General features: G+C 40.1%; 6 protein-coding genes across 12 annotated transcripts; 2 read left to right on the top strand and 4 right to left on the bottom strand.

The window, feature by feature from the left end:
• Positions 1-9,164: 9,164 nt before the first annotated feature.
• LOC129712052 (outer dense fiber protein 2-like) lies at positions 9,165-36,783 on the bottom strand. Of its 5 annotated transcripts, none has more exons than XM_055660204.1 (20): positions 36,665-36,783; positions 31,547-31,660; positions 30,406-30,525; positions 29,224-29,394; positions 28,630-28,811; positions 27,903-28,029; positions 26,898-27,029; positions 26,651-26,725; positions 25,322-25,393; positions 22,897-23,013; positions 21,943-22,128; positions 21,472-21,581; positions 20,326-20,461; positions 18,209-18,319; positions 17,692-17,796; positions 16,916-17,074; positions 15,710-15,801; positions 14,255-14,417; positions 13,261-13,386; positions 9,165-12,505 (listed from the first exon to the last, which is right to left on the bottom strand). In XM_055660204.1, exons 2-20 carry the CDS (start codon positions 31,646-31,648, stop codon positions 12,350-12,352), a joined length of 2,442 nt encoding a protein of 813 aa, XP_055516179.1. In that variant the 5' UTR covers positions 31,649-31,660; positions 36,665-36,783; the 3' UTR covers positions 9,165-12,349. The 5 variants fall into 5 exon arrangements, with proteins under 5 accessions (XP_055516179.1, XP_055516181.1, XP_055516180.1 ...); XM_055660206.1 differs by having other exon boundaries at positions 30,406-30,522; XM_055660205.1 differs by having other exon boundaries at positions 36,582-36,680.
• A 2,347-nt stretch (positions 36,784-39,130) lies between these two features.
• On the bottom strand, positions 39,131-47,098 carry ptgesl (prostaglandin E synthase 2-like). Its single transcript, XM_055660209.1, has 7 exons — positions 46,807-47,098; positions 44,635-44,829; positions 43,863-43,918; positions 42,045-42,197; positions 41,017-41,217; positions 40,744-40,861; positions 39,131-39,473 (listed from the first exon to the last, which is right to left on the bottom strand). Exons 1-7 carry the CDS (start codon positions 47,068-47,070, stop codon positions 39,318-39,320), a joined length of 1,143 nt encoding a protein of 380 aa, XP_055516184.1. The 5' UTR covers positions 47,071-47,098; the 3' UTR covers positions 39,131-39,317.
• A 2,652-nt stretch (positions 47,099-49,750) lies between these two features.
• On the top strand, positions 49,751-54,900 carry bbln (bublin coiled coil protein). Its single transcript, XM_055660211.1, has 2 exons — positions 49,751-50,043; positions 53,760-54,900. Exons 1-2 carry the CDS (start codon positions 49,977-49,979, stop codon positions 53,948-53,950), a joined length of 258 nt encoding a protein of 85 aa, XP_055516186.1. The 5' UTR covers positions 49,751-49,976; the 3' UTR covers positions 53,951-54,900.
• Positions 54,901-56,501: 1,601 nt separating this feature from the next.
• LOC129712051 (cip1-interacting zinc finger protein-like) lies at positions 56,502-90,940 on the bottom strand. The gene is made up of 15 exons (XM_055660203.1): positions 90,679-90,940; positions 84,399-84,577; positions 82,473-82,627; positions 80,336-80,444; positions 79,499-79,604; positions 76,561-76,634; positions 75,688-75,752; positions 72,862-73,041; positions 71,281-71,405; positions 70,864-70,951; positions 69,103-69,216; positions 66,132-66,296; positions 64,767-64,818; positions 61,760-61,881; positions 56,502-60,146 (listed from the first exon to the last, which is right to left on the bottom strand). Exons 1-15 carry the CDS (start codon positions 90,801-90,803, stop codon positions 59,160-59,162), a joined length of 2,646 nt encoding a protein of 881 aa, XP_055516178.1. The 5' UTR covers positions 90,804-90,940; the 3' UTR covers positions 56,502-59,159.
• A 3,042-nt stretch (positions 90,941-93,982) lies between these two features.
• On the top strand, positions 93,983-103,960 carry exosc2 (exosome component 2). 2 transcript variants are annotated; one of them, XM_055660201.1, is made up of 9 exons: positions 93,984-94,142; positions 95,606-95,707; positions 97,719-97,764; positions 98,806-98,895; positions 99,258-99,323; positions 101,051-101,119; positions 101,705-101,881; positions 102,681-102,809; positions 103,820-103,960. In XM_055660201.1, the coding sequence occupies exons 1-9, from the start codon at positions 94,027-94,029 to the stop codon at positions 103,898-103,900; spliced, it is 876 nt and encodes a 291-aa protein (XP_055516176.1). In that variant the 5' UTR covers positions 93,984-94,026; the 3' UTR covers positions 103,901-103,960. The 2 variants fall into 2 exon arrangements, with proteins under 2 accessions (XP_055516177.1, XP_055516176.1); XM_055660202.1 differs by lacking the exon at positions 102,681-102,809 and having other exon boundaries at positions 93,983-94,142.
• Positions 103,961-106,022: 2,062 nt separating this feature from the next.
• abl1 (c-abl oncogene 1, non-receptor tyrosine kinase) lies at positions 106,023-216,138 on the bottom strand. Of its 2 annotated transcripts, none has more exons than XM_055660199.1 (11): positions 215,393-216,138; positions 153,492-153,656; positions 151,626-151,921; positions 136,824-137,096; positions 127,436-127,520; positions 125,706-125,883; positions 122,376-122,560; positions 121,576-121,728; positions 118,947-119,036; positions 116,965-117,135; positions 106,023-115,952 (listed from the first exon to the last, which is right to left on the bottom strand). In XM_055660199.1, the coding sequence occupies exons 1-11, from the start codon at positions 215,523-215,525 to the stop codon at positions 114,202-114,204; spliced, it is 3,480 nt and encodes a 1,159-aa protein (XP_055516174.1). In that variant the 5' UTR covers positions 215,526-216,138; the 3' UTR covers positions 106,023-114,201. The 2 variants fall into 2 exon arrangements, with proteins under 2 accessions (XP_055516174.1, XP_055516175.1); XM_055660200.1 differs by lacking the exon at positions 215,393-216,138 and adding an exon at positions 177,851-178,427.
• Between the last annotated feature and the right edge of the window lie 11,747 nt (positions 216,139-227,885).

Here is a 227,885-nt window from a genome sequence, read left to right as displayed (position 1 = left end):
AACCTGCTTTAATTTAAAATATTGAACAAAATCTTAGTTGGAGCAACATTGCTCGTGGCAAAGTAAGTGAAATGCAAGCATAGAAACAGGGAGAATCAATAAGAAAAATCTCATCCAGAGAGAGGGATGTAATACAAGGAAGAAGAATAAAATCAGTTTCATGCACACTTATTTAACAGCCCTAACTTTCTAATGCAAGTTTAATAGCACTTAAGATGCAAATCCAGCAAGTTGGCAAACAGTTGGAGGTTTAGGGTATGGTATTATTAGCACAAGGCTAATATTGGAGTGAGTCTGGAGTGATACGAGTCAACCAACAAATCTTGCTTATCTACCCCCCACAACATAATATTTATGAACTCCAGAGCCTGTTAGCTGATTATTAATAAGTGGTGCATTGTTAATGTGTCATGAATCAAGTTCAGGTCAAATGATTTTGTGTTTTAGAAGTTGGTAGTTTCTGAATTTTATCCTTTTTTTGTTCACATCAGTTTGGACAGTTTGGGGTTTGGCTCATGAGTAGTGAGCAGTATATGGGAAGTCCACACAGAGTCCAGTGTTTCTCGTAGCTTAGCCCACACAGTTTGAGAGCAGCCAAAATACTAATTGTATTTCTTTTCTCCCCCCGACTTCATTGTTCAATCTAAAGGGCCTGTTCCATGCTGTACAGCACAATGACTACATGACTTACTCAGCTCAGAAAAAAGTTTGATCAGTTGAATAGAATATCTCTCCCACTCACTTTCTTTGTGTCTGTGCCTTTCCACATCTCCCCCTGTCCCTACTCCCCCCTGCTAAGCAGTCTGAAGAAGGGTCTCGACCTGAAACATCACCTATTTCTTTTCTCCAGAGATGCTGCCTGACCCACTGAGTTACTCCAGCATTTTGTAACTATTTTCGGTGTAAACCAGCATCTGCAGTTCCTTCCTGCATAAATAAATCTTATTTTTTCAGTCTTCAGCTCTAACAAAGGGCTACCAGCCTTGCACGTAAAGTGACTGCTCTCTCCGACAGCATTTCCTGCCTTTCTTTCACAGATCTTGCATTTGATTTCCCACTCAAATCCCTGACCTGCTTCCAAAAATATGGGGTAAGCTACCATCTAGTGGCATAACCAAACATTACCACAATCAACAATTGAAGAACCTTACATTTACATAACATCTTTAACATAGTAAAATATGCCAATTGATTCACAGGTTTGTAAACAGCCAAAATCCAATAGATTAACAATTCTGTGATTCAATTACGAGCTTCTGATAATTTCAAAAATTCACATTCAAAAATCCTGCTCCCCAACAAGTATAAAGTTAATTCATAAAATTTCTACCATGTGAATAAAAAGCACAATGCTGTTGCTGCTTTATGCTTATTCAATCTCGACATATCCTCATCTGTTCCATTGTATCTTCTTTTCATTTGCAACCTGTAATCTCCTCTCCTCAACCTGTTGGCCCTCAAGGACTAATCTTTGAAACCATTTAAATTTCATCAAAATTGGTTTCTTTTTCCAGAAATACATTAGAATTACCCTAATGGGCAGCTATTCTTCTCCACCAACAGTCCACATCTCACTATTTTCTGTTTACTATACCGTTTGTATCACACTGTCTATAATATTTAATGCTCAACATCACTATCACAAGTCAAAGCCATGAGTCTTGCCTCAAAAGCTATTCCCTTGTCACTAACTCTACAAGGTAGCCTCAGGTTAAATGTACACAGTGATCCATTACTGTAATTGTCAACTCACCTCAAACATATCAAACATGGATACATTACTGTCCTTTGCTGTGCAGTTCATGAGGGGCACAGCTGCACTTGAGACCACAGAGATGGTGAAAGCAGCCACGATGTAAAGGGTCAACATCTTGAACCTCATCTCAAGCGTGCACGGAACAAGGTTTCCTTATTCAGATTCTTCACTTCACTAGACTGGGAAACGTCACCTGAAAGGCTAGAATGCTGGTTTGCAAGAAACCAAAGCCTTTTAAAGGGCATCAGCATGATGCAAGAGGTGGGGTTTGAAAATTGGGTTATTTAACCCTTGGTAGATTACCAAAGTTTGCAGCAATGTTTTAAATTGATACAGGAAGACTGCAGTATACATTAGGATGCTCCCAATATCAATAACCAGGTACTGGCACAGTTGTACTAAAACAAATAGTAATATAAATTGCTGCAGACCCTCAGTAAATACCACCCCTGCTCCAAAGGTAAGGTGAATATTGGCATTGTCCTGAGAACTCTAAGAAAACATTGGCACAATCCCAATAAGCCATATTCAACAATACAATCCTAGGAACTCATATTGCAGAACTTAATATCTAATTTGCAAAAAAAAACATTTTAAGGCACCAACACCCAATAGGAAAATTGTATCAAAACCAAAATGCTGAAAACATTCATATCGAGTAACATCTGTGGAAAGAGAAAATTAATATTTCTGCTTAAGGGCCATTTGTCAAGAAAAGTAGTTCATCTACAATTAACAAAATTAGTTAAGGATAGAATGAGATCAAATCAACAATTTGAGAGGGAGAAGGGAACTGTATCAGTATTACAGTTGAACAAAGGGGACAATGGAGCCATGAGGGAGGAGCTGGCCAAAGTTAACTGGAAAGATACCCTAGCAGGGATGACAGTGGAACAACAATGGCAGGTATTTCTGGGAATAATACAGAAGGTACAGGATCAGTTCATTCCAAAGTGGAAGAAAGATTCCAAGAGGAGTAAGGGGTGACCGTGGCTGACAAAGGAAGTTAAGAACAGTATAAAAATAAAAGAGAAGAAGTATAACATAGCAAAGATGAGCGGGAAGCCAGAGGATTGGGATTTAAAGAGCAACAGAAGATAACTGAAAAGGCAATACGGGGAGAAAAGATCAGGTACGAAGGTAAACTACCCAAGAATATAAAGGAGGATAGTAAAAGCTTCTCTAGGTATGTGAAGAGAAAAAAAAATAGTTAAGACCAAAGTTGGACCCTCGAAGACTGAAACAGGTGAATTTATTATGGGGAACAAGGAAATGGCAGACAAGTTGAACAGGTACTTTGCATCCGTCTTCATTAAGGAAGTCACAAACAATTTCCCTGATGTACTGGTGGCCGGAGGATCTAGGGTGATGGAGGAACTGAAGGAAATTCACAATCGGCAGGAAATGGTGTTGGGGAGACTGATGCGACTGAAGGCTGATAAATCCCCAGGGCCTGATGGTCTGCATCGCAGTGTACTTAAGGAAGTGGCTCTAGAAATCGTGGACGCATTGGTGACCATTTCAAGTTCAAGTTTACATTTGTCACTGTACCAATTGGTACAGCGAGATTTGGGTTGCCAATTTTCCAGGATCAGTTCCTGTCGTTTGGAGGGTAGTTAATGTTATTCCATTTTTTAAGAAAGGCAGGAGAGAAAAAAACAGAATTATAGACCAGTTAGCCTGACATCGGTGGTGGGGAAGATGCTGCAGTCAATTATAAAATAATGAAATAGTGACACATTTGGATAGCAGTAACAGGATCGGTCCGAGTCAGCATGAATTTACGAAGGGGAAATCATGCTTGACTAATTTTCTGATATTTTTTGAGGATGTAACTAGGAAAATGGACAAGGGAGAGCCAGTGGATGTAGTGTACCTGGACTTTCAGGAAGCATTTGAAAAGGTCCCACATAGTAGATTAGTGTGCAAAATTAGAGCACATGGTATTGGGGGTAAGGTACTGACATGGGTAGTAAATTGGTTGGGAGACAGGAAACAAAGAGTAGGGATTAACGGGTCCCTTTCAGAGTGGCAGGCAGCAACTAGTGGGGTATGGTGCTGGGGCCGCAGCTATTTACAATATACATTAATGATTTAGGTGAAAGGATTCAAAGTAACATTAGCAAATTTGCAGATGACACAAAGCTGGGTGGCAGTATGAACTGTGAGGACGATGCTATGAGGATGCAGGGTGACTTGGACAGGTTTGGTGAGTGGGCAGATGCATGGCAGATGCAATTTAATGTGGATAAATGAGGTTATCCACTTTGGTGGCAAAAACAGGAAGGCAGATTATCTGAATGGTGTCAAGTTGGGAAAAGAGGAAGTACAAAGAGATCTGGGGATCCTTGTTCATTACTCACTGAAAGTAAGCATGCAGGTACAGCAGGCAGTGAAGAAGGCTAATGGCATGTTGGCCTTCATAACAAGAGGAGTTGAATATAGGAGCAAAGAGGTCAATAGACAATAGGTGCAGGAGTAGGCCATTCCGCCCTTCGAGCCAGCACCGCCATTCAACGTGATCATTGCTGATCATCCCCAATCAGTACCCAGTCCCTGCCTGCTCCCCATATCCCCTGACTCCGCTATCTTAAAAAGCCCTATTTAGCTCTGTCTTGAAAGTATCCAGAGAACCGGCCACCACCACCCTCTGAAGCAGAGAATTCCACAGACTCACAACTCTCTGTGTGGAAAAAGTGTTTCCTCGTCTTCGTTCTAAATGGCTTACCCCTTATTCTTAAATTGTGGCCCCTGGTTCTGGACTCCCCCAACATCGGGAACAAATTTCCTGCCTCTAGCGTATCCAAACCCTTAATAATCTTATATGTTTCAATAAGATCCCCTCTCATCCTTCTGAACTCCAGAGTGTACAAGCCCAGCCGCTCCATTCTCTCAGTATATGACAGTCCCGCCATCCTGGGAATTAACCTTGTAAACCTACGCTGCACTCCCTCAATCGCAAGAATGTCCTTCCTCAAATTAGGGGACCAAAATTGCACAGAATACTCCAGGTGTGGTCTCACTAGGGCCCTGTACAACTGCAGAAGGACCTCTTTGCTCCAATACTCGACTGCTCTAGTTATAAAGGCCAACATGCCATCCGCTTTCTTCACTGCCTGCTGTACCTGCATGCTTACTTTCATAGCCTGATGAACAAGGACTCCCAGATCCCATTGTACTTCCCCTTTTCCCAACTTGACGCCATATAGATAGTAATCTGCCTTCTTGTTTTTGATACCAAAGTGGATAACCTCACATTTATCTACATTAAACTTCATCTGCTATGCATCAGCCATGATCAAAGTGAATGGCGGTGATGGCTCTAAGGGCCGAATGGCCTACTCCTGCACCTATTGTCTATTGTCAAAGGAAAATGTTTATAAAGTTGCCGAGGAAGAACAGTAGGCCTAAGAAAAGGGTAATTTTGGGAAGACCACCAAAACACTGATAGTGAGGAAAAGTAGAGAACATAAGTAATCTAGGAAGAAACAAGAGGACCAACTCTACCTGTATTTGTGAATATGTGAAAAGGAAATAAATCAGCAAAAATTAGTGAGGGACCCCTCTGTGGGACATTATAATCAGGGAGAAATTATATCAGGGATATAGAGATATTAAACAAGTATTTTGAGTCTTCCTTCATGGAAAACAACGAAAACCTCTTGGAGAACAACAGATCTGGAGTGAATGAAAAGCTGAAAGAAGTTCCAGGTCCACCCGCGATTTTCTGTCAACTGGTGGTCCAGCACTTCCTTTAAACTGGACAAAATTATGAGAGTGCACTTGAAATCCCCCACGCACCCGGAAGTCCAAAAAAGTGGCGTCTAAGCCAGGATGGACGGCCAATCTCAACCACAAAACATTTGCGGCCGATCTGCGGGTCAAATTTGGACCCTATGGATGGGGCTCTGGAACTCGGGCCTGACCGGCAGATCCGTTCCTGTAGCCAACTTCTGAGGCTGTCCTTGGGGGTCAGTATATCAGCTCCCTGGCAGCCTAGGCGGACCATTTCAATACCATTCAACTCTTCTCTGGGGCTGTAACGGTGGCCGTGGTCCAGCAAAATGGATAATCCATCAAAGCTCTGGAACCAAGGATGCTGGAAAATCAGTGGTGGACCTGTACATCAATTTTTTTTAAAGGTCTGGAAAAATAATAAGATTGAAAACCAATACATATCGCGGCACAATGGTGCAATGATAGAGTTGCTACCAGAATCCCGGGTTCGATCCTGACTGAGTGTGCTGTCTGTATAGTTTGTACATTCTCTGTGACCACGTGGGTTTTCTCCAGATGCTCTGGCTTCCTCCCACATTCCAAAGACGTGAAAGTTTGTAGGTTAATTGGCTTCTGTAAATTGTCCCCAGTGTGTAGGATAGAACTAGTTCGCTAGGATAGAACTGGTCAGCATGGACTTGGTGGGCTGAAGGGCCCGTTTCCATGCTCTATTTCTAAACTGAACTTTTCCAAGAGCTGATGTCCTTCAGCTCGAGGTTTTGGAAATAGGTGATGCACTGGTTGCTAGGTTTCAAAGTTACATAGATTCTAAATAGTTCCCATAGACTGGAAGTTTACAGATGTAACCCTAATGTTTAAGAGGGGAAACAGAAAAAAGGTCAATTGACCTGACGTAAATAGTAAAGAAAGTATAACGAAGTGCAAGGCAACAAGGCACTTATGATCGTAGGATTGGAGTCACCATTTATTTATGAAAAGGAAATTATGCTTGATAAATCTGTTAGAATTTTCTGAGATTATAGGTTGTAGAATAGATGAGAACAAATGAATGCATTTGGACTTCCAGAAGGCCTTTGGGTCAGGTGCCAAATTAGAGCACATAGAATTGGGTAATGTTTGGCAAGAACTGAGGATTGGTTAGCTGACAGAGAAATTAGTAAGAATAAATGTCAATTACATTGAAGGCTGTAAGTAATGAGGCACTGCAGGGATCAATATGGGGTCTCCAGGCACTGACAATTTGTATATCTCCTATCTGGGAACATCATTTCAGGTAGAAATGGCAAGCAAATTAGTTTTTTTTTCCAATTCGGTGAGATATAACCTTTTTTTTGCAAGCTTGTTGAACAGCTGATAAAAATATAGAGCAAGGATGGATTCACTGCAATCCTTTAAAAAAACTGGACATGTTCCTGGTTGTCAAGCATATCTGCAGGTAAAAATTAGGTTTGATTGTGATCATTCATATAAGAGCACATTCTAACTGGGGTGGAGGGGTGTTGGGTTGGGTGGAAGGGGGGCAGCTGTCTGGCTCAGTACCCCTGAACCAACTATTAAAAAAAGGCTTTTCAACATGTTTCGCCCTTTTCCCTTCATGTAAACATACAAATTAGAAGCTAGAGAAAGCTATTGGCCTCTAAAGCCTGCACCACTGCAACTTCATCCGCACATTCCCATTTACCTTTCTAGCATCTATTTCACTCTGACATGAAAATATTTAAGGATTTCATTTCCACTGCCGTTTGAGGGGGAGACTTCCAAATAATTCTGAATTTATCTTAAATTGATAACCCTTTATATTTAAACAGTGACCCATTGTTCTAGACTCTCCCAATTGAGAAAACATCCTCTCCACATTTACCCTGCCAAAATCCTCTCAGAATCGTATTTGTTTCAATCAAGTCATTACTCATTCTTCTAAACAAGCCTAGTCCGTCCAACCTTTCCTCATAAGACAACTAGCCCATTATTAATCTGGTAAACTTCCAAAACCGAACATGCTTTAATTTGATTTTATGAAACGATACTTGGATGTTAAATAGAAGGTGAAGTATTATTTATTCTCAAATTCCAATCCCTTGAAGAATCTCAGATGTAAATGTGGGTCAACATGTGGTTTACAATGTAGGAGCACTGAGAGATTATCATCACATCACATAATGAAATCTTATTTTAACTTGAATAAAGCAAGGATTCCAAGAATATTTTGTAACTGAGCACCAAAGTTTTTTGAGTACAAATGTGATATTTGACATCTAGACTTACAACTGCAAAGAAACTTTGGTGGCTTGATCTGAGAATAAAAGGATTCACTTGTTCTAGACACAAAGCCACTTTGTCTCATGTGGGTTACATGCAAGTCATGTCCGATGGCAAGATAATGAAAAGGTAACATATAACAATACACTGTCAATAATCTGGCACTGTCATTCTTGCACTTATATTGCAGAAGCATCCCAAGTCACAAAGTCTCGCACCAAGTCATATAACAAAATATTCAAATGTGAAAGGTATACCTTATTTTACAAGAGATATATGGGTTCAGGGACTTGAAGGCAATATTGTAGCAATGAAAACCGGAGACGCACAAGGTCACAATTAAAGAAACAATTATATCATGGACATTTTACAGCTGGAAGGAAGGGAGCGATCATGGAGAGATTTGAGAACGAGGATGAGGATTTTAAACTGTATGCAGTTTAAAACATAGGAGTGATTGGTGAATGGGAATTGACACAAACTAGGATAGTTTTGCATTATCAAAAATATAATTCAGTTAATTTCTATGACATTAACAATCTTCAAATTGTCAATTTGTTTGATCCAAATTACTACAGAACAGTTAATGAGCAGGACTTTGGGGAGGTCAGACAGGAGAAAGATCTGATCCTACACAAAGACAGTTTTAAATATGTAAAAGACACAACCAGCTGTATCTAGAAATCTGAAGTGTAGATTTAACTGATGAAGGATTTGGCACCATTGTTGGGGTGAGCTTGAGCTAGATGAACAATAAGGCAAATTTAGAAATAGTATGGAAGCTGACTTGTAGACTAGTGCATTTTGTGGAGGATGCATGCATAGAGACATTGGCGAGGTATGAAAAGAAGCAATTATTCATATTCTTTGTGCAGTGTGGTGGATCCAGGGGAGGCAGCATCTAAACAGAAAACGCCGAGACAAACAGAAATCCCATAGAGAAGAGCAGACATTCAATGTGGGCATTGCCTGAAAATGTTTTGATGAAAAGGTCATAGATTTTTTTTTAAATTACCGTTTTACTCTCCACAGATGCTGCATGGCCTGCTGAGCATATCCAGGCTTTTCTGATTTTAAGATTTACAACTTACGTATTTTTTTGATTGAACTATATCAGCCAAATGCGAGTCTTTTGCAATGCTTTATCATGCAAGATACCTACACGTGTTGGGAAGTTTTTATTTTCATTGTGGCGACATTGCATATACAAATTTAGGGCTACTGCCAACTCTTTTCCTAGCATTCCATCATTGGTAAGTGATTTTTCTTCCTCAAAGATGAAATCAAGAACTAGTGAATCATGAAGGCAAACCCAACATTGGAGTTTGGAACTAGCCCTTTTCCAGCCAGAAAACGTGTTGTACAAAGTAGGTGACAAATGCATTAATTATTGTGAAAGACACTATCTGACGTCTTTCAAACAAATGGGCATTTTTATTAATATGTTCATATAAAAATAAGATACTGATTATAAACATTTGTAAATATTTAAAAACATACAAGTATAAAAACATTATTTACAACTAATGAACAACATCACATCCTGAAAATTATTAATTTTTATTTCATTATGTGATTCACAAAATGTTTAGCTGAAGCACCAGAGTACAATGGGACCAAAAATGGTTAAATCCCTCATAATTTAATAGTGACAATGAGTGAATGGTCAACTGTTGTGGCTGCATATATAAAATGAATATGAAACCAGAGGAACAGGCCACAATTTATTAACAATTACTTAGCCTTTAACATGTTACAGTAGATTTCAGGATGAGATGAATGTGGGATGATAGCTCAAGGAGAGCATGAACAAAGGCACATGTTTATTGTTGGGTGAATAGTTTGCTTTCATGCTGAATTCACAAAATTCTGTCTTACATTGTAATATGTTGTAAAGTGGTATGAATTATGAACAAACAGACTTTGCAAGCTGTGGAAATCTGAAAAGTTATCTTGATGAATTATAAACTGAAAGGGTAGGTTACTTAAAACTAACATATACAATCGTCCAGACATGGAAAACCAGTCAACCCAAGCTATACAGTTAACTCTTTAAAAGAAAAATTGGAATAATTATCCATGTCTCAAGATTTTATATGTGAGAGGATGAGGACAATGAACTAGAATGAATTACAGTTCTTAGTTTGCCAATTTTAGAGATGGTACTCTGTTTCATAATAATGTAATATATCTTATACTAGACAAGGAAATATTACTATGGGGAATTTTGCCTTTGAAAACACAGTGCGAAGCCATACCTCAATAATGTGTAGGGAGAATTTGGGAACTGCTCCCAGACATTCATCTATCAAAAGAATAGAGTGTCAGACTGATTCTTGTTAAGTACTTATGGAACACAAAGCACTGAGAAATAGTGAATACAAAAATATGCAAGCGTAGTTATAAAAATCTATTACTGAGCCACAACTACTTCTAAAATACACATTCGTATTTAATATTTAAAATTAAGATGAAAATATGTCTTAAGCACAGAATGGAGTAATGTCACATAATATCCAAGTTATTAGACAAACGAGTTCCCTGATAATAAGTAAAAAATTCATTCTTCACTTCAATTATTTTAATGGCACACATTAACAATCCACTAAATGTAATCAAGGCTTAAATATACACCAATAAGACATTTAAAAAAAGAAAACCACAGCATTTCCTAAGCAGCTCTACACAGCTAAAAGAGAGACTTTTTTTTAGCTAAATTGGCTTTTAAAAAACTTCAGACTTTGGCATGGAAAACTTGCAACATTATTAAAGGGGTAGTTCTCACGCAGATTACACAGGCGACAATCTTTCAGCTAAATTCCACTTAAGATCTTAGGATAACACCAAGCCCCGGGCTTTGAGAGATAAATCGCAAAAATTGGAGAAAGAGCAAAAGAGAATACTGTATGTTAGTGAGATAGACAGATAGGAAGAGACTTTAGTTTTGAACCAACGGAGATGATATGATCAGGTATTTTTTAGGTGCTGTTTCAGCCCTGACAATTGGATCCAAAAAATTGGTATCAAGAGCCTTAAAAGTTACTTAATACCAGAACTTGTTTTAAAGTCAGAGTGTTTGTAGTTTACTTTTAACAAAATGAGATATGTTGGCATTGACAAATAGAGAACACATTGTGCAGCCTCTACACCAACTGATCATGGGCCAAATATAATACAAATCAATCTTGATCAATCAATACAGAGTAATCTTGTTCACTGCTTTATCAATTGTAAATTAAAAAATGCATACCATTTTTGTCCGAGGGAAACTTAAATTCCAATAGTTGGCCTAAAAATAATGAAAGCTCATGTTGCACTGACTGAATTTTGATCTCCATATTGTGGTATTACATGGACATAAGAATTTTGAAGCCAGAAATTATTTGTAAATTTTAAGAAATGATGGGCATATTTTAAATTGCAGTAATTTCAGTTTTTCAATGCTGGTCCCATCTTCTGCAAAAATATCCTAGAGAACTGCTTCAGTTCACATGATGTACATGAAGACTGCTTATGTAGCAGCGATTAAGTCAGAAGATATACCATCCAGGCGTATAGTGAGAGTAGAAGCACATTAATGTTTAAAATGACAGGGGAATGGATCCAAGAAACCAGGATAAGAAGATTTCAGAGCAGCATGTTAAAGAGTGAGGAAATGATATTGAACATGCCAAAGAATTAAGAAAAAAAAAGGAGAGCTGCTGGAGGAACTCAGCTGGTCAGAGGATATCTGTAGAGAGAAATAGATGGTCAACATTTCAGGTCAAGGTCCTTCATCTGGACTGAGAACATGGAGACACAAAGACCTACAGATACTGGAATTTTACTGACTGACACATTGGTGAGACCAAGCACAGACTCAGTAACCTTTTCGTCAAACACTTGCGCTCAGTCCACCAAGGCCTACTCGATTTCCTAGTGGCTAACCATTTTAACTCCTCTTCCCATTCTGGCCTCCTTGCCCTGGCCATCCACCATTGCCAGATTGAGGCCACAAGCCGACTGGAGGAATAGCACCTCATATTCCACTTGAGTAGCTTACAACTGAATGGTATAAACACTGAATTCTCCAAATTCAGCAATTTGCAACACTTCAATCCTTGTCTCATACCTTCAGTTTTAAGTTCTGGCCTTTGGTCTATCCACCTGCCTACCAACTGCACCCCCCCACCCCCCTTGCCATTGTCCTATTACCTGCCACGTTCTGCCCTGCCTCTCCTCTCTTCTAGCATTATTTCCCCTACATTCAGTCTGAAGGGGCCCCAACTCGAAATGTCACCTATCAATGTTCTCCAGAGATGCTGCTGGACCAGCTGAGTTACTCCAGCATATTATGTCCTTTTTTGACTGGTAATTCAGCCTAGTCAGAAATCTAGTTCCATACCAAGTCTGGGAATTTGTATTTAGGTAGTTCTTTAAGATCGATTTAAATATAGGGCTAACAGGGCCAGTTGTATTTCAGGGCAAAACAGCAGAGATTGCTATTTCATGCTGTACAGTGTCCTTTTAATATAGTTTTGAAACGAGTAGCTCAGAAAAAAAATAATTCAGCAAGATGATTTTTTTGATACCAGTCGTCCTCACAGGTTATCGTATTTAAACTGGAGAACTTGTTATTGCAGTTTCACCAAAGACGTTGGCATATGAGGATTTGAGGAACTGGACATAGTTATGCATGCTGCGGTTAGTGCATTCCGACTGCTCCAGGCGATCCTTCAAATCTTCTAAGCGACTCTGGAAACGCCTCTCAGCCTAAGAAATAATTGGATTTGACAAGTTACTTTCAACAGTAATAATTGAAAGCCTTTACCATATAAACAGCTTCACAGAAGTACCACAGTGATTTCTCCATGGTCAAGTAGCTCAAAATGCTCTCCTTTCACCAATTCCCTTGTTCCTCACCTGTATTTTCCAGGATGTCCCATTGCACCATACCCAAATGTTCATTATTTGAACCATTCCTTTGAACCATTAGCCGTAAGCTTTGATTAAGTCCCTGATAAAGCAATCCAGCCTTTAGGCTCTCCTTCCTTATCATGTTAATTTCCAATGACAATGAATGGATAATAAACAGTGGTAGCAAGCCTAATCATTTTCTCCTTCCTATCGTAGGGCAGAGTGTACTGATCAGAGATCTAGAAAGGATTGAGTCAGTCATATAGCATGAAAGCAGCCCTTAGGCACAACTCATCCTTGTCGATATGATGTCCCATCCAAGTTTATCCCATTTGCCCACGTTTGGTCCATTTCCCTCTGAACCACTCTGTTCCATGTATCTTCCCAAATCTCTTTTAAATGTTGTTATTGACCCCGTCTCAACTACCTCATCTGGCAAACCCATCACCATCTGTCTAAAGAAGTTGCCCCTAAGGTATCATGCGCTCTAATGATTAAAGTCCTAGCCTGTCCAACGTCTCCCTATTGCTCATGCCTTCAAGTCTTGACAACGTATAAATTAAATATTTATATGTTTAATCAGAACAGGAATTGTGTTACTTGCAACCTACATCATCTTTGCTCCGCCGTAGTTGAGTCAATTCTGTTTTTGTTCTGCTCAATTGAGCCTCAAGGTCCAGTATTTTGTTCTGTGATGTCCGCTCCTTTGAAGTAGCTCTCTCTCTGGATTGGTCCACCTACACAAACAAATGGATATGGTCATAACAGCTAAACTTTTCCTGTTTAGGATTTGTCTTGTATACCAGGAATTGTTTCATCTCATAGAAGGGCGAGTAGAACAGCTTCATGGTAATTGGCAAAGTAAAACAATGGAGTAAGGAAATTCAATGGATTTTTTTGCTAAGCATCTGTAATAATGCACTTAAAAAAAGTGGGATGGAAGCCAATGAAACAACTTTTAAATATAATTTAGTCACTTAGAAAAGCATCATTAATAGTTCTAAAATAAATTGGCAGTGGTGAGACTTAAAATGAATAGCAAGAATCTGACATTAAAATTATGGGCTCAGGGGTCTTCTGCACAATTGTAGAAGTCCACAACTTCACCTGCATCTCCAAAAACTCACATACACCACACCACTTCTCCCGCCCGAGTTGCTCAATGGCTCAGGGCAATGGAGGCACAGGAACATCCTCCCCATAATCACCATGTCATGATCCTGCAGGATGTTATATGTTTTAATAAGTCATTAATAAGTCATTAATGAGTCCTATACAATTAATGTTTAATAAGTCATTAATGAGTCCTATACAAGACTCGTCTGCCCAACCCATCCTTTAAGACTATCTATGCATTCCACATACCAGTCCAGAAAATCTTCTAAAAACAAAGAAAGTGCAGATGCTGGTTCATACCAAAGATAATTACAAAATGCTGGAGTAACTCATGGGATCAGGCAGCATTTCCGGAGAAAATGATATATTTAATCTTTCCTTAACTAAGGAGACCAATACTGTATTGCAGATCTCACCAATGCCCTACATACTGGGGCTAAATGACCTTACTGCTCTCTTCCTACTGTTAGTAAATCTCAACGAACTAACCTGGCGCCTGGCATCATCGATGGAAGTCTCCAGCTGACGAGCTAGGCTAGAACACTCATGGGATTTCTCCTCCAAACGCTGCTGATTATGATGAATTGTGTCCTCCCGTTGTGCCACCACCAGTGTTAGCTCTCGGTTATGTGTACAAACATCTTCCAGTTTCCTACAAAAGTGATCAATGCACTTTTAAGATGCAATATCCTTACAGTTCACAAATTGCTTTGTCTGTATTTGTAACAAGACATACCATTTAATTTTGATTATTCTATTCACACCCCCTTTAAAAAAAATGAGGCTTCTACCTCACTCCAGGGATTGAGCGCTTAATCAGGCAGGGCTAGTTATAATCTTTGAGATGTGATATTAAACTGTTGCCAATTTAGCTATTCTTATAGTTCAGGAGTATATTGACCATCCGATAGCATGATTAGGGTTACTTTCTCATTGTTAGGCTTAAATGGTGGAACTCTGTATCAACAGGGCCATCTGTAACATTAAAAATGTGAAAGTAGATGAGAAAACGACCTTTCCCAATATTCTGGTCATGTTTTCTACAAATACTAGAGACTGATTAACTTTTCATTCACCTCTTCACTGTTTGTGGCAGCGCACCAAGCACAAATAGCTGCCACCTTTGTCTTTGACATGGCAAGCCATGAGCATGTTGTGCAAATTATGTTAAGAAATTTACCCCAGGTGAGAACATTTATGTTATTGGAATATAAACATATCTCGTTCAACTCGCCAGACAAGTTCAGAATTTAACCAATACCACTATAAAATGAAATATTTTACATCTGGCAGTGTTGATTTGATTGCAAGAAAACATGGCCTCATGAATATGCACCCCCTTAATTCATGACCCATCCGTGTTCTATCAAATATTGTCATTTCACCTGTTTATTGGTTTTGTACTTATGATTGGTTGATAATTTTTGAACGTTTGCAAGAATGACACTTTTTAACAAGTGTGACAGTGCAATAATTTGATTTTAAAATTTGGTAGAAAGTTTATCAATTTTCAACCAAAGCTCAGATTAGGCTACATCATTGCATAATGATATTTGGATCTCCCCATCCCATCCCCTTAAAAACACATTCAATTGCAGAGATGCAAAAGATTCTTTTAGAATCTGCAGCAAATTAAATAAACTGATTTTATCATGAACTGGGTCGTTTCAAACAAAAATCTAGAATAGTTAGGAGTGATGAATCGGAAATTCCAATACCTGGCCAAACAAGCCAAGGAAACAATAGCCGTTTTAAGAGCAGGTCATTATGACAAGGGGGAATAACTTGTTAACAGGTAAGAAATCTCGCTGAGACACCAACCCCATAAAATGTACAATAAGGCTATATATATTTTATTTTAAATGTGAAGGAATAAATAAATTCCTCTTTCAGTATAACAAGAATTTCAGTGCAACCTACCTCCTTAAATTACACTCAACTAACCTTTCCAAAGTTTCCAATTTCAACTTTAAATTATGATTTTCTTCTTGCACACTGTGATACTTCTCTCTTGATCTTCCACCTAGTTCCTCTATCTGTGAAAATAAGGAATCAAACTGCAGAAAGTTAAAAATAACTAAATTTAATGAAGATAGACACAAAAAGCTGGAGTAACTCAGCGGGACAGGCAGCATCTCTGGAGAGAAGGAATGGGTTATGTTTTGGGTCAAGACCCTTCTTCAGACTGGTTAGGGATAAGGGAAATGAGAGATATAAATGGTGATGTGGAGAGATAAAGAACAATGAATGAAAGATAAACAAAAAAGTAACACAGATAAAGCAACAGGCCATTGTACGCTGTTTGTAGGGTGAAAATGAGAAGCTAATACGACTTGGGTGTGGGTGGGATAGAGGGAGAGGGATAATGTGTAAGTCAACATTTCAGGCAGAGATCACGCATCAGAACGGAAGACGAACAGGAAAGATTGTCAGCATATGGCAGGACAAAGGAGGATGGGTAGATACAAAATGTTGGAGTATCTCAGGCAGCATCACTGGAGAGAAGGTGTCGTTTCGGGTTGAGAACCTTCTTCAGACTGATCATGGGATTAGACAGAGGATGGGATAGAGGCAGGTGGGGGACAAGTGGAACCAGATGAGCAGATGTAACTAGGTGGTGGAAGGTAATGGGAGGGATGAACAAAGGAAGAAGAAAACTAGGTAGACATTTGAATGTTCGTAAGAGGAGAGAACCAGAAGCACGTGTTATTTTCCAACTGCTGTTTTTTGTTGAAAACACAAAAAATGAAAGCTAAAAAAAAAATGAAAACTGCCAAAAAAAGTTTAACCTCCACGGATTTATACTGGCTATCCCATTGGATGCTCCTCATCCACATACATTTAGTAAATACAATAGTCAATGAGACATGTGTCAAACTAGAGGCAAGGAATAAATTGAGACAACTGCTAGAGCTTTCTGGTTTTTGCAGTGAGATATTAATCACACACTTTAGTTGCTTTGTTTAAAACCTTGCATCCCACGTTTCACAAATGCCTTATGTAAGCAGACATAAAAGCTATTTTACAAACAGCAAACTCTCACATGATACAACATAAATGAGTTTAGAGTTGTTGACTGCCATTAATATAGAACCTTTTAGTTAATCGCTGTGTTTAACATAAAAAGCTACATAGACAGAATTTCCAAACCTCCATCCTGAGATCACATATAATGGAGGACTGATCCACATTTTTCTTCTCGTACATGGCCAGCTGTTGCTGGCAGTCCTGTAGTTTATGTTCAGTTAACTTCAACAACTCGGGAACAGGTTCAAGGTCACTCAGTTTTTTCTGCATTTGTCTACGCACCTGCAGCAGAAATACAGATATCAAAGAGACCGTCAAAAGTATATTAATTACTGTAAACCAAAATGTTAATACCATGAACATTTGAAAACAAATGTCCTATTGTTCCCCAGGTACATTCATCCAGTAATTAACCGAGTCATCCGACAAGAAGGATGTCGCCAGACCCCACTAAAGCTGCATACTAAACCTGCTGGACTAACATACAAAATAGTTCTCTGATCTAATGCAAGTCAGATTCAGGTTAGTTTGTCACATGCACCCCAGTGCAATGAAATTAATTGTTAACAAAGGGGAAAGAGAAAAGTGAAGGAGTTGAATCGATAAAATAAGCTTTTTGGTTATCAAATTAATGCCATGTAGATTTATCTTTAATAATATCAAATGACTTTTCACAAAACTTTAGTTCTAAAATGTATTATTTCCGTTAAACTCTAGCGAAATAGAACTGTAATTGAACTACTCAAGCTTTCAAAGCCCCATTTCAAAATAGCCGCAGTTATAGACACCATTCTGTTTCCCTTTCTGTCTCCATCTGAAGGGCTAGTGGAGAATTTTAAAATATAAATAATAGCCACTAGCATAAGGGAATTGTTTCCTACTTCACAACCAGTGGTCACCTGGTCAATTTCGATATTCACTTCATCTTTCAGTAACTTGTTCTCCCTCTCTGCCTTCTCCAGCTTTATATTGTAATCATCTGCCTCCAAACGTGTCTTTATCACCTAGATCCATTGACAAGAATTTTATTACATTGGAATTTTTAAATAGTGAAATGCAAAATTTGACAAACTATGAAAAAATTTGAAAAGATACCCACTTTACAATTATATTCAAAATCCCTATAATGAAGCTGTTGAATATTTTGTCAGCATTATCAATGTACACCTCCCTCAATGATTGTAAAGTAATTTAAATTCACATTTAATGTTCATTTTTACTATCGTCTTCTTATATTGTACAAAAGCCTTCTCACGCAACCACACAAAGAAAATTAACATTCCATCTGCATTGGAAGAACATCCAAAATCGTGAGTGCCAAAGATTGGATCATAGGCTAAAATTACAAAAAAATATTTGTGCCTACCAAATTGGTCAAACACATCCTCAGATGTTCCTAAATCCCCAACTATTTACCTGAGATTTGTAACTGTCCACCAGCCCTTCATAGTGTTTGATAGAGACTTTTAGTTGTTGCATCTCAGTCTGAGCAAACATGAACTTTTCCTCCAAAGCATTCATATTTGCCTAAATATGTTTGGAAAATAAAAAAAATATTCAATGTGGGGTTTGCTGTGATTGCAATAAAAATGTCAAATTAATCATTTTAACATTCTGGTCTGCTTTAAAATATCCTCTTGGGTACATTGCACAGAGATTGCACACTTACAGAACCATGCACAATATTGCCCAACATCTAATCTTACAGTAACTCAGGGGACTCATTATATCCCAAGAAGGTCTTTCAAATGCAAACTCAAAACACATCATTGAAACAAGATCAGATATGAATCATTAATCTAGTTTATTCTACACAAGTATAAATTAAGATAATAGATATGAATCATAAATAATATTCCCCGTCCTTTAGATGCAATTTTGTTGCAGAGTAGATTAGATTAGTCTATTATCAAGGACAAAGGAGGGAATCTATGCTTGGAGTCGGAGGATGTAGGCGGCATACTAAATGAGTACTTTGCATCTGTATTCACCGAGGAGGAATTGGACAGGAATTGGAGAATGATGTGAAGAATACAAATAAGCTGGGGCAGTTTAAGATCATGAAGGTGGTGTTGCAGAGGCTCTTGAAGAGCATGAAGGTGGATAAGACCCCAGGTGATGATAGGACCTATTCCGGGTTATTGAGGGAGGCATGGGAGGAGATTGCGGGGGTCCTGACGAGGATCTTTATTTTTTTTCTCTAGCCACAGGCAAGATCCTGGAATACCAGAGAGCGGCCAGTATTGTTCCTTTGTTTAAAAAGAGAAGTAGGATGAATCCAGGGAACTATACATAGGCCAGTGAGTCTCACGTCAATGGTAGGAAAACCATTGAAGAGAGTGCTTCGAGAAAGGATTTACTTCAGAAATCCTTTCTCGAAGCATTCTCTTAAGTTAGTTAATATACAACCTGCTGCTTGCAAAGCCGTGTTGTCTATACCTAATTAGCCCACTCTCTTCCAAATGGGAGTAGGCTAATTTGGGGCAGACATCACAGCTTTGTACACAGTAGGTTATGTATTAACTAACTTACTTGAGTTTTTTTAGGGAGGTGATGAATGAGATGAATAGAGGTAGGGTAGTGGATGTTGTACAGGGATTTTAATAAGGCTTTTAATAAGGTTCTTTATGGTTGACTGAGTTCTATGTATACTAGGATGCTATGACATTTTTCATCAAGCTTATAGAGTAGACAGTGTACGCTAATGATAGATATAGCAATAAATAAAACAAAAGCAAAACAGTAAAATAGTGCAAAGATTGTGGTTTAATCCGAAGTAGTGCAAAAAAGTGCAATAATGGAATAATCAATGAGAAAGAGCCAAGAGTAATTGCATGTGGCAGCATCTCCAGTATTGAGATGTGAAAGAGGTAATTAGTTCAGCAGCATGATAACGTGGGAAAGATGTTTTTTCATCTGGATGTTTGGGTTTTCAACCTTCTATATATTCTCCCGAAATGGAGAAGGGAAAAAAAGGGCTTTCTCTGGGTGACAGGTGTCTTTGACAATATTTCCAGCCTTACTGATGCAATGTACTACAAAGATAGTCCAGATGGAAGGAAGTGATAAGCTTGTGCAGGCATGGGCAGTGTTCATCAATCTCTATGGGTTCAGGCAATCAAAAACAGAGCAGTTGTCATACTAGTCCTCGTGGAAATGCCAAATCATCTCAGCTGTATAAAAATGTAAAAACTATGATGCACTCCTTGATCATTTAATCAATGCGAGGGGTCCAGGTAAGGTTTCTGGTGAAATGGAGGGTAACGAACTGTTCATCGACTCCATCCGGATTGATCGCTTTTCAAGAGTTTACCCTCTTGAAAGTAGATCTGCCACCGAGATGGAAGAGGACACCTTGGTAGAACTTTGTTGTTTATTTCAAAATGGGTGTAAAAGAAAGAATGCATTGTTGCAAGATATCACCCATGATTTTAACTTTAGCCCGGGATGGTATTTAGGTCCTTCCACATTTGCCTGGCCAGTTGACTTTTATATACCTGTTAATGGAGAATTTTGAGCAAGAAAATCTTTACCTTCATTGTCTCATTCTCTATTTTGATGGATGTGCTTTCTGAGGACATCTTGTGGAGTCTGTCCATGAGTGAATCCAGGTCTCCTCGAGCCTTATCCTCCACATTATGAGTTTGATCCAGTAGACCCGTAACACGGCTGCCAGAAGAAAACTTATTACCTTAAAGATCCTGTCCACATGCTCTCCTTTTGCATATACAACTCATTTCAGGTCATAATCTTTGTTCATTTGTTGGCAACATTAAAAAATGCCAATGTAATTAGTCAATTGAAATTCATTTTGCAAATAGATTTAGTTTATGCTTTAGCTACAGTTTGCAGCCACTAAGTGTATTGTTATCGCCTTATATAGCTTATTAGCTGTACTGCCAATTTGAAAAATTTGTAATGCCAAAGAAGATCATCTGGCTAAGGAAAGGGAGTTGTGTAACACATCAAATAAATTCAATGCCTCATAAACGAATATCAACAGCTGTGTTGCAAAGGTAATTTGCAAAGGTGAACCTCTGGAACTCTCTGCCACAGAGGGTAGTTGAGGCCAGTTCATTGGCTATATTTAAGAGGGAGTTAGATGTGGCCCTTGTGGCTAAGGGGATCAGAGGGTATGGAGAGAAGGCAGGTACGGGATACTGAGTTGGATGATCAGCCATGATCATATTGAATGGCGGTGCAGGCTCGAAGGGCCAAATGGCCTACTCCTGCACCCAATTTCTATGTTTCTAATTGTTGTTTCAGAAAATAAAACGGTCACAATATAAAACCAAGCTGCATCTCTACTTCACCACAGTTTTGCATCACATGGTTTTATAAGAATCGCATTTCAAAAATGTGTTTTAAAAATAGACTTTAAGGCAACTGTTTCCCATAATACTTCAATAAACTGAATATTAAGACAATCTGGTTTATTTGTTCAAAAATATTTAAACAGTGAAAAAGGAAGCTCTACTGAAGGTCACCAGGAAGTGGACCAACCCGGGGAAAGCCACGAGTAGATACCATAAACAATTGTTATCTTGCTAAAACGATCATTGCAAAGTCTCAGTGCAAATTCACAATTAAAAATACTATTCATGGTTAATGTGCGATCATACTAAATTATACCAAGTTTGTATTTTCTCCCAAATTGTTCAAGCTCTCAACTTTCTTACTTGTTCACGATTGAGATCTCAATCTCCAGTTGACTCTTTTCTTTCATCACCTTGTTATAACAATTTCTCCAAGTCTCAGCTGATGACAGCGCATCTGCCAACTGCGTCTCCTATAAACAAGCCAACCACACAAGGTTCACAGTGGAAGTGACATTTTATTACTGCTCGTTTTAAATAAGGAATATAAAGTTAAAGATACCACAGCAAAAATTACAATGTAGCCTATTTTCTAAAAAAAACTAAGAGATTTCTTCCTTGGCACAGTTATTTGGGTACATAGTTGACACGTCTAAAGACAGAGTTTTAGACAGCTCAGAGTTATCTTTCAGTGTGGAGGAAGTAAAGTACTGTCTTTCATCATTCGCTCCAGGCACATGGTATGATTAATCCAATTCAATATATACTTGTTATTCAATTTCAGTTTTAGCTGCCAACATTCCATGCCACTATTTCCCAATACTAATTGAATACCTTGCCAACAAGCTGGGAATTGAGCAGTTCGACTGCATCTTCACTACGTTCAGCTCGTTGTTTCTGAGCCTTTGTGGCTTTCTTTAAGGCCTCCTTGTCTCTGTCCCCTTTGTTATGAAACAACCTTAATTGCTCTGTTAAGTAGTCCGCTTGCCCTTTCTGCTGCGCAATGGTACGCTCAAAATTCTGAAGGAGTAATATTAGAACAAATTGAAAACTTCAGCTGGAGACCATAAAATATAAAACAGAACATGTAAAGGTAGCATTTAATTGATGTTGGTACAAATAGCAGCTATTTTGCATGAACATAAATTCTACAAGAGTAACAATGAGAACAATGATGATTTAAACCACTTTCAATTGTGTTCATTTGATGAGCAATATCGGGCAACACACTTGGAGAACATGCTGCTGTTCAAACACTGCCGTGAGACCTTAAACATCCATCTGACTTGAAAAACATATAATTATGGCAAGAGCTGATTATCTCACTAAGTGGTATCTCTAACCTCTCGGTCCTTCATTTAAGTTTAGTTGGACAGGAGTGCAACAGTGAAGAGTACATGCATGTATCTGCCATATAAGATTTTTCAGAGAATAAACCTTTCACTGAAAATGTATCAAAGGACTCACTGATTCCAGTGTTTTAATAAAAGAACCGTATTACTGGGACCATTAGATAGGCACAAAAAGCTGAAGTAACAGGTAGCTTCTCTGGAGAGAAGGAATGGGTGTTTTTTTCGGGCCGAGACCTTTCTTCAGACCATTAGAGATTTTCAAGCAACACAATATAGCAGCAATTAGACACAAAATGAATGTTAACATTGGGTCGTGTCATTGTGCCCATCTTAACAATTCATAAATTACTCTTGAGCAAATAAAAAAAAATTATATATATGTAATAGAAAGTCAAATCCATGGAAACTCATGGGGCAAGTAAGATTATTGAAATACCCTAATCTGCACAGCCATACGATTGTTTTCTGCCTCTTTACTGCGAAGCTGTCCCTGTAGATGGGCTCGAGTGCTTTCAAGTGATTTGGATAACTCTGCCGCTGCGTGAGCATTATCCTAAAGAGGAAGAAAAAAAGTGGCTCAGTAAACAGTTCATTGCTCTTTCCTGAGTAACAAATCAATTATAATGCCAGCTTACCAATGCAATGATTTAGTTTTAGTCTTTGGTGAAACAATAGGTTATATCTTATGATGAAGGAAAATGGCATAAATCTCAATGATATCTTGCTGATTGGTGGGAACACTAAGAAGTAATAATTTGGGGACAAAAAAGTTACAGAACATGACACTAATACAATCTCCAGTTAGCCTCAATAATCCATTATGAATTTGAAAGCTTCACTTGATAATATTACATTATTTCCCTCCGTGAAAACAAGGCATTTTGATTGAAACAGAACTGTGATGTAGCTGTAAAACTCCCATGCATGGTTCTAAAAAGGTATATTAAAGGAGCTACTTTGGAAATGTAATTTAATGCTGAATACACAAACACATAGAAGACCAGGAAATAATCAGTATTTATTGTACTTAATTTAGTTTTAAACCATACAATCCCAGAGTCAGGATATATAAAAACTAACTACATTAACATCCCCCATCGTTATTTTTGTGGTGATCTAAATATTTATTCTCATTAACCACAAATTCAACAATACTGCTTTCCTTGATGTATCTTTCAAAAATTTATCTTGATGTCAAACACCTTTAACACCTCAAACTTTATTCTACTCAAGAAAATACCATTCCTCTTCTGTCATCATAACAGTCTCTAATTTCATCTCTCCAATACATCCGGTGGGCGACGCGACTCTTGTCAGCAGCGGCCGTCCGCGTTTTATTATTTTCTGTCTATGTTTTTATGTAGTTTTTGTTATTTTTTTGGGGGGTGTGTGTGTGGGGGGGGGGGTGGGAGGGAGGGGGAAACGCTTTAAATCTCTCCCTGTACGGGAGACCCGACCTTTTCTCGTCGGGTCTACGTTATCGTTGGGGCTGCAATGAGGAGCGACCTCCAACAGGAGGAGACCGGGGACTCTGGTGCCGACGACTCACCTCACCGTCGCGGAGCTGGCCGATTCCAGAGCGGGTGTAGCGGTGGAGGAGCGTTGCTGCTGCGGCCCGACCGGAGAGTCGGAGGCTGCAACTGCGGGTCTGCGGACGTCGGCACCGGGAGCCCGCGGGTCCCTGGAGGGAAACCGCTTTTCAGGGCTCCTGCAACGGCGACTTCTCCCGCCCGAGTTGCGGGGTCGAAGAGCTCCTGGAGCGGGGCATAACATCACCGCCCCGCGCGGCTTGGAATGGCCGCGGGACTCTGCGAGCGCACGCCGGGGGCTCTAACAACTAGACCCGGTGTGCGACCTCGCACCACCCGGCGTGGCTTTAATGGCCGCGGGACAATTGCCATCGCCAGCCGGGGGCTTTGACTTTGACTCTGACATCGGGGGGGGGGGGGGGGAGAGTGCAAATGTTCAAGAGATAAGTTTATATGGCCTTCCATCACAGCGATGTGATGGATGTTTATGTAAATTATGTTGTGTCTTGGGTCTATTTGTTTGTAATGTATGGCTGCAGAAACGACATTTCGTTTGGACCTCAAGGGGTCCAAATGACAATTAAACGCATCTTGTATCTTGTATCAAATTACTTAATGGAGGAATTCCTATCAAGTCAAAAACACAATAATAATTAGACATAGACAAGTTTCTGCAAAATCTGGGATTCTACCAGCACATTATTAATGTAGGGTCATAACGCTTGAGGTTTATCCGTTGTACTACTGTCATTCAACTCAAAGCAATTTATTAAACCCAAGATCATAAAAAACTAACTAATCTGAATTGGTCTTCTTTTACCATTGAATCTGACAAGCTCACTGACAATGGCTGAGGGTTGTCTATTTTCAAAACCAGAAACTTAAAAATGGCCATTTGCCAGCTCAAGACCTCACGAAAAATGTGCTGATTAACAAAATTATCAAAATTGCAAAGAAAATCTTGTTCAAATAATTTGTTACTTTCATTTGATATAGAAATTGCATTGCATGTACATGTTTGGCAACATTTATTCAACAAATTCCGTGAGCTTTTATATCCAATAGAAAGCCTTACTCAATGGAAATGAAAGTAGGAAATGCTTCAACACAAATGTGAGTATATCAGTGGAAAGAACTATGTAAAAAACATCTGAGAGCTGTATATACGGAATATAAATGTAGCAAAAGGCAAGAGAACAAAACTGCATAAATTATTAACCATGCATAACCATTTTAACGCACAGGCCGGAATATAACAGTGTTTATATTAAATGGGGACAGTAAGTTCAATTTATTGCTTGTAATTTTTTTTTTCTTTTTATCTCTGCTTACTTTTTCTGCTTGATTCTGAGTAAGAAGCTGGTCTGTCCGGCGTTCAATCTCCTGTAGCTTCACTAACAGGTGCTGAAAAGGAATAATAAACAATTTAATAAAATTAGTAATTTTAAGAATCCAAAGAATTTCTGAATAATATACTTCTAGTTGGCACACAATAATCCTTCTAAAGGTATTTTGAATTCTCCTTCAGATTTCATTTAAACCTGGTGTCATTTCATTTTCACTTTATGCTGATAAAATTGTCTTTGATTGAAAAGACCACCTAATTTCACCAGCATTACTTCACTCAACTCTGTTCTTCTCTTAGTTCATCCAATGCTGAAATCTAGAGTAAACCAGAGTCAACTATGCTTCGTACACAAAAATGCTAGAGAAACCCAGCGGGTGCAGCAGCATCTATGGAGCGAAGGAAATAGGTAACGTTTCGGGCCAAAACCCCGCCTGATAGGCCTCTATCAAATATTTTTCATAAACCTGATCCCATAAGGTTTTGTTAGCACATACCAACCCACACTACATCTATCGGTGACTCCCTGCACACTGATCTAATTTGGCTCCTAGTCCAACAACCCCCTGTGTTTAAAATTCCCATATTTGTATTAAAAGGCCTCAGAGTTCATTTATGCCACATACCTGGCTTCTCCTCTGATCCTACTACCCCCCCCAAGAATTCTGCATTCTATCAACTCTAGCCTCGTTTACCTTCTCCACAACCCCCATCATGTCCACTACACCATATCAAATTTAACCTCTGGTATTCATTCCCTGAATATTTCTCGCTAATACTTCAAAAACAGTTTCACCAGGCTTGTTGATGCTGATTTTTTTGCCTCATGTCAATTTATGTGCCTCTGAATCATTTTGGGATTTTCTATAATATGAATTATAAATTAATGTTTATCATTTTACAAGCATGATTATTCATATTTTTCTTGCCAATCTTCACCATCTATCTCATCCATAGATATTGATCTTTCCTAAATAGTTATTACATCCCCAAGAAAAGCTACATGAGTGCAGAAGACAACACAACTGAACCGATTTCTCTCATATACAAGTACAGGTACTCGGAAAATTGTACAATAATGATGTTATGGAAAAACATTTTTTTACCCATTCCAGCCACCACTGAAAGCACAACTAAAACATAAACAGATGGTGATACCGGTCAAAGGTAGACACAAAATGCTGGAGTAACACAGTGGGACAGGCAGTATCTCTGGAGAGAAGGAATGGGTGATGTTTCGGGTTGAGACCCTTCTTCAGACCAGTCAAGATCTTTTGTCATAAACAATGTCACCAACTGCAATATGTTCTTCTCACCGCATTTTCTGCTTCTGACCGAGCCAGTTTTTCAAGGAGGGCTTCTTTTAGTTCGAATAGCCTCAAAGCATCAGCCTGGGTTAAAAAAAAAGTGGAGATTAGACCATGAAAAATCTACCTTGGACATTTATTATCAAATGTACAGAATGACCCAACTCCAACTAAAGTGAAACAGAAGAGAAAGCTTTTCTAATTGAGTACAACTACGGAAGAGAATTGGCAAATCCAAGCACAGACAAATTCTTACCTCCTGTGCATGTTGTTCTCTTAGTAGCTCCCGAACTGCTCTATTTGTTACGTCAAATGTCTCCAATTTCTGCAATAGCAATTCCTTCTGACGTGTCAAGAAGTTACATTCTGAAGTTGATATTTGCTTCTCCTTAATGCAGAGAAAAAAACAAGCTTTGAGGCACTGCAGTTGCACACTGCAAATTTGGAGAAGAATTTTAAGAAAAGGGACCATTGAGAAATTTGTACTCTACACTCTTTGGGATTACAAATCATTCCATTAATCAGTTTCTCTTTTTCCCTATCCACGTTGACACAGCATTCCACAGCTGCACTGAATAGTGACAAACTTTTCATTCTGTTTCCAACTGTTTCTTGACAAAGTCCAGTTGCACTTTTGCACCCAATATTTTTGCAAACTCTTACTGATATTTCAGTTCTCGAGGAAAAATAATTTGATACCATCTGTTACACACACCCCACCCCCTCCAACAACCAGGAGCCGCTTCGATCTGTACCATAGTTTTGGCTAAGATTCCTAAGTTATTTACAATATTATGCTCCCATACACATCTTCTGGTACCGTACCTCACAAACAGTAGCTATTTCTTCAGGCATCAATTTCCTAGTTTCAGGAAAACACATTAAAAAAACACTTATACCCAACTTCAAGTCTCCAAAAAAACTCTATTTGGATGTTCAGCCAAACACAAACTTCTGTTCCACCTTTCTTCTGCTGGAATTCCAGTATTTATTCCCTAAAATAATAATTATTTTATCAAATATGGAAAGAACAATTCAATTGGTGATGTCTTGTACAAATACTCCCATTTGAATGGAACATATCTACACATAATGTAGAACACCATGTAACAACAGATATTTCATGTAATTCAGCAAATCATTCCAGTATTTCTGTTTCAGCAGTTCTCCATTAGTAGAATGGCCCAATTACAAGGCAAAGGGAAAAATCTCCTCAGACAAAAAATGACATGGTTCAAGATTTAAAAAAAGTTATACTTACACTGCCCAGCTTACTGATAGTGCTGTGTAGAGCTGCAACCTGTTTTGCTGCAGCAGCTGCATCCATTTCAGCCTCGACCAGCTTTTTCAACACAGTGTCACCTTTTCGCCAATGCTTTTTTTCTGAGCTTTGAAAAACAACACGCACTTCAGTAATTCTCATTATGTGCAAGAAGATGTCTTGAAGCGAAGAGAACAAAGTAACAATTACTCAGCAGGAAGGGACAGATATTTAATTTGTTCATCAGACTGGGTATCAATAGCATGGTTGGTAAATTATTGCCCATTCGCAATCACCTCTGAATAAAGAAGAGAAGTAACACTTGTGGATTTGGAGATGCATATTGGCCAGACCCAGTTAGAAAAAGTCAAATGTGGCTCATTTAACTAGCTTTAGTATCTAGGAGATATAGTTTCACATATTCTCAGTCAGTCTCCTTTATAGAATTTTTTAATCGAGGTTATTCAAATTTTTCGTTAAAAGTGATTAAAAATGAATCCAGAACTCCAATTCATTTGGTTTTATCAACACTCTCAATAGACTCAATTTAATGCCATTCTTTGCTAATATTATCTACTAGGTTAAATAATATTTATTGTGCATCAGCCAATCCATACTGGTCCTTCTATGGTAATTGCCTAGATTGACTGTTCTCCCAATTGCAGAAAGTTGCATGGATGAGAAATTGTTGGTCAAAATCATACAGAAGAGAGGAAGCACTTTGTACCGGGAATGTTCTTGGTCCATCATTTCAATGCTCCTTTGTAGTAGTTCATTCTTATGCTCAGTAAGAACAAGCTCCTTGGTGACTTCAGCTAATTCCACCTCCTTCTCTTCAATCAACTGCTTGGATAGGTTTAGCTCCTCCTCTTGCTGTTCCAGCAAATGATTTTTCTTTCTCAATTCATCCTATAATTTACACATAAATCACCATTAGGATTCATCTGCCTCAGAGAGCTGTGTAAGCGCAGTAATTGCATGTATTCAAGGCCAAGATAGATTCCTGAATGCCAATAGAATTGATGGAATTGGACAGAATAAGAGACTTGCCATAATCATAATGTATAGACAGGCTTAATGTCAATGAGTCTGTAGATATGTAGCCGGCATTCTTCCCTCAAGCAATGCAATTCAAGACACCAGACTTACCAGTCTTGAATGTAGCCAACAGTTCATGTTTTAAGTGAAGTGTGTGATGATACAAAACTTACTGCACTTTATTTTGTGAAACCCATTGAAATCCCTAGAGGTGCGACAGTACAAGGATGCCATTAACAGCCTGTAAAATAACATCTTCCTTCGTGCTGCACTAGAATCTTACCTCGCTCTTTAATGATCCCACTTGCTTCATAAGACAGTTGATTTTTTTCTCATACTGATTCATCTTCCCATGTATAACTTCCTCATCATCAGTGGAGAGGTCACTCAGGTGAAGTGTTGAGTGGAATTTCTCAGTGTCAATAGGTGTTATATCCAGTCGATGTGTTGGACCCTGGAATAAAAATAGTATGACAGCAAATGTTACTAATAATCAACACCTTATCCAAACAAAATGTAGATTTGAAGTTATTACCATCTTGAGACAAATATTAAAAGCTGAAATACCCAGAAAAATAGAGTAGTCCTGATCAAGCATGATAGGCCCAACCTAAAGATCTTAAAAGGTGCGGAGCCGGCAAGCCGAAGGGCCTGTTTCCGCGCTGTATCTCCAAACTAAACTAAAAACTAAGCACTACAGCTAAATATCATCCCATCTTTATCAAAATTTGTTGATGTGCACTTGGGACTGACAGTTACTAATCCAATGATGGAATTATGGGCAGATTTTCCATCACATTTGGAATATGGAAGTTAACTCTTGTTATCTCAGCATAGACCAGAGAATTAAGATGATCCATCCCAGTCTTTATCTTTCAGCTACTTACCAGCCAAAATGATTAGATGTGTTGTATTGCAATTATCTATGGAATCAGTAATAAACATTTTGTAATAATGCTATGTAAACCATTAAATTAATTACAATTTCTGAAGAAAGCAACATCTCTATTGAGTGTTCCATTTGCACATTTACACCATCTAGTGGTATAAAAAAACTAGTCTGACTTTCACTGTATTCTCAAGAAATAGTTCTGTTCGCCATCATGTAAAATTAAGCATCCACTTTCAAAGCCACTGACAGCACAAGCTCACTGCTCAGTAAAATGCAAAAATGTACAGACGTACCATCACCTTGCTCCAGCCAGGTTTTTGGACTTACTGGAAAAAGTGGCTTTTTTTAAAGAATTCTGAGAAAATGTGAGACAATGAGAGCAGCAGAAAAATCTGTATAAGTAGCAGAGAAACACACTATAGTTCACCCTCAAATCTCCCTAATCTCTCTCCAAAATCATTATGACAACAGAACTTAAATATAAACTTTAACATTAATATAAACTACGACCCCCACTTTAACTATATTCTTAAATCAAAACCACAAGCATATCCAAGGAATTAGTATACAAACCTCCCATTTGTAGCCAAGTTCTCTTACTGACGTTTTGCCTGGTGGAATCCATGGTACTTTGGTCTTTACCTTGCTGCATGGTCGCAGATTGCCACATTCTAATGCTCCTTTCAGCTTCTGCTGTATATTGAAAGTAAAAAGGTTGTAACGCCATCAGGTGCAATGTATGTCAATGTTGTGAGAATTTCATGAAAGATCAAAAACGGTGCAGGGTTCACTTGAAACAAGCTAAGCAGTATGCTGGCACAACAACCATGGTAGCATTATGTTCTAACCTAAATAATATTTTGATGTGGAGACAATAAGTTAGAGAGAAAGGATTATATCTCCACCATGATCTTTTATTTCTGATTTCCTACAAAGGAAATCTTCTACTTGGTCAGGAGGGACAAGAAAACAGCAAAAGGGAGTGAAAAAATGGACGGAGCAAGTGGGAAAATGCTTTCATTGGGAAGAGTGTGCAATAGAGGATGGAGCAAAAATAGATGAGAGGCAAATTTTCTTGCAAAAAAATCCCCAAGCTGCATACGCAGCTACTGCCACAATGGTGAAAGCCAGCAGAATATATCTCCACCACTTCCATCTGAGGACAACAGGTCAGCGTGGAAGTTAAGCTTTGCTCAACATAATTTTCAAACTGTGATATTTGGGTGTCATTCTTACAAACTCTGCAATCTGTAAATTACAAATTCTGCAATCTCTCAAACATATGGGCTAAGAGAATTTGTGGAGATCATATGCGTTCCCAAACTGAAGTTCCCAAAAGCTGTCAAATGATGGGATGTCGGAAGAAATAACATACATCAGTGCAACTTGTGTCCTGATTTTACTGTAAATATCCCAGTTTAAAAGGACAATTGATGAAGGTACAATTATTGCAAGTACAGTTATTGGTGTGAATAAACTGTATCTTGGTGCTGACCTTAAAGAGCAATTTCCACTCAAAATAAGAGTAAGAATATGCAAGATTATTTTTTAAAAGAGCAAATCAAATTTATTCCAATTTAAAAGGCAATAAACATGGAAGATGAAAATATTTTAATAGTTGTAGAAAACATGCACAAATCAAGGAGAGGTGTGCGAGGTGGAAAGCGTGCAAGATTGACAGAGTATTTTTATATTGCTAGAACTATGTAATTACCTGGACCCTCTTTCCTTGTTTCGGACTTTTCTTGACATGAACGTGAACAGGAGTAGTTTCATCAACATGAACATGAAGTAGAGGAGAGGTTCTTGTTTTCATTTCTCTTCTCAGCTGAGCAAAGTAATGTAAAGAATCAGATTGGTTCTGCTGATCTTCAAAATATTCTGGTCACAGAATCATACAACGCAGAAGCAGGTTTGTCAGTTCATTCCAACAGTCAAATACTAATTTACACAAATTCCTAGATCTTGATCCTTAATCGTCTACACCGTGGCAATTTAAGTGCTCGTCCAGAAATTTATTTCAGGGATTGCATTTGATACTTCAAATACGTTCTCAATGAAAAACATTACTATTGTCTATCCAGGTGATACAAGATCGTTTATGTAGAAACATTTTATATATAAAGTATTCAAAATAACAAAATGAAATAGAACGTAGACAAAAAATGCTGGGGAAACTCATCGGGTGAGGCAGCATCTACGGAGAAAAGGACTAGGCGACGTTTTGGGTCAAGACCAATCTTCAGACTAAATTCAAATGAAATAGAACAATATTTTCACCTCAAGGAGTAAATATTCAGTCCATTCTTTCTAACAAAGTACATATCAATACACAATTGCAACACCTGTTTTTGTTATGAGTCAAGGATCAAGTAGGATGGGTAGCGAAAACATAGAATTAATTGTCTGGAGTGGATCATTTGGAACTCTTTGGTTCAATGCTGGCCATCAAGACATTTGACAAAGGTAACTAAATGACACAGAAAACGGCACAGCGGTAGAGCTGCTGTCTCACAGCACCAGAGATTTGAATTTGGGTTCAATCCTGACTTTGGGTACTGTCTGTGCAGACTTTGTACGTTCTCCTCGTGACTGGGTGGGTTTTCTCTGGGTGCTCGTTTCCTCCCACATTCCAAATATGTGCAGGCTTGGAGGTTAATTAGCTTCTGTATTTTCTCCCAGTTCGTAGGATACAAAAATAAGATAACATAGAACTAGTGTATGGGTGATCGATGGTCGGCAAGGATTTGGTGGGCCAAAACACTTGTTTCATGTTGAATCTTGTATTCACTGGAGTTTAGAAGGATGAGGGGAAGATCTTATAGAAACATATAAAATTATAAAAGGACTGGACAAGCTAGATGCAGGAAAAATGTTCTCAATGTTGGGCGAGTCTTAGAATAAAGGGGAGGTCATTTAAGACTGAGATGAGAAAAAACTTTTTCACCCAGAGAGTTGTGAATTTATGGAATTCCCTGCCACAGACGACAGTGGAGGCCAAGGCACTGGATGGATTTAAGAGAGAGTTGGATAGAGCTCTAAGGGCTAGTGGAGTCAAGGGATATGGGGAGAAGGGAGGCATGGGTTAGGGATAGGGGACGATCAGCCATGATCACAATGAATGGTAGTGCTGGTTCGAAGGGCCAAATGGCCTCCTCCTGCATCTATTTTCTATGTTTCTATCTCTAAATCTATGTTATGGGCAAGCACAGCACTTGCTGCCTCACATAGCAGACCCAAGTTTGACCCTGATTATGGACACTGTCTGTATGGAGTTTGTACATTCTCCCTGTGACCATGTGGCTTTTCCTCGGGTGCTCCAGTTTCCTCCCACACTCCAAAGATGTGCAGATTTGTAGTTTAATTGGCTTTTTTTCACAAAAATTGTAAATTATCCCTAGTGTGTAGGATAGTGCTAACATACGGGGATCGTTGGTGAGTGAAGACTCGGTGGGCCGAAAGGCCTGCTTCCGCCCTGTCTCTCTAAACTAAACCCAAGGATGCTCAAGAAGATGAACAGTATACTGCCATCGTAGTAGCAATGCAACTATTTTGAGAACCCAGACTATATGCAAACTAAACTACTGTGAATCAGTTAGTAATCAAAATCAAAAGACTCAACTTATTTAAAATATTGGGTAACAATTCTTCATCGGCATGAAAGAAAAAGAAAAGTTTCAACTGAGAATACTCATTCCCTCCCAAAATTTATCATGATTTAAATCAATTTTCTGTGGAATTGAACTCTATTTCCAGCACTGTTGTTTGCAAGTGGCATTCATTATAAAGCATATATCTGAACTGAATTAAAATGAAACAACACAATGCAGATTCAATTGAATTCCTTTATGCAATAAGATTAATAATGCAACCACTCATGATTATCACATCTGCAAAAAATGCAAACATAAAGATAGATTTGTGTTGAAACGTCATCGTGAAGCTCAAATATTGCAAACACCATGATTTATGTTGAAATTCTAAATGCTCTATCAAGGCAGCTGCTTTCAAACAAGTAAGTAACCTTAAGTAGAGCATTCAGTTAATTGGCTTCTCATGTATCCAATAGCAACATATCGCAGATGGTAGAAAACCAAGAAAAAAATAGAAAATGATGGAAATTCTCAGCAGATCCGATAGTACTTTTGGAGAGGGAATCAGAATGTATTTCAGGTTGATGAAATGTCAGTGAGCTGAAATATTAACTTTGTTTCACCAATGCCACCTGGCCAGCAAAATATTTCCTGCATTTTCTACTCTTTCAGATTCAATATCTGCAGTTTACAGAGACACAGATGTTGGAATCTTGAGCAAAAACCAAACTGCTGGAGAACTCAGTTGGCAGGGCAGCATCTGTGGAGGGAATGGACAGACGATGTTTGAGGTCGGGAACCTTCTTCAGATTGGACTTTTCAGATTCCCGGCCTGAAAAGTCACCTGTCTATTCCCTCCACATATACTGCCCGATTCTGAGTTCGGGGAGGTAGGGAATTGGAGCTGGAAACCATGAGGTACTAGATGGAGCACCTACTCCCACCCGCTGAGTTTCTCCAGCATTTTTGTCTACCTTTCACAGTGGTTACAGCTCAACTTAAACTATAGAGTAACAATGATGTTCCAGTGTCACAAAGCTAATCTATCATCGTTACAATGGGTCACACCCTACGTCTGCAAGACTTCCAGTATAATATGTACTTCAAATAAAGACCAACGCAAACCAGCTATGTGGTTTGCTCCAAATTCCGGCACCAGTGGTCTCTTATGCCTGCTGCCTTAGTATCGAGTTTCTTTCAAAATTTCCTACGGCAGCTTGGGCACACGCCCTTAACGTCAGTGTCGTTGTTTGTTAAAAGTATGTATGTCTGTTTCGACGTCCAGATTGTGAACAAGTGATTGTCGCAATCCTAGACTGAAATACCAGCAGACTAATGGGTCGATAACACTTAAACCTCGTCGCCGATGAGTTAAGTGGTTGTTGGCAGTCGTTCCATCCAAGGAAACGAAGGTAAACGTGGGATTGATTAAAGGGGCCGGTGAGATATGTAGAGAAGAGCACCTAATTTATAGGTGCACCTATAAGAACATCTCGCCACTGGTTAATGTCAACCCCCACCTCTCTTCAACAAGTGGCGCAGCTGGTGGACCGCCTGCCTCGCAGAACCAAAGATCGGGTACGACCCTGACGCCGGGTACTGTTGTCTGTGTGATGTTTGCATGTTCTCCCTATGATCAAGTGGGTTTCCTCTGGGTGCTTCGGTTTCCTCGCACACATTGACGTGCAAGGTTTGAATGCTAATTGACCCCTGTAAATTGTTCCCATTGTGTAGGGAGTGGATGCGAATGTGGGATAACATAGAACTGGTGTGAACGGGTGACCGGTGGTCGGCGTGGACTCGGTGGGCCGAAGGACCTGTTTCTATGCTGCATCTCTAAATTAACCTAACTATTCACCCAAAGAGTGTAGAGAAGCGGCTGCTCGCCTTCCAAAAGGCACGCTGCCTTTACACTTCACTGCACCATCGACAATCCTGTTGTTTCACCTCCTCTCCAACATCCCCAAGCAACCAGAGTGACGCGGTACGTTCATTGATTCAGTCTTTCCCTCAGAACTAGGAGGTAGACACAAAAGCTGGAGTAACAGCGGGTCAAACAGCATCTCTGGAGAAACGGAATAGGTGATGTTTCGGGTCGAGACCCAAAAGGGTCTTCTCGAAGGGTCACCTATTCCTTTTCTCAAGATATGGTGTCTGACCCGCTGAGTTACTCCAGCTTTTTGTGTCTATCTTCGGTTAAACCAGCATCTGCAGTTCCTTTCTACACATACTTGGCCCACCAATAGTGCGATCTTTCTGGGCACGTAAAATTGTGATCATTTTTGTCACCCAGCAGAAGTTACTGCCCCGTTTTGATTGTCTTCGCGGGTGATTCCCGTTTTGATTGTCTTCGCGGGTTGACAACACTTCTAAAAACGGAACTGATTAAACAGAAGGGATCCATGCTTTCACTAATGAATCCACCCATGCCACTGTTTGGTTAAATGACTGAAAGCGGCTCCATTGATAACCCTTAGTTACCATCCAGTACGAATATTGATTAATCGAACTTCAAGTAACCCTTGCTTTCCCCCGCTCTCTCTCTCTCTCTCTCTCTATAGTCAAGAGTGTTTTATTGTCATTTGTCCCAGATAGAACAGTGGAAGTCTGAAGAAGGGTCTCTCTAGAGATGCTGACGCCTGTGAATCTCTGGAACTCTCTGACAGAGGGTAGTTGACCAGTTCCATATTAAGAGGGAGTTAGATGTGGCCCTTGTGGCTAAGGGGATCAGGGGGTTGGAGAGAAGGCAGGTACGGGATACTGAGTTGGATGATCAGCCATGATCATATTGAATGGCGGTGCAGGCTCGAAGGGCCGAATGGCCTACTCCTGCACCTAATTTCTATGTTTCTACAAGTTACTCCAGCTTTTTGTGTCCATCTTCGATTTAAACCAACATCTGCAGTTCCTTCTTACACAATGAAAGTCTTACCCCGTCCCTCCCCCACCCTAGTTCTCCGACTAGTTTCACTGTCCTCCTGATTAATTGTACTGACTGTACGCCACCTTGTCATCTCCCCCTCAGCCATATTATCTGCATTTCCATGATCGGCATCTGTTTAGAACCATTTAGATCTGCCGTTTTCACACCTTACTACCCTTCCTTATCTCTAGTCTCCCTCTCCCCTGACTCTCAGTTTGAAGAAGGGTCTCGACCTGAAACCTCACGCATTCCTTCTCTCCAGAGCAGCCGCCTGTCCCGCTGAGTTAGCCCAGCATTTTGCGTCCATCTTCCTCACCTTGTGAAGCTCCGTCGCGAACGTCCACCTGAAGCGGTTGATTGAAGCTTGCAGCCACTTCCGACAGATGTGCAGCCGAACGTCACGTCCGGATGCGCTTTCACCGCCTCTGGTTGGTCCATTCAAATCGCCTCAACGGATCCTGTCGCGCTCCGATTGGTTGCTCCCCTGAACCTGGCCCCGCCCACTCAAAGCGGGCGTCTGGACTTCCGGGTTCTGCTTGCTGTTGATAACCATGGCAACCACTCCAAATATGAACAGCCCTTTGTTGGCCTTTGCAATCCTAGATATACAAGCTGATGATAGCCACACAATTATCTTCGATGTAAACCAGCATCTGCAGCCCCTTCTTACACATATATAAGCAAAAGATGAGTATACCTCCTAAATATCATGTTCGAATACTGTCTGTATAACTCGTTATTACCTACCGCACATTTTAATGGACCATTGCGGGCTCCACCTTTCCTTGATCATCGTTGCTTTTTGCATAACTTTCATTCATTTGTTCAAAGGTCACTGAGGAATATACAGGCACCACAGGCAATTGGGAAGGCAAATGGCACATTGGCTTTCATCGTGAAGGACTTGAGCAGAGAAGCACTACAATTTTGTTGAGCTTAGACAAGTCCACATCTGGAAGTTTGTGCACTGTTAGTCTTACCTATAAAAGTATATACCTTCCATTGATGAAGTCCAGTGAAGATTCATTAGCCTGATTCCAGGGTGAGGCACTTCCTCCAACCTCATCTACTGTATCCGCCGTTCCTGGGTCAACTTCTCTGCATTGGCGACACCAAGCACAGGCTCGGCAATCGTTTTGCTGAACACCTTCCCTCAGTCCGCCATAACCTACTGGATATCCCGGTTGCTCAGCACTTTAACACTCCCTCCCATTCCCAATCTGACCTTTCTGTCCTGGTCCTCCTCCATTATCAGTCAGGCCCAACGCAACTTGGAGGAACAGCACATCATATTTTGCTTGTGCAGCTTACACCCCACAGTATGAACATTGACTTCTAACTTCAAGTAACACTTGTTTCCCTTGATCTCCATCCCCTTTGATGTCGCATTCTCACACCTTACGCTTCCATATCTCTGTATCTCCCCCTCCCGACTTTCAGTCTGAAGATGGGTCTCGACCCGAAAAGTCACCCATTCGTTCTCAGTTATTAAGTGCTACATTGAAACACTACGACCCCCACTAGCTCACACCGGCCAACATGTCCCAGCTGCATGCATTTGGTCCATATCCCTCCAAACCTGGCTTATTCATGTACCTGTCTGTTTCTTAAATGTTGGGATAGTCTGTGCCTCAACTACCCCCTCTGGCAGCTTGTTCCATACACCCACCACCCTTTGTGTGAAAAAGGCATTTTGTGTCTATCCAGGGATGATGGGCTTGTTGTAGGAGGTGTGATTGAGTACACTAAGCTTACATAATCTAGAGTGTGGAATAAGAAATCACATCAAAATTTAACACTTAAGGACTTAACACAGGATAGTCTAGAACCAGAGATCGTCAGAACAAGGGGGTGGATTGTTGAACTAAATTAAGGCGCATGTTGCAATCAAAAGAGCTTGAACAATTGGTTGGGAAGAAAGCCAAACTGTAAGAAAGACGACACCTGGAGGTTTGTATTTATTAAATTGCCTTAGCTAAAAGAGGACAGTCTTTCTTGACCCTGCTAAACAAACCTGGTGTATCCTGGATTGTTAAACTACTGTCGATCTGAAAAGAGGTAGAATTGAATTATCTTGCAATTAAGCCAGGATGGAAAGTCATGAATCAAGGTGTATCTTATTGGAAAACCATGTATCAGGGTATTTGTATTTTCACAGCACCAAAGGAAATCGATTCAATATATTAAAAAAAAGGAAAAAAAGAGAACTTGCATCTTTACAGCGCCGTTCTTGACCTTGGGCTCTAAAATGATGCGATATGCCCAGTGAAACCGTGAGAATAGCAATTGTTGCCATGCCGAAAATATGGCAGCCAATTGCAATTAGAACAATTCAATGTGATGATGATTAGATAATATTGTTCCATTCTTGCAGAAATAAATATTGGCTCAAACCTTAGAGAATATTCTTCTGCTCTCTAATTTTTCAGGAAAAGGAAAACAGCACTCAAGTGAAACAAAGGGCCATGAAAGAGACGACATGTGCACGTAACAGTCTTCCTACCAATAATTCGATCTGTATATTTTGGTTCCTTTTTCTCTCCCGTTCCTTGTTCCTATTTAAAAGTAGACCACTGTTACTAGTTCTTAAGTATCACAGCAGAAACATTAACTTGTTCATTCCCTCCACAAATGCACTGGATTGGTGTGTGTTTAGGATAATTCAGTTGTTCATTTTATTTTTGCTTATTATTTTTGCCTGACCCATTGAGTTCCTCCAGCACTTTGTGTTTTGCTCAAGATTCCAGCACTTGAATGGAGTTAGGATCAAAACAGCACAAGATTACATTCATCAATTTTATTTTAATATTAAGCTTGCCCTGATGTTTGCTTTAGACCTGATTTAAGCTATGAATTGCACCAATTCACACTCTTTGTTAACAAAGGGTGAATGTTTTGTGAGCTTTTAAATAAATCCCATTCTTCTCTGCATAAAGATCCAGTTGTCTGTTCAAAATGAATGGAAATGTTTAATGTGATTCTCCTGGCAACAAATTATTGCTTAATCTCGATCCTTTCTGTACATTTTCCTCCATTCTCTGGTACCATGGCTTGATCTTGGTGTTTGCCATCATATCACCGAATGCCTCTAGATCTTCCATTACCCGGAGAACTCCATAGACAGCCTGCGAGGAAGGAAAAGAGAATGGAGACATTATAGAAGACCGACTTAAAGACCCAAGAGATTATTCCCAATGGGATAATTAGACAGTGTGGAGCTCTCATCTCTTCAAAAGAGCAGAATGAAAGATGCCCTGATTAATGCTGAAGATATTTAAAAAATAACTTGATTGGACGGAGGTGAAGAAGGCATTTCCATGGAGACACGAGGAACTGCAGATGCTGGGATTTTGAGCAAAACACCAAGTGCTAGGGGAACTCAGCAGATCATGCAGCACCAGGAGAAGGCATTGCCATTTGAGTCCAGAGTAGAGAAGAGCTTTGTTTTTGTGGGTAGCCATGATGATGAGTGGGAAATCTTTTTAATGAAAGAAAATGTAAGTGATTTAAATCAACTTGATTGCAGGAACAGGACTGTCTGCACAATTTATCCAGGCTGCTTCTGAAGATCCGCCCCCATCTAGGGGAAGACATTTCACTTTTAACTGGTGTCTGCTCCAAACATGTCTTCCCCCATGGGCCCATTTCCTCCTCAGATGCTGCCTGACCCACCAAATCCCTCCAGCATTTTGTGTTTTGCTCAAGATTCCAGCATCTGCAGTTCCCTGTGTGTTCAAGTCTTCTCCCATCTTCATTCATGCACTGTAAACATATCCTTTCACACCTCCTCATGTCCTTAGCCATCTTCATCTTAAAAGAGGAACACCATTTACCTCAATCAGCTACTAGAGAAGCGGGTTCCACTTTCTCACAACCATACGTCTATAGAAGTCTCTGTTAAACTCCCCTGTGGCTTTAATAGTAATACATTTTCTATTTCTGTTCCTCATCTACTTGTAGTAACATCTCAGCATCTAATCTACCAAATTCTCTGTATCATAAAGACTCCCTCTGGTTACTTGTTCAGCCACCTCTTTTCAAGGCCAGCACAGTGGCGCAGTGGAAGAGTTGCTGCCTTACAGCGCCAGAGACCCGGGTTCAATCCTGACCAAGGGTGCTGTTGGTATGGAGTTTGTACATTCTCCCTGTGACCGCGTGGGTTTCCTCCCACACTCCAAAGAAATACAGGTTTGTAGGCTAAACGGCTTGAAAAAAAATAAAAATTGTAAGTTGTCCCTAGTGCGTGTAGGATAGTGCTGGTGTGCAGGGATCGCTGGTCAGCATGGAGTCGGTGGGACAAAGACACATAACCTATTCAAACATTCCTGGAAGTTTTAACTCTTCAGCTGTGGGATCAAGGCACTCAAGTATAATCCAGAATTAATGTTCTCTCACCAAATCAGCGAGATTGGGCACGTTTCCACCCATAAATGGCCTGTGCTTGCCCACAGCAGCCATCCACTGATCAACTGCTTTGTACAGATCCTGCCGTACATCCTCATGAAGATTGTGTCTGAAAACCAGCAAACGTAGAGGTTATGACAAGGCACAGAAAGTCAAAAAGGAAGATTAGAACTTTATTTGAGATTAAACAACCAAAGAATGTGATGCAGCTTCTTCCTTGAGAGTTCAGGTTCCCGAATCCTCTAAATAATCTAATTCACATACCTGGACTTGAGCCTCTTGCTGACAAAAAACATGGCAGCTGCTCCAACATATTTTGCAAAAAATCCTTCAACCACACCAAATTTCCCCTCTCGCACAATGTAGTCGAAAGACTCCAGGGCTTCTCCAGGAGTGCGGTAGACATTGGGTGAAATGAGGTGAACAAGCCAGTCATCCACCCACCTGCGCCATTGTATTTCTTCCCTGGGCAAGATAAAGAACTGATATAAGTTATACGCAACATGTAATACCTTATGCTGAAATCAGTTACCATGGGCCATGGTCCAGATCAAGGGTTCCCAACCTGGGATAAATTTACCCCCAGGGGGTAAATTTGTCGATTCTGGAACTTAAAATAATAATGTTTAAAAACAGTATTTTTAAATTTCCCCTTTGTCAGTTGTTTTCTATTGGTAGAAGTGTAAACTCCAATTTCTGAACAAAACAGGGTGGGGGTAAATTTACTTTCGAAAAGTTGCCAGGGCTATATGGGACAAAAAAGTTGTGAACCTCTGGTCTAGATGTACAGGGGCATCTGTAGGCTGGAAAGGGGGCAAGCAACGGCGGGGGGGGGGGGGGGGGGGGGGGGGGGGGGGGGGGGGTGGGAAGAAGTTCACATTGACCAATCTCCCCTCAAATACTTCTGAATGGTATGGGGAAGTGAAGTGTGCATTTGATAAGTCCTAAAATACAGTCAAAAACAAATTCTTGCACATAGATTGGTCTTTCCCTTCGCAAGGCCATAGCACCACCATCAAATCACGCCCAGACTAACTGAGAAGTACAGAGACTCTGCCGTATTGAACCTGGCCCAAATGGTGGTGCGATGTGGCTCAGTGGCACAGTGGGAACTTTTTGTACACAAACTGTAGCATTTCAAAACAAAATGGACTGAGTATTTCGTAATACGTTGGTGGTGGAAAGAGTGAACACACTGGATGACACAGACATCTGTCCTTGTTAGAACAAATGATATACATGAAATATAAAAATTAAATGATAGATATTATTGATGCTTCAGTTCAACATACTTTCTAATCTCCTTATTGGGATAGAATTGCTGCTCATCCTGATCCTCCAGCATCACCCAATACTTGTTGCTGTATTCAGTGATCTCCTTCCCCTTCTCATTTTTTGATTTCAGCTCTGGGTAAAATGATATCACCTGATGTAGGTTTCTGTCCCTGAAATAGAATGAGAAAACAGTACGTTTTAAGTTGCATCGTAAATACACGTCAAGAGTTTGCAAGCAACAACATGTTTTAAGTTTAGGTTTATTATTGTCACATGTACCGAGTGAAAAGCTTTATTTTGCATGTTATCCACAGATACTACACATAAATACAATTGTCAAAAATCAAGGTAGAGCAAAGGGGAAGATGCAGAGTGCAGAATATAGTTCTAACATTGTAGTGCATCAGTCCCATGAACAAAACCCAATGTGCGCAACAAATTGGACAGTACACTAGTCTATGGAAGTACCATTCAGAAGCCTGATAACGGAGGGGAAGAAGCTGTTCCTGAGGCTGGTAGTGTGCACTTTCAAATTTGTAAAGGTGCTGTTGCAGAGATGGCCGCAGCTTCATGCTCCAAGGCATTCATATCACCAACTACCTAACCTGGTCCTTTCACATTGAAGTGGTGATCAAGAAAGTGCAGTAATGTATTTACTTTCTTAGACCAATGAGTTAGCATGTCTACGAGGACTCTCTCAAACCTATACAGGTATAAACTATACAGACAAACTATTCTGATATGATGCATCTCAGCTTGGTGTGGCAACTGCTCTGCTCTTGACCGTGTGAAACTGGCAGATAGTGGTGAATGTAACCCAGTCCATCAAGGTCTTGTCAATTCCTCCCATCCAATCCATCTTCACGGTGGGTTACATTAGAAATGCTGGAAGCATCATCAAGGACGTCTGCCACCTGGCCATTCACTTTTCTCCCTTCTACCTTCTGGGAGCCTGAACATGGTGGGTACATCAAAATGAGCTACCAGAGGAAGTAATTGAGGCACGTTCAATAACAGCACTTAAAAGACATTGGGACAGGTACAATGATCAGATTCAGATCAGATTCAATTTTAATTGTCATTGTCAGTGTACAGTACAGAGACACTGATAGGAACGTTTTAGAGGGATATGGACAAATGCGGGCAAATGAGACGGGCTCAGATGAGGCATTTTGGTCAGCATGGACAAGTTGGGCCAAATGACCTGTTTCTGTGCTGTATGAATCTATAACCTACTTCCAGGAGATGCTGCCATGTACTCTTAACTCTACCCCCATTTGATTATTCTGTTATTGCCTTTGGTCCTAGACTTTCCCACTAGTGGAAACATCCTCTCCACATCCACCCTGTCCAGGTCTTTCACTATTTGATAAGATCTAACATTTTAAAACAAAGACAATAGTAGCACAATACTGACTACCATATACAAATATTAGTGAATGGCTCCAGATGACTTTCTAGGTGAACCAACTATACAAATTTAAATGTTCATCTTTGTGATTGAACATTTTCAATTTTATTAATATTTCTAAATTTATCATGAAAATATTTAAAGCCAATATCATTTTACTGCCTCAAAACTCTTAACAACTGGAACATGGGAAGAGAAAGTGATGGTTTCAAATAAATCAACTTTGATTCATTGGTGTTCAAATAAAACATCAAAAGAAAACTAAATGTAAAGGACGAAAATAAAGAAAGCAAAACTAATAACCAGGGTCAGAAAAGTGTTTTGAGGGCAAAAGATTGAAACTGAGTAGGAGTGTAAACTTCACAAAGCCAAGAAACTTGGAAATAAAAAGTAATATGATTGACAGTGGCCACTTTTAGTTTACCTGGACACTAAATATGTTTTTATAGCACTGATGATAACCGAGGAATCGTTGATTTGCTGAAAATGAAAGAAATAACAATTGGTTACAAACTGTTTATTGCTTACAACTGCCAATTAACCAACTCTACACTCTAATGCCATAAACTACATTCATTTACTTGTTAGATTTCATTTTAAAAGAGTCTGAAACCTACATTAAACATGTTATGAAACTTGTAGAGAGAGAATAAAGAAAAGGGGTAGGGTGAAGAAAGAGTGGAAAAGAGAATCTCAGACATGAAAAAGAAAAAGAGAAACAAAGATGTGGGAAAGGAAAAGGATTTATGCAATCTCATACCAGGACCAACGCCAACGGAAATGTTGACTCTCTCGTTCCCTCCCCATGGTCTTTGTCTATTATGTCTCTTGCATTTTCTATTTATGTTTCTTAGATATTACAAATTGCTTTGTACCCTATTAATTACCTTTTAAAGTTAAAACCCACATTGGCAAGATACATTTCTACATTGTGATAAATTCTGTTGATTGATAACCCGGATTGTTTCTCCACAGATGCTGCCCAACCTTCAGATATTGAGACCATTTTCAGTTTCTATTTCAGATTTTAATATTCTTCAGTAGTTAATGACACTGACCATTATTACTTATCGTAAAGATCTTGCATCAACTCCCACATCCCAATCCAGAAAACTGCACCCCCACATACAACTTTTTTTAAATGCTCAGTATTTTGTATTTATGTTCATTTAACACACAGATATGTGCCAACTCACCACTTTTTCTCCATTCTCCCCAATCAAAATTGGAACCTTTCGGTAACTGGAAAATTTGATCTCTTTCCGTAAGATCGGGTTGACTTCCACAATTTCGTAGGGCAGTGAGTGGAAATCTAGGAACGCACGGACTTTACTGCAGAATGGACAGGTCTTATACTGATACAAAGTTAGAGACAGACCAGCCCTGGAGTCCTGCAACAAAACATAGATACAGGGAGTGAATGTTTTTTGGAAAAACATGCTACGACCTGCCCCCTCTACCCAACACCTCTTCAATTGTGCAGCTGCCAGAACTGCTGCCTCACTGCGCCAGAGACCCGGGTTCCATCCTGACATCAGGCGCTGTGCAGAATTTGTATGTTCTCCCTGTGATCATGTGGGCTTCCTCATAGTGCTCTGGTTTTTTCCTACATCCCAAGGATGTGCAGGTTTATAGGTTAATTGGCCTCTGTAAATTACTCCTGGTGTGTAGGGAGAGAGTGCAACAGCAGAATAGCACAGAACTAGTGTGAACGTATGATTGATGGTTGGCATGGACTTGGTGGGCCGAAGGGTCAATTTCCATGCTGTATCTTTAACTGATGTTTTGTCAGGGTCTGAAGAAGGGTCTACACCCAAAAAGTAGCCTATCCATGTTCTCCAGCGATGCTGCCTGACCCGCTGAGTTACTTTGTGTTGTTTTTAACCTTAGGGACAGATCCAGAGTCTGGTACATTGACAAACATGTAAAATACAGGTTGACAAGTTGTGGAACACCTAGCAGGGGTTATGGCTTCTGTCAGTAGAAATGTCAATACAGAAATATCTTGTACACCAAAAGTTACAGAATCAAAGGTGGCAAAAGGAGTTGGGCAACAGATAAACCATTATCTATTGGAAAGGTGCAGCACGTGCAAAAGGCAGAATTACATAATCCTGTTCCTGTGTTCCGTAGGAATGAAAGCAAACAATTTTGCAATAATAAATTTCAGAACTCAAAAAAGTTATACAGCACTTTTTCCAGATCTTGAAAATATCAAGTTACTTGGAAGTGTCTGCTACACTGACAAAACAAGTAAATATTGTGCCCTGTTCGTACAATAATTTGTTGTTTTATATAATACTGATAATGATGTGAATTTAAAACCATTGCTTTCATCAGAAGGTTGCAATATGGGATCTTGATTGAACTTTAACATTTAAGTGGAAAAAATGAAAATGTTTGAAACCAATAACCATTTTTCACGTGGATAAATAAAATTTGCAAACATTGTGACTTCATGATATCCAAAATTCATTAGAGCTAATGAAACACATTTTTGAATTATAGAAATTGGCAATGTAGGATACACAAGTCAATGTGATAATTACCAGATCTTTTTATAATGTTGAATGAGAGATGAATATTCTATAAGTCCTGCACTAAGCTGCCCAACAAAGGGAATTGAATGATGACACCCCTCTGGACTTCAACATATGTTAAATTAATTGGTTTGAACTCAAGTTCCCCCACCAAAAAAAAAATTCAGAATTACTCATATTTTCATAAAAACGGCACAATTTCATAGCACTGCTTCCTACATTTTTCAAACTAAAAAAGTTTAAAATTCTTTCAAGTATATTTGTCACAACAAAATAGCTCAATTTAACTGGACGGTGTTCTGATCTGAATTGTATTTAGGCTGCATCTGTGAAAACTAATACATTCCAAGCGTTGAAACCCCAATAGGCTACAATTACTGATATCATAACATTGAATAGTACTGCACTTAAAACATTGGCCCACAATGTCCGTGCCAAACAAGATGCCAAGTTAAACTAATCTCATCTGCTTGCACCTGATCCATCCCTCCATATCCATGTTACTATCTAAAATCCTCTTCAACGCCACAAGCAGAGCTATAAGATCTTTGAACGCCACTATCATGTCTGCCTCCACCCCAGGGAGTGTATTGCAGGCTCTTATCGTAGCTCTCAGTTTCATAATATTTTAAATAAAATGATCTGCCTCCTCTTAATAACAAGTATTTCGTTTCCACGACACTGTGGAATATGGAATTCCAGATGATCACCACCCTTCGTGGGAATAAATTCCGACCCACCTTAGTTTTAAATACATCTAGTTTGATCCAGTGCACAAGAGTTAACCATGATTTTACTTTCCTGCTGCTTAGTTTCTCCAGCGTTTACCTTTGTATGTTGCTGCTGGGCTTGATGCTGCCGTGCATAATGCCTGACTGTCTGATACAGACCCAGGGTGCCACCCAGCACAAACGCAAAGCCCAGCGCTGTGTTGCCAGCTATCAATCTCTCCGTTAGCTTCTTCTGCAAACCCTCGCCGTGACCATACAACCGACAGCCCGACTGCAGCGCCGGGAACTGCCATTTCCCGACCTTCCTGCAAGCTGCAAGACGGCTGCAATGCAACCCTGCACCAACACAGGAGGCTGCCATCTTTACGTCGCGGAAAGAGGTTCAGTCCTGGTATTTTTAAAGGCGCATTGCATTGCTCCAATGCCGTTTTTTGTTCTCCTTTCAGGTGCCTTCTTGGCATTTCAACTGTACAACAGAGTTCCTCGTCGATTGAGTTCCTGACCTATTACAGTGCTGATAAAATAATTTTGCTTGTGAAACGTAAAATGTAAGCTGACTCCAATCACTGCTCAAATCAAAAATCCAATAATCACGACCACATTTAGTCCTTTTAACCTTACCATGAGAATTGCCTCGGTGTCACCAGCCCCAAAACATAACAAGTGTGCCATTCTTTATAATAAGAGCACAACAATATATATGTTTTAATTTAACAAACAAAAATAAATAAAAACCTTTGAAAAACGAGATACCTCGATATTTTAATAGATAATCACTAGCTCTAATATCGCAAAGGCAAACAGTCTAATCAATTGACTCAGCCAGACCGACAACGGATTTTTTTTAATTGGCCTCTGTCTCTGGAGGGGATAAGCATTGGATTCCAACTCACAACCATCAAATCCCCTTCGCCTGTATCTACCTATCACTTGCTAGACTTTGTCCCACTACCTCTTTTCCAGCTTTCTCCCCCCTCCGACATTCAGTCAGAAGAGGGGTCCCAACCTAAACAACGTTTGTTCATTCCTCCCATAAATGTTGCCTGATGGGACTAGCATAGATCCTAGTCAGTATGAACAAGTTGGGCCAAATGGCCTATTTCCATACAGTATAACTCTATGACCTGCAGTGTTACTCCAGCACTGTGTATTTTGCTCAAGAATCCTACATTTGCACTTCCTTGTGTTTCCATCTAAATATGATAGTTTGTGAATCTGTATTTTCTGAAATATTTTAATTGGTTAAGAGTTGAAAATGTAAGGCAGAACTGGCATTTTTAGGGAAAAAAACCCCAAAGTGCTGTAGTAACTCAGTGGGTCAGGCAACATCTCTGGAGAACATGGAAAAGTGACTTTTTGAGTCCCACCCTTCTTCGCTCCTTGTGGTTTTACTGACATTTTTGGACCAACGTTCACAACTTGAAATTCCTGTGTGCATTTCAAGAACACCATAAAATAGCTGCCAGAATGGTCCCCTCGCCCCCTCAAGCCTGCCCACCATTCAATACAAACATGGCTGATCTGCCGAAGGTCTCATCTTTTCTTTTGCATCAATTCCCCAAAGCTCTCAGTTCTCTAATCTTTCAAAAATAATGAGCTACCTCCTCCTTAAATACCTCCAATTATCCCGCTTCCATAATCCTCTGGAGGAGATGCATTTCATTGTCTCTAATGCATTTCGTTGTCTCTGTACTGTACACTGACAATGACAATTAAAATTGAATCTGAATCTGAGAGAATTCCAAAGATTCACCATTCTCTGTGGGAAGAACTTCCTGCACTCTTCAGTTTTAAATGCCAACCATATTTCTTATGAATTCGTCCCCTCATTTGAGACTCTCACTCTCCAGGTCAGGCCTCCGTGAATCTTGAATAAGCTCACCCTTCATTCTTCTAAACGCCAAAGAATAGAAGTCCAACTTCTTTAGTTGTTTGTGACAAGAAAATCCTTCCATTAATTAACCTTGACAATCACTTGTGATATAATTTCTTAAATAAGGAGTCTAAATAATATATAGTACTCCAGACAACCTCTCCAGACATCCTCGTACAACCTGTACAATTTTAACCTTTTTTATTGTTAAACTTCAAATTCCCTTACAAAAAAAAAATGCTATTTGCTTTCCTACCATGCTGTACCCACCTGCTGTTTTTTTTCTGATTCAGGTAAGGGATCCCTCTATACCGCACTTATTTACAATCGCACTTTCTTTTTAGATAATAATCCGGCTTATGATATTTTTTACACAATTGCATTACTTCTTCTTTTCCCCTCATTTAGTTTCCACTTCCTTCACTCAAATCATCTGTAGACTTTTGCAGAGTCAAACATCGTCAGCACAACATGCCCATCCCAATTATTTTTGTATCTTCGGCAAAATTGACCCTGTCCCGTCCTCCGAGTCGGTCCTATAAAAAGGGAATAATTGAAATAAAAACTGATCCTTGGGGTACTCCTCCATTTGCATCTTTTCAGTCCAAGAAAGACGAATTTTGTGAAAACGGATCCATATTAACACATATCCCCCAATACTGTGTGCCCTACTTTCACTGAAAGACATTCAATGTGGAAATGGCATTATCAGTGTGCACTACTACATTTGAAAATGTGGGATTGAAAATTATGTGACCTCAGATCTGACTAAATGAATTATCTGCAACTCAACACTGAGTATGTACTGTCAGAGGTGGTCTCTTCAGCATCAATCCTGCCCCCCTAACTCTCCTCTCAGATCTAAACCCACACCATGTTGATACACAGCACGTGAATTCTTCAAAAATCTGATATACTTATTTATTAACAAACATGCGTTTCATTCTTCAATCAGTATTATGTTGTTTCTGGCCTCTTACATTATAGCTATGATAACGTTTTTTTTGGTTACAACGTTTCTCAGGGGTTCTTGGATGAGCTTTTCTTACTTTAACAAATGTCGTGGCCTGAAGTTAATGACTTTCTATCCTTTTCCTCCAGGGTTTTTAAGCGAACCCTTTCAACCAAGAGCAAACTGCTGACATTGCAACAAGATCGTCCTCGCAGCCGACTGTCTGCCTCGCTGCCGGAATCTATGATAATCCTCCGAATTATGTTCTTTTTTTGTACTTGAAATGATTTAGGAACAAAAATAATGGACGATTAATTAAGGGAGCGTTTCTCAGGCGGGTTAGGGACACCCCGCGTTAGGGCCCCTTGCAGCCGGTTGTTACATTGAGGTCAGAGGTGAAGCTCCAGTTGCTACAATCCCCGGGGAAGAGGATTTTGTTGCAATGTCGGGACCGAATGGAGAGCCGGCTGTTAATGTGGAGCATGAAGAGGACGATGTACCCGCTGAAGGTAAAAGCCAGTGGACGGAAACTCAAAACACAAAGTGCTGGAGGGACTCAACGGGTCAGGCAGCGTCCGTTGAAGGAATGGACAGGCAACGACGCCTTTTACTTTAGTGAGCCGCTGAGTTACTCCAGCATTTCGTGTTTTACTTCTTCAGATTGATCACGAGACAAGCCAAGAATGTTTTATTGTCACATGTCCTAGCTAGAACAATGACATTCTTACTTGCAGCAGCATAACAGAATATGTAAACAGTACTCTGTAAACGATATAATAAACGACAAAAACAAGTTCAGTGTGTGTATATATGTGTGATAGACACAAAATGCCGGAGTAACTCAGCGGGACAGGCAGCATCTCTGGAGAGAAGGAATGGGTGATGTTTCGGGTCGAGACCCTTCTTCAGACTTGACGTCAGGTGAGTGGGCGGGACAGATTAAATGTAGTCGGAGACAGGAAGACTGGTGGGAGAACTGGGAAACGGGAGGGGATGGAGAGAGAGGGAAAGCCAGGGCTATTTGAAGTTAGAGAAGTAAATGTTCATAACGCTGGGGTGTAAACTACCCAAGCGAAATATGAGATGCTATTCCTCCAGTTTACACTGGGCCTCACTCTGACAACGGAGGAGGCCCAGGACAGAAAGGTCATTTTGGGATGGGAGGGGGTGTTAAAGTGCTGAGCAACCGGGATATCAGGAAGTTTAAGGCAGACTGAGTGGAGGTGTTCAGTGAAACGATCGCCGAGCCTGCGCTTGGTCTCACCGATGTAGAGAAGTTGACACCAGGAACAGCAGATACAGTAGATTGGAGAAGGTGCAAGTGAACCTCTGCCTCACCTGAAAAGACTTGGTGTCCTTGGATGTAGTCGAGGGGGGGAGGTAAAGGGCCAGGTGTTGCATCTCCTGCGGCTCCAGGGGAAAGTACCAAGGGAAGGGTGGTGGTTTGGGTGGGAAGGGACGAGTTGACCAAGGAGTTGCGGAGGGAATGGGCTCTGCGGAAAGCAGAAAGGGGGTGCAGATGGGAGGATGTTGCCAGTAGTGGGATCCCGTTGGAGGCGGCAAAAGGACACAATATGCTGGAGTAACTCAGGTCAGGCAGCATCTTTGGAGAATATCGATAGATGATGTTTCGGGTAGAGGCCCTTCATCATACTGATTTTAGGAGGGGGCTGGATGGATGTTTGTAAGTTAATTATCTAAAATTGGAGAATGTAATGTTCATACCGTCAGGTCTACAGCGATTTAAACTTTAGGGATACAGCACGGTAACAGGCCCTTTGGCCCACTGAATCCATGCTGACCAGCGATCACCTCGTACCCTCACCTACACACTAGGGACAATTTTACAACTCACCAAAGTCAATTAACCTACAAATCTGGACATCCAAGATATCCTCATTCTTTAGGGAACAGGGATTCCCCATTCCCATCATAGATGAGACCCTCACTCGCGTCTCCTCGGTACCCTGCAGTTCTGCCTTTGCTCCCCTTCATTCTAATCCTTACCTTTCACCCCATCAGTTGTTGCACACAACACATAATCCTCCGAAATTTTCGCCACCTCCAACGGGATCCCAACGGTAGTCACATCTTCCCATCTCCACCCCTTTCCGCCTTTCCCTCTGCAACTCCCTGGTTAACTCATCCCTTCCCACCCAGGCCATCTCCTCCCCAGGTACCTTCCCCTGCAACCGCAGAAGATGCAACACCTGTCCCTATACTTCCGCCCTCGAGTCTGTCCAGGGACCCCGAGAGTCCTTTCAGGTTAGGCAGAGGTTCACATGCACCTCCTCCAACCTCATCTACTGTATCCGTTTATCAAGATGTGGACTCTTAGACATCGGCAAGACCAAGCGTAGACTAGGCGAGCGTATCACTTAACACCTTCGCTCAGTCCGCTTGAACCTACCAGATCTCCCAGTTGCTAAACACTTTAATTCCCTTTCCCATTCCCACACAGACCTTTCTGTCCTAGAACTCCTCCATTGTCAGAGTGAGGCTAAACGCAAATTGGAGGACCAGCATCTCATATTCCGCTTGGGCAACTTACAGTGGATAGTATGAATTGTGATTTCTCTAACTTCAGGTAGCCCCAGCATTCCCTCTCCCTCCCCCACTAGCTTCTCGTTTTCACCCAAGATTCAGATTCAGATTCAGATTCAGATTCAACAGCTAACAATGGCTTGTTTCCTTTATCATTGGTACTTTTTTTGCATATCTTTCATTCATTGTTCTTTTATCTATCATTGTCTATATCTCTCCTGTCCCTTATCTCTAATCAGTCTGAAGGGTCTCGACTCGAAACGTCACTCATTCCTTCTCTCCAGAAATGCTGCCTGCCCCGCTGAGTTACTTCAGCTTTTTGTCTATCTTCGGTTTACACCAGCATCTGCTGTTCCTTCCTACAAATCTGTACGTCTTTGGAATGTGAGAGGAAACTGAAGCACCTGGGGAAAACTCACACGGTTACCAGAACATACAAACTCCATATAGACGGCACCCGTGGTCAGGATTGAACTCGGGTCCCTGGCGCTGTAAGGCAGCAACTCTACCATTGTGTCACTGCGCCGTGCAAGATGTCACCATGTCTTCATTTGGTCTCGCCGATGTAAAGGCCACATTGAGAACACCAACTGCAGGAGATAAGATTAAAGGAGTTGCACATGAATATCCATTTCACCTGGAAGGACTGCTGGGGTCCCTGGATGGATGTGAGGAAGGAGGTACAAGGATAGGTGTTGCATCTACTGCAGTTGCAGGGGAAAGTACCAGGGGAGGGGGCAGTTTGGGTGGGAAGGTATGAGTGAACCAAGGAGTTTCGGAGGAAGCGGTCTTTGTGGAAGGCAGAAAGGGGTGGTGATAGGAGGATGTGACTAGTGGTGAGATCACATAGCAGGTGGCAGAAATGCAGAGAATGAGGTGTTGGATGCGGTGGGCATGATGGGGTAGAATGTAAGTTTCAGTGAAACCCTCCTTGCACGATCTGGGCAGAGTGGGCATGAGTGCAGAACAACAGGATACAGGTGAGGGATCCATCTATGCAAGAGGGGGTAGGGTTGCAAAGAGACCATGTTTATAAAGATCTTGGATGTCCTTGAATGGAAAGTTTCATCTTGTGAGCAGATGCAGAGGAGACAGAGAAATCGAGAGTAGAGGATAGCGTCTTTGCAAGAGGCAGGGTGGGAGGTGGTTTACTTCCGATAACTAGTTGATGAGTTTGTAATAGATGTTACGTGATACTCTCTCCTCTGTGATGGAGAGAGATCTAGAAAGAATAGTCCAAGTGAGTTTGATGGCAAGTTGTAAAGTTAATGAAATCAACATGTTCTGCACGAGTGCAGGAGGCAACCCCAATGCAGTCGACGCAGCAGAGAGTTGATGGATGGTACCAGAGTACGTTTGCAATAAGAACTGTTCCAAACAGGCATGTCTTCCCTCTACAGTGGATGTAATTTCTCATATTATTGAAAATGCGTGTATTCTTTCAGGTGTTTTAATCGGTCGTCCCCCAGCGAGTATCCCAAGAAAACACTTCATTGCAATCGTCCCCCAGTCATGTGAAAACCCTTATTACCTGTATTTGCAAATCTTATATTATAATGGACCGCCAAAAGTAATTAATTGTCTGCAAATGTGACTCAATGTTGTACTTTTGTTATTTCTGTTGTGTCTAATTCAGTCTGTAATTAGAGATGTATTCCTCACCTCTGTCCATCTTTGGCAGAATATGATACACTCAACTTGATGCTTGATCAGATTGACTCTTGCTTGGACAACCTTGAGGAGAAGAACGATGTACTAAATGCTAAATTTCAAGAACTGTTGGAGTCAAATCGCCAAGCAAGGATGGAATTTAGGCAGCAACAAATTGATGCAACAGTCCTTTCAATAGAATCCAAGAACCAGAAGGCTTGACACAGATCATTTTTCTATTAAGTTGTAATAACTCTGTTGATTGTAACTATTGCACAACTTTCCTGTGATGCTCGTTAACGATCTTCATCAGTCTTGCTCCAATGATATCTTTTGACAATGTAGCATCCTTTTTCTTAAGGGTCCCGACTCAAAACATCACCTGTGTCCTTCAGTGATGCTGCCTGACCTGCTGAGTTACTCCAGCGCTTAGTTGTTTTTTGGAAACCAACACCTGCAGTTCCTTATTTCTCCATCATTTTTTCTTGCCTGTTTTAATTGTGTAATTCCCCATTCATCTCTTCAGGGAACCAGTACTGCATCTTCTAATCATAACTTTTGCTGGATAAGAATACATTTATATTTCAAATGGAACACCTTGATGTTAGTTTTTTTATGCAACAGTGTACTTGGAGAGGACTGAAAGGCTACTACAGTTTTTTGTAAGCTTGCCCAGTTAATCTTCAAAGGAAACAAATCCCACAATCATTTTCATAATTTTGAATTCATGTTTTTCAAGACAATCCAATTTCCCCTTTAATTTACTGATGTTAGCCTTCTGCCAACTCCGTCGATTCGCCAGATTCTGCATTCACTCTAAAATGTCTAATCTTCCTTCTGATAAATCAAGAGTGGCACCCTTATTATGCTAATAATTTGTTTTATCTTTTAATTTCTTGATTATTTTCAAAGATAATTTGAAAGTTCTCTAACTCAAACATTCCCAGCTTCCACACTTCTCCCCCTCGTCTGCGTGTTTGCTGCCAGAAACAAATGTATTTGTTTTTTATTGTTTTTTTCAGTGCATCTGTTACTTAGGAATGGCTAGTATAGAGCTCTGTGCTTTTTTTGAAAATTAAATGGTTCTGTAATCCAGTTAAAGCCATACCATTCCACTGGCCGTCTTGTACGACACGGATGATGAAGGAAAATTAAAAGAACATCTTGCAAGGCTCTGCTTCAATTATTTAAATGGCATAAGCTGCTGATTTAAAACGCTAAAATCTTTTACACTGGCTCCAGAATTAGTTGAATGGAAATAAAATGTTATTAACTGCTTTGAAAGTTACATTTATCACAAAAATCAATAATTTAGTACTAACCGCATCAATAGTAATGAGTATTCAGTGTTTTTTCAGTTTCACTGAAGTGCAAGATTTCAAAATTAGGCGGGGAACAATCCAGGCAATTGGGTATGTTAGTTGGTACCCAAGTAATGGCAAAACATTTGTATAAAGTTTGGAAATGATTCCTACAGTAACCTGAAAATATAGGTATTGTATATCTAACATGCAGAATGACTGGGAACGATGAATGACCACTTCTCTAAATTAAGCAAGACACTTTATATAACATGTACATTCATTCTAAGTGTTATTTCACTGGTGTTTCCTGAGCAGGCTATTCAAATAAATACCATTGTGAGATTTGCAGATTACCAATCAGAAGAGATTGTTAAAAAATAACTTTGGCCACAGATGCCAATTTTAGCCTCTCACAAATATTCTCTTCTCTTGGAACCCAGGCAAGATGATTTTTAATTTTTGAGAAAATGATGTTAACAATATAATATTCTTTTTAATTAATTTAATTTTGCATTCAATTCTATTAAACAACTGCTTCACCGATGCTGAGCACACGGGGAGAATATTTAGGTGATGGGCGTGGAGCTAGAGCAACATGTCAGCACCTGATTGTAACTGTAAACTAAAAGAATATCTACCTTTTGGAGGATGGGAAATAAATTTGAAAGAAACTAGTCAAATGGCATAGGTTAAAAAGGACTAAGTGTTTGAAGTCTCCCCAAATTGGAAAAGGCACAATTTCCCTCTGTATTAAAACTGCTTTGAAATGAATTGAGTTTGAATCTGCAATAAACGAATTTGTTCTGAATTTCTTTATATTAATAATATCCATCTATTTGGGCATTTAGGAAATATGTATATTGGTGTGAATGGCTGTTCTAGTCATTGATATGACTTTATGACCGACAGATTTCCTTTACATAAATGCATGGCTAAAAGCAAACAAGGTTATTTTTCCCTCATTAATCCCAAAAATTCCATTTATAGCCATTTAATTTTGGACCATTATGCTCCTTTACTTATTTTTTAATACTTTAAAGAGGACCAACTTCCTTCGCCAGGAGAAAAAAAAAGGCTAATGACACAATATTGAATGCGCGATTGTACTTTAGTGTTTTCCTAGCATTCTGTTCAGAAAACAAAAGTTCCTGGTTCTTAATCAGAGGAGATTATGAAAGAAACCCTGGCCATAGTTATGCAAAAATTAGCTCCCTTTGAATCTGGATGAGGTGATTATATTTTGTGTAAGTGACCATTTGCTCAGACATCAAAACAATGTATATAATTCTAATAGACAATTATACATAAAGCTTCTGGCTAGGTATTGGTCGAAACACCAGATGAGAGTGATTAAAATCACATGAGGTTGGGGGGGGGGAGATGCTGCTGATGCGACTGTGTACTTGTACACTAAACCGTGCATTTTGGTGCAGATGCAATACAAATTTAAAAATCGACAAGTCAAGGACTTAAGTAGAAAAATCAAAGTTGCCATGTATTTATCATATCATTTGAAACAGGTATGGCTGAAACTTAGTTCCTGAAATTTTATTCCTGAAACCTAAGAGCAAGCTATTCAACCACCAACTTAAACATGGTTTTCAAACTACGCCAGAAACAGCATTTTCACTAAGAAAAATGACAGTACTCACAAACAGCAACGTTTATAACAAAAATTCAACGTTTAAAAGGGAAATCTACCTCCAAAAAAGTTACCTTTTTAATGCGCCATTACCCTAAATACATGACTGTCCATCCAAAATTAATTTGCTACATATCAAATGTCACATTTTTAGAGAATTAAAGAATAAAAAACACATGAATGTTGTATTTTACAGATCATTATCTTCATGGGTGTATATGAGACAGGGGATTTTCACCTCCTGGACTGCCGTATTTCACCCAAATAGATTAAATGAGACAGCAGTAAATGGGGAAACTCAATTCAGCAGAATTTCATTGAGATATGACGAAGGAACCAAACCCAGTTTTGGTATATTTACCATTTCACTTTTTTTTAATTTGTCTTCCGTTATATTATTCCACAAGTGGATCTCCAAGAACGAAGGACCTCAATCACCCAAGAAATGGAACAAAGATTTAATGGGAAAACTCTGGCTCATTTGAATAAATTCCCATCATAAATAGCTGGGTTTAAATGTTAATCTTGGTCCATCAAATTGGAAGAAAAATAAACCCACAGATTTATTAAATTTTTTTCAGACATTATTAAAGTCATCCTGGATTTTGGCCTTACAGAAAGTCAGATTTTTTCCCTTGTAAGTGGGGACAGCGCAATGCGTGTGGAGCAAGCAATATGATCATTAATTCTGAAATAACCAATATATAATATGAATGTCAAAAATATGCTCATATATGGCTATGCGATCTATCATGAAGATGATGCAGCAGACTAGTACTTGAATTGTAGGTTGAAAACAGCATCAATGACAGTCAAACACACTTTCCATTTCACCTGTTCAATTTGTCTGTCTTAGAATAACAATGTTGAAAATAGCTTTAAAGTAGGAGAAAAAACTTGGCAGGGTTCAGAAAATAAAGTAACACAATGGAAATTCTATGACCACGATGGTTGAAGAGAAACATATGGAGGAAGTTGCAAATTGAATGATTGGAGATCACACAAAATAAGATAGAATTTCCAGGGAAACCTAGGTTAAGCACGGATTTGACTACCGTTTCAAGATACTGATGAATTACACAGAGGTGCCATGGTGTGGGAGGGGGAGTAACAGAAGAGGGAAACTTTTTCCCCCACTGGTTAGGCTTGAAAAGTAGTGAATATTTCAAAAAACTATTATCAGTGATCATGTAAAAACTTCAACACTCAAGGGATGATAAAGATTTGAAGCCCTACTGCTAGATCAACTACCAACTTTGAATCCAAAAATGTAAGACTCTTTTCTTCGAAGGAGTTATAGAACATGGTATTAGTTAACAGATAATCCATATTTTCATTGATCAGCAGACATGCTGGAGGGGATAAATAACCTTGTACTGTTCCTTGCGTTACAGATGCTGCAACACACCTAGTCTCATTGCTTGTGTTTTTGTTTAAAAGTGAACATTTTATTTCAGTTGAATGATGTTATCAATTCTATATTGGCATCAATATCAAGAAGAGTCTTGTATGCTAACATGAGAACTAAACGCGACTTGATGAAATTGCTCATCATGAAACAGTGCTTTGAAAAGCAATTTGGAAGGTTTGTTGGGAATACATCAGAAATTATCCCCATACATGCTTGAATTTAATCTATTTGCATGTGCAAAGAACCTGAACTTGATAACTGAGGCTAAAAACAGCATCTATCAAGTTGCTCCATATTAACGACTGTAACTGGAATACTCTTTTCTGGATCATTGGCCAATAACCCTTCCCTCAAAGCTTCAAGAGGGTAGATTGTTAGAAATTGCATGACTACCTATGTGAGGTATGTCTGTGTATGTAAGTATGCAGTTCACACAACATGCAACGCACAGCATCTTGCATCGCACAGCAAGTTGTCTACTTTGTACCAAGTGAGGTGCACATACTGTTTAAAAGTAGATTTATCATGGTTCTGGGAATTGGTTTGATATTGTACTTTGCATTCAGTGATACAAGTTGCATATGATGATCACAAAGCAAAGGTATTCACAGTCGCTTGCCAATTTGAAAGGAAACATTTTTTTTAAGTAAGCAGGGGTCTCAAGCCTACAACTGATCATTCATTCCGTTTACCCAAGCTTGACTCATCAGCCATGAAGAGCAATGGTTGATCAAATGGTATAATCCAACCACAGTAAATAAAGTCTGTAACACCTTAAAATAAAAACACTGAAGACAAATATTCTTAAGATGCAATGGTAAAAATCTTTGGAGCACTGCGGTCATCTCTAATTCCATAACAGGATGGAAAATATTTCTGAATGGATACTGCATTGAGATTTTACAGTCACAACCAGCAATGGACTTACACATGATTCTTCCCTCACCGAGAAAGGGAAATATATAACCATTGATGGGTGACCGACCCACTGAATTTAAAATGGTGGCAGAAGTATCTTATACACTGCAGATGGTGAAATTTAGTGGTGTACAATTAACCCCCCACAAAAATAAATTACTTTTTCCGCCTCAAAGCAGGACGACGACCACGCACTGCCCTGCCAGATCTTGTTCTGGGAATTTTGCGTTCCACAGGCCTATCCTCCTCACCTAGCTCATTTTCTTCGCCTTTGACATTCGTCTTTTCGCCCTCCTTCTCTGCCAGGCAGCTATCAGTCAGGTGCTCGTCTTCACCATCCTCCGTCTCACTGGGCTCCTCGGTCTTGGACGAGCCCAGGTCACATTCCTCATTCCCATCCTGCTCTTCATCTGCCACCTCACTGCCCACAATAGAGCTCGACTCACATTTGTCAGAGCCGGGTTCCTGCTTCCCCTCCACTTTGCCACTTGGCATTTCGTTCTTTGTACACGGGCTGTCTGTTAAGTTGCAATCAAACTTTACATCCGGCATATTGCCAATGACTGTATCACCTTGATCACCACCATCCAGATTCTCAGCCTGGAGGTTCTGCAAAGGGGAACAACTGTCTATATTGTTACGATCGGCTGCATTTGGAATGGTACCGTCATCTGAAGGTGTAGCAGTTTCAGCTTCACAACTCGACTCACATTTGTCAGAGCCAGGTTCCTGCTCCCCCTCCACTTTGCCACATAGCATTTCGTTCTTTGTACACGGGATGTCTATTAAGTTGCTATCAAACTTCACATCAGACATATTGCCAATGACTGTATCACCTTGATCACTGCCATCTGGATTCTCAGGCTGGAGCTTCTGCAAAGGGGAACAACTGTCTATATTGTTACCATTGGCTGCATTGGGAATGATATCATCATCTGTAGGTGTAGCAGTTTCAGCTTCACAACTTGCCACTTCCATTTCAGGATCGTTGCCAGTGATGTTTGCAGATTTTAGGTCTTCCTCTGCTTGGTTGCCACTTGCTGGTATTTGATCATCTGTTGAACCAAGGCTGTCCACCACAGAAACCGCTGGTTCTTGATAAGATACTGATAAATAATCCTGGGCTCTTTGTGCTTTGTAACCCTGTATCAACAAAGAAATCAGGAAAAAACTGACAAAGGCTCAAATCACAGATTACTGCAAACAAATAGCATTAATACTTCCTCTTCAAGATCCATGCTTTGTTTTTTCCTGCTTAAGAATGTTGTGAAGTGACCAATTTTGAGCTGACTTCCTCCTTTAGTACCACGCTAGCACAAGCACAAAATGCGGGAACAACACCACATATTATTAGGGATTTGAATGTACCAGTCCCCACCCCCAACGCATAAGCATGTGATACACTTATGAGTTTAAGGAGAAGCAGCAAAAGATGTCGTCTTCACACATTTGACCATGCACCGTTTTTCCAATTATGCGACTTAATGTCATTGAATTTTTCAAAAAACTGTTAAGAAAATTTGCAGCTGTACAGCTTCGTACCTTTGTTGCATCTAATCCATTCCAAGCAAAAACAAATCCAATATAATTACATTTAGTTAGTCAGCTCGAAATTGAACGACAAAAGTGACAACGAAACTTTTTGCTCCATTACTTTCTATAGAACAATTAACACGTCAAGAAACATATGCTGCTATATTAAGATGGAAAAGAGAAATGCGAAACCCCAAGAATTAGTAGGTAAAGCAAGCAGCTTGCAGTCCAGCAAACAATAACTGCATGACGACAGATTACAAATTAGTGAAAAGGATTCAAATAAATGAGAAACATAAGATGACAATTGGACTGCCATTATACATTACTTTAAATGTAAAACAAATAGCACAGTAGCCATAATTTAAACCTTCAAAGCTCAATAGAAAATGAATGCTTAACAGGTCACAGACTTGCTCCAATTTTCCTTCGCGAGGATACATTATCAATACCTCTTCATTAGCATTTTGCATTGAGGGATCGGTAACAACATTAAATGCATCCAGATCTAGCAAAAGGATAGATGCAAAGCAAACCTAGTTTGCCAAACAATGTGCCCCAATGCCCGTGTCCTTTCCCACATTGATTCCACAGCATTTCTGGGTGGCAGTACCTCAATTATAAATTTTCAACTGTTTTATTTCTGGTGAATCATGTCTATAAAATTCTTTCATTTAAATCAATGGAACAAAGTTCGCAAACATGGTATTCCCATCTAGTTTGGAGCTATTAAAATGATTGATTTTCCAAATATAAACCACTTCATTCTCATTTTGACCAGTTAAAGAGAGGTACGCTGAATAGGACAAAACTTAAAACTGCATGGTACATTTTCACCAACACAACATGGATGATTAAATGCTTGATCAAACAGCACCCCAGGGAGATTAAATACTTCAGGTACATTTCCTTAAACTGGGAAAATTCTAGTTGCTTACTGAAGTACATTTGGTAGAAGTGAAGGGACTTTAAAGCAAGCCTGAGACTACGCTAAACACCATAATTGGAAAGCACAGAAAGAGAGAAGCCCTGGAGAAAGGGCCCAGGAAGGAAGGGGGTGTATTAGGGATGGGGGTGAGAAAGGGTGGTAGTAAGAAGAAAGGTGGATTAAAAAAGAAGATGGAAAAGAAAGGTAAAGAAACTAGGTGGGTTGAGAGATGATAAAGATAGCGAGGAGAGAAAGAAAATGAAATATTGGCCACTTAATGGAACAACCATCTCACCTGAAAGTTCTGAAAATGCATCAGTGACTTGCAGTGGGTAAATCTGGCAGTGGACTCAGAATGGTAGAATTTATGACACAGCTTGCAGAGGAAACCTGTCACAGGGACCACATATTGCTGGCCTGTGGAGGAGAGGGGAACCAAGACGATCACTAAGTTACATTGAATGTGCCCTAATCATAAAAGCACACAAACCAAAAGTAAACACGGAATTGCACACAATATTTACTTTAAAAAACAAAATTTAACTGTATAATAATTAACAGAAAATTGGCACAATCAGCATTATGAAGTAAGGCGATCCATAAAAGTAAATCGACTTCCAGATTCAGAGATAAATGGAGGTGCATAGTGAAAGGCTTTCATGGTAATATAATGGAAAGTCACAATTATTTTATGGATACATATTGTTTTAGTACAAGAACCAATTTAGTCATCTGCACTAGATATAACTAGGCACTTGGGGTAGGCTCAGCAACAGGTGAATAACAATCAGAACTGGAATATATTGTTTGTAATCAACCGTTTCTAAATAACTTAAAAAAGGCAATCTATATATTTTAAATTGAATGGAAAAGACTGAACTTTGGAAAAACATGGCCCATTTAAACTTGTTTTTAAAGGTTCTGCTGTTTGGTGTATGAACTCAATGTCCGAGGTGTCAAAAGCGATAATTAAAACAACGGTAGACAAAAATGCTGGAGAAACTCAGTGGGCGAGGCAGCATCTATGGAGCAAAGGAATAGGTCGGATTACTTTCTCTGGCCAGCTTTCCAATCTGAAATAGCATTTTATAAAAAACTAATTGGATAAATTTGGGATTCGAAGAAAAGGACTTGTAAAGGCAAAATACAAAGATGGAGCTTTGACGTTGTGCCTGAAATGATTAAAATATGAGGCTATGGACAAAGTTCATCTGTATTCTCGAGTTTAGAAAGTTGACGGGTAACATACTCAAGATATTTTTTAAAAATTAAGATGTGAGTAATTGCAGTGACTATTTCTTCTCGTGGAAATATCTTGAACAAAAGATCGTATTAATGCTATCAGGGAATTTCAATTCACTAGCATCTTCACATCTGGAATTTGTTCCCCCAGGGAAACGGTGGACAGTGGAGCTCCATTGAAATGTTCACATTCGGGACAGACAGGTTTTTTAAATCATGTATTGAAGGATAAAATAAAAGATGAAAAATGGAGTGAAACGCAAGTTCAATCACAATCCAGCTCAATGGCAGGGTACAGGCCCGAGGAATGAAGACTGATTATTTCTAAGTTGACAATATTTTCAGGGAGACATCACCCTTGTCATTTTCATGCAAAATAGTGAAGTTTGGAAAATGGCAGAGGAATAGTAATGTTTATCACAGAAAGAGATTTATCCGGACTGACATAAAGGCATTTAGGATAGGATGTCTCTGGTTCTATTTGCAGATTAGTCCAAACAATTACTGAAACAATTTAGAGGAATACAGTAATTGGAGAAGGCAGATGGGCATGTCTATCCTGTCAGTGGATGCTATCATAATCTAAACCAAGAAGCTCCGAAAAAAAGGATAAAAAGGATTTTAAAAAAATGGTTTCAATGTGTTGAAATGGGGATGAGACACCTAAGCCTTCACACTTTACTTTTAATTAAGTTTTCCTATTTTGCACGCTAACAATAATAAACCACCTATCAATCCATGCACACAAAATGCATCTCTTATTTATATCAAGACAGTATACCTATCTGCTCCCTTCTTTCCCCCCCCCCCCCCCCCCAAATTATGGCTCATTATAACACCAGTCCTTTTACAATCTATTATTCTACTATTCTTTAATTGCTAAATTAAATTAACAAATCTGAGGGCAGATGTGTGCAATGGATTTGTACATCTGAGATCAGAACAAACTCTTTATATGCAGAAAGTTTGAGTTATCATAATTGATGCCAAATCGTGTCCATAATTTAATAGATTAAAATCTTGTTAAAAATACAGCATGGGGGTAATCAGACTAACAGCAACCATTTAAAACCAGTGATGATAATCACAGTGCATAACAGCCTTCTAGAAACAAGTATAATATCACAACTCAATTTGAAAACACAAATAATCTATTTTGTTTTAACTCCCAATGCACCTCTTTAGATCAATTTGTGTTGCCTGGCAAAACAGTTCATTATCGTTCTTTAAACTGAGGGCAAAATAATTATTCTGTTCCTTCCTTTTTCTACGTATCCACCAAGCTAAACTTTCCCCATAATTGTTCTCTAGCCCGATCCTGAACCCATATTTTCCTTGAGGTACTTTCCCAGTTCCACAGTCCTCTTCAGATGCACCATATAGACCCAGTAGTTTTGACAATCCTATTTGTACCAAACTGCTCACACGCCAAGGAAGATCAGAAAGCAGATGACATCATCAGCTAGCAATGCAGACTGAGCTTCCTTTCAAACCTGGCACCATCATCCCAACATGATTGTCCTCACTGGTTATTTACTCCCCTTGGCAATATCTCAGACCAAACCAACCATTTGTCACATGGGGGTTTCATTTTGACTCCTTAACGTGAACCTCATACATATCTAGCCATGGCATTTCCCTTGTATTTGTGCAACTTCTTTGAATCCGATAATTCTCTGATCCTTATTTCTTTCCATCTACCACCATCAGCCATGGCCCCATCCATCCAGGTTTTTAATTATGGAATTGTAGTCAACTTTATATCATTCTCTTTGGGATCCTGTTCAAAATCTATACTTCCAGCTGAACGCTTCTGTCACCAATCCTGAACTTCTCTTTACTTGGTGCTTATCTGATATGATAATGTAAGATTCCTTGATTTCTTACATTGGATATATTACAAAAAATCCAGTGTAGAAAATGTGGAACATTTCATTAAATTAAAAACTAACATTTGTGTGATTTTCCCAGTCTTCATTATTAAGTTTGCCTTACTTGGGTGAATTTATTAGGGTTTAATGAAGAAAAGCACTGATCAACATTACTTTTTCAGTACTCACCGTATACAGTCTCTGTATCATATGGCTCCTTCCGGTATTCTGACATCAAGGTCTAAATATACAAAGCAGATGGGTTTTTTTTCTCCCCCATTCTAAAATACACATTTATTCAAGAAATTGTAAATACCATGTTATTTCATAGATGTCAAGCAAAGCCAGAGGGCATAATTTTTGAGGTGGGGGGGGGGGGGGTCAGACAAGTCAGGTCAGATAGCATCTCTGGAGAAAAGGAATAGGCGATGTTTTAGGTTGAGGAGTGTCTCGATCCAAAACGTCACCTATTCCTTTTCTCTAGAGATGCTCTCTCACCAGCTGAGTTACTCCAGCTTATTGTGTCCATCTAAAGGTTTAGAGGGATATGGGCCAAATGCGGCAAATGGGACTAGTTCAGGTAGGCAACTGGGTCAGCATGGGTGAGTTGGGCCAAAACTTACAATCCATGCTGAGGTTGTTTAAGATTACCTCTACCAGGTTAACTGTTAATTTCCTAACTAAAGGGCCTTTATGTGTTTCTTCTCCCTCTTATGAGGGAATTAAAAAAAATAAGTAGCAATCCCCTTTCTCAATAGGTTTCAATCTCCAAATAAGCTATCCTTTCAGCAGTACCATGTCACACGACTGCCAATCTTTGTGATTCTTAACCTCCAATCTGTTCAGAGTTTGTGAAATTTGTTTCAATTACCCCGATTGAGTATTTAGCAATTTTAGCTGGTAATCTACATTATTTTAGAGCTGCATTTTATTACTGCAATTCCTTTGCTTCCTGAAAAAAAAAATGAATTGACAATTCCTACCAAATAATTTGCTAATCTAGACTAACTGCTACTCATCTCTCAACATCTTAATTAAAAAAATCCTTCCATCTCTTCCACCTTTCCCATTTATGCAATATACTCTGGCTCTGTCTGCCTGGGACTTTAAGCTCGTGCACATACCCTATTTTCTTCACACTGGCAATGATTGCTATTCTGTCCATTCTCTGGCTCCCAATTTATAAAAATCCCTCTCTAAACTTTAGTTTCTACCCTCATTTAAGATACTCTTTAAAATCTCCTTCATACGATGTTTGGTCATCTGCCCTTGCCTCATTTTATACAGTTGGTATCAAACTTTGATAATGTGGGGAAAATCCTTTAATATATTAGCAATACTGTACAAATGAGTACCTGTAGTAACACATTAAAACAAAAATGTATCTTCCATGACAAATGATTTCATTAGAGTTGTAAAGATTAACTCCATAAAAAACAGTAATAGAACAGTTAAAGATATAGCTTCATCATCCATACTGTATTGAATAACAATTGTTATTTAAACATGACGGAATGAGGAATTGCAAGCCGTTCTGGCAGCATATTGACAAACCTGAGAATCACTATCACTTAAACTATCAGAATCGCAGTCGTCACCCTCGGTCATTCCTTCTTCATCATCTTCATCAAAGCAACCAACTGCATCAACAGTAATCATGTCCTCTGGATCATCTTGTCCAGCCTGATCTTTATCCAGGGAGCTGCGCTGCAATTTAACCTGGCAACAAATGCAATTTAACAATGTACAATTACACAGGGTGTTGAACATAAAGAAGTGGTATACCCGCCTAAATCTCAAATGTGTATATTTTCTGAAAACCTTCCCCAAGTATCAACCCATCCACCCTTCCTGTCCCTTCCAACTCTCAATTATGTGGCTTAGATAGTTCCAGTTTTTAAATGAATTGTCCATATTTGGACTTTGCATTAGCAGTTGACACTACCTATGTATGGAAAAGTCAAGAGAAGAGGTTCATCAACACAAATGCAAGATTTTGAAATGTTTTAAAGGCAGAAATATTTCGATGCTTCTGCCTTGGGACAGGAGAAAGAAGAAGAGGGAGCAAGGGACAAACCCTTGGATGTGTCCGGAGATACCAGAATGAGTTACGAAAAATCACTGGTGGAGATGCTCTCCTATAAGATACTTGTTTTGTTATTTTTAATGTACCAATGATATAGGGACATGAATATAAATGTAACGGTTGCAAAAGATTTTAAAGACAGTCAATTAAATTTGTGATCGAAATCTTGCAACATCAATCAAGGCGAGCATTAATCTGCCATTGCATAAATTATTAAATTATAATTAATAAATAATTTGTTAATGTCTAAGAAGGGATGTCTACCATTGCTTGGTTTTGCCGAGGCGACTCCTGACACCCAGCAATGTTGTTTAACCATCCTGTGAACAGGTCTCATAAAAAATTCATTTGTCAAATTGCAGTGCAATGTGGGAATACCGATTTAAGATGGCTCTGAAAGTGATCTCATCAAGTCCTTCATACTTCTTGAAAAGATCTGAAAGGACCAGTACGAAGGGTTGGGCATTCAGCACTCAGATGAAAAATCTCTCCACTCATGAAATAGCAATATAAACCCGTTAAAATTCTTCTCCAAAGTAGATGGAGGCAGTCCCCAAGCACATTCAAGGCAGAGAATGATAGACATAGATAATAAGGAAATCAACGTAGTTGGGTTAACGCAGATACTGGAGTTAAAGCAAAAACAAAATCAGACATGATCTTACAGGATAGCACAGTAGACCATTGGGGCGGGATGGGCTATTCCTACCTCGAACGTTCTAATGTGACATCCCGCCAAATAATTGTTTAAAATTAATGCAAGGGAGCTTACATCTTGGATATCGTTGAGAATAACAAGTATGACCTATTCCGGCACAAATATTGTTCTATTAAAGATACAGATAATTAATTCTACCTTTTGTTCACAGATTATATACATTACAATTAGCACGGTGGCATAGTGGTAGAGCTATTGCCTTACAGCGCCAGAGACCTGGGTTCCATCCTCAGAGATGCTGCTGCCTGTCCCGCTGAGTTACTCCAGCTTTTTGTGTCTAAGAACAAACATTTTTATTTACACGCTTAGATATTTGCATCCCAAACAGCTATCTGGAAGAGCCATTTTTGGACAGTCAATAAAAATAAGTAATACCAAACTGTATTTAGTATACTTTGTTTGTAAGTTTTCAGAAAATGAGCTGAGTTTATAACCAAAAAAGTTCTTAAGTAAATTAAGTTCATCTGGCTGCCTCTAAAGCAGGACATGGATTGGTGCAATCTTTCCAAATAGTTAGACCTACTCAGCCAAAACACGCCTGTTGATCTTGGGGTCAGAAGGAAATGTGCATAATTTCTATCTTTTTAGCAGGAGAAAGGAGCATTGTTTAAAAAGATTATAACAAGAGTCATTGAGCATTACAGAAAAGAAACAGGTCCATCAACCCTGCAATCAAACTGCAGAATTACTCATATTTCAGTAATGCTACATTAATCCCATTTAAAAAAATGTTCTAAACATTCTCTTCAACACCCCCAGATACTACACATCTCCACACTAGAGGCAAATTACAGTGTGGGGTCTGGGAGAATACCAAAGAACTTGGAAGAAATCAACGCAGTCACAGTGAAAAGGTGCAAATTCCATACAAACAGCACTTGATTATGATTGAAATCTGCCATTTGGGCTCAGAGTCAGCTGAATGCAATACTTTTCAGCTTTAACATCCATTTGACTATGCAAATAAGAACGTAGGTCTATTAAAATAACGCATTGCACATAAATATTAGCCTACTCTGGGTATGGAGTTGAACACAGAACTTTCTAAAGCTGACAAAACCAAGTCCAAGTGCAAAAGTGGGATCTTAAAGAACATGTCCAAATGAAGACATTTTTCAGATAAGTATCTCAATGGTCTCTAGGCAAGTCATGGATAACAGTCCAATCATCACAAAGCACCTTGGTCATTGCCTTTACACTCGTCCTAAGACAGCAAAACCTCAAATTGAAAATCCTCATTGCTCAAGTATTCAAGTCACTTCATGATGTTGGTCCTCCTAATTATCTGCAATCTCAATTGCTCCTACATCCATTCAAGAACTCCCTGCTTCTTGCACATGCCTGATTTTACACCCAGTCTCTGCCAATCTGTTTTTCCACTCATCCAAGCTCTGAAACATCCATAATATACTATAACACTATTATTTTTTTACGATAATTTATAAAACTCATCTCTTAGACGTCACTTGTTCAGCTGTTCTAACATCATCTTGTGTCTCATTGGTAAAAATGTATTCAATAACACAATTATGAAGCCCCATTTCAGTTTCAATTCATTGAAGGTTCCGTATAAATGTTGCCATTGAACGCTGTAATTCATCTGCACTGCTCTAGGGCACAGGAATAGCTATTCCAAATGCATGAAAGTAAATCGACCTAAAAATGTCCCACAAATCCCACTGTGGAAACAAGTGAAAAGCTTTGATAAAAGGTTACTGTACCTCTTGCACTTTCTGCTTGTGTTCTGGCGACTTCATGTGCTCCACAAACTTGCGGGGGGTTTTGAAATGTCTGCTGCAAACAGTGCAGAAAGGCCGCAGAGAGTACTTAGAAAGCTAGTGAGAAACAGAGAACATAAATGACGTAGCTGCAGCATGGGACGGGATTTGCCTAGTGGTTTCAATTTTTAAAAATTTAAATGAAGCACAAAAGAAATGGAGTGGCCGTTTCTTGATTATTATACTACTCATGTCGTTTTGGCTGGGGCTACATCCATCTCGAAATTAAAGATAATGCATGCACCACTGCACCAACAACCCGGAAAGAATATACACAAATAGTGTCAGAGCAAATTTCAAAACAACGTATGGGCCGTCAAATTGTTTTGTACAGCTGGGCATTATGACATGATGAAAATAAAAGTCCTTCAGTTGTGACTTCCCTTCCCCGAGTGACCCTCTGACTTAAACAGATTCCAGTACCATTACAATCAGTCTGAAGGGTCTCGACTTGAATCATCGCCTATACATGTTCCCCAGAGATGCTACCTAATCTGCTCATTTACTTCAGTACTTTGTGCTTTGTTTTTTCCAGTACTACACACAAGTATGAGCATCAAATCCAACAGCAGTATCATAATTTTCAAAGTAGGAGGCTTTTTAACAAATCATTTTATTATTTTTCTACAATGATAATTTACAGGGAATCGGGATCAAAGTAGTCCCACACCACCCTTCGCAATTCTAACAGGATAGCGTATTACAGCATGGAAACAGGCCATTCAGACCATCATGCCCGTACCAACCAGTGGGAAGCCATCCCTATTAATCCCATCTTTCAGCATTTGGCCCATAGCCTTAAATGCCTAGGCGATTGAAGTGCTTGTGTGGACATTTCTTAAATACTGTCAGCGACCATTTTCAGCATTCTATCTGGCAGTACAACCCATCACTCTTTCGCAGAAAGCTTCTCCTCAGATTTCCTCCAAATCTCTTACCCCTTACCCTAAACTCCATCTTCTAGATTTGTTCACCTTTGATAAGGAAAACTTATTGAACATCCCCGTGACTTGTGTGAGTTATCTCGGGGAGCTCCGTCCGGTTTCCTCCCACACTCCAGAAACGGATAGGTTTGTGGGCTAATTGGCTTGGTAAAATTGTAAATTGCCCCTAGTGTGTGTAGGATAGTGTTGCGTACAGGAATCGCTGGTTGACATAGTGTTGCATACAGACTCAGTGGGCCAAAGGGCCTGTTTCTGCAGTGTATCTCTAAACTGCCAGTCCATTACGGGTACTGACCTGCCCTCCAGCTACAGAGATCTACAAGCGTCGTATCCTCAAAAAGGCAGGTAGCATCAGAGACCCAGACCACCCTGGCTACACTCTCATTTCACTCCTGCCATTATTATTTGTCATGGTATTTACATAAAACTATGTTTACATATCTGTTGTGCTGCTGCAAGTAAGAATTTCATTGTTCTGTTTTGGGACAAACGATAATAGAACATTCTTGACTTGACTCATGATGATGCAACCCAAAATGTTTTGAGGATATTTTCTTGTAGTAAAAATATTTAAGCATATTTCAACAAAAGCAAGACAGAAAATGCTTTAAATGCACAAGATTCGTTAACACCTGAAATGTTAGTCCAAAGATTCAGAGGAACTCTCAATATTCAAAAGGAAAACTAACTTTTAACTTAACGACACTCATCAAATGGTAGTACAACACAAGCAATAACTGTGGAAAGATTTTCTGTCTACCTTGTGTGTCTGTGTCCTGCGGTGTTCAATTATATTCCCTCTGAAATGACCCTGGCAGGTACTGCACCATCTGGGTCGTTTTTTGTCACTGTAAAGCAAGAAAGGGTTACTTAGAACTGGCTGGGGTATCCAGTCCTGCAGATTTTACCTGATCTCACCTTTCAAAAATTGCTTTAGTGGGAGTGGGGAGTGTTTGGACACAACTGGAATATTTAGGGAATGCTAAATAAATACAGGATAGAAAATTAAAATTATATAGTTGCAAGATTCAAAAGTGAGGTAGAAAGAGTCTTCGGAATATAAAACCGGCATTTGAACAATTAACCTGAGTAATATGTTTGTGCTGAAGATTATACATAATTCAACACTTGAGATTTCTTTCTGTCCAAGTTATCAATCTCCAGCAATTGCACCCACCTTTCTCTGCTTCTTCCCACCGAGCTTGTCGCTGGAATTAATGTGGACATACAAGCATTACTCATCTGCTGAATCTCCAAGAGTCTCTGATGATGGCGTGTCCCTATCATGTGCTTCTGAAAGTTCTTTGAAAGAAAAGAGCAAATTGAGACATTAACAATTTTTTAACCAAATATGCAAAATCCAAGCAATACTGGACAGAATCATAAGTTTTCTTCAGACAAGTTTTACATTTGTTTTGAGCGCATTTCTGCATCCGTCATCCAACGGATATTGCGAGAACCTGTTAAGCGCCTTTCTCAAATGCTTACCTTGACAATAAGTCGAGAAGTCTTCGCTGACAGGGCATTCCATAAGACACGTGGAGTCTTTGCTGAATTATGCATTTCTCCTTCACTTGTTGCATTATACAATTTCTAAGACATTTCTCAGACAAGTTCTGGGCACCAGGTTATGTGAAACATATTGTCAAGCTTCAAAGGGTTCAGAAAATTTTTGAGGATGTTGTCAGGACTAGAGGGTGTGAGCTATATGGAAAGGTTGAGTAGGCTGGGTCTCTATTCCATGGAGCGCAGGCGGATGAGGGGAGATCTTACAGAGGTATACAAAATCATGAGAGGAACAGATCGGGTAGATGCACAGAGTCTTTTGCCCAGAGTAGGGGAATCGAGGACCAGAGGACATAGGTTCAAGGTGATGGGGAAAAGATTTAATAGGAATCCGAGGGGTAGCTTTTTCACACAAAGGGTGGTGGGTGTATGGACAAGCTGCTAGAGAAACAATTAGACAGGTACATGGATAGGGCAGGTTTACAGGGATATGGACCAAGCGCAGGAAAGTGGGACTAGTGTAGCTGGGACATCCTTGGCCGGTGTGGGAGTTGGACCAAAGGGCCTGTTTCCACATTGTATCACTATGACATTATTTTAGATAAAATATTTTGAGAGTTGAAAAGAGGGTTGTCTTCAACCTGCATAACCTTCCTTGCAACAATGTGAGTGTCAGGTGACAGTATATAAAGCACACAGTAATTTGGCAGCCTGTTGCTCTGGCTTTTAAACTTTCATACAGTATCAGAAAATTCACCTTATTCCCCTTTCGAATGGAAGCAATTCTGCTCCAAGCTGAGTGCAAGTGTTAAAGTGTAGGATACAGGGGAAATCTGGCTACTTCATCAGAATAAAGGTGTGTTGCTGATCCAATTTGCCACTGTAAACAGAGGGAAATGGCTCAGACTGCATCTGTGCATCTCCCCACGATACATCCATCCAATACCACCTCTAGAGGGAACCACTGTGAATTACCATCTTCTGCGCAATTGTTGCAAGCAGAAGGTCCGCATGGATTGGTGCAGATTCATTGGCTGTACAGCCTTGCCTGTGCAGCTGTTGCATCAATAATAACTTCTTTACATGTATGAACTGGTCTTCCCAGTTACAAACTATAGATTCCTCGTCATTTAAATTAAGCTTGTTTGTAGTCTTTCATGTGAATAGCTACCTTAAGGGGAATATTATACAAATGATCAAAGATCCTTTCCATTGTTCATTCAATTATACAAGTCAGTGCCACTTGCCTTACCTTTTGATTATAGCAGTTGACATTACAGATATAACAGATGAACTTGATAGGCATGGAATCCAACTCCTCCCCAGAGTCCTCATTGGCCATGGATCCAGAATCAGCTGCAGACGTACTGATTGCCCGACTCTCACTGCTCTGCTGGATCGTTACTTTTAGTGAACTCATGGTACTCAGCACCTATAAGATACATATTTACACTTGTTTTCACAGTAAACCCTATCATTCAGTGGGAATCAAGACCAATTTGAACAGAGGGGGATAGTCAGCAAAAGCACAATACTTGCTTTGTTAATTGACATGTGGCATACAAATCATCGTAGTATCTTGTGCATCATTTACACAAACAATTCCTCATTTCCAAAGATACGTATGTGAATCAAGAGTTGCAAAATAACAAACATATCCCATTTCTTTTACTTTCATTTCCTCAACCAGAAGGAACAAACTGTTACAAAAGATAAAACAATTCACAAAACCTTCCTCCTGAAATTTCACCAGGTTTAGGTCCAAATTGTATCACTGTCACTTGGCATAAAAGGGCATCATGATCAATGAGAGATCCACGAGTAAAGGCCCTGTCCCACTTTGCCGAGTTACTCACAAACTTAAATAAATTCACTTTTAGCATTTTCCTTGTGGATCATCTCAAAGTTAAACTAAATTGCACTAGATGGGAACTTTCTTGGAATAAAGATCCCACGCCCCCAAACTACCATCAATACTTCTTCATTAGTTAACAATAGAGATTTTACAATCAAAACAAGAAAGCCATATCACCTTTGGCCATCTCTTAGTGCAAATCTATAGACTTTGAAATCTAAGATTGTCATCATGCTTAATTGGAACAGTATTTTTTCTGCTATTGTGGGGATTTCCTACATAATTAGTATTACCTATTCATAGAAAAATAACATAGAATAATACAGCACATGAAAGGGTCTTCCACCCCACAATGTTTGTGTCGAACATGATGCTAAGTTAAACTGATTTCATCTGCCCATACGTACATGATCCATATCCTTCTATTCCCTACACTTCTGTACGCCTATCCAAAAGCCTCTTAAATTCCACTTTCGTATCAGCCTCCACCACCCCCTGGCAGTGCATTCCAGACCCCCATCACTCTATGTAAAAAACCTGCATCTCCATTAAAGTTTCCCCCTCACTGCTTATAACAATGCCCTCCAGTGTTGAACATTTCCATCTTAAGAAAAAGGTTCTACCCCGTCTACACCTCTCATAATTGTATATATTTCTATCAAGTCTCAACCCAACCTCCGATGTTCCAGAGAAAACAATCCAAGTCTACCCAACCTCTGTAGCTGAAACTCTCCAATCCAGGCTGCATTCTGGTAAACTTCCTCTGCACCCTTTCAACAGCCTCCCATTTTACCTGCAATGGGTGACCAGAACTGCACGCAATAATCCAAATGTGGCCTAACCAAAGTCCTGTAGACCTGCATCGTAACTTTGTGAATTTTATACTCACTGCTCCCAGCAATGAAGGCAAGCATACCATATGCTTTCTTAACTACTCTATCTACTGCGCTGCCACATTCAGTGAGCTATGAACTTGGACTTCAAGATCCCTCTGCACATCAATGCTGTTAAGGGTCTTATCATTAACTGTTTACTATCTCCTTACATTCAACCTCCCAAAGTACACCTCACACTTGCTTGGGTTTAACTCCATTTGAAAATTTTTCCGCCATTTCTACAGCTGGTCTATATCCCGCTGTATCTTCTGACAGCATTTCTCGCTGTTTGCAACTCCTCCAATTTTGGTGTTATCACCAAATTTACATTTAGGTTTCAGTAATTTATTTCTATCACAAACAGCAGTGGTCCTAGCACAGATCCCCGCAGAACTCTACTGGTCACAGGCCTCCAGCCAGAATATCTACCCATCTCCATAACCCTGTCTTCTATGAATAAACCAGTTCTGAATCCATACGACCAAGTCATAATGAATCTCTTACATCTTAATCTTCTGGATCACCCTACCATGACTGGCCTTATCAAATGCCTTGATAAAATTCATGAACACAACATTCACCGCCCTACCTTCAATCTCCTGCGTCACCTCAAAAAACTCAACCAAGTTATTGAGACAGGACCTGATGCGTACAAAACCGTGCAGGTTATCCCTAATTAACCCATTCTTTTCCAAATGGGAGTAAATCCTATCATGAAGAATTCTCTCCAATAGTTTCCCTCCCACTAGTTTATGTGAGGCTCACTGGCCTATAGTTGTCTGGATTCTCTCTACTTCCTTTCTTAAACAAAGGAACAACATCGGCCATTCACCAGCCCTCTGGGACCTCGCCTTTGACTGGAGAAGAAACAAAGATCCTCACCAAGGCCTCTGTAATCTCTGCTCTTACCTCCCTAAATAACCTGGGATAGATCCCATCAAGCCGCGGGAACTTATTTAACATAATGTCTTCAATAGCCTCAGCATCACCTCCGTCTCAATCTCAAACTGCCCTAGCAGATTTGTATTCTCCACTGATATCTCCAATACTGACCTTGTTTCTCTATAACAAAAGGATGCATTTTAATTTTATTGCAATCTGCAAAAGCAAAAAAAAAAAAATCAGAAACCACACTATCTTTGATAAGTGATCTTCACAAATTCCAAAGAAAAATAATGATGTTTGGTTTATGTCAACCCGCCCTTGTTAAGCCACGAACTACACCGAGAACCATCCAAAGATACGCATGTTTAATGGGGATATCGGTCTTCCATTAAACCATTATGGCTTCCTCCACTTGACCAAAGGCATAATGTAAGGAACCAAACAGTGAAAAAGTTATTCTTACCTCTGCGTTCGCTGCATTGGGTTCTAAATTCTCACCAGCTGCACTCTCTTCATTTTTACCCGTTTCTGTAAATAGATTAACAAAAATAAATAAACTGCTTTTCCAAGCAATCTGACAGGCAGACTGGAATCTAGCTGCCACTACCAGGATAGATCCAGAAGAGGCTATAGAATATAAAATACCATAGCAGTTGGCAAAAAAAGCTTCTAATTTTGAAGAAACGGGAAGCTATTGGAAAAAGTTTACATTGGCACGTTCTCTTACTGCAATTGGACACTACAGAGGACAGCAGAATCTCATCCAGGTAAGAAAACTACAAAAAAACTCAAACTATGTAAAAGTTCTGTGGTAAATTCAACAACCTGATTTATTCCATTACGGTTAATCCGTAGATATTTACTTGAGAATAACTTGAATGTTACTCTCGCAGTGATTGTCCCAAAGTTCTCCCTCAACTGACAATACACGTGCAAAAGCTCAACCAATCATATATTTACTCAATCACAATTTCCAGATTTTCAGCTGTTATCCTTAGTACAGTATTTCCAGTGTTAGCCTCTGTATCATCAGTCAACTATAACAATGTACCTAAAGACACTGACAAAATCCATTTGTTTGGATAAGAAGTAGCAACACAACCACTTACAATGTTTTTCTTGAAATTCACATAGGTGGAAACCACTGGGAAATGTGGGAGTCAGAAAATAACATAGGGTGGTGATAAACAATCATCCATACCTCTATAACAGATATATATCACTGGATGTTACAATTAAGTGTTAAAGTGCAGGTGATTTGTTGGCCTTTGTTAGTTAAAGCAGAGTACTTCTGCACTTTTATTACAGATTCCCAAAGTAATTTTCATTAAATCACCTTCATTCGTTGTACTCTTTGATATGGTTGGCTCGCCCGAATTAGACTGTTCAATTACATCATCATCATTTTGGCTGCAGAAAGAAGAAAATGACTGTTAAATCCCACTGAGTTAATGGAAGTAACAGGACACAAGTAACAGAGGGTATCATGGAAATAATTTTTTTAATATTGAGAAGATTTCCAACCACGATGAATTAGGCGCACAGAATTTTTAATTGCTAAGGCTTAATGGAAAAGGGAATAACAGCACTTTATCCAGTTGAAAGAATGGAACAAAACCCTCAAGATAATTGTAAATGATATAACTGGATGATTTTTTGAGCTAATTTTCACAAATTGTTTTATTCTATAACTGTTATTCTATAATGGATTTATACACGGGACACAAGTTTATCTTGAATACTATCCTTCTAGTGACAACATTCTCGTTCAATCAGTATCACCAAATCCAAAGGATTAACTGGGCAGTAAACCACATTTTATTTAGGGATACAAGACACTGCAGATCTGGAATCTTGAGCAAAAGAAACAAACTACATGAGGAACACAGCAAACAACACATAATCTCTGGTGGGAAATGGACAGACATTGTTTTGGGTCAGGAGTGAGGGGAGATAAGTAGCAGAAAGAGGTGAGGGGAAGGGGTGGGACAAGAGCTGGGAGAAAGGTGAATCCAGGGGCTGATTCAGATGAGTTGGAGAGGAAGAGAAGGTGGAGATAGTAACATAGGCTGGAGGTGATAAGTGGATAACCCAAAGGGCTACAGATGGTGGAATCTGATAAGGAAAGGTGAAGGTGAAAACATAGAACTTAAAGGAGCTACAGGTAGTAGATCAGAATGATGGGGTGGGGGTGAGTAGGAAGAGGGGAAAGAAAATGTGAAAGAGAGAACCCGCATAGATCAGGAGAAAGAGGGTGGTTTACCTGCAATTGGAGAATTGGCACCCCAGCGGAATATGAAGGGCTGTTCATGTAGTTTGTATGCTAACTCAATTTGGCAATGGAAGAGGCCGCAGACAAATACACCGGTAAGGGAACGGACAGGGGGACTGAGGTGGCTTAGGAAAACCTACTGAGTTTTTTTTGCATTGTGTCTCTTAGTTACAACCAGATAAGCCAAAAAATTCCAAACTCATTCTCTATGATCCCAAGCCAAAATGAAGTGCAGAGTTGTGAAGAACTGGGGTATATTTCTTTTTAAAGTCACAATAGGAAATTGCTTTTCGAAAACAATTCAAATACAATAATATGATGATCTACAAATCTTAAAATGTATAGCCCCTTTTAAGAAAGTGAGAGGAAGAGAAGAAGAAACAAAAATAGGATATGTAGTATTATAATTTCCACCCTGTAACGTTATTAACCGATCTACATACTCATAATTTTCCCAGTTGCTGTACTGCTTCATTATTTCTGGGAAAACCTCTTCTGGTGCTGTTCTATGTTTGAGACCAGAGACAGCTTAGCCTAGGCTAGATCATATTTAATCCAGTAATTTTGTAGTGAACGGCCAGCCTTCTATTACTCACCCACTGTTGAAGCGCAGAAATTGTACATAAACTGGAGCACAGATTTAAAGAGCCAGATGCTCTTTACATTCTACTCCTCAGCTTTATAGCAGAGATGGTCAAGATTAAAAGCTTGACCACATTAATTTAAATGGGATATTTGACTCCGGGGGAAATTAAGGGCAGGTAAGTAGTTTAGTTATTTTTCTTCATCTTGACGTTTTAATTTTAGTTTTACGGTATCTTACATTTATTTTTATTCTCCAAGAGAGTGAAGCTGAGAATGGGCCATCAGGATCTTCTAATGATGGGCAGTAGCAATTCGATTTAAATGCAACTATATGGCAGATTTATTAAAAATGTAAGAAAAGGTGCCCATAAATCACCAATAAACATTTTTTTTATTTGAATTCTAAAATACTGAAGAATTTTTATTTTCTTAAAGACATGCATTTTACTTATTTAAGGTCACTGCTACAAATCTTAAGCTCAATTTTGCCATTTAAAAACCTATTTAAACAATTATTATCAGACGATTGCAGTCTTACTTCACAGAGCATCATACAAACTGGTTTAAAAGTCCATGGTGTTAATACTCCAAGTCAACAGCTGGAGTAAAAAATATTAAAACAAGTTCATCTAAATTACCTTGGGCATCCCCTCAGGTTAGGCCAATTGCTGCGTTCGAAATTCAAAATAAGAACATGCAACTGACTCACATTATTGTGTTGTGCAAAACATATGCACAAAGATATTCAGTAGAAATAAAGCCTCGACCGTCGAGATAAACAATTTATCTTGAAGAAACAAAGCACAGCTTCAATTACGTATAAACTATTCCCCAGGGTTAAAGGTGTATTCACCTCCCACCCCCCCAAGATCCGTTGCTCATTCTTTGCTCATTTACAATGCACCTGTACAACATTATCTATGGTGAATGATAATTACAATTCCAACTTTAGCAATTCTGAAGTGCTGCTAGTGAAACACGATTTTGCTGGAAACTCAAATGGCTATTTTATGCGAATGTCTGAATTGCACAACATAAAATTGTGTCTCCTTTCCTCTCACATATATTTCCTCAAAATAGCTAAGTATTTCAAGGTCATTCTAAGTATTTAAAGATCATCATATTATTCTATTTGAATTAAAAAATAAATATACCTTAATTTTTCCAAATTATTTATCTCATATTGTCTTGGAAATATGTCAAATGGATTCATAATTTTCATTTTCAATTAATAGTAACAAAAGATTATATGATGGTTTCAGCAGGTGATGAAGCACATCATGGAAGATTTATTTGCAGCGCTGTGGATCTATTGTCAAAGGCTCATTTCTGATAAAAAACAACAATGTCTGCGAGCACTTGATGTCCCAGGGGAAGGTGGGATAAAGAGAACCAATTTAAATAAAATCCCAAGTACCTCCCAAGCTTTCTCCTTTTTACTTCTGGTTCATCAGCTTTCATGGAGTCCTGAGTTTTCAGAGATAGAGAAACAGCTGCCTTCTTTGTATCAACATGTTTATTACCTGAGGCAAAATAATACAATTATTTCTATTTACAAAGTTGCAAGTGAAAATGCTTACCTTCCCATTGATTAATTTGGTCTAATAGAAGTCACCATACCAAGTTGCTTAATTCAATATTTTGTTATACTGATGGAGAGGATTACACATTTTAAATTACCAAATCAATTTCTTGCAACTTTACAAAAGTGGTTTCAGACTTCATAAATTAACATTACAATTTAATGACAAATACGGTTCCAATTAGGCACAAGTATTGGAGTGGGTTCAGAATATAAAATAACTTCTGTCATTTGACACTTACATTTCCTTTGATTTCACCCTGTCATTACATTATTAAATTATTTTATTTGTGACGGATGCAGCATGAATGGAATAAGAAAAAGATATAGAAGGAATAAGCTAGTGTGTTCCCAGGCATCAAGGCCAAAGGCCAAAATGAGGCAAGCACCCCAAAAAACAAGGAGTGGAAGAATGACAACTTGCACTTCAGATTCTTTCAACTAACAATTCAAACCAAACCTGTACTGCCAATAATGTGAACAATAAGTGAACAATGCTTTGTTTATCTATTGTAAAAAGAATACTGATCCATCGCATTCTACATCTGAAATCTAAAAAATGTATGTTAGGATGGAGAATAAATGGTTGATGTTCCCCTTTTTATTCTGCAGTTTATTTTAAGGATTCGGGGCATGTCTGTGTTAACGCAATTTCTTTTGCATAATCAGTACCTGTTGTCACCTTTACTCCAGGCGTTGTCTTGTTATTATTCGCTTTTGCCCTGAATGGCTCCCTTGGAGAGTAACGATCTCTTCGCATGTCTTGCATTCTCTTAATATCCTGCAAGTCAGAACATTTTGCTTTCAGTGGGAAATTACGCACTAGACATTAAATATGGGTTAAGGCATCAGATTGGAACATTATCCAAGAAGCTGTAGTGAAGATGTACATACATATTCATTATTAGCTGCATTATCCATGATATATACCTGATCCTGAAAAGCAGACTAAGAAAACAAACTTTTAAAGAGGTACCCAATTTCCTGAAAATCCATATTCTAAAGTGAATTCACACTACATATGTGAATTGTGAATACATATGGGGTGGCACAGCAGTAGAGTGATGCCTTACAGTGCTTTCAGCGGCAGAGACGCAGATTTGATCCAAACTACGGATGCTGTCCGTATGCAGTTTGTACAGTCTCCCTGTGACCATGTGGGTTTTCTCTGAGATCTTCGGTTTCCTCCCACACTCCAAAGATGTACAGGTTGGTAGGTTTATTGGCTTGGCATAAATGTAAAATTGTCCCAGTGTCAGTACGGAGTCAGTGGGCCTGTTTCTACACTGTATCTCTAAAATTAAAACTAAATATGTTGTTTTGTTTCCAATTCATTAACCCCTGTCTTTAAAGCAATACTTTCAATGACTAATAGTTCTTCAGTTATCGTAATAGTCACAGCAGCGAAATAGACCTTTGGCCTGTCGTGCCTCTGCTGACCAATAAGCACCCACCTACTATCCTATTTTACTTTTCCTGCATTCCCATCAATGTCAGATTCTAACACTCACTTACACGCCAGGGCCAATACATCCATCAATTAACTTTGCGATGTTGCTTTTAATGGTAATTTCTGAGTGATAGCAATAAAAATACCAATTATTGAAAATATTCAAATCAGATAGCTTCTGGGGAGAGCAAAAGTGATTATGGAGAGCTGGAGTGATTTTACATCAATGAGTTTCCTGCATATATTTTCATCGCATATTTTTAGCACTGCAGTTGATTTTACGTTTCATTACCAGTTGATAGCAATTATGTGAACAAAATTTCTGACCGTGTCTCTTTGTTCTGAATGTATGAAATTTGTGTAATGTTCTGAATTGTGCCGTGTGTAAACTAGTGTTAACTGTGGTCTTGATGGAAATTCCGTCCAATTGAGCCAACCCCAGCCTCCACACTTTCTGCCCTCTGTCCAGTTAATGCTTCAAAATAAATTCTAACTGAGGAGTCACAAAATATTCTGCCAGAATGCAAAAACTAAGGTCTCACAAGCAGCAGAAACTCTGTGAACAATTTTTTCCTTTATTTCAATCGAGTATACAATCATTATTTTGTCAGATTATTGTGCTTAAAAAAAATCGTCATATACCACCCTGTTATAAACATTCCATTTGTCCTTCCCCACCTTCTCTGCTACCTTGACAAACTTGTAGGGTCTTCAATCTGAAACATGAACTGTCTCTCTTTCCACAAGCATTGCCAGATCTGCTGATATTTTTCAGTATTTTCAGTTTATAATTTCATGCTACTTTTAATCACAGGCTCATTGAAAAACAATGATACGACTTCAAAGTATATTTAAGTGCCCTTGAGGAGGGGATGGCTAACCTCCTTTCAGAACCATGGTAGTTCATATGGACTCTCACAATATTGTAAAATACACTGATCCAGGATTTAGATCCAGTACATTGAAGATGCAATTGAGTATTTGCGGAGGCAGGAGAGCCCAATAGTCTTTCATCCAGGCCTTCATCTTAGAGAATCCAGTATCATCTGGGATTACCAGGCAAGTCATTGAAATGGAACTACAGTTTATGTTTCTTTATTTTAGTTCATTTCTCACACTAACTACTTTTAACTGAATACATTTTAGTGGCTCACATTAACCTAGCTGTGGAGAGTACTCTTTTTAGTCAAAAAATATCCAATTTTGTTTTTAAACATTTGATTGGATATTTAACCTATGCAATTGAAAACCAGACACTACTATTACGATTTGCCTGAATTTACATGATATTTAAACATATCCGCCTGCATTAATTGTGTCATAAAAAACTATTCACTCTGTTATGAGGTTTCTCCTTACTTTATTGAATCCGCGAAGATGCGGATGGAAGGGATGGCTCCCAAATCTGATGCGAGGAGTCTGCAGTTGAATGCCAACGGGAGGGGTGCCAAGAATTGATGCTCTGGATCCTGGTGGGAAGAAGGGTGTAGGCATGCTGTATCCAGGAAGACCACCTATAAAATTGGACGTGAGAATCAGACATTTAGAAAATACGATGTGTTGGCAATATGGAGTCACCGCAAAACAGTGTTTACTTTCAGTATTTAGCGCTGTTTCACCGAGAAAATGGTTCTCATTGGACGGTCCAATTTAAATAATCCCCATTATAAAGTGATGTACACAAGGCAAATCATCACCATCTCTGAAAGCTTTCAGCAGTCCATCATAAATCAGACATCACACTACAAATACAATACCAAAAAAAAAAATCACAATTAAACAAGAAGGTAGCATATTTTCCCTGACCATGACAATCTGGAGAGGATGTTAAGCTATGTTAAGTAATGTCATAAAGGATCGGAGTAGAATTAGGCCATTCGGCACAGCAAGTCTACTTCGCCATTCAATCATGGCTGATCAATATCTTCCTCCCAACCCCATTCTTCTGCCTTCTCCACATAACCTCTGACACATACTAATCAAGAATCTATCTATCTCTGCCGTAAAAAATATCCAGCCTTGGCCGCCACAGGCTTCTATGGCAAAGTATTCCACAGATTCATCACCCTCTGACTAAAGAAATTTCTCCTCATCTCCTTCCTAAAATTACGTCCTTTCATTCTGAGTGACATCTCCTAGTGATGTGAAGGGATAAAGTAGCCGCAAATTCGAAACAAGTATATTTCAGGATCCAACATGATCACTTTCCTACAGAATCTAATTATAGTTAGAAGTTTCATTTCATTCAGTTCAATGTGAATTCATATACAGTAGTTAAAATAAATGAAAAGCTGCAAGAATGTGTTGCACACAAAAGTCGAGAATTGCCAAACCACAAAAGATTAAATCTAAAATCCAACTACTGGAGCTAAGATTTAAACTTAGTTCATTTGGCAAATAATCAATTACTCCAATCACTATAGCTACCAAATACACCTTTTGTTTAGATAAGCTAAAGGGCCTGTCCCACTTGGGCGACCTAATCCGCGAGTTCTGGCGAGTTTGCCCTAGACTCAAACTCGCAGCATGGTCGACACGAGGTCATAGGAGGTCTTTGTAACTCTCCTTCATGCTCGAGAGTAGTCCCTGCGTACTCGAGGCCTCAGCTAGGCCGTGGCGTATTTTTCAACATGTTGAAAAATGCCCGCGAGTAAAAATAGGTTGCCATGGTAGGTTTAGTCGTAGTAGGCCGGCATGTTAGGCGTAGGTAATCGAGGCTAGTCGAAGGTAGTCGTAGATAGTCTTCATCATTGTCGAAGGGAGGCGGAAGGAGATCGTAGGAGGTCGTCTTCACTCTCCATTATTTGGTGTTCGATTTTCCTTGAAGTTAGTCGTAGCTAGTCGAAGCTAGTCTTCAACATAGTCGAAGGAGGTCTTCAACATGACATTTTTTTTCAAACTCTCTTAAACGCGCCAATTAGGTCGCCCAAGTGGGAGAGCCCCTTAATGCTCAGGAAAAGTTACTGAACTCCATCAGTGTGTATTTTATTGGAACAGAATGTATTTTTAATGCATGTTTTCAATTCAGCCACAAAAAATTATACCGCACACTCACACAAAGTTGATAAAATGCTAACAAACTTAAGGATGTCTGCACTCATTATCCAAACTATTTTAAATGATTTCATTTTCTCACTTAAAATATCACCAGTAAACCTTAGAAAAAGTTCAAAATTTTACCAAGAGGTGAACATTTCATAAGTTATAACAATATTAAAATAGCAATTTAATCCATAGTCTCAGTCATTGTATTATTGCTAATAACTTTCAACAGTATGATCCCACCTGACATCTGCTGCATTATCAGGGTACGCTGTAGCATAGGATTAGGATTAAGGATTGAAGTTTGACTGGATGGATGCAAGTTTAGCTGAGGCATTTGCTTCTGCTGCCGCTGAAGTTGGTGCCGCGGCTGTTGGAGAGGATGGCGAGGATGAAACGTTTGTGCCTGTTGCTGCATAGCCCTACAAAGAGAATTATCTACATATAAAAACAAATATTTTCCCAACAGGCACAATTATTTGTGGATTAAAGTCAAAATGTAATAGATCATAGTTTCCTGATACACAATAAGAGACACCAGCAATTTTAATTCTTAATGAGCAGAGGCAATTCATTGAAGGATTGTGTTACACAACCATCTGTCGATATACTAATTGATACGATCTGTAATTCCAATTCTCTATTGGGACACTTTTCCCTTTTTCTTTTATTGTGGATTTTCCCTTGTTAAAACATTCATTTAAATGATCACTGCACTGCAAGTTCCTATTACAGCCTGACAGCACAACTGGTATAAATCAAGCCAGGCATGTGCACATGTGAAGTTGTTAGAATCATTTTTTTGGTTAATTAAGTGCAAAAGTCAACATTTTTATGGGACAAATGTATTTCCTGAAATTAAGAATGCAAATGTTCCCACATCATTCAACTATTGAAAACACTGCGACAAAAGTATCTTTGCAAATCCACCCTTCAAATCGGATTTCCTATTTAGATTTACCTATTATCAAATTTACAAAACCTCAGAGTCCTCCATTCCGAAGGCTTAAAGAACTGCTTCGTAGAGCTAGTGCATCAAACTGTTGAAACATATAATTGTAAGCTTTGAATTAATATTTTTTAATTTACTATTGGTGCCATTATTAGTCAAATCCCTGACCCCAACAGATATAGCAATTCATTCCTAAACAGTTATGAGGCCATAATCAGAATTGTTTTACACTTGTTAAACATTGTAAAACGTCACAGAGCAATTGCTAGCAAATGGAATTTGCAAGCTGCGTTTCTGTGTCTTGTGATTATAATTGTATCACTTTGACTAGAATTGGGTGTTGTAAAAATGAACTATGACTTCATGGGTAGTACTATGAAGTATAATTTAGTTTGCAGTAGTTTGAAATCCCACCCATAGTCACAAGAACATCATGCCACGTGGGCACTGGCAAATAATTTTGCTGTTCGAGATGTCAGCTTTTGGATGAGACTTTAAAATTCAAAATATCCTGTTACTATTTTTAGATCTTTTTTAGAGAGAGTGATGTGCTCCACAGCTTCTGGTCAACCTTAATCTATCAACACTGAAATAGATTATCAGGTCAACAGTAAAATTGATGCTTCTGGAAATTTGGTGTGTATAAACTAACCCACGGTTTTCTTGCATTTCCAATACTCTATTGGCCAGCTATTGTCAATGGTCAATGTTGTGAATGGTCAATGTTCACTTTTCTTTAACCTATCAAGGAGTACTTTGGAAAGATCATATATGCATACAAAATGTTAAAAACCTTTGCATGAACCATAAAGTAAGAAGGCAGACTAGGCACTTTAATAAAAGAATGAAAACTGAGGGGAATGAAGGGAATGTCATTTGGAGGCTATAGATTTTAAGACCACAGCAATTGCTTATCCAATAGGGGAACCTTAACATTCCAGCAATTCATTAAACTATCCTTTAATCTTAGAGAGTCACAGTGATACTATGTGGAAACAGGCCCTTCCTAATGTGAAGGAAAAGGAGAGGTGCAACGAGACCTGGGTGTCCTTGTACATCAGTACATCCATACATAAGCATGGAGGTACAGCAGGCAGTGAAGAAGGCAAATGGCATGTTGGCCTTCATAGCAAGAGGATTTGAGTATAGGAGCAAGGAGGTCTGACTGCAGTTGTACAGGTCCCTGGTGAGACCATACCTGGAGTGCTGTGTGCAGCTTTGGTCTCCTCATTGGAGGAAGGACATTCTTGCTATTGAGGGAGTGTAGCGTAGGTTCACCAGGTTAATTCCCGGGATGGCTGGACTGACATATGATGAAGGAATCGATCGACTGGGTTTATATTCACTGGAATTTAGAAGGATGAGAGGGGATCATATAGAAACATATAAAATTCTTAAGGGATTAGACAGGCTAGATGCAGCAACATTTTTCCCAATGTTTCGGGAGTCCAGAACCAGGGGTTGCAGTTTAACGATAGGGGGTAGACAAATTAGGACTGAAATGAGGAAAAACCTTTTCACCCAGAGAGTTGTGAATCTATGGAATTCTCTGCCATAGGCAGCGGAGGCCAATTCACTGGATGTTTTCAGGAGTGAGTTAGATAACAGGGTACTGATTTTGGATGATCAGCCATGATCATGTTGAATGGTGGTGCTGGCTCGAAGGCCTACTCCTGCACCTATTTTCTATGTTTTTTCCGCCCAACTTGCCCACACAGACCAACATATCCCATCTACACTAGACTCACTGGCCTGCATTTGGCCAATATCCCTCCAAACCCGCCCTAACCGTCTAATTGCTTCTTAAACGTTACGTTAATCCCTGCCTCAACTCCCACCTTCGGTAGCTCATTCCATACATGAACCACCCTTTGTGTGAAAAAGTTATCCCACAGGTACCTTTAAAATGTTTCCCCTTTCACCTTAAACCCATGCCCTCTGGGTCTCGATTCCCTTACTTTGGGCAAGAGACTCTGTGCGTCTGCCCGATCTATTGCTCTCATGATTTTATACACCTCTATAAGATCACCCCTCATTCTCCTGTGATCCAGGGAATAGTGCCTGATCAACATCTCCCTATAGCTCAGATCCTTGAGTCCTGGCAACATGCTTGTAAATCTTCTCTCCACCTTTCAAACTTAAACACCATCTTTCGAATAACATGGTGCCCAGAACTGGATACAATGCCCTAAATGCAGTTTCACCAACGTCTTATAGAAGACTTGTAGGAAGGAACTGCAGATGCTAGTTTAAACCTAAGATAGACACAGAATGCTGGATTTACTCAGCGGGACAGGCAGCATCTCTAGAGAGAAGGAATGGGTGAAGTTTTGGATTGAGACCCTTCTTCAAACTGTTGTCAGGGGAGAGGGAGATACATAGAAAAGGAAGTGTGTTGTGACAACAGGACAAAGGGAATGGAGATCAAGGAAAAAGTAGAATAGATCAGTTAGCTGGGAGAAGGTAACAACAAAGCAAACAGAGATAAAATGTAGTCGGTGAGAGTAAAACGGGTCGGAGAACTGGGAAGGAGGAGGGATGGTGAAACCGGCGAGACCAAGCGCAGGCTCGGCGATCGTTTCGCTGAACACCTCCGCTCATCCGCCTAAACCTACCTGATCTCCTGGTTGCTAAACACTAACTCCCCCTCCCATTCCCACACTGACCTTTCTGTCCTGGGCCTCTTCCATTGTCACAGTGAGGCCCAGCGCAAATTGGAGGAACAGCACCTCATATTTAGCTTGGGCAGCTTACACCCCAGCGGTATGAACATCAACTTCTCTAACTTCAAGTAACCCTTGCTTTCCCTTTCTCTCCATCCCTACCCCTTCCTAGTTCTCCGACCAGTCGACCCAAAACGTTACCCGTTCCTTCTCTCCAGAGATGCTGCCTGGCCCGTTGAGTTACTCCAACATTTTTAGTCTATTTTCGATATAGATGACAAACTGCAATGGGCCCAGAAACCACCAGTCATAGACCTCCAGTCCGAGAAGCAACCTTCCACCATCACTCTCTGCTTCCTTCCATGAAGCCAATTTTGTATCTATTCAGCTCCTAGGATCCCATGTGATCTAACCTTCCAGAGCAGCCAACCATGTGGAACCTTGTCGAATGCTTTGCTGAAATCCTGCCTTCTACAGCAGAAGTCACTGTCAGGGTCATTCTCATCTGCCTCCTCCCAATGGGTGAAGTGCTGCATCTCTCCTGAAGGCTCAGTGGACCTTCAATGCACACCAGCTCCACGAGAAATACTGGAAGTAGCACTAGAAACTCTACATGGTCTTTTGATCTCCTTACTGCCTTGGATTCATTGATGTAGAAAATTACTCCACAAATTACGCTGCCCACATTAATCCGACATCCTATGTTTGCATGTAAACCACAAACCTACAGAATCATTGTCAGAGAAGACCAACGGCAAATAACGTTGCATCAACTTGAACTATGAACATATGAATTTATTATTGCCCAGCACTTTCTTCAATGATTCACATTCAATGCTGTAACACCTCCAAAAATAAAACACTTTCCAGTGGAACGGAGCTAATTTCCTCAACTAATGTAAAACTATTTAACTAATGGTAATTATACTAGAAAACCATGTGTTGAAATCACCCTTACCTCATGCTTATTCTCCAAACTTCTCCATTGAGACACTCCTTAATCCATATTTTAGTTGCCAATCTAATTCTTATTTGGACATGGTGTCAATTTGAATTAGATTATGTTTATGTACTGTTTTAGAACATCCATACTTACAATACCATTCATATTGTTACTGTTTCAATGGATGGATTAGATGGAATACATGTATTTTAATTATTCAACAACATACAAAGTGCTGGAGGAATTCAGCAGGTCAGGCTGCATCTGTGAAAGGAATGGATAGGTGCTGTTTCGGGACAGAACCCTTCTTCAGATTGGTTGTAGTTGGGAAGAGAAAGCTGGCCTATTTTAATTATTCTTTACTCCATTAATGTTAAACTCTTTCAGACTCAAAAACAATTAGAGTCAGCTTGGACATTTTGCTAGCATGCTTTCAGTCGTCAGAAAATTGCATGTTACAAAATTTAAAATCTTAATGAATTAAGGCACATGACTTTATGCATTGTGTATGGTGAAGGAGGTCAATAAGTCAATTATTCTAAAAAGAGACTGAAGGTGTAAACAAAGCACAGACATAAAATAGTCAGGGGAGTATAGGCACTAAGCAGTTTAAACTTTAGCCTGGGGGGGGGACAGGATGTAGGTCACAGAATAAACACTCAAAACACACAAGGAGCAACTGAACAATTTCAAACTCCCATGAGGCAATGAATGGGGAGACCCAGTGATAAATAAATCAAAAGTAGTTGATCACCCAAACAGAGTGTGTAGCTGTATTTTCTGAATAAATAACATGCCCGTTTGTAACTCAGTGGAAACGGCTTCTAGCCATTTCCCTACATGCACTTGAAGAAACCACTTGCATCTTGAGATCAAGCCACAAGGATCAACTCTGTTACTCAGAATTACCTGTCTGCCCTGTACAACATTGAAATAAAGAAACTTCACTTTCCCAGGACGTTAAAACCGGTGTAGAAATGGACAGGGGTAATGTTGTCTGACCCAGTTTCAAATCAGTGCTTTAAAGTGTAATTATATTTGTACCATACACCTGAAACAATTGACCTGCACTCACCTTCTGCAAATGCTAATTAACTTGCCTGGTTTACAGTCAATATTGTTCCACGAATTTAACGACTCATAAAACATCTTTTAAATAGCCTGAAAGATAACTGCTACAAATTACGTTGGAAATGAGAATTGAATGCACCTTCCGCATCCTCCACAGCTCCTAATATTTTGTCATATGATGATGAAATTGAGTGCAAGTTGTTTTCTTGAGTCTGCTTGTACTTGTTTTCTATGGCACTATAACAACAGATGCCAGGTTTCCCATTTGCTTCATTGAGATCGTTTGAAATATTATGTGTTTGTTTTAGCATTGACAGAGATGGTAGCATCCCATGCAGGTCATTTAGCATATCTAAAGTTCCAGCCTTACTTTAGAATGTACATAAATAGTAGCATTTGCTTGAGCATTTCTCACAACCTCTGGATCTCCCAAAGTATTTTATATGATAGAAACTACCTTTGAAGGGTAGAAATGGCGCAATCTCGGAAACATGGCTACGAATGTGCACACAAGATCCCATTAACAGTAACGACAGTTGATTGTCATTTGTTTGAGTATGTGTTCAGAGTTGAATATTAGCACCAAATAAATAGTGCAAATTCTCCTGAATGCTGGCCACACTCACTCAACAGACAGTCTTGAACGTGGTTAGACTCAGGTCCCGTTTCCGATCACAATTCCGCAGGCGTTTGTGTTTAAAATTAAATTTTAAATCGAACCGAACCAACGGCTACTTATTCTAGAATCAGTGTCAAAAAGGCAAATATAGGTTACTGCATCGATTATTTCAGTGACACCGTAATTAGAGTTTGGTTGCCGACAGAATTTTCAAACGACAAACTTTTTAACAACTATGTTCCAGCTTCTCAGTCTGCCTTCATTGAAGGACTTACCGGTTGGGGCCTGCCTGTGCTGGCGGGTGTGGATGGCGATGGTGCTGTTGCCGCTGCTGATGAATGAGCTGCTGGAGCTGAAGCAGTTGCTGTTGTACATGTTGCTGTTGCTGAGGGAACATCATGCTAACTAAATCTTTTATTATTGATAATAATGATGATTATAGCGTTGTTTCCGCGGAGAAAGTCGACCCTCCTCACTTCTGACCGTTCCGTTTGCGACGGAAAAGGAAAGACCTTCGCGACCAAAACTTCCGCCGCAGCGCTCCTGGCGGCCTGGAGGTTGTAACTCCGGGCTGCTTCTGCCAATAAGAAACATGGCGCTTTACACGCTGATGCTGCCAGCAATAAAAATGGCGATATCTGAAGCAGAGTCTCGACCCGAAACGTCACCCATTCCTTCTCTCCAGAGATGAAGCCTGTCCTGCTGAGTTACTCCAACATTTTGTATCTGTCTGCACTATCATTAAAGTCTGGCAGTGGCTGAGATTTCGAATGGTACTCCGTTTGAACACCCCAAAATTGCTGATACAATACTTAGATAGTCTGATTAGTAACTATTCTGACAACACAAAAATAGATAGAGACACAAGAGATTGCCCAGATTGGAGTGTGTGTTGGGAACTGTAGATGCTGGTTTACCAAAAAAAACAAAGTGCTGGAATAACTCAGCGGGTCAGGTACCATCTCTGGAGGACATCTCCAGCATTTTGTGTTTTTCTGGCTATAAGGGCAGGTTAGACAAACTTAAATTGTTTTCACTGGGGCAACCTGATAAAAGTATATACATTTAAGAGAAGCACAGATAAGGTAGATGTCACAGTCTTTTTCCTGGAGTGACATTGTCATACGCAAGGAGATACCTGACCAAGTCCAATATGAATTTTGTGTTTCCAAGTAGATCAACTCTGGTTCTACAAACTTGAGAGTGCAGCTCAAACTGCTTGATCTCTCCCCATACCACAAATCTGCCGTCCCATGAGTCAAGCTTGTGAATCTTCGCTTCAAAACACAAACTGTCTGGAAGAACTCAGAGATACATCTGTGGAAGGAAATGGACAGATGATGCTTTGGGTCGAGACCTTTCCTTTGGACTCAAAGAATGGAGAGGTAATAGGTAGTATAAAGAGGTGAGGGAATAGGGTAAGAACTGGCACGTGATATGTAGATTAAGGTGAAGAGAAGTGGATGGGTGGATGGAATCCACCTCCAGTTTAAATTCCATTTGGAATATTTTGGAGGACCAAGAACAGATAGTGGGGAGAGGAATGGAGATAACAACATTATGGAATAAAGAGATGGGAGGAGGTGAAGTCTGAATAGCTATGGAAGTTGGTGGGTTTGCAGTAAATGCCCATGAATAGTTTTTCTCTTGCGATGAAGACAGAGAGATCAAGAACGGAGACAGAATTATCAGTAATGGGCCATGAGAATTTGAGGGTCAATTGGAATTTTGATGAAAGGGCAGAACGTTTGCTGCATTCCATCTATTGCAGAAACATATTTCCTTAGTTGAGGTGTTTGTACCTGTGCACAATGTTCTTGGTGCCATCTCACTGGGTTCCATCTCACATAGGTGGAGAAGGATATCTCTACTATTCTATTCAAATCCTGTTTTGGTAATATTGCTTGCTGTAACTCTGTATAAACTTTCAGTGATGTGTTTACAATTTGTTTACAATGACACCCAGGTTCCTCTGAACATTGACACTTTTCAGCTTCTTACCATTTAAATATAGTTGACCTTATTGTTTTTCTATCAAAATGGACAACCACAATTTTTCCACACTATGTTCCAAATGTCACATGCTTGAGCATGTTTCTGTTCATAGTTAATGTTTCCGAAACCCATCTGCTTAAACATTAATGTGGAAAATGGTAAATACATGACACTTCATGGACTCTGGCATATGAATGAGCATGTCATATTTGAAGAACAGGCTAACGGTACTAATGGGACGATTTTGCCACCAGCGCCTTGGGTGTTGTCTGTATGGAGTTTCTCCCTGTGGCCATGGGGATTTCCTCTGGGTGCTCTGGCTTCCTCCCACACGCCAAATATCTGCAGGTTTGTAAGTTAATTGGCCTCTGCAACATTACCTCTGGAGTGTAAGGAGACCAGAAAGTCGGACAACACACTAATGTGAACGGGTGATCAATGTACGGCGTGAACTCGGTGGGCTGAACGGCCTGTTTCCAGGAGAAACACACAATGTGCTGGACGAGCTTAGCGGGTCAGTCAGCATCCCTAGTTAGTTGGGGGAATGTGCAGATGACATTTCAGGTTGGGATCCCACAGGTTTGTTTCTATGATGAATCTCTAAAATATTGCATATGAACACAAACTTAAGATGGCGGTGAACACCATTTTCAGTCACATTTGACGGCGATTCTCCGGTTTTATTAGAGATTTAAACTTAACTAAGACAGTTGCAACTATATTTCTGTGAAATATATTCCACGATCTCAACTGGTACCTGGAAGCGCCAACCGATGTAATTTATAAACAACTGTGAGTAATGATTAGTTATGAAAACCGATAGTCGGTCGCCCAAATTAAAACTAATTGTTCTCAATCATAAACATGGCAGCTGACGCCGGCCAAAGAAGCCGGATCGCGTAAAGAAAACGTAGTGACTGGTGAGATTGTTCGGCAGTGTACCAGTCATAAAGATGTCGAGTAGAAAAAGACGAACCGCGCAGAGTTTGCCAGTAAAAGATATGGCGAAAGTAGTCCCGAGCAGTAATTGAGGCTGCTCTGCCCGCATTAAAGATGGCGGACACACGCTGTTCCAGGATATACTGGCAAACCACATGCTCCCGACTGTTCAATAAGTAATAATAAGGAAATGCAGATGCCGATTTATATCAAAGAAAGACACAAAATGCTGGAGTAACTCAGCGGGTCAGGCAACATCCCTGGAAAACATGCACATGACGCGTTTCGTGTTGGAACCCTTCTTAATAACTAACTTGATTTATGTTTCAAGTTTTCTTTGTTTAGATAAGCTGACGATTTAAGACATCGACCTGAAACTTCTTTCTTATATCCATGTTCTCCACAGTTGCAGCCCGATCTATTTACTTATCCGAGACTTTGTGTTATTTTGTGATTTTAAACGTTAACTTTGTTTCTTTTTCCACCGATGCTACTCAGTCTGAATGTTTCCGACATTTTTATTTTAACGTCAGATTTCTATTCTCTGCCTATTCGTTTTTGTTTTGTTTATTTCGGATCCATAAACTCGGGAATAAATGTTAACCGGTTTGGAAGGCGTGTGATTGGCCCGCATCAAACATGGCGGACCGCAATGTATATTGGCCGCCCGCAAACTGCCAGTTACAAAGATGGCGGTGGACATTCGGTTAGCGACGGCCCGAAAGCGCGCCACTTTACCGGCCGAGGTCAACAAACATCTGGTGTCACCGGGAGATACGATCACGACCGATACGGGTTTTATGAGGTAAAACAAATCAAATTCCAGCCTCGAAGGGACTCGCGCGATTGCAGGGCGATGCCTGTTCCAGTGCACGTGTTTGCACATCATGTACGTTTCTCCACAACTTTGCATGATGGGGTTTGGGCGGTTTTCATTTGGTGCTAGGTACACAAAAAGCTGGAGAAACTCAGCGGGTACAGCAGCATCTTTGGAGCGAAGGAAATAGGCAACGTTTCGGGCCGAAACCCTTCTTCATAGATGCTGCTGCACCCGCTGCGTTTCTCCAGTTTTTTTTGAGTACCATCGATTTTCCAGCATCTGCAGTTCCTTCTTAAACAAAATTCATTTGGTGCTAAACTGGTCACACTGACAACTTGAGAGTTTGATCCAGGCTGGATGTTACAATTTAGACACAAGTGGAAACTGCGATGATGGTTTATAAATCGAATGACACAAAATGCTGGAGTAACTCAGCGGGTCAAGCAACATATCTGGAGATTATGGATGGGCGACGTTCGGATCGGGACCCACTGAGTTACTCCAACATCTTTAGATGTTACGACTCGGTTCTGTGCACTTCTCCACCTTCTCCAGTATGGTGGAAAAGTGGACAAAATCAAACAACGATGCCAGATCTGAGAGGTCGTACAACAGATCTGAGATAGCCCCATCCTTGTTCCTCGAGAAAAACGGACCTAGGGATATTCCCCAAACGTCCTAATTTCAGCGTCAAGATTGTTATAAAACCGTTAGTGTGCACAGTATTTCATTTGAGGCTTAAACGGAATTGTATACAGTTTATCATGCTTTCTTGTCACCTTATGTCTATTTCTCTGTCCTCTAAGATGTCTAGATGTAAAATTTCTCCTGTTAATCTACATTTATGAATAACCTATCATTTATCACGTTTTCACTCAACAAATGCTTTGCATCACGTTTCCCAGGTTCAAATGATCAGCCATGATCATATTGTTCAAATTTGTAATTTCTATGTTTCTAAATTTGTCATTTTTATACCCATCCAACTGGCCCATTGATGTCTACCTATCTTCTTTGCTAGATTTGGTGTAGCTGGTAAATTTTTTAATAATGATCTTGCCATTTAAATTGAAATTATTAATGAACCATGAAAAGCAAAGGACCTGAGACTGAGCTAAACAATGTATTAGAGGAACTCCATTGGTCAGGCAGCATCTGGAGGGAAATGGGACATACAACATTTTGGGTTGGGATCCTGTTTCAAACCCTTCCGAAATCAAAAGATTCTTTCAATTGCCAATGTTTTTGTAACTAGTAAAATTGTCTGAAGAGATAAGCACAATTTCCATTTCCAGAGCTTCTCTTGATTTTTACTTTTGAGTTTTTTAATCGGTTTCTTCCGCCTTCATTTTTAATTCTTGGAGAACATAGGAACAAGAGACTACATTGATGCTGAAACAACTCTTTCTGGTTATGCTCCTGTGCAAATTCTCATCGTTTTTTTCTAGAGGCCATGGTACCTACATGGAAGATGAAAAGCTCATTGCATCAGTTGCTGGGGCTGTGGAAAGGGTGAACAAGCTGATATGTGTCAAGCCACTTCACACAAGGTAAGAACCTAACTTATACATTTCTATGTATTGAATTGAAAGATACAGCATGGAACCAGGCTCTTGGGCTCGCTGAGTCTGTTATTGTGCTTTCTCTGAGAAAGTTTCTCATCCACTCCATTCGTACTAGGGGCAATTTACAAAGGCCAATTAGCCTACAAACCAGCATGTCTTTGGGATGTGCATCCGGAGGAAACCCACGTGGTCACAGGGAGACCATGCAAACGCCACAGAGCCAGCATCCGAGATCACAATAGAGCCTGGGTTTCTGGCACTGTAAGCCAGCAACTCTACCAGATGTGTCATTGTGTGTGTGTGTACTATTGAGGAAAGAGTTAAGCAAGCCATACACACAAAAAGAATGAACCACTCTTGATTCCAAAATATTGTATGTAGGATTTCCATTTCAAAGTTTTCCTCTTGGTAGTCGTTAAGGACCAAGAATGATTTGCCTCCACTGTAGTTCTGGGGCAACTAATGAATCTTGCAGATTCATTCACAGATGGCTGGTTAATAGGTTGTTTGGAATATTATGCACTGCTTCAGGTGTTTGTTCCTGAGCTCTGTGTGCTCCCATTGGAGAGACTTTGATGCCTTCCCTTGAGATTATCTGCTAGGTTGAACAATCTTGGGCCAAGGATTCCCGCATGTAATTGAGGATGTTATATTTCCTCCGAGGCTTTGACAACATCCTTGAAGCACTTTTCCAGGGTTCTGGGATTTTCTTGATGGTGGTGCTTGTTTTAGAGGAAAACTTTAGGTGTACGGATGATGTGGCCCTCTTTACGAAGCTAGTTGAGAATGATCAAATCCTCAATGCTTGTGTTGCTGGAGAGGATATGGATATTGGTATGTGTATCGTTCCATGGCTTTGGACTCTTTTTGTTGAGCTACATTCTCTCCAGTGCTTTTAAGTGACTTATTTATTGTTCATACTCGGTTTTAGTCTTCGATCCTGCGTGGCTCCTGGTTTCACCCGGGTATTGGCAGACTTTGTTACAGATTGTCCTTGAAAATTGACCTGATCTCTTTAGATTTTAGAGATACAGTGCGGAAATAGGCCTTTCAGCCCACCGAGTCCGTGCCGACCGGCGATCACCCCTTACACTAACACTATCCTCCACATTAGGGAGAATTTTACTACTTACCAAAGCCAATTAACCTCCAAACCTACATGTCTTCGGAATGTGGGAAGAAACCAGAGCACCCGGTGGAAACCCACATGATCATACCAGAGCTTACAAACTCCATACAGGCAGCAACCGTAGTCTGGATCAAATATGTATCTACCGCTGTGCCACCTCTTGCAAAGCAGTGGCTCCCAATATAGGGAAGTAATGCAAGGTGACCAAGATGTCATCCTGGACCTTGGTTGGCATGGAGAAGTGCTGCATGGCAGGGGGGGGGGAGTTGGTACCTTTGGCTTTACAATACTTACTTTTCTGATCATATATTGAAGGACTTTCTGATGGTTTACAGCACGGTTTCTGAGTGTACATTAATGGAAGCATTGTTTGCAGCTTATGACTGCATTGAATGGGTCCTGGTTTTGCAATGGAAGTGAAGAATGTTGAACAGTTTCCCAGGTGGATAGCTTCATTCCAGCAGCAAATATATTGGAGAGTAAAGTGAGGTGAGATGAGACCATTGAAAGAATGAGATTTTCCTTTACCCTTATAATCACAAAAGTTTTTTCAATTCACAAATTCCAAGTGTTTATAATTTTATTGGCTAATTAGATCACCTCATTACTCTTATAAACCCCATGGTGCCGTTCTATGGTCGGGAAAAATATAAATGTCTTGACAGGCAATAATTATGGAAGATTCAGTACATTTGTACCTGAAGGATGTACTTGTACGGTTCCTTAGAAAGCAATGCAGTTTGTCCAATGCCTTTCCTTTTTAGCTTATGCTGAAATGTTATTTTATTTGTGTGATTAAATGCCATGGACAGAGGGATCTCAATCATTAAATAACTAATGCTTTGCATTTCATATTTCCCTCTGTAGATATAACGGCGAAGTTGGTGATGTCGTTGTGGGCAGGATCACTGAGGTATGATCAAACTCATGCTTTTTAATCGGTTTAAATTAGTTTAACGATATGTACATCTTGAAGCTTAGAATTAGCACCCATTTCACCAAGTAGTAGCATATCCCAGAGGTTCATTGCTAAATGGGGTACTTATGTTGTCAAATAGTTATCATTTAAAAGGAAAATATATTTTAGTGTAATGTGGGGATAGGGCAGGCAGTAGAACTGAAGTTAATAATATTAAAATCATAGATAAAGTCCTGTGATTTGGCCACAGTTCCAGTGCAAATTTAACTGATCATTGCAACTTGATGTGTTTCAACTGGCAAAGAAAATTTGGTTCAGGATTGTGAACCATCAGCAAAGGCACTTGAAGCAACATAATCGGGCTTCTTGTGGAGGGCTTAGCTTTGATTAGATAGTTTACAGGAATTCTATTTTGTTGGTGATGAAATAGCTGCCAACGGACTCAAAAAAATTTAGGAAATGAAATATTACTTATTCAGGGAAATTACAGATTTGGAAAGGCGATGTAGCTGATTTCATCATAATTTTAAAATGGAGTTAAACGTAATTTAATAAATTCCTCATCAAATACCTCAGAAAAACTGGGAGTATGGGAGTTAGTCTGATTGCTCCTTCAGAGAACCAGGTTGTAACAATGAGCCTAACGTCAGTCTCCTGAAGGAAGGTTCTTCATACAAGGTGAAAAAAAATCTGAATTTATTCATTAACAAATTAGCACTGTTTGCTATCACATGGTGCAAATGTAATAAAATAAGGCATGATTTTTATAAATGATTTTTATTTTCTATATTTAAGACCTCAAAAACCTGACCATTTGCCTTGTACTTATCGATTTACTAAGTGTACTGCATTTTTACCTGGGCAATCACCTTGCACATGTACTTCCAGCTACTTGGACTATGTCTTGATCTCCTCCAGTGCTCCTTTAGTTTCAACATTACTAATATTTCAGCACGGCTGCTTTCAGCAGAGTCTCATCAAGCTCTTTTCCTGGTTTTAAAATCCTTCAAAAAAGTTTCCTTCTTAAATCTGTAGGTTCAACAGAAGCGCTGGAAAGTGGAAACAAACTCCAGACTAGACTCTGTGCTCCTCCTCTCTTCTGTTAATCTTCCTGGAGGAGAACTGGTGAGTAAATTAAGTATTAGCATTTCTATAGTAACCTTTCATATTAGCTCAAAGTTCTCAATGAACTACTTTAAATATAATCACTGATATAATGGAAGAATGTGACAGTTGATTTATACGTTGCAAGATTTTTCAAACAGCAACATGATAATGATCGGATCACTATTTTAGTTATGTTATGGTTTGGTTAAGACTCTCACTGCACATCTTTGAAATAAAATTGAGATATCTTCACCATCCTTGGGTTTGAATTCTCCGGAGGAAGACAAAACCCGGTTATGCAGTGCTGTCTTTTGGGAGAAGAATGTTTGTCTTAAAGCACTTCTTTCTGTATTTTTTATGCAAACTTTTTACCCTTGCAGAGGAGGAGGTCTGCTGAGGATGAACTGATGATGAGGGACTACTTGCAGGAGGGAGACCTGATCAGTGTATCCTTTTTACTGACCAGCAAGGAGCTCAAAGGACCGATTTCTCCACTGGATGCTCCCCGTATAAAATGGCACAACTCAGTAAACCATGGTCTAGAAGAGATACTCTTTTGCTGCCTTTTAATTTAAACAGCCAGGTGTCAGGATTGGGTTAAAATGTCCAAAATTAAAAATAAATGCCAAAATAACTTGGACAATCATGACAGTCATCAGTTGAAAGAGAAATCCTTTGATAAGAACTGAAGATCATGGAAATCAAGTTAGTCTAAGTAACAAGTTGTGGGAAGGCAAAGGATGGAACAAAGAGAATGTCAGTAATGGGTCAAATATAGACTGACATAAAGTAGATAATTAAACTCAGTGTAATGTGTTGCTGATGTTGGGAAATCTGGGTGATGGTGTATAGTCTAGCCTTCTGGACATGTGGAGTAGGCCTGAATATACAAAAGGGGGAGAGAATTGTATATACAAATAGCCAATCTTGATATAAACAAAAGGAACAAGCAAGTTATCTGAAATTGTTTTTTAGTCACAAAAGGGTTGATGAGCAGGATACTTTAAGTTAATGGCAAAAAAAAATATATGGTGATATGGGGGGGGGGGGGGGGGGGGGGGGACACACACAGCACCTAAAAGGCTGTTGTGATTGAGAATGTGCTCTCTGAAATAATAGTGAAAGTAGATTCAACAGTAATAATCAGAATAGATGTGGCTACATTTTGTTTTAGAGATACTGCATGGAAACACTTGGCCCATCAAATCCATGTCAACTAACGATCACCCGAGTTCTGTGTAATCCCACTTTCCAATCCGCTCTTGACACATGAGGAGAATTTTACAGAGGCTAATTAACCTACAAACCCGCACGTCCTTGGGATATGGGAGGAAACTGGAGCACCCAGGGGAAACCCATGTGATCACAGGGAGAACATGTAAACTACATGCAGACAGTACCAGAGGCCAGGATTGATCCCAGGTCTCTAGTGCTGTGAGGCAGCAGCTGAAGAATCAGCTCAACTTCTGGCTGTTTTCTCCACCCCACTCCCAATGTGAAATTGTCATGTCCAGTCATAAATTAACACAAGGTTTTGTTCAGACTCTGGTTATCAATGCAAAACCACAGTAACAATCAACGAGACATCACACAAATAAAAGGGTCAGTCCCTTTGTCCCATTTGTGAACAATGTACTGCAGCAGTGTTTGGAATCCCTCAATCTCACACACACACCAAGGTGACCTTTAGCCCTTCAAGTCTCAGCTGCCATTCAGTTTGGTAGACCTATACCTCAACTTAATTTACCTGCCTTTGTTCGCTTGGCTTTGATCTCTGCTTTAAAGCTTTCAATTGACTCCCAACCTGAGGGAAGAATGTTCCAAATTTCTACTTCTGCAAAATGCACAGAATCTTCAAAACCAATACCTGTTCTTTTAAGGTTATTCTCATTTCTGTAACCACCTCATCAACTGTAATCATAAATTGATTATTCCTTTACTCATGTACAATTGGGAAGAAAGCACGGTTTATGCAACACACTCTTGTAATTTACAATAAAGGGATCAGTCATTTATTAGTAATTGGATTTATATTCAATATTTTTTCACTTGTGATGGATTAGGTATTTATAACAAGCAATGGCTACTGCAAAATCCAAACATTTAACAAAAGCATACTAATTTTTCTTATGCTCTTTCTGCTTGTTCATAATGTTCCTTATCATGCATTCAGGCAGAGGTACAAGCTGTGTTTGCTGATGGTGCTTTGTCCTTGCATACCAGGAGCCTAAAGTATGGAAAGGTAAGGTTAAGAGATGCAGAGTCCATTTATTTACAAAAGTGAAATTTCCACACCACATTAAATGCTCGAAATTTCCACACAACTCTCATTTACACACGTTTCACAGTTAAACATAGTCAGGAATACAGCTTTGAAGGAGCATCTTTGAAGGCCCCGACCACGGGTGAACATCTGGGAAGGCTGGACTATGGTACCTTCCTTAACTTTGGTGCCGCTGTGGGGTTATGTTGTGTCGTGGACTTCTGTGTTTGCTTTTTTTTTAAATATCTTCAATATTATTTATTTATTTATTATTTATTTTTATGTTACTTGATGTAAGGAAAATCCATTTCATTGTCTCTTATGAGATAATGCCAATAAATTGAATACAATACAATTAATGGAGGAGAGGAATAGAGATGTTTACAGTGGGAATATCAACTAAAATTAAGGCCAGCCTTGAAGGGGCAGAAATCGGGGATATAAAGAATTGGAGGAGCAGAAATTAAGGGAAATAAGGCATTGTTTATCAACGTTTGTCCCTGTGTGATGCACTGGAATTAATCCCATATGCATTTTTCCCCTTCCTAATCTCTCTTTGGTGAGCTGGGACAAGGTACTCTGGTCCAAGTCTCCCCATCCCTTGTAAAACGTCGAAAGACTCATTTTCACAACCTGCCTTGTGGAGCAGCCATCATTCTAGGAAATAACGGCTATATTTGGATTTATCCCATCGCTGAACAAAAGGAGGATGAAACAGGAGGATTTGTGACTAATTTTGAGGTGAGGGACCATGACTATATATTGTGTATAGATCTGGACTGCCTACCTTGCAGTAGAGGGAATGCAACAAAGGTTTGCTTGTTTATTTATTTGAAAAGTGGGTTTGTTGTCATGAAAAGAGTTTGAGCAATTGTTGGGGTTTACAAGAATTAAAGGTGAAATATACAACATTTTACTTTATTTAAGAAGGAACTGCAGATGTTGGAAAATCGAAGGTAGACAAAAGTGCTGGAGATACTCAGCGTGCAGCAGCATCTATGGAGCGAAGGAAATAGGCAACGTTTTGGGCCGATCAGTCAGAAGAAGGGTTTTGGCCCGAAACGTTGCCTATTTCCTTCGCTCCATGGATGCTGCTGCACCCGCTGAGCTTCTCCAGCACTTTTGTCTACCTAACATTTTTATTTACTTGGGCTTGACAGGATAGATGCAGAGTTAATAGTTCAACTGCCTGGGATGCAACAACCAGGGATTTATTTCTTAAAATTGAGAGTTAAATTAGGGGGCATTGCCCATAGGAGAGTTTGGATAGACTTGGATTGTTTTTCCTGAAATTTAAGAGGTTGAGGGGAGACCTGATAGAAGTATAGAAAATGACGAAAGGCATAGTTAGGGCAGTTAGAAATTTTTCCCCCTTGGAAGATGTTTGCAACTGCAAGGGCTAGGGATGAGACGGCAGTGGATTCTACCACTTGCTGTTCTCTGTGACTCCATTTTACTACAATGACACTGACTATAGTTTTAACCGTTTGAAAGCTTGAATATATCTTAATCTTGGTGCACCCGTTCTTCCTGATTACAGCCGGTTTCTTTATCGGATAGAGAGGTCATCTCGCGACTCCACAATTGCATCTTAGTCATGAATATTCACAAAATGTTGCTTTATGACACCAGCGTTCTCTATTGCTATGAGGCATCACTGCATTACCAGGTAATATATCCAAAGGCTTTGGCACAGCATGGCTTTGATTCGCATTTAACTATTTTTCCTCAGTTTGAAATTAACATATTCAAGTATAAACCACTGTCACGCATTCCAAGTAACGATTTACAGAATTTCAAAGGCCAATTGGTTATTTTAGGGGAGGCACTGTTCGTTAATGTATATATGTATTGCAGCACAGCATCAACCATTGAGGAGTCCAACATGTATGACTCACAGCAAGTGGAGTCAATTTACTTGGAAAATTGAATCAGTTTATCAAGCTGAGGGAAAAGATCCGACCTCAACTTCTCAGAATAAAAGCATTAAAGATGTCCTGAGGACAGAATAGTTAAATCAATTCCCTTGATAAAATGAATCAGTCACTTACCACAGTATACAATAGTTCAGGATGGAGAATGACTTGCTTTGATCTGGTTTTGAGAGTTCTGAGGTAGTCGAGGAGGTCACTGATTGGTGGGAAGTACCCGGTGGGATAGATGGAGGAGCAGTGTTTTTGAGGTGGTGTGCGACTTCAATCATTTAGGCAGGGATTCCATGTTCCTCCAATGCAGGAATTTAAGGTTTCTTAGCACCATCTTGCGTGCCTCTACTTGTACAATGACAATAAATATTTTGTAAATCAAATAACTTCTGTTAGGTTAACAAACTTTTGTCCATGATTATAAAACCGATGTCTCAAACTAATTCAATTATCTTTCAATCTCTCTGTGTGTATTTGAATGTGCATGTACGCAAGGGTATAACCAGTCAAAAACAGACATTTAAGGGAAAAGACACCTTAGTTGGTTTGTGTAACTGCAAAATTACCATTTCATATTTAAAAACATGCATTTAATTGAGAATGAGCATTTGTAAAAGTAAGTGAAACGTTATATTTAGTTCTCTTTAAACACGAATAAATGTTTAATGTGGTGACTGTGGACCTACACAATCTGACAGAAACATGTCAACAACATACATTTGTTTTCCTCGTGGTATTTTTTTTTTGATTACAGATTAAAGATATTTTGAAGCCAGAAATAATGGAAGAAATAGTGCTGGAGACGAGGCAACGTTTAATCAATCAGGAGGGATAACGTCAACTACCGACTTTATTTTTGTTAAATATTTTGAATAAAATATTGTAATAGACTGGGTTTGTCTCTACCAGAGTAATACATAACTGACATTAAAAAACTGTCTAATGTAGTCAAAATCCATTTACATTACCATAAAGTTGAATCTTGACCCATTTAAAGAATTAGCTTCCTTTGTGCTGTGTGGTAGGCCTATTGAGAATAACCATGAAGGTTTTAGTTTGAAAGTTGAAATCTCCTTTAAGATATCTGTCCACTGCCAACTTGCACTTTAATTTTGATGAAATCATTTGCAAATTATCTCAGCCTAGCAACCATTCCTTCGGATTGTACAAATTGCATAAAACACTCGTTTGTTTATTGGTGTTTGAATGCAGAAAATCCAGCAATAGGGGACTGGTTTCCAATCAGTATTGTGTGTGACATGAAGCTGCAGTGGGTGGTGTTCTGCTGCACTTGCTGTCAGTGGTAGAGCTTATGGATTTGTGAGCTGTGATTTGAGTAGCATATGCGTGTAAAGCTAATACATTTTAGATGGTACTCATTACAGCCATGTTGCCAGTTGGGGATTGGGTAGGAAATTAAGCGAGCAGGTGTAGGTTAGTTTTGGAGGTACACAAAAATGCTGGAGAAACTCAGTGGGTGCAGCAGCATCTATGGAGCGAAGGAAATAGGCAACGTGACGGGCCCGCCACCCCCCCATCAGTCTGAAGAAGGGGTTTCGGCCCGAAACGTTGCCTATTTCCTTCGCTCCATAGATGCTGCTGCACCCGCTGAGTTTCTCCACCATTTTTGTGTACCTTCGATTTTCCAGCATCTGCAGTTCCTTCCTAAACAATAGGTTAGTTTGGGGCTTCTTGAGAGGTGTTGGGAGATGTACTTCTCCAGGCAAATTGCATCGCACTCCAAACTTATAACTGCAGATTGTGGAAAACCTCTTCGGTGGCAGGAGGAGAGTTTTTAACTGCAGGAAAGCCAGCCTTGGCCTGATCTTGCAACTTGTGGTAAAAAAGTGACAGGATGAAACCAGGAAACTATAGATCACTCAGCCTAACATTTGTTGGGGAAGTCCAGGACCAGGGGTCACAGCTTAAGGATAAAGGGGAAATCCTTTAAAACTGAGATGAGAAGAACTTTTTTCACACAGAGAGTGGTGAATCTCTGGAACTCTCTGCCACAGAGGGTAGTTGAGGCCAGTTCATTGGCTATATTTAAGAGGGAGTTAGATGTGGTCCTTGTGGCTAAGGGGATCAGGGGGTATGGAGAGAAGGCAGGTACGGGATACTGAGTTGGATGATCAGCCATGATCATATTGAATGGCGGTGCAGGCTCGAAGGGCCGAATGGCCTACTCCTGCACCTAATTTCTATGTTTCTATGTTGTTGGGGAAAAAAAGTTCCTAATTGGGGAAAGACTGACTTTGAAATTTTATGTTGATCAGAGTAGTTTAGAATATTACCTGATTACGTTTGATTTATTTTTTGAACAGTCACTGAAGTGGCGGACAATATCCTTTACTTTCTTTGGCTCCGATTTACTGATCAAAAATGGTAGCACAGAGATTGAGTTACCTGCTCTGTTTGTAACAGTCCATTAGCTTCAATTCCAAGTAATACATTTTAACTCAAGAATGGCAAGAGAGGACAATTTGTTTTTGTATGGGATGCTTTACCACCCGCAGGCCATTCAAATACTGTAAATGCAATCACTGTTTTTAGTGACAGTAAGTTTCTTCAAAATAGTGTAATGCAGTAGTTTCCATCCATCTAAGATGACACGTCTAACCTGGTTAGTGTACTATACCACTCAGTACAAAGACTGAGATCATTTGCATTGGTTTCTTCAGCAAAACATGAGCAGCTTTGACTCAAGAGAGCTACTCATTGAACCCTGGCTGAGACTCAACCAGCCAATAGGTCTCTGAGGATAAGACACAATATGCTGGAGTAACTGAACAAGATAGGCAGCATCCCTGAAGAGAATGAATGGGTGACGTTTCGGGTCGAGACCATTCTTCAGATTCTCTGAGGAACCAGATGTTCATTATGCAATGGCGATCAGCTGGAGAGGCGTGTATCACTTGAGTGTTTCATTTTGAATAAGTAAAAAACCATCAATCATGTACATAAACAAACTGTATTTGACCAGAAATTAAAATTGCACCATAGATGTTACAGATACAAAAAGACACTTACACATACAAGGAATACATTAATCACCCAACACATTGCTGGTAATAGAGAAAAATCAATGGTAATAGTGGCACATTATGTTGTCCAAATAAAATAAAACGGTACCCTGGCAAAAAAGAATAGATTCTGTTCTTAACAAAAGGCAACTTGCGTGCGATTTTTATTTTCGTTTCCAACTCACAGTAAGGCCTAGAGTGATAAGAGGTCAGAACATGATACTAATACTGAAAATGTCTTTAAAACTGTAAATTTGAACCAATGCGAATGAAAATAATACCGAACGCACAATCATATTGCAGAGAGGTTTTATTTTGAGGGGTTAATTCCAAAGTGTGTTCTGAGCAAGTTTTGAAAAAAAGGTCTGCCTCACAATATGTATAAGACAGTGTGTGTCCACTGGCCCAGGAGCCAGTGTCTGGCCACATTAACAATCAGGACTCAATTGTTACTGCGTGTCTTTACATTGGGTATTGGATGAACAGTAAACAATTTCAAATTCATGTCAAACAACGGTTTCAGAATTGGCAGAATTTAAATCATGCTGAGCACAGGTAGCAGCTGCTTGTTGCACTTGATATTGGAATTATTTATTTCTAAAGAAGGATCAATAATTTATTTGCTGTTTCCAGACTGCAAGCATGGAGGATAAGAAAAACACATGTCAGGAAGGGCGAATGATTTGAGACTAAAGTTTTGAAGAGGGAGTTGGAGCCACACTTTTGTACGGCACCCTATTGAAGAATGATACTGCCAAACATCTCCTCACTTAAGCTGACGCCTACACCCATTGGATGTCCCACAGTACTCATTTAAAAAAAAAAAAGGGTTATTTCTGGAAAAGACACTGATATAGGAAGCTGGGACTGAGATTGCCTACATTGGTCAACTGATACCATCTCAAAAGGATTTGTTTAAGGACATGTTATTCTTTGGGGGATATTTATCTCTAAAACGTCAGTCACCAGGTTAGGGTGTCTGAATGCCTGGAGCTCATTAGACTGACAGATGTGTACAAGTGAGTGACAATGGGAAGAGGAGGCCAGGGAAAAATTAAAAACATAAAACCTGAGACAAATAAATAAATAAATAATGTGCTCACCATACACACCCACCATATTCTGGTCAGCACACACAGCGCGACCTGTATTATATTAGGTGCAGAGGATAACTCACAGCCATGACTGCAAACGATAAACTGCTGGAAGGACACTGGATTAATTTTGTGGCAACATCAACCTGCTTTATTATTTTAAATTCCCTTCTTGAATCTTCATCACAACAGACTCAATGTCTTCCTCCGTTTCAAGCTACAAGGTTCCAAGCCCATTCAACAGCTCCCACAAAAAACAACCTCGTTCTAACATAGGCTTTTTAGGACAGGATAAAGGGAATTATTCCAGATCACACCCTTCCTACCCTCCCTTTACAAAACACCGTAATTTCATTTCAAGTGCTTTTTTATGTTTTTTTTTAATTGCATAGTATTTTGAAATGTAGCCATGTTTTTGCATAACGTTATTAGAATAACAACTACACACAAATAGTCAGGATAGAAAACTAGAATCACTCTGAAAACTCCAATCATGAATGAGTTTTTCTTTATGTGGGGGGAGGGTGGGAAACAGAAATGGGGAAAACTGATCATAATGAGGAATCTTGGTTGTAAATAATCAAGCAGGTGTTTTAACACTTCAACTGGTCTCTGGCAGGGAATTTCTTCCAGTGCAACTGCTGGACCAACGTTTTATATCACAAACTAAATTGCAATTATGTGCACCTATTTAACAATAAAATAGACATTTGGACTGTTATATGGACAGCAAAGGTTTAGAGGAATATGGGCCAAATGGGACTAAATTTGACGGCATCTTGGTCGGTATGAATGAGTTGGGGCCGAGAGCCTGTTTCCTTGTTACGTGACTAATATTAACCATAAACTGAGCAAATTCATAACTATGTGCTCAAATGTGCCTTTGGTTTATTGGCATGTCACCTCTATCAAATATATATCCATCCACTGCTTTTAAAACAAGTGATTAGCTGGTAACTTGTTTTTTAGCCTCCATTAACAGGTAATATTGTGTTTGGCATTGTTTTTTAAAATCGGATTATAGCGTGACCGACTGCAAAGGGCGGGAACATAATCTGGACGCCAGAGGTTGAAACAAAATCATGAGGCTGTCTCCAGTAATTGACAGGCTGGGCTACACCATGGCTGAGAACCAAGCAACATTTTATGCAAGAAGGCACTGCAGATGCTGGTTTAAACCGAAGTTAGACACGAAAAGCTGGAGTAACTCAACAGAGCAGGCAGCATCTCTGGAGAGAAGGAATGGATGATGTTTTGGATCGATACCCTTCTTCAGACTGGTTAGGCATAAGGGAAACGAGAGATATAGACAGTAATGTGGACACAAAAAGCTGACAACGTTTTGGTCTGATCCTTTAATTTCTGCAGCTATTGGAGGGCCCAACTAACCTCATCATTATGATCTCACGGTCTAGCTCACAGTAGCCTTGCAACGTCATTTTTCTAATCCTTCTCAAGCACAATTAGTCTCCAACAGTCTGTCCTATACTGAATTAAACTTGCGATCTTTCCAATAGTCAGCTAGTTATATATTTACTGCAGGATACACAGTACACCACGTATCACCCTGAAATACACAACAGTGGTGCAGCGGTAGAGTTGCGGCCTCACAGCGCCAGACACCTGGGTTCAATCCTACCTACGGGTGCTGTCTACTGTCTTTTTTACATTCTCCCTGTGACTGCTTGGGTTTTCCCTGGGTGCTCTGGTTTTCTCCCACACTCCAAAGACAACAAATGTATAGGTTTGTAGATTAATTTGCTTCTGTGAAGTGTAAATTATCCCTGGTGTGTAGGATAGTGCTAGTGCAGGAGGCGATCGTGGGTTGGTGCCGACTCGGTGGGCCAAAGGCCCCATTTCCACACTGTATCTCTAAAATCTAAAGCAAAGCTCCACCAACCCTGAGCAAAGTCACAAGCAACCCACCAGTTAAGTGTTTCCAGATAGTCTTGATTTTCTGTTTCATCCTAAAAAATAAAAAAAACCCTCCTTTTGTTAACAGTCAACAGGTAATCAATTTATCTACCTCGCGATGGTGGCACTTGACACCAGGGAGAAATAATGGAACGAACCAGACTTTAATCATGTTATTTTAAAAGGTCATATAACCACCTCTGCATATAATAGGTCTGACTACATTCCGATAGGAAATTGCGAGTGTACGTGCTTGGTCCCAAACATCCGGAATCCCAGACTTCAAGCACACAATCAAGAGGCAACATCAGAACGTAATGGCTCTCCCTGAAAGTTCGACTTAACTGAGTCGCTCGCGCCTGTTTAAAAACACAGGGGAGAGATTGGAACAGATTGGGCTAGAGTTAGAAGAGAGGATTGATACTTTTAGGGGAAGGTTAGATAAACAGGCAGGAAGGAAGTTAAAGTTATGATGAAATGAAGCAGGGTGGTAGATTATCTTTGCTTCTCCAATTCTCTGATTTGAAATAGTTTCCATACTCTATCCTGGCAAAACAAAACCAGTTAATACATTCTGTTCCCTCCCCCCCACTAGTTATCCAACTTCTGCATTCTAAGGTCAAAATGTAAAACATAGATAGAAAAGTATAATGAGGGTACAGGCTGGGTGCAGTGTGAGGGTGGTAAGTACGGTGTGGTGTGGAAGGGGCTGGGCAAAGGATTGAACATGGAGCAGATTGCTGAGGAACAATGATACATCAGATATCAAATGGTGAGAGGAGACTATGATGGAGTGATCTTTAGGAGTTGGGGGTGTGGAGGAGATATGGGACAAGAGTGAATTTAGAATAGAGGGACGTGTAGGCAGGCAAAAAAGAACCCTGGTGAGTGAATGAATGAATGACGTAACCAGAGTTAATAAAAGGACAAGATTTTTGGAAATAAGGTGCAAGGGGAAGTATCTTATTGGTGCTGATAGATTATCAATTGTTACCAATTAGATATTTTAACTGTCCATCTTGTGGTTGTACAGTGCTAGGTTTCTAAAATCAGATGCAATGACCAAGAACACCAACACTCATTATTCTGCCATTCTGGTCCTGATAGATGGTACCAGCTAATAACTAAGCAAAATAAACCTCAAGATAGATTAAAATACCTGTGATATGGATTTCTAACCAGTCTGAATTCCTCATAAACACTGTGCAAACACATGCTATTCTGGGTTTAGCATCGCAGCATAAACCTTTGAAAGCTTATTTTCGCCTAAATTACAATAGGTTTTATGGAATCATTTTGTGGGACAAGTTTCATAAAATATATAATTTTGAGTTAGAATATTGAAGGCGGTCTTGAACACTGGAGTTTAAAATTATAAAGAGGTTTAATAAATCAACAATTGGAGGAGAATCTGTAACAATTGAGGAAATTGAAGCAAAGTTTTCATGCAAAGTTGAGAGGTCTTGTGGTCCAACCCTGCAAATGTTTTGGATCCTGGGGAAAGAAGGGCAACTGCAATTTAAGACTAAATTAAATAGATTTTTGTTGAGTGAGAGTTCATGGATAAAAGGTGTTGAAGCATGGATAAACCAAAACAGAAACAAATGGATAGATGATGAATAGCCAATTCTTGTTCCTAACAGTTCAAATCCAGACACAGTGGACAAGTGGACAAATTAATTCTATAATCTGCTTCCTGGTAATAATTTTGTGATGATCTTTTAAAAAACAATCTGACATAGGTTTACAATAAGGATATTACTGGTGTCCATGCAAATCCATGCACAAGAAGTTGGTGGCATATTTTTAAAACATTCATGTACGCTGATATTATGCTTGCAATCAAATCTCCAATTCCGATGCTGAGGGGAGCCATCAAAACAATTGTAAATTGTTTAACTTAAGAGCATTTGTAGTATTGTTTGGAGGGGTGAAAGAACAGAGTCTGTACTCGCCAACATTGTGCCTTCTTCCCTGTTACATTGTATTTGGAAACTGAAAATCTCTTTGTACATAACAAATACTGCTACAGCGTACAGAATGAAAATAAAGCAGCTTTGGAAATCCAACCAGTCTCAGGAGAATCAGGTGTTCCCGACTGGTTATTTCGGAGACTAGTAAATCTTCAGTGATCATCACTGTGATGAGGGAATCACAAGATAATAGTGAACAGTTCCAAACTGTTTATACAGGAGCCTTAGCAATGAAGCTAGACCTCAGCATTGAAAATATACAAGTATTCGATTACTTTTCAAGTCTTTTCAGATCATTAAGTGGAATTAAAATAAAGAGGCAAACTTTCAGATGAACATACAGTTTTGACTCTGATGTGCCACATTTAGCCTTCCTTCTCCAGATTTTGACGCAGTGCAGTTCTACAATGATAATACAAATAAATCTCATTCTAAGAACCAACAAAAAAATAACTTTATAGTTGAAGAGTTTGGTGGATGCTGAAGTCATTACACAACTGGATAACAAACTTTGAAAAACATGTTTGGCTGAATCAATCTTTAACTGCTGTACGGAGGAAGTTAAGGCAATACTTAATAAAACTAAAGTGTAAAGATAAACTTCACATCTAGACCATCTTGATATTTCACATTGTGCTTCTACGGGTCTCTTTTCCAAGCCCTTAATGATTCAGTGAGAAGTGTCACATATGCTAAGCCAGCTATGACAAAAGACGACTGCCCCCGAAGCAGTATATAGCATACACTTGACCAGCTTTATTACAGGCTGCGTCTGTGTGATGCCATCAAATTAAAACAGAATTTTCTTCCCCTAACCACTGGCACACCCAGCTCATCCCCCACCTTATCCCAACCCCAAAACAAACTCATTAAACTGTGAGTTCACACTGTCACCAGGAATGAGATTATCAGCGAGCGGCCTCGATCAAAGGTCTTGACTCAACCCAGCAATTAACAAAATACTTACACATTTTTCAATTTTTACGGGCAAGTTCTGCATTCATTAGAAAGGCTCTGGTTGGTGAAATTCACACGCTAAGTCAAAGTGTTCCATTTGTTTCAAATGACTTGACTTAGTTTGCTTGAGTGAGTTTAGTGATTGGAAAAATACATTTACTGCTGGTAGCAATTTTAATTGCAGAAGAGAACACATAAAACGTTACCACTTATGAGAAATATTGCATTCAAGCCCTGTGAATAGATCTCAGTTTTAGCAGGACTGAGACAAAATGTAAATATCGAATGATGGGCCATGTCCCCATGTTTGCTTCAGTCACCAAAGTTAATGTTACTTATTGGTTCTCAGAACCAATTTTGACATTGATTAAAATATCCATTACACTCACATTGCTGAATGTCAGTAATATTGATTTGGCAAGGAATATATAATCTTCAATGGCGATTAGGCTCTGTTAATTTCCCTTGGACCCATTTTAAATTAATGCAGTGATTAATTAATCATACGCACTGCACTAAAAAGGTTGAGAGAAATAGCGAGCGTTTTTGTTGTAGAAGACCTTGCATTTGTATTACACCCTTCAAATCCTCAGGACATTGTTTTGCACACGGCTGTTAACTGTGTCATTTTGCATTGCAGAAAATGTGGCCAAATCCCTCAATGAGATTGTAGGCAGATGACCAGTACAGCTGCGTCGGGTGCTAACACTATTTAAACAGAGATAACAACTGCATAATTCCCACTCAATGAAGCTTGTGGTCCTTCATTACTGTTTAGTGACTGAGATCAATGTCACGCAGATAATGTCTATGCAATGATCCTCCACTCATTTCTCTGGGTAAGATGCCTTATTCCGATGGGAGAATATAGTTTGCCATGAGCTGCTTCTTAAATGGAAATCACTTTCAGTGCAAATTTGTTTACTACGAGTCCTGTCCTTTCTCCAACCCAGTAACTCACGCGATTTAATGATGCCGTAGTCATTCAGAATTGTTTCAATTAAGTTGATCGAGGGGTAAATATACGGCATATTTGCAGAATTAGTTTGATTTTTATTGCCCAGTTTCTAAATATATATATGAAAGAACTGCCAGGAGACTTCCAAACCAGTTACTTCCAATTAATGGGATAAAATCAACCAATATCTGCAGCTCAATAGTTTGCATGGACCTATACTTTAGTTAGTCCCCTGCCCCAACTTTCCACTAGCCTCCATTTCCAAAGCCTTCACACTGCAGTGTATCAGTAATGGAGGTAAACTATTGAGAAACTCCTGGCATGGCTTAGTTTTTATTCCTGATTTTATATCCTATCATATTGACATTATAACTATCAGGATAAGAAAGGCAGATCCACAATGATCTATTTGGAACGCTGTAAGGAAATGTTTAATTGGGACAGAGTCAAGGGAGAGAGTGGGTAATGGAATGAGAATGAAGTCAGACATATTCCAGACAGCCGGGTGGTGAATGGCAAAAGATGCGAGGTGCATAAGCATGCCAATGTTTCTAATGACTAATTTAATCATGAGGAATACATTTTCCAATGATAATTATGAAAGGCCTTGAACAAGTGAAAAACGAGTTTTTTAAGGAAGAGGGAGCAGTGCTGGCACGTCATCCTAATGATCACAGCTGCTCCCAAGTGGAACTTGTGCTTCAAGGTGAAATTAATGCAGTTGATTCAGTGCGGGAACTGCATCACACCAAAGACAGGGGGCTTAATTAACAGTTCACAAACCTCAAATCATAAACAGGCAAATGACCACAGTGGCTTCTCAGAGTTTACACTCTGCATCAAGGAATCAGCAATTCCTTCAGACCTAACTGATGTGAATAAGCACGAGTGAGGAATGAATAGATGTAAATGTAAATGGCCAAGATGCAGAAAGGGCTTGTGTGCAGTGTAAACACTGGCACAGATCCGGTGGGCTGACTCTTGTTTCTGCGTTACAAAATACAATGCAATAACAAAACTCTGACAAGAGGAAACTGAAGCAAACATGGGGAACTAACAGGGCTACCAAGCAATGAAAGCCATGCTTCCACGTACACTCCTGGCAGTCAGCCAAATTCAAGTCTTTCCCCTGATTCTATCACACTGTTTTGGAGTCTGGGAGCAGCTTTTTGACAATATACTTTTTTCCCCTGGCACCCGCACCCCCTGAGCCTTTGCTACCTCTGGACAATGTCACTGATTTCTTTCACAGATGAGAGCAGTTTTGTGAAGTCCTGACTGGCTGAGCAGATCTGTAACTGCCGTAAGTTGCACTCCAGCTTGTTGATGGCCTCCCGAAAGGCAAACTTATTGCGCATTTGCTGGATGGAGTCAACGTAGCTGACGCAGAAGGTGTATAGATTCTTGCCCGCCTCCAGCACCGCACTGTGGCTGGCCATCTGCTCAGAGTTTTTTCCAATGGCGACCCGCAACGCCTCGGTGCTCTGTAAAACGGTGTCCTTGGTAATGTTGGCACTGGTGATCCTCTCCGGCTGCTGTCGTGTCTTGCGTAAGGACACTCTGGTGGAGATGAGTGGGATGAAGGCTGTGGTTGCTGAGGACTGCTGGTCACCACTGGGGCTTGCTAGGGCAGACTGTGCAGAGAGTGAGGATGTGGTTGAGTTGGGGGTCGATGCCTTCGTGGATGATTGTGACTTTGCTACCGAATGGAGGGCAGGTCTTTTCGCCACGTCCCCAGGGTGACTGGGCTTCGAAGCATCACTGTTCACAGCGTCTGCAGCCTGGGTGGACTGCTTGAGCTTGATGCCCACAGAAGTCTCGCCCGTTGTCTCGTGGGTCGGGCTTCGAGACGGTCGAACAGATTTCACGCCTGGTGGCGGAGGAGGAGCTGGCTTGGATTTCTGCAATTTACCCCGGTCTCTTACGGGGGCCGACAGGAGCTGGTCGGGAGGCTGCCTGAACCTTCGTACCTTGGAATCTTCGTTCAGCAGCTTCACCCCGCCCAGGATTGACGTGGAGCTGTGTTTGGATGTGCAAGCAGCAACACTAGAGGAGATATGGTCCGGTTGGGAAGCAGAAGTTAAGGCACAAGTCTTCCCACCGTCATCCTTGTCCTTAGGGACGAGACTGATTGATGTAACGACTGTGGGTTGCCTTCGGACGATCTTTGGAGTGGATGACGGTGGGCTCGAGCTCGGACTGGACTCCAGATTATTAAAAACATCATCACTTAACTCGTCAGTCTTTTTTGGTAGTCGAGATGGTGCAGTTTGGTTTATCCGAGGAGCAATGTCCACTTTAGTTTCATTTGTCCTCTTTCGAGGCAAGGCTGGCTTCTCATTCCTGTCGCCACTTAAGATCCCGGCTGGATCGGACAGTTTCCCTGCAGACTGGAGGTCACGAGGGAGTGTCAATGCTTTCCTCTCCATGTCCTTGTGTCCAGGGGGCATCGATGATGCAGAGCAAGATCTCAAGAAGCGCTTTGAATTTGAGAGCAGTTCCTCTTCATTCCCAACTGGTTTGCCTGCAGCTAATGTACTGGACTTCCTCGAATGCAGAAAGAATCCCGTTGTTCCCAAGAAACTGCCATTGGCAACCCCTCCAGCTACATTGTTTGTACTTTGTGGCCCAGTGCTAAGCGAGTGCTGAAATTTACCAGGATCTATTGTGTCGGGAGGCATCATGCTGTTCACACAAGTTCCATTGTTAGTATCTTTAGCAACTATGCTGATGTCCTCTGCCGCTTCCTTCTTGTCCACCTGCCCGTCCATATCGCGGAACGAGCTACTGCGCTTTGGTGGTGTGGGTGCAGTCTTTTTCTTCTTCTTAATGAAAGAGCTGAAGATGGAACTGGATTTGCCTTTCTCTTTGGTGGAAGACTGTAAACGATCATCGTCCAAAGTGCCATCTGTGTCTTTGTCTCTCCGTGGCAGCATTGGAGAAATGGCCATTTCATGGTCCGCTGAATCTGGAGGCAGAGGCAAACATAAGTACATGTAATTCTAACACATCACAAGGGCTCAACTCCCTGGACCAGCAAGTGCTATTCATTGTCCCAGCAAATTATCGCCTGGATCAGATTACCTTCAGTGCTATGAAGATGTTCATGAATATATCAAAGGTTATGGTGAGAATGCAAGAGAATGGGGTTAAGAGGGAAGACTAGATCGGTCATGATCGAATGGCAGAGCAGACTCAATGGACCAAATGGCCTAATTCTGCTCTTTACAGTGTGACTGGGAAAGCAGTCTTAATAATAAAGGCTGATTAGTGTTACGCATGTCTGGGGGTGGAGGTTTGTGGTGGGGTGGCAAGTCATCGCTGTTGATGAACATGCAGGCTGTGGTTGGGACATTACTGGAGACAGGGAAAGAGGGAGGGCCTGGTTTGTGCAATGAGCATACACGCACTTGGGTTGGGGTCTGAGAAATGCATGTATGTGTTGGAGTTAAGATGCCACAGAATTGAAAGAATGCAAGGACAAGTCTGTTAAAGGCTTGGTTGCATCACCGCTGCAAAAGGATAATGCGTTGTGGTCGCTGTATGTGCGGTAGTGGAGGGTTGTTGGTGAAGAAGGAAATTTGTTTGCAAATCTGACATGATTATTGAGCTGAAGAGCCTGCTGTGAAACAAATCCTAATCCACTCAGTCCAGCTACAAATTCACGTTGGCCCACTGCAATGAATCACTCCTCATGTTGGTGACTCCCACTTTATAAGCAGTTGTGTTCTTGCAAAAACACAAAGCCACACCATCTGCACATCACAAAATGAGAGTCGAAAAATAACTGTATTTATTTAGATTTTTCTCCCGACATAAATTTCATGGAATGATTTAGGGAATGATTTGTGACAATCCCACGGGGGGAATTTCTGTTACACAAATGCTATTATGTGGGGGTCACCTGCAATGAACAACCTTCCAAACCTCCACGCCACTTCCTGCTTTCTTACTCCCACCTCGTGCAATGTGAAACATACCAAATTCACTTGTGGCTTTAAATATCGAATGGGTCGTCTCCTGGATCTCGCTTGGTTCTTTGTTCTCGGTGGTTCTGCGAAGGGTGCGCGTTTTTGTCGGCAATTCTGGAGCTTGTGGCTTACTACTGCCGCAGCATTTCCCCCCTTTCTTCCCGAGCTCCTTTTCAACCTCTGCAAAGCACATGACAAAGATTACCGTTATATTGCTGGACAACACTGTTTCAAGCAAAGAATTCAGAACACGAACGAAGGAGGATAGAGGACAGGTTGGGTACAAGATTAGCATTCAACCTGAACCTGGCATGACCTGCAATTATCGGATTATCGGATCGGACTGTTGGAAAGAATCCCAGTCTGGTCCACTCTACACGGCACTGAGCCTCCATCAGCTCCAAGTCAACATATGTCCAATACTGTGTGAATGTGTTTAGTCATAAAGAAATTGCAAACTCAATCTTCCCCAAGCCTGTAGACTTACAATTATTTTGAAAAGCCCAATGATGGTGACCTGCAGTGGAAGTTTGTCAGGCAGTTTAATGCGGATAAATGTGAGGTTATCCACTTTGGTAGCAAAAACAGGAAGGCAGATTACTATCTAAATGGCGTTAAGTTGGGAAAAGGGGAAGTACAACGGGATCTGGAGGTCCTTGTTCATCAGTCCATGAAAAGAAGCATGCAGGTACAGCAGGCAGTGAAGAAAGCAAATGGCATGTTGGCCTTTATAACAAGAGTCGAATATATGAGCAAAGAGGTCCTTCTGCAGTTGTACAGAGCCCGAGTGAGACCACACCTGGAGTATTGTGTGCAGTTTTGGTCCCCTAATTTGAGGAAGGACATTCATGCTATTGAGGGAGTGCAGCGTAGGTTTACAAGGTTAATTCCCGGGATGGCGGGACTGTCATATGCTGAGAGAATGGAGCGGCTGGGCTTGTACACTCTGGAATTCAGAAGGATGAGAGGGAATCTCATTGAAACATAAGATTGTTAAGGGTTTGGACACGTTAGAGGCAGGAAACATGTTCCCGATGTTGGGGGAGTCCAGAACCAGGGGCCACAGTTTAAGAATAAGGAGTAATCCATTTAGAACGTAGACGAGGAAACACTTTTTCTCACAGAGAGTTGTGAGTCTGTGGAATTCTCTGCCCCAGATGGCAGGTGAGGCAGGTTCTCTGGATGCTTTCAAGAGAGAGCTAGATCAGGCTCTTAAAAATAGCGGTCAGGGGATATGGGGAGAAGGCAGGAACGGGGTACTGATTGTGGATGATCAGCAATGATCACATTAAATGGCGGTGCTGGCTCGAAGGGCCGAATGGCCTACTCGTACACCTATTATCTATTGCCAGTTGGGTGGCTATGTCCATATGATCAGCAATCAGCTCACTGTTTCGACCAGTATACATCCAGATATTTACCACAGACTCATTAAAACAGCGGAAGATACTTAGTGCTTTAACATTTGACCTACAGGCTGATGCCACATGTCATCTACAAAATTGAACTTACAATGACGAAGTCAGCTCATTAGCCACAAAAGTTTAGTGCAGCAAATACTGGCAAACTCTCAGGTCATCCACGCATATACCGGGCAGAATCCCCGCAAGTACTGGCTGCAGGCTTGGAGGCTTCTGGTGAAAACTCATGCACTTCCTTGCTAACTCAAAGTTCTGAAGAACCATCCTGACGTGAAATGTCGCCTATCCTTTCCCTTCACAGATGCTGCCTGACTCGCTGAGTTCCTGCGGCACTGTTTTGTTCAAGATTCCATCACCTGCGGTTCATTGTCTCTCAAAAATACCGACCTGGTTCCAAAGACATGATTTATTACAGCAAATGAATAGATAAATATAGTGTAAGTGAATATAGATAAATATGGTTTTTATCCATCTTTAAAACTGTGGGTTTTGTTTGCGGTTCAGGACACCTGATAGCTTATACAGGGCCAGCCAAAGAGCCCTAGTATGTACTGCACAACCAACACTCACCTTCTGAAATGCTGGACTCCTGAAACATAGTATCGAATGCTCGATGGACATCTGCAAATGATGGTCGATCTCCAGGGTTCCACTTCCAACCTAAAAGTACAAGTATCACAGTTATAAGTTTGTTAAAAAAGAAAAAAATATTTCCATCCAACAGCATGCCCACTGATTTACTAGCATTAATATCATAAACTCTAGATGCTAGACATCTGAAATATACAAAAATACTGGAAACAGTCAACAGGTCAGGTGTACCTGTGGAGAGTTAATGTTTCAGGTAGGATCATTCAATATCATAAAAAGATTGCTAACTCCTAGAGGTGCTAGCACATCTGAAATTCTCATATCCACAAAAAAAGAGTGGTAGTTTCAGTGAGCACCTACCCGAGGGTGAACAGTTTTCAACAGGTTCAGTTATGTGAAGGGGTGTTACCAATGTGCAGAGAGTGGACAAACATAGAAACATAGAAATTAGGTGCAGGAGGAGGCCATTCGGCCCTTCGAGCCTGCAGGCCATTCAATATGATCATGGCTGATCATCCAACTCAGTATCCCGTACCTGCCTTCTCTCCATACCCCCCCCCTGATCCTATCAGAACCTCCAACAGAAAAGATTAACTAACCTATGTAGCCAGGAAGTGGCAAGAACTGCCCTCTGACAGAGAAGAGATTCAAAAAAGTTCTCTCCACTTAAGCTGGACCCCTGTCTGGACTTCCCCATCGGGAATTCTTCCTGCAATAGCCAACCCTTAAGAATTTTGTGATTAAGATAATAAAAGAGAGTGGTCTAGTTTTCTTCATAAGACTTTCTCACACCAGAATTAGGGGAACCGTCTCTGCACTCCCTGAAGGCAATAATGTCCTTCCTCAGATTTGGAGACAGGAGGTTACTCCAGATTTCTCAATAGTACCAGTAGAGGTAGAAATGGCAAACTTCTTCTTCACAACGAGGGCATATTAAGATCTCGAATGCAGTAAAGGATAGTGATTCCACAACAGCTTTTAACAATCTGTGAAATGTACTTGAAGAGTATTAATTTATATGTGGTGGAACCAAAATGTATAAAAATGGCACTTAATAAAATCTGACAATGCGCACTTTAACCACGTGATTTTTTCTTTTACAAATCTCAAATTGTGTACAGAGGCAAATAAATGAATGATGGGTCTTTGTCCAAAACATTATGGAGGGTACTGTATCCATCACCCTCTGTGTGAAAAGATTGCCCCTCAGATTCCTATTAAATCTTTCCCTTCTCATTTTAAACCTATTCCATGTTGTTCTGCATTCCCCTGGCCTGGACTACAGACTCTGCACTCATCCTATCTATTCCCCTTATGATTTTTTTACAACTTTATAAATTCACCTTTCAACCTCCTGTATTCATCTGCCCAGTCTCTTCCTATTGCTCAGGCCTCCAAATCATTGAAGAGACGAGACACATTTAAGAGAAGGCAAGGTATTTCTTGCAAGGCACAAGTATGGGGAAGGTGCAGCGGGTGAATGGAATATACTGTCATGGGCCTTTTGAGCCAAATAAGGTGCATATTCTCAATGAAGTGGTCCATTTAAAGCATGATACACATTAATTTATCTACATAGTATTAAAATCTGTAACTGAGAGCAGAGTTTCAGTTGCTGTGATGTGGGCATCCTTTATTATCAACCTTGCAGGTTCTTACGTCAACAGTTCCTGTTCAGTTTAGTCCCATCAGTTACGATGGAGTTACAGGCCATGAGCTCCAGTGGATTCACAAGTCTGCATCAAATATTTTAGAAAATTAATCTTCCAAATTATCTTTTATTCATCCAAATCACTACTGCTTTTTCCAACAATTTAGCATGGTCACCAGGGCCCATGCAGCTGTCTATTGTCCTGCAAGATTTTCATAAAACTGCAGGTGATTTACCCATTGATATTCCGAACTACATTCTACAGATCATGACTAACCAGGGAAATAATCTGGCAACATTTTTTTTTTTTTTAATTAATTCTAAAAAAAATTGTCCAATAGTGATTATATGTTTGGATACTGTAACACAACGATGAGTTTGCAATAGCTCTGTCAATAATTACTTCTGAAGCATAGACAAATAGCAGCAACTTTATGTACAGCAAATCAATGTTTAACAGTGCTGATTAAAGAATAAATATTGGTTAAGCCCTCTCACACACACTAATCACTTGGATCTTTTCCATCTTAAGAGGATAGGCAGAGCTTTACCCCATGTCAAAGAAGGCATGTCCCAGAGTACAGAACGGGTCTCCAACCTTGGTTATTGTGCTCTAAATTGACACTTGGATTGTCTTGCGTTTGATTCAGAATCAATATATGTTGCTAATTAAGACACGGCCAAATTAATTTATCTATTCAGCAAATTTAATAATGTATTTATTTATTGTTTGTTTTGGTTGATTATACATTACCTGTGCGTATTATAGGCCTGTTATACAACTGTGAGCACAAATATCACTGTTCCGATGGTGGTACATATGACAATTAAACAGCAACCCATTTGATTATGTGACTGAACCATCAGTGTTTGTTATAACTTGTTCCCCCTCTTTCTCTAATGCTTGTCAGGAGCTGGTGTATTATGCAGAGTCTAAATGAATTAATTCCTACTCACATGCGCGCATCAATTCATAAACCTTCTCTGGACAGCCCTCAGGCCGCTCCATCCTGTAATCCTTTTCCAATAGGTCATACACCTGTGAAAGGTCAATTCCAGGGTATGGGGACATGCCATAAGTTGCAATCTCCCACAGAAGAACACCAAAAGCTGCAGATAAAGTACGAATAAGTAATATTAACAACGATACACATTGTGGAAAGGAATCACTTTCATTGCTGCTGTTTTGCATCATGAGGCACCCTTGCATCGTGTAAGAAGTGGTCAAATCATTGGAAAATGCTCACTGAATAGTGGCAGCCCGACACAAATTACACTCAAAACTACTTACAATGAAAATGAGAGAAAGATAATCCTTCATTATTTTTACCAAATCAATAATGATTAAAGATGGTATTCAGGGGGATTTGGCTATGTGGAAACAGGAGGGAAATATCATCGAGCCAAACAGCAAAGAGACAGGCCAACGTGTTCATGCTGAGCAAGTTACCTAACCAAACACGTCTGACTTGGCTGCTCTGGCCCAGATCCCATCCAAACCTTTCCCATCCATTTACTACCTGTCCAGTGTGTCTTTTAAAGGTTAACTGACAAACACACAAAGCTACTAACTTCTTGCTAATGGTGACATTTAAAATTAATTCAGAAGTCAATGTTAGAAAACTCAATGTAAATATGGTCAATGGCAGGGAAATAAAGCAGGTGGCTCAAAATAACATTTTTCAAATAGAATCTTTCCTAAACCAACATTTATTATTCAAAACAGCCCTCTCCCAAATCTGTACACGTGTACTTACCCCACACATCAGATTTGATTGAAAATTTGTTGTAGGCCAGGCTCTCTGGCGCAGTCCATTTAATGGGAAACTTAGCTCCAGCATGTGCTGTGTATGTGTCTCCCGTCATCAATCTGCTTAGCCCAAAATCCGCCACTTTAACCAAGTGGTTCTCCCCTACAAGACAGTTCCTAGCGGCAAGATCCCTAGAAAAATATACAATAGGCACTTAGAATCAGTGAAAACAGAACAAGGAATAATGAGATCGCCAAAAACAGGCAAGGAATAATTAAACTTCTGGGAAAACATGTTTCCAAGAAACAATTACTATTAGATGAAATTTCAAAAGAACAATTAGGTTTCATGGAATGATTAGAATTCCAGGCACAAATTAAACAATATAAAACAGTCTGTCAAGAACCGACATTTATCTGTGAAGGATGCAAAGATTGTGCATTAGTGAATGTATAAAAAGGTCAAACATTCTACAGAGCAAAAGACAGATAGTCAAACACTTTTGACACATGGATGCCTGCATTAACATTATAATTCCATCACCTGCATAGAAATTAAATATAACTGTAAAAATGAAATCAAAATCCAATCATCATAAATAATAAATACCACACAAGTCATTTTATGATTAATTGTTTATCTGCTCGGAAAATAAACTTTCTCATATTTCAGCATGAATTTATGGAAGGGAAATCATGCCTAACAAATGTACTAGTTTTTTGTGGTGATGTAACATGCAAAATAGATAAAGGAGCACCAGTGGTTGTGCATATATGGACTTGCACAAGGCTTTTGTTACAAAAGATGTGTACGCAGAATTAAGGCTCACTGGATTGGGAATAATATTATGACATGGATTAAGAATTAGTTGACACATACGGAGGAAGTGGGAATGAACAGGTTGCAGGCAGTGGATCGTGGATGCTGCAGAGATCAGTGTTGCTGCAGAGATCAGCAGAGACCACACCTGGAGTATTGCGTGCAGTTTTGGTCTCCAAATCTGAGGAAGGACATTATTGCCATAGAGGGAGTACAGAGAAGGTTCACCAGACTGATTCCTGGGATGTCAGGACTGTCTTATGAAGAAAGACTGGATAGACTTGGTTTATACTCTCTAGAATTTAGGAGATTGAGAGGGGATCTTATAGAAACTTACAAAATTCTTAAGGGGTTGGACAGGCTAGATGCAGGAAGATTGCTCCCGATGTTGGGGAAGTCCAGGACAAGGGGTCACAGCTTAAGGATAAGGGGGAAATCCTTTAAAACCGAGATGAGAAGAACTTTTTTCACACAGAGAGTGGTGAATCTCTGGAACTCTCTGCCGCAGAGGGTAGTCGAGGCCAGTTCATTTGCTATATTTAAGAGGGAGTTAGATGTGGCCCACTGTGGCTAAGGGGATCAGAGGGTATGGAGAGAAGGCAGGTACGGGATACTGAGTTGGATGATCAGCCATGATCATATTGAATGGCGGTGCAGGCTCGAAGGGCCGAATGGCCTACTCCTGCACCTAATTTCTATGTTTCTATGTGTTTAGGGTCCGTTATTCAGAATATTTATCATAAAACAGTACAGCACAAGAACAGGCCCTTCAGCCCACAATATCTGTACCAAAAATGATGCCAAGATAAACCAATCTCATCTGCCTTCACATGATCCATATCCCTCCATCTCCAGGCATCTATCGAAAAGCCTCTTATCAATAGCTTGGATCAGGGAACTAAATGTAACCTTTTTCAAGTTTGCACAGGATACAAAACCTGGATGGGGAGAGCACCAAGGGGAGAAAGCAGAGAGATTTCAACGTGATTTATGTAAGTTGGGTGAATGGTTAGTTGAAAGGCAGACAACAAAGATAAGAGTACATCCACTTTGATTCAAATACAGATAAGCAGATTATCCAAATGGTGACAGATTGGGAAAAGAGGTGGTGCAATAAATTTGGGAGTCTTTGCATGGGTCAGTCACTGAAATCAATCACTAGTGCTGCAAGCAGTTAGGAAGGCAGACTTCATTACTCTTCTACTCAGAAGTGTAATTATTCTTGCAGAGGCATCTTGCTGTTTCTGTACAGAGACAGGGCAAGTTCCCATCTAGAGTGTTGTATGCAGTTTTGGCCTCTATCCGAGGGTGTTTTTGTCAGGAAGGGAATGCAACAAAGATTTATTAGACTAATCCTGGAATGGCTGGACTGATGAACAATTGGTCAATTAGATCTACATTTAATTTTTTCTTCACTTTGTATTTATTCATTTCCTACTGAAGATCACAGTGCAACTGCAGGCAATGCATTGAAAATGTTCTCACGTCTTTCTTAATAATTCTCTTCCCTAGTATTTGTACCTGGGAGCTCTGGTCTAATCTCTGTCAAGGATAATAACCACACACCATCTACGCTGTCCAGGATCCTCATTTTCACATCTATCCACATTGATATTCTTTTCTCAAATCTCCCTCAGCTTTTTTTCTCCAGAGCTAACAGGTTCATATTCAAAGAACTTTGATTAAGATAAATGACCTGGCAATTTCCCACCAATATTTCCCTCAAAATCTGAGTGCATCCCATTCATTCCCAATGACTTCACTAGTTCAACCAGTTTTCCTCTTACCACCATGCTACCAAATATTAATGTTGACTGTCTGAATTATATATTCCTTCACTATTGCACTATCACCATTTTACTATATATGTGTTTAGCAAATACTTTTGGATTCCCATTTATGTTGCCAGCTGATCTTTTCTCATAAATTCTCTTTGCCTCCAATTTTAATTTTCACTTCTCCTCTGATTCAAATGTAATCAGCTTAGGTTCTCACTGATATTTACAACCTGATGCTTGCCACAAGCAGCTGCTTTTAATTTTTGGGCATCCACACAACTCTGTATTTGTTTGTTCTTTTTTCGGCACTCAAAGGAATATGCCTCAACTGAATGTTCTTTGAAGCTCACTAAGTACAAAAAATGCTGAAAAATCTCAGCAGGTCAAGTAGCACCTGTGTCTCTCGGACATGCAATGTTAAGGCTTGCTCTCTCCACAGATGCTTGTTTTATTTCAAATTTACACCATTTAAATGTTTTTATCATCATAGTTTAATTTATGCAAATCGGAATCAATACTTGCCACACTGTGCCTCTAGCTAAATAATAATAGTGGTGTCAACACCCACTTCACATTTCAAATTAGTTGTTGCACAAGGCACGATCTCAATGCTGTGCTCCATTCTGCAAATAATTGGTCTTTAAAATTAAGCTTAAGTGTGAAAGTTTGCAGGAGTGAATCACAAAATATGACGAAATTAAGAATGTAAATTTCTACTTTTGATGCGAGGATGACTTACCTGTGAATGAAATTTTTCTTCTCTAAATACTCCATTGCAGAGGATATCTGAGTTGCCATATATAGCAGCACAACCGCATTCACCTCCTCTTTGTTACAATCACGGAGGTAATCAAGGAGGTTTCCATGAGTCATGAATTCCGTGATGATGTAAAATGGAGGCTCCCGAGTACATACACCTTTGGGGCAAAGGGACACAGCGCATTCATTTTTTATCTGTAACTAATAGTCTAGACTATATGCAACTACAACAAGTTTTCTCAACAGAGTTGAATTCAAAAAAATGCATAAAGGTATTTGAGTATTCCTTCCAATTGAATTCACATTTCCCAACTTTGTTATAAAATGGTATTTTGGGTGTTGAAGAAATTGCAACAACGCAACGTTTTCAACCAAACTGTTCCACACCCCCCACTGGTTTGTTGGCTGTGATTTTAGAACAAAATTCCACAGTCCTTTTCAGAACATGGACTTATCAGTTATTTTCAAATAAAAATCTTGAACAATTGTTTGTTACTTTCTCTTGAGTATTCAAAATGAGAAGACGGGAAAACACAAGGTGATTGAACAACATGTCTATTATTTATTATCCAACTCTATTAAAACCATGACAATATATTGTTCTGATGAAGGGCAATCAGCATGAAACCTTGAATGCTTTTTCTCCTGCCCTGCTGAATACTTTTAGCACTTAATTTTAATTAAAAACACACTTTATAAATATTTCTCCTGTCTCGCTTTATACCTTTAACATGTTCCCAAAGCAATGTTCCCAAACCTTTGAATTACATGATTTTTTTTTTTTAATTTCGCCATACAATTGCCCCGAACTGCATCTGGTAATAAATAAAGTATAAACATATGAACTAGCTTGGACCATTTGGCTTCCTCGCATCTACTCCATCGTGTAATAAGATAACGGCCAATCCAATGTAACCCCAACTCTACCTTTATGAACGGTGCTTTTGGCTGCTTCATCTCAGTTATTCATAAAGATGGCAAAACGTGAGTCCCAACATCTGATCCTTGTGCCACACTAGTCATTACATCTTGCCAACCCAAAAAAGATACATTTATCCTGTCTGATTAGCAAGAAAATAATTTATCCTTGCCAACATACTATGTTCTATACCAGAAGCTATCATTATCCATAATAACCTTTGATACGGTAAATGATCAAGTGGCAAATGGTGGAAAGTACAAATACTGGTTCCTCTTTATTCACAGTAGATAGTATTACTTCAAAGAGCTCCAATAAATTACTCAAACATGATTTTACTTAAAAAACCCCATCAACCTTTACTGATTTAGTCTGAAGAAGGGTCTCGACCCAAAAGGTCACCCATTCTTTCTCTCCAGAGATGCTGCCTGTCTCACTGAGTTATTCCAGCTTTTTGTGTCAATCTTCGGTTTAAACCAGCATCTGCAGTTGCTTCTTACACAACCTTTACCAATTACTTGGTTTTCAAGTGCCTTGGTAATTGAACCACTCCTCTTATCCCACTTACATTTCTAGAGAAGCAATCCAAAATCAAGTAGCAGTCAATGAAAACATAATTTACTTTTAAAACTCCATCATTGTTTTTTCTTTATTTTACCTCCCATATTCTAATTAATCCGTGGAAGAGGTGAGAGACCTGCAAAATCAATTAGATAATATTTCTTCCTGAAACTTTGAGTGCTCAAAGATATCTATCAGTACAGCAAATCGATTCATCTGTGCAAACTTACCCAGCAGCTGTACGAGGGTGGGATGTTTAATTTCTTTCATAACTGCAGCCTCTTTCAAGAACTCTTCCACTTCCATAGTATCTTCCTGGGGGAAAGGAAACAGTTGTATATCAGGCCTGAAGTACAGAGGAACTAAAGGTACAGCAGTAGACAAAAAATTGGGGCATTGATGCAACCCTGATCTGCTCAAGTGCATTGGTTGCAGAGACTGTGGCATTACATGTGATTCACAGAAAGACCAGTGGTCCCTTTAAGGAGAAACCTTCACTTTCCATTCTGACTTTTGTCAACTGGATGTGGTAAGACTTTTTTTGATATTAAAAAAAAGAAAATGTTCAAACGCACAAGTTACGTTGAAGTTTGTTATACATCATGATGACAATAAGGTTGATTTCTGATGCAGTTTTAAGAGTAGCAACATTATTTAAATTCAATTTTCCGGTATTCAATTGTCCTCAGGATCTGGGGCAACACTGTCTGTCGTGTACCTGTTGGGCCTTTCCAAGAACATTCTAAACTAATTTTCTTGCTCTTTCCACTCATCGCCGTGGAGCAATGTTGCATTCAATTTTAAACAATTTTTCCCCTTTATAGGCCCAATCGTTAGCACGTATCAAACGTTTTCAACTGTACCTCAGTACATGCGACAATAAACTAAACTGAATTTATGAAGCTGGAATACATAATTTTAAAACTGTAGTGGCTATAACCTCTGCCTCACAACTCCAGTGACCAAAGTTCAATCTTGATCATTAAAGCTGTTTGTATTGAGTTTGCACATTCTCCCAGTAACCATTGGATTTCTTCCAACATTCCACAAGACGTGCAAGTTGAAATGTGTAGGTGAATGGAAAATCTCGGGAGAAGTTGGTGGCAATGTGAGTTTAAAAACAGTGGGATTAGTGTAAGAACTGTGCAAATGGGTTCTACATGGATGGCATGCAAGTCCAAGGACTTGTTTAAATGCTGTATGACTTGGAAAATAGCGGAAACCATCATACTCTATTTCTGCTCATAAGAGTGAAGTAAATTTTGTGTTAAAAAAGACTATACTGTTGGACCATACATGGAACTCTTTACATTCACACTGTGCTAGCCCCCATGTCCATGAATTGAACTTTGGGTTGATTTCCATGAATAAACCAAAGAGAAAAGCAAAAGGAGAACGGGGAGAAGGCAGGAGAATGGGGCCGAGAAGGAAAGAGAGATCAACCATGATTGAATAGACTTGATGGGATTAATGGCCTAATTCTGCTCCTGCGATATGAGAACTGATTATTCCATGTTAATTTTGGAAATGGTTTAGGCCAAAGATAGGATTCGGATTGTACAACTTTTGCTAATGCACCTTAATGCAAATGTTAAACTTGTATTTATAATGTTCTCAAAATTATTTTACTTAGCTACAAAAGTCTAACACGAAGAGTACAACCATTAATAACAGATTTGTGACCCAGGGAATCGAAGAGGGTAAGATCCATTTGGAATATTGAAAGGGGAAGACAGGATTTGTTTAATAGGGTGATTTCACCAAATGTCAAATGAGCGTAGATCCCCCCTCACGTGACCGAAAATTTTAACTGGAGGACATATGTCAGTTCGGTACATGTTAGTGAATGGGGAAACACGCACTTTCACACCCGTTAAAAACATGGAAAACGGCCGATTTTTTAGCTGAAATTTTCTGTGCTAGTCGGGGTGACCGTGAAGCACAGCGACCTAAATTTTCAGGCAAAAAAAAAGATAAAAAGTAAGGTAATTACAAGAGGGAACTGAAGGTAGAAAACAGCGGAAGTGAACAGCAGACATTTGCCGTGGAGATTTAAAGATCCAAAATATCGGGAATTATCGCGTTTGCTGGCTGAATTTCATCAAAAGTTAATAATGCCTTACTTTTGATGAAATTCAGCGAGCAAACGCGATAATTCGGCCGTTTTCCATGTTTTTAACAGGTGTGAAAGTGCGTGTTTCCCCATTCACTAACATGTACCGAACTGACATATGTCCTCCAGTTAATATTTTCGGTCACGTGAGGGGGGGGATCTACGCTCATTTGACATTTAGTGAAATCACCCTATAGTGGTATCTTGCTGAAGGCAGTGGAAACTGGAGTATGACTCATTGACTGGGTTGAAGTGGATGATGAGGAAATTTCAATGGGGTTTTACAACACCCAAAAAAAAGATACAAACTAAATTTGAGCCACATTCAAATCTTAAAGCCTTTCAGGAAATCAGACTAACCCCAAATGACTCTCCCCGCCAACCCCCCCATCCCCACCTTCAGAAAGGCAACTTGCTTGGAACTGCTTAATTGATCTATTGGCTTGATACTATGCCCTATGTATATAGGTTTAAATTATTTTTACAAAATCCTGTTTTCTAAGAAAGCAAACTAAAACTTTAATCCACAGGATCTGTTTTGTGTCAGTGGTGAAGGTAACATTCTTGCCACGTTACCAAATATAACAACCACCACAAAACTTTCAGTGTTTACATGTACTTAGTGGGCTGGCACACAGAATATTATCTTATATTGGATCTGCAAAATGAATCACTCATGGAGGGTTTAACGTTTGGGTACAAGGATGGTCAGGCCAGTGAGAACCGCACTTAATTTCAGATCTACATTCCTGCATTCTTATAAATTCACCATCAATATAATGACTGATTCCAGTTTCTCCACAAGTGCTCCCTGGCTCATTAAGCATTATAAACATTTTCTGAAACGACAAAAGCCCTCCAGATACTGGCAAAATGAAGGGAAAACGAAAATGCTTAGCAATATCCGATAACGAAACAGAATTAACAGTTTAGGTCAACGATCTCTCCCATTAGCAATTCCAACATACTGCTTTCAATCCAGATTTTTCCTTTTCAGTTACATTAGGACTTTATAAACACATTTTTTCCTTTCTCCAAAGGAATTGTGACAGATTGTCAAAATTGATAAGAATAAAAACATTGGAACAGTGTTTTCAAGTCCTCAGGATACCCAAAACTCTTAACAACTAATTCATTATTTAATCTATTCTGAAAACTCTGGGTACTGGTATTTTGCAAAGAAATGTGGCAGTTACTTTGGGCAGGATTCCACAGAGCAAATTAGATGAAAACTGTTATCTACTATTTAGGAAGGAATACTCATTCGGACACTGGGAGAACTTGCTTCACAGGGAATCCTTGCATTACAGCCCTTTGGGTAATGGAAATTCACTCTTGCAGAATCTATTTCAGATTCATGTTGTGGAAGCATTTTGTATGTAAACTGCTGATTTATTATTTGAAAAAGGGAAGTGTTTAGATGCTTAATTAGTGAAAAGGCAAAGCTGTTTCGGGAAAAGATCCGCCATTTAAATGAAACGTACAGCCACTTTCATCTACAAGGTCAAACAGGTGGCAGCTGAAGTTATTTGTGGCATTCTTAAACATGTCAGACAGAGATGGTGGGACTGTAACACTTTTACATTGGCCTCTGTGATGAAAGTGATGCCTATTCACTTATCTTGCCTTTAGATTTAGAAATTCTGCCAAGACATTATGTCAAAATCTTGTTCCAAACGTTATTTCAACAGGACAGCCTGTCCAGACTCACTTTTTGCTGATCATGCTTAAAGGGAATTCTCCATCTTATCTGAACTGGCAGTGAAGAGCATAGGGAAATCATTTTGTCTCCCAATGGGATGCAGGGTAAGATTTTCTCAACATTGAGAGTATGGTTTCTAGGTTTGTAACTTATTTGCTGATGATGGTAGCAAGCTGGTTCCTTTGATGTGTGAGCCAGAAGGTCATGACATGTTCATCTATCCCACAGCAGGAGTTGCTGAGATTCTGAACTAACTAGTTCTCAGCAGCAAAGCTCAGCATATGATTTTATCCCTTCGAGGCCCCCAAATCTTTCTCACATGAAACCTTCAAGTGGGTAGTGGGGGGGGAAGGAAAACACTTCCTGGCCAGTGCTACCTGCTGTGACTTTGGCCAAACATGGCAAGGTCATGTTATGCTCAAGCACAACACTAGATGGAGACAATGGAACACTTTGAACAGCATTGGTGACCATTACCTAGCTGTATTTCAAATCAATGTTTTGTTTTGAAGGTTGCTCAAAAAGATTCCTTTTCCTCACGTTACATTATTTGGGGTACTTCTAGTAAATGACTTGCACCCTTTTGGATCATGTTCTTCCAAAAAGGGTAGAAGGGGATGCAAGATAGAGCTAAATGGACAGTGTTACACTTCCAAATCCGAAAAGCTCAGGGTGGAGGGTAGGTGAGAGTAGGATTTCAGATGACTTTGTGGAGTGGTGCGTGGGCACCACCTGCAATGCTTTCAACTGACCATACCATACTAAGGAGTTCGTGGTGTGAAGTGGGTCTGAGAGACAGATGATTCTTCAGGGAAGAAGAGACGCTGATGGTGGTCGGACGCACCCTTTTGGATCATGTTCTTCCAAGGGTAGAAGGGGATGCAAGATAGAGCAGCATGCAGTGTTCACTTCCAAATCCGAAAAGCTCTGCAGATGACCCCAGGGCAGCTCAACTGGCTAAGGAGAAATGGGTGTGAGTTCACCACCACTTCGAGTCTGGGCAGCTCTGGCTACAGAAGTAGTTCACCACCACCGAGTGTGACTAAGGAGTGAATGAATAATGCGATGTAAAGTGCCTAGAATATCTAGAAAGGCGCTATATAAATCCCATCCATTATTATTATTATTTAGGAGGAGAGGAACACCTCCTAAATCAATGGCGTGGATGTGCAGTTCATCAAGGAGTACAAATACCCTGGAGTGTACCTGGACAGTGAACTGGACTGGTCCAGGAACACCGAGGCCCTGTGCAAGAAGGGATAAAGCCGGCTCTACTTTTTGAGATTCCTTCAATGTCTGCTGCAAGATTCTGCGTCTGCGCATCCCTCTGCAACTGGATCCTCGACTTCCTCATCCACAGACCACAGTCTGTTCGTATTGGTGGAAATGTGTCAGCCTCGATAACAATCAGCACGGGAGCACCTCAAAGCTGCGTGCTCAGCCCCCTGCTGTACTCGCTCTATACCCATGACTGCGTAGCCAACCACAGTGCGAACTCCATCATCAAGTTCGCTGACGACACCACCATTGTGGGGCGTATCACTGATGGGGATGAGTCGGAATATAGAAGGGAGATTGAGCAACTGTCCATATGGTGCCAGCGCAATAACCTGGCCCTCAACACCAGCAAAACCAAGGAAATGATTGTGGACTTGGGAAGGAGTAGGAGGGGGACCCACAGCCCCATTTATATCTACGTGTCGATGGTCGAAAGGGTCAAGAACTTCAAATTCCTGGGCGTGCACATCTCTGAAGTTCTTTCCTGGTCCGAGAACATTAACTCAATTATCAAAAAAGCTCATCAGCGCCTCTACTTCCTGAGAAGATTACGGAGAGTCAAGGAAGACTCTCTCTAACTTCTACAGGTGCACAGTAGAGAGCATGCTGACCGGTTGCATCGTGGCTTGGTTCGGCAATTTGAGCGCCCTGGAGAGGAAAAGACTACAAAAAGTAGTAAACACTGCTCAGTCCATCATCGGCTCTGACCTTCCTTCCATCGAGGGGATTTATCGCAGTCGCTGCCTCAAAAAGGCTGGCAGTATCATCAAAGACCCACACCATCCTGGCCACACACTCATCTCCCTGCTACCTTCAGGTAGAAGGTACAAGAGCCTGAAGACTGCAACAACCAGGTTCAGGAATAGCTACTTCCCCACAGCCATCAGGCTATTAAACCTGGCTCGGCCAAAACTCTGATTATTAATAACCACTTTCTGCTATTTGCACTTTATCAGTTTATTTATTCATGTGTGTATATATTTATATCATGGTATATGGACACATTTATCTGTTTTGTAGTAAATGCCTACTATTTTCTGTGTGCTTTAGCAAAGCAAGAATTTCATTGTCCGATACAGGGACACATGACTATAAACCCACTTGAACTTGAGATGTTCTACCAATCAGTGGTAGCCAGTGTCATCTTCTTTGCTGTTGTTTGCTAGGGCAGCAGGGTGAAGGGGGCGGAGTTGGATTCATGGGAGGTGGTCCTGAAGGGGAGGATGTGACTCCAACTGCAGAGCATCTTGGACAATATAGCTCACCCCCTCCATGACACACTAGTCAACCTGATGAGTACCTTCAGCAACAGATTGGTTCCACGAAGACGCAATACAGAACACCACAGGAGATCATTCTTCCCTGTGGCAATCAAACAGCACAACCCCCCCCCCCTCCCTCCACCCTTGCACATCCCCAATCCTTTCCACTGGTCACTTTAATTTCACGTAACTTGTGTTTTATGGCTGTTGGCAGATTAATTTCCCTCCTGGGATAAATAAAGTTATATCGTATAGTGTCATAAAGTAGGTGAGAGCAGGGTTATTCTACACGAAATGTGACCCATTGGATGAAGTGGCAGAACAGTTTCATATTAGCGTCATAAAAATACTTCTACTGTGAAAGCAACTCAACAAAACTTAGATTGTATTCCACCATGGATTTGTCCATTGGTCATAAATAACGCAGCAACACGCCAGCAGTGGAACTGTTCAAGAGTGAACATTCCAATTAACTGGAAAGAACTACTTATTTAAAGGTAAGCAACCAAATCAAATTAGCATTGAATTTTTAGATGAAGCAAAGAATTTTCCAGCCAAGGCAGATTCTAAGATTCCTTTAGCAAGCAGTAACTGAATGCACAATACTTGTATGATGACCTATTCAGAGTCATAGCGTGATACAGTATGGAAACAGGCCATTCGGCCCAACTTGCCCAACATGTCCCAGCTACGCCAGTCCCACCTGCCTGCGCTTGGTCCATATCGCTCCAAACTTGTCCTATTCATGTACCTGTCTAACTGTTTCTTAAGCATTGGGATAGTCCCAGCCTCAACTACCTCCATAGCAGCTTGTTCCATACAACCACCACCCTTTGTATGAAAAAGTTACTCTTCGGATTCTTATTAAATCTTTTCCCCTTCACCTTGATCCCATGTCCCCAGGTCCTCGATTCCCCTACTCTGGGCAAGAGATTCCGTGCATCTACACGATCTATTCTACTCATGATTTTATACACCTCAATATGATCACCCCTCATCCTCCTGCACCCCAGGGAATAGAGACCCAGCCTACTCAACCTCTCCCTATAGCTCAGATCCTCTTGTCCTGGCAACATCCTCATAAATCTTCTCTGAACCCTTTCAAGCTTGACAGTATCTTTCCTATAACATGGTGCCCAGAATTCGACACAAAACTCTAAATACGGTCTCACCAACATCTTATACAACTGCAACATGACCTCTCAACTTCTATACTCAATGACTGATGAAGGCCAATGTGCCAAAAGTCTTCTTAACCACCTTATTTACCTGTGACTCGACCTTCAAGGAACCAAGCACCTGCACTCCTAGATCCCTCTGCTCTATAACACTCTCCAGAGGCCTGCCATTCACTGTGTAGGTCCTGCCCTTGTTAGACGTCCCAAAATGCGACACCTCACATTTCTGTGTGTTAAATGCCATCAACCATTCCTCAGCCCACCTGGCCAATCGATCAAGATCCTGCTGCAATCTTTCACAACCATCTTCACTATCTGCAAAACCACCTACTTTTGTATCTTGGTGTCGTTTCTTTCTCACTCAAAAACCCCACCCTTTTTCTCAACTACAAGCAACTCTTTGTCTCCACCTTGAAATACCATCTTCAAACCTACTTTTTTTTAAAATGAAAAATAGTAATCTGCCAAATTTTTCTTCCTTGTTCAGATTCTAATTGTACTTGTCACATCTTGTAATATTTTAGCATGTTAACGATACTATACAAATGCAGATTAATGTTGAATTCAATTAAGTTAGCAGATTTCATGTTTATACTTGTGCTTGGTTACAATTGTTTTCTGAACTTTCATCTCCTTGCTGTTAGTCGCAAACCATTATAAACCTTAAATACAGAGAGTCAAGTCATGCAGCACGGAAACAGGCCCTTCGGCCCAAATTGCCCAAGCCAACCAATATGCCCCCCCACCTGCCCGTGTTTGGACCACATTCCTCTAAACCTTCAACCTCTGAACCCGTCCACATTTATTTTAAATGCTGTCATAATACCTGCCTCAACTATATTTTCTGGCAATTCGTTCCATATGCTCACTACACACTGTGTTTGTAATAAATCTGACCTTCGGGTTCACGTTAAATCTTACCCTCTACTTTAAATCTATATTCTCCGATTCTTGATTCCTCGACTTTGGGTCGAAGACTCTGTGCATTCATGCCATCAATTCCCCTCATGATCTGATACTCCTCTATAAGATCACACCCCAGCCTCCTGCACCAAGGAATAAAGTCCTAACCTGTCCAACCACTCCCTTTGCTCAGGTCCTCGAGTTCCTGGCAACATCCTCATAACATAGTTATTAAGTAATGAAGTACAGGTAATAATAACACAATTAACACTGATTTTTTTTTTTAATGTACCAGGACTGCACTGTATAGAATGCTTTATTGAAAACAATCCCCATTAGATCAATTTTTATAGAAAGAAAAAAGCCTTTTAATAAAAATAGATAGTGTGAATCATGACAATTGACAGTGTGAAATATTTCTTGCAGAACAGACCTTCCCAAATACACTCATTCCAAAACACCCACAGGCAATCATGTACTTTTGAACTGTGTTGAAAGTAGTAATACGAATGAGAATGTGCATGACCAGCTTCCACAAACAGCACTGCAATTGTGACTGAATGATCCATTTTATGGATGCTATTCGAGGGATACATGAAGGCTTGACAATTCCAGTATTCAAAAGAAACCATGGTTTTTTTTGCAGTCGCCCGAGATGAGGCTCCAGTTCAACACCTCATCTCAAACACAGCAATAATCAGAAATGCACCATGGACTGTGCATTGAAACTTCTACAACAGTGGGATACCTGTTAGAGAGGACCGAAGGGTTACAGGGGATCCACAAGACTTCAACATTGCGATAAGTTAATTTGAAAACTCAAGTTAAAACATAAAGTACCAGAAAACTATTTAGCCTACTAACTGACTTGGCTGCAGGGCTGCTAACAATCCATCAAACATCACCAGGCATCGTCTTGGGGACAAGATTAATATTTGAACAAATATTGTTGCTTTAATTTAATGGTGCTTTAATTTAATAAAGGTTGTCAAACTCAACTGAAGAGTGAACATGGATGAATAATCGTCTGATACAGGATCAAGAACCGCCCAGGATTAAACAAATGTTTTGAAGAATTTACATGGGTTTTAAGTATGTAAATTGCAATTTCTAAACAAGAAACTTAGCAGCACAAGATTCCACCCGGCTGTGTGAAAGAGCCAGAAAGGTAAGTTACTATACCTTTAGTGTCTTCACTGCCACAGTGAGATTGTATTTCTTCCAGACTCCCTCATACACTTCCCCATATTGTCCACCACCTAATTTGTGTTTCATTGTAATGTCTGTTCGTTCAATCTCCCATTTGTCATAATTTGGCGAGACTCCATAAATCGTAGGCTTGTTGCGTTTTGGAGCTGGATAGTGTAGGGTGGTGATCAGTCCATCGGCCACCGTTGAGTGGTGGTGAACGAGCTCTGCCAACGTGTTGAAACGACTCTCAGAAGATACATACAGCTGAAATATAAAAGGGCAGATAGCAACATTATTCACAATAGCATCAACATTTTTATTAATTACAGAAAAAGTCAAAGAAACTTTGCTTCATATTCCGACATTCCTTTGTACTCTGGATATACCTTGTGCAACTCTACCGTGACCTTTTCCAAAACAGCTTGCTTTTGTTACATTTTCTGAGATACTCTTTTATGAAGGTGGCTTTACAAATGTAAAGTGTTACATAGTTGGGGGCTATGGGTTAGTGGCAAAATATTGCATTGAGGGACAAGGCCTCCCATGTGACAGGGACCCAACTATAAATTCGGAGAATGTTCGATGGCTGAGACAAGTGATTGCAGATGACGGGACTGAGCAAAAAATGATGTGCTGGAGGAACTTGCAGGCCATCACTTTTCAATGTGATCCCACCACCAGTCATATTTTCTCGTCCCCACCCTTGTCTGCAGAGATCTCTCCCTCCAGATTCTTTGACTTACACACCCTCACCACCCAACCACCACCTCTCCCGCCCTCAGGCACTTTCCCCAAACACATTTGTGAACGCAAATTTCATACATCAACCATTGTAGTTAAAACTTCTCTTGAATATATATTGCAAATTATCTCATATTCATGTGTTCTAGCTCGATCATGAATCCTAGCCTTTGAAGTATTAGACATCAAAGAGCAGAAGGAAAATTAGTTCAGAAAACCCATTTTGTTTTCAGTCTATGGTTCCAGTGGTTTGGGCCTCATGTAACCAGAGGTTACAATTTTACCACCCTGGTAGATTACGTTATACCAGTGGCAGGCTTTATGGAATCTGGAAAATACACAGTGCCCTCCATAATGTTTGGGACAAAGACCCATCATTTATTTATTTGCCTCTGTACTCCACAATGTGAGATTTGCAATAGAGGAAAAAAAAAATCATGGCACCATAATGTTTGGGACACTGCCATGAGTAGTCATGTTTAGTATTTTGTTGCATATCCTTTGCATGCAATGACGGCTTGAAGTCTGCGATTCATCGACATCGCCAGTTGCTGGGTGTTTTCTCTGGTGATGCTCTGCCAGGCATGTATTACAGCCATTTTTAGCTTATGCTTGTTTTGGGGGCTTGTCCCCTTCAGTTTTCTCTTCAGCATATTAAAGGCATGCTCAATTCAGATCGGGTGATTGACTTGGCCACTCAAGAATTGATCATTTTTTAGCTTTGAAAAACTCTTTTGTTGCTTTAGCAGTATGTTTGGGATCATTGTCTTGCTGTAGAATAAATCACCGGCCATTGAGTTTTGAGGCATTTGTTTGAACTTGAGCAGATAGGATGTGTCTGTACACTTCAGAATTAATTATGCTACCATCAGTAGTTGTATCATCAATGAAGATCAATGAGCCAGTACCTTCAGCAGCCATACATGCCCAGGCCATGACACCCCCACCATCGGGTTTCAGACGAGGCGGTATGCTTTGGATCTTGGGCAGTTCCTTCTCTCCTCCATACTTTACTCTTGCCATCACTCTGATACAAGCTAATCTTCGTCTCACCTGTCCACAAGACCTTCTTTCAGAACTGTGGTTGCTCTTTTAAGTACTTCTTGGCAAACTGTAACTTGGATATCCTATTTTTGCAGCTAACCAGTGGCTTGCATCTTGCAGTGTAGCCTCTGTGTTTCTGTTCATGAACTCTCATGCAGACAGTGGTCATTGACAAATCCCCACCTGGCTCCACACCAGAAAGAGTGTTTCTTATCTGTCGGATCGGTGTTTGAGGATTTTTCTTTATTATAGAGAGAATTCGTCTGTCAGCAGCTGTGGAGGTATTCCTTGGCCTGCCAGTCCCTTTGCGATTAGTAAGCTCACCAGTGCTCTCTTTCTTCTTAATGATGTTCCAAACAGTTGATTTGGGTAAGCCTCAGGTTTGGCGATGTCTCTAACAGTTTTTTCCTTGTTTCTCAATCTCATAATGGTTTCTTTGACTTTTATTAGCGCAACGTTGGTCCTCTTGTTGATAAACAGCAATAAAAGTTTCCAAAGGTGATGGAAAGACTAGGTGCTGAGAGCTTTCTTCTACCTGCATTAAGGAGACATTTAAACACACCTGAGCAATTACAAACACTTGTGAAGCCATGTGTCCCAAACATTATGGTGCCCTGAAATGGGGGGGACCATGTATAAACACAGCTGTAATTTCAACATGGTGAAGCTAAAATGTTTAAAAATGCCCTTTAATAAAATCTGACAATGTGCGCTATAATCACGTGATTTTTTTTTTCTATTACAAATCTCAAATTGTGGAGTACAGAGGCAAATAAATAAATGATGGGTCTTTGTCCCAAACATTATGACTGTACCATGGCACCAATCAAGACAATGCCACACACAAACTTTCCTGCAGTTTTCATTGCACTGTTATATCAGAACACAGAACAGCACAAGAATAGGCCCTTTGGCCCACATGTTTATGCCGAACATGATGCCAAGACCAACTCGTAACTGCCTGCACATAATCTATGCCTGCCTATCCAAAAGTCTCTTAAATACCACTACTTAGCAGCATCAACCACCACCCCCGGCAGCTGTTCACATTCTGCAATTGCTTTGGCCAGTTTCATAGCTAGACTTGTGAATGTGAGGCCTATTGTGAAAGGAAGCAACTTAATGATAGGCATTTGCCACCCACAAACCATCAACTAAGGTCCTAGAGATTTCAAAGAAGGACTAGCATTTGTATAGCGCCCATAAATTGCAGGGCTGCTAAGTAGCTGCATTTAACAGCTGCATAAAGCTGGAAAGAAAAACTACAATGAGATTAATAACCAGGAATGGTGACATGAGGAAGAAGAACTGGCCGGTGTACTTCAAATATGCCATTACAATCTATATGCCCAATGCTGAGCAAAAAGTGGTCTTGGTTTAAATGCTTCATCTGAAGAATGACATGTCTAAAAACACAGCACACCCCCAGCATGGATCTTCAGCCTCTAATTGCATGTCTTAGTCCAAGAGAGTGGGAGCCTAAATAAGCAACATGAAACAGGGCACATTACAACCAAAGTTGGCCATGTTGAAAATCGATCCAGAATGAATTTTAATGAAGCTCTGTCGAAATACTGGAAATGCCTCAAAGATCCAGGTTCTGACTGGTGAATTACAAATGGTAAAACTTTGCTTTCACCCTTGCTAAAGGAAAATGGTTTCAGAAATCCGTATAATGATTGTAACACAACCAACTACACTGACATTCTAATGCTTTTGCTCAGAGCCACAACAATTTAAATGCATGAGTCAATGTAATTACTTTACAACAAAAAAATGTTCAGTTTACGACAAACACTGCACAGTGGTGTAGGAATAATAATTTGGGAAGATATGTACCAAGCTGAAGGACAGACTGGCAAAACTGGCACAGGATAACAGCTAGAAAATGGTAAGTGGAGACCCTGGCTCCGTCTGCACACCTCCCCAAGTTCCTGACCTCCGCCTGGTTCCTGGCAGTCAGGAACAAGGGCCAGTACCAAGATATGGGAGCATGGCCAGCTGTGCAAAAGGAGCGATGGATGGGGATCAATGTGCCAGGTGCCCAGGGAGCATTGAGGGTTGGAGACTAAAGTATAGCAAGAAGAGGGGACATCGAACAGTACAGAGAACAGGACTGCACAGGTTCTTTGCCTCACAATGAGTGGAGTGATGGATGAGAAGCAAAAAAGACTTGATGATTTTTTTTTTTTAAATCACGTAACATTAAGGGACCGCGCCATCAGCGATGTCTGCCTTTACACTATTTTTGTGATTTTTAGTGTGTTTTTAAAAGTATGTGTTAATGTTCTCTGGCTTGTTTTATGTGGAGGGTTGGGGGTTGGGGGTTGGGGGGGGTCGTGGGAAACTTTTTTTTCCAATCTCTTACCTTCTGGAGATGCAATTGTTTTCCGGATCGTATCTCCGGTCGCTCTGCAGCCTAACATCATGGAGCTGGAGGCTTTGCTCGGGACTGACTTTTAGCCTCATCGAGGGGCCGTGGACCTACCATCGAAGCGTGCGATCTCTTGCCTGGGATCGACGCTCCAACCACGGCCGGCGGATTTCAACATCGAGGAGCTCGCAGTCTCGGGTAGAGACTGATGTCGGGAAGCTCCAAGCCGCAGGAGGTTCGACCAGCCCCGACTCGGGAGTTCGAACGCCCGGCGCGGGTGCTGAGATCCCCCCCGATACAGGAGCTCGATCGCCCCGATGCGGAGGGCTCGACCACCGGATGCGGGAGCCAAGATCACCCCAACCAAGGAAGGTTCGAGTGCCCCGACCGCGGGAGAACAAAGAAGGGAAGGAAATTTAATTTTTTTTGCCTTCCATCACAGTGAGGAATGTGGAGGAGTCGCTGTGGTGGATGTTCATGATAAAATTTTATTTGGGTGTCTTGTTGCTCTTTATTGGTAGGACTGTATGGCAATCTGAATTTCGCTGCACCTTAATTGGTACATGTGACAATAAACTGAACTTGAAAAAAACTTGAAAGAAGCAAAAGGGACAAGATGGCCGTATTAAACAAATAGGAAAAAATTGCAAATGAGAAGCACAAAACGGAACTAATAAAACAGTTTTACATTCGTAGTGGAGTTTGAATACATCCACATGCAGTTAGCTTTGAGAGAAGTGAAAGTACTCCGACGTTAAGGTTGTTCAGGTGACAGTAATTCACCCTTCAGGAATTCACAAATCATCACCCAAAACTTTGAGGCATAATAAAAATAGTTTTCTCGAAATGTGTGGGGAAATAAACAAAATTTATATATTTTTTGAACAAGCGTTCCGACAACCAGAGAAGATGTTTCCACTAGTGGGAGAGTCCAAGACCAGAGGCCATTGCCTCAGAATAAAAGGATATGCCTTTAGACAGGAGATGAGGAGGAATTTCTTTTGTCAGAGGGTGGTGAATCTGTGGAATTCATTGCCACAGGAGACTGTGGGGGCCAAGTCAATGGATATTTTTAAGGTGGAGATTGATAGGTTTTTAATTAGTAAGGGTGTCACGGGTTGTGGGGAGAAGGCAGGAGAATGGGGTTGAGAGGGAAAGACAGATCGGCCGTGATTGAATTGCAGAGTAGACTTGATTCTGTTCCTATAACTTATGAACCGCAGATGACGTGACTTCACATTATGGAAAACAGTGACTTTTCACCCCCACCTCCACTCTTCCTCCTCCGTATTGCAAGGGTCACTGGATATAATCCAGAAAATGTATATTTCACGTGGATAAACTCAATTTAAAGGAACAGCTAAATGAGTAGACAATAGAGGAAAGGAATTATTTGATAGGTTAGATAAAAACGAGAAGTGAGTAGGCGGCGGCCAATGTGGACATAAACATTAGTTCACCCGTTTCAGAGCTGCAAGTTCCATGTGTTTGCCTAAATAGGAAGTGAATGTGTTAACTCTAACTTTTTTTCCTCCCGAGTATACAACCAATAATCACAAGCAGCAAGATTTAGCATTGTCAAAGTTTTATTTAATAAGGTTACTACGTTGTGCAATGGAATCAACGCTGAAAGGACATAGAACAGCACAGCACAGGAACAATCTTTCCGCCCACAACGTTTGTAGCGAACATCATGCCAAGCCCAACTCCTATCTGCCTGCATGTAATCCATAACCCTTCATTCTCTGCTGATCCATACACATATCTAAAAGTCTCAAATGCTACTGTCATATCTCCCTCAAGCACTACCCCAGGCAGCGCGTTTCAGGCATTCACCATCCTGTGTAAAAAAAACATGCCCCACACATCTCTTTTTAAACTCACCTTAAAGCTATGCTTCTGGTATTTGCTTTTTCCATCCTGGGAAGGAGTTTCTGCCTGTCTACTCTTTGCCCCTCATAGATCGGTGCTTCATGATCCTGACATTACTGTGTGTGACTTCAATAAGTCAAAACCCAGAAATGGTAAAACTTATACAGAGAAAAAAACAAACTTCTCTGCTAAGAATGGTATGTTCAGAGAAGAATCTGCAGACACAGCATCTTGGAATGACTGTATTCCAGTGCAAACCAGTTTCCAAACTCCAGTTAATCACCCTGTAAGGAATTTTATCAGACATTCCACACCCTGAACAGTTGGGATGAAGCATTTACAGAACCAGTAGTCAGCTAATCTCAGGGGGTCCCAAAGAGAGAAAACAGCTGAAGGGAGTGCTTTCCTCTTTTCATTTTGTCTGGTTTGCTGCCACTTGCATCATAATTAAATAATTGTGCAGTTGGAACCAAATCTTCTGACATTCCATAACATTCTGTTTGAATACAGGCACCTACATTTCCCACCCCAGAAATTGGCACCATACCCTAAAGAGACTCCCGCAAGCTCAGATTTTTATTCCAAAATGCCAAAGGAATGACCAATTTGACCAAAATTCTCAGTGACTTGAAAGATAGTTCACTTAACTAGGAGACAAAAAAAAATGGACCTACTTGACTTTCAGACATAGGAAAAAAAGTCTAACCACAAGCTCGCAGTTCCGTTTTCAAAATCAATATCATCAACAAGACCATATGATCATTTTTAGCAGCAGTTCAGAAAACTGTGCTAATGTAAAACTGCTGCAACCCAACTGTGTTTACAACAAAATCTATGCAGAACGAAGTCTGGAAGTACAGAGAGAAAAATGGACACTAAAATACAAGGCAACCGATTTGAAGAGAAGCCAAATGAATGGTCAAATGAGTTGGTTTGCATGGTAAAATCCAGAGCTTTTCAATCTGCGGTGTCTTTTGTACAACCCTCACTGCCTGTTAATGGAACTATTACCAAATTCAAAAGTGGTGAAGATTTGGTAATCAGCAAGTCATTTGGTTTAAACGAGGGCACCTTTACATGATTTTAACTTGTCAATTCATTCATACTACTCAATAACCTAAGTCAGCAGTTTTTAAATGCAACATTCAACAAACAACAAGTCTGTAACAAAGAAATAAGTTAATTTGTGATTACTGTATGCTCCTTGGTTCTGCAATGAATTTTATTTCTGGGCACATTGTAATTTTTCAGATTGTGATTTCTTGGTCCTTGCCATGCAAGTGATCCATGGATGTGTCTCACCATTTCATTGAATCAAGCTAGTATACATTAGTTACAAATTAGTTATAATTGTGAATGCAAGCTAAGATACCAATGTGCAAACAAAACCTGATTTTGTTTAAAGCTGGAATGTTGACAATATCAAAGAGAGTAGGATTCATGATTTAACATCATGGTGAACTGACTTTGACTATTGATTTTATTACAGAGAAAGGCATATATCAATTAGGCCTAGATATAAGGGTTTCCCTACATCTGCAACATAATAAAGTCAGGTGATTGGAAGAATTAATTCTACTGAAGTCAGAATTGTATTACAAGCAGAATTATTTATTGAGGATTTTCACAGGATCGTGTAATTTTAACTCGTTCACACAATTCAAATGTTCTTTAATTCCTCCAAGCCTTATAAACTAATCCACTCTAGAATATATGAACACAAAATATGCCCACGGATATCGGTAATATTAAATATTAAACACAAAACATAGCACAATGCAGTGCAGAAACATGCCCTTTGACTCACGATGTCTGTGCTGAGCATGATGCCAAATTAAACTAATGACTTCTGCCTGCTCACGATCCACATCTTTCCATTCCATGTGCTTATTTAAACACTTCTCAAACACCTCTATCATATATGTTTCCATCACCATCCTGTCAGTGTGTTCCAGACACCTATCACTCTCTTAAAAACAACTTGCCTCACATATTTCCTCTAAATATTCACCATTTCCCCTTAAAGGAATGCCTTCTAGCATTTCACATTTCTGTCCTGAGAAAAATATACTGACTGTTTACCCTATCTATGCCTCTCATAATTTTTACATACTTCTATCATGTCTCCCATCAGAAACCAATCCAAGTTTGCTCAATATCTCCTTCTAGCTAATATTCTCTAATTCAGGCAGCACACTTGTAAAACCTTTTCTGCACTCCCTCCAAAGCCTCCATGTTAAACAATTTTCCATAATCAATGTTACATTGCTGACACATGGCTCTTTTTGGAAACAAACTTTGTGGAATCTTGTTGTGCGATTTCTCTTGTTACAGCAGTGATCAGTAAGCTCAGTGGTAAGCTCAAATCATGGTCTGTAAATTTCTTTGGGCCACCCTGAAATCACGAAAGGCCGATCAGAAATGGTTTTTTTTTTTCATTCTTCATTTTCTCTCAATATTTCGGCTTTTCCCAAAATATAAACACCGGGAGACATTTGTACCAACGTCAAAAGACATCCAACAGCCACTGGATTGGAATGGACTTTCCTCTAATGAACTGGAATCTGCTGCCTTCACCAATAGATGCAAAAGATCCCAAGACACAATTTCAAAGAGAGAGGATAGATGGGATTATGCCTGGCATTGGAGTAAAGAATTATCCCTCAAACATAGAAAAAAAAGGTGCAGTAGGCCATTTGGCCCTTCGAGCCAGCACCACCATCATGGCTGATCATCTAAAATCAGAACCCTATTCCTGCTTTCCCCATACAACATCACTTAAAACATTTCTGGGAGTACAATTCTCAGCTGCATTTCATTCATTAACAGAACAGCGCACTTCAAAAGTACTTCATAAGAACTAAATAATATCATAAATATCTCAAATTTGTTTGATTTCATAACAAAATTTGGCTTAATTCCAGTTAATTACCCAGAAAATATAATAAATGTGGATGTACAAGGTTGTGCAGCAGCATTGAAGGAGCAAGGAAGTCCTTGCCACTATTTACTACCAAGCCACAGTCCTAATTCAACCAATCATTCTTACAGTGCAGTTTGTGGGCACCTGCTGTCTGCTTACTGCCTGCCATAATTTCTTGACAACAGTAATAACTAGATTTCAAAGGTAAAATATGGGCTGTGAAGTGCACTCAGGTCATGAAGGACATTTAAAATTTGAAAAATGTTAAAGAAAGATCCAAAGTGTTTTGTGTCAAATCAAAATATTTACACAAATTTTAAATCAGTGCAAATAAATGTAGGTTGTTAAAAATCTATTAAAACCTGGGATATCCCACCTTATAATCGGTAGAGTCAACAAATTCCTACTTGGCCAATTATTTCTCATTGATTAATTTCCTTCTGCTTGGATATATCTGGCCTGAAGTTTTACGAAGATTTGTTTGAATATTCTGGTTCTGCTAATGGCACATACATCAGCAGAGCAATGTATGCATATATTAATCAAATAAATGAATTGGGATTTTGAGTAAAACTCCAAATGTGTTTAGGTAACATTTAAGTTGCCCATAACCCCTTTCTTCCTCAGGACTCTCTCACAAATTGAGGATGACTCATTTTGTGAGTCTTGTGAATTTTATGAGTCTTGCATTCTTCCCTGAACAAAAAAATAACCTACTTTCTGGCGCTTGGGCAATGTTGGATCCAACTGGCTATTGCATTTATGTACCCAAATTACTGCATTTCAAACAACGTCCCTCACCTTAAGAAGTCAAAGATACCACGTAGAATCTTTCTTTCCTTCTTCAAAAAACAGTTTAAACTCTTGACTTGATCTATTCGATGGCTAACAAGCAGAAATTGAAGTGGAACCAGTTATTCACAAACAGGGACTTTTTCTCAGATCAATGCAGAGTAGTTTCTCTAGTTATTTGCTAAAAGGATGTTGGATGCTCAAAATGCTGAATCAGAAATTTAAGACGGCTAAAAATGCCACAGACTACTACAAATTTACCGTTCCTGGTCTGCAAAATTGTTCCTTTACTTCTGAGCAACTAATGTGATCAAATTGTACAAAGACCCTTGAATGGCCCTGGATGACAAGCCACGTGGCTGCCAACACACAACTTGGAATGTTGATTCAGTTGGATGACGTAAAGCACAATTTTGGTATGCACATCAAGTGTACATTTGGTAAAAAGGGTTTTTTGTTGAGGCTTTCTTGCTAACCCTAATTCTATCCCCAAAGTCTAGACCCATTGAGTGGAAAAAAATTAATTTCTCAATGCCTCTCTAGTTCTTCCACCAACCACATCAAATCTGTTACCCTTAGTGAACAACGCTTCTCTTAACAAAACATTTTTTTCTATTCTATCTAGGCCCCAACTTATTATACATTTCAATTACATTTCCACGTATTTCTTTAATAACAGGGACAACTCGTATATTCAAGCTTGCAGGAAGATTGTTCCCGATGTTGGGGAAGTCCAGGACAAGGGGTCACAGCTTAAGGATAAGGGGGAAATCCTTTAAAACCGAGATGAGAACTTTTTTCACACAGAGAGTGGTGAATCTCTGGAACTCTCTGCCACAGAGGGTAGTTGAGGCCAGTTCATTGGCTATATTTAAGAGGGAGTTAGATGTGCCCCTTGTGGCCAAGGGGATCAGAGGGTATGGAGAGAAGGCAGGTACGGGATACCAAGTTGGATGATCAGCCATGATCATATTGAATGGCGGTGCAGGCTCGAAGGGCCGAATGGCCTACTCCTGCACCTAATTTCTATGTTTCTATGTTTCTTCAAATGTTAAATTCCCTATTTTTATAAGCCGCCCGTATATATCTATTCAATGCATAGAAGTCCATAGTGTAATGATGTGATCTGAACTGGATGCAGTGTTTTCGCAATGGCCCAATTAGTCTTCAATGTTGTTCCAACAAACTCTCTATCTTCTGTACTATGTTTTGGCTAATAAAGGAAAGTATCCCAAGAGCTTTCTCAGCCAGTTTCTGTTTCTTATCCCTGAATTTGGAGGTATTGATTTTCACACTTCTGTACCTCTTGCTTGATGAGCGAGGTGAGGAATGTCCAAAGGGAGGCTCATTGAGCTCAATTATCATTCAACAATCGTAGATAAGATCAGCACCAAATTTGAAAATATTTATGAAATACATTGGATCTTCACACAGATCATTTCTGCACTTCCAACTTCATTATTGTTTATTTCTTCAAAACAATACTCAAAAGGCAACTTTTTAGATTTTAATCCCTATATCTGGCAGCCAGCAAGAATGACTCATCTACAAGGTCTGCTTGGGTTAGGAGGCCTGGGTCTCATGAGATTGCCTTTGGACTCGAGCCAGGCACCATTAGCTCCTCCATGTTTCAAATAAATATAATGTCAAGCTCCTGTCAGACTTAATGTGGCCAAGGAGAGAACTTCACACAAAGGAGTTCTACCACCCCGCTCCCAAACGCAAGTGATGATCCTATTTGGACCAGAGCAAGCAAGTATATAGGAAATAATAAGTTTGGATTGAATAACTGCTCCCCTCACAATATTCAAGGAACCAAACAAATAACTGGTTTCCACGCTGTATCTCTAACCTAAATTAATCAGAATCAGATTTGTTGAAATTTACTGCATTCTCAGCTCATTATATGCCTTTACCTTTTAACCTCTATACATCCTGCTAAATCACTGCCAATGGAAATATATGTCATAGGTTCTTCTGGAAACTTTTTTTATTCTAGAACTTTGGATATATACGACAAAACATATTCGAACATAAATCAAATTTTCTTGCAACTCTGCAATAAGATGACAACATTATTACTTCCTGCACCTGACCACAAAACAAAGCCTGTCTGCTAGAGATGCTGTCCCATTGCATAAATCAGATTCTCTTCCTTTCCAGGCATTTTGCCCATTGAATACATTCTACAGTTAAACTAATCTCCTACATCGCCTATGATTAAAATAACTGAAGCTTGAGATCAACAGGAAAGTAACCGCTGAGCATTGTTACATTGTCTCACAGTCATGACCTTGAAACATAAAAACAACAGATTGATCCACATCATTTGGAAAAGTGAACTCAAGATGCCCAAGTTATGTCAGTTTGACATGGGTAGTGCTATCTCACGCAGAAGGTCAAGGTTTCAGGAAAGCAGCTACTATGTAATTATGAGCATCGTGTTCTTATGAGATAGTCAAGTTGTACATACTAAAGCCTCAAGGGACATAAATTCAAGTTTTATGCCTCAGTTGCTGACACAAACACATCTCGAGTGCTGTGAATTCAGACTTTTCTATCAGTGAGGCATCAGTATCAAAACAGATAAATGTAATTCTAAACTGGATTTCACATGCTGGATGTTTTGGACACTGATGGCTTAGACTGATCCTGGAATAGAATGGAGGGAACGAGTATTGGTTGTTTCATTATGTTGAGATACATGTTTGGCTTTGTCCCAATACAAAAGGGTATGCCAAAATCCCCATTAAACAAGTTGTATGGAAGAGGAGATTTTTTTCAGTGCTGAGGAAAACATTCTTCTCTCAAACCTAGGGGAAATGGTTGCTCATTCAAATGTAGTAACAGATATATAACATTTACGAATTTGCCCATGAACCCAACTGTTCCTGAAGCTGAATACGACTCAGAGCAAGCAAGTTGGTCTGAGCGTTTTCTGAGCGACTACGACAATAAAAAGAGAAGTCTCTCTTCTATTTATTGGAGTCTGTAGGAGGCTGTGTTCAAGTTGATATTTTAGAACATTTATTAATACCTTCAAATGCCTCGATTTCAAAATCAAGTTAGTCAAATAAAATGCTCTTATTGACATCAAACCATTATATATTCAAGGCAATATCAGATACGTTGTTCTGGATGACAATCAAACTAAATTCAAGAAGGCCCAATGGTTGCAAGAAATAAAACAGAGACAATTGCCTGGAGGATACAAATGCTTTTCTCTCATGTAATCTTCAAGGAGGTTGAGTAATAGGATTTGTAAAGAAAAAGTATGCACTGGCAGCATATCCCGCATAGCATTGCCTTTTGATTAAAATGGTAAAAACAATATGATGTTGTACAACCAGAAACACAAATTTTCTTTGGGTAGATACCTGCATTACAACTACATTTCAAGCAGGAATGCAGTTCAGGATGTTAAACTCACCCTTTCAATTTCAATGTTCACTGAAAAATTAGACTATTGTTTCTTTAAGTAACATGTTCTAGATCATTGGAGAGAACTTCAACAGATGTTCTTCCAGACTTGTTAGTTCCACAATTTGATCCATAAAGACAAATGACACTAAACTTTTTTTTTATTTTTTATTTTTTTATAAACTTTGCTGAGGATGTGTGCCAGTTATTTTTCATCACATTATTTGAATTAGTAACATTAAAGGCAAGAACATATACTACCTCTCTTCTGCTCTACTTTTTCTAAAGTGCTGGTTGGGGACTTTCAGACAGTAAATAATAAAATGACGGAATTCAGCAAAGTGTAATAAGTGTAAATAAATTTGTAGAACTGGCATGTAATTGAAAATGTGAAATGGTGCTTTTTCCTGGAAGAATGGGGAAATGATAAACTGCATGGATTGTAAGCCAAAATAGGGTTGAAAAGGGAGCTGCAGATAGGCAAATCACGGCTGACAGACATTAATAAAGTGACCAAAAAAAAATAGCAATACATTTCATATCTGAAGTGATAAAACTGAATATCAGAATTTATGCATGTATTGTTATATCAGTAAAGAGCACTATTAATACTTCTGATCTCAACAATTATGAAAAAGGTTGAGGTACAAAGTGACTTCCCAAGAATTACACCGAAACTGAAAAGAATGGGCATCACTTTTAGAAATAAAACTCAAAAGTTACCTAATTGAGATTTATAGCAGATCTGCGGGGAAGATATTCCCTCTCGGAGGGGAGTGCAATAGTTGAGATTAGAAATGTAAGATAATCACTAATGAACCGAGCAGAAAAATCTGGGGAAATTACCCAGCGTTTGGTAGAAGTTCCACCCGAAACCAGAGGCAGTTGAAGGAAACTGCATAGAATTTAATGAAAGCTGCATAAACATAAGACCACACAAACTGAAAGCTTTGGTACAAATATTGGTGTATGGAAGACTCACATGATGTATAAACACTGATAGATCAGCTTGGCTGACAACCTGTTTACCATAACAAAGGTAACCTCCTAGTAAACCGCTCCCCCCCCACCCCCCCCCCCCCACCCCAACCACTTTTCTTCCCCCAACTCCCTCCACTGTGCCCAACCTAGACTCCAACCCATGTTCCCCTCCCCTCCTGCTACTTTGCTCCCTCTAGCTTCGCAATTCTCAACTCTTCAACCTTGTCTCACACCTTCTGCCTTTATCTCTGGTCTTTGTTTCAACCATCTGCCTATATAAAAAAAAAACCTTGCTTGCGTCTACCTATCACGATTTGCCCTGCCTCTCTCTTCTTCCAGCTTCCTTTTTTGCCCCCCACCATCAATCTGAAGAAGGAGGTCAACTGGAAGTGTCACATATCCATGTTCTCCAGAGATGCTGCCTGACCTGATGAATGACACCGGTATTTTGCGTCCTTTTGTGTATTAACCAGCAATTCCTTGTTTCTTCTCAATAACATGTTTTAGGTGTTGGATGATAAATAATTATACACATTTAATAAATATGTTACATGATAATTAACTTTTTATAGAATTCCTCATTGTTAATATAGAAACAAAAGTTACATTATCACTGCTTTCAATGCTTTCCTAAATGAATATGTACCTTTCCATCAGATGCAGTGTTTATCCTGTAGTGGTATACCCTTCCTTCATAACGAAGTGATATGGATCTTTGTCCGGGGCTGCTTTCACTCTCCCGCACCAGAAAACTTCCGTTAATGCCACTGCTGAGGAGATACTCTGCAGCATTGCGCGAGACCGGCCCATGGTACCAGGAGTGTTTCTCTAAACTGTTCACCGGTGTTATGTAGTTGCTTGGAACCCAACCTTGACCATTTTTAGTCTGAGCCTCACACCATTCTCCATTGTGGTTGTAGCCCAGAACACGAAGCTTTTCACCTATAAAAAGAGAATCCAAATTTCTATTCAAGATTCTAGGTAACAAATATAGAGCATAGTGCGAACATTTTCAATATAGAAAACACACATGAATCTGCATGATTAGATTTTGAAGTATGTTCTACTTTTCCTATAACTACACTGCAAATACGTGTTAATTTCTTCAATCTGGTTTTAGAAATAGTTTAACATTACACACAGGTATTTGCAGTCCCCCCCCTGCCGTCTCCCAAAATTCCCCAATCTACCTCAAACAGTTGAGTCACAAGCTCTTGACCAATTTCACTCGGTTGCTAACCAACCACGTATATAGGAAACAGACTCACTTCTCAGGCACTGGCATGTCATTTCCCGGATCTGGGCAAAGAAGACAAATATAAACACCATCTGCGATTAGTCCAGACCGTGGTTGGGCGTGGAATTCAAAGCAGATATAAAATGGCCTCCAAAAACGTTCATGTTTAAGGGTTTTAGTATATACGATCATCCTTGCCTTTGATGATGCGTACACAAAGTTAGTTTGTATCAAATTAAAAGTATCCATTGCCGCGGGATTTGCTAGCACCCGCCGGGGGCTCCGACATCAAGACCCGGCGCCCGGCGCGTGGCCTTGCATCGCCCGGCGCGTGGACCTGATTCGCCCGGCGCGGGCCTTGCATCGCCCGGCGCGGCTTTAATGGCTGCAGGACTTATTTACCATCGCCCGCCAGGGACTTTGACTGACATCGGGAGGAGAATGGGGAATGCAGGGGAGATATAAGTATTTGCCTTCCATCACAGCGAGGAGGAGATTCGCTGTGATGGATGTTTGCGTAAATTGTGTTGTGTCTTGGTTCTTCTTCTTGTTTGTATGACTGCATAAACTAAATTTTGTTTGAACTTCTGGGCTCAAATGACAACAAATAAAATCAAATCTAATCTATCTAATCTAACTGCATTTTGATATTCAGAATCAAGGATACTATTTTCTAATCCAAGTTGCATTCTGTAAATCACTTGCAGGGGAATATATTTTTTAGGATATATTATTCTGAATGTGTCAAACCAAATTATAGAATTCATACAATTAATATAGGGGAAGCTTCTGAAAGGAACAGCAAGTTTCAGAGGAAAGCTGAATAGTAACAGTGCTGGTACATAATGCTACATGCAGAATTTAATACGCAGAAAAAGGGTTTTATTTTTTGAATACTAAATCAAAATTTCGTTTGAACTTCATGTGAGGTTCAAATGACAAATAAACGATATTGTATTGTATTGTATCAATTTAAAATCCCCAAATAGGTGCATCAGTAACACATTTCTGGAGTCATGCATAAAATATATAGCAAACAAGATCCAAGGACATGAAACAAGTCCAGGGATAACTTCAGATGGCTAATCAGGACTAGTTCTAAAAATTAAGACCAATTTATCTTTCCTCCCAACTTGCACTGCTATTTCAGTTTGTGCTTATAGGCATGGTATCGTTTAGCAAACATTATTTATTCAGGTTAAACTCTGGTTGTCAGATATATTGAAATATTGCATCGTGTTTGATGCCTGAATGGATTAGCCATTTGCTGCTCACCTTTTGTTATGCTGAGTGTGTTATCACCACTGGCAACAAAATCATACAGTGCAACAAAAAGATTGGGATCATTTTCACTGGGGCAGGCAAGCAAGTTCTCTTTGGAATTCCACCGAGCAGCTTCATTCAGACCCTGGGACTCAAACTCTGGACGGTGTAGGGCTTCTGTAAAGAAAACAAAGTTAAAATTATAACATGTTGAATGCAGAATGCAATCAATTGCATAGTTAAATCTGCAACTTATGTCAGATGTTGTGCATTCAATTTGATTACCAGCCCACGTAACATTACACATGCCTCGTATCACAAAATACACCCAACAGCTGGTAAAATAACTGCCGCTTTCAAGTGTTCACTGGTAATTGGTAATTAAATTATAAGTTTAAGATATTTAAAATGATTTTAAAAGTTTAAAAAAAATCCAAGGATTGAAAGGATTTGCATGGCATCTGATCACTGCCTTCTTGAGATTCCTCAAATAACATTCCACGTTTGATGCAGGATAAACTAATGGTCTGAAAACCTATGCCCAAAACATGATCTCACGGCATGTGCTGCCCAGGCATCTAAACTCATGGAGCCCAGGAAATTACTTTTGGTGTAAAGTTCAATTTTGTTTTGTCCCATTTGGATTTGCCGCAGCATTTACAAATAACATCAGATTTGTATTTTAATAACCTCATAATATCCTGCCTTCGCTGGATCTCAATATGTATCAAAGTAATCATCATTACATCCAAGTGTTTAAGAAGGAACTACAGATGCTGGAAAATCGAAGGTAGACAAAAGTGCTGGAGAAACTCAGCGGGTGCGGCAGCATCTATGGAGCAAAGGAAATAGGCAACGTTTTGGGCCGAAACCTTTCGTCAGACTGAAGAAGGGTTTCAGCCCGAAACGTTGCCTATTTCTCCAGCACTTTTGTCTACCATCATTACATCCAATATTGCTTAGTTATCAGCTTCTGTTAACCGCTATGGGATTATTTTTTTTAATCTGGTCATTCAGTAAAATTGATTAAAGGGTATTTATGGCCAAAACATCATGAACAACTCCTCTACGCTGCTGCAAACCAGTGTAGTGTGGTCCATTACTGAGAGCTAACAGAGTCTCTGATTAAATGTCATCCAAAAAAATGTCTCCAATGGTGCAGCATTCCCTCAGTATTGGCCTTGATTGTAAACATAATGAATGAATTAAGTCTCACACTTGAGAATGCTTTTCACTAAACCACTATCAGCAATGATAATACAATTTTAATATCTCTATTTAATTAAACATTATTGCAAACAGACTTGTGGAAGTTGGCAGATATCATTGTTCAATCGTCTCAAGTAGCTTTACAAACTTAAAAATGTGCATTAAAAATGGTCTTACAATTGTCATATTTTATATCAAAGCAACACAAGGAAAACTAGTCACCTGGCACATTTTTAAAACATTTTGTGACATGCAATTTGCACACATCTCACAATACTTAACCACTAATGAATCTTGACAAATTGAGCAAACATAACTTAATTCCACAATTGCTCTCAACCTGTGGCCCTTGGGTCAATCAGCGCACTGCACTGTAGCAGCCGGAGATTACCAAAAAGATAAGCAGAATTTTATTCATTCACTGCTTGCAGCCCTCTTAAGTATGGAAACCACAATTCAACACCACTTTGTACAATCAAAGCTAGAGATTTTTAAACGTATATCAAAGAAAGAATTTTGTGTGCAAAAGAGGAAATGAGACGAAATATCAACCAAACAATATTATTAAGTGTAGTCAACTCAAGGGGCCTTGTGCCCTTCTCAGATTTTCATTTATATTATATGCCATATGGTTTTATATCGTTCTGAGTGGCTGTAACATATCTTCAAAATATATAACATTTAGGATTTGTCCTGCAACTTCCCATTTCGAAGTTTGCTTCCCATCTCAATCGTGATAGAACAGCTCCAAAATTTAAAATTCATGACAAAATGTAACTATCCGCCTTTCATCCCCTGATTAATGATTCCAATATTTATGCTCACAAAAAGCAAAATTACATCCCGACACCCATATTTTTTCTTATCAGTTAATACTGGATGTACTATGGTTCATCAAACTCCACTCCTGTGGCATCCCATACTTGAAATCCCATGCTGAATGACTAGCACCTCAGTCTTAAAATGGTAACCCTGATTGTCACCTCTTCCATGCAGTCTCCTCTACCTTTCTCCAAAACCTTCTTCAGCGTCCAACCCCTTACAAACTGCATTCTTTAAAATCCCGCTTTGGCCTATCCCAGATTTGATTTGTTCTACATTGGTCACTGTGTCTTTTGCTATTTAGGGCCAAAGCAATCTAATCCCTTCACCAAAACCCTCTTTCCATCATTGTTGTTATTGCTGCTTAAAAACTTCCCTCTTTGACCAGCCTTCTGGTCTCCCATTCTAATATCTCCCACATAATTAGCTGTCATTTTTTTGTTTTATAAGACTCCACAATACCTCATTAAGGTTACTATATAACAGCAGCTCTGGTTGCTCAAAAATCAAGAGATGAACACCATAATTTCTGGTCTAAACCATTTGGGCTTTCTGACAAGTTTCTGTGATAAATCTCATGCAGAGTGCTAGCAATTCATGAATAATGTACTTGGACTTAACTCAAACATTTCACTTCTTTCCCCAAAAGTGGCATTACATTTTCCACTGTACAGGTTGAGATCTGGAAATACCCAAAGCAGCTGGACATTACTTTTATCCAATAATCCAAAAGGTCGCCAGCAACATTTTGACAAGGCTTCCTGTGGATGATCAATGCCATGCAATCTTGAACTGAAATAGTAATAACTGCATTTCTAGCAGCTGTGAAACTGATTAAGCTAATTTTGAAACCCATTACTCTAATTTTTTTTGGTAAATACTAGAAATATTCTACATTATTTTGAAAGAATAAGGGAGTGGAATGCTAGTCTTTGAATATGGGATTCATTACCTCCAGACCAGTTTGTTTCAAAGCTTAATTCATAATGATATGTGCAATGCAATAATTATAGTTCAGCAGTAATTTGGAATTCAAAACTAAATTTATCCTCTGGGTTTCTTTCCAATGTGCCAAATAAATTAAGCTTCATATTTAAGCCAGGGTAGAAGAAACCAAAATCTGTAGCAAACTTTTGTTTTGAATCACTTGCTTAAGAATCAATGTTAAATGCACTTGTGTGAGAGTTGAGCACCTTGCAACAGCCATGATGGCATTTTAGAACAAAGCCCTTCAAATTCAACATTCCATTCATCAAAAAATGTTATCGTTAGTTGACTGTATTTGTTGGAACAGATATCAGACCAGTGTGCATGGGTCTTTATAATATTTATACAACAGTTACATCAAAGTGCAAAATCCTTTAAAAAAAAAAAAGAAAATAGCTTATTTTGCTGTAATGTAATTTGATAGCACTGGTGCTATGTGAGAGCAATGTTATTACCTGTTGTGCAGTAAATTATTCTGTGTTGGATGTTCATTTATTCCCAGTGAGTCACTGATATAAACAGGCCTTTTTATCTTCACATTTCTGACTACCCTAGATATTCAGGCTTCCTTTTAAAATGGTAGGTTTCTTAGACTAGAAATCATAGGGCACATATATCTCCTCCCACTGTATCTTAAATCAACCAAACAGCATATTTTTCAAATTGTTTTTGCCTAGTCTTTATCTAGATTCCTCTTAAACATCCCATGTGCAGTGGTATACCTGCACTACAAACTGGATACATGTTTCTCCCAAATTCCTGATTTATTAGCCAGTATACTATTTTTGTAGCACTCAATCTTCCCTAGATCTATCCAGTCTGTATTCCTACATTACAATGGTAGCTAAGCTCCAAAGGATTAAGCATAATATTCATATTTTCTTATGATATAGGAGGCCTTCCCACCTATTAAAGTCCACACCAGTTGTCAAAACAATGCCATCAATCTTATTCCCCCAATTATTTTCCTGTAACCTATTCTCTCACATATGGTTATGAGCTCCACCACCCACCTACACAAAGAATAAATCACACAGCAAATTCACTTAACAGCCAGTATGTCTTTGGGATGTGGGAGGAAACACATGGTCACAGGAAGAATGTGCAAATTCCATGCGGGTGCATCAGAAGTCAAAATCCAACCAGGGTTGCTGCAAAATCCAACCAGCAGTACAGGCAACCCCCAGGTTATGACTATTTGGTTACAGATATTTGCTCATACAGAATTCACACATCACTACCCACAAATTAGACACAGAATAACAGTCACTCAGTATTTATGAGGTAAAAACATAAATAAAAATTAACAAAATTAATTTTCTTCAACCTGCGTTTCTTGAAGCATGCCCGCAGATGACATGGCTTTGTATAGTGGAAAATTGCTATACAGCCCATTTTCTAGGAACGCCACCCCACCTGTAACGTGAGGGGTGGCCGCATGTACCACTACACTGAGTTTGTAATTGGGCAGTCAGATTTCAATCACCCCTCTCACTCCCTCCATGTAAAAGGCAGGATTCCAGAACTAACAAAGAGCTTTAAGATATACAAGAAACAACTAGACAAGCAATCCTGCAGCAGGAACTAAAACTATTCACTGGCACCTTAGGTTATCACAAATCACAACTGAGGGGAAACCAGTTCTAGTCTCTCAAACAGATAAAATAGTGAAAAGCCACAGACTTGTGGCATGTATATACAGGAACACCCTACAGGACTAAAAGTAGTTCTCAGTTTTACACGGTCTGGCTGTCATTGTCGGGTAAATGCACGCGATTTTTGCTTTAATGTTGAGAAATTAAGCTACGCACATCACTTCAGACCTTTGGATTTTCCATTGAAATAAAAAAGATGGTCAATAATGGAACTACTGATAATGCCGCAATGTTTTGAGACTGAACCGAGCAAAAATCACTTTCCAGATGTCGGGTTACACAAGGCCACAGAGCTCACAAAGGCTGGATCCTAGCTAGGCAGTGTGTTGATCTGACCAACAGCTTGCCAATATAATCAAGACAGTTCATTTATTTGAATTCATGGTCAGTGTGGTTTATGATGGAATAACCTCTATACAATGGAGACACAAGAGACTGCAGTGCAGATGCTGGGAAGGAATGGAAAAGGTGAACAGAGACACAGATGCTGGGTGGACAAGTGGGAATGGGAAAGGAACATGGGGAGTGGGCAACCTTAAATTGGAAAATTAAACATTTCAACCATTGGGTGCAGGTTACCCGAGTGAAATATGAGATGTTATCCCACTTTGCGCCTGGCCTCGTCGTGGCAGTTAAGATGGTAGAGAACAGACTGGTCAATGTGGGAATAGGGAGGGTAATGAAGCGATATGCAATTGAAAACTTGAGATGACTGTTGCAGACAGAAGCTAGGTGTTTTGCAGAATGATGATCCAAATGATGCTTGGTCATGTCAACATAGAAGCCACCGCATCCATGAGCACCAAATACAACAGACTAATATGGAAAAGGTGCACGTGAATTCTCTTGCTACACCCCATTGAAGTGCAGTTTAGGTCTTCTCTGGTGAGGGAAGGTGGCGTTGCAGTGGCAAGTGTTACACCTCCGTTCTTTTCAGGGGAAAATATCTAAGGATGGAAATGGGAAGGTGGGAAGGGAAAGTATAAACAGACCAGGTAGTTATGGATAAACTGCCTTCTGCGGAAAGCTGAAATGGGGCAGAACAGAAGATGTGGCTGGTGGCAGGTCCTATTGGAGCTGGTGGAAGTGTTGAAGGATGATAGGCTATGCATGGAGGTTAATGGGGGTAAAAGCTCATGGCCGGGGAACTCGATTTCTATTCAGTTTGAGGATTGGGGCAAGAGGTGATAGGAGACGAGTGGGAAATGGAGGAAGTGCATGCGAGGGCTCCATCAACTATGGCTGGAGAAGCCACAATTTCTGAAGGAGGTCATGCAAGAAGTCATAGAACAGAAATCCCCATCTTGAGAAAAGATGCAGTAGAGATGGAGCTACAATAGTAAGGATGTCATCCCTTATTCTCAGTTTCTCTGTCTACGCTACTATGATTTCTGAAATTACACCCTCCAGAAAATATGGCTTGCTCACTGCAGTTGGTTCTTTTGCGTGCATTTCCTCCATTTCCCTCACATCTGTTCTCATTCCCCCATCCTCCTCTCCCCAGGCAGAATAGAGATAGAGCTCTTCTGGTTCTCACATTTCTCCCTGTTAGCCTCTGTTTCCAGAATATCATCCTTCACCACTTCCAACAGTTCTCTGGGATTCCACCACTACATGCTACATCTTCCATCTGCCCATCAACCACATACCCAGCTACCATGGAGTTTTCTCCCTCTATTCACTTTTCCTGTTCTGTTTCCCACCTGATTCCATGTACCCATCATCCCTCTCTTATGATCTAACCACTGTCTCTATCCTTACCCCTCCCTGGCTCCATCTGCCAATGTTTATTTCTTGTGTTTCCACTTTTAACCTACTAGTCTCGGTCTCAGCACTCCTCTACTCCTTCTCCCACCTGGCACCAACAGCCCATCATCTGGTTTCATCTATCATCCACCAGACTATGTCGCATCCCGCTCTCTCACATCTTATGCTGGCCTTCTTTTCTGTACACCCAGTCTGGATGCAAGGTCTGAACCCAAAAGATCAACCATGCCCTTGCCTCAATCGATGCCGAGTTTTTCCAGTAGTTGCATTTTTACTCCAGTCTCTTTCCAGTATGCGTTAGTTGTCGGAAATCATTCTGGAACGGAGATAAGGTTCTGTCCAAGTTATTTTCTCTTGAAAATTAAAATCAAAACACAAGGAATAAAATATATTTTAGCACCTAAGGAACCCAACATCAGCTACAATATAAATATGTATAAAGGAAAATAACTTCTTTATGGCTGCAAAAAATGCAAGAAGTGTTTTATGTACTGTTAGGAAAAACGAAGGACAGAAGTCTGGAACATTCTTCCCTGCAAGTAATTAATGTTGGGCCAATTGTAACATTAAAACTGGAATTTACATGTTTTTGCATTTATAGGTATTGAGGGATATCTGATCAACCAAGAAGAGGTCTTTGGAGCCAAGTTCATTTGTTCTTTTTACAATTCATAGCTGCTAGAGTCAGACAAGTGGCACAGGAGAAGGATGGCTGAGCAGGATCCAGGAGATCCAAGGAGAAGGATGTGGTGTTTTTACCACCAGCGTTGGGGTTCAGCAGCCCGCCAATGCTGCCAGCCATGTTCATTTCCGGGAAACAGCAGCTCTGGCCGCCGATAGTCACCGCGGTGGCCGGCAGGATCCATCGAGTATGTCTGAGACCGGCGCACGGGGCTCAGGTTCTTGGTGGACACCGGGGCGGAGGTCAGCGCATTGCCCGTCGTGGGCATCCGCCGTCCCGGGCTCCCGGAGATTATTCCGAACCAAGCAAGCCCCCGGGGCGTGGGATTGTATCTATGCGTTCGGGCTGCTTCGTTTGGCGTCCCGTCCGGTTCGGTGCCTCTGGTTCTGGGGGGTGGGGTTATGTGGCGGCACCTGGTTGCAACCCAAGGGCACAACGAACCATCTGCTCTAGAGGGCGGCGTCTTGGTGTGGGAGGCGCTAGTCACGGGGTCGGTACCCGAGTTGGTATTTAAGGCCGGGCAACGCCCGTGACCTTGAGGGAGTAAGGAGCTGTATTGGAGAGAATAAACTCGTCAAGTGCACACAACTCGCGTCCGATTAGTTTTTGGCTGGAGTCCTGCCAGTCCCCACTACAACATCTCTGAAAATATTTATTAAACCTACATGTACACTCAGGGATGCAGCATACTCTGATTTTAGTGAAAATGTATATAGTTATGTAATTAAGCCATGTGATTCCAGGATGTAATGATATTATCATGCAACATAAATAAAATTACACATTATATACTAGTAAATATGTGCATATCCGTAAACATCATGTGTAGGGTGCTCTTTGCTTGAAGTATTAACTTCCCAGAAGTCTAACAAGAGTCAGCTCAGGACACATAATAACAGGCAGAGAACCTGGGGTGTCTATGCACACAATAAATCTCATGTTTTTAAAAATAGTTTTCTTACCGAGGAAATATTTATTTAAACCTTAGCTTGAATCTCCTAAAATTAATTCTGTAAAAGTAAACAAGGAGAAATCAAAGGCAGCTGATATTTGCTGTGGTGCATCAGCATTTATTCTTAAAATGGCAGTTCAGGCACAAGCAGTCTGGGGGTATATAGCAATGTCTGTGTAATATACAAACTATGACACCATTACAACCATGAAAATGGCTGATCATACTATTCCAGTGGGTTCATTGATTTTTGTCAAAAGACCAACAGTCATGTCCTTATATGCACAATAATCACACCCCAGTTTCTTTCTACATCAAAGAAGATATAAAATGAAACATTTCCACATTTGCTGACTGAGAATGATAGGATATAAACTTGTTTCAATCGGGTATAGACAAGTTAAGTAAGTGGACAAAAATATGGCAGGTGGAATACAATCTGTGTTAAAAAAAAAAGAGATTTACATCAGTAAAATAGCAAACATGTAGGCCTTAAATTTAAATTTTGAAAAAATTATTGTTTCCCAGACTTTTTCTGTCCATTACACCGAAAGCCAATATGCAGGTGCAGTTGGCAATTAGGAAGGCAAATAATGCATTGGCCTTTCGTGCCTGTGGATTTGACTCAAGTAATATATTTTTTCTCCCAATTCTACAAGGCCTTGGCGACACCATAACTGGACCATTGTGAACAAGCTGCCAACTAATCTACCAGAAAGTCTTTGGGATGAGAGACTGGAGCACATGGACAAATCTTGTGGTGTACAAACACAGCACACCACCAAACGTCAGGACTGGATATGGGTCCATGGATGGCAGTGATGCAGTGTCATGTTGGTAGATTAGTTGATTACTACAAATTATTCCTTTTCGTAGATTAATATTAAAGAATCAAAAATGGGCATTTAATGGGCATAAATGGAGGAGAATAAATTGCAAGAGTAATGGAGTGAGGGAATGAAACTAATGGGATCCAACATTGCGAGTTGGGGCGGGCATGATGGGCTAAATGGCCTCCATTGTCTTTTTAAGTACAAGCAAGGGACAACATCATTTGTTTAACCAATCCAGTGGATGAAGCATATAAGAGTTTAAATTATCACTCTCATTCTTCTGGGAACACAGACCAATGCAGACCAAACAAGAAAAGCACATTTGACTAAAATATTCATTCTATTTGTCTCACGAGAGATACTACCTGTTCTAATGCACAGCTCCAGCTTTTTCTGTTTGACAATAATCAACTCGAATTCAAATAATTACTAGACAATGCTTAAAAACTTAGGCCAAAAATCAGCACTTTCGAGAGTAAACCTCAGAATACTGGATGGAATGAACAATAAACTATCTTACTAGAACTGTTGAGGAATAAGGTATTGTTGACCAGTAGAATTTGTCCTTCACTTTGCAATCAATTAGAATTAGACGTGACCTGCAAATACAGTAAAACCATTCCAATTCAAAATTTCAATTAAAAAAATCTATTCCCTATTAAAGGCTTAATTGTAGGCATCTATCACAAAGATTTAAAGTTGGAAAAATAGGATTTGTAAACAAGTATCCCCAGTAAACAAGTTTTACTCTTCCTTTGCACAGTTCTTATCATTCATTGTTCTGTTCTGTAAGATTTATACTTTGCTGTTCTACACATGACAACTGATTCAAGTGAGATTCTCTTTTGCCACTGTGACGCTGAACTTTGTTCAGGTTGGAACCCAGTAGCTGGATGCTTCAAACTGGTCCCTGCTATCTTTGACACTAAATCTTTTTATTTTTATTTTTCATTTAAAAAAAAAAAATTTTTTTAAATAAACTCGTGAAACAATTTCAGGGATTAAATAAAAAGTAAGTGAATTCATTGGTATTAAACCAAAGCAACAATTTATGAACTAGCCTTCAATTCAGTTTTCTCAAGGGACTCTGAACAGCAACAAGACTGCAAGCTAATGGAACAGTCAGGCCAGCAACATGCTCTAATATCCTGCAGACATATGTATTGTCGGCACAGTGTCCTCCATAATGTTTGGGACAAAAACCCATTGTTTATTTATTTGCCTCTGTACTCCACAATTTGAGATATTTAATAGAGAAAAGTCACATGTGGTTAAAGTGCACATTGTCAGATTTTATTAAAGGCCATTTTTATACATTTAGGTTTCACAATGTGGAGATTACAGCTGTGTTTATACATAGTCTACTCCCATTTCAGGGCACTATAATGTTTGGGGCACATGGCTTCACAGGCATTTGAATTGCTCAGGTGTGTTTCATTGCCTCCTTAATGCGTGTATAAGAGAGCTCACAGCATCTAGTCTTTCCTCCAGACTTTATATCACCTTTGGAAACTTTTTTTCTGTTTATCAACACGAGGACCAAAGTTGTGTCAATGAAAGTTAAAGAAGCCATTATGAGACTGAAACAAGAATAAAACTGTTAGAGGCATCAGCCAAACATTAGGTTTACCAAAATCAACTGTTTGGAACATCATTAAGAAGAAAGAGAGCACTGGTGAGCTTACTAATCGCAAAGGGACTGGCAGGCCAAGGATGACCTCCACAGCTGATGACAGAAGAATTCTCTCTATAACAAAGAAAAATCACCAAACACCTGTCCGGCAGATCAGAAACACTCTTCAGGAGTCAGGTGTTGGATTTGTCATTGACCACTGTCTGTTGAAGACTTCATGAACAGAAATACAGAGGCTACACTGCAAGATGCAAACCACTGGTTAGCTGCAAAAATAGGATGGCCAAGTTACATCCTACCAAAATAGGATGGCCACGTTACAGTTTGCCAAGAAATACTTAAAAGAACAACTACAGTTCTGGAAAAAGGTCTTGTGCACAGATGAGACAAAGATCAACTTACATCAGAGTGATGGCAAGAGCAAAGTATGGAGGAGAGAAGGAACTGCCCAAGATCCAAAGCATACCACCTCATCTGTGAAACACAGTTGTTGGGGTGTTATGGCCTGGGCATGCATGGCTACTGAAGGTACTGGCTCACTTATCTTCATTGATGATACAACTGCTGATGGTAGTAGTATAATGAATTCTGAAGAGTATAGACACATCCTATCTGCTCAAGTTCAAACAAATGCCTCAAAACCCATTGGCCAATAGTTCATTCTACAGCAAGACTATGGTCCCAAACATACTGCTAAAGCAACAAAGGAGGTTTTCAAAGTTAAAAAATGGCCATTTCTTGAGTGGCCAAGTCAATCACCCGATCTGAACCCAATTGAGCATGACTTTTATATGCTGAAGAGGAAACTGAAGGGTACTAACCCCCAAAACAAGCACAAGCTAAAGATGACTACAATACAGGGCTGGCATAGCATCACCAGAGAAGACACCCAGCAACTGGTGATGTCCATGAATCGCAGACTTCAAGCAGTCATTACATGCAAAGGATATGCAACAAAATACTAAACATGGCTACTTTTATTTACATGACATTGCTGTGTTCCAAACATTATGGTGCCCCGACGTGAGGGGGACTATGTATAAACACTGCTGTAATTTCTACATGGTGAAACTAAAATGTATAAAAATGGCCTTTATTAAAATCTGACAATGTGCACTTTAACCACATGTGATTTTTTTCTATTACAAATCTCAAATTGTGGAGTACAGAGGCAAATAAATAAATGATGGGTCTTGGTCCCAAACATTATGAAGAGTACTGTGTTCTTTAAATTGCTCCTTTTTACTTGTAGATGTGCAAGTTAAATGTGGGCTAGGGGAATTTAATGAATCACTCGACAGGAAGCTTTACTGTGGAAGCCTCCGATGAGAGAATCTTAATTCTTTTTCCTCACAGTTGGTCAAAATGTAATTCCTAATTTTTTATAGGATCTATTTGACAGATTGCTGAACTGTGTGCCAATAGCAAATGAAAATGGAATAATGGAAAAGAGTGACAGTAGCGTAAGCTTTCAGGCTTGGCATGAAAAATAATTCGAACAACATTGAATCCCAATTCTGACATTTTTAATCACGCCACTATCAGCAATCGTGCTTTCAGGCAATTTTACAGCGAGCTGGAATTCCTTCCTTCAATCTCTATGCCTTTCGCTGTTCCTGCAAGAGACAGCTTGAGATCTACACTTTGAACAAGCTTATTGCCATATTCCCCAATGCAACATGGTACCCAATTTTGTTTGAAAGGATTGCTGTGATGGGACCGAGTAAATTTTACTTAAACATGGTGATTTCAACCTTGTTTTATTTTTGCTGCAAGCCTTTCATAAGCAATAAAAGTAGGCTATACACCCTTTAATTCATTTAGGGCATGACTGGTCAGTCATGGAGACCAGGTTGACAGAACCCTGTATTCATACATGACTTCAAAGTCTAACAATCTATCAGCCTAGTTGTTTTAATATAGCCAAGGACTTGGCATTTACAGCACTATGTGATGGAGATTGCAAAAGATATATTCTATCATGGCGGTGAATTGTCAAAACTTGTTTTTGCATGAAAATATGTTCTGTTTGTGGAAAAACAACAACACCCTACAAAACAAAACGTTTTGCTCTCTTTTGTAGTCCCAAAACTCTTTGCCTGCCACCCCCCAAAAAAATGCTGGAGATGCAAAAAGCTGGAGTAACTCAGTGGGACAGGCAGCAACTCTGGAGAGGAATAGGTGACGTTTCGGGTCAAGAGCCTTCTTTTCTGATTCTTCTGTACAAAGCCTAAACAACAAAGGTAAAATAATGCAGATGCTACAAAGTGGAACTATAAACTGAAATAGGTGACAGGTCTCAGTAGTTACAAACGCAACTCCACAGAGAACATTTAAATCTCATAGTTGTGACATACTGAGAAAAGACCTTCTGTGAAAATCTTTACACTTGGTTTAACTAGCTGAGTGCTTCCTACATTTAAAATTTATATTTAACAAAGCAATATTTATTAACTTTGAGCTGCTTCTCCCAACTTTACTCAAAATCCTTTGTTGTTTTTTTTTTTTTAATTGAAAGTGTCCAGTGTCCCTTCTTTGCTATCTGCAGTCAGTTGCATAATATTCTGCAACACATAATTTATCCATTATCCATGTCAAGCTTCAGACAAGAGGGCTTCGGAAGAATGTACCATAGGAGCATTCTTATTTCTACATTTAATTATTTTATTTTACTTTTTGTAATAGCTTTATAGAATCAAATGTCAAATACCATTGGAGCTATAAACCTTCTCCATCATACAATTGAATTTTCATAACATAATTTTTTCTACCCCATCATAGAGAAGCCAAATAAAATGTTAAGTACATATTTTTCTGTTCACAACAGGATCCAATTCCACATCTGAGATGCAGGATTGTGAAAATGTAGTTATTGCAGGAATTTATAATCACTTTGAGAAATGTCTTTGAACATTCATGTATTAACATGCAGCCACAATGCATAGCTCAAGAGGCAAAATCTTCCTGTCCCACTCTTAATCCCAGGATTCAAAGAGCTACAATCACATCTTCTTGACTCTTCGTTTTCTGTCTTGAATTGTCAAGACTTGTTTTTCCACATTAAAGGTATTTTCTGCTTGTGCAAGTTTCTTTATTTATTGCCAAAGTATCGGCGAAATCAGTCAGTATCTAGACACAACTGCTTTGCAAAACCAAAAGTAACAGCATGACCAATAGCTAACGATATTTCTACGAATTTCAAACTGACCCTCAAAGCTGATGAAAAACATCAATGCTATTGGCAAATGGAATGGCTTGAAAGATTGATTCATTAGATTTAATGAAAAAATTAAACCACATGTTACACACTGCCGGAGGGCATACAAAAATAGTGGCTCGGAGGAAATTTGAGACTAATGTTTAGAAAAATGTTAACATGACAAAATTCTAAGCTGAATTCTTGGTGCATTCCTAACAAGGTAAATGATTTAATGACAGAAGCAAATTGATGTTTCAAAAACATAGCTCCAGAATGACCAAAGCTGGAAACTTAAGATTCCAGGATATTCAACAATGAGTAAGGACAGACAGAGAGGAAAACGGGGTTGGTTAACATTATTAACAAATAAGATTAGTACAGTTGCTTGAAGTGATCTTGACATACACAATAAAGATGCAGAATTGGAATCTGTTGGGTCGAGCTAAGAAATAGCCGAGGACAAAAAAATATTGATAGGGTAAGGAAGTCTTGCCATTAGGTAGGGCTATGGTGAGATCTCACCTGCAGTGTAGATTACCCTGCGTTATTGGGGATAGGTGGGTTTTACATTCCGAGAAAACAGTCCATATTGCAACTTTCCCCAATGCGAAGCAGCATCACCTGCGCATGTGTCAAGAAATGAATGTGAGGAAAAAAAGAAAAAAAAAATTGGTATTTACTTTTTATTCCACGTTAATTTTGAAAAAAGCAAATTTTATTCCTATTTTTTGGGTCGAGATTTGTGAACTCAAAGCCCGAATTTCCATTACCTAAACAGTTATAATAACAGGGGAGCTTGCCTATTGTTTTAGTCTCCTTGCCCAAGAACGGATACACTTGTAACAATCCACATGTAACATCCGGGTTGGTAGGTTTGCTGAAAAAGGGGGGAGAAAGTGAAATGTATTCTTTACAGATTAAGACAAAACATTTCATCAAAAACTCTAAAAAATGTCCCATGGACTAGATGCAGGAAGGATTTTTCCATTGGCCGGGTGTCTAGGAGTGTCAGGGTCAGAAGAAGATCCGAAGCATATTATAGATACTTACAAATATGGGTGGAAATCGTTTTTAAAACATGGGGGGGGGGGGGCCTGCCCAGGACAGGGGTTGGCAACCTACGGCCCAACCAGCTAGATCCGCCCCGCAGGCGTATTTTTCCCCCCCAATTATTTTGGGCGCTAGAGCCAGTCCAGGACCTGGGGTCCTGTGGCCCACCGTGACCGCGCCAACCAGCAATCACACAATTTGCCAAAGGACTTAAACTGCACGTGTTTGGAGTGTGTGGCAGGCAAGCCGACTTGACCTGGGCGCTACAGCCAGTCCCGGGACATGCAGGCGACCTGGGTGCTACAACCAGTCCCAGGGGGAGGCGAGCTGGTCTGGGACTGTCTGTAGCGCCCAAGTCAAAAAACATGGGGTGGGGGATTGGCCCCCCACCTCTCAAAACATGGGGGGGGACACACACGCCTCCCCCCCCCCAGGATTTCTGCCAAATGCATACATAGATACAAAGACAATAAGAGCAGGAGGATTAGGCCATTCAGCCCTTTGAGCCAGCACCACCATTCAATGTGATCATGGCTGATCATCCACAATCACTCCCCCGTTCCTGCCTTCTCCCCATAGCCTTTGATTCCGCTAGCCCTAAGAGCTCTATCTAACTCTCTTTTGAATGTATCCAGTAAATCGGCCTCCACTGCCTTCTGAGGCAGAGAATTCCACAAATTCATAACTGTGAAAAATGTTATCCTCATCTCAGTTCTAAATATCCAGTCTATTCCCTCCATAGATACTACCTAACCCAGCACTTTGCATTTCGATCAAGGGATACAATACGAGGTGGGACATTTAGGATTGAGATAAGAGAAAGTTTATTCACTTAAGAGGACGCTGATCTTTTGGCATTCTCTTCTTCAGACATCTGTAGAAGCTCAGGTACTCTGTTAATTTCTGACAGAAATGAATGGATTTCTGGGCATAGTATCTTAATTCTCCCTGCTAGGGAATCTATGGATATTGAGATGGTGCTGGAAGAAATTCTCAGTCATAATCTCGATGAATAATAGAGCAGGCTTGAAGGGTCAGACAAGCTACTCCCGCCCTCATTTGTGATGAGAAACTTCCAAGCTTCATATCTTCACATTAGATGAGAAGCACAGTGGGAATTGGTTCATGCAGCCCATAAAAGTTAACATTGAACAGTTGTGCTGAATGCCACTTCTGCCTTGCAAATCCTTTGTTTGCTAACCTGTTATTTGAGCAACGCCTCCCCAACCCAGCAAAGCTATAAAACTGTCAGACGCTGCCTTCTAATCAGCCCCAAGATTGAACTAACTTCTGCTTGTGTTTATGAACTACTAGTTTCAGGGTTTGGGATTGGCTGCACTGGTACCTCGATGACAGAACATACACGGGAAAAGTAAACGTATAACATTTCTGAAATTTGAGGCAAGCGCTTCCAACCTAAAAAAAATGAAATTGACAAATCAAAGCCTTTGAAAGTTGACATTAAATCAAAGTTTTTGGAGGGTGACAATATCCACTGGTGATGCCTGGCAAAGTGTCACGACTTGGACACCTGTAGCATAACACACCCATTTCCTACCCCAAGTCTTTAATTACCTTTAAAATTATAGCTCATCGTCACACCCAATACTTGTAAAGACAAAACATTGACGAGCATGATTTAAAACTGAAAAACTAGCATGTCATTGAGAAGCAAAGTTCAAGCCTGCCATTTAGATAGTAATCAAATCATTTAATACAAAGGAATTCAATGCACAAATTACATACAGACATAAAGCACTATTTAAATATCAAGCATGCCTTCCATAATATCTCAGATTCCCCTTTTCAATAATAAGCACTTTCTCGGCTGAATAAAGGGTGCAACGACTTCAGCGCAGTTCTATATAGATCTGCAGAGCATTAAAAAACATCCTCGACAAATTTTCCTGTAAACCATATAAATCACCAGATCAAAATGTAGTTATTGGTAGTAGAAATTGTGCATATTTTGCTGCAAGCACATTCAACCCTCCAGTGCACAATCCTCCATCTCTACTGCAAGTTCAAAAACACGACCATATGAGGATCGATAACCAGAACACAAATATGTGATCAACAATTTGAGGTAAACATTTTTTAGAATAGACAACGTGAAAGAATTTAAGCAAATTCAGAAAAAAAGAAAAGCAGTGCTCACTAAATATTTTCAGGGTAACAGGAGAAAGAGCAGGGACTGGGATTGATTGGCGTGCCCTGGTAAAGATTCAGCACTGCCTAATCAACATTTTCTGTGCTGTTACTTTATCATTCTATGTCTAGAACAGCATCAGGGTGGAAACACTGGCAATTAAAATTCCTCAGTCTTCCGTGTTTTGTCATGAATATTAATTTCAAGTTTTTAATGAAGCAAGCACTGAGGTTACGGTACAAAGGAGTTCCTCACAAAATCACTGCCAGTTCTGCAGATCATCTCCAAAGAATTACAAAACAAGAGGAAATCTGTGACAGCAACTAAAGCAAGATAATATTTTGACAGTCCCGTAATACATCCTTCAATAGGTCAAAAACATTTAATAATGAGCAGTGACATTTTACACATGGTAATTTCCTGAAAAAGCAACGGTGAAACGAGGCTGCAGTTACAATGAAATAAAAACAACATGCTCAAAAGTTCACAGAGAGGAAACATTGGCACAGAGACTGTGTTAACATTTTAGTCACACTCTCTAATCAGAACAAAAAGCAATTAGATTTGAGATGTACAGAAAGAATGTGGAGGAGCAAAGGATAAAAAAAGCTCTGTGTGGCAAAGGAAAATACCACATTAGGAAAGTGATGAACTATGTCAGAACACAAGAATCCTAGTTCTCATGGTGCAGGATTTTCAGCAGTTATTTGGGAAAGCAAATGAAATGGTTCACATCACACTTGAGTGTGAACATCTCCAACGACACAGCGCTCCCTTAATATAAGACTAGCGATTTCCTTAGATTACACCGCAAGGTTGCATTGCAAGGTTGCAATCCTAAGGAAATTCATTTGTAGCATTTGAATTTCAAGACAGAACTGCTTTCGTATGAGAAAGTCAATCAAAATATGTTCATACACTTTAGTCTGTATTTGATGGTAGACAAAAATGCTGGAGAAACTAAGCGGGTGAGGCAGCATCTATGGGGCGATGGAATAGGTAATACGGTAATAATAGGAATAAGTCTGTATTTGAACATCATCACAAGTAATTAATGTTTATGCTGAGAAAAGTAAGACAAAGGCAACTGAATGTAACAATGAATGGAAGAAGGTAGACTGCAATGGTAATCAACTGTACTCTAATATGTGTAGGAAAGAACTGCAGATGTTGGTTTTAATCGAAGGTGGACACAAAAAGTTGGAGTAACTCAGCGGGACAGACAGCATCTCTGGAGGGAAGGAACAGGTGACATCTTGGATCGAGACCCTTCTTCAGACTGATCTGAAAAAGACTTATCAGTCTGAAGAAGGGTCTCGACCCGAAACGTCACCGATTCCTTCTCTCCACTGCTGCCTAACCCCCTGAGTTACCCCAGCTTTTTGTGTCTACCTGCACTCTAATATATGCTGCTTCCCATCTACATTGTTTCATTAATCTAAAGGAATTCAAAACAACTGCAGGACTCCCATGGTTTCTTTCAAGTTACTCTTTCATTGCTTTCTTTAAATCTGCCCTACAATCTCCCATTGCCGTCTCCTTCAGTTTCAGTTCCTCCTTTGGACAGACTCGAGTGTTTCTCGACAATTGAATTCAGTATTTGAGGATTTCGGAAGGGGTAGGATGGTGACCCACAGTCCAATTTATATCATCGGGTCGATGGTGGAAAGGGTCAAGAATTTCAAATTCCTGTGTGTGCATATTTCCGAAGATCTTTCCTGGTCCCGGAATACTGATGCAATCATAAAGAAAGCACATCAGCGCATCTACTTCCTGAGGATTACGGAGAGTCGGTATGTCAAGGAGGATGCTCTTGAACCTCTACTGGTGCACAGTAGAGAGCATGCTAACCAGTTTCACCGTGGCTTGGTACGGGAACCTGAGCGTCCAGGATCGGAAAAGGCTGCAAAAAGTTGTAAACACTGCCCAGTCCATCATCGGCTCTGACCTCCATACCATCGAGGAGATCTATCGCAGTCGCTGCCTCAAAAAGACTGCCAACATCATCAAGGACCCACACCCTCATCTCTCCGCTGCCATCAGGTAGAAGGTACAGGAGCCTGAAATCTGCAACATCCAGGTTCAGGAACAGCTTCATCCCCACAGCCATCAGACTATAAACACAACTTTGAACAAACTCTGAACTATAAGTCTGAACAGTCTGAAGAAGGGTTTTGGCCCGAAACGCGACCTATCTCCTTCGCTCCATAGATGCTGCTGCACCCGCTGATTTTCTCCAGCATTTTTGTGTACCTTCGATTTTCCAGCATCTGCAGTTCCTTCTTGAACACTCTGAACTATAACAGCCTATTGCACTTTATCTGTGTGTGTGTGTGTGTGTGTGTGTGTGTGTGTGTGTGTGTGTGTGTGTGTGTGTGTGTGTGTGTGTGTGTGTGTGTGTGTGTGTGTGTGTGTGTGTGTGTGTGTGTGTGATCTGAATGTATGCCTACAATATTCTGTTGTGCTGCAGCAAGCAAGAATTTCATTGACATATCTGGGACACGTGACAATAAACTCTCTTGACTTGACTTGTTCCATAACCATCTGCCCACAACACACGTGCCAACAGGCTTCCTTGGGGGTAGATTTCAGTGTTTCCCCCACAGCGTTTTAATGTAAAGCTCTACATTTACCGCAGCATCAAAGACGGCCAAACTAATAAGTAAATTTGGTATTCCGAAAAAAATCATGGGATTTGTCAAACGTCAAACGCTATAAATAAAAATCGAACGAAGCGCTGTAGATTCAGTGAGTATAGTTTGGGTCGGATTTTTTAATTTTTCCAAGTTTGTATTTGTCAGGGTGGAGATAGAGGGGGCAGAGACGAGAGACACTGAACTCGCTTATTTGTGAGAGATTTTGCAAAATCAAGTTCGGCTGGGGGAAAATACAAGAATTTCATTTGCTGTGAGGCTGCTTGAGCCTCCAGACCCCGAGCCTCCAGAATCTGCAGTTGACAGGCCAGGTAAACACACGCACTCAAAACGATACCACTTGAAACCAGCTGTTAGCTCCAGGAAAACAATACATTTTGCGCCCTGTTACAGCAAAAATCTGGCATTAGACAATAGGCCATTCGAGCCAGCAACGCCATTCAATGTGATCATGGCTGATCATCCCCAATCAGTACCCCGTTCCTTCCTTCTCCCCATATCCCCCGACTCCACTATCTTTAAGAGCCCTATCTAACGCTCTCTTGAAAATATCCAGAGAAACCGGCCTCCCTGCCTTCCGAGGCAGAGAATTCCACAGAATCACAACTCTGTGTGAAAAAGTGTTTCCGTTCTAAATGGCTTACCCCTTAATCTTAAACAGTGGCCCCTGGTTCTGGACTCCCCCAACATCGGGAACATGTTTCCTGCCTCTAGCATGACCAAACACTTAATAATCTTATATGTTTCAATAAGATCCCCTGTCATCTGTCTAAACTACAGAGTATATAAGCCCAGCCGCTCCATTCTCTCAGCATATGACAGTCCCGCCACCCCGGGAATTAACCTTGTAAACCTACGCTGCACTCCCTCAATAGCGATAATGCCCTTCCTCAAATTAGGGGACCGAAACTGCACACAATACTCCAGATGTGGTCTCACTAGGGCCCTATACAACTGCAGAAGGACCTCTTTGCTCCCATACTCAACTCCTCTTGTCATGAAGGCCAACATGCCATTCGCTTTCCTCACTACCTGCTGTACCTGCATGCTTACTTTCATTGACTGATGAACAAAGACCCCCAGATCCCGCTGTACTTTCCCTTTTCCCAACTTGACACCATTTAGATACCAATCATCAATGTGAGTAATCGCAAGACATTTTTTTTCTATTATGTGATGCGGAACAGGATGCCCAAAAGTGCAGAGTAAAAGAGAAGGATGCTTACATGAGCCTTGGCCACAGAACAACAAATTTTATACGACAGTGAACCCAAAATCTCTGCAGCTAATAACCAAACTCCTTATATAATATTCTTCCGGTTTGACTAGTACCTGTAGTATCTTTTAAATACTACCCTAAATGTTAATTCTCTTTACCACCACGCAGTGTGGCTGCAGAGAGTATGCCAACTGTACATTGCACTGCATTGACTTAGCCAACAGTGCTTCACCAGTCAATGTTCTCCACCAGTCCATCCTAACCTCAATTGCCCACGATAGGTCTGTACCTTCCTATACTTTGCTTATTCATTTCCCAGTCTAAATGCCTCTTTCCACTATCACCTCTGGATATGAACCCCAAATATCACGCTGTGCAAAATAGATACTTTCATGGACACATTACGAGCAGTGACCATTGCTCACACTACTTAATTTTCGTGAGTGATCTAGAAAATAACATCATGTTACAAGTTTACCCAGAACTCTTTCTACAGTTAGGCAAATACCTTTGAAGACAATATGGCAATGTACACACTACAAGCTCTCACAAAATATAAGATAAGCTAATGGACATTTTTCTATCATCTTGATTGAGAAATGAATATATCCCAACATAAAGGCTTTTAGCTCTCCTTCGAGACAGTGCTGGAGAATTTGTCTTATGTTTAAAGAGAATAGACAGGCCTCAGTGTATTGTCAGAGATATGGCACCTTTGAGTAGCACTCCATTTGTACTGTACTGAAGTCCGGTTTAAGAACTAGAACTCCGACTCAGAAGAAAGAATTACACATGGAGGCACACATTTGACCATTACAACTGCCAATATATTTGGTCTTGCATTTTCATATTTCTCAGCTTTTAGTACATAGATTTGAGTATATTCATAACCACTCTATTGAAATACAAACTTATTTAGCAGCCTAGGAATAAGCCTTTGAATGTCAAGCACTCAGGCTCTGGAATTCTCCTCCTAAACCTCTATGCTTCTGCCTCCTTCATTAACATACTCCTTATAAACTACTATTACCTCAAATGCCCTGTGGCTTGGTGCAATTTGGTTTTAAAACTCTTCATTGAAGTGCCATGGATGCTTAACTACGTTAAGATGCATAAATACAATCTGTTGCTGCAAAGCTAGGCATTACCTCTTAGATGGCACTAGATGGCCCATAATATTGAAGAACTAGATTTGGCTGCACTGATGATCATCAGAACATTGAGCATTCAAAACTTTATTCTGCACAAATATACAATCTGGATTGACATTTCAGAACAGCACCGACAGAGCTGTAAATTAACCAAGTTGTCATTATTTATCTACTTCTTCAAATAAATGATGAATAACATGCCATGGAATCCATGGAGCTGAATGCTCTCTCTTGCACCAATAAATACCACCAGGTTTGGGCACTATTAGTACAGAACAAAACCAATTTGCACAGCAATTAATGCACTGCAAAAGAAACCGACTAGGTGATGCATTTTCCAACACGTTTTACTTATCTCTGCCTACTTCTTAATTCTCCCATCTTGTGCATTAATTATTAATTTCCACCCTAGCTCTGAATTTGCTCAAATATCTTGTGCTTAGAAACTCCTTGAAATCTCTACAAAATGCTCTTTTCTCACAAACTTCAATTTTACGGTATCAGTTTTATTAACCACCATTCTTTCTAACTTTTCTGATTCTCTTGTTACTTAGTATAAATTGCTATTTTCAAGTTGCTTACAGACATTTTTCCACACAAGTAGAGTGCTAGAGCATTTTGGCATGCCCATGTGGAAGACAGATGAAGCTGAAATGGATTTAGAAAACGTCACAGCCTCCTCCTATGCTCTCATTTTCCATTATAAAATGTAGAAAGCTTATATTTTGCCAAGCATCCTGGGCATTGTCCACTCCTATAAAGCTCAGTATCAAATTCCGACAGTTGTTACATTCAGGTCACTTCTTCTCAGACCATAATAAGATGACGAACCTTTCACCAATCAATTGAACCTACCCAAGACTCAGAAGAGGATGATGATAGTGCACAAAACATGGCTAATGCTTGCATTCAATCCAAGTTTTCAGACTAAATTCAACACACAAAGTGTGTGCGTTATTATAAAAAGCATTTTGCAACATAGCTTTTCAAAATAGAATCAACTAGAGTTCTCATGATTAGTTGAATCAGAATATCTCTCATTTCTACTACTGTTGAAAAATGTAAGGTCATAAGTGGCAGGAACAGAATTAGGCCATTCAGCCCACCATTCAATCATGGCTGAACTATCTCTCCCTCCTAACCCCATTATCCTGCCTTTTCCCCCCTAATCCCCAACACCCGTACTAATCAAGTATCAATCTATCTCTGCCAACCTTCCTTTTGGCACCTGGCACCAAAAAACTGGGACTGAGTTTCTTTGGTATGAGTTAAGAGAACTTCCCCTGACTGTCAAATTGAAAAATAATCTTTCACAATTCATGCTGTGGATTTAGCCAGATACCTTCAAACCAATGCCACTGATTAGCCCATTGTGACTTACACCATCTCGTATGTGTATGTGACAAATAAACTTGACTTGACCAGCATGTTAAAAGCAAAAGGTTCAACTAGTTGGTGGACTCTTCGGAAGTGATGACCACAAGACGGGATCAATGTCCACAGCAGTCACTTCAAACCTTAAAATGAGTCTGCAATTACCTATTCAGCAAGGAGGTTCTGAACAGTTGTGGCATTTGACAAATTAATTTACTCTCAAGGTAGTCAAATATCACGACGAAACGAACAACATTCACTCAGTACAAGATACATTTAATACAAGATACATTTAATTGTCATTTGGACCCCTTGAGGTCCAAACGAAATGCCGTTTCTGCAGCCATACATTACAAACAAATAGACCCAAGACACAACAACACAACATAATTTACATAAACATCCATCACCTTCAAGATAGGTGATGGATGTTTATCAAGATAGTACCTTGATAAGTACATGAATTCGTACAGTTGGGCGGTGTCAATGGTGATGCACCCCCAAAATCACATTTGATATTTTACCAGTTCCATAAAAAGTCTTGATTGTAAAACGTATTATGAACTAAGAGAATTAATAAAAACAATACGAAGAAGCCAAGATTCAGAGGAGCTGAGAGACTTATAAAGAATTACACTTTTCTCCGAATAACCCTATATTTTTTCTTTGGTTCACTTAAAATAAAACTTTCCACGGCTATGAAAATTCATATCTTAAAAGTTAAAGAATTAAGAAGGAAGTACGTGGAGCTTAATACAATTGTGTGCAGAACTGGACTTTAGGAAAATCCCCAAGAGCCTGGAAGAGTGAGGCACAAACACAAGTGCTATTCCGGTGACCAGGAGCAAAATGTCTTCCAAAATTGTGCTGTTTACGTCTGTGCTTACGCAAACTGCTATCTTTCTCTTCCCCCCTCCTCACCCACACGAGAGCAGAGGCCTCCGAAAAGGATTTTTTTTTTCCAGAGCTCAGGAATTTACTTCAGGGCCTCTCTCACTCGACTTGCCCGATTTCCTAAGGCACTTAAAATCTTACCTTCCAAGTAGCAGCTGGATGAAGCAGAGAGAGTCTTCCTTGATTTACACCCCACCAGTTTACGACAAATCTCCAGCATTTTCATTTGTTAAACTTCAATTCGAGTAGTCTTTTTGTTTCGTCCCCTTCTTTTCCTTTTTTAAAAAGTCTCCCGAGTTCGATTAAAAAAAAATCCAATTTCAACCCTGCTCCAGGATTGTCCGCTTCAAACTCAGAAGCAGCCGCGGGGAAAGTGGTGAACAACTGATTTAAGTTGTTTTTTCCAGTCGGGTCTGAAACTTAGCGAACACACGCCGCACCCATTCTTTTTTTTCCCCCCCGTAGCTGTGATTCAAATCCTATTGAAAGCGTTCTCCAGCGGAATTCGTTTTTCGAAGGGGCGGAGAAACGGGGCACGACATCCGAGCCTGCTGCCCACCCCACGCATGCACAACCCCAGCACTGGGAGACTCGCTTACGCTCCACAACCAACAATGAAGGCCTTTGAAGCTCCTGCCTGGCTTCCATCGGTGACATCAGCAGACTGGAGCCACCCACACTGGATTTAATAAAAGCCAGTCGAAGCACGGCCACATCACTCTTGCGTTTCTGGTCTTCGCTCTCCGGCAAATTACGTGCGGGAGGGAGAAAATACGAACAATGATACATTTGCTGCTTAACGTTGTACAAAACGTCTACAAATCAATGCCCTCCACTCGCCCCAAAGCCCTTCGATCAAGCCCGGATATTATTTTGTTTTCAGTCCGTTATACTGCTGCAAGTAACACTTGCATAATTGTCCCATTGTCAGTTAAACACGCTCGACTTGACTCTTGACTTTTGCAGAAGGCTAAAAACGAGCTAGCATGAGGCTGATCCAAAACCTGCGAATTATTAGCGTTATGGAGGCACAAAAGACTGCAGATGCTGGAATATCGAGCAAAAGAACTGCTGAATGAACTCAGCGGGTCAGGCAGCATCTCGTGGAGGGAAATGGACAGACGACTTTTTGGGTCGGGACTTTCTTAGCCGATTCGATTTAATGGTTCAGAGAAAATTTATTACTCTGGAACCTGTACACCTCATCATGTTTGGGCCAGTTAATACAACCCAACCCCTCTTTACCAGCCCACATCCTAACAGATTACAGCTCTTCAAGGGCGTTGAAATGCAGTGAGAGTTTCTGCTCCAACTCGCTTTCAAGCAGCCAGCTCCAAACACCCCTCATTCTGTGTGTGAAAAATTTCCCTGATCTTTCTACCAATCCATAATTTAATTCACTCTTCTACTTTAATCTTTTAACGTATAGTCATAATATTCCTGGATTTCACGAAGGTTAAAATTTCTAATCTGTTTTCTCTATCTTTCGCTCCATCATATCTATTCTGATTCAGGGAGAACTTGCCAGCTTCTCCAAACTATCAACTTAATTCCCTCATCTTAAACCATTTTGCAAAACATCTCCAGTACCTTTCTGGGCTTTTACCTCTCTCCAATCATTATTTTTCCATTGGATTCCAATATTTCATATTTGGCTCAGATACTCCAAGTTATTGAATCTATTCTGCATTGGAGGTTAAGGAAATGGTGCAAGTTCATGGCAATCTTTATTTCTGTGGTGCAGTTGAAACAGCTGCTGCCTCACGTTACCAAACACCCAGGTTCTATCCTGACCTTGTGCTGTCTGTGTGGAGTTTGCACATTCTCCCTTGTGACCGCATGGGTTTCCTCCCACATCCCAAAGATGCGTGGGTCTGAAGGTTAACTGCCCTCTGTTAATTGTTACTAGTATGTAGGGTGTGGTTGCGAAAGTGGGATAATATAGAACTAGTGTAAATGGGTGATCGATGGATAGAGATTGGCTCTGTCGACTGAAGGGCCCGTTTCCATGTTGCATCTCTAAACTAAACATCGCAAAGTGTAAAGAAGAGTAACTATTTCCATTTATACAACCTGAAAAACAATGCCACAAATGGGAAGAGATCTGCAGTTATGTGCCCATGAAATGAGAAGGTACAGGTACAGGATTGCAATCTTCATAATCCAGCCAAACAAATAAGACTAGAGTAATTTCCCATGTTGAAAGACTTGTTTAAGTGTGATTAATTCCATTCATTTAAATTTGTGAACAACTGATCATGGAAACAGCCTATTGTTTTGTTCATGTTAAACAAAGCAACTAATCGCCACCAATAAATTTATATGCTTTCATTGGACAGTAATGTGCGTTGCATTATGGCCAATTTGATGGAGGGGATGAAATGTTATAGTTCCAAGTCTGTTAGTGATACAAGGTTAGTCAGACGGAGTGCAAGGACTAGGGCGTGAAGGAGCTCAAAAGGGATATAGTCAAGCTGAATGTTTAAGAACATGCCAGATGCAATATAATAATGCAATGCATTATAATACAAGTACCCTTTATGGGTGACTATTTGCACACCTTGGGAATGCAAGCAAAGAATTTCACTGTGACTTGTCACATGTGACAATTAAGCATTCAATTCAATTATGTGGAAGGTGAACATACATTTTGATGCATAAATTTAAAAAAAAAGTGATTTTTAAATTGTGATATTTTGGGTAAAGTTGAAGTTTAAAGGAACTGAGGGTCTGTTTTATATATAACCGAAAACCAATATATAGTTGAAGCAAGCCGTTCAGAAGGCAAATGAGATGTTGGCCTTCATTTATGAGATTATTTGAATACAGTAGTAAAGGTCCACAAACTGCGATAATACGACCCTTTGGTGAAAGGGCACCAAGAGTTTTGTATGTCCATACAGCTTTGGTGTTATTACCAATAAAAAAAAATATGCAGTGCATATGCCCCTGTTAAGTCAGTCCAGCATTCGGTAAGCAACTCAAACTGAAGCTTCAGTGCAACACTAAGTGAATTCTGTAGCCCTGTCTGTTTGTTTGATCTTGCGATGTGCAGATTGATTGCAGTCTTTGCCTACATAACGCTTTAGCCTGTGAATCTTAAACAGAAAAATGGAGACAGATGAAGAACTTTAATGCACGTCTTCAGAAGTAAGAAGTTAGCTTAAACGTATGGCTTCCTGTTACTGAGATCATAGTTACCTTATTTGGATGAATGTGGTCTGTTCCTTGTTGGGTGACTGGAAGAACTGAGGTGTTCTACAGTGTAATTGGCCACCTCATGTTGCTTGAGTCATACTTCCTGTTGGCTGATCATGAAATGCATCGACAGCTGTTGTCGAAATCTGTTGGATTTTGTCCTGACTACTCAGCCAAAGTATGCAATACGGGGAGTTTCTCATTATGGGAGGGAAATTGGTAAATTGTTCAAAATCAAAGTTCTTGAAAAATCTATTTATAATATTAAACCAAACCAAGATAAAACCGGCTCTGCCACGTTATCGAACAAATGTTGGAAAACACTGCCTTAAACTGTTCATTACTGTGCAGCCGTATTTCCTGACCCATAGGTCAATTACAATTTCCATCAATTTTAAATTCCCCAACAACTGTTTGCTTATGGATATCAATTTTGCTTAGTATCCAGGGCTTGAGAAGAATTTAAGTTTTCATTTTCAGAAAGAAGCTGTAGCAGAAGACACAAGGAATTGCAGATCCTGGAATCTTGTGTGGAACACAAAGTGTTGGAGTAACTCAGCAGTTTATGCAATATGTCTGGAGAACACAAAAAATGCTGGAGTAACTCAGCTTGGACAGGCAGCATCTCTGGATAGAAGGAATGGGTGACGTTTCGGGTCGAGATCCTTCTTCAGACAGAGTCAGGGGAGAGGTAGATATAGAGATAAGGAAGAGTAAGGTGAGAAAACGAGACTTCAAAAGAGGCGTAGACCAAGGAAACAATAGAATTGATCATTGTTAGCTCGGAGAAGGTGACAACAAAGGAAACAGATGGGGAGAGAGGGAGGGGGAGAGAGGGAGGGGGAGAGGAGGGAGACGGAGAGAGAGGGTTACTTAAAGTTAAAGAAGTCAATACCGCTGGGGTGTAAGGTGCCCAAGCGAAATATGAGATGCTGTTCCTCCAATTTGCACTGGACGTCACTCTGACAATGGAGGAGGCCCAGAACAGAAAGGTCAGTGTGAGAATGGTAAGGGGAGTGAAAATGTTTAGCAACCGGGAGATCAGGCAGGTTTAGGCAGACTGAGCGGAAGTGTTCAGCGAAATGATCGCCGAGCCTGCGCTTGGTCTCGCTGATATATAGGAGTCCACTCCTGGAACAGTAGATGAGGTTGAAGGAGGTGCAAGTGAACCTCTGCTTCACCTGAAAAGACTGTCAGGGTCCTTGGACGGAGTCAAGGGAGAAAATATCTTGGATGGAGTCACAGGAGCAGGTCTGGAGGACATTGTCGGCGATGTTTTGGGTTGGGACCCTTCTTCAGACTCATTGCTATTAACACTTGTTGAATACGCTAGCACAGTGACATGGTCATTATTATGGTCATGTGTACCACAATACAGCGAAAAACTTTGTTTTGTGTTCCATCCTGGCAGATCAGGCCATATATAAGTACATACATCGAGGTAATGCAAAAAAGAAAAACAATGTAGTGCATCATGTTACAGCTACATAGAAAGTGTGGATAAATAAGTGCAAGTACTGCAATGAGGTGAAATGAGAGAGTAAGAATTCAATAATCCTCTTGCAAGCAAAGACGAATTCTTCACCTCCCAATCTACTTTGTTATGGCCAAACTTCAGACTCCACACCCCAAGTACTCCACCCCACTTCCTTAAGTCCATGACCAGCTACTTCGTTATTCTGACATTGAGGGACAGTTTGTTCGCTTAACACCATTTTGCTTAGCTCTCGATCTCCTCCCTGTACTCTGCCTCGTTATTATTTGTAATCTAGCCTACTCGGCAAACTTCAAAATGAATTGGAACATCATTTGGTTGCAGTCACATGTATAGGGAACACAGAAAAGGGCTAAGAACGCAGCCTTGCAAAGTATTGAACCCTAACTTGTAATTGCAAGTCATTTTATGTCCAAACTTTCCTCTTAAATTTCCCCAACTCAATCTGACCTCGGCCCATTTACTGTTAAAAAGTTTCACCAATTATTTTATTAGCACTAGATTTAACTATTCCAATGCATTCCTGGCACAAGTTCTCTTGCGTACCAGAGCTCTAAGACAACACTATTTAATACCTCTTACACTTTAGCTGAAAGGATCAAAAATTAATGAGTCCTTGAATTCCCTCCCTAAATTTGTTAGTCTGTGCTGCTTTCAGATATTTTTCAACATCCATTTCTTTGACCAAGGTTTTGGTCAGCTTTATTAATAAATCCGTATCTGGCTTGGAGCAAGATATTGTCTTATAATATACTGGTGAGACACTTTGCAACGAAAATACAAATCTTGCAGATTTTCACAGCTTTGAATCACCAAAAGGCAAAGCCTTTGCAGTTCAAACTAAAACTGAAAAACTGGCTTTTTGTTGCAACTTATTCCCTCTACTAAGTGATAAAAAAGTTCACTCCCATTTTACGGCAGCCAAATATCCAGAATCAGAGTCCCCATCCCTGGAACACATTGTTCAATGCTCAAGAGATAAGATCTTCTTTACTCTTAAAAAGAAAAAAAAAATTGAAAAACAACCTTGAAAGGGGAGATGAATACCCTCTTTATTGAAAAAAGTATGAAAAAAGAAAAATGGCACCATGTTATTCTCATACAGTGCCCTCCATAATGTTTGGGACAAAGGCCCTTCATTTATTGATTTGCTTCTGTACTCCACAATTTGAGATTTGTAATAGAAAAAAAATACTCATGGTTAAAGTGCAGATTGTCAGATTTTAATAAAGGCCATTTTCATACACTTTGGTTTCATCATGTAGAGGTTACAGCTGTGTTTATACATAGTCCTCCCATTTCAGGGCACCATAATGTTTGGGACACATGGCTTCACAGGTGTTTGTAATTGCTCAGGTAGATTTCATTGCCTCCTTAATGCAGGTATAAGAGAGCTCTCAGCCACCTAGTCTTTCATCCAGTCTTTACATGACCTTTGGAAACTTTTATTACTTTTATTAACACAAGGACCAAGTTGTGCCAGTGAAAGTCAAAGAAGCCATTATGAGACTGAGAAACAAGAATAAAACTGTTAGACATCAGCCAAACCTTAGGCTTACCAAAATCAACTTATGAAACATCATTAAGAAGAGAGCACTGGTGAGCTTACTAATCTCAAAGGGACTGGTAGACCAAGGAAGACCTCCATAGCTGATAACAAAAGAATTATCTCCATAATATAGAAAAATCCCCAAACACCTGTCCGACAGATCAGAAACAATCTTCAGGAGTCAGATGTGGATTTGTCAATGACCACTGTCCATAGAAGACTTCATGAACAGAAATACAGAGGCAACACCGCAAGACGCAAATCACTGGTTCGCCGCAAAAATAGAATAGCCAGGTTACAGTTTGCCAAGAAATACTTAAAAGAGCAACTACAGTTCTGGAAAAAAAGGTCTTGTGGACAGATGAGACGAAAAATATGGAGGAGAGAAGGAACTGCCCAAGATTCAAAGCATGCCACTTCATCTGTGAAACACAGTGGTGGGGGTGTTATGGCCTGGGCATGTATGGCTGCTGAAGGTACTGGATCACTTATCTCACTGATGATACAACTGCTGATGGTAGTAGCATAATGACTTCTGAAGTGTATAGACACATCCTATCTGCTCAAGTTCAAACAAATGCCTCAAAACTCATTGACCGGCAGTTCATTCTACAGCAAGACAATGATCCCAAACCTACTGCTAAAGCAACAAAGGAGTTTTTCCAAAGCTAAAACATGGTCAATTCTTGAGTGGTCAAATCAATCACCCGATCTGAACCCAATTGCGCATGCCTTTTATATGCTGAAGAGAAAACTGAAGGGGACTAGCCCCCAAAACAAGCATGAAGATGGCTGCAATCACCAGAGAAGACACCCAGCAGCTGGTGATGTCCATGAATCGCAGACTTCAAGCAGTCATTGCATGGAAAGGATATACAACAAAATACTAAACATGACTACTTTCATTTACATGACATTTACGCGACCCAAACATTATGGTTCCCTGAAATGGGGGGGGGGGGGGGGAAACTATGTATAAACACTGCTGTAATTTCTACTTGGTGAAACCAAATTGTATCAAAATGACCTTTATTAAAATCTGACAATGTGCACTTTAACCACATGTGATTTTTTTTCTATTACAAATCTTAAATTGTGGAGTACAGAGGCAAATAAATAAATAATGGGTCTTTGTCCCAAACATTATGAAGGGCACTGTATATTCTCAGTCAACCTATCCAGGGATAATTAGTTCTGATGGACGCAGGATGATTAAACATGTCCCTTTAAATATTTAACGCAGTAAAATATCTTACCAAAAAAACTTGTTTGCTTTGCCAAGTTGAAATTTGATCTCCAAACATGTTCTGCAACACTGTCAGGCTGTGTGGATCAGAAGTTTGAGCCAAGTGCAGATTAAGGTCAGGCAGTTTCTGTGTTATGGTTTCTATCACCTCCCTTGCAGATTTTGCAGTGTAGCCTCCACCACTGATTGGGAACAAAGATCAACCAACCCAGCCATTCTATGTAATAAGCCTGTGGCCCTCTGTACTGACTTTGCCAAATTTACCCTTTGATACCAGTTTTCAGTCAACCACAAAATGTGCTTTTAACTTGCTGCAGAGAATTCAAGAATTGCTTCATTGCTGCCGTCCAAAGGACCCCACTTTTTAATTTATTTTATCCCTAATGTTGTTCTTCATTACAGCTTCATCTATGGCTCCGTTAGTTGACAGTGCTCTTGCATCTATATCAGAAGATTGTGGGTTGAAACCTTTATAATCCTGGCTGTCATTTGAGACCGGGGGTGTAACCTTAAACAAATGTCCACTTAGATCAACATTTCATAGCAGGAAGTCAGACTATGGACCTATCCAACTTCACTAAAACAGGTTATCTGATATTCATCACAACTCTGTTTGCAATGTCCAATTGGTAAACTGGGCTTTTCTAAGCACCAACAATACTTCAAATGTGTTTACCTGGCTTGGACTGAAAATCAGTCTTTAGATTTGGAGGAAATTAAAGCTGGTAAATCCAACAATAATTCATAAGCTTTACACAAATAGATTTTCAATGAGGCTGGAATTTGGGGAATCTAGCTTCTTGCATTTTCAAGTACGCAGGCATTGCATGTTTGCCATTAGCAGTGCATAGATAAGACTGATGTGACCAACATTTAGTATATCAAAGAGTAACTTTGATCTTGTCATGTCAAGATCAAGAGCAACGACCAGACATTGTTTTCTTTTGAGTTTAAAGAATAGATAGATTATTTTTAGTCACTTAAGGGAATACTAATACTCAATCAAACACAGGAGGACATTCTTAACTATATGCACTGATATGTTGGATTAAATTCATTTTTTCTACAAATAAATTGGACATAACTTAAAGCAACAGCAACAGTGATGACCCCCAGAAACAATACATTACAGCCCCGTGTAATTTATGGGAAAAGCGGTGGCAGAATATTTTTTTAAAGTAATTAATTGAAATAATCTGCAAAATAGCATAGCTCAAAAAACATTTGTACTTATCTACTGCTACTCACAGCCTCGAAGAACCAAACTGACCTCCAAATATGATTAAGTGCTTAATTCTGTGTTACCAGTTATATAGTGGCCACTTGCATTTCTCCTCCAAGTGCAATGACTGTATACTATTCTTTAGCAATAAATACAGATAATCAAAAAACTAATTGACACACGGAACCACAGATGCTGGAATCTTGAGCAAAAAACACAAAAACGCTAGAGTAATTGCATCAGGCAGTATCTCTGTAGAACATGGATAGGTTACATTTTGGGTCAGGACCATTCTCTTTTGAATATCTTTATTGAATCTCGCGGTAGAATGCAGCACACTGTAAATAATCATAACTGGCAGTCTTCATTTGCTTTTGATGTTGCCTAATCCCAACCTAAAATGTTGTCTATTCATAAGAAAGACACAAACAGGCGTCAAAAGTTATTGTGAGAAGGCAGGAGAATGCGGTTAAGGGGGAGAGCCAGATCAGCTATGATTGAATGGCGGAGTAGACTTGATGTGTCAAATGGCCTAATTCTGCTCCTATCACTTATTACCTTATGAAAATGCTGGAGTAACTCAGCAGGTCAGGCAGCATCTATGGAGAAAAGGAATAGGTAAACGTTTCAGGTCGAGACCCTTCTTCAGACCTCACCTATTCCTTTTCTCAAGAGATGCTGCCTGACCCGCTGAGTTACGCCAGCATTTTACGATACGATAAAACTTTATTCATCCCCGGAGGGAAATTAGTCTATCAGTCACAACACATAAGGTACACGAAAACTTGAAATTAAAATTAAATTAAAATTGTGAGGGGGAAAAAAAGAAAAAGACAAGCGACTGTCGGCTGCCTGCCGTGGGCACAGTGCCTTAACCGGAACAAATGAACAAACAAAGGGGCTTATCCCCCTTAGCAGAGGATTCTAAAACAAGATTGTCCCTCCCCCACACCGGGTTCCCTTTGTTCTCCCACCGTCCCTCACGGCAGTCCCCCCATGCTAGGTCCTTTTTGTGACTATCGTCAGTGCAAACCAGCATCTGCAGTTCCTTCCTGCACATGTTCTCTATCCATGTTCTCCAGAGATGCTGCCCGACTCAACAAAAAAATCTCTTCCTGCTAAATTGCAACGTTCCATGACAAATAAATTCATATATTTTTGTTTGTCTTGTAACTTTTCTTCCTCTCCTAAGTCTCCAAAATGCTCAATAACAGCATTATTGAGTTTCATTCTCTCCATATCAAAATTACCTCTTATATCAAGCAACATAATTCTAATAGAGAGATTCAATAAAGGTATTCAAAAGTGAATGAGATATTTATACCAAATATAAATTGGACAAGGAAAATTTTACAGTTCAGAGAGAGCAGGGGAGTAGGACGGATTGTAAAATTCATTCAAAGAGACATCATTCTCTGAAACTTCATATACACTAGATTGCATTTAGTCCATTTGGCCAGAAAGGGATGCATTTAGGTTTATCTTTAATACAAAAATAAATCACTCTGATTCTAAATTTACACAACCTTATTCAAATAGGTTCTGCCATTGTCACTCAACTGACCCCAGTGTCAATTGAAGCTGATTGCAGTATCCCAGCACTACCCATCTTTCAACCATATAAAACATCGATCAAACATTAACATTCCATATTTGGAATGCTGGAATTCAGTGGACAAGCAGCATCTATGGCAGGAATGGACAGACGATATGTAGAAGGCGAGAGACAATCAGCTCGAAGAAGGGTCCCAACAAGAATCGCTGCCCATCCACTACCTCCACAGATGCTGCTTGCCCAGCTGAGTTCCTCCAGCACTTTATGTTTTGTTCAAGTTTCCAGCATCTGAAGTTCCTTGTGTCATCATTGCTAATTACAGGTTCAACTGGACAAAAATAGTCCAAATTCATTGCAGCAAATGAACCCAAAGATTTGAGAAAAGTTATGGTCTCTGCTTTGCATTTAGGACAGCACACAATAAGATTCACAAAAATGCTGGAGAAACTCAACGGGTGCAGTAGCAGCTATGGAGCGAAGGAAATAGGCAACGTTTCGGGACGAAACCCTTCTTCAGACTGATAGGGGGTGGCGGGGAGAAGGAAGGAAAAGGGAGGAGGAGGAGCCCGAGGGCTGAGGGATGGGAGGAGACAGCTCGAGGGCTGAGGAAAGGGAGGAGACTCGGTGGCTCAGCACTTCAACTCGCCCTCCCATTCCCCGTCCGACCTCTCTGTCTTGGGTCTCCTCCATGGCCAGAGTGAGCAACACCGGTAATTGGAGGAACAGCACCTCATATTCCACTTGGGGAGTCTGCATCTTGTGGGCATGAACATTGAATTCTCCAAATTTTGTTAACCCTTCCTGTCTCCTCCGTTTCCTCAGTCCTCGGGTTGTCTCCTCCCATCCCTCAGCCCTCGGGCTCCTCCTACTTTTTCTTTCCTTCTCCCCGCCGCCCCCTATCAGTCTGAAGAAGGGTTTCGGCCCAAAACGTTGCCTATTTCCTTTGCTCCATAGATGCTGCTGCACCCGCTGAGTTTCTCGAGCATTTTTGTGTACCTTTGATTTTCCAGCATCTGCAGTTCCTTCTTAAACACAATAAGATTCAACTGACCATATTCTGAAAGTTAGTTGAACAATGCTAAATAAGTCATATGTTCTAATTTAGCATTTGCTTCTTGACTAGTCAGGACAAGAGGACATTAAATTTAACAAAACATATACTGGAAAGATGTGGTTTTGCATTCATTGGAACACAACCTAGATATGGGGATCAACATAGGACCACTGTATTCTGTACATGCGTAGTTGACAGATGGGGAAAAATGAAAAACTGTGCAAATTATCCATTGTGTTATTCCTACATCAAGACAGTGATTACCCTACCTTGGTTGTAAAGCATTTTGGGATACCAAGGTCACGATGGCCATGGTTACATAGTAAAACTAATACCATTGATGAAATGGAAAGCGCAAGACTCAGTATATAAAGCGGAATATAATTTACCCTTTTTGAGACAACCAAGTTCAACAGCAAGTAAAAGATCTTTCACAATGGTATGCTATCCATCACAAATACATGATAACAACAATGTTGTAATCTGTTTCAAGGATGTTGGTTCAGCTATTAATGCTTGCAATGACAACAGTGGCATCACTCTTACTCTTCACTGAAATAGCGTGGAATCTTTTGCAACCATCCGAGATGGCTAACAAGGACTCAGCTTACCATCTCATCTGAAAGACAACACCCCTGACAGTGCAACTCTCTCAGTGTTGCACAAAACCGTCTCACCGTCTTGATTAAATACAAGGAAAAATTCAGGTAGTATTTCAGGTCTTAACACTTATCTGGTGATCTGTCCTGGAAATGAGAGCATTTGTATATTTGGAATGGGGAGCAATGATTGGATAGACAAATTGTTTTATGGAGTAAATTAAGACAAATAATAAATATAAATGGCCTTCTACAAATTACATCCTTTTTTGTGTGTTTTCCCTCACATCAGAGGGAATTATTGTCCCATATGGTTTATCAATATATCTGCAAAGAACTTTTCTTCTGAAGACTTCAGAAGGTACTTACTATCTTGGTTGGTCTTTTGAGATGTTTTCATTGTAAATTCAAAAGTTGACATTCATCCCTCATGTACAAAAGTCTAAGAAATTAATTCTCAACCATTCAAACGGCATTTGTGGAATATCATTTAACAATATAGCTAATTAAATTTGAATGTTCCTCCTGATTTACATACAAAACATAAATACCAATATACAATTCATCTGGATGATACCTGTCCCAATCCCATCATCTGTGCGACATAGTCAACTGAATTTCCATTATGTGCTTTTGTGAAAAAGTGCAAAATTCATAAAGGATGTGAATATTGATTAAATGATCGCATGATTATTTTCTGCTCTTTGTCCCAAAAGCAATTCAAATCCACTTACACGGCTAGAATTGCCGCTAATCATCCTATTATTCTGTAGCCCACCGATTCTATTTCAGAACCCATCGCATTATATTGAAACTCATTTTCTCTACATCTTAGTAATCTGTTTTCACTCAAGCAGATACATTATTAATAATGTATGTAATCAATGTCAATTATATAGCTTTTACAGCACGGAAACACACCATTAGGCTCAAAAGGTTGCTGACATTGCTTATGCTCCACATTAGTCTCTGCTTTCTCTTTATCTAAGTGATCATTCCGGAGTCAAGGATTTGTTAGGTAACTTTTTTTTTCCATGCCTTTAATTCCCAAACACCAAGCACATGGAGGACTCGTTGATTATTTAATCGTCAGAGGCACTGCCTATCAGATGAGACATTAAACCATAGTCCTGACTGCCTTGTACGATGAACATACTATTTCAAAAGAGGGAAAGGGAGTTTTTCTAGTCAATATCTTTGCTCAACATTATCATCAGACATTTAGTCATCTCATGGATATTTGTGGTAATTTGCTACATGCAAGTCAGTCGCCACTTTTCCTACATCACAGCAGTGACTGCATTTCAAAAGCACTTCATATGCTGTAATGTACGCGAGGACAACACAAATGTTATGAATACACAATATAAATGCAAATCTTTTTTGTTTATTCATAAAAGCTCATGGATATCCTTGTCCTTTACTGTATGTGCAACAATTGCCACCACCTTTATACCTTTTGCAATATATTACACTACCTTCAGTCCACAAAACTCCCCAAAACACAATCCCTCAAATTCCACATCGGTTTTTCTTTCAAATCTTGTTTCAGCAAGGTGTTGTTTTAGTGGGACTCACCTCACCTTCAGGCTGTGGTTCCCAGATCTCAAATACTTCAGATTCATTGGTTGTAGCTCTCAGGTCATCCCTTTTGGTGGCTCCCAATCCCACATCGGAGTTGACAGATCTCCCATGCACAGTCCCATTTTTAAATATGTTCTTTTATGTTGGTAGGTGGCAGTGGGCCATTTTAAGGCCACTATGGATTAATTGCCCTTGAAAGAACAACACATAATTATACCCAACGTCTGAAGAAGGATTCCAACCTAAAACATTCCCTATCCTTTCCCTCCACAGATGCTGCCTCACCCGCTGAGTTACTCCAGCACTGTTTTGCTCAAGATTTGAGCATCTGCAGTTCCCGGTGTCTCCACCATTACCATGTGTCAAAGCCACTTTCCTCATTGTTCCTGTTGCCGATGACAAAATACCTTAAAATACATCTCTTCAGCTTGGTTTTCAGTCTCCTTCGTGCATTATTCCATTTCGTTCTTTGCAACGCTTCAGATTCAAGGAATGCAATAGATATTGCAAACGTTGATTCGAGTGTTAGTTCAGTAAGCAACATAAGGTACTCAACAGCGTGTGGGAAAAATTACAGGTTACAGGCTAACTTATCCCTTCTTTACGAGTTTAATTAAAACACACTTAAATCATTTATTCAATGCATTTATTCCAGAAGTAATATGTGATAGGTTCACATAAACTGGCATGGATAGGGAGAAAAGAAAATCCATGAAAATGGGAAAAAGAGTGAAGGCAATAAAAAGTACATTTTTCTGTAATACTCAAATGCACCATTCAAATAATGTAGAGTACTCAAGAGGCTGAGATGAGATGTATTGTGCTCAATCATATAAAACGTACATCAACACTAAAGTTTATTTGGGCCACTGTTCTTGGGGCAAGACGCCATAAATTAACCAGACCAAATGTGAGTAAATGAAATGAATCCGATTTGGTAACTCTCGTCAGATTTGGGCAAAAAAAAAAAAGCCTATTTTCCCAGCGATAAGTCGGAACAAAGAAGACTTCAACTTGGTTGCTTGAGATTTCTTGGTACCAGCATCATTCAACGATTGAAGGTCGTAACCCAGGTCACACTTCGGCACACCATATTTTCATATATTCAAAAAAAATTACATAGCCATGTCGGCCTGTTCAGTTGGATAAAAAGCTCCCACATCACTATTCTAGAAGAGAATTCTCCAAATAGTTCAGCTATCGCTCTTCCTTCTCCGCTAACACTGACAACAGCAGTTTTGCTTCTGATTCCTTGTGTCTATACATTGGTTGCATTTTCACCACAGCATAAAACATTGACTACATTTCCAAATAAATCATTGGATGTACACACAGTGGCACTTCACAGAATGAGTAAGATAAATTTAAAGGAAGAACTTGGGGAGAGATAACAAAGGCAGTGCAGAATAACAAAAAACTCTTTGCTGGAAGTGTCTAGAATCAAATGATTCTACCCAAGTATTTACAAATAATTACGCCCAACTAAGAAGTTGACATGAAACACAGCTCTTGCATGAATCTTCAGGATACATGTGCACTTCCAGATTCACCCTCCCCCTCCCAATAAAAGCATTTACTACACTGTTCAGTTAACTTTCCTTGACTAAACAAAAATATTTTTACAGAAACACGAGCTGTACAATCCCTTCGGAGATAAAACAGGCTACATTACGCAAGCACTGCATTTTCAATGTTTGTAGCCGGAGGTCAATGATCACTGAAACTCTGCCAAGTGAATCACAAGGCAAGTGGAGCAACATTCCTATCCATCCAGGCAAACAACAGAGCTCCAGGCAGCCTTAAAAGTCAGTTTCTCCAGTAACTAGCACCGACTGTACAACACGACTAGATTATTCAACGATGCCAGAAAAAAAATAGTATTTGTTTAAGAGAGTCAGATTTTTTCTCTTTGTGCAAAAGCAAATTGTCAGTCAAGGTTGGGTGGTAACAATCTATTCCAAGTTAGACATTGAAGCACAGAAGTCAGATTAATCAGCACACTGCAATAATGAGGAAATTTCACTCCATTGGAGGCCTGTTGTTCTGACAAAGGATTTAATTGACATTACATTCATCTGCACACAGGGACACAAAAGTTCACACATCACTATTTTTTAAAAAGAAAAGTCTATTTTGGCCACAAGCACCAAACAGTTTCATGTGTCTATCAGAGAGCAATAAGAAAAAAGCCAAACTTATCAGGTTTCAATTAATGCAGCTTAACTATGCCGTTAAATCATACATTCAAACATTTTACAGTACTCTAGAAAACAACCGTTCAAAGCATTTGAGAAGGGATATCCTGATCATAACAATTTCCAGGTGCTGCTGGTGAACCACTGTCCCCCACCCCATCCCCTCCCTCATAGAGCAGCTGAACCACCAGTAAATAGTAAATGAGCACAAGTTTGTTACAACTTGCATTTCTTTACAAGACCACAGATTCATGTTGCGAAAAGTCTTAATATGGACCATTCTCTTGGAAAGCAACAATCCAACAGTTCTTGTTGACAAAATATTATTTTCACAAAAAGAACATCCTCCCACGGTGGGGGAAGCACATATATTCCATGTCATTTACTGCATCTGCATATAAATACAATGTGCCTTAAAGAACAGCACACTATTTGGAAAGGTGTGTATCCAATGGAAATTCCAGTTAACTTGATCATTATTAAAATTGATTAAATTAGCTGGCAGGGGAGCGACTCATTATTGAGTGAAAAGCAAACTCAATTTAACATACCATGTGTGTTTTGAAAGGCACACAGTTAACAGCTTCCGCTATCTGACAAATTCATTGGGTGAGCAGAACCAACGAGAGAAGTTATGGTAATTTATCAATGATTTAATTGCAAACAAAATAAAACACAAATTAACCTTTTATTCATAAATGAACAATAAGTTTTGAATGTGATGTGCATGCATAATGACCAGTGATAATCCTGATAATGAGAAAATCTGCTCTCAGTGGTGTCAGTGTGAGGTAATGATATAGCTATTGATATCTGGGAAAACAATTACCCCGTTAAAGAGCAATTACTTTCCCAAACATAAACTGCATGACATCTGGAACCATCAGCAACTTTCAGGGAGACTGTGCTGAAAATCAAGGTGAAGAACTGCACTGAATAACTCAGCCTGTAATGAAACCGATGTAAATGCTTTTGAAGATGGTACCAGACAAAATGTTTTTTACAATGAGGCAAAGGATTTTTATTCGATAAACTAATTTGACTGCAGAAAAGCGTCAGAGTAACTGATTAGTGTAAATTCCTCTTTTAAGTTTAATTGGCACAAGAGTGAAATACTGAATTTATTACTCCTCTGCCTGAACACTTGTAGTCACACAGCATTCTGAAAATTAACAGAATTGTCCCAAAAGACTGCTTTATCAACACAAAATTCGGAGAGATTCTGTATTTAAATCAAGCAATTAATATCTGACATTGGAACAACTTACTTGCCTTTGGTCTAATTGAAAGTGCAAGCAGTTCAATGTGGACAAATGCTAAGGGGAGCACGATTGGTCTCTGTGGAATAAGTCCAAACAGTAACAAACAAGCAAGTTGACTACAACCCTTCATTACAAACCTTGAAGTTATTGTGTGCTGTTAAGTCACTGAGCACAAGTGTAAAGTTTACAATTTGAGTTGCCAAGGCATTCAAATCAGAGTATAAAACCCAGTCTCGAAAGGATGATCCAAGAGGAACGACCAGATAAGTTGAAGATCCTTAATATCATGCGGGAAATACATTGTAACAGAGGGGAAAAAAATGCTAACAAAAAACCTACAGAACGGAATCCAGGCCTGGCATGATGAAAATCATATATCATCATATACATATTAAAACTCTGATCTTGTATGTGTGTATATGTGGTTGGCTTTACATATTCACACAAACACTATATGGTAACGATCACATTTTTACATATTCTGATTGACATTTTTCCCCTCTAGGCAGAGAGCAACTTCACTGAACATTTTATGCTTTATTTCTCTACTTATTACTGATTAAAAGTTTTTTAAAAATCAAAATACTTTGAATTTAAAATGACCAGCTTCAACTGATGATGTCACAATGGCTCGGCTAGCGGTGATCAGCTTCACTGAAGATTTCATCCAATATTTCACACGTTATTCACAATTAAGGTTTTAAAAATGCCAACTTTAACAAGATTTTTACATATTCTGATTCACATTTTTCCCCTCTAGGCAGAGATCACCTTCACTGAACATTTTATGCTTTATTTCTTGACTTATTACTGATTAAATTTTAGAACAATCAAAAGACTTTGGATTTGAAACGACCAGCTTCAACTGATGACATCACAATGGCTCTGCTAGCAGAGATCAGCTTCACTGAAGATCGATTACAAAGTTGCAAGACAGAAACACTCTGAACTTTTCACCTCAATGGGATTTTTCAACAGGAGGGGAAGGGCCAATTGGTATTGAAGTTGCAACTGGTACAGCAGGCAGAAGTGCAATTGGAATTTTTTTTTAAGTCCACTGCTGAGGGAGGCGGGGGAGTGCTGGAATCTTACGTTCGGGAACGGGTTAAGTTGCGTTGGGGGAACGGCTGAGTGGTGGAATATTGCGTTGGGAGACCACACCATTCGCGGAGCAGACATATTCCGATTCACATTTTTCATTAAAACCTTTAAAATCATTCCTGCCAGCTTCCAACACACGTCGATAAAATGTTGCAACACAGGAACACTCTGACCTTTTCACTTCACAGGAGTGGGAGGGCGAATTGCTATTGCAACACACAGGGGAGGTGCAATTGGATTTTTTGTTTAAGCCCACTGCTGAGGGAGGCAGGGGAGTGCTGGAATCTTACATTCGGGAACTGCTTGAGTTGGAGGACCACGCCTCCCGCGGCGGCTACAGATAGGGAACGGGTGTGTTGGGGGAGCAGACCCAACTGGTCTGCACTTGGTCTAGTATGATTGTAAAATCCAAGGATAAATTTACGGGCAGAATAACACGTTGCCAAAAGTAGTTTCAAGACAATACTTGGCTAATTTAGGCTGGATGTTGCTACAGCAGCACTGCAGGGTTACCTTTTTGAATGGCTGAATTAAATCTTCCAAACTGTCTCGTGAATATTTAGTTGAAAAATGTTTAAATATCATTGAAGAGAATTGCTTGTAGGAGGGAATTTTGAACTTTGCAATTTTTTATTGCGCATCATTTCTGCACTTACAAATCACTCAATCAATGCAAATGCTGAAATAGTCAATATCTTTTCATTATTTCACTTTACAGACAGTATTACCAAACTGTTCAATTGAGAAACAGTTGTCACAGGAAAGGAGGGTATCAAAATAATGGTTAAGGAAAGCCAAGAATGATCCCAATTTCAGATGTATTATAGCAAGACTCTTCAAGACCCACCCACTCCAGGGCCTGATTATACGGATTACACACACTAAAAGGGAGTGAAATCTAAACAAAAATATGCATTTCCAGAAATTGACATTCAAGATAAATGAAACCAGATGGGTATTGCTGGCCTGCACAGCACCGGGGGAATTTGGGTATTGGATAATTTCAACAACATTGATGATTTGTTATTCCTTCTTCGTTGCTAGCTTCAAAAGACTGGCTCAAATATCAAGACCCACACATTTAACATTCTGCGAAGAAACAAATTGGAGAAGTTCACTTAGCTTTCCGTAGTTTTAACTGATCTAATCTCAATAACTGACAGCATTTCCATGTACCAATCCCATTTTCAGAGCAAGGTATTTAGAACATTTCCAACACCTGCTGCATAGTTCCGCCACTTCCATTAACTCAACTCAAAATGCTGCATCAACTCAAAATTTGCTCTCTTTTCCTCCCGAAAGGAAACCTGGCTGATTGGGCATTGGGTTAGGCTGACCTGTGCTTTAGGATCTTGCATTAATGTTGTTTTTCATTGTAGCCGATTATAAAGCCTGAAAGGATAACAAGAGCTATGTCCATACCACTGTCCAACAGCCCTCACACAGTTGCTGCTCAGGGCTAATTCCCAACCGTTCACTCACTTCCTTCTCCCTCATGCCATAATGAGATGAGGTGCATTAAACTACAAATCTGCTAATAAAAACATTTCACTGACCCAAAATAAGCTAATTTTCCCCAATATCAGAAGCAGAGATAATATTCAAGCCTTTTCCTAAATTAATCCAGTGCCCTCAAACTACTTTTGGCAGATTAAATTAAATTTGATGGCAAAATCTGCTACAGAGGTGGATTTGTGTTTACAGCAGCATGGCCATAAATACAATTGGCCAAAATGGTCTTTTATGATTGTTAACCACATCAGCACACCAACTGACTGTAGAATTCAATGTTCATACTGTTGAATTGTAAGCTACCCAGGTGAAATAGGAGGCACTGTTCTTCCCGTTTGCTTGTAGCCTCCCTCTGCTAATGGAAGAGGACCAGGACAGTGGGTTAATTGAGAACTCTAGATTTGGAGCCAAGACAGGAAAATAAAACAGAGATACAAATCATTCCCAATTGAACAGAGTGGAAATAGAGATTTGAGAGACTGAATGGTAAATATGTATCAAGGGTAAATAATGTCTTTAAATACACATCAGGTTGGGCAGTATGTATAGAGAGACAAAGAGTTAATATCTCCACACGATGACCTTTCTTCAGATGTGACTGACCAGTTGAATATTTGCGATCTTCTTACCCTTTGACAGCAAAACATTTATTGCAGGATGATTTAAGCATTAGGAATTACTTGTTAAATTCATTCTCTCTCTCTCTCGCCCTCTCCCTCTCCCTCTCCCCAGAAACAAAAACAAACAGGTTAGATTGTTCTGAATACAACAATGTAACCACACAGGACGGGTGCAAAATTATTTTTCTACCATTCATATTTCACAGTTCTCATATTGGTTCATGTTAATCTGAGTATTGCTACAATGGAAAACAACATTAATGCAAGATCCTAAAGCACAGGTCAGCCTAACCCAATGCCCAATCAGCCTGGTTTATCCTCTAAAATAAACGTTTATATAATTTAATTACTTTCAGTAACAATTGACTGGATTCCAGAAAGTATGTTGACTCTTTTTTTTAACAACAGTACATTCTGTTATGACCATTTAGTACCTTTTAAGCACACTGAAAACATTGAGCCAAAATATCGTTGATACAAATGCCGTAAGCTTTTTTGTGATGCTTGAGGCTGTCACTTAGCTGAGAACAGAACTTCTTTCTAGCAGAAACCACTGCATTGATATGCACATGGACACTGAGCCTGCTCAACTTAACTGCCACCTCTTTTCACCTCTACACGCAGCAAATTATTAGATGGCTTTTCCGACGACATGAACAAAATGAGCAGCAATTTCCATGTTCAAAACATCAGGAAGACTGAGAGCACAATCCCAGAAACCTATGGCATACATCAAACTTCCAAAAGCATACCCTTTCCTTGCAACCACTCGAAATTGAACCAAGCCATTTGCAACCTTGATATCATGTCAGCTCCAAGATGAACTCTGTACCAATTGTACATCTTCACCACAATGACTATTTCCAACCTCAACAGCCTCCTGACACTTAATGTTGGTATATCAGTCATCCTCATCTTCATCATCACTGGATGGCCTCAATAGTTTCCAGTTTGATGACCTCAGATTCCAGGCTCCTGTAATTCAGGCTTATCTGTGCATTTAATTTCTCCTCCATTGGTGATTGCACCATCAAATTCCAAGGCCATAAAGAAAGGAATTTATTTTCTAAATTTCCTCATCCTTCTCAGATTTGAAAAGCACCAAAAAACAATCCAATTGAATTTTTAACATCTCTGTGGCATGTTCTCCATACTTTCAAGTCAGAATTATCTGTATAAATGTAAAAGTGCAATAAAACTAATCTTTAAATATTTCATTCTCAAGGCACTGCTTAGGTACTTGTTGCATAGTATGCATTATATTTTGAATTCAATGTAGATTGTGTCACAGAACACAATTTAACACTTCACATGACATAGGATTTAATTTTCCATCTGAAGGGATAACCGTTACATTGGTAGTTAAAGAAGATTAAGTCCACATTACATAAAGCAAATTTTTATAGTTGGATTTACATTTCAGGCACTGTGACTCACTAGCATTGTAAATATTTAAAAACTACACATTTGTGCATGGAAGCACGAGTAACACGAACATCCTTTGTTTTTTTAGCAAATTACAGGCTCCCAATGGCATTAGGGCAAGAAGCATTACTGTAACCAGCTACGCTGAATAATGCTGCAATATTATTCATAAATAATGCACGTCCATAATTTAGATTGGAGGTTTCTCATGTGGGTTGTGGATGTGAATATTTATATTTCGCTGAGGCAAAAGGATATTTGTTGTTAAAAGCTGTTTGGAAAGATAGGTGCTTTAAAATTGACTATCTTGCAACCACAGCATACAATAAACTAACATCCAAGTTATCTGACAGAGCAGCCAACTGACAGCCAACTAATTTATTCATTTTTATTTTACTAAAATGCCAAAAGATCCTTAGCAGCCACCGAAACAGTCAACTTGACGCAGCACCTCACTTAAAGAGCTGCGTCCCATAATGCGTCTCTTTCCTCAGTGGTGCACCAAAGCATCATTCTACACTGTGTTCACAAATCCAACTAGCCTTGAAGTCCCAACACTATGATTCTGCAACAAGAGTGTTACAAACCGAGCCAAAATGGCTCATATACTTTTAGTTTTAAAATCAATAAAATTAGGCTCTTCAGAACCTAATAAAACATTTCTAATCTCAGCAAGAATTTTCTTTTTACTTGATTGAAAAGGTCAAGAATCAAGTGTTTTATTGTCATATGCCCCAGATAGAACAATGAAATTCTTACTTGCTGCAGCACAACGAAATATGTAAACATAATACACTGTAAATAATGATAAATGAGAGAGAGAAATAAAGTGCAGTGTGTATATACACACACACACACACACACACACAATATATATTTATATGTACTAGACCAAGTGGGACCCGTTGGGGAACTGGTGAGTGGCAATAATCCACCACTCACCAGGTCCCCCCAATGCAACCCGTTTGCACCACTCACCCGTTATCCCAACGCAACCCGTTTTCCAACGCAATATTCCACCACTCACCCATAACCCCCACGGGAGACCTAGTCCCCCAACGCGACCCCCAACATAAGATTCCACCACTCACCCATTGGGTCCATGTCACACGGGAGGCCTGAGTCCCCCAACGCAACCTGTTCCCCCAACGCAACATTCGACCATTCACTCCTAACCCCCATGGGAGGCCTGGTCCAACGCAACCCGTTCCGCAACTTAAAATTCTATCACTCACCCATTGCCCCAACGCATCTCATTCCCCCAATGTAATATTCCACCACTCACCCATAGCCCCCAACTGTGCAGGGCGGCTCATTTTTTTCACCCTCCCTCATTTTAAACTTAAAAAAAAAAAATGCAATTGCACTAAGATTTAATGGCATGTAGGTGCCACTGACATGGTAATCTTTTGTTATCTAAAACTAATCATTAAAATTTGCTGTGCTGGGTTTGGCCTGCATTCTTTCCCTGAAGGACATTTGCTGTGAAGGTCTCAGTGTTCTGGGATAGCAACATTGTACTCGGTAGGGCATTGCGACATCATAATTGCCAGTGCAGATTTGAAGTAATTCAACGTTTAAATGTCACTTTAAAACTTTTAAATCTCCCCCGCTACATCCCTCTCCTTACAACAATGTAAAAACACTCTCATAGCTTGTGTATTGGCAGCTGAGATCACATTGCGATGTCATTTTCGGTTGTCGGAATGTTCAGGGCAGCTTGTGTAAATGAGATCCCATTGTGATTGGAGGACTGTGAGGTGTCACTGTGACATCATCACTGAAAGCTGCCAGAAACGTCTCCCTCTCACAGTCAGTTATTATTCACAGTTGGCTTTTTTTTTTTTTAAACCTTTATATATCAAAAATATAACAAATCTGAAGGAAAGTTGATTAGATCAACGATGGGGAAAAAGCCAAGTAAGGTTCTGCAAAAACACACACACACACACACACACACACACACGTATATACTAGACCAAGTGGGACACTTTGGGCCCCATCCCCCGACGCAGGGAGGGGAGGATTGCGGTGGCACATGGGAGGACCGGTCCCCAAATGTGGCACGGTGCTCACCCTGGAGACAGGCGCCCCCTGGAGCCAATCACCCCCATCACCCGTACCCCCAACGTAACCCCTTAGCCCAACACAATATTCCACCACTCGCCCATAGCCCCCAACTGCGTGGCTCAATCTCACTCTCTCCTTACTCCCCTTGAAGCGGCTGATCCCATTGTCTGTCACCTCTCCCTCCATCTCCTTTTCCCAACCCTCAGTCACTCCCTTGCTCACCTCTCCCCTTTCACACTCGCCCACTAAAGACAAAAGATGTTTAAATAACATTTTTTCTCCTCCCATCCCTCACACCATCAACTCTCATAGCTTGTGTATTGGCAGCTGAGATCCCATTGTGATGTCATTTTCGGTTGTCGGAATGTTCACGACAGCTTGTGTAAATGAGATCTCATTGTGATTGGAGGAATGGGAGATGCCATTGAGACATCATCACTGGAAGCTGCTAGAAAAGTCTCACTTTCACAGTCAGTTATTATTCTCAAAGTTAGTTTTTTTTTTAAACTTTAAATATCAATAACATGTGAAATATAATATCAAATGTGAAGAAACTTGATACAAACGACTATGGGAAAAGCTGCAAAAAAAACTGCTATTGTGGACTGTTTTGGCGTAGCTCCTCAGATCATAGTCAGACAAACAAGTCGAGACTTTTAATTGTATATATGGACCAACTGGGACCCATTGGGTCCCTGTCACACAGGAGGAGGCCTGGTCCCTCAACACAACCCGTTCCCCAACGCAATGTTGCACCCGTAACCCGTAGCCCCCAACTCAACCCATTGCCGAACGTAAGATTCCAGCACTCCCCTGCCTCCCCCAGCACTTTGAAAAAAATTGCAATTGCACTTCCCCAATTGCAATACCAATTCACCATCCCCCTCCTGTCCTGCCAGGAGCTGGAGAAAGTGTTGTATGATGGCAACATTATCGCAAATGTCAGGTGGAGGACTGTGATATCCCATTCAGGTGAAAAGTTGGTGAAGCACAGAGTATTCCTGTATTGCAACTTTGTATCAAAGTTCGTTAGAAGCTGACAGGAAGGATTTTAACAGTAAAAATCTTGTTAAAGTTGGCTTTTCTAAACCTTGAAATATCAATAATGGGAAATATAACATCAAATGTGAAGAAACGATACGAACGACCATGGGGAAAATGCTGATTCTGCAAAAATGTTCACGCTACCATGTACCATTTTGGCATAGCTCCTGCGATCAGACAAACAAGTTGAGACTTTGAATAGTATATAGATAGATATATACACATACACAAATACTCAACTAACAAACAATAATAGTGCAATAATAATCTATTGTTGTCCAGAGCCTGTTTAGTAGCCTGATGGCCGTAGGGAAGAAACTGTTCCTGAACCTGGACGTTACAGTTTTCAGGATCCTGTATCTTCTTCCCGATGGCAGTAGTGCGATGAGTGTGTGGCCAGGATGGTGTTGGTCTCCGATGATGTTGGTTGCCTTTTTGAGCAGCAACTCCCATCAATCCCTATCATATCTTTTCAAGAATATGTAGAATGTTTCATTTTCAGAGCAGCACATTTTTTGCACCGAATTGAAGCATAATGTGTGCCAGTCAGGCAGGCAGTTATGTGAAGTATTCTATACAAAAATTTGCCTTGGGTCACATTCTTTATTGTAGGGCAGTTCTTAAGAAAGAAAAACAATGTTGGAGGAGGCAACACTGGTGCCCACACCGTCCATGCCTCATGCAAAAATATTACCCAAGAGCTGCTCAGTATAAAATTCATAGACAAACACTCACTCTGTGGTCAAACAAATTTACAGAATTAGCAAACAGATACAGTTTTACAAAGTCAAAACTTGCATCAGCTAAGCTCTATAAACATGATGGTAAAGCGCAATAAAGTGAGTCAGACGTTGTGAACTCAAGGACAAGCTTTATTAAACAAAATAGAATTCCAAAAGACTAGCAGTGTTGCTGAGCCCAGAGTAACTTCATGTCGCTGCAGCAGTCATCCTCGACTTTGTTTTTAACCCCCGCCCCACAGCCACGTGCCTCTTACCACATGATGAATGCGGGTTCGATTAGCCAGTGGCCCGACCACAAGATGGCGCCACAATGGAGCCAAAAAGTTTACTTTAGCCCAGATATTCAAACTGCATAGAACAACCCTCTAACTCAGTGGACACAAGACTAAGTTCGAGTTACTTGTACAGTTATAGGCAGGAAACTTGGTCAATGTAGAATATGTTAAACTACAAGAGCTAAACTGCTATCATCATTCAGGAGTCAAGAACCGTGTAACTTCAGATCATTCTAGTCGAGAAGAAATGGACGATGATCAAAAACTTAAAAATTGGTAGGCAGGCAGTGTAGAAGTATCCTCAAATGCATCTTACTCTCAGCATTTATTCTCAGTGCTGGCAAGGATAAGAGTTCCTCAAATGAGTAATCCTGAATCAAATCTAAAATACTGCACACAGTTGCACAGGGAAGACAAAAAAGGGAGTGGCAGGGGAGGGGGCAGGTGGGGGGAAAAGGCATTTTTTGCAGCAACACAGACATGGCAGGTTGGCAGGTTGCCTTCTTGGCACCAGGATCAAGAACACAGGATGCAGAATAGGCTGAAGTGAGAGGATGAAACCAGAGGTTGTGCTACATAATGGTCCATAGAGGTAGAAAGAGAATAAAATCCTTCTTAACAAGGGGCAAGAAATTGATGAAAATGCAGAACTTAAAATCTACCACTACCATGTACCAATAAGGATAAAATAGAGATTGGTGCTAATGAATGAGAACCTATGGAGAGGACTTCGGATTCTCAATCCACCAAGACCAGTCCTTGGGAGGTGGGGCCTGCATGTTTCACAGTTCAACAGTGCTGGGACCAATACATTTGTACAGAAAGTTTGCTAGTCTCATGAGGAAGGGTTTAAGCCAGTAGTACACAGTGGGAACCTTGGTTTAGTATCAACACGTATCAGAAAAAAAATAATTTTCTTCAATTCATATTTCTTGGCACTTGCACCGATGATGCAGCTTCATGTTATGGAAAATCATGATAAGAACTGGTTTCTAGGAGCACAGTCTAAAGAAGGTTCCCGACCCAAAATTTAATCTGTCTATTCCTCCCATACATGCTGCTAACCCACTCAGTACCTCCAACCCTTTGATTTTTGGTCAAGAATCGCGAAATCATTTTTAACCTTGAAAATCTGAATCATCCCCATGGACTTGTGTGGATTCCTGGCACAAGACAACACAAAATGAAAGAGGGTGCAATCCAGACAGTACTGAAAATATCAAATTGCTTCATCAGATGCACAGAAAGGCCCAGCACAAGTGGTGGAAGAAACACACCACCTACCACGCTTTTCACTAATTTGCTCCACTGAGATCTCCTGTCCTCATCTCTTGTTCAGTGTGTGGATCCCATACTGACGTCATCAGTCACCTCAGATCTACAAGCAAGAGATCATCAGCCCCAAGGTTCATTGCATTTAAAAAGTGCAGGGAGACGCACTTAATGCGCCATAACCGAGCAGTGTGGAAAAAAAGTTCTAAATAATTCATTGTAATAAATTCAAGGTCATCACAAAACTGGCACACAGAAGGAATGAGCTGAAAGACCAAAAGAGTTGCGAATTGATTTATTCCAAACTTTTTTTTTTTGTGCCTGGCACGAATATGTTGGGCTAAATGGTTACCAAGATTACTAAAAGTATTTCTATGATATGGAAAACCAGGCAGTTTTAACCTCACTGAATGAATTTATATTACATTATTGTTCATCAAACATTTATTCAGGCAAACACGCCACTACCAAAGTTGGAATGAGCTCAGTTAGATTATTGCCTCAGTAACAAAATAACTTTTGTTTACAGAATTGAACAAATCGTTCAGCACAATCCTTGAGCGTGCCAATTATATGACAACCTTGAATTTATCACAATGGATTGTTTCCAACTGTTTTACTCCATACTTGTGCATTTCAAGTTGGTCCTAATCTGATTCCAACAGCAAGCACGGCCAGCATTTAATGAAGCCTAATTCGTGGTGAGCACAGCAAGATGGTACACCTCAGACAAGTGGATCGGCTGGATATGCAATCTTATGGTCAATGATAAAATAAAACAAAGATAGAAGGTAGTTGGAGACAGTAAGACTGGTGGGAGAACTGGGAAGGGGATGGAGAGAGAGGGAAAGCTTATGAACATTGACTTCAAATACCCCGTGCTAACTTCAAATAGCCCGTGCTTTCCCTCTCTCTCCATCCCCTCCCTCATCCCAGTTCTCCCACCAGTCTTACTGTCTCCGACTACATTCTATCTTTGTCATGCCCACTCCCCTGACATCTATCTTTATCCCGCCCACTCCCCTGACATCAGTCTGAAGGGTCTTGACCCGAAACATCACCCATTCCTTCTCTCTAGAGATGCTGCCCGTCCCGCTGAGTTACTCCAGCATTGTGTGTCTACCTTCGATTTAAACCAGCATCTGCAGTTCTTTCCTACACATATAAAATAAAACATGCTCCGTAAAAGGAACAGTCCCTTCCGTTAAAATAATTGTCATTAAAAAATGTTAAATGAATCTGCTAGTAATTGTATGGGATGCCACTGAAGCACTGAGTTATAAACAAAAATGTGTAAACTAAGTTTAACATTCACTGACATGCCACCATTAATTCCGCAGCTGTGTTTGCAGTATTTAAGTATTTCCAATCACAATTATTGAATTACAAGAGCAGCAATTACAGGATCTAGACGAAGAATCCAATTTTAGAAATCCAAAGTTATTAAAAAAACATTTTAAAGGCATCTTGTACTTTAAATTAAACCCGTCAATCCTTCTCCTTGGTAAAATAAACTCTCGCTGAGCATTCCTTCCTAATATGAATTGAGAGCAGAAAAGCTATTGCTTCTTGCTCTTTTACACTTGGAGTCAATCAGCTGAGCTCTCCCCCATTTGGGGCTGAAAAGTCCTATCAATCTGTCTCTGCCAGCTCTAACCACGAATCCACCACAGCTTTATTATGCACTGTGTGTAATGCATAGGTGTTTCCAGCTATAATTGTTTACTGCACACTGGGGTCCAGCTTCAACAGAATGCCCAGAGTATGGAATTTCCGTTGGGAAAACTAGACAAATTCAGGAAGCTGGCTTATCATCACCTTTCTAAGGGCAATTACAGATGTGCTTTGAAAGATGGCATTGCACAGTCCAATATATTGAGTAAAATATAATTGTCATGTAGGCACTACAGTACACCACGAAAAAAAAAGCAGAAAACATACAATTAAAAATAAAATTGTACCAAGGCACCATGCTTGGATACACAGGGAAAATCTAAAACATCATAACCATAAAATGAATAACTTGTCTTTATAATGATATGAAATTTAATATATATTAACAAATTATTTTCACGTCCTTAATGGGGTTTTTTTGTACAGCACTAGGGATCAATGACTGGTAGTATTCAGTGCTGTCAACACCACTTATTCAGGGGGTGATCACTGTCATTGATTTTGTCCAAATTATGTCACCAGCAGACAAATCTATTTGGACTAAAGGTCAACCAGTTCTATTCTCCATATACAAGGAAAGAAATAAAAGCTACATTTTAACAGTGTCCTGTTGACACGCGGTATTGCTCAAAATGTTTCACAACCAACAATGTATAATTATGAAAAGCAGTGGTCCATTTGCACACTGTAAAGAGCCACATATCACTGATTCTCTGGTCATTTTCTTATACTTTGGTGACAGTGCTTTTGGCAGGGATAAGAATTTATTGGGTCATGGAGGACAACTCCACTGCTTTTTCGTCAAAATTGTGGTAGGTAGGTTGGAGGGGGAGGAAGAGGATGTGCATTAGGAAGAAAGTAGAGATACTTGGGGAAGAGAATGGTAGGAAGAAAAATAAAAAACTGTCTCCAGCAAGGGGGGGGGGGGGGGGGGGGGGGGGGGGGGGGGGGGGGGGGGGGGGGGGGGGGGTGGGGGGGGGGGGGGGGGGGGGGGGGGGGGGGGGGGGGGGGGGGGGGGGGGGGGGGGGGGGGGGGGGGGGGGGGGGGGGGGGGGGGGGGGGGGGGGGGGGGGGGGGGGGGGGGGGGGGGGGGGGGGGGGGGGGGGGGGGGGTAAGAAATTCTAAATTTAACACCAATGCTGCTCCAATTCCCACGGCATGGATTCAGCTCCTGTTAGGCTGTTTTTCAATTACACATTCACAAATACGAGGGATTTACAGAGGTTGTGTGTTAAAACACCACAAACCAAAGGCCTGTGGATAAACTTGATGTTATATTTCCTGAATGTACTCACAAAACTCTTCTAAATGACAATACAGGTGCAATATGTCATTTCACTACCTTTTCTTACTCGGATTTTCCAACATTCTCAACAAATACTGACAGCAGACAACTGTTTGTGTCCATGAGACAGTGCAAAGGAGGAGGAGGCAAATGAAATAGAGGAGATGCAAAGGGGAAAGTGTGACAGCATACTCTGGAGCTTGGTGGGATGAAGAAATACGACAACTTTCTACTTTCATTTATATTTGACAGGGGTCTATAATTTTTTCAACTTCTTATCAAAGATTTGGACAATTGAGCCAAATCTCACCAGCTAACACTAGCAATTCTAAATGATAGTGACATGGAGACAATCCTGACCTTGGATGGTGTCCGAGTGACATTTCTCCCCAAAACCAAGATTTTCCCGTTTTGTCCCATATCCCAGAGACATGCTGGTTGGTTAATTGACTAAGTTAAAAGTGGCATAGGTATCATGGGGGAATTTGGGGGCACCTGAGAGACAACAAGCTGATACGATGAACTATATGGACGAATGGGACTCGAGAGGGTTGTGCTGCAGGGAGATGGGATTGTGCCAATGGCTGAATGACTTCATTATTATAATGACACATTTTAATCTTTTTTTTTTTTTTTTTTTTAAATGTGGCAGCAAATGAGGGCTGCAATCACAACCTAAACTGAAGACACCACAAATAGATAAAGCCTGAGCTTGAGGCTTGGAAATAGCTCTGGTGGGTTGGCAAAAGTTTAGATTTATATATTATTGTCATGTGCACCGAGTTACAGTGAAACGTTTTTCACTGCGTGCTATCTAGTCAAAAAAAAGACTCAGCATGGTTACAATGAAGCCCTCCACAATGTACAAATGCAGGATAAAGGATACAACATTTAGTGCGAGATAAAGTCTGATAAAAAAATAGTTCAAAGGTATCCAATGAAGTAAATCGGAGGTCAGGACTCTAGCTTGTGAGAGGTTGGGTCAGTTTCATGATAACAGCCGGAAAGAAACTGCCACTGAACCTCGAGGTGTGCATTTTCAAACTTCTGTACCACTTGCCTGATGGGAGAGTAGAGAAGAGGGCATGGCCAGGGTGCAACTCGTCCTTGATTATGCTGCTGGCCTTGCTGAGGCATAAAATAGAGTCAATCAAAGGGAGGTTGGTTTGTGTGATAGTTTGGGCTACATCCACAAATCTACAATTTCTTGCGGACTTGGTTGGAAATGTTCCCACACCATGCTGTGATGAATCCCGATAAAATGCTTTCTGCGGCACATCTGTAAAAGTTGGTGAGGATTGTTGGGGACATGCCAAGCGTCCTAAGCCTTCTAGAGAAGTAGAGGTGTTTGTGTGCTTTCTTGGCCATAGCTTTGATATGGGTGGTCCAGGGCAAATTGCTGGTGATATTTATTCCGAAGAACCTGAAGGTTTTGACCATCTCTTCTTCGACACCATCAATGCATACTGGGGTGTGTGTACTGCTTCACTTCCTGAAGTCAATCACAATCTTCTCTGCCTTGCTGACATTGTGGGGGAAGTTGCCATCTTGCCACCAGTTCACTCTCCAAACATCTTCAATGGGAAATGTAAACTGTTTTTCATTTCAAATCAACATAGATGGATTAAAAAGAACCCTGAAAACATTTTTTTTAAATTGTTGGCTTACAATTACAATCATTAATGTCCCAATATATTGATCTGTTAGGCATAAGCTGTGCCGATTAGGGACAAAATGGATAGCAGCTTCAATGACCAAATATAGACAAAATGTACCTAGTCATCTTTGTTTTTGCCGTACAATTCTTTATCTACGCATTACTGCAGCAGTATCCTTTTTTAACATCGCTGTTCAACGTGTTTCTAGATTGTAAAAACACATGGCTAGTTAACAGAGATTTGTCGCCCAAGATTAACAATACAAAAAACATACCAAAATCCTTTCCATTCTCAATCCCAACACTCGGCTGATTTGTCAGTGCTAATTTATGCCTATTTTCAGTTCTTTGGCACTGCAATCTTTCTTTTTTTTTTAAAACTGCACAGCAATAAAAATGTCACTGTAATTACTCCAGTATAAACATTCTTTGAATATTAACAAAACAGGTTTGCAATTTTAGATATCATTACAAAACCAAATACCAAAATGTAGTGCTCCAAATCTAAAATATTCCTTACTCTGATTGAGTTAACAACTATATTCAGCTTTCCAAGATAACAGTAGTATCTTGTCATTCAGCTGGCGTGACCAGGAAATGCACAATACTTCGTACACAGAAAAATGAGATCTGGCAAATGTAATCCACATACTTTGGAACGGGTCTGCTGCTCGTTACTTGTATAAGAAAAGTGTTTGTGGTGAGTGGGTGGGAGAGAATGTTTAAAGAATGCCTGTTAAAAATCTACAAGATCACCAAGTAGTCAAAAATGGAAGATAGTTTTTGTGAAGGCAAACAGTGCCTGCAAAGAATTTTGTTTATTTACAAAGCTGCTCATACCATGATGGATGCCTACATTTCTATTCTGATCTTTCAGACAAATAATAGGATTTTGATTGTAATGACAAATTGTTTTTTTAGGTTATAAACATAAGATGATCACTAATAAATCCAACCAGAAATTAAGGAAAGTATTTTGCCAGAGAGTGGACAAACTGCTATATCAGTTAGCCAAGTTAGATTGTAATTAAATTGAAGGAGAAAGGTATAGAATAGGTTTAGAGGGATATGGGCCAAACACAGGGGAAATGCTTAGGTCCCATTAGGTGGGGCATCTTGGTCAACATGGACAAGTTGGGCTGAAGGGCCTATTTCTGTGCTGTAAGACTCTACAATATGACATAATGGTGCATTTTGAGGATTAGGTATGGGAGGAGGTTGGAATTAAGGAAAATGCTGGGGTTGCTGTATAAACAGGCTGGTTCCATTGAACTCAAAATGCTTATAAGCTAACACTCCATTGCAGTATTTGGAAGGGTACAACATGGTATTATCATAGATTTGCAATCTTGCCATCCAGATTATGTGGTATCGGGAAGAATGTTCGGTTTTGTAAAAATGCAAAATAAAGTTCATAAAAGTCCTTTCACAAAGAATTACAACCTTCCAATGCCATGAAGTTTGAAAATAAAAATAAAAACTACTTCGGTACCTATTTTGCATTAAGTGTTTCTAGTGAAAAAGAGAACCATCCAGATGTTGGCTGGGCTTTATAGAGAGGTTGGACAGACTGGGACATTTTTCCTTGGAATTAGGAGGCAGAGGGGTGGCCTTATTGAGATGTACATGATCATGAAGGGCCTGGATAAAGTGAATGCTCGTAGTCCTTTTCCAGTGTGGAGCTTTCTGAAACTTAAGAGGAACTACAGGAGAAACTTTCACTGAGAGTGTTGTCTATATCTGGAATGAGCTGCCAGAGGAAACAACAGAAACAATACAATTACAAATTTTACAAGACATTTGAACCGATATAGGGGGAGGAAGGGCTGGGAGCGATATTGGTCAAATGTAAGCAAATAGGAATCGCTCAATATGCCAACTTGCTCGGCATGGACAAAGTGGACTGAGGGGACTGTTTCTGTGCTGTACAGAGCTATGATTCCATGACTCCAGGAGGATTTCCTTCGATTACTCAGTGTCAAGGAAGTTTCCCTTGCTACTGTGTACAACATTTACAAATTAAAACCAGCAGAATAAAAATGATTAATCACACAAGTACAAACATTGAAAGAAATCTACTCACTTCAGAAAGAGATGGGAGCAGAAGGAGGCCACTATATGGACGAGAGGTCAGCCAGACCTCAACCTCACGTAATCTGGCAGTTATGGCTGCTTATTAACAAAGTGCAAGTTCACACGATTACAGATATAAAGGAGTTATTATTTATAGCCTGACGCATGGTATTCACAAAACTGAAGAACAACAGGGACAAGAGCCTCCTTTTCCAGCATTGTCATTTCTTCTAGAGTAACAGGAAGTACTTTTTTGATCAGGTTGAAACTTGGTGGTGCCCCAGAAGGTGATTTTAATGTAACTTTTCTTTTGAAATCAGCCTTGGATAGGCTGGATAGAAATATACAATTTTAATATTAACGAGTTTAGTAAAAGTAACCTTGCACTGCAAAAGCCCTTTTTCTTTCCATCATCCATGCACTTTAGCTTTCATTTTTACAATTTAGACTTCATTCATTTTCCGTCAAAGATCAAAACTGTGGACTTGAGCATTTATATACATTTTAAAACAGGAAGCACTTTGTTTTCTAAAGCTCAGCATCCAACTTTATCTAATTCATGAAGATAATAGGACCACTGTGTGGCTTTTAAGATCTAAGATCTCTATTTTGAAATAGATATAGTTATAGTTATAGTTCCATTAACTCAAGGATACTGCAGATCTTGGAAAGATATGTTTAATGCACCTGAAAAGGGAAATATGTGGCACTTGTCACATGAGTCTGTTGGAACTGGAGGGTGAAACTACTGTTCACAATCAGTAGGGTGCACCAATAAATATTTCACAACTTAGTAAACCACAGCATTTTTATCTAAAATCCCTCAAAACCGCATTGTGTCCATTAACATAAAAAGGCCATTCAAACATTCTACCATTCCATAATGTTTGATTGATATTTCTCAACACCGTCCACCCAATTTGGCTCCATATCCCTTAATATAATTAACTGAAGATCGACCGTTCTCAATTTTGTTCTTTAGTATTCCCATTTTCAAACCCAAATCATTGTGATTTTACCCAGTGATATGCAATCATTCAGCTTTATAATCACATTACATCAAAGTTAATATCTTAAATTCTGTGAATCTCATCATTTGTGAGGTAGTCTTTATAAGCAACATTATCATGCAGTCAAGCTCAGTTTTACTTTATAGCAGATGACTAACACAAAAAGCCAAAAGGATAAACATATACACAAGAAACTATAGATGCTGGAATCGTGATCAAAACACTAAGTTCTGGAAAAAGAAAAAATCAGTGGGTCAGGCAGTGTTAGTGGTGGGAGTGTTCAGGCGATATTTCAGGTGGGAACCTTCCACAGCCCGAAGAAGGGTTCTGGCGCAAAATGTAGCCCATTGAATTATTTCCACTGATGCTATCTGACCCACGGAGTTCCTCCAGCACTTTTGTTTAAGATAAATATCAAGTCAGTTGTGTTGTGTGTATTATTATACTTATGACATGAGCTCCTCCAAAACTACCCTTCTCAACAAAACACTTAAAGTGGAGGAGTTAGAATGTATCATTTAATAGGAACAGTAAAAAAAAAGCATTCAGGTTCACATATCCCAAAACAAAGTTCACAATTTATCCATGTTTAGCATATCTGTAGGGTCTCGAAAACAGAAGTTCGTCTGGCAGATGGAATTCATTGTAAATCTAGGTAAACCTACAATACAATGCTCAAAAAGATGCTGCCTGGCCCACTGAGTTCCCCAAGCACTGTACTTTACACAATGCAATCCTCTAAATGGAACAGTGGTCAATCAGCAGCAAGATATCACAATTCTTTCAAAGCCAGTAACATACCAACAATAATCTCCTTATCCATTGTTATGTCTATGCCTGCCACACTTCTGAAATGACACAGGAGGGGATTCAGCCTTTCAAGTGTACCAGCTCTCAGAATGACCCCATCAATCCTGTTGGTGAACTCGTTTCCCTATTACCCATTCTCTCTCACATACCAAGACATTGTGCTGGAGTAACTCAGCAGGTTAGGAGCACTTTATCTCTTTTTATAAACCAGCACCTGCAATTCCTAGTACCTCCTCTCTCACATGCCCACAGATTATGCCACTACCACCCTCCTCCTTCCCCACAATTCTGCCAACCTGTGCCAGAAGACATTTAAGTACCAATTAACTAGAATTTTGGATTCAGGAACAAACCAGAGCATCACTTGGGAAGGGGTAAACCTATGTGGTCACAGGTAAAACATGCAAACTCCGCACTGAGGTCACCAGAAGTCAGAACTGAATCAGGCTTTACAAATCTATGGGGCATCAGCATTAATTGCTATGCCACTGTGCTGCCCTCTCCCTGTGCAGGTTCATAGAATGTGCCGCTCAAGGATCCATTCAATCCTTAGAATAATGAAACATGAGCTTCAACATCTTGGGTGTAATGACAGATATGGTTTTCCATTTATGGGAATTAAGCCAACCAGGTACTTTAAACAAAAATGAATTAACTTCAAAATCCACAAGTGCATAAAGTCCTTGTTCAGTCTGAATTCAATCACCACACTCTGCAACTGAACTCTGTCATGTTTCATTTTTGTTGCTTTTTGTTATAAATTCACTAATAAGTAAAGTTGGTTCTACCTGCCTTCCAGAATTTGATGAGAATTTCATAATGCTGAAATAAAGCATTACTTTTCCAGGAAAGAAAACATCCCCAATTTTTTGACAGAATAGAGACAAATCTAAAATCCATTGCTGATCATTTTAATTCTCCATTTTTGTTGTGGTTTAAATTTCCTCTGTGAACCCCAAAATCCTACTCGTTATTTTGTCACACCTGTATGGTTCAAATGGTGCCTCCAATGCTAGGTATTGAAAGATTATGAATAGAATTGAATATGAAGGGAAAATATACCAGCGTATTAGGGAGACAATCAAATGCCATGAATAAAAGAGCCATCAACTTTGCATTTGATGTTGTAATAAATCAAACATAATTAAGGAGAAAAGAAAATCACCTAAAGAGTATAAAACATGGAACTTGGGAACAGGTTGCTGGGATAAACAAATGCTTTTAGAGAAAGCTGAAGATTAGAACAAAGAAGAAAATCACAAAGGGATACATTGATAAGGTGAGATGACTATAACATGAAGATGCGTCTGTGGGACACAAATACTAGCATAGAATAAAAGAGTCGCAGCCAATTGTTTTGCTTCAAATTATCTCTTTTGCAATGACTGACTGAGATATGGCTCAACTCAATTGGAATAAAAGAGCAATTAAATTGAATGTTTCCTTTCAGATCTTGGTAATTACATAAAGAAGATAACAGTGAAAGTATTTGCTGGAAGCCAGGCTTCAGTAATCTTTGAATATGCCACCTTCTAGCCAATGTAGTTGCATTGCCTCGAGGCAAAACCATGTTCTGCACAAGATATTACTCTCAGCCAACACACGTACAATAGATTACACAGTTGTTATCATGATAGTATTTTTAAAAGCATTTGTAGAAATTGACTACTACATTTCCTTCATCACTAATCATCAAAACTACAACTGCTCTATAGATTGTAAAATAGTTTGGAACATTCTACCATATGGAAGACACTATGGTAATGTAAGCTTTTGTTTTATTAGACCCAAGACTGTTATGCTGATTAAAACGTTTTAGGTAGCAATGGAAGACTCGCTGGCAACACAAAATAAGTTTACACACTTTGGAGTTCAAGTAATATAACTTAAATACCTTTACATTCACACTTAACCAACTAATTACAACAACTGCAAATCCAATAAATAATGACTGAATACATACATCATATGAGTCCGTTGCAACCAGTGGTGCCAATTTATAAATATCAAAGGTAGAATTGAGTCAGTGTTTACATTTATCAAAATACTTGCAGAAGTTTCATAATTGAGTTAAGTATAACATTGAAATTAGACAGTGATGACAAGCTCTTTGCCATCAAACTTCATTTCTCCAGTCATGAGATTTCTCCTTACCGTGCTCCACAAAAACATTAAAATGTTGAGCTCCATGTTTGGATGCTTCTCTCCTCCCTCCTTTGATAAACTGCAGCGCCGTTAAAGTTGGCCTCCTTTGGTCCGCAAGAACTTTGCCTGGTTGTTGCCCCATAAATTAACCGACTCCAGGTCCAAGCAATTTAAAAAACTCATTTAAAACTGAAAATAGGATACGAGAAGGCTGGGGAACAGAGAGGTGTAGGATTCCTCTCGGCATAGGAACAAGATTGGGACTGGTCGTGGCGAGTAAGTTCAGGTAGCAGGTAGCGGTGCGGGTAGCAGGGGTTTGAGGCGACAGAGCGAGCTTACATTGGGTGTTATAGGATGAAGTGCAGATAGAAATCACAATCTTGGGGTGAAGGTGAGATAATAAATGGGGTACAGGGAGAGGGGGCACGGCAAAAGGGGCCACAGGCAATGGGGTCAGTCACAGAATTGGGGTGAAAGTTCGAAGCCCAGAGGGGAAGGGTGATTGAGAACCCTCTGAGGTCCCTTATGGGGCACTATTTCGGACCGACTCCGTTCCCATCGGCTTCTCTTCACTCATATTTCTCTTCCCACACCTCGTAGAGGCAGGGGTGAGAGGAAGGGCTGGAGGTAAAACTTTCTTGAGATGGAAACTGCCTCCACTCTGTCTCCCTCGCTCAGCCCGAGACACCCGCCATGTTTGGGGTAAACTGCGCTCAAAACGAGGCCACGCACTGCCCGGGGCGGCATTGCGTAAACACCACCACCCCCGGGCTGACTGGGGGGGGGGGGGGGGAACCCGCCGGTTGTCAACGACGTGGTTGCCATGGCTCAGGTACTAACTTCAAAACAGCGGGTGTAGTGCTTTGTAATGGGGCAAGTGAGAAGTTAAAAGTTGAAAGCGCAGGAGTCAAGTGTTTTGTTGTCCTACTTGCAGCAACCCAGCAGAATATGTAAACTTATAACATAGTACTCTGTAAACATTAAAAACAATATAATAAACGAGAAAAAAAAAGTTCAATACACACACACACAACACACACAAACACACACACACACACACACACACACACACAAACACACACACACACACACACACAAACACACACACACACACACACACACACACACACACACACACACACACACACACAAAAAACACAAACACACACAAAAACAAAAAAACACAAACACACACAAAAACACAAAAAACAAACAATAATAATGCAAAAAGGCAAAACCAATGCCCCCAAGTCTATGTAGTTCAGACCTTAACTGGTGGTTGGAGTCAAATAGTGATATAGTGTGGAAACATGCCATTCGGCCCAACTTGCCCACGCCTGCCAATATGTCCCAGATGGCACCATGCGGTGGAGGGCTTTACCCGAGCTGGCTGCCTACCCCTTTTCCGGGGTTACGTCCGTGACCGGGTGGGGTTAGAAAGGGAATGCGCCCTGTCTACGGGCACCCTGGGGGAGTTCCGGGACCGCTGGGCTCCACATTGAATGCATCCTTGACAAGGAGTGTAAGATAATTGTACAGTTGTTTATTAAGGATATTTGTTTGTATTGTATTATGGTGGTGGGATCTGGTTTGTTTTATTGTAGTGTAATATTATTTTTTAATAATTGCATACATTTTTTGAAAATAAATAAATAAATATGTCCCAGCTATACTAGTCCCATACTAGTCGATCGTGCTATTAGGAGTGCTCATAGACAACATGTTTCTTCTATTCTTGAGGGTGAGCAACCCAAGGCCTTTTGGAGGTATGTGAAATCTAGATGGACAGACATCAAAGTCAAAAGTCAGTCAGTCAATTTTACACGTCACATTGACTCGAAGGTGCAATGAAATGAATTTGCCAGCAGCGATACACTTAAAAAGAACACACAATAACAATAAGATTTAACACAAACATCCACCACAGCATTCTTCACTGTGATGGAAGGCAACAAAGTTCAGCCAGTCCTCCTTTACAACTGTTGCTTTCCCTCTCTCCATCCCTCCCCCTTCCCAGTTCTCTGACTAGAGTCTTTCTGTCTTTGACTACATTTTATCTTTGCTTTGTTGTTACCTTCTCCTACCTAACAATGATTCATTCTACATTTTCCTTGATCGCCATTCCTTTTGTTCTGTTTTCGCACCTTACACTTCCTTATCTATGTATATCCCTCTCCCCTGACATCAGCTTGAAGAAGGGTCTCGACCCGAAACGTCACCCATTCCTTCTCTCTAGAGATGCTGCCTGTCCAGCTGAGTTACTCCAGCATTTCGTGTCTATCTTTGGTTTAAATCAGTATCGGTAATTCCATCATACACTTGATTGTTCTCCACTGAACTCAATTTTTAACACCTCTATCAAAACTCTTAACACTCTGAATGCCAAAGAGAACTGATATAGGCCTTCCATGTATTTGATATCCTGATGGGAAGTCTCAAAGAGCTTGACATTCTGCTGATCCATTAATATTTTGTACCTGTAAACCATTGTACCATTAAAACTTGTAGAGGTTTGTTCAATAACTGAATTGTAGTTGTACTGAGCTTGGGTTTAAAGACCAATGGCTGGCTCAGGCTTTAACCTTTCTGCTCTTGTGTATAAGTAGCATTCCTTTTTATTTATTTGGTAATATGCTCAAGATTTGAATCAGATCAGCAATTAGTCTCAATAGATTATCACTTCTGTTTTGTTTTGAAGGACCAATTATGAAAATGTGTTTTTTGTGGTAATCCGTGTTGTCTTGCACACCACAACACTTTGATGACATCTTCTGGTGCTTCATTCACTCTTTGTCTATTTTGCTTCCTCCTTGAAAGATCATGACTGGGCAGAGAGACAATTTTCTTGAACAAGGAACTCGCAAATTGGTGTAGATTGCATCAGGGTAAGAGGCTAGCCATTTTAAGGAATAATCGCAATCAGAGAATTGGAAATCATTGGTATTTCTTATCTAATTGTTGAAGACATGCGTTATTGAATTTCATATATTTTTGGATTTGTAAAAATGTGATGATTTGTGTTACGATGTGAAAAAGGTACAAGATCAGCCATGATATTGATTAGTTCAAGGGGCCAAGTATTTTTATTTGTATGTTGGGAATTTTTCAAACCTAATTATAGCAGCGCTTGTTCCATCTTGACTCTGATATGGATTTAATTATGGATAACAAGTGCCAAATGTAGAGAAACTGTAAAGTGGGAGAAAATATGTTACGAGAATAAACTAAACCAGAACATAAAAGCAAATATTTGAGCTTTTGTAAGCATATAAAAGTAGAAAGGTAGTTTAGGGAATGAAATGGGGGAGTTTCTAATTGAAAACGAAAATGACATAGACTTTGAATTTGAGTTGCTGTCTGTTTACAGAGTAGGGAACACTGAAGGCATACTGAATATGGTGGAAAATCTTGGGGGAATGTTAACAAGGCAAGTTAAGTCAAGTTTATCAAGTCAAGTTTATTCGTCACATGCACATACGAGATGTGCAGTGAAATGAAAAGTGGCAATGCTCGCAATTGTGCAAAAAAACAAACAAACAAATTACAAACAGAATGGAACAGTTTCACATATTCACATATTGCATAATTGTGGGGGGGAAGAAAAAGGAAAAAAACAGCAATTTTAAAAAGACAACACACAACAGTAAAATGATACAGTAAAGTTAGTCCCTGGAGAGATAGAAGTTTACAGTCCTAATGGCCTCTGGGAAGAAACTCCTTCCCATCCTCTCCGTTCTCACAGCATGGCAACGGAGGCGTTTGCCTGACCGTAGCAGCTGGAACAGGCCGTTGCTGGGGTGGAAGAGGTCTCCCATGATCTTGTTGGCTCTGGAGTTACACCTTCTGATGTATAGTTCCTGCAGGGGGGCGTGTGTAGTTCCCATAGTGCGTTTGGCCGAACGCACTACTCTCTGCAGAGCCTTCTTATCCTGGGCAGAGCAGTTCCCAACCCAAATTGTGATATTTCCGGACAAGATGCTTTCCACAGCCGCTGAGAAGAAGCACTGGAGGATCCTCGGAGACACTCTGAATTTCCTCAATTGCTTGAGGTAGTAAAGGCGCTGCCTTGCCCTACTCACGAGTGCTGCAGCGTGTGATGTCCATGTCATTTCCTCAGAGATGTGGACTCCCAGGTATTTAAATCAGCTCACCCTATCCACAGTATCCCCATTTATCTTCAATGGTGTGTACGTCCTCGGAAGATGTGCCCTCCTAACGTTCACGATCAGCTCCTTAGTTTTTTTGATATTCAAGAGGAGACTGATGTCCTGATATTCAAGAGGGGACTGATGTCCTGACACCAGAGTGCCAGATCAGCCACCTCCTCCCGGTAGGCCTTCTCATCGTTATCTGAGATCAGGCCCACCACCACAGTGTCATCAGCAAACTTGATTATCGAGTTGGAGCTGAACCTGGCCACACAGTCATGTGTGTACAGGGAGTACAGTAGGGGGCTGAGGACGCAACCCTGGGGGGATCCTGTGCTCAGGGTGAGGGACTTTGATGTATTTCCCCCCATCTTGACTACCTAGGGCCTGGCGGTGAGAAAGTCCAGGACCCAGGCACACAGGGGGGTGTTGAGCCCCAATTCCAGCAGCTTCTCGGCCAGTCTGGTGGGGACTATCGTGTTGAAAGCTGAACTGAAGTCTATGAACAGCATCCTCACATAGCATCCTTCACACATTCATTAGTAAAATTATACCAGTCAACTAATGTCATTAAAGGCTGTCGAGATTTCTAATCTCAATTTGCTTCATGGGAGCTCAAAGGACATGGGTCAAAAATCATGGACAGATGGCACACAATCATTCCAGTTTCCTCGGTTCCAAAAAGGTCCCAGTGGGATGGAATAATGCAAATGCAATTTCATTTTTCAGGAGAAAAGGGAAACGAGGCAGAATAACTCTGGTAATTAACCTAACCTCTTGCTGGAAAAATAGTGGACTCAATTATTATTCTTATGTAGTCCTTCAGGATCAAAGATGCTTTCCTTTCACTGCATAATCCTGATCACTTCAGAGTTGAAAGCTTTTGTAAAAACAAAGGTGTCAATCTTTAATAATCAATTGTACTTCTGGCATTTTCCTTGGAGTTGTCATTGCAATTATTGATGGATTGGATTAGCTATGCTACTGGGGAACAACTATAAGTTACTGGGAGGAGGTAGTTGACAGGAACTCTGTGATGGTTTTACCTATAGCATATAGCAGAGAGGCCCCTCTAATTGTTGCAATTACATTTTTTGTCCTTGCTGATTGCAATTAAAACTTCTGAGTTTCCCTGGAACATTGTCCTCTCGCCAGATGAAAGAGGCAAGACTTAAAATTCATGGCAGAAGTTTCTCTATCTCAAGTTTTAGAATTTCAAAAGCAAAACCATATCGTCGATTGCTTGTTGATCTGGAGTTACAACAATATGAGACCAGGTGGCACACAATCATTCCAGTTTCCTCGGTTCCAAAAAGGTCCAAACCTTTGGTTTGATGAGATGAGACCAGGTGGCATATTGTAGAATGGATTTGAAGATAATCAGGTCAAAGATAGAGGTGCAGGGTTATTCAAGCCCTCCTTTCAACAGACTGTCTGTCTTTTTAATGAACTATCCTATGTTTCCGACACTCTGAAAGCGAATCCTTGGGTGTTGGGCCATTGATGGGGTTGACAGCACTGGAGAATCAATCTTGTTGTGGTTATTAACCAGATGCAGTATTTCCTGTGCTTCTTCTCCAACCCCCACCATCGTAATTGGCTCACATGTTGGTCTGTTGGATTTCAACCTTTATAAATGTGCAGAGCTGTGTTCCTCCCCTTGAGGAATTGAGTTTCCAATTCAAAAATACCTTGCATTATGATTAATTAGCTACTGGATCTCTTGGTCATTTTATCAAAATAGTTCTGATGTCTTCTATTAGTGAAGCCAAGAGTCTCTTCACTATTGCCAACTACGGTGGATTTCATAGCTGATCCAGCACTGTGTGGTACTTGTTTGATGTGAACTGTCAACTTGTCTGTGAGATATTATTGGGTCTTTCAGACCTTCAATGTGGATTTTCTTGCCGCCGTGTTTTATTATTTTGTTGCCAAATTGATAGAAATTATAGTATGGATTAGGCACTCGTTAATCCAGCATTCATGGTGCAGATGACACAGACATTCTTACAATCTCTCAATCAGAGGATAAGCTAATCTAATAAATGCATGCATTGTGGGATTCCCTCAAGTATTACACTCTTCTCTCTGATGAAAGAGCTTGCTGGAAATGACGCAATTTTGTTCTGAATATTTTATCAAGAGAAGAACTCCACTGGAGTTGGCTTCCTCTGCTCTTTCCACATCAATAACAGCTTTTTGAACCATGGGATTGAATTGCCTGGAAGAAATGGTCTGATTCCTGTTGGGATTTGGCCTGGGGCTTTTCAAGCAGACCGCATGGTTTTCCATCGTCAAAGAGTCAATAACAGGACCTAGAGAAACTAATGATACAAACAAGAAGAGTCAACATGAATGACAAATTGTTTTACTCAAAAATTTGTATAGTACTCTGGGGATGGATGAATGGCTTGTGTATTGATGCTGGGACCAGTCCTGTTCATATCTATACTTAATACTTGGGTGGGTTAACAGCAGCCATAGAAATGTAGAAAATAGAAGCAGGATTACTCCTTTTAGCCCTTTGGACATGCAGCACTATTCAATGTGACCAGATCTAATCTTCCACATCAGTACTCTGTTTGAGCTATATTCCTCAGTCCCTTCAGCTTCAAGAAAAAAATACCCACTTCTTGAATATATTTAATGCCTTTGTGTCTAGTGCTCTCTGTGGTGGACAATTCCACAGGTTCACCATGCCCTGGGTGAAGGTATTTTGCCATCCAAATAGCATACCCCATATCTAAAGGCTGTGACATCTGGTTCTGGATTCCCCACCATCAGGGACATTCACTCTGTATCTCATCTGTATCAGCAGTGGAGATGAAAGTTCTCAACCATAACATTGACCGTCTATTTCTGCAAGAAACCTCTGCAACTCCTTGGTTCACTCCTCCCTTCCCAGTTAACCCCCACCTCCTTCCCAGGTACTCTCTCCTGCAATTGTAGGAGAGAGTACCTGGAATGCTGCCTGACCCACTGAGTTCCCACTGAGTTCCTCCAGCATTTTATGCTTTTCCCCATAAATATATTAATTCTTTATATTCTTATTGTGTTCTGAGGGAAGATGTTTCTCTTGAAATCCTTAGGTTTCAGTTGATGTTTATTATTGTCATGTACTGGGGTACAGTATTACAGCCTTGTCACACATGCTATCCATACAGATCAGATGTACCACCAATTCAAATTTAAGTGCAATAGATAGAGCAAAGGGGAAGATACAGAGTGCAAAATATAGTTTTATACCTACTTGTGGGCGGCATGGTGGCACAGCGGGAGAGTTGCTGCCTTACAGCTCCAGAGACCCGGGTTCGATCTGACTACGGATGCTGTCTGTACGGAGTTTGTACGTTCTCCTCTGTGTCCTGCGTGGGTTTTCTCCGAGGCCTTCGGCTTCCTCCCACGCCCCAAACACGTACGGGTTTGTAGATTAAATGGCTTTGTATAAATGTAAACTGATCCCTAGTGTGTGAGATAGAGTTCATGTGCGGGGATCATTGGTCGGTGCGGACTTTGTGGGTCGAAGGGCCTGTTTCCATGTTGTATGTCTAAACTAAACTAAACTTAAAGGTTTAAAGGGGATTTAGAAGAGTCGAGGCATTGAATCCGATGGTAGTAGATCCTTTTCTGAGAAGAACATTTAAAGAGTTGCCATGCTCTCTGATAATATTATTCCATTATCTTGTATTTATATATATCAACAATGTTTTGTTTTTTTGTAGTACCTCCTTGTATTTCTTACTCCGGTTTTTGGAGGAGGTCTGCGGGTGAAAATATTTTACTGCATCTACACTTGAATCCTTTACTAGATTTAAATTATTTCTATTGGAGTGTCGTCATGAGAGTCCATTTGCTGATTCATGTCCAAGAAAAACAATGTTGAGATATGGTAACCCATTCCCTGCCCAACATCAATGCATTTGATTCATCTTGTGACCCTGCAATTGTTTTTTGGTTTGAGGCAAATGTATCTGCCTCATACCAACGATGTACATTGTTATTTTTCATTGTAACAACTGCAGCCTTAGTCTGTGAGTCAGAAAAGTCCACTCTGGAGACCTCTGCTGAAAATTCATTTCACCACGGAGAAAAATGCTACATTATTAAAGGAGTCTTTTCTTTGCATGACACATTAAACCAAGACTTTGTTTGCCCCTTGACTCCCAGGTTAAGATCATAATGCACTTCTAAAAAGAGCCAGGAGCTATCTCCCCAATGTTTTGTCCGCCGGTGGGCGGCGCGACTCTGGTCAGCAGCGGCCTCTGCAGTCTGTCCGCGTTTTATTATTTTCTGTCTATGTTTTTATGTAGTTTTTGTTTATTTTTTGTTGGGGTGGGTGTGTGTGGTGGGGAGGGGGGGGGGGACTTTTTTAAAATCTCTCCCTGCACGGGAGACCCGACCTTTTCTCGTCGGGTTTCCGTTGTCGTTGGGGCCGCAACGAGGAGCGGCCTCCAACAGGAAGAGACCGGGGACTCTGGTGCTACGACTCACCGTCAACGTCGCGGGGCTGGCCGAGTCCGGAGCGGGTGGAGCGGTGGAGGAGCGCTGCTGCTGCTGCTGCTGCTGCTGCTGCTGCTGCTGCTGCTGCTGCTGCCCGACCGGAAGTCAAGGGCTCCAACGGCAGGTCTGTGGACGGCGGCACCAGGAGCCCGCGGCTCCCTGGAGGGAGACCGCTTTTCAGGGCTCTCGCAACGGCGACTTCCCCCGCCCGAGGGGTTGAAGAGCTCCTGGAGCGGGGGGCCTTACAGCACCGCCCCGCGCGGCTTGAATGGCTGCGGGACTCTGCGAGCGCACGCCGGGGGTTTGCCAAGACCCGGTGTGCTTGCATCACCGGCGTGGCTTTAAAAGGACAATCGCCATCGCCAGCCAGCCGGGGGCTTTGACTTTGACTCTGACAGGGTGGGGGGGGGGAGAGTGCAGTGGAGAGATAAGTGTATTTGGCCTTCCATCACAGCGATGTGATGGATGTTTATGTAAATTATGTTGTGTCTTGGGTCTATGTGTTTGTAATGTATGGCTGCAGAAACGGCATTTCGTTTGGACCTCATGGGGTCCAAATGACAATTAAATGTATCTTGTATCTTGTATCTTGTTTTAGTCAATATTTATGCTGCAGATAAATTAACGTGGGATATCAAGCCATTATCCCATTGTTATTTGTGCTGGTTTACTGTGTGGAAAGTGTTTTATATTTTCCACATAACAGTACTTAACAAAGTGTATTGTTACCAAGAAAATGCTTTTTTTTTTTCCGTTCCTATGATAACTGATATACTGAATTCAAATCAATAAGAAGGCCGTCAGAACAATTTGTGGATTTCAAACTGTAGCCTTAATTGCCTTTCTTCACTGTTTTAACATTTTAATTGGACAATTTTAGCAGGGGCCTGAGCTGGTCTTTCAATCTGATGTCTTTTGTAGAATCATGTGTATGCCATCCCAAAATGATGTTTTTTATGTCCAAGGCCTTTAATGCAACGTATTTGGACGTCCTTATTCAGTCTAATTTGGAATGATACTGGAGGTGATTTGTAAGGATCCAGCACCACCAGCTGGCTGTGTTGATGCATTTCCTAAATAAAGTATTTGGATCTGGAACAATTATGAATGAAATTAAGCGGTTATGTTTCTTAGGACGAATAATCGAGATGATAAAAGCTCAAATCCCTTATGCCCATTTAAACTAATTTTTGGCATTTAATTCAAATCATTAATAACAGTTATGAAGCTCTCAGATTGAGGATTTCCCATTCTATTCAACAGCAATCAATCTTGATCGTGGGAGTCTGCTTGTTGGGTGAAAGATGCTCTTAGTATCCAATTTAGCTGGAGCTCAACATCCCTCAGATCCACAAAATGTCATGATACAAACCTACAGACAAAAGGCCAAACATGATCTCAGCCAGGCTCTCATTTTGATGAATACTTTTATGTGTGGATTAATCAAGCTATGCACTAACCCTATGCATCAGGATACACCTACTGCAGATGCATGTAGGTGCCACAATTCCATCTGGTGTACAAAGGATGTGCATGTTTTTATTTCCACAGACATTTCTTTTAGTTGGACTGGGCAGCACCACCTCTATCTTCTAGTGCATATTATGCAAAATAACACATTTGTTCATAAATAAATCATGATCCCATCATTCATTTACCTCCAGAAAGATTTGGGAAGAGATATTAGTTGTCAAGCTCATCCCAATCAGCTATTAATCAGAGGGCTTTGTTTTTCTTTGGGCTGTTTCCAATGTTACGCACTGAGGCAGATATCAGCTGATGCTCAGCTTGGTGAAATGGCCACTGGTCTGTCCATAGCAAGCTGGTCAAGAAGTTGTCTACGATTGAGTGGTACAACCTTGGGTCCGGGTCTGTATCCTGAGAGTTGAACTCAAAATGAGTGCAGCTACTCTATAGGGAAGGGCCACAGTTTAAGAAGTTTTTAACACAGTTGATCTGTGTTTAAAACCCCTATAAACTGTTTGCTCAAGTGTTGTATATAATTGATAAGTGGTGTGTTAATGTAAGTTAATTGGAATAATACGACTTGTTATGAGAATGTTAGCTTGAATTTTCTGTATTATAGACACGTACCTGAGATGAAAGCATTATTTTTAGACACACCGCAAGCAGGCAGGCCTGAGAATCAGGCAATCAGCAGTCTAACTTTGGGCATGCCATAGCTGAGATGTAAATTTTATACTTTAATGGAATAACAGCCTGTATTGATCAATATGAGCCACTGTGCCAGATGATGCATTCATGATTTGACATACTACAGAAAATTTGCTTATTAAAGTTGACAGTTTAAACTGTGAGGAAAAGTTGCATAAGTTTGCGTTATATTTTATTGAGCATTAATGTTTTGAGGGGTAATCTGATCCGTTGTTATAGTGATGAAAGTGTCTGACAGAGATGCTGCAGCAAAAATCATTTCCCTTGGTGATTTGTTGATGTACAGATCAGTCACAGTCTAATGGAATGGATGGAAATAAAATATTCCATTGCCAATCTTTCAAAGAAGAGCAAAAGCAGTCTCTTGAGTGCCCGGAGACAATTTATTTCCTTTCCCCAACATCACTGAACAAAATGTCTATTTTTTCCAAGCGGCTGCAGAGAATGCTGTGAAATGAATACATTTTCCTCGATGAGGAATGGGATGAAGACCAGCAGAAGCTGTCAGGAAGTGCATGCTCACTGAAGATTTCCAGATTACCTGAAATATATGTTTCTACCCCTTTCTCCTCTCCTCCCATTCTGAACTGCAGATTGTGAGTTGAATGCTGAATCACTTGATTGTCTTCATCATGAGTTGGCATCCTTGCATTTAGTGCAGTTGTTGCTCTTTCTGAATACATAATTTACTTAAATAAGCTAATGTACAGATGGACCTCCATTTAACACAGTGGCCCATTTCAAGAAGTACAAGCAGAAATTGTGTTGTGTTTTTTAATTAAAGGAAAATAATTATTATCAGGTTAACAAGATGATTCTTTAATATACCCTGTACAAATATTTATTGAAAAAAATCAAATTTAAACGTGTTACCAACTTGTTACACATGATGATGAACTTGTAACAATGATTACGCTGTTTTGTTATTGATGTAGGAATTGTGAGGGTTTCTTCTGGGGTACTGAAGGGAGATGTTGTGGTTTCGAGGTAGCAGAGGTGAGTGCATATAAAAAATTGATACACAATTATTTGACTTTATGTTGTCTGTCTTTGTAAACTTCCCTGCATGGAGCCAGCACATCCTAAAGTTTTATGTTGATTTCTAAATTATGTTCCGTAAATGGATCCTCAGTAAAATGAAAAGCCTCTGAGTTATTTGGCCAACTGACAACCCTCGTTTAAGGCTCGTCACTCTCTAATGTGGCTTTGGTGCTCTCTCCACCTCTTTGGCACTTGAGTTCCTTCAGCTCTTCCTCGAGTAAAAGACCCGAGCAGTTCTTTCATGGCCTTTGTCGGGAGATGTCCAAAACCGTCTTCTCCAATACAATGTAAAGTTCCAGCCCTCTAATCTTTCCCATCTCATGTTGCATTTCTAAAAAATCATTCACTGGCTTTTGCTATTAACCTTTCCAAAATGGATTGATGGTGGCAGTTTTATTTAATCCAGAGACTCCATTCATATTTTTTTAATAATTTTGCTCTGGCATTGCCCTTCTGGCACTGCATAATTGTTAATTTAGATCACAGTCCAAAGCATCTCAGATAGGTTGAGTGTAATAAACTTCAAAAAACACGTTGACACCTTGGTCTGGGGGCTGGAGGAATGATGCGGCTTTTAGAGGCAGAGAGAGCAAATCTACATTGGAAAATGCAGCTTGAAGGCTTTCAGAATGGCTCGG

This window comes from Leucoraja erinacea, chromosome 31 (assembly GCF_028641065.1).
Source record: "Leucoraja erinacea ecotype New England chromosome 31, Leri_hhj_1, whole genome shotgun sequence".
In the NCBI taxonomy this organism is placed as follows: Eukaryota; Metazoa; Chordata; class Chondrichthyes; order Rajiformes; family Rajidae; genus Leucoraja; species Leucoraja erinaceus.
The sequence above is the reverse complement of the archived record's forward strand: the minus strand, read 5'-3'. Positions and strand labels throughout refer to the sequence as shown.

What these genes read in the sequence shown, in the direction of transcription:
- LOC129712052 (XM_055660204.1), bottom strand. Translation starts at nt 31,648, where the DNA reads ATGAAAACAAGAACCTCTCCTCTACTTCATGTTCATGTTGATGAAACT. An exon ending in TGGGATCATTAAAGAGCGAG is followed by an intron (nt 28,812 to 29,223) that starts GTAAGATTCTAG and finishes TGTAAATTATAG; the next exon opens with GATGAATTGAGAAAGAAAAA. An exon ending in TCGATGATGCCAGGCGCCAG is followed by an intron (nt 13,387 to 14,254) that starts GTTAGTTCGTTG and finishes TTGTTTGTGTAG; the next exon opens with GTGGACCAATCCAGAGAGAG.
- ptgesl (XM_055660209.1), bottom strand. Translation starts at nt 47,070, where the DNA reads ATGGCAGCCTCCTGTGTTGGTGCAGGGTTGCATTGCAGCCGTCTTGCA. An exon ending in AAAACATATTTAGTGTCCAG is followed by an intron (nt 42,198 to 43,862) that starts GTAAACTAAAAG and finishes ATTCTATTTCAG; the next exon opens with GGACAGAAACCTACATCAGG. An exon ending in CCCAATAAGGAGATTAGAAA is followed by an intron (nt 41,218 to 42,044) that starts GTATGTTGAACT and finishes TATCTTGCCCAG; the next exon opens with GGAAGAAATACAATGGCGCA.
- bbln (XM_055660211.1), top strand. Translation starts at nt 49,977, where the DNA reads ATGTCGGGACCGAATGGAGAGCCGGCTGTTAATGTGGAGCATGAAGAG. An exon ending in GGACGATGTACCCGCTGAAG is followed by an intron (nt 50,044 to 53,759) that starts GTAAAAGCCAGT and finishes CATCTTTGGCAG; the next exon opens with AATATGATACACTCAACTTG.
- LOC129712051 (XM_055660203.1), bottom strand. Translation starts at nt 90,803, where the DNA reads ATGATGTTCCCTCAGCAACAGCAACATGTACAACAGCAACTGCTTCAG. An exon ending in TCAACTGCTATAATCAAAAG is followed by an intron (nt 71,406 to 72,861) that starts GTAAGGCAAGTG and finishes TTTCTTTCAAAG; the next exon opens with AACTTTCAGAAGCACATGAT. An exon ending in ACAAGCAGAAAGTGCAAGAG is followed by an intron (nt 66,297 to 69,102) that starts GTACAGTAACCT and finishes ATTTGTTGCCAG; the next exon opens with GTTAAATTGCAGCGCAGCTC.
- exosc2 (XM_055660201.1), top strand. Translation starts at nt 94,027, where the DNA reads ATGGCGGTGGACATTCGGTTAGCGACGGCCCGAAAGCGCGCCACTTTA. An exon ending in AGGAGGGAGACCTGATCAGT is followed by an intron (nt 99,324 to 101,050) that starts GTATCCTTTTTA and finishes TCATGCATTCAG; the next exon opens with GCAGAGGTACAAGCTGTGTT. An exon ending in AGGCATCACTGCATTACCAG is followed by an intron (nt 102,810 to 103,819) that starts GTAATATATCCA and finishes TTTTGATTACAG; the next exon opens with ATTAAAGATATTTTGAAGCC.
- abl1 (XM_055660199.1), bottom strand. Translation starts at nt 215,525, where the DNA reads ATGGGGCAACAACCAGGCAAAGTTCTTGCGGACCAAAGGAGGCCAACT. An exon ending in GGAGTCCAGCATTTCAGAAG is followed by an intron (nt 117,136 to 118,946) that starts GTGAGTGTTGGT and finishes TGTGCTTTGCAG; the next exon opens with AGGTTGAAAAGGAGCTCGGG. An exon ending in TAAAGCCACAAGTGAATTTG is followed by an intron (nt 115,953 to 116,964) that starts GTATGTTTCACA and finishes CTCTGCCTCCAG; the next exon opens with ATTCAGCGGACCATGAAATG.